Source organism: Carcharodon carcharias, chromosome 3, assembly GCF_017639515.1.
Source record: "Carcharodon carcharias isolate sCarCar2 chromosome 3, sCarCar2.pri, whole genome shotgun sequence".
NCBI lineage: Eukaryota > Metazoa > Chordata > Chondrichthyes > Lamniformes > Lamnidae > Carcharodon > Carcharodon carcharias.
This window is the reverse complement of record NC_054469.1, coordinates 194,640,455-194,925,532: the sequence shown is the minus strand read 5'-3', so window position 1 is coordinate 194,925,532 and position 285,078 is coordinate 194,640,455. Positions and strand designations below refer to the sequence as shown.

The 285,078-nt window shown below is 43.0% G+C and overlaps 2 protein-coding genes across 3 annotated transcripts; one reads left to right on the top strand and one right to left on the bottom strand.

The window, feature by feature from the left end:
• Window positions 1-1,664: 1,664 nt before the first annotated feature.
• Window positions 1,665-34,469, bottom strand: mrs2 (magnesium transporter MRS2). Of its 2 annotated transcripts, XM_041185007.1 has the most exons (11): window positions 33,938-34,469; window positions 22,636-22,709; window positions 22,521-22,557; window positions 21,397-21,509; window positions 19,167-19,340; window positions 16,967-17,097; window positions 14,845-14,961; window positions 13,607-13,759; window positions 10,768-10,885; window positions 6,402-6,515; window positions 1,665-5,367 (listed from the first exon to the last, which is right to left on the bottom strand). In XM_041185007.1, the coding sequence occupies exons 1-11, from the start codon at window positions 34,155-34,157 to the stop codon at window positions 5,299-5,301; spliced, it is 1,320 nt and encodes a 439-aa protein (XP_041040941.1). In that variant the 5' UTR covers window positions 34,158-34,469; the 3' UTR covers window positions 1,665-5,298. The 2 variants fall into 2 exon arrangements, 1 of the variants encoding a protein (XP_041040941.1); XR_005942669.1 differs by lacking the exon at window positions 10,768-10,885.
• A 10,934-nt stretch (window positions 34,470-45,403) lies between these two features.
• LOC121276066 (doublecortin domain-containing protein 2-like) lies at window positions 45,404-278,409 on the top strand. The gene is made up of 7 exons (XM_041184006.1): window positions 45,404-45,690; window positions 50,070-50,121; window positions 86,700-86,776; window positions 89,707-89,838; window positions 99,452-99,598; window positions 101,681-101,732; window positions 277,516-278,409. The coding sequence occupies exons 1-7, from the start codon at window positions 45,404-45,406 to the stop codon at window positions 278,407-278,409; spliced, it is 1,641 nt and encodes a 546-aa protein (XP_041039940.1).
• Window positions 278,410-285,078: the final 6,669 nt, after the last annotated feature.

Genomic DNA, 285,078 nt, shown 5'->3' with positions numbered 1-285,078 from the left:
GTCAAGGGATGATGGTTAGATTCTCTCTTGTTGGAGATGGTCATTGCCTGGCAATTGTGTGGCACATATATTATTTTCCACTTGTCAATCCAGATATTTTCCAGGTCTTGCTGCATTTCAGCATAGACTGCTTCAGTATTTGAGGAGTTGTGATTGGTGCTGAACATTGGGCAACCCTCAGGGAACATCCCCATTTCTGACTTTATGATGGAAGGAAGGTTGTTGATGAAGCAGCTGAAGATGATTGGGCCGTGGACACTTCCCTGAGGAAGTCCGCCAGTGGTGTCCTGGAATAGAGATGATTGACCTCCAACAACCACAACCATTTTCCTTTGTACTAAGTTTGAGTCCAACCAGTGGAGTGATTTCCCCCGATTCCCATTGTCTGCAGTTTTGCTAGGCTCCTTGATGCCACATTTGGTTAAACTTTGCCTTGATGTCAAGGGCTGTCACTCTCACCTCACCTCTGGGGCTGAATTTTTCCGTCGGCTAGCAGGGGCACAGCGAGATCAGCTGTCCACCCGCTGACCTGTCAATGGCCAAATGAGGCCAGTGACAGGATAATGAAAAAATTAAAGGACCTGCCCGTCCAACCTTAAGGCTGGTGGGCAGGCCAGGAGCTCCGGCGGGCTTCTGAAAAAACATGAAACCTCATCTACTGGCGGGATGAGGTTTCACGTAGGGTTTAAAAAAGTTTATTAAAATTTTTGTGAAATTTATTAACATGTCCCATCTCGTGTGACATTGTGACAAGAAGGGGACATGTTAATGATTTTTTAATTTTTCTACTTTTGGAGTTTGAAAACCTTTCAGCAATCTCCCTGAGGCAGCATTTAGCCTCAGGGAGATGTGCACTCTTTCGCAAGCATAGCGCTTTCCGGTGGACATAACGCTGGGCGGGCCTTAATTGGCCCACCCACTTAAAATGGTGGCGGGGCCCAATCCTCCGGCAGGGATCAGCTCCCCGCCCGCTGGAGATTGGGTCGGGCCCGCCCACCTGACAAGCAAAAAATTCAGCCCCTGGAGTTTAGCTCTTTTGTCCAGGTTTGAACCAAGGCTGTAATGAGGTCAGGAGCTGAGTGATTCTGGCGCAAACCAAATTGAGCTTCGGTGAGCAGGTTATTTCTAAGCAAGTGCCGCTTGATAGCACTGTTGCTGACCCCTTCCATCACTTTACTGATGACCGAGAATAGACTGATGGGGTGGTAATTGGCTGGGTTGGATTTGTCCTGCTTTTTGTGTACAGGACTTAACTGGGCAATTTTCCACATATCTGGGTAGATGCAAGTGTTGTAGCTCTTTTTGGTTACAAACAAATAAACTAAATTAACAAAATCAAGAACAAATTAAAAAGCAACCCCTTAAAAGGAAACTGTGAAAACAAAAGACAAGATTCAAAGAAAATTTACAGACATCGAATCAAAATGTGATCAAAGGGGTCTATAAAGTACCCCAGTCCCCACGGTCACATGAAGCACAGAAGGCCTCGATGGTGCCGGCAGACACTGTGTGCTCCCTCTCCGGGACACCCGGCTGCGAACCTAGTCGCCAAAGGGGGGCAGACAGTTGGGGGGGATAAGAGTCAGCGTTGTAGCTGTACTGGAACAAATTGCCTTTTAAATGCCCAAAAGTCTTTCAAACCCAATTAATACTGTGACGCACTGTAGAGTTAGACCCTCAGAGCTGAGATTTTATTCAGATTAATAAAAAGATGATACAGGCATTATGAAAAATGAAGATGGATGTCAAAATCTTATTTTTGAAATGCTTCTCAACATGTTCACATTCAACAATTTCAGCAATTTTATGACTTGAAAGTTCCAATTGACTTAGGGTGCACAACATTTCTTGGAAGAGATTCCAGATTTCTACTACACTTGGTGTGAAAACACACTTCCTGATTTCACTCCTGAACATTTTAGCTCTAATTTTAAGATATGCATCTTTGTTCTGAATTCAATCAGCAGAAAAAGTAGTTTCTCTTTATCTACCTCATTGAATCCTTTTATCATTTTATACACGTTGATTAGATCACGTCTCAAATGTTCTATGCAATTTAACCATGTAATTTAAACTTATAAGCCCCCAGGGTCATTCTGGTGAATCTGCATTGTCACCCTTCCAAGGCTAATATCTTTCCTGAGATGCGGTGTCTCAAACTGACCACAGTGCTCCAGATAGGGTCTGACTGTGGCTCAAACAACAGAAGCATAATTGTTCCCCTTTATATTCCAGCCCTCTTGAGATAAAGTCAACATCAGTTTTTGATTTTTTTGTATCTGTTTACTGGATTGCAAGGATTTGTATACATGGGGCTGAATCCACTGTTACACTATTACTATGTTGTATTATACACTGTTTCAAAATTGCTCTTACCATTGCCACACAATTTAATATGCCTTCATAGGAAAACAGGGCTTAGAAGCAGCATTAGGGCATTTGGCCCTTCAAGCTCCTTCAGCCATGACCCAAGGTTGGATCAGCAAAATGACAGCGTTTCAGATGTCAGAGTTCGAATGGAAACCATGAAAATTTCACATTCACACTATCACAATTTACTGAAATCTGAAGTGATAATTTTGTACACCTATACTATGCCTGACAGGAGTAAAAATGTCATGAATTAGGAGTGCAGATGCACAGGCTGGTTTAATAACTAATTCTTCAGTCAAATAGCTGAAGCATCATGACCAGACATGACCCTGCCCCCTGCTCCCCCCCTACCTCGGCCATGAAATCTTCTGACAGAGGCCAACAAGTGAAAAACACAGGTTCAATAGCGAAAAAATTACTCTGGTCGAGAAAGTGGACAGAATAAAAATAGATAAAGAGGAAGTACTTAAAACATTGGTAACACTCAAAGTAGAACATTCCCCACTCTGGATGGGATGTATTTAAGATTGTTGAATGTAACAAGGCTGGAAATGGCAGAAGATCTGGCTATAATCTTCCAGTGTGCCAGAGAATGGTGGGTTGCAAATGTTATACCCCTGTTCAAAAGAGCAGAGGGGGATAAGCCAGGGGACTAAAGGCTAGTCAGTCTAACGTAGGTGATGTGGAAACTTTCTGACATAATAATCGGAGACAAGGTTAATTGTCACTTGGAAAAACTTGGGTTTAATCAATGACAGTTAGCAGGGATTTATTAAAATAAAATTGCATTTGAATAACTTGACTGAGTTCTTTGATGAAGTAACAGAGACATTTGCTGAGGGTTGTGCAGTTGATTTTGTGTATGTGGATTTTCAAAAGGCCCAATAGACTTGCTAGCAAAATTAAAGCTCACGGGATTAAAGGGGCAGTGGCAGCAATGGATACAAAATTGGCTGAGTAACAGAAAGCAGAGTAGTGGTGAATAGTTGTTTTTCAGACTGGAGGGAAGCATACCATGGTGTCCACTAGGAGTTGATATTTATGAATGACGCAGGCTTGTGGCCACAAACTATAACTTAAAAGTTTGCAGATGACTTGAGACTTAGAAAGACATTAAGGAGCAAAGAGGATAGCAGCAAATTTCAGGGGAGATAGACTGGTGAAATGGGCAGCCACATGATAGATAAAATTTACTGCAGAGAAGTGTGAAGTTTTCTATAGTCCTCCGCTCTACTGATACATTTTGGAAGGGAAAATGAGAAGCAATATGAAGCAAATAGTACCATTTTAAAGGGGATTCACGAACAGAGAGAATGGAAGTTTACGTAATCTTTGAAGGTGGCAGCAAGTCGGCTGTTTAAAAAGGTATCCAGGATCTTTGGATTTCTTAATAGAGGCAAAGAGTACAAGAGCAAGGAAATTGTGAAAAAACCTTTATAAATCACTAGTTAGGCCCAATTATGGTCAACAAACCTTAGGAGGGGTGTCAAGATTTTTGGAGAATGCAGAGATGATTTATTAGAATGGTATCAGAGATGAGGGATTTCAATTATGTGAATAAACTAGAGAAGCTGGGATTGTTCTCCTTAGACCAGAGACGGTTAAGGGGAAATTTAAGTGAGATATTCATATTCATGAAGGGTTTTGATAAAGTAAGGAAAAGCTATTTCCATTTGCTAAAGTCAGTAACCACAAGACACATATTCAAGAGTCAGAGGTGAGATGAGGAGAACCATTTTTTGCTGCTAATTATTTTAACCTACGAAGCACTGCCCAAACTGGTGGCAGAAGCAGATTTAATAGTAACTTGAACAGAGAACTGGATGAATACTTGAAGGGGATAAAATCGGCTATGGGGCAAGAGCAGGGGAGTGGGACTAAGAGGATAGCTGTCAAAGAGCCAATACAAACATAATGGGTCAAATGGTCTCCTGTGTTGTACTAGTGCACATAACTACATCATGATTAGTGTCAAAATACTCACTGACTTGATAAAATAGGCCAAACACTCAAGAGTGGTGCATTAATAGTCATTAATTTCGACTGGAGTTTTATGCTTTTGGAAATAGCGTTTGCATATAGCCTCTGATGATATAAAGCTAATTGATATTGAATGTTTACATTTAGCACAGATGTAGGGAAATATTTCTCTCGAATTTAAATTTTATTCATACAGTACAACAGATTTTTTTTTAAAAAGAGCAGTATTAGTCATTCTTCAACAACCAGGACACTGCAATATATACACAACCTGTGCCACCATTCTTCCTGCATCAAATTCCCAAAGCTAATTGATTCTGAGAGTGGGGACAAGATCAAATGGGAGTTGGGGGGGGGGGGGGGGGGCTTTGTGAAATGGCTAGTATCTCCCAAAGTCAATTGTATATGTCTCCTAGCTGCTATACAGCAGGACTGGCAAACATTGGAATGTACATCATCTATCTACAACTCTTAGCTAAAAAATGGTGATACAGGAGGTGCCAAAGGCCACACTTACTACCATCAAGGCACTTCTGTGTTGGATAATGAATTATGAAAAAATAAATAAGGTGTGGATGTCATGTTGCTTTTAACACAAGGAATAGATGACAAAAAATATTAACCCTTAGTTAATTAACTTCAGTGCGGACAGCACATTATTATTGCTTGTGAAATTCATTTTTTTCAACTGCCTTATGACTTACATCATCATAGGCTTTATGCTGTAATGCCACAAGAAGTTGAGGCTGACTGCGCTTACTGTGGATTTATACGAGTCCTCAGAGCATCGGCCCTTTGATCCACAATACATAAGTTATGTTTCAAAAATCAAATTGGTGCTTGTGGAAGGCTTTGCAAGTATTGTGTGTGAATTATATTTCTAGTGCTGTGCTACTATATGCTGCTTGCGCAGACAGTTATGAATGTTCTGGCAAAGCTGCAAGTTCATTTGGAGCCATGTCTCAGGTCTATTCTTCCACCAGTCAGCTGTGATCTTTTCAGGATGGATGGCATCTAGAGCAACGCAAAACAAGACAAAGAAGTTTCTGATTAATTCACAATTAGATGATTTTAATCAACCTTAATGAAATTCATTTCCTTCTAATGCTGCAAATTTGCGCTGACCGTCAACTAAATTGCCATGATGTAATTATCTAATTAAAACTCAACACCAGGGAAAGGTATGTGGCCTAGTGGATTATTACACATTTGACAAGTACTTAATCTAGGTCATAGAATTATAAACCCATGAAACTCTGCTACTCAGAATTCAGTACCAGGTTGAGTCCTCACTGATAATGGCTAAAATCAATATTAATGCATTGTAGTGCACTCTGCTGAGGTTAGGGATAAGGCATATCATTGGGAACTTGTAAAGGAAACTTTAAGCTGAATTTAATCTATGTGCAAATGACTAGAAATGCTCGATATTGACATGTGTCACAAATAGTTCAAATCTTCTATATTATTGCACTCACACCCATGAACGTAATCAAAAGAATTTACCAAAAGAAAAAAAAACTTCATACCTGAATGATTTAAATAAAAACAGCATTGGTTAAAACTCAACACGCTAAATGCAAATTTCATAACCCATCAAATTCATTGCACTACAGGAATAGCAGCAGTTTAAGAAGGTGGGTCATCAACATATTCTCAAGGGCTACTAAGGATTTCCTTGCTAGCGATGCTCATATCTCAAGGATGTATAACAAAGCAACTTAGTAAAGAGTTATCAATTTCAACTTGATTGCATTAGGGACAGATTATTTTTCTTGTCAACAAGTCTGGATGTGAAATTAAATTTTATAATTCACTTAAACAATTTGTATTTAAATATTTTTACATAGCAAACACTTGCATTTTGATCAGCAAGCTGCCAAGAAGGAATTGAATATATACAGTACATGAAAAGAATGAATTTGCAAGAAAATGAGGAAAGTGCAGGGGTACATCTGATTAATTGATGAGCTCTTTCAAAGTGCTGACACAGGCATAACAAGCTAAATGGACCCTTGTTAAATTCTATAACTAGAAGTGAAACATACCGGTGGAGGTGCTGGAGGCTCAAGATGTCGACCCAGAAAGGATAGTAAGCGTCGCCACATTAGCCCACTCCCTAGAAACATTATTCCTGTTATCAACCAGAAGAGCCGGGGGTCCTGAAAACAAAAGAAAGAAAATTGTTTCACGGTTGATGCTGATTGACCAGATTGACAACGTGGTTTTATTAAGTAACTTATCAGTTCCGCAAGTTATAATGAAGGTTTTAAACTTTACTAAACATTACTGGGGATACATTTTATATTTATTCTATTACTGATTTGTAGCATGCATTGCATTAGTATCTTACTGATCAGTGTTAACATTGTTGAATTGCACATAAATACATGTATAATGATACTGAATTTATTACTGATTTCTGGGTTTTATGCAGCAGCAGCAGTTATAGACAGCAGATCTCATGCCATTACTCTCAGTGAGTTAGAAGACATGCAGTTTTATGCTGTGTAATGATACAATTACAATGTTCACAAATTTATTCACCTTAATATTCATAATTCAAATTGTTCAGAATGTGCCAACATTAGGAGAGCTGATCCACAGACTAGTCAAGCTACAGCTGGAAATAGTCATACTAACAGAAATGTACCTTTCAGACAATGTCCCAGACTCCTCCATCACCGTCCCTAGGTACATCATGTCCCATCGGTAAGACAGATACATCAGAGGTAGGGGCACAGTGGTATACAGTTGGGAGGGAGTGACCCAAGGAATCTTCCACATCAAAAATAGACCCCATGAATTCTCATGCAAGGAAACCTCATATTGATTATCACCAGCCACCCTCCCTCAGCTGATGAGCTAGTACTCCTCCATGTTGAACACTACTTGGAAGAAGCACCAAGGGTAGCAAGGACACAAAGTGGCTCAGTAGCAACACTACTAACCAGACTGGCCAAGTCCTGAAGGACATAGTTCTGCTTGGGCTCACCCTCACCGTTCTACCTGTAGCAGATGCATTTGTCAATGACATTGGTAAGTGTGACCAATGTGCAGTCCTCAGAAAGAGGATATCCTGTTTTCACACTGAGGGCAACCTCCATGATGATGGATGTTCTAATCCAGAAAGCAAGCTGGTAAAGGATAGAACTGGAGCCAATCTCTACGCATGTTTATAGTTATTTACAGAGTCGTACATTACAAGCATAAACATCCTCAAACAAAAGTCACAATAAAATTTGCAACATCATGGGGAAAATGCCAGGGGAGAGGCATTAGCTGAATTGCTCTTGCAGAGGATGAACATGGACTCAACAGGCCGAATAGCCTCTTTCTGTGCTGTAACCATCCTACAAATATTCTTTTAGTCAATGTCCACTTTTTTTTTCTGTCCAGTAAATGCCCACCAACTGCACACAATTAACAGATTCCCTTGTCTAACTTTAAATAAAAATTAGTGCTTATGTGCACAACCAAAATTTCAGAACAAATTAAATCAAAAACCTCCATTAGCCGTAAAGCATTACATTGTGAGATGCCCCTCCTTTAGGACCTCTAACAATTTATTCGTATATGCATTTCATTTTGTAAAACAATCAGACAGTGGATGACTTGCATCCACCTATTTAATTTTAGAGATTTCCTTTCTCTCCAGCATTTGTTTCAGATCAGCAAGATCAATCTGTAACCTTTTTTCAGAAATTAGAGTGATGGTGAACAGTTACTTATCAAACTGGAGGAAGGTATATAGTGGGGTTCCCAAGGGATTGGTACCAGGACCATTGCTTTTCTTAATATATACTAACATCCTAGGCTTGGGTGTACAAGGCCCAATTTCAAAATTTGCAAATGACACAGAACTCAGAAGTACTGTGATAGACTTCAAGAGGACATAGACAGGTTGTTGAAATGGACAAACACATGGCAGATGAAATTTCATACAGAAATTTGTGAAGTGATAAATTTTGGTAGGAAGAACAAGGATAGATGATATAAAATAAAGGGCCCAATTCTAAAGGGGGTGCAGAAACAGAGAGATCTGAAGATGTATGTGTACAACAAATTGATGAAGTTACCAGAGTACGATAAGGAAGTGGTTGAAAGCATATGCGGGATCCTAGGCTTTATAAATAGAGGCATTGAGTACAAAAGCAAGGGCTTTATGATGAATGTTTATAAAATGATTTGGTCTCAAGTATTATGTCCAATTCTGAGCACCACACTTCAGGAAAGATTGACACCTTTAAAGAGGGTGCAGGAAAGATTTATGAGAATGGTTCCAGGTATGAAGGACTTTGGTTATGTGGATAAATTGGAGAAGCTTAAAGAGAGGGTTGAGAGGGTATTTGATAGAGGTGTTCAAAATCATAAAAGTTTTGGACAGAGTAGATAGAGAGAAACTGTTCCCATTGCTAGAAGGATCAAGAAACAGAGGAAACCGATTTAAGGTGATTGGCAAGAAAAACAGTAGCCACATGAGGAAAAATTTTCTTTTACGCAGCAAATGGTTAGGATATAGAATGCACTGCCTGAGTGTGTGGTGGAGGCAGACTCAATCATAGCTTTCACAAGGAAATTGGATAAGTACCTGCAAAGAAAAAAAATTGCAGGTCTGTAGGGAAAGATCTGGGGAATGGGACTAGCTGATTTGCTCTTGCAGAGAACCAGCATGATCATGCTACGCCAAATGGCCTCCTCCTGTGCTGTAACCATTCCATGATTCATTGGAATCCTAAATAAGCAGATATGTCAGGTTAATGGAATTTAAGAAGCATCAAAGGGCCTCTGTAAAGAATTAAAGCTTCTTTGGAGAAAATATATATAGGTTTCAGATGCTATTATTCTGGTAAGATGTGATGTTCATTACAATATAAAATTGTCTTATTTTTTGCAGATAAGAAATAAACATCACCCACACTCCAATAGTATTGGAGTGCATGTTGTCTCAACATTGCCATCTATTGCTATTGTAACATATAACACAAAGATTACATGACAACCATGTCAGAATAGGTAGGATCAGAGCAAGTTATTGAACTATGAGGTGTATGTGCAATTTCAGTCCCTATTAATCAAAGTGGGTGCATGCATGACAGAAGGAGACGTGGGCTGTCACTGTGTGATTAGTTTTGTAATAGGAATGGGGCTGAGCACAAGTAGATGAGGAATAGAATTTACCCCTAATGCATTTATAAGAAACACAAAAATTAATGGAATGGGCAAAAGCAAGGAGTTTGTCCTTTTAGGTTGTTAAAGGCATCGCATGGTTTAGGGAAGGGGCCTGGGTATGGGCAGAAGTAGATCTAGTTATGGAGGAGAGGAGATACTAATAGGTGGAAAGAGGCTGTGGAGTCAATGAAAGGAGAAACTGCAGGCTCTGGTGTATGGTTATTGTAAATGAAACAGCAAGCAACAAGGAAGTAAGGGGAGGGGAGGAACCAGGGGCTCCATAGATTGTTTCTATAGGGCTGTTAGGAAGTGGAGGAGTAAGTGGCAGGCTGAAGTCGTATGAGAAGTGATGGGATGGATGAGTGAGGAAGCAAGGCAAACATATTGTGAGAATGGTGATGGGCATGTGAAGTGAGTTGCTGACGACCGTGGGCCACATTTTCTTGCACCCGCCACTGCCCCTTTCCAAACCACCCATCACCTGTCCCAAGCGAGAAAGAAACAAAAGAAAAAGGTAAAAAAGGAAGGAAGGGCAAGTTGACAGGCACAATGAGCAAAATAGCCTTATTTGTGCTGTAAGATTCTATGATTCTTTAGATTTGCTTTGGTTAACTCTAGTTGGAGAAGGGCATGCTGCTCAATCTTCATTTGCAAATACCTGAGGTACAAATCATTCAGAATATATTAACTTTTGGTGTTCATCTTTGGTTGAGTGTTTTAGCATCTTTACTGAATCTCATCTTTTCTCTGACTGATCTCTTTCCACTCTAGTACTGGAAGGATCTTTTATAATTATGTTTTGCTTCTATAAGTATGTTTCTTTTCTATCAAAGGTCACTGCGAGAATTCCAAAAAGGGAAACTGGAAACACCAACTTCCAGAGGCAAAATGTCTATTGTACATTAAAACCAGTGGGTGGGCCAAACGTTCCACATGTATCCATCATGCTAATAAGTGGCAGAATAATATACGTGACTTCACATTGCAGTAACCTAACATAAACCCACATTCAACTTGCAGCTCCATCCTTTCCAATCTAATCTACTTGCAATTTCTCACAGGCAACCAAGTGGCATTGCAGGAACAGGTGTACCTCAGGCAAAGATGACCTATAATATGGTCAGCTGATTACTGTTTCTGCAACCCAAATCAGTGAAAAGCAGCCTGGCAAGATAATGGCATGAGGACCACCAGTTCATTGGTGATGTCAGCTGGGAAGACTGTACACTAAGTGGTTCTCACCTCTTCAAAGGAAGATTCCAAATTCATGCCAAATGCAACTCCCAGAATTCCAAAGAGGGAAACTGAAAACGTTCCCATTGTCAATTGGAGATTCAAACGCATCATCACATTACGGTGGCTGTAGAAAACCAAAATTAATTTGTGCACACTCATTGACTTCCATAGGAGCATGCTCTATAGTAAAACAACACAATGAGCATCAAGTCTACAGGAGTTCCTTTAAATATCACATTTTCAATTTACCCATGCAATATTTTGAAAGTAAATTTCACTTTACTCACAAACACCATTTATGCTATGCTGAACAACTGAGCATGTTTGAAAAAAAAATTGTTATTCAAAAGGCTTAAATGAACATGACTGGTGATTTGCTGAGAGGACAAATGGACAGCCACATCATTTCTCCTATGCCAAACTCTTTATCAAATCCCCAGGAACAGCATGTTATTATTTTTCTAGCCATGAATTTACTTCTTCATTCTTATTTCTTCATAGGGAAAATGTAAATGATCTCCAGTGCATACCGAGGTAGGATAAAGTTTGTAGCCACTGAGCAGAGAAAATAACTTCCAATTGACAGCAATTGTTTTCCCCCCTTGTTATCAGGTTAGACATAATGTTAACATCCAGGGAAACAACTAGTTTCTAGGCTTAGGACATTGGGAACACCAACTGATCTTGTCAGCCCGATTTCTAAGGCCACCTAAAAAACTTGTATTCACATAGCACTTTCAATATGAAAAAACGTTCTGTAGTACGTTCACAGAAGTGGGCAGAGAAAAAGAGTCGAGGGGGAGGAATTAAGAAGGTATGGGTGACCAAAAGGTTGGTTGATGAGGAAGGTCTTGAAGGAAAAGTAGGGGATGAATTGCAGAGCTTGGAACCTATTTGAAGGTACAGTCATCACTGGTGGGGCAAAGAGAGGGCAATGCTAAACAGGCCAGAGTCAAAGAAATGCAGAGTTCAATGGGAGCTGTAGGGATGGGTAGGAAGAGGCAAAGGAATAGAAAGATTTAAACATGAAAGATGAGAATTTTAAATCCCAGAACTGTGTAAAGTGCATTATTTTAAGAGCAAGCAAGGGAGTGCAGACATGGAACTATATCAGGTTTAATGAAGGAGGTATGCAAATGATAACTGATAGCATGAGCTCTCTACAGTGTCGGGAAGGAGCCCACAAGCTTTAGAGATAATTATGCAGGTAGTGAAAATGATTGCAATCAATATTATATGATCCTTTTCTGGAAAGCACGTGTGGGTGAATGTTGATGAAGAATCAGATACAAAAGCTTGTCTATCCGGCTCTCTCTCTCTGGTCCACAGAGAAGATCAAGTACTGGGGCAAGGAATAAAGCTACAGATTTGAATTAAAAGACCATAAAAGGAGTGGACGGAAACAGACAATCGTCGGCAGTTATAATGGCAGCAATGGAGCACAGTCTACTTATCACATTGTCTTTATATTGACAATAATTACCAACACTGAATCACTGTTTTACTTCCTCAAGCCTTGCTTTGTGAAAAAAAATGTTCAGTTTTATATAGATTAAAAAAATTCAGCTTTATATACATCTCAACAAATCACAGAATTACTGGTTTCCCCCAATTATACCATCTTTGCAACCACATCTTTAAGAAGTTGGGAGTAAACTTTCAAAACATTTCAAGAATGTAAAGACTGTTCTTTCATTAAAAAGACCAACATCTCCAATTAAAATCTTTGAACATTCTTAAAAATAATTGCCAGGAATCCAAGGGACCAATTGCACAGGTTGTTTTTGTTTTCAAAGATTTCTTTTATTCTTTCATGGGGTGGCATCACTGGCAAGGCCACCATTTGATGCCCATCCCTAATTGCCCTTGAATAAGTGACTTTGCTAGGCCATTTCAGAGGGCAGTTAAGGGTCAACCACATTGCTAAGGGTCTGGAGTCACACGTAAGCCAGACCAGGTAAGGATGGCAGATTTCCTTCCCTAAAGGACATTAGTGAACCAGATGGGTTTTTACAAAAATCAGTGAGAGTGAAATTCTGTTTCTTATGGAATACAGTGATGAAAGGAACAGTTTCGTAGAATCATACAGCACAAAAGTAGCGCATTTGATCCTTTGTATTTAGGCTGGCTCTTTGAATGAGCCATCCAATTAGTCCTACCCCACTGCCCTTTATTCATTGATCTGCAAATTTTTCCCTTTCAAGTATATATCTCGAATGCTGTTTGTGTATGAAAACACCAAGCACATTATCAACTACTCATCACACTACAGTAAATTATTAAAACCCCAAATAATAGCATCAAATGGCAGTTTTCATTACCTTTTGATTCATGTATCATTTCTATATATAAAACAGTTACTTAAGTGCTATCTAAAAAATTTAGGTGCCACCCCTAGTCCTTTTACCCATGACATTTAGGTAGGCAAACACCTTATCAGCCACCCATTTCCTAACTGGGTGTTACATTTTATTCGCACACACAAATGAATTGCAAAACTCTGGTTTTAAAATATTGATGATTCCAGAACATTGTATTTTCTTTCAAAAAGTCTTCAATGCTTTTTATAGTTGAATAAAAATGTAATCCTTTCAAAATATTGGGTGCTGTAATTTTAATTTCCTATTAGCAAATTTTCTTTGTGGAATAGTTCTCATTGTGATCTGTAACAAATTTAATTAGGGTGTCAGTTTAGAAACAAAATCCATAAGAAAATGTAGTGTTGATAAAAATTCTATTGCGCTGATTAAACAATTAATAATGAGACAATCCAGTCAAATAAATAAAAGTGTGTGTGCACCCTGCTTTGTTCATAATCATGGGAGGGTTGCTGACATTAACCAACCTGTCTAAGTTGATAAAAATGATGCTCTCAGAGTCATCTATTAACAGTTTCAGCTCTCGTGTTGAATTGGCCAAGTCTTCAGCCTGTCGGTAATAGCTTTCAAGAAGCAGTTCCATCTCTTCCGCCGGGTTAATTCCTGTATTATTCTGCTCACTGCAAACAAAGTATCCACAATTCCTATCAACACAGCAAGAGTGCTTAAATTTACATATCAAAGATTTCTATGGTTTCTTCTCTACTGATACAGATCTCAAACAACTGCAATTTGCAAACAGTTCAATAAACATAATTTTTTCAAATATATACATTTAAATTTAATTCAATTCATGCCACTTAAAGAAACTCTTCATAGCATGAGCACTTGCAGATTATTTATTTCCCTCCTGACGTAACTGAAGGTAGGAGACTATAGTTCCAAGGGGAAATACGATCTGCAAGATTGTCTGATGACAATCATATTTACATCATATGCTGGCTTTTCATCTCTGGGTCCTGGAGGTTAAATTTAACCCAAGAAAGTGTGACAATGGCTTCAGCCTACATGGGGCCAAGCCTTAAACTGAATTTGACTGTCCATCATCCAATTCCCACAGGAAAGGAATTTATAACATCAATTTATCTTGAGCAGCACCACTGTCCCTGATCTTACTTGGATGATATAGTGACTCAAAATGAAAATGAAACACTGTGGTTTAGTAGAGAGCTCGCCTTGAAGAAAGGGCTAAATGTATCATTATGGTAAGGCAGGAAAGCTCCGAATATACACTAAGTATGGAATTCATATCTAATTTCATCAACACTTGGGTACAAAAACTGAAATGTGGATAACAAAACATATGAATCAATGTCACTTTCGCTATTAAACTGAAACAATAGGCTGCTCAATGTCTCACCTCAACTTCATGTGTGAGGCTAGACAATGAGTATCAGATAGCCACTCAATAATGAGGATAAACATAGCAGAATCCAGTCCTGCACACATATACAAACATTTTCAGACTTGGAAAAAAATAAGTCATCTTTTTATAAAATATACCTTCATAAGCAGATTCCACATGTTTCCCCTACCCCCAAATAACAAACTATAAATTGGCTATTTTTGAGCTAAATGGAAAGCTTAAGTACACAACAAGATAAAACTGTTGGCTGCACTATCTTAAGTGTGCTACAATGAAGTCAAAAGTGGACTTGCTTGAGACTTTTAACACAAATATAAGTAAGTAAAGCTGTACACATACAAAACATGTTGCTCACTCCATTTGGTGAGGCAAAGCTCTTCTATCTGTTTCTCTTCATCTAGAATCTCCAGTAATGCCTCCTTGAAGACCTTTATATCCGTCTCCAACTCAGATAGGCTATGAAATAAAGCAAATGTAAATGCTCAGATATAAATGTAACACAAACTACCGACTAAATAATCATTTAACACATGTATATTTTAAAAGTGTTCCGTCTGCACACATTTCCTGGCAACTTGTCATTATAAATGTCATTATAGGAATTTATAAAGGGAATTGTCTATAAAAGTAACTCTGCACTTTAGTTGTACCCTGCTGCAGTGGAGGTACTGCAGTGCTACTTAACAGACTGCATGGAAGTATAAGAACATAAAAAATAACAGGAATAAGCCATTCAGCCCTTTGAGCAAAAGTCATTAACAGATAGAAAGGTAAATATTTAAGCAATCTATATTCATGATGTAAAGATAGTTCCTGCCCTCTCCCCATCCCAGATTCCAAGCCTTGCCTTTGATTTTCTCCCCTTAAGTTACTTGGATTGGAATATTCCACAATTACAGAAAAAGTATTCAAAAACCTCTAAATGTTCCACCAAGGCCACTCGGCTCCAGACCTCATTACAGCCTTGGCCCAAACACAGGCAAAAGAGCCAACTTTAAGAAGTGAAGTGAATGTGACTGCCCTTGACATCGTGGCAGTATTCAACTGAGGCTGTCATCAAGAAGCCTAAGTCAAAATTAAAACATAGGGAATCAAGGGGAAAACTTTCCACTGGCTGGAGTCATAATTAGCACAAAGGAAGATAGTTGTGATTGTTGAAGACAAATCATCTCAGCCCCTGGACATTGCTGCAGGAGTACCTCAAGGTAGAATCATAAAAATCATACAAGCTAACAGCATGGAAAGAGGCCATTCAGCCGATCATGTGCCTGCCAGCTGGCATGTAGCTAGCCAGCTTAATCCCACTCTGCACTTTTTGGTCCGTAGCCTTGTAAGTTACTGCACTTCAAGTGCATATCCAAGTACTTTTTATATGTTATGAGGGTTTTTGCCTCTAATACCCTTTCAGGCAGCAAGTTCCAGATCCCCTAAAACTGAACCACATATGGAGGTCCTAGGACAGATGACCAAAAGGTTGGTCAAAGAGATAGGCTTTGAGGAATGTCTTGAAGGAAAAGAGAGAGGTAGAGAGGCAGGGAGGGCCTAGGCAGTTGAAGGCATGATCACCAATAGTAGAGTGATTAAAATCTTGAATATGCAAGAGACCAGAATTGGAGAAGTTCAGAAATCTTGAAGGGCTGTAGAACTGGAGGAAGTTACAGGATAGGGGGAGGTAAGACAATGGAGGAGTTTGAAAACAATGATGAGAATTTTAAAATCAAATTTGCTAGACTGGGAGGTAGGTCAGTGGGCACAGGAGTGAAGGATTAGTTAGGACTTGGACACCAGAGCTCTAGGGTGGGTGATGGGAGGCCAGCCAGGGAAGCATTGGAAGTGTCAAGTCTACAGGGACGGATGAGGGTTTCAGCAAGGGATCAGCTGAGGCAGGTTAGAGTTGGGAAAAGTCAAGGAGGTAGAAACTGGCAATCCTGGTGATAGAGGGGTGGAAGCTTATCTTGGGGACTAATACTACATGAAGGCTGCGAATGGCCTGCTTCACCCTCAGGCAGTTACCAGGGAGAAAGATGGAGTGGCTGGCTCTGGTACAAACGGAGCTTGTGGTAGGGACCGAGGACAATAGCTTTGGTCTTGTCAACATTGAGTTGGAAGAAATTTCTGTTCATTCAGTGGTAGATGTTGGACTAGGAGTATGACAACTCAAAGACAGTTGAGGTCCAGTGAGAGGTAAATGGTGAGCTGGAGCTGGGCGTCATCAGCGTAACTGTGGAATTGTTTTTTGGATAATGTGAAGAATATGGCTAGTGCAGAATAATTCAGTAGAAGAGAAATTGTTAATCCTTTAAGAAGCTGACAGTGCACTCTGCGCACCGAATTTAGTCATAGGAGGTACAGGTCTGCCAATGGAAACCCATTGTGTTGTGAACATAAAGAAAGTGTTCGGAGTAAACCCAAATTGTAATGCTTTAGTTAAATGTTTGGTTAGAGATTGGTTTACTCTTACTTTTTACTGGTTTGAAGTAAGACATGTAGCTTGCTTCGATCAATTGATAACTGTTTGGGATCCACCAGGGCTTCTAACATCTCTAGTATCTGAGGTTGTAACTCATTTAGTCTTGATTGCAGAAAGCTAATCTGGAGACAATATAAAAGAGGCTATCTTTAAGAAAAACAGACACAATTTTCTTGCTGAATTTCTGCTGAGTGTAGATTTGAAACAATATATAAAATCCTTTAATAGGAGTTAAGATTGAATTGTGGAAGAAGACATTGAATTAGCACATGGAATGATGGAATACAGTTGTGCTCAGTTAGACTGTTTCAACTGGAATTAATATCTCCAGTATCAATCCAGTTGGTCCACAGCACTAAGGTAATCATAACCGGTGAACTGGCCCAGAAAGATGAAAAGACCTCCTTGTGCATGAAATCAATATATTCCTACTTGTATGTTGAAGGAGCTCCATAGTTAAAGTTGAGGTTTTATATTATTGGATCCCCTATGCTGTTGCTCATGATGAGTCAGATGATGTGCTGTATTACAAGGAAGGAAGCATTTAATATTCTACATATGTGCATTACTCTGGTGCTCAAATAAAACCAAGTCCTTTTAAGGACACAAAGTCTAACTGCTCTAAACACTAAATGTACTAATTCAGTGTTTAAACAATATCTCGGCTGCAGTTCAGAGTTGAAAGTCATTTTAGTTCGCTGCAAATGACTGATTTTGTTTATTTATACTTTCTTCTGAACTGTGACATAGAAATTTGGTAAGATAGAAAAAAGGTGAAGGGTGAAGTATGCTAAAAATACCATTTTTATATTGGTAGATCTTGCATGGCATTGTTTATGGTAAATTGAGCAATATATTCCGTAAAGAGAGGAGCTTCCATGCTAGTGGAAGTGGACATCTGCTTAAACTGGCTTGTTCTTTCAAGGCCACCGATCTGTAATAAGCATTTGATTTTATTTCTCAGTTTTTTTTCCCAGCTCAGGATAAACAGAATGAGGGTGAGAATACTGTCAATCAGCAGTATGTAGAGGGGGAGAAATAATTTTCCTGAGCTTTGCTACTACTAAAAGAGGAATGATTCCTGGGATTGATGGGACTTGGGCACGGATTCTACCATTTGGCAGCACACAGGCAGTTGTCTAAAAGTTTTCACTTGAAAGATTTTCACTCAAAAGTTTCAAAGTTTCCTTCCCTTGTTTTGTTTTGTCTTTCCCATATGGTTACATTAAAAATACACATTTTCAGATCAAAAAGTTAAGTAAAGTTGCCTGTAATTAGCCTTTGACATTGTGGAATCATGTACTTGGAAAGCTTTCAGAATTTGATGAATTTGATTACACTCTGTTTTTTTGGAAAGGGCAACTCGGACTCCATATTATGGCATCAGGGAAGACAAATAACAATTCTATTAACAACCATTGTCTTCCAATTCTAATTATTTGACTGTAAGGAATAGATGCTCTGGAAATATAACAGAATTTCATGCAGGGGGGTAAACTTTCTTCCTTCTATTTCATTAGGTAATTCTGATTTATGATCTCTCAATAACTTTGAATCACAATTAATAAATATGCCTGTCAGATAATCTAGTGGAAGGAATTCGATTTGAGGTGTGACAAATTTGTAAGAGTGACATACATTTGCATTGAACAGTGTGCGGAAAATAGCCAGACTAGCTGCATAGTTTTCATGCCACTACTAGCAAATCTCCCATGGATTTGCCAAATGTGTCTAAGGATATGATAAAGTGGAACAACTTGGGTCTGACACCAAAAGTGTGATAAGAAAGAAGTGCAATGGGAAATTGCTTATGTTTATATAATCACCAATTAATGTCCACAGAGAAGTCATATGGTTCATTCAAATTTCACTAGTTACCTACAAGATAAAATTGGGACTACAACTTTAGTTGTAGCTCCAATACCATAATTGAATACAGTTCACCCTCAACCACAAAATGTTTCTGCAGAGCTGAGGGAGCACTCATTCAAGCAAATGTAGCCATGTGGTTAAACAAACATAGTTAGCTTTGTGCAAAGACAAATACTGTAATTAAAGATTCCACTTTCTAAACATTTTTATTCGCCCACCTACACTGCTTTCCATTTTTTGGGACACTAATTCTCCAAGCAATACTAATAGCATCAATTTGTATTCTTTTCACAATATAAATAATTCTCATCTCACTTACCCTGTGCTGAAGTATTGCTTCTATGGCTCGGAATTCAAAAGGCAAAGAGTACGTAACCAGTTGTCCATCTCCAGCTAATTGCAATGCTAGGTCCTTCAAAAGCCACTGCTCCAGATTTGATTGCCGATAGTCCAGAATAAGAAGATACTCCGGGGTAATTACAGCCTTGATAATCTGTCAAAGAGAGAAAAAAATGCACGACTCCTCTTGTAAGATTGCCAACAAGGATAATAATGACTAAGCATGTAGTTGAAGGTAATTCTAAAGCTCTAAATTCTAAAGTTTATTCAGTGTATTTGATGGATCAGTGCTACAGATGCAACTGTACAATCATTAGCTTCAGCTAACCATCTCTGGGCTGTGTGTAAAATACCATTACAGAAAACATTCCATCTTTTGGATGAGATGTTAAACTAACTCCCCATCTGTTCACTCAGATGAAGGTAAAAGATCCCTTGGAACTTTTCAAGGAACAGGCAAGCTCTCCCCATTATCCAAGCCAATATTTACACATCAATCAACATCACCGTCATTATTACATTGCTGCTTGTGGGACCTTGCTGTGCGCATATTGGCTGCTGCATTTCCTACAATAACTACAAAAGTGCCTAAAGGCTGTAAACTGCTTTGGAATGTCCTGTGGTCATGAAGGCACCATATAAATGCAGATCTTTTTAAATATTTCCTTTTCCAGGATTTTCCAGACCTTTCTCAGTGTGAAGTGGTATTAGCTTACGTTCCTTGAAAATCTGATGAAAACACAAAAGCCTCCCTAAATTGTATTAAATCAGAGAGATTTACACTCTGTTTCATCTAAATATGGCAAAAACATTTTTGTTTGTACTAGATTTCTGTTTTATTACCAGTAGCCATTTACAGAGAAGTAGTTGATATATTTTAGCTGTTTTCACAAAGTACAGAAATTACACATCCTGTTTAGGTAGATGTAAGTCAACTAATATATGCCCAGATCATGATTTCTGTTAAACAAAAAATAGTTCTAATTTGCTAATGTCCTCTGATTAGCAACAGCATTGGGGTGTACCTGTCTTACCGTATTAGTCACGGCTTTGCAACTATCACAAATATTTCTATTTTAAAGGGCCTGTGGACTTGTGGATCAAGGCCTGTCAGTTCCAACTACATGACAGAACACTAACACATGTGCACTTGACAGAGATTTTATACATGGCATCAAATCACAAAACGTGCTCATCAACAACAGCTTCCGGAAGATATTAAAATGGTGCAAACAGTAGCATTTAACCTTTTTCAGGTCCTGCTCTCATGGTTTGCTAGATGTAAAGCATCCTATAGCACAACATGAAGGAGAGCAGTGAATTTTTCCAGTGCCCTGGTCAACATTCCTCATTCATTTACTACCCCAAAAATAGAACAGTAATTCATTTCATTCATTATAGGAACTGTGCAAACTGGCTGACATATTTGCCTCTAAAGGTGAAAGTAATTAATTGGAACAAATTGGGATGCTTTGAGGAAATAATAAGGCCATGTTGAAATGGAGGTCATTTCTTTTTAAAAAGAAAGATGAATACACCACCGTGTGTGCGCTACCACCTGGCTGCAGCAACACAGTGACGCTTTTCAAGTGCCTGCCCAGAATATGGGTCTTCCAGAAACAATCCAGTCTGGCAGCATAACAACCAACAGGTATGTCTTGCAGACTGAACGGGAATATTTTTCATAATGTGACCAAGCGCCATTTTATCATTCAATAAATACAAATTTAAGGTTAATCTACAAAGGTTGTAAAAGCCAGTGTTTCGTACACATCGTGAATTTCTTGTTCAATTTTACTGCAAAATGGTACGTGTGTTCTGGCAAACATTATGTACAGAACATCACAGCAACACTAATTAGTGGTGGTAATCTGATTGGAGTTCATGGATGCAGCTGATGACAAGTTAATTGTAACAACTGCACTTCCAAAACCAATAGCCTCGTAGAAGGAGAAAAGTGAATGGGAACACCATTACCTCAAAGTTCCACTTGGACATACATCCCCATTCCTTCATTGTCAGTGGGGCAAAGTCATGGGACACCCTTCCTAACAGCAGTTCAAGTAAAAATGTCTCGCATCAAAGGCAACCTGGGATGGGCAATAAGCGCTATGCTTGCAATGCCCTTATCCTGAGAATGCAGTAAAAGGAAGTAAAGAGAGATTTTCTATGCTGAATCACCTGGAGGCATGAATGAAGGGCCTTCTTACCTCCATTCTTAGGATGATGCAATTATTCCTCGTATTAATGCTTGTTAAAAGTTGAAATCGTAAATCTCGGGCTTGAAGACCAAGTTCCTGGTACAGTTCAGTCTTCTTTCGTTCTGTAATGAAAAAGTGATTTAAAAATTGAATCAGTTTATGTAACAAATAGGGAAGTTTGCCATCTCTGGTAACTTATAAGATAAACAATTATACTTCTCTCTTCTTATATTAGAGGTGGTGCCGCTGAATTTGATCATAACCAGATTCATTCTGCCACCTAAACCGCAAGTCAGATTAAACACCCAGAATCATTAATACCAATTGCAATATGTTGCACTCCCTTTGTCCCATCCTTGGCAGCCATACTTTCAGGGGTTTAGGCCCCAATTGTCCCTCCTCCTTTCAGTGATGACTACCAGCTCAGCTCTGCAAAGCCACCAGAATACTAACATCTAATCATATGTAAGTGGGGAACGATCACTAAAATGGCTTGTGCCTCTTGCAAAGAGCATTGAGGGCAGTGGAATGACTGATTGCACATTGCTCGCCCAATGTCTGCCATTGATGAAAATCAGATCAATGGACTTCTAAGTTATTTAAAGCATAGTTGAATGCGCAGCAAAAAGTAACCAGCTTCTACTGGTAAAATGTGTTCTTTTTGGAGTCCTCTCTAAATCCCTCTACTTCTCTCCTCCTTAAAATCCACCTCTTGATCAAGATTTTGGTTTCCAACACCACCCCACTCACCGACAAATCTTTCTTCTTAGAAACAAGCAGGTAGTTCTCATTTAATTTTAACACTCACCATCATTTTGGTCATGCAGTCTAGTCTGTTTCAACAATAACTTGCTTTTATTTAGCACCTTTAATGTAGAACAATGTCCCTTGATGCTTCACAGATGCACAATTGGACAAAAATGGGCACTAAACCTGAGAGTGGGCCACTAAAAGCATACAGCTGGCATGACAGGGTAGGCAATTGTGAAGAAAGTCATTCTACAACTGTGCAATGATTGATTGGCATTCCAATGAGGATTGACATTAAAATAGATTTTAAAAATTTGATGCAAAAATTTCTTCCTGACATTATTATATTTGGAAAATATAAAATGATTTAAAAACAAACTTACCAAAGAAGCTTACATTCCCAGCTTTGTCATATCTCATCTGAAAGAAAATATACTTTTAATGTGGCACATGCACATTTTCTGTAAATTTAAATTAACACATATGGACTGCACTTACTATGGAAAACACTGGAACCACACTGACAAGCGTAGTTTGTGAAGGGTCCGTGCTGTAGTATCGCCATCCATTTGCTGAAGAAATTTAAAAGATGAAAATATTAAAGACTTTCTTTCCATGTAAACAAGTACAATCTCTGTCATGTTGATTTTTTTTTACTAAATATAGAATAAAAAAGTTATACAGCACAGGTAAGGCCAATGATGACACCATGTTCTCAGCACAGAACTACCCATTCATCATTAAAGATCATAAAGGTTTTGTAGAACAAAATGAATATCAAGACTGGTGTCCTTCTAAAGTGAGGGTTTAAGGTAGATTCTTGGACTATTTTGTGTGACCTAGGGGTGCTCAGTGCTGAAACTAAGGTTTAGACTTTCCATCCTAATCCCATTGGTTTTCAGCATGACTAAAAATGATTTACCATTTCACTGAATCTGGTTGCTGTTTGTGGGAGCTTGCTGTGTGCAAATTGGCTGTCACGTTACAAAAGTGACTATATTTTATTGGTGGTGAAGCATTTGAAACATTAAAGTCATGAAAATATATAAATGCAAGTTATTTATTTCAGCTCATTTTACACTAAATTGAAATTGTTCCAGCATGGTAGGTGATTCACAATGTGGCCTGCAGGATGTTAGAGCCACTGCACTTCACATTGTGTAAAAGTTACCAAAAACCAGTGTAGAGAATAGCACACAGCATAAAATGATCCAATAAACGAGGAGAATAAATTGCTACAGCATTGTGTAGTACTGATCTTGGAGCTGTTGGATTTTCTTAGTGAGATGGACACCCTATCAACATTTTCTTCCTCAAATCATTGTGGATTGTGCCAATTGCAGCTTTCAAAACTGAGTTATTCCTCTTTTGGCAAGGATATCTAGGAATATGGAACAAAGATGGGCAAATGGAATTCAGGTGCGCTAGTCATGACCTAACTGAATGGTAAAGGGGCTAAATGGTCTATTCCAGTTCCTATATGCAGTCATGCTTATTTTTAAGATTACATAATGAAATACAAGTTACTATTTCACCTCAGAATTGCCACTGTATGTCATCCAGATACTACCCTCAAATCTCCTCTTTAAATGTTTACTCTGCTACTTCATCCAATACCATGTCCCCAACACCTTTCAGAACCTCCCTCTTCCAACTTGTCCTAATTTCTATACTACTTGGTCTATTCTTTACATGAAGCAACCTGACCCATTTACTATGTTAAAGGCTCGACACAAATGCCAGTTGTTGCATGAAGTCGACATCGGTTCATCAATAATTCCAATTTTCTTTGCTTTAAAAAAAAAGCAGTTTGGAATTTACAAGACAGACATTTGGCTCTTTATGCTTAAAAAGGCTTTCTTGCAGAAGATGTCATGGACAATGCTGACAAGTAGGATGCTGCTTTTGACTTTCCCTTGATACATAAGCATGATACATAATGGAAGGCATTGTCTGAAAGAATGGATACAGCGGATTCAGTAGTAACATCCACTAGGAAATTGGACATCAATCTGAAAGTGGAAAAAATTGCAAGGCTGTAGGCACAAAACAGAATGGGAGAAATGGTATTGCTTTTTCAAAGAATCGGCACGCACATGCTGGGCTGAATGGCCTCATTCAGTGCTGTAGTATTTTATGCTAGACATCCCAAGACTGTCAGATTTACAGTTGATTAACAGGAAACTACATTTGGTTTCAAAGTTTAGCTACATCAGAACATGCAATCATGATATCCAGTTTGTGCTTAGGGCGCTTGCATGATGTTGGAGGGGATTTGGTGCGAGCTCCAATTTTGGCTGGAGGACCATTGTCTTATTGGCATTCAGGTGCGGCCTTAGGGCTCAATGTGTTTCTTCAAACAGGTCAAGAGTGGCATTCTCATGCATTAACTGGGCTGGACAGATTACTGTATTAAAATGCTAAATTCTGTATTTGCCTTCTGAAGCATGCTCTTTACTCCCAACTCATGACTGGTCAAAGATCACAGGGTGGCCAATGGCAAGATACACTAAAAGCCTACTAGAAGAAAATTGGCTTTGACCTCAACACAATGACAAGCCCTAACTCACCAAGGCGTAACTGGCTTTGAAGCAAGGCAGATGATGAAGGCCGAAAACGCGAGAGCAAGAAGAAACCACAGACTGACCAACTGACTGGCTTTTTTATTCCTGTCAATGCTGAACCTCCCTTAGTACTTTACTTTCCCTTTCCACCTCTTTAACCATGTACTGACTTCACCCCATCTCTTACATCCTCTTGATCTCTTCCCTCACCATCCCCCACCGCCCCCCCTCTACTCTAGGACTTCATAGCAACGGCCTTCAATCCTTGCTTTGAGGAACCAACAATTATTATTGGTGGTCCCTCGGAGCAAGGAGAGTGAGTCTAAGACTAGTATCTTAAACTTAAATAAGGGCAATTATGTGGGGATGAAAGCTGAGCTAGCTGAAGTGAACTGGGAAACTAGGCTAGAGGATAGATCAGTGGAGAAGCAGTGGCAGATATGTAAGGGGATATTTCAGAGTATTCATAATAAGTACATTCCTACTATAAAGAAAAATTCTAACAGGAGAACCCACCATCCGTGGTTAAATAATGAAGTTAAGGAAAGCATCAAACTTAAGGAAAAAGCATACAACTCCACAAAAATGAGTGGCAGGACAGATGATTGGACAGAATATAAAGAACGGCAGAGAATGGCTAAAAGGTTAATCAGGAGAAAGAAATTCGAGTATGAGAGCTAGAAATGTAAAAACTGAGAGCAAGAGTTTCTACAGGTACTTAAAAAGGAAAAGAGTAAGTGAAGTGAGTGTTGGTCCTCTAGAGAGTAACAGTGGGGAGTTAATGGTAGATAATAAGGAAATGGCGGAAGAAATGAACAAATATTTTGCTTTTGTGTTCACCATAGGGGATACAAAAAAATTCCAGTAATAGCTGCAAATCAGAAGGTGAACGGGAGAAAAGAACTTGGTGAAATTGAAATCATTATGGAAAAGGTACTGAGAAAGTTGACAGAGCTGCAGCTGGCAAGTCTCCAGGTCCCGATGGACTACATCCTAGAGTCTTCAAAGAGGTGGTTAATGAGGTAGTCAATGCGTTGGTGTTAATTTTCCAAAATTCCCTAGATTCTGGAAAGGTTCCATCAGATTGGAAAGTAGCAAATATAACCTCTCTATTCAAGAAGGGAGGGAGGCAGAAAACAGGAAACCTTAGGCCAGTTAGCTTGACATCTGCTGTGGGGAAATTATTAGAGTCAATCATTAAAGAGGCTATAGCTGGGCACTTTGAAGAGCTCAAGGCAATCGGGAAGAGTCAGCATGGTTTTATGAAAGGAAAATCATGTTTAACCAATTTATCGGAGTTTTTTGAAGGAATAACATGTGCAGTGGATAAAGGGGAGTCTGTAGATTGGATTTCCAGAAGGCATTTGATAAGGTGCCACCTCAAAGATTATTACAGAAAATAAAAGCGCATGGTGCAGGGGATAACATATTAACATGGATAGAAGATTGGTTGACCAGCAGAAAGCAGAGCGTATGCATGAATTGGTCTTTTTCTGAGTGGCAGGATGTGATGAGTGGAGTCCCACAGGGGTCTGTACTGGGCCTCAACTTTTTACAATTTATACCAATGACTTAGATGAGGGAAGTGAAGAGATGGTAGCCAAATTTGCAGATGACACAAAAGTAGGTAGGAAAGTATGTTGTGAAGAGGACATCAGGAGGTTGCAGACGAATATTGATAGCTTGATTGAGTGGGGAAAGATCTGGAAAATGGAGTTTAATGTGGGAAAATGTAAAGTTGTTCACTTTGTTAGGAAGAACAAAACTACAGAGTATTACTTAAATAGAGAATGGCTGCATAATTCTGAGGTGCAGAGGGATCTAGATGTTCTAGTACATGAGCCACAAAAAGTTAGTATGCAGGCACAGTAAGTAATTAAGGCGGCTAATGGAATGCTATCCTTTATTACGAGAGGGATTGAATATTGTTAGGGGGAAATTAAAAATGCTAAAAGAGAATACAGTAAGAATTTACTGAAAAACCCTTAAAATCTTCAGGCAGCCATTGATGCTAAACATATTAACAGTTGAGGATAAGCAGATGGACATTGCACACAAAGAGGCTTTGAGTCTTCATGTGATTTACACAGAAGTCAAGAGATGAGCTAATGTCCAGTAACAGGCAGGACAATTCAAGTGGTGCAATGATGCCGTGAAGCCTTGAGAGCCAGGCTGGAGATAAAACATGGCATAAAGTTAGATTAAGTTTACTCCTCTCTCAGATAGGGAAGGGGCGGATGGTCTTAGCTTAGATATGGGAGGACATACAATAGACAAAGAGGGGGCTTTGATGAAACACAATCAGTCGTGAGTTGTGAGAACCAAGGTCTTTGCATAGGTGTTTTAATTTTGATTGGATAATATAATTATGTAAATCTCCTTTAGAGTAATTGGTTAGCAAAATCACATGTTTATGTACTCAATAGGATAGTGTTAGCATGGGACTGGTGCGTCAGTTACCAATTGGATGTATTTAAATGTACTCAAATGTATAATGATAGGAAAAATTACAAAAGTAATTAAATGTAATCAATCTGGGAGCTGGGTCTCCATTCTTAGGAATGATTGCAGCTCCCTTGCATATGCTTGAATAAAACCGGTTAAAGGAAGCCTGAGTCTCTGTGGTCACTGTGTGATCAGGGAGTGTAACTTCTCCTCTTCAACTGGCCCATGTGGTAGTTGCAGGATTGGAGGGGGTACCCTCTTCAAATATAAAAGCAAGGATGTTGTGCTTCAGTTATACAGGGCATTGGTGAGACCGCATACTTTGTGCAGTTTTGGTCTCCTTATTTATTATTTGTAAATTTATTGGAGGTGGTTCAAAGGAGGTTTACTAAATTGATACCTGGAATGAATGGGTTGTCTCATGAGGAAAGGTTGGACAGACTGGGCTTGTTTCCACTGGAGTTTAGAAGAGTGAGGGGTGATTTGATTGAAGCATTCAAAATCCTGAACGGCCTTGACAAAGTAGATGTCAAAAGGATGTTCCCTCTTGTGGATGAGTCCAGAACTAGGGGGCACTGTTTTAAAATTAGGGGTAGCCCTTTTAGGACAGAGAAGAGAATTTTTTTCTCTCAGAAGGTTGTGCAACTTTGGAACTCTCTGCCTTAGAAGGTGGTGGAAGTGGGGGTCATTGAATATTTTCAAGGCAGAGGTAGATAGATTCTTGTAAGGCAAGGGAATCAAAGGTTATTGGGGTTAGATGGGAATATGGAAATCGAAACACAAGAAGATCAGCCATGATCTTATTGAATGGCAGAGCAGGCTTGAGGGGCTGAATGGTCCACTCCTGTTCCTATTTCTTATGTTCTTATGTTATCTAGTCTGTGGTAAGCTGATGTGTAATATACCTTTAAGAAGAATGTTATAATAGAAGATCACATGATCTTATTATTCAATAGCAGAGCAGTGTGGGCTACCTTAGTAGTCAGTAATTAGAAGTCTCGAGTTAGAGCCTGTAATGTAGAGACAGGGTTTTAGTTGCAAGTACACAAGTGAAGCTGCTGAGTTCCTTTGTAAATAAATAGAATGTTTTCTATGTAAGAACTGCCTGCTGATCTACTCTGTCTATGGCTCCAACTTGGTCATCCCCAAACAAGCATGCATCCCAAATCCATTACTCCAACTAAACTAGTGACAAGGATCCAACAAACTGGCAATGAGGTGAAAAATCAAGAAAAAGCAGGAAGGACGATAAAAAAGCAAGAAAAAGCGAGGGAGCAAATCAACTGAACGAAATCAGGCCATACCTCGCACAATAATTGAAAATAGAATTTCCATCCTAATTGCTGAAGCAGTCCTCTCGAAGCATGCCGCAGTTTGGAAGAATTGATCCTTTTGATCCAACTGTGAACAATTGGGCTCATTACGTTGAACACCTCGCGTTTTTTTTCCCAGGCTAACGACAATGTAGGGGAGAAGAAAAGGCACACGATCCTCTTATCCACATGTGGAAGTAAGGCCTATGGATTGAGTCGAAGTTTAATGGCACCCTGTGCCCTGGAGTCGAAAAGTTTTGATGATTTCGTGAACCTTGTGAAGAGTCATTACCAGTCTGAGCCCTCGGTAACGATGCAATGGTTCAAATTTAACTCAAGAACTAGAGCCCAGGGGAGCCAGTTGCTTGTTATGTGGCAAGTCTGAAACAGTTGACAGAATATTGCGAGTTTGGTACATCTGTAAATGAAATGCTTAGAGATCATTTGGTGTGCGGTATAAACGAAGATGCAATTCAGAAGATATTACTGTTGGAAACAAATTTGGATTTTCAGAAGGCACTGGCTATGGAAGGCGCAGTGAGGGACTTGAAGGCCCTAGCCAAGAGGGTGTGGAAATGCAACAGCTCTGATGAGAAGCGGGAAACAAACACAGCTTTCAGACAAATAAAAAGAAATGATTTAGCAACAAAAACATGGAATAATGGTGACAGAGGTGGAAGCAGACAACCTTATAATGAATGGAAGTTTAAAAAAAATGAATGCTTTTACTGTCATCGAACCAGACACCTCATGATACATTGCAAGGCAGACTTCCAATCAAAAAAAAATCCACGAGATTCATAACTTAGAAGAGCCTGAAGTAACAGATTCAGACATTTATTCATTGTATAATTTAAAGGTAGGAAGAACTGAACTAATCTATGTAACAGTGAGGGTGAATAATAATGGAGATGGATACGGGAGCTTTCACTACAGTAATAGATGAGCATACTTTTAAATACCTGAATTATGGAGAATGTAAATTAACTTGTGAAGAAACAAATGCCGAATTGAAAACTTACACGGGAAAATACATCAAAGTCAAGGCATAAGCAGGGTTGCTGTACAGTATGGAAGTCAATCAGTGAAAGTACCCTTGATGGTGGTAGCAGTTGAGGGGCTAAGCCTCCTTGGACGAAACTGGGTGAAAGAAATTAAATTGGATTGGACAGAGATCTTCCAGCTGAGAGCCAGTGGATTACCTGAGCTTCTACAAAAACATGCCTCTGTTTTCCAAGATGAACTCGGGAAGATCCAAGGGCTAAAAGCAAAAATTCATGTTGATCCAGTCTCTATGCGTCCCCCCCACCTTTAATTTATGAAGGCAAGACCAGTGCCTTATGCAATGTGGGAAAAGGTAGACATTGAATTGGATAGATCAGAGAAACTGGAAGTGATACAACCTGTGCAGTTCTCAGAATGAGCAGCACCAACAATCCCTGTACTTGAACCGGACCAAAATGTTTGAATTTGTAGGGACTACAAGTTGACTGTCAATAAACTGGCTAAGTTGGACAGACACCTTATACCAAAAATTAAAGGCCTGTATGCTAAGTTGGCAGGGGGAACCACCTGCATGAAGCTTGATATGTGTCACATTTATCAACAATTGGAGTTAGAGAAGGCCTCCCAGAAATTTGTCACAATTAATATACACAAAGGCTTGTACCAACATACCCATTTGCCTTTTCGTGTATCCTCAGCTTGCGCCATATTCCAGAGAACAAAGGAGTTTACTGCAGGGATTGCCTCACATTGTAGTTTATTTAGATGATTTTCTGGTGACATGACTCACTAAAAAGGAGCATTTGGCAAGCTTGAAAGAAGTTTTGAAACAGTTCTCACAGGTGGGTGTGTGGTTAACAAAAAGAAAATGCACATTCCAAGTGAAAAAAGTAATCTATTTAGGCCTGGATTCACAGGGTGGATTCACAGGGCCTCCACCCGGTTGAGGAAAAATTGAGAGGCACCAGTGCCAAAGAACACTTCCGAGCTCAAATCATTTTTGGGGATGATCAATTACTATGGATGCTTCTTGCCTAATTTGTCGACAGAACTGGCGCCCCTGTATTACCTACTCAACAAAAACCAACTTTGGTCTTGGCAAACACCACAGAAAGAAGCTTTCACAAAGATGAAACAGCTGTTGCATTCATCCACCCTATTAGTACATTTTGATCTAAGAAAAGAGTTAGTTTTGACATGTGACACACCTCCCTATGGAGTGGAAGCAGTGCTCTCCCATCGAATGGACAATGGCTCAGAAAGACCTACTGGATATGTATCAAGAACACTCAACACAGCGGAAGAGGGATACCCAAGATAGAAAAAGGCAGCTTGCCAATCATCCTTGGTGTCAAGAAATTTCACCAGTATGTACACATTGTCATTTTGCTATTGTTTCAAACCATAAGTCTTTGCTAGGATAGTCCAGCGAAGATAAGGCTATACCACCCATAGCCTCAGCAAGAATATGGAGATGGGTGTTGATTCTGGCAGCGTATGAGTATACTTTCATTCACAGGCCTGGAAATCAGATTGCAAACACTGATGCACTTAGTCATTTGCCTTTGAAAAAAAACGATGAGGATGTTCCAGTTCCTCAAGAATTTGTTTTACTATTGAACTTCTTAGATTCATTACTGGTATGTGTTTGACAGATCAGAGATTGGACACGTCGAGACCCAGTCTTATCCAAAGTACGAGAAAAGTTCTTCATGGCTGGTCACAAGAACAGGAATCTGACAAAATGAAACTGTATTTTCACAGAAGATGAGATAACCAGCCAGGATGGTATCTTACTGTGGGGGGCTAGAGTGATTGTTCCTCCAAAAGGACGAAAGCCTTTGTTAACTGAACCACATAGTGCACAACCAGGTATTTCCCGAATGAAGAGCACATCACGCAGCTCTCTATGGTGGCCTGGAATGGATGGAGAGAAAGAGAGCTTAGTGAGAAGTTGTATGCAGTGTTGCCTGTAACAGCTCCGTTACACCCTTGGGAGTGGCCAGGAAGGTCATGGGTGCGATTGCATAATGACTATGTGGGACCTTTTATGGGAACAATGTTTCTCCTTATTGTTGATGCTCACTCAAAATGGATGGACATATGAGGTAAAGTCATCAAAATCTTCTGCTACAATTGACAAGCTTCTTCAAAGTTTCGCATCAACGGACTACCAGAAGTGACGTATCAGACAATGGTACGGCACTTACGAGTGCTGAGTTTCAATGTTTTATCAGCCTCAACATTATTACTCATGTAAAAACTTCACTGTACCACCCTTCTTAGAGTAGACTGGCCAGGTGAGCAGTTCAAACATTCAAAGCTGACATGAAGAAATTAACTGGAGACTCCATAGCGACCAAGCTAGCATGGTTTCTTTTCCATTGTAGGACCACCTCTCACATGACAACAGGTGTCAAGCCTGAGGAATTGTTGATGAAAGCCGTCTCAGAACCAGATTGAGCTTAGTAACACCTAACTTATGAGGTGAAGTGGAAAGGAGTCAGGGAAGTCAGAAAACTGGACATGATTGGCATGGTCGTGACACAAAGTTTACTGTAGGAGAGATGGTATATGTGAAAATTTTTGGTGAAGGATCCAAGTGGTTATCAGGTGAAATAAGTGCAGTTACTGGACCTCTTTCTTACCACGTGAAAGTGGAAGACCAAGTCATCCGGAGACATACAGATCATATAAGGAGGAAAGAAACAGAGTATCTGGAAATGATTCCACCAGTGTTCAAGACTGCATCAACATCTCCTGTTGAAAGAATTCAGTTGAGTACAGATGTGTCTGAAGGATCGGCTGTGCCTGCAAAAGTTGAGGAAACAGATTTGCAGGTGCCCACTGAAGAGCCTGATGGTCGGACAACACCAGAAAAGGAAGGTCCTGACAAAGCATCTGAAGCTGTGGAGCTGAGACGTTCAACACTCATAAGGAAACACCCAGAAAGACTGAATTTGTAAATTACTTATCTGTGTAAATAATTTGAAATTTTGAGAAAAACTATAATTGTAACTGCAGAATGTATTTCTGAATAAAAGGGGGAGGAATGTGGTAATCTGATGTGTAATATAGCTCTAAAAAGAATGTTATAATGGAAGATCACATAATCTTATTATCCAATGGCAGAATAGGGGGGGGGGCTATCTCAGCAGTTAGTGGTCTAGATTTAGAGTCTGTTATGTAGAGAGAGTTTTAGTTGTAAGCACACAAGCATAGCTGCTGAGTTCCTTTGTAAATAAATAGAATGGGCTGTAACTTTTGACCAGCGTCACAAAGTGCTGGCCCACAGATATTAGAAGAAATAAATGGGAGGGGTCTGAAGGTGGGAGGGGTCAGGAGGGGGGGTGCAGAGGTCGTGTGGGGGAGGGTGCAGAGTTCGCGTGGGGGGGTGCGGAGGTCACGAGGGGGGTGTGCAGAGGTCATGTGGGGGGAGTGCGGAGCTTGGGGAGAGTGCAATGGTTAGGTGGGGGGGGGGTATGTAGGTTGGGTGAGGGGGGGTGCGGAGTTCGGGAGAGGTCCGAAGGTCAACTGGGGGTGGGGGTGGGGGATCTGTAGGTCGGGTGTGGGGGGGGATCCGGCGGTCGGGTGTTGGGGGGGGGGCCCGGAGGTCGGGTGTGGGAGGGAGGGTTCAGAGGTTGGGTGTGGGGGCCATCCGGTGATCAGTTGCGGGGGGGTCCAGAGGTCAGGTGGTGGGGGCATCCGGGGGTTGGATGGTGGGGGTTCTGGCGTTCGGTGGGATCAGGAGGTTGGGTTGGGGTGGGGGGTCCAGAGGTCAGGTGGGGGGGGGGTGGTCCGGAGGTCAGGGTGTTAGAGCTCAGTGGGCCAGAGGTCGGGTGGGGAGTCCGAGGTGGGGGTGGTCGGGATCTGAGGTCGTGGGTGGGGTTGTTGGAGGTCGAGGGGGATGGAGTGAGTCCTGGGTGGGGGGGCAGAGTGGTGACGTGGGGAGTCCAGTGGAGTCAGTCTGGGTCTTTAAAATAGTTACCTAGAAGTTAGAATAGGTTTTAATTCTAACTTTTTCTGGGCAATTATTCGTATAACCCCGGAGGAACCATCGAAGTTTGCAATTTAAATTGCATTTTTTGGACGGTTCCCAGCGCAGCAATATTGTCCAGAGGAAGTGTATACTTCCCGGCAATTGCCCTGCACCCCTTGCCTGGGAACTTACTAGAGGAATTCCCCAGCACATCTTTGGGGAAACCCCCAAATATGACGCTGGGGAGCGCGGAAGTTACGGACCAATGTGTTCTATATAAGAAATGTCTGCTGATCTACTCTGTATATGGTACCAACTCGGTCATCCCAAAACAAGCATGCAACCCGGATCCATTAGCCCAACTAAACTAGTGACAGGAATCCAACATAGCCAAACATCATTCCGCTTTCCTGCACCATGAAAAATTACAGGGCAAAAAATACAGCTTGCAAGTAATGCTCTATTAAATGTGTGTATCCGAAATAAATACTCACACTGTCTGCTGGACCTGAGTTGAGGGATTTGTTGGGGCTGAATTTCCAACCCACGCGTACGAAGTGCAGAAATACTTCTTTTATGTGCACAGGGCTTTGAAATCCTACATATGGAACCATATTTGAAATATGATAATTTAAGAGGACTGACTTTAAGAGTGAATCTAGTTTGTTCTTTCAAAGATCGTAGCAAAGACCTAGTTAGTCCGCAGATCTCCATTCACCAATTTCTTCTTTGAAGTTCGCTCACAGCCAAGGAACTGAGACCCAATAAGTTATGTCTTTAGCAGTCAAGGGCAGAGAACCGGAAAATTCTCTCCCGGAAGAAAACATCAGCAGCAGTGAGCCAAATACTTAAACTAAGTGACCTCTTAAAGTAACTTTTATAGATACGAATAAAGGCCGGCTGTCAGGAAGACTTCACAAGACAAAGAGTAGCGCGAGCATTCGAACGATCCAGGCAGAATTCTAAAACAGAATGTATCCGTTAGTAACGGAGTAACAATTCAGTTCCACAGACAGGAAACCAACCCGGAACAATGTGCGCAAGCGCAGTCGGGCGAGGGGGCATGTACCCGCATGCGCATTACCACCTGGGGTGCCGAATAGGTACGTGTGCAGGCGCTTAGTCCGGACAACGAAATGAGCTGTCAAGATTTGGTGGCTGATAGATTTGTCCCATTTTGGTTTAAGAGAAAATTAAGTGAATAAATACCATTGTATCGTTAGAAGACAAGGTATCTTGCATATATGTAAAGAAAGCTTGCATTTTATAACGCCTTTCACAACCTCAGGATATCCCAAAGCGTTTATAGCCAAATAGTTCTGAAGTGATAAAGGCAAAATACTGCGGATGCTGGAAATCTGAAACAAAAACAAAAATACTGGAAAAACTCAGCAGGTCTGACAGCATCTGTAGAGAGAAAGACAGTTAAGATTTCGAGTCCGTATGACTTCTTCAAAGCAGTTCTGAAGTGTAGTGACAGTTGTAATTTTTAAAATTCTTTCACAGGATATGGGCGTCACTGGCTAGACCAGCATTTGTTGCCCATCCCTATTTGCCCTTGAGAAGGCAGTGACCTGCCTTCTTGAACCATTATGGACTGTAGATACACCCACTGTGCTGTTAGGAAGGGAGTTCCAAGATTATGATCCAGTGACATTGAAGGAAAGGCGATATACTTCCAAGTCAGGATGGTATGTGGCTTGGAGGGGAACTTGTAGGTGGTAGTGTTCCCATTGAAGCTGCTCCCTTTGTCTTTCTAGGTGGCAGAGGGTGCTTGTTTGGAAGGTGCTGTTGAAGGAGCCTTGACGAATTGTTGTAGTGCATCTTGTAGATAGTATATACTGCTGCCACTATGCATCGGTGGTGGGGGAATAAGTATTTAAGGTGGTGGATGGGGTGCCAATCAAGTGGGCTGCTTTGTCCTGAATGGCGCTGAGCTTCTTGAGTGTTCTGGAGCAGCACTCATCCAGAAAAGTGGAGAGTATTTCACCACATTCTTGACTTGTGCCTTGTAGATGGTGGATAGGCTTTGGAAAATCAGGAGTGAGATCCTCACTGCAGAATTTCTAGCCTCTGAGTTGCTTTTGTAGCCACAGTATTTATATGGCCAGTCCAGTTCAGTTTCTTATCAATGGTAACCCTCCTGGATGTTGATAGTGGGGGATTCAGTGATGGTAATGCCATTGAATGTCAAGGGGAGATGTTTGGATCCTCTCCTGTTGGAGATGGCCATTGTCTGGCACTTGTGTGGCGCAAATGTTACATGCCATTTATCAGCCCAAGTTTAGGTCTTGCTGCATTTGGACATGGGTTGCTTTAGTATCTGAGGAGTCGCAAATGGTGCTGAACATTGTGCAATCATCAGCAAACATCCCCACTTCTGACCTTATGATGGAGGGAAGGTCATTGATGAAGCAGCTGAAGATGGTTGGACCTAGGACACTACCCTGAGCAACTCCTACAGTGATGTCCTGGGAGTGAGATGATTGACCTCCAACAACCACAACCATCTTCCTTTGTGCCAGGTATGACTCCAACCAGTGGAAAGATTTCCCCCGATTCCAATTAACTTCAGTTTTGCTAAGGTTCCATAATGCCACACTCTGTCAAATGCTGCCTTGATGTCAAAGGCAGTCACTTTCACTTCACCTTTTGAGTTCTGCTCTTTTGTCCATGTTTGGACCAAGGCTGTAATGAGGTCAGAGGCTGAGTGTCCCTGTTGGAACACAAACTGAATGTCAATGATTGGGTTACTGCTGTGCAAGTGCGTTTAATAGCACTGTCAATGACACCTTACACCACTTTGCTGATGCATGGAACACGACAGCCAACTTGTCACAGCAAGCTCCCACAAATAGGAATGTGATAATAGCCAAATAATCTATTTTTAGGTGTTAGTTGAATGATAAATATTGACCAGAAAGAACTCCCCTGGTCTTTCAAATAGTGCCGTAGGATCTTTTATGTCCAACTGAAAGAATAAACAGAGCATCAGTTTAACATCCCATCCAAAAGTGGGCACCTCCGCAGTGCAGCACACCCTCACAATACTGCACCACGAGTATCTCTGGAGTTGGGTTTTGAACCCACAATCTTCAGATTCAGAAGTGAGAGTGCTACTAGCTGAGCCACAGCTGACACAAAGTCCTGGACCTTGGAATGTGCCAGTCTGCAACACTTGGTTGTCAATAGCTCTGTGCAGTTTTGTGGAGACCCAAGAAGGTCTTTCCATCGAGTTGATTATCCTCCAGCAGCAGTTGATGTTTATCTCAGTGTGCATCACTGGAAACAGCCTAGGGAGCATTGTGTCCTGTATTACAGAGCTGCTTGGAATGAACATCAACTAAATCCACTTCATCTCTTTCCAGATCTGTCTTGCAAAAGCACATTCCAGAAGGAGATGTGCAACGGTCTCCTCTCCACCATGTAGAGGTAGTGAGTCTTTGAGTTTGCAGGAAGTTTCCATTTCACCATGGCTAAACTCTCCTTCCAGTCTTTGGCACACTCCCTGGTCCCTCTGAACCAAATATTCAGCACCTTAAGCTAGTCTGATCTGATGGTGAAGGGGTAAAAGGATCCGTTGACCTAGTTCCCAGAGAACATTGCCTCACTCTTGCCTCAATTTGCTTTGGCTCCTGAAGCTAATTCAAACTGCCTGCAGATGCTTATCAGTCTGTGAACAGACAATGGAACCGAACAGAAAATGGGGATATTGTCCATGTTCAGGGAGGCTTTGACCTGCGTGCCACCACTGCTTGGAATTGTCAACCCTCTTATATCTGCATCCTTCATGAGGCATAAGGGTTCAATAAAGCATATGAACAATATGGGAGAGAGGACAGTCCTGTCTGACTCCAGATTAGATCGGAAAGCTTTCCGGATTCCCACCTATTGATTGAAATTGCGTTACTGATGTTTGTATAGTGCATCTGGGTCCAATTGCAGACTCCCTCGTCAAACCTCATTTTAGAGAGCATCATATAGGTGTGCAATATTCTGTCAAATGTCCTCTCCTAGTACAAGTTGATGAGGCAGATGTCCACCCCTTGTCCTGCACATAGGCAATTGTATCTCACTGTAGCACAAGGTCATCTCTTGGGAACTGCAGCCATTATATCAATAATGTTTCAGATCCATTTCAAGCAATCAGAGTGGAGGCTATGTGTCTGGCATCATGTTTCAGAGTGCTAACGCTAGCTGTCATTTGACACAGAAAATTGTAAATGAGTGTACTTCTTAACATTGAACTGCTAAATATGTTCTTAAATGACTCTAATAAAAAGGTGTTTACATTAGTACTATACAGAGCAAATGGCAAGAGATGATAAATGGTATGCATATTTGACACCAAAATAGATTTGCTATGTATTGTTATTCAGATCTATAATGATATTATAAAATTTGATGCTTTTTTTTTGCTTTAATATTCATTTGCAACGCATGCTGCATTAAAAACTTGAACAAAATTCCTACTTAGAAACATCATTGAGCACAACTGCTTTGGTGGGTTTCCAATATTTGTTCTAGCAAGAATGGCTAACACTAAAATTATACCAAGAAGCAAAGACAAGATTAGCTCTGTGCATTTGGTTGTAGTGGGTGGCTTAAAGGGCATGAAACCATTTTATATCTGTATATGATGCAAGGCAAGATCATGGTAGTTCATATTAACCAATATTTCAACATGAATTACAGTAGTTAAGGAAGTGCATAATGGGATGCAGATTTTTCATCACTTGGGAGACTTGAACACACAATTTAGGCTGACACACCAGTGCAGTAGTGAGGGACTGTTGTACAGTGGAGGTGCCATCTTTTGAATGAGACATTAAACCAAGGCCTAGTTTGCCCAAGCAGGTGTATGTAAAAGTTCCTTTAGAACTATTTTGAAGAACAGCAGGGGCATTCTCTTCAATGTGCTGGCCAAAATTTATCAACATCACTAGAATATGGATTGGTGTTTGTGGGCTGTGTATACCTGCTGTGTTTCCTACATATCAATGGTGACTACATTTCAAAAGTATTAAATTGGATACACTGGGACCACCCCTCCCCCCCACCATCCCCCATCTATAACATGGCCCATGGAGTCCATATTTTGAGATTGCATTATAGTTGAGACCACGTTATAATGAGGCCCTTTCAAAAGCGTCAATTCAGTAGCCAGAATAATGCATAACCGCAGTTCAACAAACTAATGGCTGTTAAGTGATTTTCAAAACTACTCCAGCTCTCTTAGAATATTTTACAGCTGAGGAGTTCAGCTTCAAAGTTTTATTATTTATGCAATAGGACAGTTTTTAAACAATACTTCAATAATTTAATTCAGTTGGTAGTTTAGCAGCTGCATTTTTCTTTCATGTCCTTAAGAAAATTTATCTTGAGTGTCGCTGAATTAAGTGTCAAGTGCACAAATTAATCATCAATTTCGCCAACTATAAAGTATCTATCTGCCACAACTTTAACTATATATTTATAAATAATTATGAACATTCATGCTGCCATTGTTTTGCACAGATTTAAAATTACCAATTTGTTTTCATCACCTTGATATTTGATGAACAAGCCTCAACTTTTATGGAGAAAAAGGTGCATTTAATCATCTGTCAATGTAGGTTTGAGGTCCAAGGCAGACCTGCGTAATATCAAGTTCTATGCTAGAGTGGATTGCACTACAGCAGGGTACAGTATTCAGAGTTCTTTTGGATGTCCTAATTCCATGAAAGGCACTTTCTAAATGCAAGTACTTTATTTCCTTGAGAGCTTAATTCACTGATGAAATCTTCTATTGGTGCCAGGTAGAACATTGTTCTGCTAGTGGCTGTAGGGAAAATAGTTACTAAAGCTTAGAAATTATTGTTGGTGTTTAAGGGGTGACCAATTTGTTCAACTGAGAGCAGAGGTAGCGTGCCCAATTCACAACTTTTCCAATTTCCATTATTAACTACTAAGCCAGGAAAATTAGCAATGCCATGAATCAGGTAGGCTAACCATTGTGCCCAATTATCTAATTTGTTGACTTGACATTGATCCTGATAGTCCTTTGTCTGCTATATTGGTAGACTATTTTAAAATATCTGTACTCAAAACTGGATAAATATATGACATATATGGTGTGTTTGGCCTCTCATATCACCAGCATTAATTTCTGAACTGAAATGATTACCTAGTCAAGTCAGAAGTGAGTAGAAAACAAAGACCTGGAGTTTCCACTTGGCTTTCATCCAGATATCCATGTAATCTGGATGGAATTGGCTGAAATAGCTCAAAAGACTGTGGAGTGTGAAACATAAGAACAGGAGAAACAGGAGACAAGCTTGCTCCATTGTTCAATATGATCTTGGGCTTCAACTCTACTTTGCTGCTTGCTTTCCATGTCCCTTAATTCCCTGAGAGACCAAAGATCTGTTTATCTCAGCTTTAGATATATTCAATGATGACACATCCACAACCCTGTGGGGTAGAGAATTCCAAAGATTCACAACTCTTTGAGTGAAGAAATTTATCCTCATCTCAATCCTAAATGATTGGCCCCTTATCCAGAAACTGTGCCGCCTTGTTCCCCGGGGGAAACAAACTCAGTATCTACCCTGTAAGCGAGTTACACCCATACAATTTACACTCAAGTTTCCTCGATCTTTTATCTTGGTTTAAAAGTCAACATGCCCAAAGCATTTCCCATCCACAAAACTGGCCATGTCCCCAAAATCAGGTTGGCAGATTTCCATTGACTGTGCCATGTTTCATATACACAGGCATTTATGGTCACATCAATCCATCAGTAATAATCTGCAGCTGCAGTGACCAACGGTCAACTGAAGCTTCACTCAAGTCTGTTTCTCATACTGATGTTATAATTACTTTAAATCTAGTTTAAATGAGTTCAAATTCAGTCAGTTGATCTATTCTTGGTACAGAAGAGCTGTGACCAGCAGTCATTGAAACCCCACTGATCGACCTGCATCTTTAGCTGTAACAATTACTTGAACAAATTATTAGTTTAAGTGCATTTAAATTGGCAATCTTGAGGACCCACTGGCCATGTTCCAGTTGATAATTAGTTACAGTTGAAAATGCTGCTGATTCGTGGCAGATTTCATTTTCAGACTAATGCAAATCAGCTTGAGTGGAAATTTGGGCATAAGTACATCTCTGCAAAACCAACATAATTTACAAGGCAATTTGAGCACATTTTCCTGATTGCACCCCGGGTGGAAGATAGTCTTTCGGAGTCATTGAAAATATATTGTCCCACATGCAAACTTCCCCTTAAAAATAAAATATTTTAAAAGGATATTGCTTAACATTAGTCGTTTTAATCAAGCAGTCATTTAGACAAGGGTATAAATTTGATGGTAAATCCATTCCTTTTATCTCAATACTCTGCCATTCAGAACAAGCATGAGAACATAAATCTATCAAAGTGTCAGCTATATAAATTATTTTAAAATTATAAATTATTATAAGTTCTAAGTATTTACTTGAATTTTTTAGCATTAAGTACTCTTCAATGAATTTAGATTAACAATGTTTAATTTTTATGCTTGAAATAATTATGTCACAGCCAATTATGTCCACATTATTGAGATTTGCTGACAAAAACAGTTAAGAGATTAACAGTATTATATTGAGAGCAGAGGATTAATTGTGTACAGGATTAATCACACTGCCATTGATGCAATATCACAACTAGGTTAGTAAGTGTAAGTGTAACAGCTTCGTTATATGTTATTCATGTTCTGTCTGACAAGATCTTAAATGGGTTATTTATCTGACAGTTAAAAATAATATTTTATTGGGACAAAAAGGAAAGTTAACCAATATAAATTATGTGGTTATCAGGGATGAAAGTTGAATAGTGATGTAGTGACACATTCTTGGTGATGAATATCATAATGAATATACCTTTGGAATATATTAACAAAAGTACCAGTGCATAAAAAGAAGCTTTGCTGGAATATTGTTGTATAGCTTCAACAATGTCTCAAAATCTCATTGCAATCTGTTGCATATTACACACCTTCACCACAAAAAACGAAATAGCATAGGGAAGATGGAAGAATAAATCTAGCTGCACCTTTCACCAAAGCAGGACTGCTGCCTGACGACATATCTACTGAACCTCAGTTGCAGTCAGGAGTCAAAACAGACTATAATTGATAAGATTTTCCTGTCTGCCCAAAACATAAGCCCACATATGCAGTGGCATAGATCAGTACTCTTTCTCCACCATTACCCTCTGCAGTTCCACGGCTTCCATGGATGCCAATTGCTGCTGTCTAACTCAATGCCATTACAAGTTAATTCTCAGGACAGAGCTGAAATGGAATAAACCCATTTTATTCTCTCTACTATGACAAGGTGCAAGTGTGCTCCACCCAGCATTTCTCATTTTTTATTCGTGATGTGGGCATCACTGGTTAGGCCAGCATTTGTTGCCCATTCTTAATTGCCCTTGAGAAGGTGATGGTGAGCTGCCTTCTTGAACCTCTGCAGTCCCTGTGGTATAGGTACACCCGCAATGCTGTTAAGAAGGGAGTTCCAGGATTTGACTCAGCTACAGTGAAGAAACAACAATTTGTTTCCAACTCAGGATTTTGAGTGGCATGGAGGGGAACTTCCAGTTGGTGGTGTTCCCGTGTATCTAAGTGTAAAGTGTGTATATTCTATTATCTGCCCTAAGCTCTGCATCACTGATACTCAGAATGAAGAGACAGTGCAGTGGCTAACCAATATAGAATCACAGAGCTGAATATTCCTAGCCCTGTGGTGGTGAGCTGGGAGTGGAGGAGGGGTGCTGGGAAAATAGCAGGAAGTTTTGTCGGGAGGGTTAGGGTTAGTGTTATGAAACCCATTCCTACTGCCGGGGAACTTTCATTGGGGTAGGCTGGAGGCAGGCAGCCAATTTGTAATGTTAAGCCCCCAGTTGGCACTTTTGTGGCCTGTCTGCCGTTTTACTGGTGGTGGAGCAGCCCCCGGCTGCATGCAGAAGCTGCCAGCCCAATGGAGACAACCTCCCTGCGGAAGGAAAATGGGCAGGGGGTGGTGTGTGGCATTTGAGATTGAGGCTGCATGCCATTGAGGGGGACAAGGAAGTAAAAGGCTGCAGTCATGGTTGGGATCAATCAATTGGAGGGATTTAGTCTTTCAGTCTGTACCCCAGATATTTATTCCATAATGTGCGGTCCAGGGAGGGCACCTTTTATGTTGAGGTGCCATCGTGGTCTTCTAGCTGCCTCAGCAGTGTCCACTGCTCCTCCATGGGGCTGGCAAGACTCTAGGTTTGCCAGCCTTCTGATTGGGAAGGTAAGCTTGTAGGCAGCCATTGGGAGGTTGCCTCTGGGAAGATAAGTCTGCCAGCCTTGATCCTGGTAAGTGTGACTTCAAAACTCCCATTTGGTCCCAATATCAGGGTCCCAAAGCCCACAGCAAAATTCAGCCCATGGTCATTGTCATAAATTTTTTCTGCACTCTCTTTAAAACCTTCACATCCTTTCTAAAATGTGTTTGCAGAATTGGACACAATATTTTTATCGTAGACAAACTGGTGTTTTGTAAAGTTTCAGCATAATTTTCTTGCTTTTGTACTCTATGCCTCTGTTTATAAGGCCCAGATCCCTTATGCCTTTTTAACCACTTTCTCAAGCTGTCCTGCCACTTCAAGGACTTGTGTCCATTTATCCTCAGGTTTCTGTTCCTATACCCTTTTAGATTGTATCCTTTATTTTGTATTGACTCTCCTCGTTCTTCCTTCCAAAATGTATCACTTCATACTGCTGTGTGTTAAATTTCATCTGCCATGTGTCCATCCATTCCAACAGCCTATGTCTTCTTGAAGCCTATCGCTATTCTCCTCACAGTTCACGAAACTTCCAAATTTTGCATTTCTGGCAAATTTTGAAATCGTGCCTTGCACACCCAAGTCCAAGTTACAAATATATATCATTATTTCTTGGGATTGAATTTGTGGTGGCTACCCGATCTGCATTCTATATGGCACATCAAGATTAATTCAAATGAGTTTGTAGGATGGAATATATGTAGCCTCAGAACGCTAGTCACTAAGAGCTTTGACACAGATGATCCTTAAATGACTGCTCTCCCATAGAGATCTTCTGTTTGATTAGGTGGTCCTTCTTCAGTGCCTCCAGCTGGCAATATGTTCCACATGCTCTACTCGAGAGGACAGCACCAATACTGAGTTTTTTTTTCATTTGTTCATGGCATGTGGACATTTATTGCCCATTCTTAAATTATGTTGTTGAACATGGAAAATTACACTCCCTGTTAATTATTGGAATTTGGAACTCTTTGTAAGGATATTGCATATAAAGTGTGATCATCCTTTGCAGTAAAACATTAGCCTGGCCTTAGAATTATATTCAGTGTATTTAGTTTCTTGAGGCACAAGTGGTAGCATCTCTACCTCTGGACCAGAAGCTCCAGGTTCAAGTCCCATTTCAGGACTTGATGGCCACAGGAGGTGCGTTCATAATGTGACCGAACTAGTTGATCATCAGCCTGCAAATCCTTCCAATGTGCCTGATGGCAGGTGGTAAGAGTGGGAGAGTTTTCTGGTCAGCCATACTGTCGAAGGCAATGGCAAAACACTGCAGTACTTTGCCAAGCATAATTATGGACCAATCCCATGGAAGTCCATGGTCGCCAATGTTCTGTTAGGGCATAGTGCCTGAAGAAGGAGGAGATGTATTTAGTTAAAAAAATCTCTAAGCCTGTTTGCCAATTCTGGCACCCCTACTTTTCTGATTAGTCTCAGGGGTGCAGCCTTAGATCTTCTTCAGTTTAGTAGATTCAATAGTATTTGGATAGGCACTTAGAAAGGACTATGGGAAAAAAGCAGTGGTGTGGAACTAAGATGATAGCTCTTTTGAAGAACCAGCTGTGGCAGGATGGGTCGAATGCCTATTTCTGTGTTGTATGATTCACTTATTCTAAAACAGGTCAAAGCCTCATTTACAGTTCAGGTACCAGATCCTACTGAATTACCCAAGTTCAACTTCACAGTGGCAATGGGCAAAGTTGCTGCAGTGATAAACGATGAGCCTGGGAGTATGGCAGATTAAGCACTTTAGTCTTAAACCAAAGTGGTGACCAGAAACGAGGCGACTTGCCAGAGTGACTCGTTCACCGTGCTTTCCATGGGGTTTTGCCATGACTGGCAATGGGGAGGCCACTCTGCAGCTTGCTGGTATGTGATCCTGACCTCCAGCGGTTTGTGGTGCTGGTTAGACAGTTCCCTTCAATACAGCAGCTACTATCCCCGTCGCGCTTGGCCTAAATAGCCAAGTGGTTATGGTACTGGGTTTGTAACCTCAAGATCAAGAGTTCAAATTTCACAATGGCAAACTATGAAACAATGTAACTTCATCTGAAACAGATGGAAACAGGTTTGTACTCGAAAGAGTTACTATCCCCGTCGCCTTAGGGATGACTGTCAGCCTCAATCTATGTGCAGCTTAGATGCGCTCGATGAGATGCGGACACAGCGTTAAAGTCCAAGCGGTCCTTTCATGGAGCTCTTATTTGAATAACGCACAGATGCGTTTTTAAAGGGGCTGCGACACAGCAAAGCTTCACAATATGGAACACCTACCTCGGCAGGCTGAACACAAATCGGAGATGTAACCTGAGCCACAAGGAGGGGCGGGGCCGGGTTCTCTAACGCACGTGCACCTGGTTCCTATCCCCGCCCACCAGACTGTTGCCATGGAGACGATGGAACGAATACAAAGTTTCCCGGGATACCGCAGCATGTTACAGTTCAAAGCCGCTGCCTGCAGTGGCTACAGTTACTGTCCCACAGTGTATTGACTGAAGCCAATTCTGAGGCACTTTGAGGAGAGAGTGCATTGTTCCAAATGTAAGCGTTTATTTTATTTAAATGTTATTATTTTAAACGAATCGCTTCTTCCCCCACCCCCTCCCCCCCCAGCCCCCCCATGGCAACGACCAAGCCAACTTTCCTGGCGCAGCCGGCGGTGAAGTGTGTGCGGGTTTACCGCAACGGGGACCCTTTTTACGGCGGTAGAAAGTTCGTGATCAACGAGCGCCAGATCTCGACCTTTGAAGCTTTCCTGAAAGAGGTGACCAACGGTCTGGAGGCGCCATTCGGGGCTGTTCGTAACATTTACACCCCGCAGCAGGGCCACCGCGTCTACCAGCTGGAGGAGCTCGACACCGGCAAACAGTACGTGGCAGGAGGCAAGGAGAGGTTCAAAAAACTCGAGTGAGTGCAGCAACATGTTATGATTAATAATTATATACACATATGTAAACATAAATCAGTATAATTGTAGTTAAGTAGATATATTCGGATTCCTACATATATTTATCAATGCATCTAGTGAACGCACAGTATTCAGTGATTACGCGATTTTAAAAAACGAGCTGGGTTTGTAAATTGTTACGCAGCATGAATTCCTTTGGCAGTTTTTAGAAGTACACCCTGATTTATCCAACCTTCGATGCATTGCAGAAAAAAGGACCTGTTACTGACATCTATTAAAGTATAAAAGTCACATAAACAACAACATAATTAAGTGATGAACTTTATTCTGTTTGGTCACTGGATGCACAATTGCCGGAATCTTCAGACAATTCTCTCTTAATTAGACATCGGTATTAGAATTACAGGTAATTTTGAACGTTATTTCTTCAATGTGGCCTGATGGAAAAATTATATTTTTGTTTAGTTATGTTTTTTTTTTAAATTCCCAAATTCTCATCACCTTCCAATTACAGTGTACTCATCTCAAAGTTGCTAGATTCAAATTATCTGATCAATTAATTCCTAAAGCACTAAACTTCCACTTTGCTGTATTATTTACATTGTTTTATTCAATGCAAAATTAATTTTGGATATTCAGGAAATGCATTGTTGCAAATAACTTTTCATATTTATCCATGAATGCACTGTTTACACAATAAGAAACTTTTACTAGAAGCATTTTAGTTACAGAAGACTTGTTGCATGATTGATATCTTTCCTTCCCCTCCCGACTACTCTTGCCTTTCCTGCTTTGAAAGGTGTGGAGAGAATTATGCATGGACAAACCAGTCTCAGGGTTGTCCTTTTGTGGAATACCAACAATGGCATTATCCCCCATGTCTTTTAAAATACATTACAAAACAGAAACAGAAATACCTGGAAAAACTCAGCAGGTCTGGCAGCATCGGCGGAGAAGAGTACAGTTGACGTTTCGAGTCCTCATGACCCTTTAAAATACATTGTTAAGGGATTATCATCGATAATCGTGGTTAATCGTTGCTGCAAAATGGGATCAAATTCAGAATCAATTTCACTGCCAAAAAAGTTACATTTTCTTAGTGGTAAAACAAACGGATGCAATTAAAACAGATACCCATAACAGGTCCTATTTTTTGCAATGCATGGAAGTTTGAATAAATCACTGTGTACGTCTGAACACTGCCAAAGGATTTCATGCTGTGTAACTGTTTACAAAACCAACTCTCACAAAAATATTATTCTTAAAATTGTACATCTCTGCAATCATGTCAGTTATATCCTATAATTTATAAAATATGAAAAGCTATGACCTTTGACTGAATGGTGCATTTTTCTTTTCTTGGAAATGTTTTGAATGAAATCTCCTTGAGTAAATTTTCTTCAGGGCTGTATGAGACTGTAAACTAGATTTTTATAGAATCAAGTTATATACTCAAGTTGATGTGAAATGGTTTTAGCTTTGTATCAATGCAAACTGTGTAGTATAAATTAGATGTGAACCTATTGAAAGAGACAGTCTTGTCCTGCTTCCTTTTCAAATACACAGCAAGAGGTGAGAAGTAATTAAAAAAGAAACCCATAGAAGTGCCTTGAAATTTATAAAATTAATTTTTAGGCTCCGATTTTCACCATGGCGGAGAGCCTCCTTTTCCGATTTTCACCATGGCGGAGAGCCTCTTCTTTGTGGCAAATGTCCCTGAAATGGCTAGGAATTCTAAGTCCTACCCGCAAATATGGCATGTTCCATTATCACGGGTGCGGGAGTGGGATCGGACCATGGTTCGAACAAGCACAGTTTATGGAGGTCGCTGGCCACTTAAATCATCACCAAAGTGGGATTTTGGTAGGCCAGGAATGTGAAACCCCAAGTGTGCAGAGCAGACCAGGTAAGAGGAGATCAGTGTTTCATGGAACATAAACGGAAAATGCTGGAAAAACTCAGCAGGTCTGATAGCATCTGTGGAGAGAGAAACAGAGTTAATGCTTCGAGTCTGTATGACCCGGAGGGTCAACTGTTAGCATCTGTGGAGAGAGAGACAGAGTTGTCAGACCTGCTGAGTTTTTCCAGCATTTTCTGTTTTTGTTTCAGATTTCCAGCATCCGCAATATTTTGCTTTTATCTTAGAGAAGGTCATTGGAACCGTCAAAGGATACTAGGTGAGTTGGCATGGAGGGGGTAAGGGCAAAGGGTGGTTGGTGGGGGCATTGGTTGGCTCTGTTGGCATAGAGGCTATAAAGGGCCATGAGATGGGGGGGCATGGGGGTATTAAGAGCCAGGGGGTGAGCAGAGAGGCATGTGTTGGCAGAGGTGGTTTTTTTTAAAAAAAAAGTAATTCAGTACAGTGGCAGGCCTTCCACCCAGCCTGCCTCTGCACCCGGCAGCTTCCGTGCTCATCCTGGGTGTGGCCGACTTCTAATCCAGCCCGCCACCCGATACGGAAATCCCAAATGCAGGTGGCCATTTTTAAAGGTTGTGTTTGCAGGGTCAGGATTTCTCCCATCTCTGTGTCCCCAGTCTGGGAGTGAAAACCTGGGCATCTTAATGTAAGTAATAGCTGGCTGGCTGCCTTGGCTCCCATTAAGTTGCATTTTGATGTCATTGTGTGCAACTTGGCTCATGTAAGCATGTGCATGCCTATTTCATTTGGCCAGCAAGTAAAGTGAAGCTGGTAGCATAATGATGGTCTCATTATGATGAGATGGTACCTACAGTATGGTAATGCCTTAGGATGGATCACTGTAGCAGGGAACAACAGAAATATTTCTCACTGATCTTCCTGCACTCATTAACAACTAATCTTGCCAACCTCCTCCTGTTCTACCCAGAGAGCAGTGGAGGCTAGGTCAACGAATTTGTTTTAAGGCTGAGTCAGATAGATTCTTTATTGACCAGGGAGTCAAAACATGGGTTATACAGGAAAGGCCATATCAGATCAGCCATGATCATATTAAATGGTGGAGCAAGCTCGAGGAGCCAAATGGCCTACAGCTGCTCCGAATTCATATGTTTGTATATACCCACCACTGCCCCCTTGGCTTTGTGAGTTGAGCAACAATGACTACCCTGTCCACATTTTCCTCCAGAATGTGCTTCCACTTGCAAACAGGACCCTTCCTATTCACTGCCATATTGTGACAGAATGCATCACATCACAGAAATGAAACTTAGCTCACAGCTTGCAACACCTTTCCTTTTACTGGAACCCCCTGCTTGACTATATATTACACCATCTATCTCACCCACACTGCCATTATGGCATTATAGTCCTTCTCATCAAATCACATGTTAGTCTCTCCCCTACGCCTCTGGCGCCTAATCCTCCTTCCAGTGCCTTGACATGCTCCACACCTTTTGTCATTCCTTTAGAATTCTTGTTCCCTGCCAATCCCATCCCATGGTTCTCCCTGAGATAGCTTCCCTCCTTCAACAACTGTGGTGAGTGAGACCTCATCCTTCTCCTTATAGTCACAGGTGTCCTCTTCACCTTGCCAAATTGTGGCCTATTTATTATCATGGCACTGATTACACACAAGATCATCTCTGACAACTTCTTTTATTACTGATCACCCGTGTACCTCTATTTCCTTTCAACTTAATTTCTTTTGCATCTGTCACTTACAATTGTACTTTCAACTGCTTTGCTAACTGCCTTGACACCAACAAGTGCAAGGAGTTTGCGGACTTCTATCCCGTAGGGTTAAGATAATGCATTTAGTTGCCTCCGCTACTTCCCACCACTTTCCCCACCCCACCCTTCAGCTTCAGTTTAAAATTGTCATCCTCATGTTTAAGTCTCTTCATGTACTTTACATTCGCTGTCCTCCTGTGGATCGACAACTCCCCGGAACTCTTTCTGTTCCTCTGACTGTTTCTCTGCTTCCTTTATCCTCCTAACCCCCACACTTTGGAATTCTCATTCTAAGCCTTTCTGCCTTCCCATCACTCTCTCTTCCCTCAAAGACTCCCCTTAAAGGGTAACCAAGCATTTTGGCCACCCTTCCTAAATACCTCCTCCTTTGGCTTGGTATCCAATTTTAATTGATATCGTCTCTGTGAAGCATCTTATCTATGTTAAAGTTACAATTATCTCTGCAAATTGTTGGTCATTCATTAAGGCTCTTTTCTTTGTTTTTCCTTTATCCCTGGAAGCCCATTTACTTTTTTCTTCCTTGTGGCTCTTTGTTGGCAACTTTATTTTTAGTCATTCACTGGGATCTAGAGCTGGTATCACAGAACAGGGCGAATTGCAAACATGACTCTGACTTTTACGATATTATTACTGTAGTTCATTTTATTTACAAATGAACTTTACTCATCAATCTGAAGAAAACCAAGTAATCACAAATGTTCTTTTCAGCTATATTCAGATAGGAATAAAGAAGAAAAAGCCTCTGACAAAGGATGTCCAGGTAGGTCTCAAAAATCTTTTGCCATTTACTTTTGATACTTTTCACTTATCCCTGTAGGTTTTAGTCATATTGTTAAATAAATATTGTTGACTTACATTAAAAAAATTGGTCTAAGCATTTGCTGTAAAGTGTGTGATTCATTCAGTTTTTGTGAATTAAGTACACTTTTTTGTTGATAAAGCCCTTTATTATCATTTAATGACTCCTGCTGATATTTTACAAACAACTGGGACCAGAGCAACTATATACAAAACAAACATTGATTTATCTTAACAGCAGTCAATCTATATATTGCTGCAGAGGTTACAGAGACATGTTGACTTATAAAAGCTGTAACCTGAGGAGTGGTTGTAGCCTGTAACCAAGGAGCAAATATAAAACTGCAGGTAATGTTTTGTTGTGGCTGTACACTGTATAAACTCTTGATCTACAGGAGTGTGTAATTTTAATGATAGGAAAATTGGGACTGCTCCAGAGGATGTTGTAAAGTTTACCCCATGGAACTAATTAAGTGTAGACATACACATATATATAATATAAAATTAAACCCTTGGATAAGTAAAAGCAGAAAATCTACAGCAGATCTATCAGCAACTGAGTAAAGAGGGGGGTGAATGCTTGAAGTGATGACGCTTTCAGACCACGAACTTAACAGTCCCCTTCTTTTGAAGTACCTCTACCTGACACATTAACCTATTTGCAATATATTCTATTTTTATTTCCCCTAATCAAGGGTATAATCTTAAGTAATATTGGCTGGTCGAAACAAATCAAGAAAAATGAGAGCCAGGTTTGAGTGGACAGAAGTGGCAGAAAGAGTTCAGTGGAGGAATGTCTTCCAATTTGGATCCAAGAAAGACAAATCGGATTTTTGTTTATTGGTGAGAGACTAAGAACTGTGGAGGAGCAAAGGTATTTTGGTGCTTAGGTATGTAAGTCACAAAAAGCTAACGCAGACGTATATGACATAGTCAGAGATGCTAATGGAATGTTTGGCTTTATTTCAAGAAGGCTGGAAGAAAATATGTATTAGTTGTCTAGAGCTTTGGTCAGACAATATCTCAAGAAGGGCCGTGTAAGCGGTACAGTGCAAACTCACCAGAATGATACCACGGCTTAAAGGGTTAAATTATTAGGACATCTGGTTTGTATTTTCTTGAGCATAGTTGGTTGTGGGATGATCTAATTGGGGTGTTTAAAATGATTATGGGAATTTGATAAAGTAACCACAGAGGAACTATTTCATCAGGTGGCAGGGGTGAAAGTAACTTAAATTTCTTACTGGTACGGCCAGCTCACCATTCCCCCCCCCCCAACCCCACCCCATTCCTCCTCTCTCCTCCTGGGCCCAGAGCTCAGATTTGACACACCTCAACCTCATTGCTGGGACTGTAATCATCGCAATATCCTGTATCTAATTCCAGACTGGCAATTGCAGCCGCTCCGGATTGGCCGGCACCCTGGCTTTGGGAGACTGTTGCTAACAACATTTCCTGCTGAAATTAACAGCAGTTTCTGGGGACAGGAGTCTGCTCAGGATCTCACCGAACCCGCCAGCCAGGTTGGTTGAGATACTTTGCAACAACATACACCCAACTGTGTCCATGGTGATTTACAAACTTGTTACAATGCTATTAATCTAAAACCAGGAGAGGTTTGTTACGATTAACTGGCGATGTGCTTGCAAACCTGACGGGTCCCATTCCTGGGCTTTGTTGCTTTAATTTAATTGATTTACAGTTTAATACAATTCAGGCAGATTTCAGTCCGAATGGTTACAAATCAAATAATAATTGCCATTTCCTGTAGTCCCTGCTGACTGAGACTCCTGTTAATCTGACAGGTTTCCTGAGTAATTGGAAAAATCCAATAAACCTGCAGTGAGAATCAAAATTCATTCATACTGTAGTCTAATTTCAGTCAGTGTCGTCTGAATTTTTCCTAAGGTCAATGGTTATGAGTGGTTTCAAGTTCCATATTCTGACCCTGTGCTGTCTTAATTGGTATCAGACAGACCGTGAGGCTGGGGTGTTGAAAATTGACCTCAGTGCCACACGGTGGTATAGGGGGAAATGTTTCGGCCATTTTCTTGTTGGTATGCCAAAGCAGCTTATTTTCACCTCTGTCTGTTGGGGAATTCAGAACAAAGGAGCAGAGTCTTAAAATAAGAGCTCAGCCATTCATGAATGAAATCAGGAAACCCTTTTTTCACATAAAGGATGGTGGAATCTGGAATTCCCCTTCTTCCAAAAAGGCTTTGATGAAGAGTCTGATTGACAATTTGAAATTCTCATTACTAAGATTAATAGATTTTTACCACACATGGGTATCACGAGATTTGGAGCAAAGCCAGGTAATTAGAACTGAGTTACATATCATTCATGGTCAGATTGTGGGATGCAACAGGCTCAAGGGGCTGAATGCACATCTATTGTTCCATGTATTTGTTTGTTCTCTGTTTTGTAATTTTGTGTTATTGTCATGTAAATTGGGCTGGACTTTCACTGAGTTTGGATCATTTGGGGGCCCTTTAAAAATGACTCGATTCTGGGATTCCCAACCCCATTCCTGGGATAGTATCAATTATCCAGTTAATTTAAAGTATCAATAGCAGAAACTGTAAGCACTTAAAACCTCTTTATCCTGTGTAAATGCACATTGTGAAATTGAAGAAGAGATCAGAGAGCCAGAGCTGTCAATCGATAAATGTTTTCTCTGGGTTTCTGGTATTTCAACAGACTAATGGATTTCTGGGCTCTCAACCAAGCTTCATTATGCATTCTTGACTGAGACCCCAGACATCATTCCATTGTATGATTGATAGCTCTGGTACTCTGGTCTGTTCTGTCAATTTCCTAATGTTTATTTACACAAGATTGATGTTTCAAGTGCTTGCAGTTTCTGCTTTTGATACTTTAAAGGGTCTGGATGATTGACACTTTAATTAGCCTGTAGTAAAAAGGGTTTTTTTTTAAGTCTAAAGTTATCAATGATTTTTTAAAAATCCTACCATCACTATATGGTTCATTTCTTTCTATACAGTGTATAGTGGATCAGTGGGCATGAAAGTGCCATAGAGTGACATGTGGGGAATGAGGGGCCATAGGTGTTTGAGGGGTCATACTTTAGCATGGGGGGGGGGGGGCATGAGGGGCCATAGGGTTTGTTTGGGGGGAATACCTTGGCATGAGGGGCACTTAGGGGTGGGTGGGAGGCATATTTGGCATGGAGCATAAGGGGCTAAAGGGATTGTTTAGGGGTTATACCTTGCCATGGGGGATGAGGGGATATCGCGGTTGTTTGGGGGCTAACCTGGGCATGAGGTGGCATGAATGGAGGGTGAGTGGTGAGGGAAGGAGGGCCCTTCTATTTTTATTATGACTGGGACAAAGTCCCATAGCATCGAGATAGGCGTTTTAAATGGCCTGCCTCACACCTGGCAGTCCCTGTGGCTGCCCCTGGACCTTTTCCCGGGTTGACTGGCACAGATGCAGTCCGCACCACCTCCCCGGACAATGAAATCCTGTCCTTGTGGGCACTTTCACCCGAGGTAGGTGGACCAAGCTGGGAATTTTTCCAACTCCTGCTACCTGCCTCAAGGATGAAAATCCACCTATTACATGTAGATAAGAGAGGTTGAGCTTATTATGTCATAGAACTAAAAACTGAAAAATAATTACAGGAATAAGTGCCTTCATATTTAAATCCACGACACTTCAGTTCTATTTTTTGAGTGCTTGATTAGAGTTTTTAATAATTTACGTTTTCAAATTAAACTGGTGATTACCTCTTCAAACCACCCTCCTGACTTACAATTTGTATGTTTTAGAACAATTACTATCTGAGATATTAGCAAATTAATACGCAATGAGTTCTAAAGTTTAAACTGATTTTCATTTAGATTAATGCCTGTGTTAAAATAGTAAATGAAGGAATTTTGCGAGAATATGTTGTTATGATCTTGGTGGAGACCAGTAATTTAAAAAATTGAACTTCCAGTTATTAACTGAAAGAATTATGTCACAAGGTTTCAAGTTTGAAACAAAAAATGTTTTTTTGTGTGTGAGTTAAACAAATCAAGTACCACTGACTTAATACTATACTTGGTAAACACTTATTCTTTAAGCCCGAATATCTCAACAGGACACTCCCCATTCTTCTTTCTTTTCCACACAAGAGTTCCCCTGTACTTTACAGGATCTTGAAGGTTCCTTGAATTCTCCTGGTACCTAACCGTGGTGTTCCACAGCTCTCAGGAACTCAATTTGATTCTCTTCAATGTTCCTACTATTCTCTGAGGTATGACACTTCTTGGGGACATTCCAGTAGCATCCAGCTAGGTGACCCTTCAATTATCTTTAAGCACCTCACGATTGTGAACATCCCAGCTCAAGCATGGGCCCGCTTGTTTTCTTGCTCAGTGATTTTGAAATTGGACAACACTCTATGATTCTGATGGCCCTTTTTGCTTCTGGCTTACAGCTTCTGGCAGATTCTCTCTCTCTGCTTCTTAAAGTTGCTCCCAGGTCCCAACTGCAGGTTTCTGTCTCTGCCTTTTTTCCAAGCTGTTCCAGCTCCAGAGGTAAACTACCTATTTCCTTTGAAAAGTTACACAGAAAACTCAAAACCTACCCCCGTGGCAACGTGACACACCTGGGATGTCCCAGAAAGAGATATCAACAAGCTAACTTCACCTTGTCATTTGGGAATCCTGGGGCCCTTATGAATAATTTAAACCCCTTTTGAGGACATCTGTAGACATCTCATCTCTACCAAGAAGCTCGGGAAAGTGGCATCCATTATTTAATGTTTTCCCACCCTGACCTTTATTAAATGAATGCAGTCCACCCTTTGAATGGCAATTACTTCATGTCTGTTTACCACCTTCGCACCAGGGGATTTTATTTATCTTACATTTAACAATTCAATCCCCAAACTAAAAAGTTATACTCCTAAAACACATGAATGATGAAATTAGGCATTTTTGCAATCATGTTAAGTGTTCATTCACTTAAAGTGCAAACAGTTACTTCTAGCCTTATAACTTACTGCTACTTTAAATACCACCATCACCAAGTTACTAATGTGAATCGGCATACATATTGCAACAGACAACAGAGGCCCTGTTCCCTAAAATATATTACATTTTCAGGCAGATTGTTTTTTAAAAGCTTCTGGCAAAGAAATCCGTGGTCTTTTGTTGTAACATTGCTGTTCTAGCTATCCAAGAGTAAATCTATTTTATGATGCATGTTGTAGAAAGAGTCTATTCATTTTGCAGAGATGTATAATGATGACCTTGCTTACTAAGTTTCCATTTTAATATATCCAAGCCTACAAATACAACTTGCAGTTATATAGCACTTTTAACATATTGAAACATCCCAAGGTGCTTCACAGGAACATAATAAAATAAAGCATGGCACATAGCCACATAAGGAGATATTAGGTCAGATGACCAGAAGCTTGGTCAAAGAGTTAGGTTTTAATGAGTGTGTTAAATGAGGAAAGTGAGGTGGAGAGGTGTATGGATGGAATTCCAGAGCTTCAGCCTTAGCATATGCAGGCATGGCCACAAGTGGTGGATATATTATAATTGCGAATGCACAAGAGGCTAGAAGTGGAAGAATTCGGATATCTTGGAGATTTATGGGGCTAGAGGAGATTATGCAGATAAGGAGGGGCAAGGCCATGGAGGGATTTGAAAACAATGATGAGAATTTAAGTCAAGACTTTGGCCAGAATTTTCCCTGAATTACAATAAGTACGGTGGCGGGCGTGAAAATAGAAGTTTCTCCCACCAGCCACAAGGGCAGGTTTTTGCACCATATAGCCTGCTTCCTGCCTGTGAAGATGGATGTTATCTTTTTTGATATTTTTGGGTGGTATTCTGTACAGAAGGTTGTGTGTGTGTGTGTGTCCGTGATTAATTAAACAGGGGGAAGGTTAGCAAAGACAACTTGCCTGTGGGAACTGAGGGATGAAAAGTAAAGGTGCTCGATGCATGCATTTGTAATGAGAGGCTATGGTGAAATTGGAATTACAAGTAAATAAGTTGGGTTTTAAAATTTGCATTGGGTGATAGGTAAGGACTTGACTTTATAGCTGCTAAGTTTCAAAGGGAGTTTAAGGGACTTTTACAACTTACAAGGGTTTCATAAGTAAACCAGAGAAGGTTATTAAATTTTATTTGACCTGAAAGTGGAGGCAATAGGAAAATATGAAAGATTTTTATATTTTGGAAAAGTTGAGATCAAAGACGTGCTTAGGACAATAGAGTTCAGGATGAAAGAGGAAAACTATATTTAAGGGTGATGTTTAGTTGGATTGAAGTGGCTGCGTGGGAGAGATGTCCTGAGACCAGCTCTGTGCTGAGAAAAGTTGTGAATTTGAAGCAGCCATCCAGTTTCAAGCCAGAGAAGCCTTTGTTTTCAGAAAGCAGTCTGTTTCTGAACTTCCTTTGGATTTCCACAGCAGAGTGAAAGAGAGTGCGAAGTTGTGTGGTATACTTTATTAAAGTAGTAGCACTTTTTGCCTTTGGCACTCTAAACTCACACACGCACAAGGCCATGACACATTCATTGGCATCTCACTCACTTCCAGCTCAAGGGACATCACCATTTACTCGTTCACACACGCCCTCACCCTCACATCTCCATCTGGCCTTGTGTCCTCAGGAGACTGCCTCCTCATCCTAAGGCCACCTACAGAGATCAACATATGCCCCCAAACACACCCTAGGATAACTCCCTTCCCCGGTATAGCCCTTGCCCTGCAGCCTGCTCCTGTGCCCTGAGGCCACCTCCCCCTTCCCCAAGCAAGCCCTAGCCCTGCAGCCATTGAAAAGCCACCCTGCCTTTTGGCTGGTCTGCCCATGAGCCCCCCTAAAAGTGCTGACTGTGAAACCTGGCACTGATGACTGCAAGTGCTGCCCAAAGCAAGGTAGGCAAACAAACCTCGAAGTCCTGAACAAAGTACAGTTGCTAGGTGAACATTGCTTATATACCATTGTGAAACATGTTGGTGTGCCCGGATGATCCAGTGTGGTATGATTCTGGCAAGTAGGGTTATAATGAGATTCAAGTGTATTGAAATTGGCTTCCTGACGTGTGGCTGTGGGAAACGAGGTCCACCATTGACTGGTGCAGTGGACGATTGCAAACAGGTTTTATGAAACCAACTTTTGCAACCTCCCAATATTTTCCGCTGCTGCCTGCTATGATGCCTGCCTCAAACGGGAGTGGAAAATCCTGGCTATTGCTTGATCAGGAACCAGTGTAAGTCGGCGAACACATGGGTGACAGATGAATGGGATTTTCTGTGAGTTAATTTATGGGCACCTGTGTTTTAGATGACCTCAAGTTTATGGAGGGTCCATTAGGTATCCAACGCCCATTTGAATATTGTGAATTATGTACCGTGTTGCTTTGCATGGTATTATCACTTACATATGAAGAATGAGTTAGTGACTAACAATTGTATGCCAGTGGCACTGTCGAGCAGTTTAAAGCCATCACTCATTGGGCAGAATTGTCCCAGATTTGCACTGAGTGCAGTAGGGGGTGGGTTAAATGATGTTTTATCCACCGGCCGTGATGGCGGCTTTCCAAGCCATATCATCCCAAACCCGCTGCATTACTTATGCATTCCCAGGAAGCATACTGTTTCCATGGTGGGTGGGCTCTCATTCACCCGGCACACCATCACCTTGTTGCTTCATCAATCTGGGCGCCATATTTAAAGTCCAGCTGTGCTTCCAGCCCAGTACTGCATCAAAGAATACATGGCCCCAAAAGGCAAGAAGATTGCAGTCTTTGAGCACCTTTTGGATGCTGTGGAGGCCCGCTGTGATGTCCTCTACCCCCACTCTGACTGCAGGAGGGGCAGCAACATCACCACTCCGGCTTGGTAGGTGATGACAGTGGTGATCAGTGCCAATGCTGCACAGAAGTAGTTGGCCATCCAATCTCTCATTCGTGCAGCTAGGGTATGGCAACCATCTCATCACTCTAAGCTCACACTTAAACCTATCACAAATTCACTGGCATCTCGCTCACTGTCAGCTCAAGGGACATCACCACCCATTCTCTCACACATACCCTCACATGTCCATCTGGCCTCATCTCCTCTGGAGACTGCTTCCTCAGACCTCATGATCTTGAGGCCACTTGCACAGATCAATATGGTGCCCCCACATATACCCTGGGTTAACCTCCATCCCCAGTACAGCTCTCATCCTGCAGCCTCTTCCCTTGCCTGAAGCCACTTCTCCCCCTTCGTCAAGCAAGCCCTAGCCCTGCAGCCATTGAAAAGCCACCCACATATGGCTGATCTGGTAGGTAGAGACCTGCCGTGAGCCCCCTAGAAGTATTGTGGTGCTATCTGTGAAGCCTGGAGCTGATAACTGTGAGTGCTGACTGAAGCAAGGTAGGCAAACCGCCAGGTGTACATCACTTACATGCTATTGTGAAACATGTTGGCATGCTTTCCCCCCCAACGTGGGCAGATGATCTGGTGGGGAGGGATGAGTCTGGCGGGCTGGTCTTATAATGATATGCTGATGTATTACAATGAGGTTCCTGACGTCCAGTGGCGGGGAACGTGGCCCGCCATTGGCGAGCTGAGCGGATGATCGCAAACTGCTTTCATGCCGTCATGAAACCGATTGCGCCATATTGTCTATTCATGCCACCGAACATGCCTGACGCTGGCGAGCACAGAAAATCCCAGCCACCAAAGTTAGATTGTGCACCTCATCAGTAGGTGACAATTCACCATGGGTTGCTCCTTCAGATAGGTCCAGTCTCTTCTACTACTTTCCTCTGTGTGAAACGTCTTGAATCCAAGGTTCTCCATTACAGGCTGCAAAAGACTTCGCACATAAAATAGTAACTACTGCAGAGCAGTCAATAATGACTATTTACCACTGCCATTCACAATAAAAATGAAATAATATACAGCACTAAATCACAATTAAAACAGCCAGCATGCTGCTTTTGGTGAAACATGAATCTGGCATCTCAGTTAATGATAGTGGAGAATTATTGGCTAGGTTCCAACCTCCTCAGCTAATATAAATGTGCTGTTGTGAAAGGAAGATTTTATGTATGAAGCGTAACTGAAGCAGCCAAGATGCAGAGTGGAAAGCTGCTGTACTCCGATGCTCTAATAGAAGCTTGAAGAAATGGCTCTGCCATGTTGCTCTCAACATCCTTTTGGACCTTTTAATCTAACCCTTCTCATTCAAAAATGTTGCTGTGGAAAAATAGCCAAAGGGTTGTTTCACTCTTATAACCATGATGTAATTTCTACAGAGGAAGGGGAACCTATAGTTAGCCAAGCATGTTCAATTTGGCATTTGTTATATGTTGGTTTAGTTGTACAGGTTCACTGAAATTCAGATATGTTGGGTAAAGTCTTACCATTTCCCATTAATTTCACAATTGCTATAACTAAAATGGTGTTGAGAGTGCAGCTGCTAGTAGTATGGTTGGGCAGTGATTATACTTAGAGCTTCCAATACAAAGCAGAATTTACGAATAAAGTCCTGATACCCCTGCCTCAGCTTTGTGTAGATCATCTATATTACACAGAACCACGTCACACCTACCTAATCTGCATTGACGTTTGCATGTGTTAGCTGAAGTTCTCAAGTATTTTAAAGCTGCTTTGTACCCACACACTTTATTTAAAAAAAAATATTGAATCTGCAGCTAATCACAGCATACTCTGTAACCTCGCAAGTGCAGGCAGTAGCTCAGCATTTTGCATTGAGGTAAACTGTTAATGGTGAGCTGGAAGCTACATAGGCAAATCTGTGGGATTTTACATTTATTCTGTTCATAAAAACGCTATGAAAGAAACCTAAAATAAAAATGGAAGGTGAAGTTTGTACTGCAACATGTTATCTACAGTTAGTTGCATTGAATTACATTTAAATTATCACTTAATAATCAGCTTATTATGATGTGAATGAGATTATTGTCATAATGGTACAACGAAGAACTTTATAAATACAAATTTAGCAAGGAGGCAGCCCCATGATCCAGATGATTTGGGTTATATGAGTAAAATTGAAGGCATTTCTTAAGAAGTCACTAACTTTATGAGAAAAGAGTTTGGATTGGAATCCCAGAATGGGCCCTGACAAAACGCCAAATTTAAATAACACTACATTTTATGCAAGTAGAAAGATTAATGATCTATAAATTTTACCTGTTGAGTTCTTCCAACCCAGCAAATGAATCATGCATATCTTTTACCATCACCATATTTTTTTAAAAAAAGTAAACTTTTAATTGTGCTTTTATATCGCTAAACCAGGGAAATCTAATGCAGAGAGCACTTTGCCAAATTGAGCACCAGTGTTGGCATCAAACACTCCCAGGTCAGAATATCTACAGATGCAGGGCAAGACATTAACTATTCTGCTCAAATAAAGAGCTTGCATTTATATAGAGCCTTATTTCACCCAAAATGTTTTAAAATTATTGGATTATTTAAAAATTAAAAACAGAAAGCAAGAAGTACGCCAAAGGTCAATTAGCAACTGAAAAGTGAAAAGCCAACAGCAACAATTTATATTTATATAGCACCTTTACCATAATGAAATGTCCCAAGGTGCTTCAGAGGAACATTATAAGATAAAGTATGACACAAGCCACATAATGAGATATTGGATCAGATGACTAAAAGCTTAATCAAAGAAGTAGGTTTTAAAGTGTGTCTTGCAGGAGGAAAGTGAGGTAGAGAGTTGTAGGGAGGGAATTCCAAAGATTGGGGGCCTGGGCAACTGAAGGCACGGCTACCAATGTTGGAGCAATTATGATTGGAAATGCACAACAGGCCAGAATTAGAGGAGCACAGATATCTCAGAGCATTGTGAGCTTTGTGGAGATTACAGAGATAGGGAGGGACAAAACCATGGAAGGATTTTAAAATGAGGATGAAAATTTTAAAAGCGTGACGTTGTGTGACTGGCAGCCAATGTTGGGCAGCAAGCACAGACAGGGGTGATAGATGGAATAATGTTTCCAGTGTACAATCCTGTTGATGAAGGGTATATGCCCAAAGTTTCATAGCATGCTTTGTCAAATTAAATTTAACGTGACAAAATTTAAGAAAATTATTAATGTCCTTACAACCCAAACCTTATTTCCAATTGTAAGTGCACAGAGAATTCCAGTTGGTGGCTGAAAATATTTTCAATTACTGTATTTGATTCATAGTTTGCCTTTGTTCCCACTTGATTGGTCTGTTCCCTATCTGTTTAATTGTAATTTATTTATGTACATAAATATGAAACAATCAAGTGTAGGAAATTTGCATATACATACATCATACAGAAGTCTGATGACAAAAAAATGTGACAACCAAACAGTTTTGGGTTTACAATCTATATGAAAATAAATTTTAAGTTTAAAATAAAAACACAAACCAGGTTGCAATCATGGTGAGGGCACTTATTAAAATGCTTAACTTTGGACCACGTTAAAAAAATTTATTCCTCAAGGAACATGAGGAGTGAACTTCATTCACAGTTGCACATGGAAGGAATACTCGAAGTGGCAGTCAAATCCATGAAGACTTGATTAAAGCCTGGTCTTGGATGGAAATTTCAGATAATGTTTAGATGAGGCAGGAGAAATAGATTGGCAAGTAATGTTGCTAACGTGAGGACTTTAAAGTAATTGAAAGGATTTACTCTCAGCAGGCAGCAAGACTATTTACGTTGAGCCTATTAGATCGAATCTTGTGACATTAATGATTCAGCATTGTTATAACCCATCAGGACAATGGCAGTAGGTCATAATGCTCATATGGAGAGCCGGCGCAGACACAGTGGGCCGAATAGCCTCCTTCTGTGCCAATAAAATTCTGTGACACAAAGAAAGGATTGGCATGAACTTACTTTCAACAATCTTTGAATATCAAATAATGGGAGATTAATTATGAATCATTTTAATTAACTTAAAGTAAATTGGCATGATAGTGAGCATCTTTCAAAATGTTTAGTATTAATGGACCTGGACCAGGTCAATCGTTTTTGAATTTTTAAAATATTATTCAAGATTGTATGCAATGCCTCTGAGCTGAAACTCTCTGAAGCAGGAACTTATTTTTGAAATAAAACTTAATACTTAATTTGTTCTGATGCTATCTTAAAAGATCTCATGGCACCTTTTAATCAAATTTTTAAAAAATTACTTTGTGCCACAATAATGTTTTTCTTGTATGCCAAACCTTATAATTAACATCTAATTCATTGGCTGCCCTGAGAATTATTACCCATCCGATTATTGTTGTAGAAAGTCAGTATTGCAATCCAGTAGTTAAAAAGATTGAAACAATGTGGAGTTAAAGATGTGTTAAATGGGCTGAATGGTACATAGCCTAAACATTAATCTTTCACTTCTAGATTTGGACACAAATGCAGTCCAGACTGATGTATTAAAGCGAATTGCCTCTTGTTATCTGAAACAAAAGTCCAATTAGAAAAGAGTTTTGATATCCCCAAACTTCATAGTGATTTTAAGTTCTCAACACAAAAATGGGCCCTAATTTGGTAACCAATGCAGCATGAAGTACACTGGGTGGAGTAGAAATGAAGAATCTTTATTCTCCATCCAATCATAAAAAGCCTAAGCTCAACATAATAGCATGTATTTGCATTGTATTTCTTTGGATTGCTGTGACAAACATTGGAATCTGTCGCTTGAACACAATCTAACACTCCGACTTAGATTATTTCTCTTGAAAGCTTTTGCTGTCAAAGGTTCAGAAGTCTAAGGCAAAATCCTTTCCATTAATATAGAAATACACAAAACAAGAGTAGCCCATTCAGCCTCTTGTGCCTGTTCCACTGTTCAATTAGATCATGGCTGATCTGTATCTTAGTTGCACGTAGTTACCTTGGTTCCATAATTCTTAACACCCTTACCTAACAAATCCTAGAGATCTCCTGTTTTGAATTTTTCAATTGACTGAGCCTCAACAGCTTTATGGCAGAAGAGAGTGCATTTAAAAAGAAAGAGAATTGCCTATAATTCCTTCCACAGCCTTGCCGGACTTCTTACTCTGCAATTATCTTTAGTTCTATATCTTTTTCCAACAGCTCCACATCTGAATCTGGCTGTCTGGGCACACTTCCTTTTCACTGCTCCATCATTCACCGCAAAGATTTTAGCCAACTTAATCCTATACTTTTCATCAAAGCCTCTTTGAACTGCTCCCTTTCATTTATCCATTTTGTTTACACTTGATTGTTATGCACTTGGAACATTTCTTAACTTAAAGGCTCAGTATTAATACAATTTGTGCATTTGAAATCTAAATGGCAATTAAATTAAATTAACAACTGTATTTAAACTAGGATGACATAACAGGAAAGGCCTGAGGGTTTAAGGAATTGGAATGCACTGTGTACTGGATTTCTACTGCTTGAGTTTATTTGTTGCCTAGTTTCCCACTGTGTTTTGCAACTCGAGGGATAAGCTAATAGTAATGAGATGCTTCATGGGGAATAACTAAAATATTTCCCAATAGTATTTTAAATGATATTTTTTTTTGTCTAGCTTAATTAAGTAAACCATGTGATTTATTTTAAATTAACAAAAAGTTTTGCTGGAAAATGGTAATTTTAAACAATCAGTAGTCTATTTCCACTTGCATGGTTTGTGAAAAAATAATTCTCTGAATAAATCTGCTATCTGAAGATTGAAGAAACAAACCCAGTTTCAAAATACAAATTCCGAATTTGATTTGACACCGGGTGCTGGAATTTTATGATGGCCTCGGGAACTGCAAGTTGGGCCATTTCCCAATTTTCATAAACCAGAGATCATCACCTCTGCCATATTTTTGTTTTCTGGAGATGTGGGCAGGCAGCGTTCTGGTTTCCTGACTTCTGAGATAGCATTGGAGGAGTGCAGGTGCTGAGACAGGCTGGTTAGAAGGCTTCATGTCCCCTCATTTTCCCATGTACCCTCCATAACTACTCACCCAGTATTCATTAGTGCAATCCTGAGGAGCCATGTGATAGGAATTGAAAATCTTTGAATGGGACATGAAAAAAATACATCTCTAACAATCAAATAGAGCTGTTGTTCAAAAACCCAATCATCCATGGGGTGGAGAGGGGTGGGAGGTGGTGGGAACTTCAGAACCATTTAAAAAACGCTTGAATTCCCTGAAGTAGTCCATCAATTATAAAAACAGAACACCGATTTCAGTAATTGCAGCAAGAGACAGCTAATCCTTTAATAACCTCTTAAAACTGTCAATCAAACTTTGGATACACTTCCTGTCGAGGTAAGTGGTTCTGTAGCTTGTGAAGCCTAACCAAGCATTCATAATGGGCTCAGCTGTCAGGACAAACTCTTCAATTGCAAACAATGGAGACTATTGAAACTGGAAAATGAGATGGCTTGGTATTTTCTAAGCTACACCAGATGACTTGTCAATCAAAGCAGTCCCGGAACAGGTTGCTGTTATTTTTTTCTCTAAATGAGAGCTGCAGACCCATTTAATTTTTTTTAAATTAAAGCACACTGGAAATTTAAACCTTTTCAGATCATGAAACTAGATTTCCCAAGCACTTTTTTTCAGTTTTGAATGCAATGTGGTACATTTTTCCAATGTGAAAATTACTTTAATGCATCTCAACACTTACACAATGAAATGATTAACTTAACTCATCTTTCCTTCAATCCAATCTCTTTTTCCTTCTTATCTTTGCTTTCTATACCTTGCTTTGTCATTAAATTAAATATTCTATCTGACAGGCCATGAATGACTCTTCATTCTGATTGATTGAGGAGATCCACACTGTGCTGCACCAAAATAGGTCTCTAATCACAGTAACCTCTAGTGCAAAATTCCATAAAAAGTTAATGTGCAAGTCTAAAGATTGTCTGTGCCAAATAAAATTTTGGGCAGTTCAGTTACACTGTAATCAGAAAGATCATAAGATTACGTGAAACAGGAGTAGGCCATTTGGCCCAATGACCCTACTCTGCCATTCAATAAGATAATGACTATGTAACATTGGTGACCTTAACACAACATTCCTGCCTGTCCCCCATAACCCTTAACTCCTTTGTGTGTTCTTTAAATATGTTAGATACATTGTTCCTATGGGACAGTATGGGTTTAAAATGTCTCATCTTTGACTGGTGATTTCCTTATTTAAAATTGGTGACAATCTGATTTCCCTAAACTCCTGTGGCTTTGTTTTCTGTTGTTTTTATTGGTTCCACTTTCTCCCATAAAGGTGGCGAAGATAATTCCAGCTGTTTAGATTTGCTTGCTTTGCCAAAAGGACCAAGGAATAGTTAACCCTATGCAAGTTTACCTGGAGACAGACTCCATTCTCTTGGCCATTGAAATTGGAGCTTACTATAGATCCTAAGAGAAAATTATGCAAAATGGTGAGTATTCCTAACCTACCTTAGTTAACCTTATGGAAGCCTGATGCTCCACAATTATCTATTGTTTTGAGTGCATCAGTGATGTTAGTACCAAAGTATGAAGAAATCGTTAGACCACTTGGGGATCTTGAAGTTGGTAGTCCTATCTTTCCAGAGTCACTGAGTTTTAGTTGTTCATGTTAGGATGATGATTAAACAGAGACAAGGTTGGATGATCCTGTCTTGAAATCTGGTACATCTTAAAAGTCAATATTGCTTGATAATCCTTTACATAAACTCCAACTGCTCCTAATATATTCTCCTCCAATTACCAAACCATTACAGCGGGAACAATTAGTAAACCCATTTACCTTGCCAAAGACCAATTCAGCATCACGTGAAATTAGAATCACAAAGTACACTATTACCTGCATATTAGGATAGCAAAGAAGCACTTGCACATTGCCTGTTGATTCATTGGGCGGAATCATACCAGATTTACGCTAAGTGCGTTTGCAGGCGTGAAAAAAGATGTTTTACCTGTCAGCCACAATTGCGGGTTTTTGTGCCATAGCATCCCATTTCCAGCATGACCCGCCTCATTAATAATGCATTTGAGTATTGCTGAAAAAGGAGTCCACTTGCCAACCAATCAGCGCTCCCTTCTCATACAGTATAAAGTTGTTGCTTCCCTGGCTTTCGTATTTTTATGATTGCCCTGATGAGTGCAAGACAAAAGGCTTCAACAAAATGTCTTTTTTTCAGCAATTCTCAAGTTCTATACTACCAAACAACTATTAACAATACATTTGAATGAAACTCTCCAGATCACTGGTAGGTGGGCTCGGATTTGCCTGCTATGCCATGACCTGAGCCCTTTCTCACTCCGGGCACCATATTTAAAGCGCACCACAGCACAACTTACTTCATATCTTCAGACCAGGATTGCTCCAGATGACAGATGGCCCTGAAAGCAAAGAAGATGGCAGTCCCCAAATTTAGTGACACCTCAGTGCAAGTGAGAGGAGGACCCGGAGCCAGGCAGTCAGCAGTACCAAGCATCTAACATCACAAAGCACCTAATATCACAGGAGAAAATAAGTTCAGTGGTTGGTAAGAAACTGCTGTTGGGGATTATCATCAAGTAGCTGAAAATTAGAAAAACATGTTCTTTTAAAAAGAAGGAGCTACTTACATTTAAGTAAGAAACAGAATAGGGAAGCAAATTCAAGGCCAGGTAAAATAAAATTGCATAAGTAAACCAAAGTAAAATAAAGTTAGCGGAAGGGAAGTAAATTGAAGCCATGGCAGGACAGCTTGGTTGTGTGGAATGTGTGTCCTGTAATACATGGGAAGTTGTGGATGCTACCAGTGTCCTAGATGACCACATGTGCAGGAAGTGTCACGAGCTGCAGGACCTTGAGCTCGAGCGGCAGTTGGGGTCACTGTGTGGAGCATCTGCAAGGCTGAGAGCTATGTGGATAGCACGTTCAGAAAGGTGGTCACACTGCAGCTTAGGAGTTTGGAGGCAGAAAGTGAATGGGTGACTGCCAGGCAGCCCAAGAAAATTAGGTAGTGCAGGGAGCCCCTGAGGTTCCACTGACAAATCGATTTTCCATTTTGGATACTGGTAAGGCCATTGGTTCCTCAGAGGAGTGCAATCAGAGCCAAATTTGTGGCACCATTGGCAGCTCTGCTGTACAGGAAGGGAGAAAGAACAGGGGAAGAGCAGTATTAAAAGGGGATTCAATTAGTTAGGGGAACAGAGAGGCATTTCTGTGGCCTTAGAGGTGACTCCAGGATGGTATATTGCTTCCTTTGGTGCCAGAGTCAAGGATGTCATGGAGTGGCTGAAGGACATTCTTCTGTGGGAGGATGATCAGCCAGAGGCAATGGTCCACCTTGGTACCAATGACTTGGTGGGAAAGGGGTGAGGCCCTGAAAGCAGACTTTAGGGAGCTAGGAGGAAGATTGAAAAGCAGAGCTTTTAAAGCAGTAACCTCAGGATTACTCACAGTCCCACATGCAAGCAAGTATAGGAATAGGAGAATTGAGCAAATAAACATGTGGCTGGAAAGCTGTGTAGGTGGGAGGGCATCAGATTTCTGAGGCATTGGGACCAGTTCTGGGGAAGTTGGGACCTGTACAAGCTAGACGGTCTACACCTGAACAGGACTGGGACGAGTTTCCTCAGAGATTTGCTGGTGCTGTTACTGGAGGTTTAAACTAGATTGGCAGGGGAATGGGAACCTGAGCGCAAATTTAGAGCAGGGAACTGGTAGTGGAGAATTAGTGAGTGACTCTGAAAGACAGGAGCAGCACAAGTTTAAAAAGTGTACAGCACAGGAATTTGGCGGTGTCAAAAGGTATATATTTAAATGTAAGGAGCATAGTAAATAAAGGCAATGAGCTGAGGGCACAGATAGACACATGGCAGCATGATGTCATTGTTATAATGAAAACTTGGCTTAAGGAGGGGCATAAAATGGCAGCTTGACATCCCTGGATGTAAAGTTTTCAGACAGGATAGGGAGGGGGATAAAAAGTTGAGGATGTAGCATTACTGATTAAAGAATCAATTACAGCTGTGTGGAGGGAGATATATTAAATGAAGCATCAAATGAGGCCATATGGGTTAGCTCAGAGATAAAGAAAAAGGGGCATCCACACTGCTAGGAGTGTATTATGGACCTCCAAATGGTGGAAGGGAGTTAGATGGGCAAATATGTAGAACAATTTCTGAGTGCAATAACAATAGGGCAGGAATAATTGGGGCCTTCAACTACCCTAATATCAATTGGGATACGAACAAAGTGAAGAGCACAAAAGGTGCAAGATTCTTGAACTACTTTCAAGAGAACTTTTTTAACCAATACATAACAACCCCAACAAGAGAGGGTGCAATTCTCGATTTAGTCTTAGGAAATGAAGCTGGGTAAGTGGATGAAGTAGCAGTGGGGAACCACTTTGGAGATCATGACCATAATATAGTTAGATTTAGCTTCATTATGGAAAAGGACAAAGATAGAACAGGAGTAAAATTTCTAAATTGGGGGAAGACAAATTTTACAAAGCTGAGAAGTAAACTGGCGAGAGTGGACTAGATACAGCTATTAGAAGGAAAAACTATGTCAAATCAGTGGGAGGCATTCAAAGGCAAGATTCTGCAGGCACAGTGTAGACATGTCCCCATACAGGGTAAGATAAAGCAAAAAAAGAAAGCTTATGACAGTTACAAAAGACTTAATACTGTAGAAAGCCTCGGAGTATAGAAAGATCTGGGGTGAAGTAAAAATGGAAATTAGGAAAGCAAAGAAAGGATACAAAAAATATTGGCAGATAAAATCAAAGAAAACCCAAAGATGTTTTACCATTGCCTTAAGAGCAAGAGAATAACTAAGGAAAGGGTAAGGCCTATCAGAGATGTACATGATAACTTGTGCATTGATGCAGAAGATGTGGGCAGGGTTCTCAATGAGTACTTTGTCTCTGTCTATGCAGATGTGCTAGTTAAAGAGGAGTGTGAAATATTAGATACAATAGGCATTGTGAGAGGGGAAGTATTGGAGGGACTGGCATCACTGAAGGATAAATCACCAGGGCCAGTTGGATTGAAGGAATCAGGGAGGAAATAGCAGATGCTCTGAGGATTATTTTCCAACCCTCACTAGATACAGGCGAGGTCCCAGACGATTGGAGGTCTGCAAATGTTGTACCATTATTTAAAAAGGGTGCGAGGAATAAGCCGAAAAATTATAGGCCGGTCAGTCTGACTTTGGTGGTGGGCAAATTATTGGAAACAGTTCTGAGAGATAGAATAAACTGTCACTTAGAAAGGCATGGGCTGATCAGGGATAGTCAGCATGGTTTTGTTAGGGGAAGATTGTGTCTTACTAACTTAATAGAACTTTTTGAGGAATGAACAAGGGGGATTGATGAGGGTAGTGCATTGGACGTTGTCGACCTGGATTGCAAAAAGGCATTTGACAAGGTCCCACATGGCAGCCCAGTCAGGAAAGTGAGATCTTATGGGATATAGGGGAAGGTGGCAGGATGGATCCAAAATTGGCTCAATGACAGTAAACAAAGGCTAATGGTTGATGGATATTTTTGCAAGTGGAAAACCGTTTCTAATGGTGTTCCACAGGGCTCGGTGTTGCGGCCCTTGCTGTTTGCTGTATATGTTAATGATTTAGACTTAAATGTGGGAGGCACGATTGGGAAATTTGAATATGACACAAAAATTGGCATTGTAGTTGATAGTGAAGAGGATAGCTGTTGACTCCAGAATGACATCAATAGTTTGGTTGAGTAGGTGGAGAAGTGGCAAATGGAATTCAATCTGGAAAAGTGTGAGGTAATGCATCTGGGGAGTGCAAACAAAGCAGGGGAATTCTCAATAAATGAGAAGTCCACCTGAAGGTGGCAGGACAGGTAGGCAAGGTGGTCAAGAATGCATATGGAATGCCTTCCTTTATTGGGTGAAGTATTGAACGCAAAAGCAGGGATATAATGATGGAACTATATAAAACACTGGTTAGGCCACAGCAGGAATTTTGTGTATAGTTCTGGTCACCACGTTACAAGAAGGACACAATTGCTCTGGAGAGAGTGCAGAGGAGATTTACAAGAATGTTGCCAGGGCTTGAAAATTGCAGCAATGAGGAGAAATTGGATAGGCTAAGGTTGTTTTCCTTAGAATAGAGGAGGCTAAGGGATGACCTAATTGAGGTGTACAAAATTGAGGTGTACAAAATTGAGGTGTACAAAATTGAGGTGTACAAAATTGAGGTGTACAAAATTGAGGTGTCTAGACAAGGTAGACAGGAAAGACTTGTTTCCCCAAGCTAAGGGATCGATTACCGGGGGAATAGATTAAGGTGATTGGTAGAAGGATTAGAGGGGACATGAGGAAAAACTTTCTCAGCCAGAGGGTGGTGGGCATCTGTAATTCAATGCCTAAGTTGGTGGTTGAGGCTGAAATGCTCGACTCATTTAAAATGTTCCTGGATCTGTATCTGAAGTGCTGTAACCTGCAAGGTGCTGGAAAGTGGGGTTAACATGAGCAGATGGTTTCTTTTAACTCTTTTGGCCAGTGCAGACACAATAGGCTGAGTGGCCTCTTTCTGCACCGTAACTTTTCTATGGTTTCTGTGGTTCTTTGGGGCACTTGCTGGACGCAATGGAAGGCCGCCATGATCTCCTGCTCTGGCCACAGGAGATGCACCGCAGTCACCAATCCTGTCTGGGAGGTGGTGGCAGTGGCTAGTACAGAGGAATGACGTGACAGAGGATGAGGTTGAGGGGGCCACAAGCAAAGGGAAGTTCCTGAGACAATGACCCAGGGGTGTCCAGTTGCTGCTGCTCCTCCCTTTGGGCCTAGCCTGACTCCTTGAGTGGAAGGAGCACCTGGAGGGACCCCGAGGTGCCCTGCCTCCCTCTCGCATTGCCACTGCAGGAACTCAACCATGGCTACCGCAATGGAGTGCAGGTCTGCACACATCTCCATGTTCTGCTGGACCATGATCTCCATGGCGTCTGCCATCCTTCCCATGGGTTCACCAACCTGAACCCTTGTCTTCCCAGGATGCCCAGGTGGGTGTGCATGTTCCCTACCATCCTGAGAATCCCACCCCCATCCATATTGACCTCCTCCTTTCCACCTCCAGGTTCCGTGTCTGTCTCCGAGACCCTACCAACCATGCTTGCCATCCATTTTACTGCTCCTGACATGCCCTCACCCTCCCACCCTACTGGCTCCATCTGCCCCTCTCATACATATTATCCCCTCTGACCCCTCCTTCCCCTCCTCCCTTACACCTTCCTCCCCCCTTGCAGCTTCCTCCCCACTTGCCACATTCTCCCCCATTACACCCTCCCCCCCCGCCCTTCCTTCACCCCCCCCAATCTCTTCCCCTGCCCCTCCCAAACTCTCTGCCCCAGTACACCTTCCTCGCCCAGTCAAACCTAGACCTTCCTCTCCCATCCCCTGACCAATCATCTGTGGCAGCCCATGGACAAGACCGTCAAGCATCAACAGAGACTTCCCAACTTCTGTGAGCTACTTTGCGGTGAAGCCATATCCATGAGAATCCACCCAGCATGTGAAGCACGTGTCCCTCCTGGGTCCAGTTGATGTAGGGCTCCAGCATCATCTCCTCGGATGTCCGCAATTTGAGCAAGACTCAAAACTTCTGCAAGTCATATTTGTCCAGACATGTTGTGGGCTGGTGTGTTTTACTGCCGGTGTAAGGGAAAATTGGTTATGGGGGGGATGATTCTGGTCGGGCCTTACTTTGCATCCCATTACCAATTTGTATTGGATGATCCCACTGTGCTTTCACGCAGGCATGAAACCCATTTTTGCCTCTCACGCTGAATTGTCCCCCCTGCTCGCCATGACACCAGACGCTAATGGGGCCAGAAAATTCCGGCCATTATGTTCTTTTATGACATCCATTGAATTTATGCTATCTGGGGCAGCAAGTCCTTTGTGTCGGTTTAATAATCTATGTTTATAAGAGAGATGGGTTTGTAGTTGTCATGTGATAAAGAACCCTTCACTAGTCTGGAATAAAATTATGGACAGGGACTGGGACAAATGAAAACTACCTTTTTCCATAGCTTCATTCAGGACTGTCAGCATGGAAATAGGAAAGTTTTGTAGAAACTTGCTGCATATTGGTTACTCAAGACATTTGGCCTTTTCTGCTTCTGTAACCTAGAAAGGGATAAAATGATACTTTGTTTTTGGTAGACTGGACTGTCAAAGCTCACTGTACAAATTTATTCACAATGAACAGGGCTTTTTTAAAAATCTGGTTTACATTTATGTGTAATGAAACATCTTCAGGGGAAAGCACATTCAGTAATATTTAGTTTATTATATTAAAGTTTGAATCTACTTTCATATTCATATAATGGGGTATGTTTGAACTTGGCACCTAGTTCAACTGGCCCTGTTGAGTTTGGGATTTCACATGTGGGAGTCATGTCCCACTCATTCCCCTCTGTCAAAAATACGATCTGTTGGAAATGGGGTAGGACTTCCATATCTGGTCGTTCCGCCATTTTTAAAGCCCCCTGGAGTCCCCATGACTCCACAAAATGCTGGCCCGTAGTTTCTGTTGAACTAGAGAAGAACACATCAGCTATACATCAAAACTCTCATGTAGTGATTGCATAATAGCGATGGTGATCATGGCCAAACTTACTTTACCTTACTAAGCTGTACCTGCAGGCTCTTTTATTGAGAAACTAAATAGCCTTGTAAAGTGTTTTGTGTGAAGTTTTGATTTTTTTTGTGTAGAGTTACTTTAATTACTGAGTGCTACAGAATAACAGTACAATGTTGAGAAGTGATTAAATAGTCAATAGTCTAACAGAACAGGGATTTATAGCACACTGAAACTGCTCTTTTTAGTATGCTAATTGGCTGACTGAATTAGGATTTACAATGAGTGCCAAGACAATTACTACATGTTCAATTACTACACTTAAAATTACACACAATCAAACAGGAAAATAAGTGTCTAAAATTTGGGAAAAAATGGAAGCGATAAGAAAGTTGACTTTAAAAAAAAAAATTCTTCAACCTCTTCACCCCATTCTAAAAACTTTTGACGCTATCTAAGATGATTTGTACTCTTGATAACTCGTGAAACCCTTTGAAACTCTTTCTTGCCCTGATCTGGCTGACTAATTTTAAGTTACAGGCAGCAAGGCGAGTCACCTGTCTGGACCAGCCGACAAAGTCCTCCTTTAATAATCCGGCTCACACTCTGATCAAGGTGCCATGAGAGCCCAATCTGCTTTGTTAACCCAAATCCTGAGTGGAGGAATTGTGTTCGCCAAAAGCTGCCTGGAACAGCAGCCAGGACCAGACAAGGCCCAGAATATTGAGATTTTTATTCCCAGAGGCTTTCTTGTGGGCCAGGAATATCAGAATCCAGCTCCAGCACCCCACAGAAAGCTGAGGCCTCCCCTGCCCTGGACGTTTCCTGGGTAATAAGCAAAAATAATTTCCTCAGAGTGGCATTTGTTTCCGTTCACAGAAAATGTATGTAAATCATATGTATGCATATGTGTAAGGGTAAAACTGTTTTTGGAGGAAATTGGAGACAAATTTTAAACAGTAAAATTGGGTCTGCTGATTGGTGAAATTTATTCTGTTGCTGAATCGCTGTTGCAGGAAAATTGATCCCATTGTATTAAATTAAGCTCAGTAGATGGCTCTGAACAATAGTTTTTTTTAAAAATTGAAACAGCTTTTGTAGCATATCTGAATTTATGAGACAGCCACTAACTAAAACCAAAAATAAATGTTTCTGTCATAGCCACATGTAAGTGAAATGCTTTCAGGTCAGGTAGAATACAAGGTACGATTGCTTTCTACCCTATATCTTTAAAAAAATGCAATTTTAATAAGCAACAGGAATCAAAAATCTGGAACTCCCTTCCCATCACCACTGTGCATGTACCTACACCAAATGGACTGCAGCGGTTCAAGAAGATGGCTTAGCACCACCTCCTCAAGGGCAACTAGGGATGGGCAACAAATACTGTTCTTGTCAATGACACTGCAAGAATTAGAAAAAGAAAATCTGAATCCTCCATATGTTAAAAATTTAAGGCCCCCACAAAAATCCAAACCTGCCAATCCCTCAAACTCTGAGCCATCTTTGCACAATGAGTGACTTGATATACTGATATATTTCAGCCATGATCTTATTGAATGGTGGAGCAGCCTCGAGGAGCCGAATGACCTACTTCTGCTCCTCCTTCATATGTTTGTAATCCATCCCGTATAAACAGATGCTTTTATCAATCCAATTGTAGCCACCTGTAGTAGCTTCTCTTCTTGCTCCTGCATGGTTACCTCTAGAGTCCAAGGATCTATCCTTGCTCTCCTCCCATTTTTCATCTACATGCTGCCCCTTAGCAACATTGTCTGAAAACACTTCAGGTTCCACATATACACTTATGACACCCAGCTGTACCTCATCACTAACTCTCTCCATCCCTCCAATGTCTCTCAATTCCTTGCATGATACCCAGCACATAATGAGCAGAAAATTCCACCAACTATGCACTGGGAGAACTGAAACTGTTATCTCTGTTTCCCTGCCATAAACTGCATTCCAAGCCACCAATGCCATTCCCATCCTTGGCAATTGTCTGAAGCTGAATCAGATTGTTCTCAGCCTTGGTGTCCTGACATGAGCTTCTGACCATGAATCTGGGCCATCACTAAGACCACCACCTTCCATCACTGTAACATTGCATGTCTCTGTTCTTGCCTCAACTCATTTGATGCTGAAACCTTTATCCATGCCTTTGTTACCTTTGGGCTTGACCTATTTTAACACACTCCAGGCCAACCTCCTATCCCAGTCTCCAAAAACTTGAGCTCATTCTAAAACTCTGCTGCCTGAATCCTAACTAAATACCATTCACCCATCACCTTGTGTTCGCGGACATACATTGGCTCCAGGTCTGACAATGCCTTAATTTTAAAATCCTCATCCTTGTTTACTAATCCCTTCAATGACCTCACCCCTCCAAATCTCCCTATCACCCAATCCTCTGAGATTTTGCATTCCTCCTTTTCTGGTCTCTTGCACATCCCCAATTTTAATTGCCCACCATTGGTGGCTGTGTCTTCTGTTGCCAAGGCCCTAGTCTCTGGAATTCCCTTTGTAAATCTTTTGCTTCCATACCTCGCTTTTCTTCCTTAAGGCAGTCCTTGAAATCTACCTCTTTAGCCAAGCTTTTCTTCATCTTCCCATATACTTCCGTATATGGCTTGGTACCAAATTTTGTTTTACAATGCTCCTGTGAAGAGGCATGTTTTACTACATTAATGGTGCTATATAAATGCAAGTTGTTATTGTGCCTCAATCATTTCTTCCTCATTACTTATCTACTCTGCTCTGATCTCCTGTCATCTGCTATTGTCACCATGTCCTGATCTGCACCACCACTGCTTTTCTCAACTGCTCACTTTATAAGTAGTAATGGCATCAAAAGATAGTACTATTGACATTTAAACTCTTGCAGCAATCACCCACTGTTGGAGGTCCTGCTGTCTTAAGCACTGATACCCTCTCCTTGTCCCTAGCTTTCCAGAAGTACACCTTGTGGAAATATCAGCCTCTTTTACACTTTCCAGACCTGGATGACTGGGAAAAACTCTTTCCCAATTGCCACAGAAAAGGTTGTTTCCCATGGAGGCAGTCAGCAAGCAGCCATTTTTTAATCTTCAGGTTCACTACAGTGGACTTGTTCTCATCCTCTGGAATTTGTGCCCTATCCATTATAGATATTGATATATATCTCAAGATACCATTATTTTTTCCCTACTGCCTCACTCCTATTTTATCCTTTCCTACATTGATAGTGCAGTATTAAAAAACCTTGTTTAAAAAAATCTAAATAAAGCACAACTGCAGAATTTCCAGCTGTCATTTCCCCAAAGAACTCAAGAAAATTTGCCAGGCAAGACCTCCTTCCCTTAAGTCCATGGTGACTCCCTCTTGCCGTGCTATACTCAATTTAGGGCTCTCCATGACCTATTCACCACATGCTCACTGACCTCTGTCCTATGCTGTGTGCCACATTTATGTTGTATAGTTTATTTCCTTTCCATAGTCTCATTGTTCTAAGGAACAAAGGGACCTTGGCGTGTGTGCCCATAGATCTCTGAAGGCGGAGGGGCATGTAAGTGGGGGTGGTGAAAAAGGCATATGGGACACTTGCCTTTTTCAATCGAGGCATAGCTTACAAAAGTAGGGAGGTCATGTTGGAGTTGTATAGAAACTTGGTGAGGCCACAGCTGGAGTACTGTGTGCAGTCCTGGTCATCACAATATAGGAAGGATGTGATTGCACTGGAGGGGATGCAGAGGAGATTCACCAGGATGTTGCCTGGGATGAAACATTTAAGTTATGAAGAGAGGTTGGATAGACTTGGCTTATTTTCATTGGAGCAGAGAAGACTGAGGGGCGACCTGATCGAGGTGTACAAATCATGAGGGGCATGGACAGGGTGGATAGGGAGTAGCTGTTCCCCTTAGTTGAAGGGTTAGTCATGAGAGGACATAAGTTCAAGTTGAGGGGCAGGAGGTTTAGGGGGGATGTGAGGAAAAATGTTTTTACCCAGAGGGTTGTTATGGTCTGAAATGCACTGCCTGGGAGGTTGGTGGAGGCAGGTTGCCTCACATCCTTTAAAAAGCACCTTGATGAGCACTTGGCACATCATAACATTCAAGGCTATTGGCCAAGTGCTGATAAATGGGATTAGGTCAGTAGGTCAGGTGTTTCTCACATGTCGGTGCAGACTCAATGGGCTGAAAGGTCTCTTCTGCACTGTGATTCTGTCTTATAATTTCCCACATTAACTACCATTTGCTGCTCACTATCCCACCTTTCAAACTTATGCAGATCCCCTTGTATTTGGGCTGCCTCTCCCTTTTGTTTGAAATCACTCCTGACTGGAGTCATTTGCAAGTGTGGCTAGCTTTGCTATTATTCTAAAGTGGCAAATCATTTGTGTAAAACAAAAATACCTGAGAAAACTCAGCAGGTCTGGCAGCATCTGTGGAGAGGAGCACAGTTAATGTTTTGAGTCCGCATGACTCTTCAACAGAACTAAGGAAAAATAGAAAAGGGGTTTCCAGCATCTGCAGTTTTTTGCTTTTATTATTTGTGTGCACTGTAAGCAGCACTGTGCTGAGCACTGATCCATACAATGCTCTGCTTCCTCTGCTTCAGCTGGTTTTCAGTCTACCTCAGGAGTTTATCTCCTATGTTTTCCTACCCCATGCAGTACAATGGCAAAAGCCTTGCTGAAAATCTAAGTATAGCAGTTCCACAGAAGTTCCAGCTGTCATTTCAATAAAGAACTCAAGTAAATTTGCTAATCAAGACCTCCCTCCCTTAATTCCATGCTGACTCCCTCTTGACATACTATAATCCAATTTGGATATTTCTTTATCCTCCCAAGAAGAGACAACTTTTAATACATATATTCTGGGCTTACTGGCCAAGCTTCCTTGATCCACCTCTTTTTTTTTTAAAGACCAAGAACGCTAACTGGCTTTTTAAAATCTCTACCCTGGTCGAATGATGAAGCTAATTGCAGCATCCTGCAGCTTGCTATCTCTTGCTGAGACCGGCTAATTTGGCATCACCTGGAGTCCAAGCCTATTTAGTCTGCCTCGGTGCCCCACCACATGCCTCATCAGCCCCCCATCCATCAAAGGAAACTACATGTGAGTAAATGGTTCTTTTAACACATTAGCATGAAATTGGGCTATCAGAATTATAAACATTTTGCTGGCTAGTAACTGCAATTATGATAACGCCCTTCTCAAACCAAAAATACTTGTGGCTCTTATTTTGTAGGGGTTGGTGGTGTGGTTTGAGATTATCTCTTACCATATGCTGACCAAATACAAGGATGATAATTTTGCCCATTATACTGTAGGCTCCTTGGAAATTGAACCAATAATCTATGTTTGATTTATTGAAGAATAGATTTAATATTAATTGTTAATTATATATCACTTGGGTGTTAATTGCATTCAGATGAAGGATATTAATTGATAACTAAGCTATGCTTATATATATAGAAGCAAGTTGAAAGAGGAGTTGCACTGTATACAGTGTGTATGTCTGCAAGTAAAAGCTAACAGGTGAATAAAGATTTGACTTTAGTGCTCTATCTTTCACCGCCTGGCTATTGGAGTTTTGGCACTAATAGTATTAACAATTCGTGAATCTAATGATTATTAGTCCCTTTAGACATTTAGAGATATTTACGAATTACAAATTGCTGCCCTGTATGAATTATGACATTAGTACATGGTTTATTAGCTCTGTTAAACAGATATTATGCATTTTTCAGTTTATGGCTAAGTACCCCCCTGAGGTTTCATTTTTTTTAAGATCCTTTGAATGCTCTTGCTACATTTTGAGTCTGTTTGCTGTAAATCTTGTTGACTTTTTTAAGAATAGCAATCAGTCTGTGAAACTGTAACATTTCAAAGATTCCTAATCTATTTAAAAAAAACCTAGTCAGCATCCTTCTGCTGAATCAATGGTTAAAGATTAATAAAAAAAACTGTGATCTCTGAACCACATCCCTGCCATTACAGAATTTACTCCCAGACTGAATTACACTCAATTATGCCTCCAACTGCGCTGATAAAATGATTGATTTGGCAAGCTCTTTGAAATTTAAAAAAAATCTGATCACAGATATGAAGTATTAACCTGTCATGGATTAAATATGTCCTGTTGTTTACATTTTGCTATCTGTTCTGCGTAATTATCATTACTAGCAGTTATCTTGTGGTATTGGTCACGGTGAGCTCAAAGGTTATATGGGAGAGGAGGATGGATGTAGGGGCGAGATAATAAATGAAAAATGGCAGACAGGAAAAGATCAGTTCTGAACAAGTGTCTTATAGGAGCCAATGTTAATTGCTTCGCTCTCCACAGATGCTGCTAGACCTGCTGAGTTTTTCCAGCACCTTCTGTTCTTATTATAAAAGATCTACGGGCCTGTCCAGCCTGTATCATATAATTATGATGTCGAACGCTTCACAATACACTCTTCACCCAACTCAGAAGACATGTAATCTCTTAGGAGAGGTGAAAAATTGGATTTAAAAATCTTTAAACCAAATCTTAAATTCCTCTCTGACCTCGTTAAATGATCAGAATCAGTTCAGGAGACCCCTCTGGCGATGATTTAATGTTATATGGTGCCTACAAGGTGTTCGCTGTTTCAGCAAGAAACAGACCTAGTTCTTGCTTAAAGGAAATCAATGAATCAGCACTCGCTGCATGAGTTGGCAGCTTGTTCGACAAATCCACTATTCTCTATGAAAAAAACATAGGGAAGCATCTCATTATTTTGATTTCCCCATCTGTTTTAGAGTGTTTGCTTTTTCTATGGAATGCCAATAAATATTTAAAACATAAGAAAGGATTAAATGAATTTGCATCTCTCTTTCATTACCAAATATCTCCACAATGGTGCTCAATGTTATTAAAGTTTTCTATATGTTTACAGCAAGACTTTGGCTTATGCTTCTGCTGAGTCAGGAAACCTTTAAAACGGCTGGCAGATGCAATCCAATTCTGAAATTCCCATCCCGAATCCTATTTTTGGCAATTTTTGCTAGCTCAGGATAAGAGTATGGATAGCAGCACTCCAGCCATGCCAGCTCCATTGATGGATGGGCATTTCAAACATCCCTGCAATTTTGATGGAGTTAGGCCCATTCCATTAGTAGATGTGATTCAAGGTCTCTCAGAGGAGGCATGAATCATGGGGAAACTCTAGATGCAAGTCAGCAACCAAAAAAAGCAGCTATTCAACATTCCTCTTTGAAACATATTACCTCACTTATCTTCTCATAAAGCTGTCAATCAATCACAGCCATTCACAGTATCAATTTTAAAATGCTTTTATCCACTTTTGATCTCTTAATCTTGTGTAAATAAACAGACAGACATCAAAAAAGACACATCAAAGAAAGATCAGGTTATTACATAGGCAATAGAAATTCTATCAAACAAAGTTTGCACTCTTCTTCAGACTGTGTAAGTATTGTCTGCTGAATTAAATGGATTAGTCATTCCTGGAGCTCAACTGAGCATTTATAATGAGGCCGTCTGGCAACTGTATCAACATAACATAAAATAAGATCAGAAGAAAAAATAGGATTAGGCCATTTAGCCCATTGAGCCTGTTTTGTCATTTGATAATATCATGGCTGATTGTATCCTTAACTCCAGTTTTCCACCTGTCCCCTATAACCTTAACTCCCTTGTTGATTAAAATCTGTCTAACTAAGCCTTAAATAAATTCACTGACTGAACCTCCACTGCTCTCTGTAGAAGAGAATTCCAAAGACTAATGACCGTCATCTTCATCTTAAATGGGAGACATCTTATTTTTAAACTGTTGCCCCTTATTCTAGATTCCCCGATAAGAAGAAACGCCCTCCCAGCATCTACTTGTCACTCCTCCTTAGAATCTTATATGTTTCAATAAGATCACCTCTCATTCTTCTAAACTCCAATGAGTATAGGCCCAACCTGCTCAACGTTTTCTCACAGAATCAGCTTAGTGAACCTTCTCTGAACAGCTTCCAATGCAACTATATACCTCCTTAAATAAGGAGACCAAAACGGTACGGTCTCCCCAACGCCCTGTTCACCCGTAGCAAGACTTCTCTATTTATACTCCATCCCCCTTGCAATAAAGGCCAAGATTCCATTTGCTTTCCTAATAACTTGTTATGGTACTTGTTGATTCATGTTCAGGGACATTCAGATCTCAGTGTACTGCAGCATTCTGCAGTCGGACTCCATTTGAATAATATTCTGCTTATCTGTTCTTCCTGTCAAAGTGGATAACCTCTTGTTTTCCCATATTATACCCCATCTGCCAAAATTTTGCCCACTTACCTTTTCTAAACTCCTTTATCCTCCTCATAACTTGCTTTCCTACCTATCTTTGCATCATCTGTAAATCTGGCTGTAGTGCAGTCTGTCTCTTTATTCAAATCATTAATATAGATTGTATATAGTAGAGGTCCCAGCATTGATCTCTGTTAGTTGCAGTTTGCCAACCTGAAAATGAGTCACTTATTCCAACTCTGTTTCCTGTTAGGTAACCAATCCTCTATCCATGCTAATACATCACCCCCAACACCATGAGCTTTTATCTTGTGCAATAATCTTTTATGTGCCACCTGATCAAATGCCTTTTGGAAGTTCAAATACATTACATCTACTGGTTCCCCTTTATCCACCCTGCCTATTACATCCTCAAAGAGCTCTTTCTGCCAAATGTAATTTCCTGTTCACAAGATCATGTTGACTGTGCCTGATTGTATTATGATTTTCTAAATGCCCTGCTAATACCTCCTTAATAACAGATTCTAGCATTTTCCCAATGACAGATGTTTGACTAACTGGCCTATAGTTTCCTGCTTTCTGTCTCCCTCCCTTTTTGAATAGTGGTGTTACATTTATGGTTTTCCGATCTGCTGGGATCTTTCAGGAATCTAGGGAATTTTAAAACATTACAACCAATGCATCCAATGTGTCTGCAGCCACTTCCTTTAAGACTCGAGGATGCAGGCCATCAGTGCAGAGGATTGTCAGCCTTTTGTCCATTAGTTTTCCTGGCGCTTTTTCTCCAGTGATCTTGATTGTTTTAAGCTCCTCTGTTCCTTTTTTTTTAAGTATTCCTGGGATGCTTTTTGTGAGTTCTATCATGAAGACAGATACAAAACATTTGTTCAAATTCTCTGCCATTTCCTTGTTTCCCATTATTAATTCCTCAGTCTCACCCTCTAAGGAACCAATGCCTTCTTCAGCTATTCTCTTTCTTTTTATATACTTGTAAAAGTTTTTACTTTCTGTTATCATATTTCTTGCTAGTTCCTCTCAAGTTCCAATTTCTCACTTATTATTTTCAATAATCTGTTGCTGGTTTCCAAAATTTTCCTAATCTTCTGGCTACTCATAGTCTTAGCAGCATTGTACATCCTTTTCTTTCAATTTGTGTAATGGTAATCCTTAACTTCCTTAGCTAGTTAAGGCTGCACATGCTTCTTATAGCATCTTTCTTTCCCAATGGAATATATTTTTTGTTCAGAGTTATGAAATATCTCCTTAAATGTTTGTCATTTCTTCCCTATCATCATATTATTTTAACCTATTTTCCCATTCTTGGCTAAAGGTTGTAATTGCCTTTATTTTAATTTAAGACACTAGTTTCAGAATCAAATTTCTCATCCTCAAACTGAATGTAAAATTCTGTCATGTTATGATCACTCTTATCTCAAGCATCCTCTAGTTTGAAGTAATTAATCCTTTCTCATTACACATTACCAGTCTAAAATAACCTGTTCCCTGGTTAGTTTCAGAACATGTTGCCCTAAAAACTGTCCCGAATGCACTCTGTAAACTCATCCTTCAGGCTACATTTGCCAATTTGATTCATCCAATCTATATGAAGATTGAAATCTCCCACAATTATTGTAGTAGATATCTGAAGCAGGCATTTGTTTATTCCAGATGACCTCAGTATGAATGTTTGGCTAAGCTCCAGGAATGACTGATCCACTTAGCTCAGCAAGCAATGATTACATTGCTTGAAGGGGAGTGCAAGCTTTTTTTGATTGATATGTCTATTACAGTGTAATAACCTGACCAATCTTTGTGACATTTTAATCCCTGTGTTTATTTTTTTTATTCACTCATGGGATGTGGGCATTGCTGGCTAGGCCAGCATTTATTGCCCATCCCTAATTGCCCTTGTTCGTAGGGCATCTAAGAGTCAACTACATTGCTGTGGGTCTGGAGTCACGTGTGCCAGACTAGGTAAAGGTGCAGATTTCCTTGCGTAAAGGACATTAATGAACCAGATGGGTTTTTACGACAATCAGTAATGGCTTCGTGATCATCATCAGTATTTTTAATTCCAGACTTTTATGAATTCAAATTTCACCATCTGCTGGTTGAGTGCACTGGGGAGAATTTCACTGCTTTTCTTTGAAATAGTGCAATGGGATTTTTTACATTTACCTGTGAGGGCAGAGAAGGTCTTGGTTTAATGTCATATCCAAAAGATGGCATCTTAAACACTGCATCACTGTCTCAGTACTGCACCAGTATTATCTGCCTAAGTTATGTGCTCAAGCCTCTAGAGTGGGACTTTAACCTCCAATCTTCAGACTCTGGTGAGAGTGCTACCACTGAGCCATAGCTGACGAATACAATTTAAACTTTATATTTTGTAATATTTAGAAGAATTAAGACTTACTGTGATTTTCCACAGTAATTGATTTTTATTTTCCTCAGTTGTGTCTCTGGCTCTCTGTGTACTTGCTTAAAGTTGGCTGGTAAACATAGTTTTGTCTCCAAATTTACAACAGGAAATGTTAGATTGTTTAAAGTTTCATTTGTCACATGTATTATGATGTAAATAACTCCTTAAATAAGTACTAACTTCAGAAAATGTTATCCTTTTTAAGCTTTATTTTTAGGCTTCCTAACTAATGCAGAAACAAATGATCTACAATTACTGTTGTCATAGAAATGAGTTATTAAGCGCGTTGTTTTCAATTTTCCATTTGTGGGTGGTGGAGCCTAAAAACACCGGGTTGTTTGAATGAACTGCATGAATGGTCTCCTGTGCTGCTGCTCATAAAACTCCATTGCAAATTCTGCACACCAATGCAAGCTAGCTGTAGCCTTTTACTTTGAATCTCTTCATCTGACAGGAAATGGTCTAAGAACCTGCATTCAAAATTAAATCCCAGCGCAGAGTTCTGACATAGACGTATGCGTCCAATAGAAAATATGACATGCTGTCATATAGGTAACATGATTTTTCATGTAAAAAATAAATTGACTTCATTTTGGTATATACCTTATTTCCAGAGGTCTGTGTTCAGCTTAGTTGAAAACTCAAGCTGCTGATAAATGCAAGTTTTTTTTTTCCCCCTTCTACTTACTGCACCATACTATTTTAACACTGTTTATGGGAAATTTGTTTTCTTTGTTGAGTTAAACTAGAGCCGGGATTTTCCATGCCTGTTGGTGTTGGGTGTGTTGTGTTTGGTGGCGTGAGTGGACAGTATGGTGAGAAGGCCAAAAAATCGGTTTCGTAACGTCGTGAAACCAGTTTGTGATCGTCCACTCGGCCCATTGAAGGCCTCGCCATTGGATGTCAGGAACTTCATTGCAATATATCAGCATATTGTTATAAAGCCAAGCCCGTTGTACTGATCCCACTCCCCCCCACAACCTGCACTGCACTGGAGCGTCTGCCGCTGTCGGAGGGAAAACAGCATATATATCACTGCTGCACAGAAAAGGTTGGCTATCCAATGCAGATAGAGGATAAATGATTTCATCCATGCAGCCAGGGTATGTCAACCATTTCATCACTCTAAACTCTCACACTCAAGCCCATTACACATTCATTGGGATCTCTCTCACTGCCAGCTCAAGGGACATCACCACCCATTCTCACACACATACCCTCACATGTCCATCTAGCCTCATCTCCTCTGGAGACTGCCTCCTCAGCCCTCACCATCTTGAGGCCACTTGCACAGATCAACGTGTGCCCCCACACACACCCTGGGATACCATCCTTCCCCAGTACAGCCCTCGCCCTGCAGCCTCTTCCCTTGCCTGAAGACACTTCTCCCCCTTCGTCAAGCAAGACCTTGTCCTGCAGCCATTGAAAAGCCACCCACATATGGTTGATCTGGTAGGTAGAGAACTGCCCATGAGCCTCCCTAAAAGTGATGTGGTGCTGTCTGTGAAGCCTGGTGCTGATGACTGCGAGTGCTGACCGAAGCAAGGTAGGCAAACAAACCTTGAAGTCCCGAGCGAAGTGCAGCCCGTTAGGTGCACGCTGCTTATGTGCTGTTGTGAAATACATCGGTGGAAACTTGAGTTGGTGGGGGCGGTGGTGGGGGGAGTGAGTCTGGCAGGCTGGCCTTATAATGATATGCTGATGTATTACAATGAGGTTCCTGACATTTGATATGGGAAACGCGGCCCACCATTGGTGGGCTGAGCGAACAATTGCGAACTGGTTTCATGCCGTCATGAAACCGATCACGCTATATTGTTTGCTCATGCCGCTGAACACGCCGGATGCCAGAGGGCATGAGAAATCCTGGCTTCAGCCTATATCTAGTAGCATTAACTTTGTTCATTTAATTGACCAAGAGTCATTGATTCAAAAAGACCAAATGAGAAAGGTGATAGAGGATAGCTGGCATTGATGGAATAGCCTCCCACCATGAATTTAAGGGAGAATTTTTTTGATGTTGGCAATATAAACAGCTGATTCAATACAGATTGTGTCCTTTGGCTGATTTTATTACAATGTGTCCACTCCACTGTAATTGGCTAATTAAATGGAGCCCTGTAAATAAAACTTTTGATTCAAGTGCTTTTTGCTTTCAAAAAATTTGTAAGTATGGGGGTAATTTAATTTGGCAATCTCGAGTGGTTTATAGATCATAACAAAGTAATTGTGATGGCAGTAAATTAATGTTAATCATGTGACATCTTTGAGAACTCATTGACTGCTCTCGGTCATTTGATTGCAGAACTAAATGGCATGATTTTGTTTCTCTTACCTTAGAGATTCGCCTGTTAAGTGTCCTACAAAATGTCCAATAAGTCGGGTAGAAAGGGCTTGCTCATTATGCTTTAGAAGTGCACTGCCTGCCATTGAGGTACAGGGCAAAAAATCGTTGTGCAGTGCCTATGCCTGAAACAGGTGATCCCATATTTACATATGCAAAAGGTCCAACACCTGTTGAGGCCCCCACTAAATGATTATTTTATTCTAAAGCTGCCTTAGAACCAGACTTACATATGACCTGTTACCTGTTTTCTATTACCTTTCCTTTTCGGTTGACCCCTTTGTCACTTAACTTTGGGCTGCAGCAAGCAGTCCTATCTCCAACTACTCTTCATCAAGTGAGCTGCCACCTCTTTGCAGCTTGCCCGTTTCATGAAAATGAGGCCAAGATTCAATGTCAGAAGTGTCTTGGGCCTCACTATTAGGGTACTTTCCATACCCACACCCCCACACCATCCAAATTTCTAAGCCCACATGCTTGTTAGGAGAAAGTGAGAGAAACTTTTGAATTGGTTATATATTATAGAATTGTAAACCCTCTGTTCATACATATAGTACACACTAATTCTTCCCTCAATTATTCATTCTTAGACTTGTGTCCATGCGCACACAGCTGTTGCTTGGTTACCTTTAGTTTTGTAATTCGCATTCTACGTGCTCTGGCAGTAAAGTGCTCTTTTCCACCCCAGTGATTGCTGCAATTATGGTGGAAAGGTACATAGAATATTAATGGAGAATGGAGCATTTAGGTCTCGGCTGCATATAGATTGTATTGCTAACATATCATCTGTTTAATATACAAATACTGTTTAAAAGACAGAAGGTTTCAAAGATTAAATCACATTTTGACACGTTTTACAGCAATTTATAGCTGCAGGGAATAAATGACAAAACTGTAAAGGTCTTAGATTTCAGATGAAAGTCCTGAGTCTCACCAATGTGACAGATGATATCCATGTCTTCTTCATTCAGATCAAGCCAGTTGCTCACAGCCGGATAATAGCATCAGCAAGATTTCGAAAGCATGCTCAGGAGCCATGCATTATTTGGTGAGTAAAGAAGAGACTGTTTTGGATGTGTATATTTTGTCTGAATGATACTGCATAAATTTATCATGCTGCATGGATTGACTGTGCTGAAACAAATCTGATTTTTTACTGTATTGTAGTTTGTAGCATTAGATAAAGATGAACACTGAATTTGACATCCAGATCTGAATTGCTACAAGTTAAATTTGTTTGCAGAAATCTGGTTACTAGGCAGTTTTGAACTATTTGGGGTTTGGATAGTGCTTTGAGTGGCATGCACTCCTTTATGTTAAGTGCTGCTTTGGAGTCCTTGGTGCCTTTCCTACCTAGTCCTTCCATCCTGGTTGGATCAAAACTTTTTGATGACCCTAAATCTGAAGGCTGAATTTATCCAAATGTTGAATTCCAACATCAAACCCAGGGAACAATTGGAGTGTTATGGTGACTTCAGTACCACACTGCCTCCAAGTGGAGAGTGTGCCTCTGTGATTTTTTAATATATATTTTTGATGAGAAGTTTAGTTCATTAGTCTGAAAAAGCACTGCATGGAAAGCTGAACTAAAATGGTTAAACTATGAGGTCAGGTTGCATTAAATTAGGTTTATATTCTCTTGTGCATAGAAGTTAAGGGCTGATCTGATTAGAGATGCTTAAGATGATTCAAATGGTTTGATAGCTTGGGTAGAGAGAAATTATTCTCTCTGGTGAGTCCAGACCAAAAGGGCTTATTATTAAAATTAAAGCTAAGCCATTCAGGGGTGTGAAAGGAAGGCAATTCTTCTTAGGAAGGATAATGAAAATCTGGAAAACTCTTTCCCCTAAAAAGCTTTTGAGGCTGGATCAGTTGAAAATTTCAATAGTGGTTAGTAGATTTTTGTTAGGCAAAGTATTAAGGGAATTGGGACCAAGCTGGGTAGATTGAGTTGAGATACAGATGAACCATGATCTAATTGAATGGTGTAACAGACACACGGGGCTGAATGGTTTACTCATCCTTATTAGGGCACAGTTGGAGCAGAGGAAATAAATAGGTTAACACAGTGAAAGGTCAATCACCATCGCTATTTTTACTTTCAAGTCAAAGGTAGATGCTTGCAATGCGTGGGCTTTGACGAATGACCCATTACCTTCTCCCTAACAATGTTGGCAAAGCTCAGTTGAAAACTCCATATTGTTTCCCAATTCCAGTAAATTTGGTTATTATGCACTTAAAACTTGAGTTATCCAGTAGTTTAAATGAGGTAACGTAAACAATAAAGGTGTCATTTGAAATTTGAATTTGAACAAATAATTTGAAGTAAATTACTTTGAATTGAGAGTTTACTTGGGCATATTAGAGTAGAAATTCATCTCTGGTGGCAGTATAAAATGGCTGATATCAGATCAGCTGCCTGTTATATGCAGTGCTTGATTTGACTGCAATCACCCTGTTAGAAACTGGAAGAAGTATAAATCATTATTAGATTTGGGCAACAGTGAATGGAAGAGTATCTGCTTGGAGTCAGGTTTACGGAGTTGTTACAATACAGATGGAGGCCATTTGGCCCGTTGTGTCCGCACTGGTTCTCGAATGATTAATTCACCTAGTGCCATTCTCCCTCCTTCTTCCCATAACCCTGCATATTCTTCCTCTTCAAATAACAGTCTAGTATTACACATCAAACTTGGTTTTAATTCTAACTCTGGATGCCCAGACATTAATTGCTTTCAAGGAGCAATCTGAATGGAGCGCATATGTAAAGGTGAGAACCTTGTGAAAGATAAAAATGGTGGGGTAGAGCGGAAGAAGTTTTGGATCCGTGTTACCCCCACATCATTATCTCCGTGAGGGAAAAATCACAAAAGTTACTTTTTTTTTAAGCTTCAATGTGCGTTGGACACAGACCTACCATTTCCATACTTTTTATCTTCGGAGCCGCTCTGGTGTTTTCGCTAATGTGGTGAAATTACCCATGTTCTGAATAATTCCATTTATTTCACTAGAAGTTGCAACTTTAACCAGCCTGAGAACATAAAATCCCCCCCTTATACACCTCTAAAACTGAATGTGATTGTTTTTATCCTTTTTTTTATGATACTCTAATGACTTTGCCCCACATTACCACCACTGCTGCAATGAAATGGCGCTGATGTTAAACAAATCTACGCATATGTTCTGCATTTAACTTCATCCATTAAAAACTTCGATTGGGGTGTACACATTGTATAAACAAGTAGGATTCTATTTCGGATCACATAATACACAATGATCAGTGAGCAGCTAAGTTCCACTCTGTTTACCAGGTCACTGCCTCTTTTCAATAGGACTTTGTTTTTCCAACCCGTTGACCACGTACAACCAAGGGTTTACCAAATGAACAAATCCGCCGCTCCCATTGCAAATTCCCTCAGCCGAATTTGTAAGCAATTGCATAATATCGTCCTTCATATTGCAGAGACGTATGGACAGGAAAATCTAGCGTTTATGGGATGGTATGATTTCTTTCTGCAGACAATCAGACTGGCTGTACGCAGGAAACCTATAAAAAAAAAACCTTAGCCTGCAATTTTCCAGCCCCTCACGCCAATGGGATCTTCTGGCCCTGCCAATGTGATGGCGATTGCAATGGCTCACCGGCCTTGCCAAAGAGGGGCTGGGAAATTTTGGCCTTAGTTTGGGGAAGACTGTACTTTTGGATTTTCTGAGCTCGAAACAGCCTACTCTGCTTACAAGGAAATATCTAGCCTAAGATGACACCTTGCTATATCTTCGAACATGCAGCAAAGAAAGTTTGTGATCGGAGCCAATAGTAATCCTTCAGTGAAAAGAACACTAAATTTTGGGTACCGGAGACATCAAAGTTAGCCATAAATGATGTAGTGTTAGGGTGTAACACAAAGTATTTTTTCCTTCTGCTTAAATGTTCTGACTATCTGTTTTCATTGTTACACATTTCGCTTTTAATTACAGTGTGTTCACAAATGGAGACCCCCTAAGTCCAGCAATCCGATTACTGATTCCGAAGAGAATACTGGGCCAGTGGGAACAGGTCCTTTCTAGCATTACAGAGAAAGTAAACCTTAGAACTGGAGCTGTAAGAAAGTAAGTTTTAAACGGAATAATAATTGCATGCACTGACGTTAAGACTATTGGGAGGTGATTGCTTGATTAGTCGTGTGAATTTGTACTGTATTGTTTGACTGAAGAATTGGACATTCTTGGCCTCGATTGTTGTAACCTCAGTTGGGAAGTTGTGATGAAGTCATTACCAGAGTTGTTGATGAAGGGTGAATGTTGTGAGCAGTGTACAACACGAGAGGAGAATCGCAAACCTGTTTAAACAAATGGTACAGTGCTTATGTTTACAAGTTGCATGCATCGGAATAGGTCACATTTTTAAGCCAAACTGAGTGGCTGGGGTAGATCTTGACTATACTATAGTGTAAAGTGAGTGATTGTGAATCTGCAGCCTGTTTCACGTCCCTCAGAATTTTTATTTCTATCGAAGTCTATTGGATGTTGTCTTCTGTTAAACACCATTGTACCCTAATGGGGGTAATTCACTATTATTGTCGAATGAGCTGGCCGCCTATTTTACACTGAAGCTGATTGAAATGAAAATCAGGCGAGATGTAAAAGGGATTGCTATTGCCAGTTTATCATCAGCATGAAAGTTAAAATTACCCCCAAATGAGTGGTGTTCACCAAGCAAAAACCAAGAGGATTTCTAACAGAAATGGCAGCAGTGTAGCGATCAATTGGAGATACATTAGGTGAAAATTCAGCAAGTAGCCAGCAGTGGAAGCCATGACAGCAATTTTTTTACATCTTTAAATTTAGTTTTGCTATATTTGATCGACTCTAAATCAATAAGGAATATAAATATATGTTGCAAGTGGGATTAAAATGACAGGACCTTAGTTTAAGCCCAATTTGTGTTCCATTGATTTGTGAAGTGCATTCCGCCCCAGTGCAAAAAAAAGGGAAGAATTTTCTCCTTGTCGGGCGGGCCAGTCGAGAGTGGGCACAGGTGGGTGCAGAGCCGTGCGCTGCCATTTTATGTGGGTGAGCCAATTAAGGCCACCCAGCGTGATGCATGACCGGTAGCATGCGCGAAAGAGTGCAGAAATCTCCCTGAGGCATGGAGCTACCTCAGGGAGATGAAGAACCTATTGAAAATTTTTAATAAAGAAAGTTAAAAATTATTTACACATTTCCCCTTGTGACAGTGTCACATGAACTGGGACATGTTTATGAATTGAGCAAAGTTTATTAATTTCATAAAACCCTCAGGAAACCTTATCCCGCCTGTGGATGAGGTTTCCTGAAAAACGCGAAAGCCGCTTGGGCTCTTCGCCTGTCCCCCGCCAATCTTAAGGTTGGACGGGCAGCGTTGAGAATTAGTTTCATTGGTTTTAAATGGCCTTAACAGGCCTCTGACATAGTTTGCCGAACGAAAGACCTGAATGACGCGTGGTGACATCCAGATGCACCCCTGATGTCACTGCGCGTCATTTTATGCGTCAGAATGCCAGGCCCACCCCTGCACACCGACGTGAAAATTCTCCCCATGGGGCTGAATTTTACACTGGTTGGGTGGGTGTGTGCTGAACTCGATCAGGTGTGAAATCGCGCAAGATATTTCGGTCAGCGGGCACACGCAAAAGTTGGAGCGCGCCTGCCGATAATTAAGAGGGCAATTAAGTCCATTAATGATGCAATTGTCTGTCATTTTATTTAGCCTGTCCAACTGTATAGTTGGCGGATGGGCGAATCGATCAGGCAGCCTTTGCATTTTTCATCAAACCTCATCCATGGATGGGATGAGATTTCCGTGAAGAAATGAAACATAAATAAATTTCTGTGGTCGGCATTTTCATTAGCCAAATTTGCAGGTGACTGATTATGATGCATTGACGCATTTTTTCAGCTTTTGAAACCTTTATTTTTTGCGGTTTCAGATCTTCAGCTCCCTGATGCAGCGCTGGCCCTTGCCCACGTTGATGATATTGCTTGCCCTCTTCACGCCTCCAACACAGCAGTGCTGAGCTTTTCAGTGTGCGTTTCACACTAGCTGGCCATTAATTGGCCAGCCAGTGTGAAATCACTGTCGGGGGCTGATCGCGGTTGATGATTCGTTCCCTGGCTGATCCCGGGCCCGCCGACTAAGCCTACCCGCCGAGCTGAAAATTTAGGCCATGATTTCTACTTGCAGTTACACCAGAAGGAATAAGCTTTTTTAACCGAACGTGGTGATTACTTATCATGCAGGGAATATATTACTTATTTTTACAAACTTGACATTACGGTACACCTTAGGTTTTTGCTCTGGGAATACCAAAGTAGAAATTTATTTCTGTCATTAAATGGCAGACCTTTTTTATTTCATTGGTTGATTTGCCAGTGTCTTTTTTTTTGTTATTGAATGATTTCCACAGCAATAGCCCTGCTTTTCTTTTGTTAGTTGGTGCTGTGGTTTGGAGGTGACTGCAGAGGGTTCAGAGGCGCATCATTATTAGGAGGATCTGCTGCACAGAAAAGTGACATTGTGAAATGCTGCTGCCATCCCCATTATTTAAAATGAATACTTTAGTTCCTTATTTATTTATATACAGTGGAATATTATGGGAACAACTGGAAGAGTGCCTTTGAAGAACTTTGCTGTTGCACAGAAGCCAAGGAAACACTTCATCTTAGATTATTTTTAATGCTGCTGTAAACAACGAACAATGCATTTATTTATCACCTTTCATGACTTCAGGACATTCCAAGGTACTTTATAGCCAACAAAGTGCTTTTGAAGTGTAGTCACTGATGTGCGGCTGCCCATTTACACACAGCAAGGTCCCAAAAACAGCAGCATGATAATGATTTGATAATCTGTTTCTAACACTGTTGGTTGAGGGATTAATATTGGCCAGGATACTGGGAAGCACTCCCCTCTGTCTTCAGAATTGTGCTATGGGATCTTTTACATCCACCTGAGCGGGTAGAATGAGCCCTGGTTAATGTCTCAGCTGAGAATTGACACCTCCAACAATGCAAAACACCCTCAGTACTGCACTGAAGTGTCAGACTAGATTTTTGTACTCCAGACTTTGGTGTGGCATTTGAAACTACAACCTGTGATTCAGAGGCAAAACTAAGTATGAATGGCTGCAGTTGCAGGGAACCAACAACATCATTGGATGCATTTATATTGGTATCAGTCAGGTGTTTACACTGCCAGTTTCTGAAGCATGGGCCTTGCTCAACCTATGGCAACCTCAGTGTGAGATATTAAAAATTATGAAGACCAAAATCGTACTTTGGGATTTGCCACAAGCCTCTAACCACCAATTCTGCCACCGTCACCCCCACCCCTCACCACTGTCTCAGGTTGAACCTCAACCTGAGCTGCACTGTGTAACCTGAGTTTGCAGCCTCAACATCAGTTAGGGCAATTAGGGATGGGCAATCAATTTGACTTAGCCAACGATGCCCACATCCATGAATGAAAACAAATAAAAAAGCCTATTGGACCCAGAAATAAATCTCTGACCCCATACCCTTTCCATTATTAAGACCATTGACTTCCACCTTGGAAATATTGCCCGTTACTGTCCCTATCTTAGCTCGCCTGCCGAAATTCTCTATGATTTTATTATTTCAATGCTGTCCAGCCTGGCCTCCTATCTTCCACGTTCCATAAAATTAAGTTCATCCAAAACTCTGTTGCTCAAATCCTAACTCGTAAGAATTGCTGTTCACCCATCACTCCTGACTTGCATTTGGGAATGGGTTTAATGCAGCCTGTTGTGCCAGGAAACATGGCGGCCAGGCACACATAATCATGGGAGAGGCCCCAAATCAGTCTCCTGGAGCGGGAAAACCTCCTGGGATTAAGCTGGAGGAGTGAATGGGTTTATGGGAGATGCTTGGCCATTAATGTAACAATTGACACCATCTCTGCGCTCACTGATATATCATGGTGGGTTGGTGATTACATGCGATTGGCACAGCTTTCCCATGTCTCCAGCAGGCTGCTAGCCAGGTGGAATTCCCCCCCACCCCCGGTCCTGATATTGGGGAAGTCTGAACTCTGGCCAGTAGCACTTATTCTTGTTCGGCCTCCCCCCAAAAGTGATGCGGGTTTCTCACTGGTTCCCCAACCAGTGGACCCGTGCCAATTAGACTAAATTCCCCCCTTGGTTCCTGGTCCTTCGATGTCTTGGTTTGAAAATTCTCATTTCTGTGTTCCAATTAGGAGACAGCCTGTGGTAAAATGGCTGAGCAGTTCCAGCAGCCAGCAAGTGCGTGCTGAGGTCGTGCTTTTCCCCACAATGTTGGGGTCCCCACTTAGCTGATAAAATTTAGCCCTTCAATTTTATTTTACATAGTACCGGATGCAGAGGGATCCACGTAGCTGGGACATTCTATTGTTAGGCCCCTAGGTTCAACCAGCATACAAGAAGAGCGTTAGTCAATTCCTACATCAGGCACCTCCAACTGCTTTGGGGAGCAACTGTCACCATTGAACACAATGGTATCTCCATAACCTGGACTTGAAACAGGGAGCTGCAATCGATTGTAGCTGCTCATCTTCCCTGGTCTCTATTTCAATTGGAAAAGCCAGAAATTCTGACTGTATGTTTGTTGCGCGAGCTGGTTGATGAGGCTTTTATGCTCACCATAGTCTGATACCACACATCCAAAAATGTGGTTCTGTTTTAAGCAAAATTGTGCAACAGCATCATCTGTATTGACCTGTTTGGCTGTGTTGTATCAAATAGGAAGCTTTATATAAACCACATAAGAATGTTCTGTTAGTGAAATGTTAGATAAATGATAACCCAAGGATGATGCTCGTTATATTTGCTCCATTAGAGTCTAAGGCTTTTTTGCATAGTTCATAACTTCAGAGCCAGAAAATTGCAGCCAGAATGTGTTTTGTTTTATATTGGTACGCTTTGGCTTGAGCACTTGGATACCATCATCTTTGTAATAGGAAAGAGATGGAGATCATGTGTCTTTTATTTTTTTTTTAAATTTCATTCATGGGATGAGGGCTTTGCTGGCTGGGCCAGCATTTATTGCTGATCCATAGTTGCCCTTGAGGAGTTGGTGGTGAGCTGCCTTCTTGAACCACTGCAGTCCATGTGGTGTAGGTACACCCACAATGCTGTTAGGAAGGACGTTCCAGGATTTTGACCCAGCGACAGTGAAGGAACGGCGATGTATTTCCAAGTCAGGATGGTAAGCAACTTGGAGGGGAACTTCTAGATGCTGCCCTTGCCCTTCTAGAGGGTAATGGTCGTGGGTTTGGAAGGCGCTGTCAAAGGAGCCTTCGTTGGTCAGTAGGCCAGACCAGGTAAGGACGACAGATTTCCTTCCGTAAAGGACATTAGTGAACCAGATGGGTTTTTACAACAATTGACAATGGTTCCATGGTCATCATTAGACTTTTACTTCCAGATTTTTATTGATGTCAAATTCCTCCATCTGCTGTGGTGGAATTTGAACCTGGGTCCCCAGTCCATTACCCTGGGTCTCTGGACAGTCCCAACGACAGTACCACCTCGCCATTGTCTCTCCCTTGATTGTAACATCCAGGCTGTAATTTGTAAAATGCATACAAATTGCTTTCCTAGTTTTTCATTGTTGTGTACTCTGGAAGTGCTCCAGTGGTACTCATATTCTCAGGTAAATATAAAGAAAACATGGGGTGGAATTTTCCGTGCCTGCTGGTGTTGGGCGTGTTCGGCGGTGTGAGAATAAAACATTTTTTTAATTTAAAAAAAAAATCATAAAAAACCCAAACTTTGTCATGACTCACTGGGGATAGTGCGCTTTAATTTCAAGCCCCGCTGCCCCTCGAGCCGAGATAAATGTGAAAAGCTTAATTAGACCACCAACTGTCTCAGTTCTACCTAACTGTTTAATTTAGGTTAACGGATTACGAGTAGCAGATTTGTAAACTTAACAAGTAAATAACTGTTTATTAAACAAATTGACTTTAACCACAAACACTCACATAAGACACACAAAACATAGATTTTAAAGGTGAGATTAAACAGTTCAATCGCACCAATCCCAAGTTCAGGTTTAAACGCGCTGACTTTGATTGCTTTCTTCCAAATTCCTTGCAAGTTGTTGTGGCTGACACAAGGTGGTCTCCCAGCACTTGCAGTCTGTGGTTCTCTGGTTGAAACTTGCTTTTAATGTATCTACTAGTGATTTCCCCACTTTTCTTCTTGACAGGGGTTTCTCAAAAAAAGCAGGATACAGCGCTGTGAGGAATAGCCAGCTAGCTACTATGGCAGGATTACTAGAGTGTTACAAAACACAGGAGAGAGAGGTTTTGGGCCTTTCCTCTTTTCAAGCTAGGAGCTGATCTACTACACTATCCTCGCACAGAACCTGGCCACTTGGTCATGAGGCAATCAAAACACTATTGCTGGGCAGTTCCCTCTTGAACAGAGCATGTGAGTTAGCTAAGGAACATTTAAAGATATCACAGTAGGCGAGGAAGGCGAAAGAAGATAAGAGGGCCACAGTTCATAGTTTTGTTGCTGGGGAAAAGGTGTTAGTTTTATTACCCATGTTGGGTAAACCATTAAAGGCAAGGTTTAGTGGCCCTTACGGAATTGAAAAGAAACTGAGTGAAGTAAATTATTTAATAAATACTCCAGATAGAAAAAGAAGCAGAGTGTGTCATGTGAATATGCTTAAAAAGTACTTTGACAGGGAAGATGACCAAAAGGAGGTATTAGTAGTGGCAGATAAAGAAAAAGAGGTAGCAATGAAAGATTCTGAAATTGATTTTCTTCTAATAAAATTGGACAAAGAGGGGGTATTTAAAAATTTAAAAATTTAAATGAGTTACCTTCTGGACAAGTATCAAAGTGATTTGGAGAAGTTATTGCAGTCACGCAAAGCTATTTGTGGGAATAAGCTAGGAAGGACAAATTTAGCTACACAAAGAAGGCTGAGAGGTAACTTGATTGAGGGTGTACAAAATTATGAGGGGAATAGATAGAGTGGACAGGATAAAATTGTTTCCCTTGATGGAGAATTCTAGAACCAGGGGACATAGATTCAAGGTAAGTAGCAGATGGTGTAAGGGGAACATGAGGAAGAACTTTTTTATGCAGAGGTGTCTGGAATTCGCTGCCCAAATTGGTGGCAGAGACAGAAACTTTAAACTCTTTTCAAAAGTACCTGGATCTGCACCTAAAGTGCTGTAAGCTGCAGGGCTATGGGCCGGGTGCAGGAAGGTGGGATTAGAAAGGGCCCTTGGTTTCCTCGGGCTGCCATGGACAAGATGGGCCGATTGGCCACCTTCTGTGCTGTAACTTTTCTATGGATCTAAACCAGGTCTCATTTCCAGCACCATTCTGTCCAACCTTGCACACACTGTTCCATAATAGCAACATTGTAGATTTTCTTCTTTCTGCTCCAGTGAACATCTCTTTTTAAACTGCAGCCATGTTAGCTTTTAAAGCCACAGTCCAAGAAAAAATAGAAATATGTTCTTTACTTGCCTCCACCCTTAAAAAGATGAAACGCCATTTAAAAAATGTGTTTCATTGCAGGGTATGTGATACATAGGCAACAAACACGAGACTTATACTCAATCATCCATCCTTCCCCCTTATGCAATCATAAGTATTAACTCATTTCAGTAATTTACACCTGGGACAATGCATCCGCAATCACATTATCTTTACTGGTAATGTGAGCAATCTTTACACTGAATGGTTGAAACAATAGACTTCAGCTAAACAGTCTCACATTTGGAGTTTTAAACTTCTCAATGAATGCCAGCGGATTATGGTCAGTGTAGATTAGTGTTTCCTTGTTACTGTGTTGGTCATAAACTTAAAAGTGTTGAAAAGACAACAACAATGCTAGAGTTTCCTTTTCGACTGGAGAGTACTTCCTCTGATATTGATTTAGTTTCTTAGTAAAGTATCCCACTGGCTTCCCTATCCCTATTTTATCATCTTGTAATAGAACTGCACCTACTCCCAAGTCACTAGTGTCAGCCACCATTTAAAAAGGTTTGGAAAAGTCAGGGGCAGTCAACATGGGTTCATTTATTAGGACTGCTTTCAGCTTTTCATAGGCTGCTTTGGAAAAAAAAATCACCAAATTGTGATCCTGAGGCTACTCTAAAGCTAGGTCCCACTTAGGTACCTGTCTCTGTGCTGGTGGAGGATGTGGGTGAGCGCTGTGATGGAACTTCAAGAAGGGTACCTTCAGATTCTCCTTCAGAGGTTTTTTTGAGGCTTGATTGGAGACCCTGGGTCATGGACTCCGTTGGCTGTTTCCCAGATGTGCCTGTGAAAGCAAGGAGAGATAATTAGTGCATGCATGGTAGTGGAACAGGACACATCACTCACAGCGTGGTTGTCTGTTGGATGTTGCACTGTTGGATCCTCACTTGGTAGAGCAGTGCCAATCTTGCTGTCAGCACAGGAATGGCCCAGTTTGTCGCTGGCCAGCTGGATGACTTTATTTTCAAAGTCTGTGAGGACCTTGATTTCAGGCATTTCCCCACCAGTCTGCGACCTCTCCCTCTTGTGTGCCAGCTTGTCCTGAACAGAGGTGGAGAGAGGGTAAGCGGATCTCCCCTGCAGGGCCAGATGATAAGTATGCCTGGCACGTGTGGGTGGTGAGTGGTCCCATGGATGGGATGAGAGCAAATGAAGATGTGTGTGTGATGTCCCTTGAACTAGCAATGTGTGAGGACCCTGTGGACGGGTGATGGGTTTGTGAGTGTGTGGATTGAGAATGATGAGAAGAGTGACTTACCCTGCGGAATGTGGGAGATCATCCGTCCTCTTGCAGCACTGGGTGGCTGTCCTGGTTTGCAGGGCATTGGTGCTGACCACCGCTGCCACCACCTCCCAAGTGGATTGCTGATGTTGCTGCCCATCCTGCGGCCAGAGCAAGGGTAGAGGACAACATGGCGGGCCTCCACTGCATCCAAAAGATACTGGAGGGAGGTGTCTTTGAACCTGGGGGCTGCAGTCTTTATGCCTTCCAGGGCCATGTCTTCTTTGAAGCAGCTGTGGGTTGGAAGCTCTGAGAGGAGTGTGTGAGGCTGTACTTTAAATATGGTGCCCAGTGTGATGAAGCAGTGGGGTGATGGAGTGGTGGGAGGATTAGAGCCCACCTGCCCACCATGGAAATGGCGTGCTTCCCGGGAATGCATAATGGATGCAGCGGGTTTGGGACGATATGGCAGGAAAAGCCGTCATTGCGGTGGGTGGATAAAACAACGTTTTACCCACCCACTACTGCACTTAGTTCAAATCTGGGACGATTCCACTCAGACTTTGTAGAAAGATATCATTGTGCACCATATTTCTGCAGATTTGTCACTGTTTTTTGAATGTGTTTTTAGTAGCTGACAGTACAGCCTAACTTACAGGTTGTGAGTACGTTTTAATTAACCTTCATCAGAATTCTGCCACTATTATTTTCAAACTTTCAGTGATAACACAGCAAACTAACTGAATGTACAGCAGCTGAATGATGAGGCTGTTATTGCACGCTCTAGGTTGCATTTGTAATCCTGCAAATTCATAAAAATTGTAGTCATTACTGTATTTATTTCACTATTAACTTCAGCCAAATTTTGAACAAGTTTGTATTATGCAAAATCATAGTAAATAAACACATGTTACCTCCCTATGATAATTTGATGTTTTTACTTAATGTCTTCTAGGCTTCATACATTGGATGGAAGATCCATCAATGATGGCACTGAACTTGAAAATGGAGGATACTATGTAGCTGTGGGCAGAGATAAATTTAAGAAGTTACCCTATGGTGAACTGATTTTCAGTAAATCATACCTGAGAAGATCTAATGGGTAAATATAGCCCTGCTTGTGTACTATTTTAAGCCAATTTTTTTTTTAATGGAAGTTCCTTAATTTATACCCACACTAATTGGCATTAACCCAATTTAATTGCAAGCTAGTTCTATTGTTGCATTTGTTGGGATTATCCTAAATATCCAAACTAATCTGGTGAAATATTGGGGAATAGATCCCAGCCAGAGGAAGGCCAGGATCACTCAGACAAGTTAAAGCATTGCAAAAAAGGGATTCTAAGGAAAATAACATGGTAGGGATTTCTCTACTGTGGCCTTTCATTTAGAGCAGCTTTAAATGAATGATTGATTAACTGTCCATCATTGAGCACAAGATGGAACAACAAACACCTAGATTGTGGAAATTTTAATTAGCCCATTGCATATTATGTTATAGAAGTGCAATCACCATGAAATCATTTCCTACATGTTGTCTAGTCTCAGTGTTGTGACAATGGCACCAGATCACAATAGGCTTTTTGGTCTCAAATTGGGCAGACTCATCTTCACAGCTTATGGCTGGTCACTTTCATATTCAAGTCCTTCCATCTTACTTCATCTCATGTTATCAATATAACCTTCTAATCTATCCTCCCTTGTGTACCTATCTAGCTCCCCTCAAACTCTATTATTCTTGGCAAACATACTCCATGTGGTATCGAGTTCCACATGTTCAACACTTCAAGTAAAGAAGTTTCTCTTGAATTCCTTGTTGGTATATCTCACATTTACGGCTCCTAGTTTTGAAGTCTTCCACAAGTTGAAACGCCCTTTCCTTGTCTACCCTATTGAACCCCTGCATAATTTTAAAGATCACTATCAGATCACTGCTCAGTCTTCTCTTTTCTAGAGAAAAGAGCCCCACTCTATCATCTTTCCTGATCATTGTACTCTCTTAGTTTCGATATCACCCTTGCAATTCCTTTTTTCATTTTCTCCGTTGATTCTATATCCTTCAGACTGGTCATGAGATTTGGCTCAAGTTTGTCACTGTAGGGTGGTCAGAAGGTTTTCTTTTGTAACTTTGAGGCTTATTAGAGTATGAAATGCTTTACTTCTAGTGACTATTGAGACAGTGGGCTGAATTTTCACCTGGGAGGTGGGGAACAGGAGCCGAGTCTGTTTTTTGTATCAGAGACCACGCACCCACCCCCGCCACCCCAGTGGAATATTGATTAAAGTTCAGATTTTTTTGCTGGGGGGGTGAGTCCTTCATTGTCCAATTAGAACCAGTGAGGGCTGGAATGGAGACAGGCCAGATTAAGTGTGGGACTCATTTAGATCTCCCACAGCAGCCATTACTGAGGCTGCAGGTTGCCCTGAAAAAAACTGTGCCAAAGCCTTCAACTCATCCAAGGGCAAATGAGATGATGAAGGGAAGTGAGATGATGCAGGAGAGCTGGAGGACTAGCAATTGGGGCAAGGCTGCTCCATGCTTTATTGACCTCAATGACCTGTTGGAGGCCATGAGGGAGAGGAGTAAGGTTCTGTTCCCAGAGGGTGGCCATAGGAGGCCACCATCTGAGACTAAGCAGGCCTGTTTGGAGATTGCTGCCACTGTGAGCGGCAGAAGTGAAACATGTGAGATCCTGGATCCAATGCCAGAAAAGGTTCGATGACCTGAAACATTCTGGCGAAGTGATGCCACCCCCAATCCTTTGGACAGGTCACAGGGCTTGCACCCTACAGCATACATGCCACCTAAATATCCTCAGGGTGCATGCTGCTCCTGAAGATGGGAGGGGTGTATGCCAAGGACAATTACTGACCTCTTGAATGGCGCTGTGAAATTGACAAAGCACTGGGCACCAATATTTTTGAGTCCCCCTGTTGCTGTTCCTTCCTGGGGGGTTCCAACGGTTCATTCAAGAGATTTGAATAATAATTGAAAGGGCATTGGATAAGTGTTTGAAAAGGAAGAATGTTAAAAATACAAGGGAAGAGCAGTGAAATGGCATTATAATAGTTAGCTCCTTCATGCAGAAGTAACATGAGCATCACAGACTGAAAGGCCTCTGCTGAAATTTCTATATTAAATTGGTGTAATGGTCTAAGAGTTTATCTTTGGTTTCTATCTTAGATCGAAGGCTGCATCACTTCCTCCAATTCCTGGATCTAAGAAGAAGGAACATGTGAGTTGCTGTGTCAGTGACATTATAAACTTCATTTTTTGTCATTGTTTTACTGAAATATAAATTGGAATTTTAATAATGCTTTTTCATTAATGAGTATTTGGGAGTAAATGCAAGCGCTGTAATCTGTTTTCAAATTTATTCTCTCTGTCTCTTCAGTTGGTTCTCCAAAGCCATACTGCATCTATGGCTGAGAGGTCAGGTGGATAACCTCTTCTGAGGCCTTCATCAGTGTGGTTCTGAAGCTAGCTACTGGGGGCACAATAGAGTGGCTTAGTAGTGACATATCTTTCCCTTCATGGGAAAGGATTTGGCTTTTGCCACGTTGCTGGCCTTAACCATGTGCTGAACAGAATGTCACAGGTCATCATCCCACATCTCACCAATCTGTGGCATGGCATCTAATTGAATTAAGGTATATACATGATCTCTTGAAGGTTGGGACCTAAAACTGAACAACTAAGAACTGTTTTGTAGACTAAGGGAATTAAGGGATAAGGGTGTGGTGTGAGAAGGTGGAGTGGAGAAAGAAGATTCGCCATGATCGTATTGAATGGTAGAGCAGGCTCAAATAGCCTAATCGCCTACTTCTGTTCCTATTTCTTACTTTCTTATATTCTGTTATCTAAACTTTAAGACTAAATTACAACCTTTAAATAACATCTTACTGTTGGAATCTTTCTTAAATAATTGTTCCTGGGTAGCGTGCACTCACCATTGATATTACTGCCCTAGACTCTATGTGTAGTGGTGTTACTGCTCGTTCCTTCGACAGTGTCACAGATCCATTTGGCTCCACTACATGAGCTATTAAATAATAAATGTAATATTGGGGCTATTGGCATCATGTTACATGCTGTCGTGTCACACAAGACATCACGCGCAAAAACTAGAATTATTGTCGTTCTTTAAAAGCAATTTTCAAATCAAAAATATAAACTTATATTTTCCCTGAAATGTTTTGAGAAATGAATTCTGATTGGGCCAAATCACTAAAACAAAAGTGAACCTATATTTTAAGTGAATGAACAGGTATCCTAGTTACTTCTGAATGATGGTTATTGATTTACTCCTCTGAAAGAAATTTTTATTTTAAAGAAAGGCCCTTTCACATTAAGGAATTTTGCATCTTATTTGGTGGCCCACATGCACTTTATCAAGTCAACAGGACACTGCTTAAGTCCAGCAAAAAATGATCGGTTTAAATTTAATTAACAGATGCAGCTTAAGCTAAAGCAGGATGAAGAATTGAACAATCCTGGTTAAAAATATGTAGCAGGGATTGAGTCAGAAATAAAGCAGGAGGGTGACAGTATTAATCAAAGTTTGAGTTGTAACACAGAAACATAGAAAAAATATTGGAAATGGTGCAAAACATGAAGCTATTTGGATTAGAGTTAATTAATAAGAATGGAAATATTTTAGGAGTATATTGTAGTGTTGGACAGTGAAAAGGAACATGGACAAATATGATAAACAAATGCAGAGCAACTATAATGATAATGGATAACTTTAATTTTCAAAGCTTGATTGCAGCAAGAATAATGTTAAGTATTAAAGAAGAGGTAGCATTTTTACAGTGGCCGGAATTTTCCGGCCCCGTTGGCATTGGGCATCATGGCGGGCTGGGGAACAATATGGTGACATGGCCAAAAATCGGTTTCACGCCATCGTGAAACAAGCTTGCAATCGTCCACTTCACCTGTCAATGGTGGACTGCGTTCCCCGCCGCTGCACGTTGGGAAACTAATTTCAATACTTGAGCATATCATTATAAACCCTGCTTGCTGGAATCATCCCCCCACACGGCCATAAGCAACTTGCACCTGGCTGCTCTTCACTTGGGACTTCAAGGTTAGTTCGCCTGCCTTGCTTCGGTCAGCACTCGCAGTCATCAGTGCCAGGCTTTATAGGCAGCACCACATCATTTTTAGGGGAGCTTACGGGCAGGTCTCTACCTACCAGACCGGCCATAAGGTGGGTGTGGCTTTTGAATGGCTGCAGGGCTAGGGCTTGCTTGGGGAAGGGGGAGAAGTGGCCTCAGGCAAGGGAAGAGGCTGCTTTGTGAGGGCTGTACTGGGGAAGTAGGGTATCCCATGGTGAGTGGGGGCACATGTTAATCTGTGCAAATGGCCTCAAGACAGTTAGGACTGAGGAAGCAGTCTCCAGAGGACTTGAGGGCAGATGGAGATGTGAGGGTGTATGTGAGAGAGAGAGTGGTGATATCCCTTGAGCTAGCAGTGAGTGAGTTACCAATGAGTGTGTGATGGACTTTAGTGTGTGAGTTTAGAGTGATGAGATGGTTGCTTTACCCTGGCTGCATGGATGAGATCATTTGTCCTCTATCTGCATTGAATGGACAATCTTGCGAGTGAGAGTTTAGAATGATAAGATGGTTGCCTTTATGCTGGCAGCACGGATGAGATCATTCATTCATTTTCTGCACTGGATGGTCGATTATTGTGTGCAGCATTGGTACTGACCTCCTCTGCCACTGCCTCCCAAGCCAGAGTGGTGAGACTGATGGGCCTCCTGCAACTAGAGCATGGGTAGAGGACATTGTAGCAGGTCTGCACAGTGTCCAGGAGACATCCCAGGGATGAGTCGCTGAATCGAGGGCTGCACTCTTCTTGGCTCTTGGAGCCATGTCTTCAGCGGTCCCCTCCTGAGGTGCAAGCATTGAGAAGTGTGCACGTGGCTGCAGTTTAAATATGACGCCCTGCGTGAGGAAGCGGCGAGGTAATGGCGTGGTGGGCAAATCGGAGGCTACCCGCCAGTGAGACTGTGTCTCCTGTGGCTGCATAATTAATAAGGTGGGAATGGGCTCATATGACACGATAACCCGCCATTGCGGCTGGGGGTGGGGCTGGTGTGGGGCAAAATGACTTTTTTCCCTGCCCGCTACCACTCTTTATGCAAACCTGGGACGATTCCACCCAGTGTCTTCTAGGATGCTTGTTTTGGTTATTATGACTTTGGTCCAACAATGAAATGGGTAGCACAAAACTGAATTCAAGCTAATGATATGGGGCAAGAAAGTAATTTATGGACAGTGGAAGACTCTAAGAAGAGAGCAACAGAACTTGATTTGTTTTGATGTAAAAGTTGAAAATGAGACGAAACACTGTGTATACATTATTTGAGTAGAATTAAACTAAATTGAATGAGAGAAGAAAGAAAATAGCCCAAACAAACAGGAAATAAACATTAGAAATTTAAACTGCAACAAAAACTGGGACGTCTTCATGCTCCAGGTGATTAAGGTACGATCTAGACATAATCGCACAAGAAGTAAAAGGTGAGAGTGCAAAAGCTGGAGTTGTATGGATACATATATTAAAGTAAGGCTAAAAAAAAAAGGTAAAAATCCAAGGTTAACATTGCAATAGAAAATCCGACCAAATTTAGGAGATGGCGAGGGGAAATTTAAAAAAAAATTCAAACGAATGTGTGGCGTTATGGTGAAAAACTGACTTTCAGGAATTAGTAATGGATTTTATAAATGCTTAAAAAATTGTGGGTCAAGAAAAATCCATACCAGCCTTTAAAACATTTGGGAGAAAACAAATAAAGGAAAGGACAGGAGAATGGGATTATGTAAGTTAGCTCTAAGGGAGTCAGCACAGATGTGATGGACTCACTAGCCTCTTTCTGTGCAATAAAATACTTGATTCTTATACAGGCCGGAACCTTCTGCCCCCGCAGGAGTTAAGGAAGGAGGCACGCGGGCCTGAGAATTTGGCGACTTGGCGTTGGGACTGATACCTGGTGCCTTCCTGCCTCCACTGGTATTAAGCTCTGGGTGGGAAGGCCCAGGGTACTGTCCCTGCCTCTACTTGATTCCCTTAAGTGGCCAGTTAAAGACCACTTAAGGGCCTTTTCTGGCTTCTGCTGCAATCTTCCCAGCTCTGGGCAGGCCTGTCGACATGTACCTGGTAAAACTGTTCAGGCTGCATGTCAGCTGAAAGTGGGTGGTGGTGGAGGGCTCCCTCAATCTGTGCATGATCGAGGACATGGGACAGGGGAGATGTGGCTGATGCCCACCCTCCTGCTTTTGCTGCTGACCTCCATGGCCCCCCTATTCTTACGTCCCCCATCCCGCAAGAACCCCGCCCCCAATAGCACTTTTTTCCTGGGTCCCTCTGTGATCTTGGGACTCCAGGGGGTGTTCTGGCAGCAGCCAAGGCGTCCTCTGTGGCACTGCCAAGGGATTCACTGGTAGCTCTTGGTGGGTGGGAAGTCGTCTCCCAGGGTCTTCAGTCTGGAGGAAGGCCTGACGCTGTCCACTTAACTGCCTGATGGACAGAAGATACGGAAGATACTTCCTCCTCAAAGTCAGCGCGCATCTTGCCACTGTTTCAGGCAGCAAGCAAGACACCTGCCAGGAATGGAAGATTGCACCCAAAATGTTATAGATCTATTTGTGTCTCATTTCTGCTCCATTCCTGAAGATAAGAATGCTAAACTGCATTTTCTAATTGACACTAATTGTACAGCTTGATCTCTGTGGATTCGTACTGCATTTCTAAACCAAGCAAAAACCATCATTGTCAAATGCCCGCAGGCCCAACAATAACACTTCCTTCCACTCTGGGTGATAAGGTAGAGGGTTCAAGCCATTTTACAGGTATTTGAGCACATAATCTTGGCACTTAACTTCAGTCTAAAAGTGAGTGAAGTATCATTTCAGTTGCTGTCTGTAGTGATTGTAAGTAAAACTTTTCAAGTAATCTTAGGGGTGTAGATTTCTAGTGGTGGACCTGGTTCAAGCATGTAGCTTCATTAGGTGCTCTGTAAATAAAGTTTACTGTTTCTAACAAGAAACCTGTCTGGTACACCAAGTTTATTACAATTGGCAACAAGGATAAATAGGTCTGATGTTGCACCACACCTCGCGAATGTGAGCATATCAGTTTTTAAGGAAACTAAAGAAAAGTATACTCACCAGTCATACCACTCTTCAGTAGAATCGACTCCTATGACTTGTCCATGGAAGTCAGTACATAGGTTTCTATTTTATGGCGAATGAAATAACAGTGGAAGAGAAGCAGAAAGCAATTCTTCTAAGTGTCTGAGGGAGCAAGACATATAACCTCATCCGTAATCTGACTGCCCTGAATGTACCCAATTCCAGATCTTTTAACGAGCTAGTAGACCACATGAAGACACATTTTCAGCCTAAGCCATTGGTGATTTTACAAAGATTTAAGTTAAATTCAAGAGTAAGGACCCTGGATGAGTCAATCGCAATGTATATCGCCAAGCTAAAACAGTTGACTGAGCACTGTGACTTCAGAGACACCCTCAATGACATGTTGCAAGATCGTTTGGTTTGTGGCATACACGCTGACACCATTCAGCATCGTTTACTTGCAGAGGTTAATATTGATCTGAAGTGCGCCATGAATACAGCGCTAGCAATGGAGAGTGCTGAGAGGGACTCGCAGGCTTTGCAGACTGGGCAACATGGCGCCATTCTTCAGTTGGGGCAGGAACCTACCGCCGGGCATGGCGCAAAAACCCTGAAGCGAGAAACAGTCTCTACCACTCGGAAAAACAAAAAGAAATACTGCAAGTATCTCACCAGCAAATCAGAAATTAAATTATTATTAACAAAACAAAAACAGAATTACCTGGAAAAACTCAGCAGGTCTGGCAGCATCGGCGGAGAAGAAAAGAGTTGACGTTTCGAGTCCTCATGACCCTTCGACAGAACTTGAGTTCGAGTCCAGGAAAGAGCTGAAATATAAGCTGGTTTAAGGTGTGTGTGTGGGGGGCGGAGAGATAGAGAGACAGAGAGGTGGAGGGGGTTGGTGTGGTTGTAGCGACAAACAAGCAGTGATAGAAGCAGATCATCAAAAGATGTCAACAACAATAGTACAATAGAACACATAGGTGTTAAAGTTAAAGTTGGTGATATTATCTAAACGAATGTGCTAATTAAGAATGGATGGTAGGGCACTCAAGGTATAGCTCTAGTGGGTTTTTTTTTTATTTTATATAATGGAAATAGGTGGGAAAAGGAAAATCTTTATAATTTATTGGGAAAAAAAAAAGGGGGGAAACACAAAGGGGGTGTGGATGGGGGAGGGGACTCACGACCTAAAGTTGTTGAATTCAATATTCAGTCCGGAAGGCTGTAAAGTCCCTAGTCGGAAGATGAGGTGTTGTTCCTCCAGTTTGCGTTGGGCTTCACTGGAACAATGCAGCAAGCCAAGGACAGACATGTGGGCAAGAGAGCAGGGTGGAGTGTTAAAATGGCAAGCGACAGGGAGGTTTGGGTCATTCTTGCGGACAGACCGCAGGTGTTCTGCAAAGCGGTCGCCCAGTTTACGTTTGGTCTCTCCAATGTAGAGGAGACCACATTGGGAGCAACGAATGCAGTAGACTAAGTTGGGGGAAATGCAAGTGAAATGCTGCTTCACTTGAAAGGAGTGTTTGGGTCCTTGGACGGTGAGGAGAGAGGAAGTGAAGGGGCAGGTGTTGCATCTTTTGCGTGGGGAAGGGGTTGTGCCATAGGAGGGGGTTGAGGAGTAGGGGGTGATGGAGGAGTGGACCAGGGTGTCCAGGAGGGAGCGATCCCTACGGAATGCCGATAAGGGGGGTGAAGGGAAGATGTGTTTGGTAGTGGCATCATGCTGGAGTTGGCGGAAATGGCGGAGGATGATCCTTTGAATGCGGAGGCTGGTGGGGTGATAAGTGAGGACAAGGGGGACCCTATCATGTTTCTGGGAGGGAGGAGAAGGAGTGAGGGCGGATGCGCGGGAGATGGGCCGGACACGGTTGAGGGCCCTGTCAACGACCGTGGGTGGAAAACCTCGGTTAAGGAAGAAGGAGGACATGTCAGAGGAACTGTTTTTGAATGTAGCATCATCGGAACAGATGCGACGGAGGCGAAGGAACTGAGAGAATGGGATGGAGTCCTTACAGGAAGTGGGGTGTGAGGAGCTGTAGTCGAGATAGCTGTGGGTGTCGGTGGGTTTGTAATGGATATTGGTGGACAGTCTATCACCAGAGATTGAGACAGAGAGGTCAAGGAAGGGAAGGGAAGTGTCAGAGATGGACCACGTGAAAATGATGGAGGGGTGGAGATTGGAAGCAAAATTAATAAATTTTTCCAAGTCCTGACGAGAGCATGAAGCAGCACCAAAGTAATCATCGATGAACCGGAGAAAGAGTTGTGGAAGGGGGCCGGAGTAGGACTGCAACAAGGAATGTTCCACATACCCCATAAAGAGACAGGCATAGCTGGGGCCCATGCGGGTACCCATAGCCACACCTTTTATTTGGAGGAAGTGAGAGGAGTTGAAGGAGAAATTGTTCAGCGTGAGAACAAGTTCAGCCAGACGGAGGAGAGTAGTGGTGGATGGGGATTGTTCGGGCCTCTGTTCGAGGAAGAAGCTAAGGGCCCTCAGACCATCCTGGTGGGGGATGGAGGTGTAGAGGGATTGGACGTCCATGGTGAAGAGGAAGCGGTAGGGGCCAGGGAACTGGAAATTGTTGATGTGACGTAAGGTGTCAGAGGAATCACGGATGTAGGTGGGAAGGGACTGGACAAGGGGAGAGAGAAGGGAGTCAAGATAACGAGAAATGAGCTCTGTGGGGCAGGAGCAAGCTGAGACGATCGGTCTACCGGGGCAGTTCTGTTTGTGGATTTTGGGTAGGAGATAGAAGCGGGCCGTCCGAGGTTGGGCAACTATCAGGTTGGAAGCTGTGGGAGGGAGATCCCCAGAGGAGATGAGGTCAGTGACAGTCCTGGAAACAGTGGCTTGATGTTCAGTGGTGGGGTCATGGTCCAGGGAGAGGTAGGAGGAAGTGTCTGCGAGTTGACGCTCAGCCTCCGCGTGGTAGAGGTCAGTGCGCCAGACAACAACAGCACCACCCTTGTCAGCGGGTTTGATGACAATGTCAGGGTTGGACCTGAGAGAATGGAGTGCAGTAAGTTCAGAGAGAGACAGGTTAGAATGGGTGAGAGGAGCAGAGAAATTGAGACGACTAATGTCGCGCCGACAGTTCTCAATGAAAAGATCGAGAGAAGGTAAGAATCCAGAGGGAGGGGTCCAGGTGGAGGGAGAATATTGAAGATGGGTAAAAGGATCCGTTGAACTGGGAGAGGACTCCTGCCCAAAGAAGTGAGCCCGGAGACGAAGACGGCGGAAGAAGAGTTCAGTATCATGCCGAGCCCGAAATTCATTGAGGTGAGGGCGTAAGGGTATGAAACTAAGTCCTTTGCTGAGCACTGAACGTTCAGCATCGGAGAGGGGAAGGTCAGGGGGTATAGTGAATACACGGCTGGGGCTGGGATTGGAAGATGGGGTGGGGACGGAGGGACAGGCAGGGGTGGAGGGTCCTAGATGGGTGTTGGTGTCGATGAGTTGTTGGAGCTTGCGTTCCTTAGCACTTGAGAGAAAGAGAAAAAGTTTCTTGTTGAGGCGTCGGATGAGCCGAAGGATAAAATGAAACTGGGGGCACGCGCAGCTTTGAAAAAGGGTACGGCGGTGCTGCTGGAGGGAGAGGTCGAGTGTGTTCATATGGCGGCGCATGGCACTGAGAGTGGATTTCAGAATGTGACGGGAACAGCAGTCCGAGAAACGTTTTATGTCCCGGAGATACCTGTAATCCTGGGTGGGTTCGAAACATGAGGGGTGGCACAGCTATCTCGACTACAGCTCCTCACACCCCACTTCCTGTAAGGACTCCATCCCATTCTCTCAGTTCCTTCGCCTCCGTCGCATCTGTTCCGATGATGCTACATTCAAAAACAGTTCCTCTGACATGTCCTCCTTCTTCCTTAACCGAGGTTTTCCACCCACGGTCGTTGACAGGGCCCTCAACCGTGTCCGGCCCATCTCCCGCGCATCCGCCCTCACTCCTTCTCCTCCCTCCCAGAAACATGATAGGGTCCCCCTTGTCCTCACTTATCACCCCACCAGCCTCCGCATTCAAAGGATCATCCTCCGCCATTTCCGCCAACTCCAGCATGATGCCACTACCAAACACATCTTCCCTTCACCCCCCTTATCGGCATTCCGTAGGGATCGCTCCCTCCGGGACACCCTGGTCCACTCCTCCATCACCCCCTACTCCTCAACCCCCTCCTATGGCACAACCCCTTGCCCACGCAAAAGATGCAACACCTGCCCCTTCACTTCCTCTCTCCTCACCGTCCAAGGACCCAAACACTCCTTTCAAGTGAAGCAGCATTTCACTTGCATTTCCCCCAACTTAGTCTACTGCATTCGATGCTCCCAATGTGGTCTCCTCTACATTGGAGAGACCAAACGTAAACTGGGCGACCGCTTTGCAGAACACCTGCGGTCTGTCCGCAAGAATGACCCAAACCTCCCTGTCGCTTGCCATTTTAACACTCCACCCTGCTCTCTTGCCCACATGTCTGTCCTTGGCTTGCTGCATTGTTCCAGTGAAGCCCAACGCAAACTGGAGGAACAACACCTCATCTTCCGACTAGGGACTTTACAGCCTTCCGGACTGAATATTGAATTCAACAACTTTAGGTCGTGAGTCCCCTCCCCCATCCCCACCCCCTTTCTGTTTCCCCCCTTTTTTTTTCCAATAAATTATAAAGATTTTCCTTTTCCCACCTATTTCCATTATATAAAATAAAAAAAAACCCACTAGAGCTATACCTTGAGTGCCCTACCATCCATTCTTAATTAGCACATTCGTTTAGATAATATCACCAACTTTAACTTTAACACCTATGTGTTCTATTGTACTATTGTTGTTGACATCTTTTGATGATCTGCTTCTATCACTGCTTGTTTGTCGCTACAACCACACCAACCCCCTCCACCTCTCTGTCTCTCTATCTCTCCGCCCCCCACACACACACCTTAAACCAGCTTATATTTCAGCTCTTTCCTGGACTCGAACTCAAGTTCTGTCGAAGGGTCATGAGGACTCGAAACGTCAACTCTTTTCTTCTCCGCCGATGCTGCCAGACCTGCTGAGTTTTTCCAGGTAATTCTGTTTTTGTTTTGAATTTCCAGCATCCGCAGTTTTTTTGTTTTTTTCTCTGTATTAAATTATTATTGATGTGAGGATAGCCCTGTACTAGAAACCAGCAGATTTAAAGAGGCAGAATGCCATTACTGTTGCAAAAAAGGGCATGTTATAAAGCAATGCAGGGCGAAATCAAGACAGCCAATCAGACATCAGACTAAGATGATTGAAGTGCACAATATAACTAAACCAGAATCTATTCCCTATACAATATCAAAGCAGTGAAAACAGAACCAATCATCGTTACCCTTCAGGTGAATGGAAAGCCTCTAGTCAGGCCCAGTTTGCCCATATGTCTCTTCATAAGACAGTTCCACCATTGCCGGAACAATTCTGGTGAACCTTCGTTGCACTCCCTCTCTGGCAATAATATCCTTTCTGAGGGAATGGGGACCGAAACTGCACACACTACTCCAGGTGCGGTCTAACCAAGCTTCTATACAATTGAAGCAAGACTTCACAACTCCTGTACTCAAATCCTATGTAATAGCTATGTAATAGTTCTTTGAAGACTATCCATTGTCTATGTACAGTCATATCTTTTAATGTATTTTCTCAATCCACCTCAGTCAATTTGTCCCTAATGCCTTCATAATTTCCTTTTAATCAACTTCAACAGCCTTGCTTCAGGGTGAACCGCCTCACTTTCAAACATAATGTAAAATTCTATCATGCTGTGGTCACTCATCCCTAAAGGTTCTTTTACAATAAGATTATTAATTAGCCCTTTTTCATTACATAATACTAGATCTAAAATAGCCTATCGTCTAGTCGGCTCCTCAACATACTGTCCAGAAAACCATCCCTAACACACTCCACAGCATTAATTGCCTTCCACAGCATTAATGCTCAATTGGATTATCCATTCTGCATGCAGATTGAAGTCACTCATGATTACTGTATTTCCCATGCTACATGCTTCTCTCATCTCCTGATTAATACCGTGCCCCACATTACCATTACTACTTGGTGACCTATAAACAACTCCAACCAATGTCTGCTGCCCTTTGCTGTTTCTTAACTCCACCCAAACAGATTCCACACATTGTTCTTCTGATCTGAGATCCCATCCCTTATTATCAGTGCAATTCCAACTCCTTTCCCTTCTTCTCTGTCCTTCCTAAACTTTGAATATCCTTGAATATTCAGTTCCCAGTCTTGGTCACCATGCAGCCATGTTTCTATAATGGCAATCAAATCATAACCATTTACTTCTATTTGTGCCTTTAGATCATCTACCTTCTTGTGAATGTACACACATTCAAGCAGAGTGCCCTTAACTTTGTCTTTTTATATCATTCTGCATTTGAAGCATATTCAATGCTCTGCTTTGTTTCTCCTGCCTTCTAGTTTCACAACTACTTCCTGTTACCAACTTTACTTCTTTCCAATTTGGGCCACCCCTCAGGTTTCCACCCTCCTGACAAGCTAGTTTAAACCCACCCCAACAGCATTAGCAAATCTCCCTGCAAGTATATCAGTCCCTGTCCTGTTAAGATGTAACCCATCTGGCTTGTACAAATCCCACCTGCCCCAGAACCAGTCCCAATGCCTCAGAAATCTGAGGCCCTTCTTCCTACACCAGTTCTTTGGCCAAATATTTAATTGATCAATCCTCCTGTTCCAATGCTCACTAGCACGTGGCACTGGGAGTAATCCTGAGATTACTCCTGTTGAGGTCCTGCTTTTTAATTTCCTCCCTTAAGCTCCTGAAATCTGTTTTCAGGACTTCATCACTCTTCCTACTTATGTCATTGGTACCAATGTGGACCATGACTTCTGGCTGACCCTCCCCCCCGAAGGTTGTCCTGCAGCCGCTCCGTGTCACCTTGTCCCTAGCTCCGGGGAGGCAACACACTATCCTGAAGTCACATTTACTGCCGCAGAAACACCTATCTGATGACCTGACTATTGAATCCCCTATCACTATTGCCTTTCCATTCTTCTTCCTCCTCCACTCTACAGTTGAGCCACTCATGATTCCACAGGCTTGGCTTTGGCTGCATTCCCCTGAGGAACTATTGCCCATATCAGCATCCAAAATGGAAAACCGATCAGCAAGCAGGATAGACTCAGGAATCCTGCACTACCTGCCTGGTGGACACCCATTCCCTCTCTGGCTGTACACTTCTGACCTGCGTACAGTGTGACCACCTCCTTGAATGTGCTATCCACATAGCCCTCAGCCTCGCGGATGCACAGTAGTGACTCCAGCCGCCGCTGAAGTTCCGAAATCCAGAGCTCAAGCTTATGAAGCTGGTGGCACTTCTGCAGATATGTTTGTCAGGGACACAGGGGTGCGTTCATGACTTCACACATACTGCAGGATGTGCACTCCGCTTGGCTGAGCTGACCTGCCATCCTGTAACTCTAAAAATTATTTATTACACTTAGAGTAAGTAGAATAAATTACTAGTAACTTTACTACACTTACGCTAATTTTAGCTTACTTTGGTTTACTTTATTACTTTATTTCACTTTGATTTGATTTAGCTTTACTTCCCTATTGCTAGTGTTCCATACTGAAATCCAAGAAGCTACTACTTTATAAATGATATGTTTTTCTAGTTTTAAGCTATTTAAACACACGCTCTAACAGCAGCTTCTCACGAACCAATGAACTTACAGTTTTCCTGTGATCACCCCTGGATTGTTTCAAACTCAGCCCACTGCCCGAGTAGAGGTGTCCCTCGCAGGTCTGCCAGTCTTCGCTCCTGGAACATTGCTATGTGCAAATTTGGTTATCTTACATGCCTATGTTGTGAAAGTTGCTGCATAAATGGAAGGCTTTTTTTTGCTTTTGGAGCTGCAAGAAAAGGAGACCAATCAGTATCGCCTCTACCTATCATATTCACTGTATGTGACCCAGTTGAAATGGTACAGGTTGCTTAGTTTAGGCCTGATCAAAGTATTTAAAATTATGAAAAGAGATTTGATGGAGAGAAAGTATTTTACCCTGGTGGGATGAGTCCAGGACAAGTGGGCATATGCTTAAATTTAAAGCCAGGTCATTCAGGCTTAATGCCAGGAAGCACTTGTTCACACAAAGTGCAGTGGGAATCTGAAACTAGGTGTAGGATGTGTTTTCTATTATATGGTAAAGTTGTTCTAATATGACTATATATTACACGCATGTTTGTTTGAGCTTCTTTATAAATTCATAAAGTTAATTTTAAAACTGGTCCCCTTAATGGTTGCAGGTCGATTCCACCCCACTAATGTTACAGGTGTAAACCCAGCTGCAAAATATACTTTGATTTTTTTTTCTCTCTGTTATTTTGTAGTTTGCAATTACATCATTAATCCTTTAGTAAAATGCTACCTCCATGCACAAGGTATTTAGAGTGCGCTGTCAGTGTCTGTCATGGTACTGTAAAGGAAAAACAGCACAAGCCTAGAATAAAACTAGAGTGCATTTGCCAACTGAAACACGGAGAAGCTATGTTAAATTTGTACAGAGCCTTTGTTGGACTTCCAGTTTGAGTACTGTTCACCGTTCTGGCATTCATTTTATAAAAAAGATTTAGTGGTACTAGAGAAGGTGTAAAAAAAAATTACATAGAACCTATGAGGTTATACTTATTAGGAAATGTTGAAAAGTCTGGGACTCTTTTCTGGAAAAGAGAAGGCTAGAGTTGACCTGATTAAAGGAATTTGAGATTATGAAAAAGTTTGACAGGCTAGATGTAGAGACCAAACTTGGGGGCTATAAATATAAGATGGTCATTAATAAACCCAATCGGGAAGTTAGGAGAAACTTTACCTAGAGAGTGGTTAGAATATGGAACTTGCTAGCTGAAGGAGATGTTGCTGGAAAGAGTAGAATAGATAAAGAAGCAAGGGAGAAAGGAATAGAAGGTTATGCTGATGGGTTAGATGAGAAGGGGGAAGAGGCTCGTGTGAAGCATAACATCCAGCATTGACCTGCTGGGATTAATGACTTGTTTCTGTGCTGTATATTGCACATAATTTTATTTAACATGTCTGCTTCCATCACCTTTTCAGGCAGTGCATTCCAGGTTATAAAATCTTGTGATGTAGGGAAGAAAAAAAAATCCCTCATGTTCCCTCTAATGTTCTTTTGACCCTTATCTTAAATCTGTCCCCTATTTACTGACCCTCTTTGTCAATGGAATAATTTCTTTATAGCTACTGTATCAAAATCTTTTATAATTTAAAGGAATTTAATTAAGTCTCTCTCATGAGGACTTGAAACGCCAACTGTGCTCTTCTCTGCCAATGCTGCCAGACCTGCTGAGTTTTTCCAGGTATTGCTGTTTCTGTTTTTGTTTTGGATTTCCAGCATCCGCAGTTCTTTGCTCTTATCTCTCCTTTATCTTCTCTGCTCTAGGGAGAACAATTCCAGCTTGTCTATTCTATTCACATTTGGGTTAGATGACTGTTATAAAAATCAAAACCTCTGTAATTGACATCACCTGAACCTTGACAGAGTGTCTTGTCACTTAGTCTTGTTCTATATATAAACATAATTGGGTTAATCAAGTAGTAATATTCATTCGGTTACAGTTGATTACAAGTGAAAAGAGATTGTTATGACCTTGAACAAATGATTGATAAGGCCCTAATTGGAATATTGCGTGCAATTTTGGGACCCCTAGTTTCAAAATAACATATAATCATAAAATTTAAAAAGACTAAGTTATGAAGAAAGATTCCCAGAATTGAACTTTGTTTCCTTGAAAAGAAGTTTTACAGGAGACATGTTCCAGATTTTTGAATTGCTGAGGACAGTGAACTTATGTCTACGCAAGTAGTTTCATGGGAAGCACTAGAAAACACAACTGCAAAATTGCTGAGACTCCAAGGAGACTGAAGATCATAAGAAATATCTTGGCAATTTTTACCCACATTGCCTGGAAGGAATGTGGTACGTGTGCAGCTAAAATTGTCTCTGAAAACTTACTGTCCTGTTCCCCACAGCACCTTAACTGGACCCCTTTTGTTAAGCAGTAAAGGCACCTGCGCGACTCAGGCAGGAGCCTCGTTAATACAAGTCAGAGTCCCTTGACACTGTTAGGACCTTGATGGCACTTCAACTGCCAACTGAACAATAGGGTCCATCAGGGAATAAGTTGAAGCCCTAAGAAGGGAGATAAACTTATCCCTCTGGTGTCAGAAAGAAAAGTGTTCCTGAGGGCACACACAGAAAGTTGAGCCTTTGCTGTTTTAAGCTCCCCCACTTTTCAACCCCCTGCTGAAAATAATCACTCCCACCCCAGCTTAAACACAAGCTGGTAGGTGACCTCTGAACGGCCTCAAACCTTGCTGGCTGATGGTCTCTTTATACCTGTTTCAGCTGGACAGTTTGAGACCCAGGGGTGAGAATAGCCCAGGCTTCAAATTGGTATTGCTCAGGGAGGGTTGACTTTTGACTTGTGTCTCACCTGCCTAAGATCTGCTCCCAGTTAAAATGCCCCCTCAATTTCACCTTGTTGCGATATGGGCATATCCTAGCAGAATCAGCCAATGCAGCCCTAATTGAGCCCCTTTAAAATAGAATTAGCATCCATATTCGGGTGAGAAGAGGATTGTTCTTCCCTGATAGTGTGGGCTAAAATTGCCACCCTATTTCTTTTGATCTTCTGTCCCTTCGGAGCCTCAATTTTGCTGGTGTATTTTCTAATTAAATAAATTACTTGCATTGACAGAAATTACCTGCACTGAGCATTTCAAAAAATCTGGAACCTGCCCTCTGTAAATCTGATTCTGGGAATCTTTCTTAAGCGTTTCCACCTATAGTTACATGCCATTTTGAAACCAGGGTTCCCAAAGTTTTGAATTGAAATAATGGCACATCTTGATTTAACCCTTGCTGTCATTAAAGAAGTGTTATGTCTAGAATGTAATGGCTCAGGATTGAAAATGTGAATGCTTTATAGAGCTGAAGATTTTGTCCAGGGTACCTTTTGGAAGAAAATAGATCAGTTATTGTTAGGATATCTGAAGTCATGATAACAAAGGCAAAACTCATGGACAGTCGCTGTGTTTTGTGGTGGGCAAACTACATCAACAATTTGCTGTGTCTTGCAGGCAGTGGATCCTGCTACTCTCTTGGGTTAGCTTGGGCACTGCCTATTTTATGGGGTCTGACAGACTGGGTTGCTGGCGATGCTGTTTTGTGTTGTGAGGAGTACCCCAGTCAGCAGCCAGTTGGAACATGGACCGGGAGTAGACTAACTAGCTCCTTGAGCCAGTTCCTGCCATTCAATGAGATCATGGTTGATCTATGAACCCTGGACATTTTGGAAAGTGAGTGGAGCACTAACTTGCTGGTGAGACCAACCTCTGCTGTTTTACTAGTATTCCAGGTCATCCTGAGTTAAAAGCATATGACTGTTGGCATTGGGAGTTGTGTATTCACTTTGTGCTTTCCTATTGGTACCATGGATTTTGCTTGGTGTCTGTGTTCCCACTCAGCAGATCAACTGTTTTTGAAAGCTATCACATAGGTTGTTCCTTCTGACCCTTAGCCCCACACTCCTAGTCCCCCAACACAATCCATCCCCCCGATTTCCCGTGACTATAGGCCACTCCCCCACAACCTCCATCCCAGACCTGACTTCCTGACCTACTTTTGTGAGAGCCACTGCAATTCAGACAGCAGCCTGATTTCTCACCACTCCTCTCAAATCTTCACTAGTAGAATGTTGCGGCTATCTGACTCTATTGCAAAGTTGTCTGAGGACCAATAATCAATGACGCCATGGACTCATCATTCTGGTGGGTGGTATATAACCTACAGCCACAAATTTCAGATCATCTGTATTTGGAGAAGCAAAAGGCAGAATCGTCCCAGATTTGACTTAAGTCTGGTAGCGGGTGGGAAAAATGACTTTTTACCAGCTGGCTGCACTCTCAGATTCACACACTGTATTGTCCCAAACTGGAACATTAATTATGCATTCCCGGGAAACATGCAGTTTCAATGGCTGGTGCTCTCCCATTCACCCAGCACACCATCACCTCGTCGCTTTGTCACACCGGGCACCATATTTAAAATGCAGCCGTGCACACAACTCTCAGTGCTTCCAGCTCAGAACTGCTGCACAGAAGACAGGATGGCCTCGAAAGGCGAAAAGACTGCAGTCCCCCAGTTTAGTGACATCTCCCTTGAGGACCTTCTGGATGCCTTGGAGGCCTACTGTGATATCCTCTACCCCCAGTCCGGCCGCAGGATGGGCAGCAGCATCATCAATCCAGCACGGGAGGCGGTGGCAGCAGTGGTCAGCACCAACGCCCTGCAAAAGAGGGCGGTCATCCAACGCTCCAACAAAATGAATGGTCTCATCCATTCTGTCTGGGTAAGACACTCTTCTCATCATTCTCAACACACACACAGTCTCAAACCCATCACGCATCCACAGGGATTTCACACCTCAAGAGACAACACTAGCTCTAACACACACCCTCACATCTTCCTCAGGCTCATGTCGTCTTGTGCCTGAGACTTCATCTGTTCATGACACCGCTCACCACACAAACATTCATGCAGTGTCATGTGTCCTGGTCATACTCTATCCTTTTTCATGCAGGAGAAGCTGGCTCACATTAGCATGGAGAGGTCCCAGTGGATAACCCAGCGGTGTCCAGTTGCCGCTCATCCTCCCTTCGGATGCCAGGGGGCCCCACCCTGAGCCCTTGAGGGGAAGGAGCATCTGGACAGATGGGGTGGAGTGACCCACATTAGGCCCCTCACTCACTCTGAGTGTGTCATCATGCTGACTGGTGAGGACATGGACTGTGCCTGTGGTGACGGGTGACATCGGTGAACACCCTTGTGAGGATCCTGCACCACATCAGCTCTCTCGATACAAATGTGAATAATTTCTGTCCTGCGTTTGACTGTGCTGCCATGCACTAATTACCTCTATTTTGGTCCACAGGGAGCTCTGCCAAGTGACCGGCACCCTCAGCCAGCCAGTCCTTCAGCTCCATCCATTCCCTCACCTCCAGCCAAGAGGATTGCTCCTCCATTGAAGAGCTGGAAATAAGCAGCCTGGGAGATCCATCATAGTGCTTACCCACACCCTCCACCAGTGTGGAGGTACACATCTCAGTGGGACCTGGATCTAGAACAGGCTGGGGTTCACAATCTGGTGTTCATCACATGGACACGTGTCCGCAGCAGGAGGAGGCAGATGTGGCTGAGCTCCCCGGTACTTGGAGGACTGCTGCGGAAGAGGCATCTGTGAGGTCTGAGCCAGATGACAAACCTCTGGATTTGGCCTTCCAATTCATAGTGGAGAGTCAGTAGAAGGCAGCGGAACATCACGCAGAGCTGTTGGAAGCCCTCGATGGAGTGGCACGTGAGTCAGAGGAGTGCGTCTACCTGCTCTCTGATGAAGTGGTGCCCACATACACACATATGGAGGCTTCTGTGGGAAGGATGGTGGATGCCATGAAGACCTCGGTACAGCAGAACCAGAGATGTGTGCAGACTTGCACTGCAGAGCGGGAGCTCCTGTAGTGGCAATGCAAGAGGGAATTGGGGCACTTTGACGTCCATCCAGGTGCTCCTTCCCCTCAAGGAGACAAACTGGAGTCCCCGGGCACCTGAAGGGAGGAGGAGTGGCAACTGGATGCTCTTGAGTCATCCACCCAGTAATCTGAGAGGCTGCCCTCTCCCTCTGAGTCTCCTTTTCCTGTTAGCCTCTCAACCTTGTCCTCTGTCACTGAAGAAGGTGCAGCTGGCCAACAAGTGATTCTGGAGGAAGAAGTGTGAATGGCAGGGCATTTCAGAGCCTCATGCAAGCACTCTCCCATGCACGCGGATCCTTCCCGTAAATGAAGAACGTATAATAATGTTGTTGGAAATTATTTTAAAATAGAGTTCTGGTGGGGTCTGCGACTAGCTGAAACTTAATTGGATTAAAGTCAGCTAATCTGGGTGCTTTGATGTATAACAACTTTGAGATGTTAATTAGGTAAATGTAAGGAGGTTAGAAGGTAAAGTGTAAATTTGCATTTGTTAAAAGAAACCATTCAAGATTGCGGCTGAAATCTTGCACCTGGCTAGAAGAGTGACACAAGCAATGTTTTTTTTCAGCTTACTAATAAAATTGGTGGGATGATAGGATGTTATTGTTAGAAGAGGTAATGTTAAAAGCCTACTGATACAATAGAAAACTTACATTCAAAGAGAAATATATGTATAAAGGAGAAAGAAGGTTGTGTGTAAGGTAGAGGCATTTTAAGATCCAACAAGTGTGGGAAGCCTCCAGCCTGTAAGCTTCAAGCTGCTGTCTGCAAGGACCTAGAGCTGAAAGAAACTCATTTTGAATGCTACTGTCCAGCGTGTGCTTGGCCAGGTGTCTGTTTAAATCTGAGATTTACTGTTGCCTTAATGGAGGCGTAACTAGGAGTCAGATTAGTTTGGGGTTTTTGTAGTTATTACAGTAGTAATTTTGTAGATATATGTATGCTTACACCTTCCTTGTATTAATAAATGTTTAATTTTATAAAAATCCTCCTGAGACTTGGTGGTCTTATTACTACTGAATTCAAAGCCTGTATCTCGAAACATACAAATTGCAAAATAGGTTATTGCAGTTGTTTCAAGTTTCCCTCTGGGATTTGAACAACTCAGCCTTTACCATTGGCTGTGTCATAATACTGTATCACGCTCACCTCAATGTCCTGAGCATTTTCAATGCTGCCTGCTAGGGTTCGCTTTCAGTTGTGCATCTGAGCTGACCTGCATCTCCACCCACCCAATGATCACACTCCAATGCAGCACCTGATCTCGCCCACCATGAATCTTGTTTCACTTTCGATTTAGACAGCATGATGGTGTTACAGCATTTCATTCCCCGTCCTTTCCCCTTCCTCAGTCATCCATTTCCTTTCCCCCATTGCTGTTGATTCCCCGGCATCACCTTTAGCTCCCCTCCATGACCTATCTGCCACAACCCTTTTCTTTTGGGGATGTCCAGGTGAACTTTCACGTTCCGTTCCTTCCCGAAAATCCCACCCCCATCCACGTTAACCTCCCTGACCCCCTCCTTCCCATAGCCAGGATTTGTATCTGCCTCCGAGTCCCCACCAACTATCCTCGCCATCTCTTCCACTGATACTGTCGAGCTTCCTACTTCCTCACTCTGCTTTTTTGTCACTTCCTGCAAATCCGTTAATCTAATAATCCCTTGATTTGATTGATTAAACTTAATTAACAGTAGGATGATCTTTTAGACATTTCCAAGTTTCCTGATGAATTTGAATACTGAACTTTTCATGAAGCCCAGAAACTGCAGAAAGTGACATTATTAAATCATAACTGACTGTGGCATTTTTAAGAATGCAAAGCTGTTCCACTGTTGCTGATCAGCAGCTCTTTATGGATCCAGTAGTTGTGCGAATCCTGAACCACAACACAGCAGTCTTTATGCTGCTTAGCTCTGTTGCCCTCTGGTGCCCATTCTTTGCTATATAATGGGAATGTCTTGACTGCAACTCGTGCCTTAAAGCTTGATTGGCTTAAGTGTGCCTTACTGTGCACATGATTCAATGAGACCAGGTACTGGATTTCACTCAGTAAATTAAGATGTTTAAGTTATGTCTGTCTATGATTCCTGTTTGTTTTCAGGAGAATAGCCCCTTTGTGTTGAGCTTCTGCTTTTGTGCTGCATGTCAGGAGCAGGTCTCTGAAATCACTGGCCTTTGCTGTGTAATGTAGAGACCCAGAGGATTATTCTGGTCAAAGGGTGAAAACGGGTGCTAAATGGGTGCAGGAGTAAAAAGGCTAACCAATTTGAAAGTTCAGATCTAGCGCACAATTGCTGGCTACTGTAATTTGAACTTGCCTGGAAGTGCTAAAACAGACACCTGCAGGTTTAGCACTCAGCTGCAGATGAGATGCAATTTTTGTGAAGTGATATATGTTGATTTAGTACTTCCATTGAAGACACGGAGTTCTCTGGCTGTCACGCTGTGGCACATTGCAGGGAGCGAGGGAGAGGGCACACAGATTCTCAGATGCGCCACAGGAGGTTTTGGGTGGAGGGGGTGCAAAGGAGGAGGCTTGTCCTGTACCCACACGGGAAGAACTCCACCTCACTCTCTGCACCTTCCTGCTCCTCTTCAGGAATAAGTGGTGCTGCTTTGTCTACTCTCATGTCGTCCGCATTCCTTGTCCAGACCAAGAGAACCCGAGAGGTTCCCTATGACTAAGGATTCCCTTTTTCCTGGTGACTCTTATAAGATGGAGCAGCACAGCACCTAACCCTTTCAGTGAATTCTTAGAATTTCTGGAATAAATAGTGTTCAAGTGTTGAAGTTTTGACAAACGGTCCCAGAAGTCTCCTGAAATGCTTCAGTGGTTTTCTTCACAGCTCCAATAGCAATAACCATGAAATGGTGAGTATCCCTTTAAATGGAGCTTGAAATTGCTATCAGCTTTGTGTTTACTTCCAAACAGCTGGTCACTGTTAAAAGAGGGCATTTATTGAAATTCCAGCCACCAGTATGTCATGCAGCCTCTTTAATGAGTGCTAGCTGGAATCTTTTGTTGTCAGCTTTTTAACAAGCCTTCGGGCATCTGTCCCTAGCATTATTTCAGCTATTTTACCAATTGAGTGTCTTGAGCTAACTGTAGGCTAAACTGTTAATTCAGCATACGACCCCATCCTAGCCACCTAATTTAGCACTTGAAGTGCTCCCCACGAAGTCCAAAGACAATGGAGTCACCCCCTACAAATTCTTCACTAAAACTGGCAGTGTTAACCCAATGTTCCATCTGTCCATGATTAGCTGTAGTCCATGAGGGACTGTAGGCATTTGTCTCTTTGTTAGAGAGGGAGACAAGTGATTATAGCTTAGGGGACACCACTTTGCATAAAGCATGGCTGACTAGGAACGTCTCCCGCTCCTGCCAGATGTCAAGGAGATGTTGGTATCATCTTGCTGGGCTGCATCGTGAATGCTCCTGTGGCCAACAAGTCCTGGAATAGTACTTGAATTTGGAGCTTCTGGTTCAGAGCTGGGGCACGACCTGCTGATTCACAGCACAGCCTAAACCTCCGGCTCATTTTATAGTTTGAAGTACAACTAAAGGAAGGCGATCATGGTGAATTTTAACCTTCAAAAAAATGGGTGGCTTGGGGTTGGGTGATGTGTTTAAACTTTAGAAACTCAAAACCACTCGCTACACCCTGCCCCATCCCAATCACTTTTTTAGGTTGTAACCAGGCAGGTCTGTGCCACTCCCAGAGCTGGTGGACTTGGATTTAATTTGGTTTACGTATTTCACTCTGACTGGTTGGATTTTCCAGGTCCCTGGAGACCCAGCAGCTCAAGGAAAGGGAGGACGGCTTCGGGTGGACTATGTACAACACTCCTTGTGGGCTGGGGCAAGAACCCTTACTCCCCAAGCTTACCTCTCCCTCAGGGGTTAGAATGTCCCAGGGTCAGGGATAACTGCTGTTCCCCAAACTCCCAGCAACAGCTGCAGGCTGCCTACCTGCTCCCAACACAGGAGTGCTCCCCAATCAACTGGAGGCCAAGCCTGACAACTGGGCTGACTTCTGGACTGTGATCCTGCCAAAAAACATAAGTTGCATTTAACACCAAAGTGGACTCAGAGTAGCATTAAGAAAGGGATGATGTGGTGCAGGACCCTCACGTGGATTTTTGCCGCAGACTTCACCATAGCCACAGAAGTGGTCCACATCCTCTCATGTCAGATCCAATGCACGACTCCCGAATGGAGTGAGGACCTTGATGTCCGGCACTTCAACCCTGGTCTGGTACCTCTTCTGCTGGTTGTGCACGATCTTGTCCTGCATAAAGACAAGTGTAGAGATGTGAGCAAGGCGCATGCCAAACCAAATGAGAAGGATGGCATGTGTACTGAGTGGAGCCATGGACAGAACGAAGAGTCTACTTCCAGAGGAGATGAGGCCTGATGGAGGTGCTAGACTGTGTGTGTGTGAGTGAGTTGTGATGTCCCTTGAGCTGGCACTGAATAAAATGCCAGTGAATATGTGATGGGCTTGTGAGTTGGTGAATTGAAATTGATGAGATGGCTGATTTACCCTGGTAGTACAGATTAGATCATGCAGCTGCTTTCTGCACTAGTTGGCCGAGCTCTTGTGTGCAGTGTTGTCGCTGACCACTTCTGCCACCCCTTCCCAAGCTGGTGAGTGAGATCGATGGGCCTCCTGCGGCCAGAATGGGGGCCGAGTTCAGTGCAGTGGGCCTCCATGGCACCTAGAGGGTGTCCTAGGGATGCATCACTGAATCGGGGGTCTTCACTTTTCTTGGCTTTCGGGGCCATGCCTTCAGTGGAGCAGTCCTGGGCTGCAAGCATTGAGAACTGTGCGTGCGGCTGCAGCTTAAATATGATGCCCGGAGTGAGGAAGCGGTGAGGTATTGGCATGGCGGGCCGATCGGAGGCCGCCCACCCAGTGATCCGACGTGTTTCCTGTGACTGCATAATTTATGAGGCGGGAATTGGACGTTACAGCATGAAAACCCGCCATTGCGGCCAGCAGGTAAAACATTTTTCACACCCGCTACCTCACTTAGCGCAAATCTGGTGCAAATTTGGGTTTTCTGTCAGAAACTCGGACCTTTTCATTCCCCAATCAACCTGCCCCTGTTAATATTGGGGCCCATGTGTCTGCTTTCAACCTCACTCCTGAGCGAAATATTTTTAGGCTTGGTGTTAACAATTGTGAAACATTATAATGCAACGTTTCTACTGTTGATCTTGCAATGAGTCAGCCCAGTCAGCCACGGCAAGTTTCTTGAATGCAGTTCAAGGATGTACATAAACTCGCAATAAGCAAACTTTCCAGAAAGGCTTGTGTTTGGCATATGTAATAGAAGCACTTCAATACATAAATTAAATCTGTGGCAATCCCCTAAACATAACCATGACTGCACTCTAAAAGCCCCATATTGTCTGTGAAGCACTTTGGGACATCCCAATGTCCTGGAAGGTGCTATTTAAATGCAAGTTCTTCATCTTAACCAAAGCAAAATTAATGGCGAAAGAGAAAAGTGGAGAGAAAGAACGTCTTCCTTTGTTAGATTTGTCATTCTGGATTTGAAGAGACCAGGTGCTGATTGAATGCTTTTGTGGTGAATTTTATGCCTGTGCTCTCCAGGCATGGAGTCCTTTTTGCTGGGAGTGTTGACTGCAAAACAGCCTCACAATGACAGAAAATCATGCACAGAGAGACAGGATTCCCAGTAAATGCTCCCATACTGGGAATAATGCTGAAGTGGAAAATATCCCCTTAGCTTGAAGGTTTAAAAGAAGTTTTGGTTAGACGATTCTGATGATGAATTCCTTATAGTAAGCAACCTAATACCAAAAAGTGGATTTAAAAAAAATTGTAACAATTAGTTGATGGCAGCAATTTTAGGGTTTTAGCACTAAAATGAAATTATTTTGAACTTGATCTGACCAACTCCCATTGCTTTGCGGGATTTGCGCTGATGCATACAATGGGTAGAAATTGCAGATGTGTAAAATAGAGAAGGCAAGGAATGGTGTTGAATGGCAGACCTAGAAGTGGAATGGAATCATTCCAACACAGTCATTGTGGTTGGATTCCCCAAACATGGGCAAGTTGATGCTGGATATGGAGGAATGGGCCAGCATGGTAAAGGTTAATCAGGGCCACAGCAGAAATCCTGTGGCTTCCTCGATTAATGAGTGAGTTTTCTAGTTTAATATTGCTGAGCTTCCTTCATTATGCTCTGTCATTCATCACCACTCTGAATTTAGGCTTTGTTTCATATATCTCAAACATGACAATGTGATCCTTAACCCACAATGTGTTAATGTAACTAATCAGTGCTTAATTAGTATTTGGCTGTTGTGTGTAAGGAAGTTTGTATCAATAGTTTCTGACTGAATGAATGAAGAAGGAAGTGGAATATGGTTAGAAGATAAGAGTGTTGAGGTTGGAAAAACAAGTTGGGAGATGTTTTGCAATGAAATAAAGTAAGACTTCTCATTTACATAGAGCTCTTCAGAACCTCAGGATATCACAGTATTTTACAGCCAATGAAGTATTTTTGTAATGTAGCCACTATTGTAATGTAGGAAAAGGGGCAGACAACATGAGCATGCAAAGTCCATTCAGCAAAAATGAGATAATGAACAGATAATCTTTTTTAGTGGTGGTGGTTGATGAATAAATACTGACCAGGACATCAGCGATAACTCCACTTCTCCTCTTTGAATGGGATCAAGGGACCATTCCTGTGTATCTGAGAGGGACAACAAAGCTTTGGTTTAACATCCCATCTAAAAGATGGCACTTTCAACAGTGCAGTGCTCCCCCTGTGCTATGTTGGAGTGTCAGCCTGCTCAAGCTACTGGAGTGAAGAAGATTGAACCAGCAATCTTCTAATTAAAAGGCAAGAATGCTACTGCTGAGCCAAGGCTACTAATTTATTGCACTATTGGATGAGATAGACAGACTTGGAAGGTGAAAGGTTCCTAACAATGGCTAGTAACTAGACTGTGGTGAGCACTGAACAGGACCACCCAGCACAGTTGACCTTGCAAAGTCCTTCATGCTAACATTTATGCCTTGTACCAAAATTGAAGTGGTTGAGCCAATAGCCTGTCATAGTCATACTCACAGAATCATACCATTCAGACAACATCCAGACTCCTCCATCACTGTCTCTGGGTATGTCCTGTCCCAGCACCAGTGCAGACACATCAGAGGTCTTCCAAATCTACAAGAGCATGGGCAGCAGCCACCGTTTGCAATTTCCACTCCAATTTACTCACACTTGTCAAGCGGATATAATAATGTCTATTATGTTATTGGAAATTATTTTAAAATAGAGTTCTAGTGGTGTCTGTGTTTATGTGGGTATATGTATGTGTGTCTTAATTGGATTAAAGCCAGCTGGTCTAGAGGTTTTGATGTATAGAAGAGAAGTAGGTTTGAAACGGTAATTAGGTAAACATAGGGAAGTTACAAGGTGAAGTGAAAAGGGGACAATTTGCATTTAAATAAACCATTCAAAAGAATGGGTGAAATATTACACCTAGCCAGAAGAAGCCAAACAACGTGTTTATTTTTTCCCCAAAGCTTACTAATAAAATTGGTGCTATGAAAGGGGTTTTATTGTTAGAAAAGGTAATGTTCAAAAAAACCTAGTGATACAATGAGATTTTGCATTCAAAGAGGAAAATATGAATAAAGGAAGAGAAGGCTGTTGGTAAAAAGTAGAGGGATTCTAAGATCTAAAGCCTTCAGCCTGTAAGCCTCAAGCCACTGTCTGCAAGGACCCAGAGCTGAAAGAAACTCATTTTGAATGCAATTGTCCAGAGTGTGCTTTGCCAGGGGTCTGTTTAAATCTGTGTTTTACTGTTGCCTTAATGGAGGTGTAACTGAGAGTCAGATTAATTAGAGGATTTTTAGAAGTTATTACAGTAGCAATTTGTGGACATATGTATGTGCTTACAATCTTTTAGTCAATAAATGTTTAATTTAGTTTTATAAAAGCCTCTTGAGACTTGGTGGCCTTATTATAACTGAATTCAAAGCCTGCATCTCAAAACATACAAATTACAAAAATTGGTTATGACAGTTATTTCAAGTTTTCCTCTGGGATTTGAACAACTCAAAATTTACCATCGGCTCTGTTATGATACACCCCTGACTTGAAAATATACTACACGGTGGGTGCACCTATACCACATGGACTCTGGGATTCCAGTGGTTTAGGAAGGTGGCTCACCACCACCACCACCTTAAGGGCAATTAGGGAGGGCAATACATGTTGACCTTACAGGCAATTCCATGAATGAATAAAAATATCCATGTTGTTGAAAAACAATTGACTACAGGAAGAACATGCTGTGTGATAGGGTAACAGGTATTTAATAATATAACCTTCAAGGATACCAAGAACATTAATTCAGCAAACGGGAACTATTTCCTTAAATTCAGCACTATTCTTCGCATCGTAAAATACATGTAAAGCCTAGGAGCAAAAGGAAGTTACTGCTGTAGCAGGATGTTGATATGATGATCAAAAATATTAAAGAGAGAGGTTCTGCACTGAGATCTACTGAATCCATTAAGAACTGTCACCTGTTAACATGGCTCTTAGAACATAATGGCATGCTCTCAATGCGATGATTGATGTTGCTGCTGCTTGTGTACACAAAGCCTGTCATAAATAAATATTAAATTAAATTTTGAAATATGCATGTAGGTAATTGTGCCTGATGGAGCTGAATGCAAGTTATATTTAAAGACATAGAACATGATTATCCAACAGATCCAAATATTGTCTGCATACAACATAGATGCTGAGTAGAGTCATAGAGATCTACAGAAAAAGGCCCTTCGGCCTGCGCCAGTCAAACAAGTACCTAACTATTTTAATCTCATTTACCAGCGCTAGGCCCATAGCCTTTATGCCATGGCATCGCAAGTGCACATCCAAATACTTCATAAATGTTATAAGGGTTTCTGCCTCTACCACCCTTTTAGGCAGTGAGTTCCAGATTCCCTCCATCCTCTGGGTGAAAAAATTCTTCCTCCATCTCTTTTAAACTTCCTGCCCCTTACCTTAAATCTATACCCCCTGGTTATTGATCCCTCCACCAAGGGGAAAAGTTCCTTCCTGTCTACCCTATCTATGCCCCTCATAATTTTATGCACCTCAATTATGCCCCCCCCCCCCCCCCCCCAATCTCCTCTGCTCAAGGGAAAATAGCCCCAGTCTATCCAATTTCTCTTCGTAACTAAAACTCTCCAGCTCAGGCAACATCCTGGTAAATCTCCACTGCACTGTCTCTAGTGCAATCACATCCTTCCCATAATGGGATTCTAGAACTGCATGCAATACTCTAGCTGTGGCCTAACCAGTGTTTTATACAGTTCCAGCATAACCTCCCTGCTCTTATATTCTATGCCTCGGCTAATAAAGGCAAGTATTCCCTATGCCTTCTTAATCACCTTCCCTACCTGTCCCGCTACCTTAAGGGACCAGTGAATGTGCACACCAAGGTTCCTCTGATCCTCGGTACTTCCCAGGATCCTACCATTCATCGTGTATTCCCGTGCCTTGTTTGTCCTGCCCAAGCGCATCACCTCACACTTATCCGGATTAAATTCCATTTGCCACTGATCAGCCCATCTGACAGCCCATCTATATCCTCCTGTAATCTAAGGCTATCCTCCTCACTATTTAATACCCCACTTCACCCCACCGCGATTTTCATGTCATCTGTGAACTTACTGACCAACTCTCCTACATTCAAGTCTAAATCGTTTATATATACCACAAACAGCAAGGGACCCAATACCGATCCCTTTGGAACTCCACTGGACACAGGCATCCAGTAATGGTTCCATAGATGAATTGACCTAAGTGCAAGGTAGCAATGAGTCTGGAGACTATTTGGTGGTTATTTAAGGACAAGGTGTGAGTAGGAATTTGGGGTGAAGGCACAGTGTTCACAGCTGAGCCTGATCCTATCATTAATCAGTGTTGACACATGTTCCCTGCACAGCTTTCTTCAGCAGCAATTGGAAATGGGAATCTTGGTTGGCTTTTCTCTTTTTTTTGAATCTCAGTGCGTTAACACCGGTTGTTGCTTTTGCTTCTGATTCAGTGGGGTTAAATTGGGCCATGCTTGCTCAAATTTCTAACCCAAAGTCTGCACCTGTCATAGGATTGGAACAAATGAATCTGTCTTTTACCATAGGCTGAAACTGTCATTAGCCCATATGCACATGTGTACAAGGGATCAAACGCCTGCTTCGGATCCCTGCTGCAGCTTTGGTTTTCCAGTGCTGGCTGCCTCAGGATAAAATAAGAAACAGTTGAGCACTTACCACAATTGCTGCCACTTGCAGTTCTGAGATCCCAACCTCTGATCTCCTGCTCTCTTCAACCCTGTCTGTGACAATTTGGTTTCAGGAGGTCCCCACTTACCTAGCACAGCAGCCCAAATCATTTTCCTGATACTGCCTCATTCTGCACCGGGTGTCTTAGTTGCAATAAGGTTTGAATCCCAGTATCCAGGGCTCCTCAGACCTCAACATTTGTGCTGGGGTTTGGGGGGGGGGAACGCAATACAATTAAGTTGGGGTTGGTTGGGTGCTCCTGAAATTAGCACCAGTAATTCTTGGTTCTTTTCCAATTTTGAAATGTTGGAAAAAGCAGTCCAGAAATTTACAGCATTTGAGTGGTTCATTATCATCTTGCAAAGCTGTTAAGTACTGTGCTACTGTTAAAACAAATCAATTAGTAATGTATTGTGATGGTAATATAAAAAAATTCAATTAGTGATATACATGCACTGGCATAAACTGATTAAAAAACACATGCTATCGCATGGGCAAAAGGTTCTTGATTTATCATACTCCCGCAGTTCAAAAATCTGACCCTAATGTTTTGTGGGCAATGATTCAACATTAGGAACTAGCTAGAGGATGCGATTTTCAGTGCAGGAGCTCCGTGCCTGAAGAGTTAAGTTATAACATTCTGAGTCTTGTGGTTTCTTTTTATGTGAAAATCTGTTTAATTCATTTTTGCTGCTGATGGGTCAGTGTAGGTTCTAACTGGGGAATTATTCTAAACATAATTAATTATTCATAAACTAAAGCTGCTGGCTTCATAAACCATTCTGCATTTCCATGTAATTAAATTGGTAGGAGTTCAAATTGGCTTACGATGATGTAAAACAAACTTGACCAGTGCTGGTCCGGAGGGAGAAAAATCTCAGCAAGGATCCCACATAGCACCTCCCTGAAGCAATTCTTTTTATATTGTAAACGGGAATGTGATGAAAAATAGGTATGTCTTTCTTTACATATAAAGTAGCTGGAGTGAAAATGAAGGCTGGTTTCTTTTTGTCAGGTTCAAAGCAGAAAACAGAGGCACAGTCTCTATAGATTGGGAAAAGTGGTCATCTAACAAATCAGTTAAAATGATTTTGATTTGCAATGTGAATTGTACAGAAAAGCTTTTAGAACTGTGGGCTGGAGACATGTCCCCTCTAGTGAGTAAGCTTCATATGATTTGTACGGAATCACAATCTGCAGGATTCCCATGGTATAAAAGAGTTAGAGAACTTGAAAACATAAATCATGAGTCACTCGCATATCAGAGATGTGAGCATGCTATATACAAACATGTGAAACCTGCAAGCAAAAACAGCAGTGGGCTGGGTCCGTAATCTAGAGGGAAAAATCACATCATGGCAATTTAATTACTTTATTTATTCTTTTAGGAGATATGGCTGTTGCTGGCTAGGCCCATCGCTAATTGCCCTTGAGAAGGTGGTAGTGAGCCATCTCTTGAACTGCTACAGTCCATGTGGTGCACCCACAGTGCTGCGTGGAAGGAAGTTCAAGGATTTTGACCAGGGAATAGTGATATAATTTCAAGTTAGAAGGCTGCATGGTTTGGAGAGGAACTTGCGGGTGGTGGTGTTCCCATGTGTTTCTGCCCTCCCCTTTCCAGGTGGTAGAGTTCACAGGTTTGGAAGATGCTATTGAAGGAGCTTTGGCATGTTGCTACAGCACATCTTGTAGATGGTACACTCAGCTGCCACTGTGCTTTTGTGGTAGAGGGAGTGAATGTTGTTGATGGGGTGTCAGTCAAGCGGGCTGCTTTGTCCTGGATGGTGAAGAGTTTCTTGAGTGTTGTGGGAGCTCATCCAGGCAATTGTAAAGTATTCCATCACACTCCTGACTTGTGCCTTGTAGATAGTGAACAGGCTTTGGCTGTCTGGCGATTAGTTACTTGCCACACAATTCCTAGCATCTCACCAGCTCTTGGAGCCACAGTATTCATATGGCTGGCCCGGTTCAGCTTCTGGTCAATGATAACCCCCAGGATGTTGATAGTGGGGGTTTCAGCGATGGTAATGCCTTGAACATCAAGGGAATATGGTTAGATTCTCTCTTGTTGGAGATGGTCATTGCCTGTTTTTTGTATGGTGTGAATGTTACTTGCCACTTATCAGCCCAAGCCTAAACGTTATCCAGGTCTTGCTGCACATGAACACTGATTGCTTTAGTAGCTGAGGAGTCATGAATGGTGCTGAACATTGATGCAATCATCAGTGAACCTCCCCATTTCTGATTCTATGATGAAAGGAAGGTCATTGATGAAGCAACTGAAAATGGTTGAGTCTAGGATGCTACTGTGAGTAAATCTTGCAGTGATGTCCTGGGACTGAGATGATTGACCTTCAACAACCACAACCATCTTTCTTTGTGCTATGTATAACCAACCAGTGGAGAGGTTTCCTTTTGATTCCCATTGACTCCAGTTTTGCTAAGGCTGCTTGATGTCACACTTGGTCAAATTCTGCCTTGATGTCGAGGGCAGTCACCCTCATCTCACCTCTGGAGTTCAGCTCTTTTGTCCATGTTTGGGCCGAGGCTGTAATAAGGGCAGGAACTGAGTGGCCTTGGCAGAACCCAAACTGAGCATCAGTGAGCAGGTTATTGCTGAGTAAGTGCCGCTTGATAGACCTGTCGATGACCCTTCCCATCCCTTTGCTGACAATTGAGAGAAGACTGATGGGGCAGTAATTAGCTGGGTTGGATTTGTCCTGCTTTTTGTGGATGGGACATAACTGGGAAATTTTCCACATTGCTGGATAGATGCCTATGTTGTAACTGCTGGAACTGCTTGACTAGGGGCGTAGCTTGTTCTGGAGCACATGTTTTCAGTACGGTTGCCAGAATGTTGTCAGGGCCCCTAGCCTTTGCAGTACCCATTGCCTTCAGCCATTTCTTGATATCATATGGAGTGAATCGAATTGGCTGAAGATTGGCTTCTGTGATGCTGGGGGCCTCAGGAGGAGGCCAAGATAGATCATCCACTTGGCGTTTCTGGCTGAAGATGATTGCAAATGCTTCAACCTGTCTTTTGCACTGATGTGCTTGGCTTCCCCAATGTTGAGGATGCGGATATTTGTGGATCTCCTCCTCAAGTTAGTTGTTTAATTGTCGACCACCATTTATGACTGGATGTGGCAGCTCTGCAGTGCTTAGATTTGATTCGTTGGCTATGGGATTGCTTAGCTCTGTCTATTGCATGCTGCTTCTGCTGTTTGGCATGCAAGTAGTTCTGTGTGGTAGCTCTAGAAGATTGGCACCTCATTTTTAGGTATGCCTGGTGTTGCTCCTGGTATTCCCTCCTGCACTCTCCTTGATGGTAATGGTAGTGTGGGAGATATGCTGGACCATGAGGTTACAGATTGTGGTTGTATACAATTTTGCTGCTGCTGATGGCCCACAGTACCTCTTGGATACCCAGTTTGGAGCTGCTAGATCTGTTTGAAATCTATCCCACTTAGAATGGTGGTATTACCATACATCACAATGGAGGGTATCTTCAACATGAAGATGGAGTTTTGTCTCCAGATGCACGGTGCGGTGGTCACTCCTATCAATACTGTCAGGGACAGATGCATCTGCGATAGGTATCTTACTGAGGATGAGGTTATGTTGGTTTTTTTTCCCCACCTTTTTTTTTCTTCTTCACCTGTCACAGACTTAGTCTAGCAGCTATGTCCTTTAGGACTTGACCAGCATGGAAAGCTGTGGTGCTACCAAGCCACTCTTGGTGATGGACATTGAAGTCCCCCACACAGAGTGCATCCTGTGCCCTTGCCACCCTCACTGTTCAGCATGGAGGTGTATTGATTCATCAGCTAGTGGTTGGGTAGGGAGGTGGTGTAGAGGTGGAAGGTGGTAATAAGCAGGAAGTTTCCTTGCTCTGAACTGATTCCATGAGACTTCATGGGCTTCAGAGTCAATGTTAAGCACTCCCAGGGCAACTCCCTCCCCTAAACCACTGTGCCACCATCTCTGGTGGGTCTGTCTTGCTGGTGAGACAGTTTGTATCCAGGGATAGTAATGGTGATGTCTGGGACATATTAGGCTGTTGCTTGTGTCCCAAACAGGAAAGAAAATGTGACTTTTATAAACATTCCAGCCAAGCCAACATAAAGGATTCATAGACAATAAGTCTGCACCAGCCAGCTATGGACAAAGGTCCATTTGTGGTCAATTTGTGACTCCAAATCTCCAATGTTGTGCTAATGGCCCCATTGTTACCTACCCCAAAATACAATGTGTTTCAACCTGGCACCTGGTTAGCTGAATAGATCGACCCAAAACCACCCTGTCACATAACCGAGACTTGAGCTGTTTTAATTCCTTTAATTGTACAGCTCTTGATTTTTATCTTCCGACTCTGTTTGACCTCTGAAGAGAAGCAGCACTCCAGGTAAGCAGCCTGCCTCTGTCTACCATTTTACCATCCAACAGATAGCAGCAGAAAGAGGCCTGGCCCCCATCTACACTGTGAACTACAGGAACCTTGGAATGTCTGTATCTGTGCCTCCAAGACTAACTCATCTCTATGTGCTTTCTCCCATCGTGGAGGTCCTCGCTTCTGGAAATTTGGATCATCCTGCAACGGTTCCAGCCTGCTAACTCGAAAGGCATACGCCACTCGACTTTTGATTCTGGGTTCTGGACTTGTGTGAAGCCATAACTCTTATTTTTATTGTGGTCTTCTCCTATACTCCTTTCTTTCCTGTATCTCTCTTTTATTGTATGAGTACAAAAAGGGATGGATGTTGTGAAACCCCTTTCCCATGTTTGTGTGTGTTTGTGTGTGTGTGTGTATATATATATATATATAGAGTAAACCAACCATCTTATTTTACCTTATCTTGAGTTTGCTGGGGGGTGATTAATAGAGGATTGGATCATTTGAAACTGAAGAGTTGGGGAAAATATGCCACCACTTACAAAGGGGGAAATGAAAAATCAAAAACACCTTTCTGTTTACGGACGGGTAGCGAGAGGAAAAATCAGGGCTGTTTAAATTAATTCCCCTTTCGGTCCGTAGCACTTGACTTACCTGTGGGATAGCTCACCCAATTTTGGCACAAGCCCCCAGACCTTTTTAAGGGAGACTTTCAAGGCTGGGTGTGCCATTGTTGTTTCCAATTCCCAGATCAATTCTGGGTGCTCCATTTGGTTTCACTCCTTTTAGATTTCGTAGCGGTTTGCTTGGCCATTTCAGGGGCAGTTAACATTGCTGTGGTCTGGAGTCACATGTAAGCCAGACCAGGTAAGGACAGCAGATTTCCTTCCCTGAAGGATGTTAATGAACCAAATGGGGTTTTACAGCAATCAATGATAGTTTCATTGTCATTGTTACTGAGACTAGCTTTTAATTCCAGATTTATTAATTGAATTTAAATTCCATCAGCTGCTGTGGTGGAATTTGAACCCATGTCTGCAAATCATTAATTAGCCTGGGCCTCTGGATTGCTAGCCACTACCGTGTCTCAATTGGAATTCAGTATATTAAAAAAAAAACAAGCTGGAAATAAAAAGCTGGCATCAGTTAAAGCTACAATAAAGCTGTCAGTTTGTCATAAAAACCCAACTGGTTCAGAGAAAGAAAGCTGGCCTGGTCCATATGTGACACCTGGCCCAGAACAATGTAGTTGGCTCTTGACAGCCCTCTGAAGTGACCCAACAAGTCATTCTATTATATCAAACCTATTTTGCCAAATTAGAGGTAGGACAGTGACATCCACATCCCGATAATTATTTTTTTAAAAAGCAGGAGCTGAAAACATAATTCCCTGTGTTGAAGTGAAGGGAGAAGGATTGCATGAGGCTAAGGTCAGAGGAACAAGGAGGCGTGGACCTGTTGGACCAAATGGCCTGTTTCTGTGCTGTACGTACTATGTAATAACTAATTAGGAATAAAAGAAACACATTTTTATCCAGGTGATGATTTGTACAGCTGTCAGTCAGGCATGAGGATGTCCCTGTTCCATGAATAACTGATGTATTTGCATAATCTTTTATGGGTTATGGAGTTCAGTCTGAGCTCTATGAAGGAAGCTGGGCAGATATATTTCCAAGCATTTTTCTTATTTAATACCTATAAATTCTTCAAAAACCATGATATGCCAAACTAATAGTCAGCTTATTAAGTTCAATTGATCCTCATTATAAAATGTTATTGTTAGGATCCCTGTAGAGACTGATAACATTCTTTTAAAAGAAAAGAATCCCCATGACACCAACAGAAAGAAAACTGCTGGACAGAATTTCACTTTTTAATATATATTTTACTATAGCAAACCAACTAGTTTTAACATAATTCAAACATAAAATAATTGGTGAAGGATATTTCCAATAAAAAGGTAAATTTCACTTTAAAAAGTTGATGCACCAAAGATATGCATCATAGTGACATGCACTTGCATTACTTCCCACGCAAAGTGCGAACATGTGCAATCTCAGTCTTTGCAACTCTGGGAAGTGAGACACTCTACATAATGAAGGCACTCAATTGTTTTGGCTCTTGTGTTGCATTCACCAGCAGTCACATCCCATCTGAAGTCCCAATATATGGTTACCACTGACGAGGCTTGTGTCCACGGACCCTCTCTCATCACAGTCCCAGAGGCACACAACCCTTTTGACAGTTTGGTGAGCTCTGCTAACACTGAAACAGCAGCAACGGGTCTTGCCCAATCCACAATCCATTGCCCTTCCTGTCTTCTGTTCTGTTATTTGCAACTGTGTAACCATACAAAATAACACAATTGCTGCTCTATTCTCAGAAACCTGCTTTAAAACCAAGATCTGTTTGAAGACTACCAACAGATAACTGTTCCATTCAGAAAGAACCTTACTTATTTTCTCTTCACACAAATTCCCAGTCTATTTTGAACTATCGATCAGAAAACTCAGTCTAACTCAACTGCAATTGGCTTTCTACTTATCTTTTGTTGCTTCTTAGCTGTTCATCCCCATGGCAACCTCAGGCCACATGGCATTTTTTGGGAATGTAATATCATAATCAGGAAACCAATTAACCCTTTTTCAGAATATGCCACAGCCCACTTTGACATTGCACAAAAGAAAATGCAGGCTTTCCCCGGCACATGCATCATCATATTATCCTGTGGTATTTTGCATAAAATGGAGTGAAATGTAAGGGGATTGTTGGGCCTTGAGGACTGTTCCCTCTTCTGAAAAATTCTTGGACTGAAAGAAAACTTGCAATCTGTCAGCATTTTCTGTGGAGGAAAATGGCACTTTGTGCAATTGTACTGCAACCTTTCCAGTCTGGAATGCTTGGGATCAGGTCAGTTCTGAACTTCAGAATTTTCCAAATTATAGAATAATAATTGAATGCCTAACCGCAAGTGTGTGAACCGAACAACACCATAGATATAAATGTTTGTCTGAAACGTAAAACATTATCTTTATCATTATCTTTACTAAGCCCATGTCTTCTTGATTTGTTGCAGTGTGCAAATAGTCAACAGGTGAGCCTGGTGAGTTGCTTGGGTCTGTTCAAAAAAATTCCCAGACAACTGGTGTTTCCAGACAATAGATTTCCAGACAGGATAGGTTAAAATGAATTCTAACTCATTGCAAAAAAAAAATTAAAAAATTTACACCCTTTATAAATAGAAATTTGTATTGAAAAATTAGTACAGGGCCACAGTGAAATGACTATTATCCCACTGGGATTTACTGAATTAACAGGGAGATCGTCAAGTCCGTTCAACAGGGACCACAAGTGAAGCATATCCACTCACCTCACCACAGCCTCCAAAGAGAAAAGGAAAGAAGGAGCAAGTTACAACTGGAGAAGAATCGGTGTTCCGTCCAAAGCCCATCAAAGTGAAGCATGTCATGAATAGTATCCACAGCCCAATAATTGTTCAGGAAGATGGTGAGTTATTTCTTTAGTGTTCTCTGTTAAGATCTGTGCAGATTTTTGTCCCAGCATTTGAAGAATGGCTCTTCTCTCAGAGGTTGCTCAAAAGATATTTAACTGCACTCTATCAAATATTAACTTAACCACCACACCTAGTTTTGCCAACAATTTGTTAAATTAGAAATTATTACAAGCCAGTGCAGTCACACTGAAGCAATAACATGTGTGTTTGGGGCAAACTGAACTGGGACAGCTAATGTGTCCCATCCTCCAATCAAGATTAAGTAACCCCACTTAACATGTGTCCCAGTAGGATGTTCTTATTTGATCATACATTGGGCTGGATTTCATAGTCAGCAGTGAACCAATAGCTCTCACCAAGAAAGCTGCCCACAAAGGTCTACCAATCTGTGTGGTGTGGATTCCCCCTTTCTCATTGCCAGTCTGAACCTGGTGCCAAGCTCAGGTGATCTTCAGGCATGTTGTCACCAAGCAGAATAAGCAACCAATCATGTTGAATGATTCTCACAGACATTAAACCAGGAAGTTAAAAATCACTGAATCCCTTCACTTTCAATTTTAAATTTTACAGATAACGAAACAACTGATTGGAACATTTACATGGGATTAAGGTAGAAACCAAAATATTGTTTCTATCTTAAAAAAATGATTTTAATGTGGAATTTCTTACAATAATGGAGAAATTTGACATTCAACAAATATAAAGTTACCCTTTCAGGGCCAGTAAGGCTGTTTAAGAGTTAGTATGAACTCAGTATATTGTTTAAAAATCCAGTTGCACCTCATTCAACAACAATGTAACTTTTCCAGTGCTTTTTACAGCACAACTAGGAGTGGGAACTCTCAATAGCTCAATGATTTCTAATTTTTTTTTTTATCATTCATGGCACATGGACATTGCTAGCTATTTATTGCCCATCCTTAATTGCCCTTGAAAAGTCTTGAACCGTTGCAATCCTTGTGGTGTAGATACACCCACAGTGCTGTCAGGGAGATAATTCCAGGACGTTGATCCAGCAACTGTGAGATAATAGTGATATATTTCCAAAGTGGAATGGTGCATGAGTTGAAGGCACCTTGCAGGTGGTGATGTTCCCCATCTGCCTGCTGCCCTTGGTTTTTCCAGGCAGTAAACGTTGTGGGTTTGGGAGGAGCTGTTGGAGGATCCTTGGCAAGTTGATGCACTGCATCTTGTAGATGGTGCATACAGCTTCCACTGTACTCCAGTAATGGATAGAGTGAATATTTAAGGTGGTAGATGTGGTGCTAATCACGCGTGTTGTTTTGCCCTGGATGGTGTTGAGCTTCTTGAGTATTGTTGGAGAGTATTCATCATATTCCTGACTCTGCCTTGTAGATGGTGGACAAGCTTCAGAGAGTTAGGTAGTGAGTTACTGACCACAGAAGTCTGAGCCCTTGACTGGCTCTAGTAGCACAACATTTATGTTAGTTAAGTTTCCAGTAAATGGCATCCACAAGAGGTTAACAGTGGGGGACTTAGCAATGAAAATGTTGTTGAATGTCCAGGGGAGATGGTTAAATTCTCTCTTTTGAAGATAGTCATTGCCGGGCACTTGTGTGGCGTGAATGTTACTCATTACTTATAAGCCCAAATCTGAATGTTGTCCTGGTCTTGCTGCATGCAGGCCTGGACTGTCAGTTTCTAAGGAATTACAAATGGGACTGAACATTGCATGATCAGTGAATGCCTCCACTTCTCACCTTATAGTGGAGGGAAAGTCATTTATGAAGCAGCTGAAGATGATTTGGCCAATAACACTACCCTGAGGAACTCATGCTGCGATGCCCCAGGACTGAGATGATTGCCCTCCAACCACCAATCTTTCTTTATGCTAAGTATTTCTACAGACAGAGGAGACTTTTCCCGCAATTCCCATTGACTTCAGTTTTGCTGGGGCTCTTTGATGTCACACTCTGTCAAATTCTGTCTTGATGTCAGTGGGCAATCAGTCCTACGTGAACTCTGGAAGTCAGCTCTTTTATCTATGTTTGGCCAAGGATGTAATAAAGTCTGGCATTGAATGGTCTTTGAGGCACCCAAACTGAGCATCACTGAGTATTGCTGTTTGACAGCATTGTCAGTGACACCTTCCAGCAGATTGTTGATGATTGAGCATAGACTGATGGGGTGGCAATTGGCTGGTTTGGATTTAGTTGTGCTTTTTGTGGACTGTACATACTGAGCAATTTTCTACATTGTTGGGTAGATGTCAGTGCTGTAGCTGTATTGGAAAACTTGGCTAGGGATATGGCTAGTTCTGGAATGAAAGTCTTTCGCATTACAAGGAGATGCTATCAGGGCCCATAGCCATCGCTGGTGATTCTTGATATCATATGGAGTGAATCAAATTGGCTGAAGACTGGCACCTGTGATACTGGGGTCCTTGGGAGGAGACTGAGGTGGATCATCCAAGGTACTTCTGGCTGAAGATGGTATAAATATTTCAGCCTTGTCTTTTGCACTGACATGATGGGTGCACCATCATTCGGGGTGGGGACGTTTGTGTAGCTTCCTCCTCTTATTGGTTGTTCGATTGTCCGTTACCATTCATGATTAGGTGTTGCAGCAGGACTGCAGATCTGTTGATTATGGGCTTGCTTAGCTCTGTCCTTAGCATGTTACTTCCACTTTTTGGCTTGCATGTCATCCTGTGTTGCAGCTTCACCAGGTCGGCACCTTATTTTTATCATGCATGGTGCTCTCCTCCTCTTCTCACTGAACCAGAGTAATACTCTAGTGAGGTAGTGAGGGAGTGTTCAATTGTCAGAGGTACCATCTTTCTGATGAAACGTTAAGCCAAGAGCATATCCGCCCTCCCGGGTGAATGTAAAAGACCCATGACACTTTATCAAAGTGCAGGATGGTTATTCCAGCGTCCTGGCCAATATTTATCTCTCAGTCATCATATTACTGTTTGTGGGATCTTGCTGTGCACAAATTGACTCCTGTGTTCCCTACAATAGTGACTACACTTCAGAAGTGCTTCACTGGCTGTTAAGCACTTTGGGAGGTCCTGTGGTCACCTTTCTTACTTCCCTAAACACCCCCCCCAACCCCCCCACCCCCCCCAACTTGCTTTTCTGCTATCATGGAATGCAGACTTGAATGGACACCAGTTACATCTTCATTCATTTATTGAGTTAGCGTCTACTGCAACTGTACAATTTTCAGGAAGGACCAGGATATGTTTGTTGAAAAGATTGCTGACAACCTAACATACCTTTGTAACAAGACTGGAAAAAACTTACACCATTGTGTCGTAAAAGGCATTCCATGAAATATTGGCCCGAACCTTCTGAGGGGCAGCAATCACCATCAGAATTCCGCTCTGCTCCTATTTTGCTGCACCATGACAGAGCCAGGGACAAGCCACGTCCCTTTTTACAGCACTGGCTGGCATGATCTGGCAAGTGTTCACTAACAGACCGCAAAGCTTTTCAGTGTGTTCGTGAATGAGTGTACGGGTGAATGTGTAAGTGCATAGGGTGGCAGATGGGTGAGGTGGCAGGCGGATGAGGTGGGTGAATGGGTAAGTGGGTCGAGGGGTAGTCAGGTCAGGAGGGGTTGTCAGGTTGGGGGCTACTCAGGTCGAGTGGGAGGGGAATTGGGGGTCGGAGGGATTCGGGGCTCAGCGGGAGGGAGCCTGATCAGAGGTGAGTCGGGGGGAGTCAGATGGTGGGGTCAAGTCAGGTTGGGGGGAGTCGTGGGGGAAATCAGGGTGTCGAGTTGGGAGTCAGGCGTGTCACTTGTATAGTTATCCAGGAGTTAGATGAGGACTTTTCTGTCTAACATTCCTGGGTAGCCATCCAGAATCAGTGCACTGGGACTTCCGTGGGTACCGACACACATCTTGGGGTTACGTCCGGTCTCGAATGATCCATAGACCAGAAGATCTGGGCTAAGCTATTTCTTTATAGCCATAACATTGCATTTCCGCAAAAGATGGAAGGAACTTAGATTAATATAGTGCATTTTGTTACCTCAAGATGTCCCAAAGTGCTTTACAGTTAATGAAGTATACTTGCTGTTGTAATGTAGGAAGTGCACAACAAGATCCCACAAATACAGATCTATCTGTGATCTTGGTTGAGGGATAGATGTTTCTCAGGCCACCAGGAATACCTCCCTGCACCTTGATACAGAACCACAGGACCTTTAGTGTCCACCTGTGAGGACAGAAAGGGCCTTGGCTTAATGTGACATCACAAAACTGTTCGAGTTCTTCAAAATCATGTGAATAGGTCATATGCAGGTCGATGTCCCCATTGCCTCTTCACCTGATTTCAGTCATCTTTTCAAGGTTATAGCATTCTCCCAAGTCTTTCTATCAGTCGCGAACTTTCTGATAGTTCCTTATCATCTTTGTCATGATAAGTAGTGAAATTATGAACAGTGGCAAGTCCCTTTCACGATCCCCGCTGGCACTCCACTCATAACCAGTTTCCACACTGAACCATTGCCATTAATAACTATCTTCTGTCGATGAGAACAAAACTAATTGCTTATCCAATTCAATGCCCTTTCTCATTAAATACCATTTTATGAAGGAATTAGGAGAATGGTTTTTATTTTTTAAAGATTGAATTTCCTATCAGAAACAGTAGTGGAAGCAGAATACATACAAAGAAGAAGGGTAAGTGGAGAAAAATTGAAAAGGATATAGAGTAAGGGCAGGAAAAAGAGATTGAGTGAATAGTTCTTTCAGGGAGATGGCACAGGCACGATCTTCTATGCTTTAAAATCCAGATCCTCATTCTTTTTAAATCTGTAGTAGCAGAATTTTGACTGCAGATGGCAGTGAAGAACTGTTGTATGTGTTGTAACTCTTTCGCGTACAAACGTTTCCATCTATTCCTATTCAGATAAAGTTACATTGTTTCATAGTTTGCCATTGTGAGATTTGAACTCTTGATCTTGGGGTTACAAGCCCAGTACCATAACCACTTGGCTATTTAGGTATGTGTTGTAAACAACAGGCTGTCCGTCTGCAAGCAATTGGGAATGTTAGTCTGACAGTGACCAACCAAGAGTTAACATTTTTGGATTGTCTTGAACATTCGCCTTTCATTCCTTAACTAAATATTTAGTGTCTTTACTTTTTCCTTTAAAATCTGCTTCCAACACCATTTGCTACATGCGCTTGAAGTGACCATGGTTTAGCCAAGACCAGGCAGTCCTTGCCCCAACGCACACCTCTGACTTTGCAGTTGAGTTGCAAATTTGACCAGGACAGATGGCAGGCACTGTGGGCACAGCACATTGCTGTCAAAGTGTGCTTTCTATCAAAGGCCGAGGCTGTGTGGGGTGTGGTACTGAAGTGAAAATGGCTGGGAAGTTGAGTTTGGGAGAGACCACTGTGCCACTGCAAGGCTGACTCTGGCATTGCTTTAATATTTGATTTTCTCCGTTGTGTGCATAAACCATAATAATTTTGTGTGCTTCTCTTGAGCCGCTGAAAGATGGGGGTAAAAGAGACCTCTGATGGAACAGTACAAGGTTAGATAGGGTCATTCAGACTCGAAACGTTAACTGTGTTCCTCTCCGCAGATGCTGCCAGACCTGCTGAGTTTTTCCAGGTATTTTTGTTTTTGTTTTGGATTTCCAGCATCCGCAGTTTTTTGCTTTTAACAAGGATATGTTGCCAGGTCTCAATAGGTAACTCTATATAAACATTTCATAAAAATCTTGGAGGGCAGAGGAGGGGGTTGGAAGAAAACTTTTAAAACAGGATGCAATTGAACAATATGAAAAAGTTCCGTTAATAATTGAGTAATGGAGCCTGCTAATTTGGGCACTAAGGTCCCGACTGTCAACGACTATGATCTGGATTTGTGCCTTAGGGTTGCCTGTGTGATTGGATGGTTGCCATGTGAAAGCAAGGCCTTCTGTCTCTGTGGGGGAGGAGAAGGCTGCACGTAGGGCAACTGGCCAGGTAATGGCTATCACTGGCTATAATTGTGGGAGCTTCAATGACATCTATTTGTATTGATTCCTCTAATTTGTGGAGATATTGCTATAGGAAACCTATCCACATTTTCCATCTGCCGAAAGGATTTGCACTTTCTTCGTGGAAGGCAATAGTATAGTTAAATGTTTTACTGCTTCCAGTCTATTGAAAATGCTACATATCATAATTAATACATTTAAATGCATTTTAAACTTTGTAAAGGAGAATTTTATCTTGTGCATTTTGTTAAGTTGTTAGTAGAGGATTTGATTTATGACTAAACCAAGTGTTTTGAATCATGAACTTCTATGTTGCGGAGAAATCACAGACTCGCATAGCACAAAAGGAGGCCATTTGGCCTGTCAGGTCTGTAGCATTCTGAAAGAATGACCAACTAGTCTCGCTCTTTCCCAGTAGCCGCAAAGTTTCCATTTTAAGTATATATTCAATTCCTTCTACCTTTTTTTGGGGAAAAAAAAGCTTGGAAGGGGCTGGGGAGTGGGACTCACTGATTTGTTCTTGCAGAGAGCTGGCACAAACATAATGGACTGAATGGCTGCCTCCTGTGCCATTACCATTTTATGATTCTAAATTGAAGATGAATGTAAAGAGATGGTCTCTCCTTAACACTTGTATCTACGTTTGCTAAAAATAGTGAACAAAGGAAACTATACTCTCAGTTTGTAGTAATTTTTTTTAACCCTAGAGTGCAGCTATATCTCCTTTACACAGTGAGGGAAGATTGCTTGTGTGTGTTTTATGTAGCAAAATCGTAAACTGGTTTATAATGAATGTTATCAATTAAAATGAATATCAGAAATATCCCCCTCCAAGCAATTAATAAACTGCTTTGGATCCAAATAAAACCATTGCAGACCTACAGTTCCCTCCATAAAGAATCATAGCATTAGCCCTAATCTTGTGGTCAGGACTCCATTTTATCTACATTAAATGGTCCCTTCCACCTGCAGGTCCATTCCTGCTTATTTTGACATCTGATTATAGTTTATCATCACTTTTGCATTATGCCAAGTTAATTTTGAACCCAGCTGGCTTAATTTCCTGCTAATTCCACCAGCTTTTATTTTCTCAAAGTTTCAGTTGTGGAATTCTTTCTAAATTAGTCTTATAAAGTGCCTTAGGAAAATCCAATTACACAATGTCAGTTGGATAATCTTTGTTTACCAATCTGAAAGAATTCAACTAGATTTGGGAAGCAGGGTCTATTGTTTTAAAAATGTACTGACCACCAAGTATAGCTTTAGTATGCTCTTTAAATGAGCATTGATAGCGTCATATAAAATGCTTTTAAGCAATTTTTCCCACGTAACAATGCCTAGTAATTATTTGATTCATGCCTCATTCCTTCTGAGAGCATCAGAACCACATTCGGTATACTGCAGCCATAATGGAACCTTTCCACTTCACTGCAACATTGGTCTAAAGTGGATGAAGTCAGAGTTGGAGGCCAAATGGGCACTGGAACCAGACTGCTGCTGCTCCTGGCTTCAGTCTGTTTTCCCTATTAACCGCTCTGTATCAATGCAATGTTTGTAGCCTAAAATGCACCTTAAAAGTCATTAAGCAGAGCAACAAATTTCCCCATCCAATTACTTATGATTCTAGGATATATTGATTTGGTTCAGGTATGCCTTCAACACTTGAAGGTAGGTTTCATAAATTTGTACTTTGATCACAAAGTTCTCTCTCATTCACCTCCTTGCAAGGCTGAAGACCATTAGTTTTTTTCTAGCCTTTCCTCTTAGCCATCTAACCAAAGGGATCAGCATCAAGGCTCTTTGTTATACTGCTTCCTAGTCCTGAATATTTCCATTGTGATTTAATGACCTCAACTGAATGCAAAATTCACGGTGCAGCCTGAGCAGAGTGGAGTGACGCATCTGCAAGTCCTGCAAACATATCCCTGGAATCTGATTGTGAAGGTCAATGGGCTCTGCAGGATTTTCCATTCAGGAACTTTTGTGGGAAGGGAATCCTGCGGGGGTCCTCTGGACCTTTGGACCCTTTATGCCTGAATTCCTGATTATGTTCACCTAACGTGATGATTCCTGATTCCTTCCTTGCATTGGAGGTCAATCATCTCAGTTCCAGGACATCGCTGCTGGAGCTCCTCAGGGTAGTGTCCTAGGCCTCACCATCTTCAGCTGCTTCATCAATAACCTTCCTTCCATCATAAGAACAGAAGTGGGGATGTTCGCTGATGATTGCACAGTGTTCACTATTCGCAACTCCTCAGATACTGAGGCAGTCCATGAACAAATGCAACAAGACCTGGACAATATCCAGGCTTGGGCTGACAAGTAGCAAGTAACATTCGCATCACACAAGTGCCAAGCAATGAGCATCTCCAATAAAAGAGAATCTAACCATCACCCTCGATATTCAATGGCGTTACCATTGCTGAATCCCCCCACTATCAAAATCCTGGGCATTACCATTGACCAGAAACTGAGCTGGACTAGCCATATAAACACTGTGGCTACAAGAGCATGTCAGAGGCTAGGAATCCTGCAGTGAGTAACTCACCTCCTGACTCCCGAAAGCCTGTCCACCATCTACAAGGCACAAGTCAGGAGTCTGATAAAATACCCTGAGTGCAGCTCTAACAAAAGAAGCTTTACACCATCCAGGATAAAGCAGCCTGCTTGAGTGGCACCCCTTCTACAAACATTCACTCCTTCCACCACCAATGGCAGCAGTGTGTACCACCTACAAGACACACTACAGAAATTCACCAAGGCTCCTTAGGCAGTGCCTTCCAAACCCATGGCTGCTACCGTCTAGAAGGACAAGGGCAACAGATACACGGGAAAACCACCACCTGGATATTTCCCCTCCAAGCCACTCACCATTCTGACTTGGAAATAGGTCACCCTTCCTTCACTGTCGCTGGATCAAAATCCTGGAACTGCCTCCCTAACAACACTGTGGATGTACTTACACCACAGGGACTGCAGCAGTTCAAGAAGGCAGCTCACCACCACCACCTTCTCAAGGGCAATTAGTCTTAGGCAATAAATGCTGGCCAAGCCAGCAATGCCCACATCCCATAAGTAAATGAAAAAAAAATTAGAGATTCCTAAGCCAGTTTCAACCTGGCCTGGAGTTTTGTCAACATATTCATTTGTAAAACATTTGACAATATAGACATTTCCTGATCATTCATAGTACTTCAACAAAATTTAGACCTTTTTACAGAAAGGAGGTGAGTTTATTTAGACAGCCCTGATTTCTCCTTTCACCACCCACCCACCTGTAAACAGAAAGATGTTTTGATTTTGATTTTCCCCTTTATAAACTATGGCATCTTTCCCAATCCCTTGATTTTTGGTGTGATCCAATTTCTATGAATAACCTCATAGCGAACTTGAGATAGGGTAAACTCAGAGGGGTAGTTTATTTGTACATATTCAAATGAGAGGGGTCGCATTGTAGCCTCCTTTTCATTCAAACAGTAAAAAGGGGGGATAGAGAAAGAAAGATTTGCAGAGTAAAGAATTATTGTTCAAATGAGTCCAGAATCAAAGATCCACTGGTGAATTCCTTTGCAGAGGTCAGCAGGCTGAACTGATGCTGGATAATTCACTTTTTCAGTAGAGTTGGCCTCCACGATGAGATAGACAAGTGGAGATGAAGTAGTCTTGTAGGCAATAGTATAGAAGTTCAGAAGTTCCCAGTAGAAACAGTGTAGATGGGGGCCAGACATTCAAACCTGTACAGAACCCTTTTTCAGAGCTGCTGCTTGCTGGATGGAAGATGGCAGACTGCCTTGCAGTCCAGGAAGACAGTATAATTAGTTCTCCCAGCTGGGGGCATCGGGGTTTGTCATGTCACATGATCCCACCTCTCCACTTTGGCTGTGACAGAGAGTGTATATTCCATTGTCTTGGTTTCTGAGGTTGTTAATGTTCCAACCATTAAGAATTTGAAAGGGGTTTGCAGGGTCCGTTGCCCAAGCGTAGGAGGAGACTCCGGTAGCCTGGTCTGGCTTATGAAATATAGATGGCCTTTGTATCATTCCCTTTGAATTTGGTCTCTGCAGCCCACAGGGTCATCAGCATCTTCAGAGATAACAAGGTGTCAGCTTCTCTGATAACCAGAAAGTTCCTTTTGTTCAGGATTACAGGCAGACACAGCTCCAGCCTTTTTAAAGTCTTTGACCAGTTTTGAAAATTTTAGAAATTAGCCAGGAGGATATCTATATATTTTATAAAAATGTAGTGTGTGAGGATTTAGCCTCATTGCACCCTGATTATACTCGTTAACACTCTGGCTACTTTCACAGAAAATAATCACAGAATTTTAACGGCACAGAAGGAGACCATTCGGCCCATTGTGTCTGCTGTTTCTATTCAAATAATCATCTAATGCCTCTTGAATGGTCGATTGAACCTGCCTCCACCACATTTCCAGGCAGTGCATCCCAGACCCAAACCACTTGTGACTAAAAGTTTTTCTCACGTCGTATTTGCTTCTTTTGCAAATCACTTTAAATCTGTGCCCTCTTGTTCTTGACCCTACTACAAGCGGGAACAGTTTCTCCCTATCTGCTCTGTCCAGCCCTCTCATGATTTTGAACATCTCTATTAAATCCCTCTTAGCTGCCTTCTCTCCCAGGAGAACAGTCCCAACTTAGAACCATAGAACCATAGAACACTACAGCACAGAAAACAGGCCATTCAGCCCTTCTAGTCTGTGCCGAAATATTATCCCTGGGGAACTCCACTACAAACCTCTCTCCAGCCCGAAAAATATTCATTGACCATTACTCTCTGCTTCCTATTTTTCAGCCAACTTGGTATCAATGTTGCTACTGTCCCTTTTATTCCATGGGCAATAACTTTCCTCATAAGTCTATTGTGTGGCACTGTATCGAATGTCTTTTGAAAGTCCATGTACAGAAGATCAACAGCATTACCCTCATCGATATTTTCTGTTATCTCTTCAAAAAACTCCAGCAAGTTAGTTAAACATGATTTCCCCTTTAGAAATCCATGCTGGCTCTTCCCATATTTTTCCATGTGACTACTAATTCTATCCCAAATAATTGTTTCTAGAATCTTGCCCTCCACTGAAGTTAAACTGACTGGTCTATAATTGCTGGGCTTATCCTTACAACCCTTTTTGAACAAGGATGTCATGTTTGCAATTCTCCAGTCCCCTGGCACCTCCCTTGAGTCTAGGGAAGACTAAAAAATTATGGCCAGTTCCCCTGTAATTTCTACACACTTCCTTCAAAATCCTTGGAAACATCACATCTGGTCCCAGTGCCTTGTCAACTTTAAGTACTGACAGTCTATTCCATACTTCCTCCTTATCAATTTTGAACCCTTCTAGTGATAGAGTTTCTTCATCTGTCACCATTGCCTGGGTAGCATCTACATTCTTGGTAAAGACAGATGCAAAGTATTCATTTAATACCTCAGCCATGGCCCCTTCTTCCGTGAGTAACTTCCCTTTTAGGTCCCTAATGGGCCCTGCTCCTCCTTTTACCACTTTTTAACTATTTATATGCCTATAGAAGACTTTGGGATTCCCCTTTATGTTAGCTGCCAGTCTTTTCTCACAACCCCTCTTCGCTTCTCTAATATGGTTTTTCACCTCCCCTCTGAACCTTCTATATTCCCCTTGGTTCTCAATTGTATTTTCTACCTGACACCTATCATAAGCACACTTTTTTATCTTAATTTTTATCTCCTTTTTCATCCAGGGAGCTCTGGATTTGTTTGCCCTACCTTTCCCTTTCTTTATGGAATCATTGGGAAATTTAGCCTCCTTCTACACTCAATGTACCTATTTGAAAGAGCTGTCCAATTTAATCTCACTCTCCTACTCTTTCTTATAGCCCTCCAAATTTTGCCTTTTCAGATATACATCTAACTTCCTTTCGAAAGTTCGTCGAGTCTCCACCCGTTCAAGTATTGGATTTTAAATCACAGCAACAGGTTGCGGCTTAAAATGAAGTCTCCTCATCTCCCCTCTGGTTCTTTTCCCAATAATCTACAACCTGTGCCCTCTGATTTCCAGCCCTCCAGCCAGTGAGAAGAATTTATCCTTATTTACACTATTAAGATCCTTCAAAATTTTGAGCACCTTTAAATCTAAACCATAATGTCTAAGAATGTGGTTTTGTTAGCAACAACAACTTATATAGCACATTTAACGTTTAAAAAAAATTCCCAAGGCATTTCACAGAAGCATTACAAAACAAAATATGACACCAAGCCACATCAGAAGGTGACCAAAAGCTTTGTTAAAGAGGTAGGTTTTAAGGAGTGTCTTAAAGAGAAAAGCGAGATGTAGGAAGGGTATTCCAGCACTTAGGGCCGAGGTAACTGAAGTGAGGAAATAGATATCGCCCAGTCATCCACATCTATAATAATAATCATTCAACATTCCCAAACAGGTAGGAAGTCACTTAGTTGGTATAAATATCAAAAGGGCTGTTTGCCCTGGAATGCAACATAGAGTTTTAATAAAGAATGTCTGACTGAGAAGTTAGAACTTTCATTTCAATAGTCAGGCATTACAAATGAGCTGTGCAAAAGAAAACTTTTGTTGTGTTCCCCACCTCTTCCACAATCTGTCAGCCAAGTGATTAAATTTATGAATTGCACCAAGGCTTCAAGAGGGTCTTTGGAATCTTCCTATTTGTTAAAGCTGGGCAGCACCAGGTTTGAAAAGAGTGCTTAACTTGCTTGGTGAGCTGGTTGTGTTGTTACTGAACATATGATACATCTTCATTAGTGACCTTAATGGGAAAGATCGTGGCTCTTTGTGGCATTGTGGAACACCAAAGATAATATCCTATTTGTCATTTCAGTCTCTCTTGGATCATTTTTATTCTTGCTTACTTCTTTACTAAAATTAGCAAAGCCAAAAGTTTGGGTCTTAAAATGTTTATTGATATATTAGTGTAGCTGCTGCGGTTTTGGTCTCGTTCTTTTTCTAATCAGGATATCTTAACTTTTCATCTGCCTCAAAATTTTTTTTTCATGAGTGAGCTGATTGGGTCATGGGAACCATTTGACTGAGAAATTCCACCTTCAATTGACCCATGTGATCTTGCTTATTGGTCTCCAACCAGCATATGATAATGTCCATGGTAAGCACTGCTCATTGATTTGTGAGCATATTGAATAACCCAGGGCAACAGTGTGATCGAAAGTTTTCATCCCTCAATGGCTTATATGTTTTTAATAACTACTTGTAGGTTGATAAATTCCTAATTCTACTTGCATTAGAATGGAAGCTGTTGATTGTTTTCTTCCAACGTTTCTGTTCTTAATTTAGTTTTTGTTTTGCATTCATCTGTATGTTAATAAGGATATTTCCTTGGTGCTTTGTTACATTCAGTGGTAACCAGTTAGACCTGAAATGTTGAGTACTGCTGGCGTTCAAATTCTTATCCAGGGTGAGAAGGATAAGAATGTATACTAGTGCTATAGGGGTGCCCTCCAGTCTTTTGGGCTCCTTTCATCAGCCAAGAGCCCCGCTCCTGAATTTGCAATCCACTATGTTACTGATGAAGACCCACATTTTAAAGAAAGGCAATGAAATAAAATACCTGGTAACCACAGTCCTATTAGTCTTTCATCAGTTGCTGGCAAAATAGCATTATTGTTCAGAGAGAGCAAAATTGACAGTTACTGAGTGGAGTGCTCAGGGAATAGTGCTGCTGTCCCTACTCTTTGTGATCTTATGTAAATCGGCTGGATTCAGAAATGCAAATTAATTGTTCAAATGTGCAGATGGTACTGGACTGAGGAGGACAGTGGAACTTAGTAAGACAGCTGAGGAACTGTAGAAGGATTGAAACCACATTTCAAGTGGGTAGAACCGTGACAAGCGCAATTTAATGTAGTTGTAAGTGGAAAGCTTTTTCACGTTGGAAAAATGATGGGGAATGCATTTATGTAATGAATGGTATTGATCCAGCTAGGGAACAGGCTGTCTGAGTCTGAAGCCATTCCACTCTGGTCAGGCTGCACCTTGCATTTTGCATTCCGTTCAGGTCACTAAATCACAAGGACCCGGAAGTGGTGTAGCAAAGGGCCTTGATGCTGATCCTTTGTGTTAAGAAACTTGAGAGGGAAGGCTAGAAAAATTATTGGTCTTCAGCCTTGCAAGGAGGTGCATGAGGGAGATCTTTATGATATGTAAGATGCTTGGTGGATCTGAAAAGGTTAATCCTGAACATTGTTACAAGTTGGCCAGTTATGACAGAACAAGGGCACATAATAAGAGGTCAGGTTCAGATTGAAAATAGCTGGGTAAAGTAAGGTGCCATTATGATTACTTAACTTACTTCCAAAAAATAAATGATTTGGTTTGGAAACCTTAAGCCCTTGTGATGCAATTTTTTTAATGTAAGTTTTTTAAAGGTGTAGCTTAAGAGGTGTAGCATAGTTGTTTAATTTATTCTAATTAAGTTGTTCAGGAAAATAAAATTGTTTGCAGTAGCTATGAAGTCCATTGTATAAAACAGCAATGATTTCCAATTGCTGTACCAAAGACTAGCAGGGCCAATCCAATGCTGAAAGAATTTTAAAGTATTCTATAAAATTTGGCACAAAGAGATTTCACTGGTGCAAATAATTATGAATTGGGAACATAACTCCTGTAGGTGGCTGGGGATTTGTCATGCCTAGATTTGCATGATGCTGTTATAAATTTACATGAAGTAAATGATACATAATAGGCAAACTGAACTTCCCAAGGCAAGTGCAAATAAGCTTAAAGCTCTCAAAAGCGACTTGCCTTAATGATTAATGGGGGGAGCAGAGTTTCTGGTTGCTGACATGTATAACCATTTCTTCTGGATTCTGCAGGAAGGCATGACATCATATATTTTTGATTCCCAGTCTTCCAAAAAAATATTCATTCTTTGACAGCCTTTAATGCAAAAGAATGGCCAAATTTGGAGGTAGGGAGAGGGGGTGGGGCTTAAGTGTGGAGTGTATGCGGTTATAGTGGAGATCAATCAAACACGGGACAAAGTGGCAAGGGCAATATTCAGTCAATTGCTCCTCAATTAGAAAGCTTAAGCATACAATATAATCCATATAGCAATCTATAGATAGTACTATGGTAGCAGTGGAAGGTGCTGTTATAAAAATAAAAACAGAAAACTGCAGATGCTAGAAATCCAAAACAAAAACAGAATTACCTGGAAAAACTCAGCAGGTCTGGTAGCATCGGCAGAGAAGAAAAGAGTTGACGTTTCGAGTCCTCATAACCCTTCAACAGAACTGATTGAATATTAGGAATGGGGTTAAATATAAGCTGGTTTAAAGTTGGGGGGTGGGGGTGTGGTTGTAGGGACAAGCACGCAGTAATAGGAGCAGATAATCAAAAGATGTCACAGACAAAGGAACAAAGAAGTGTTGAAAGTGGTGATATTATCTAAACGAATGTGCTAATTAAGAATGGATGGCAGGGCACTCAAGGTACAGCTCTAGTGCGGGTGGGGTGGAAAGAGTAGCAGGGCATACAAGATTTAAAAATAATGGAAATAAGTGGGAAAAGAAAAATCTATATAGATTATTGGAAAAAACAAAAGGAAGGGGAAAGAAACAGAAAGGGGGCGGGGATGGAGGAGGGAGTTCAAGGTCTAAAGTTGTTGAATTCAATATTCGGTCCGGAAGGCTGTGAAGTGCCTAGTCAGAAGATGAGGTGCTATTCCTTCATTTTGCATTGGGCTTCACTGGAACAATGCAGCAAGCCAAGGACAGACATGTGGGCAAGAGAGCAGGGTGGAATGTTAAAATGGCAAGCAACAGGGAGGTTTGGGTCTTTCTTGCGGACAGACCGCAGGTGTTCTGCAAAGCGGTCGCCCAGTTTACGTTTGGTCTCTCCAATGTAGAGGAGACCGCATTGGGAGCAATGAATGCAGTAGACTAAGTTGGGGGAAATGCAAGTGAAATGCTGCTTCACTTGAAAGGAGTGTTTGAGCCCTTGGACGGTGAGGAGAGAGGAAGTGAAGGGGCAGGTGCTGCATCTTTTGCGAGGGCATGAGGAGGTGCCATAGCTAGGGGTTGAGGAGTAGGGGGTGATGGAGGAGTGGACCAGGGTGTCCCGGAGGGAACGATCCCTACAGAATGCCGCCAGGGAGGTGAAGGGAAGATGTGTTTGGTGGTGGCATCATGCTGGAGTTGGCGAAAATGGCGAAGGATGACCTTTGAATGCGGAGGCTGGTGGGGTGATAAGTGAGGACAAGGGGGACCCTATCATGTTTCTGGGAGGGAGGAGAAGGCATGAGAGCGGATCCGTGGGAGATGGGCCGGACACGGTTGAGGGCCCTGAAAACGACCGTGGGTGGAAAACCTCGGTTAAGGAAGAAGGAGGACATGTCAGAGGAACTGTTTTTGAAGGTAGCATCATCAGAACAGATGCGACGGAGGCGAAGGAACTGAGAGAATGGGATGGAGTCCTTACAGGAAGCGGTGTGTGAGGAGCTGTAGTCGAGGTAGCTGTGGGAGTCGGTAGGCTTGTAATGGATATTGGTGGACAGTCTATCACCAGAGATTGAGACAGAGAGGTCAAGGAAGGGAAGGGAAGTGTCAGAGATGGACCTTGTGAAAATGATGGAGGGGTGGAGATTGGAAGCAAAATTAATAAATTTTTCCAAGTCCCAATGAGAGCATGAAGCAGCACCGAAGTAATCATCGATGTACCGGAGAAAGGGTTGTGGGAGGGGGCCGGAGTAGGACTGGAACAAGGAATGTTCCACATACCCCATAAAGAGACAGGCATAGCTGGGGCCCATGAGGGTACCCATAGCCACACCTTTTTATTTGGAGGAATTGAGAGGAGTTAAAGGAGAAATTGTTCAGTGTGAGAACAAGTTCAGCCAGACGGAGCAGAGTAGTGGTGGATGGGGATTCTTTGGGCCTCTGTTCGAGGAAGAAGCTAAGGGCCCTCAGACCATCCTGGTGGGGGATGGAGGTGTAGAGGGATTGGACGTCCATGGTGAAGAGGAAGCGGTTGGGGCCAGGGAATTGGAAATTGTTGATGCGACGTAAGGCATCAGAGGAATCACGGATGTAGGTGGGAAGGGACTGGACAAGGGGAGAGAGAAGGGAGTCAAGATAACGAGAAATGAGTTTCATGGGGCAGGAACAGGCTGACATGATCGGTCTACCGGGACAATTCTGTTTGTGGATTTTAGGTAGGAGGTAGAAGCTGGCTGTCTGAGGTTGGGCGACTATCAGGTTGGAAGCTGTGGGAGGAAGATCTCCAGAGGAGATGATGTCAGTGACAATGGCTTGATGTTCAGTGGTGGGGTCATGGTCCAGGGAGATGTAGGAGGAAGTGTCTGCGAGTTGACGTTCAGCCTCAGCGAGGTAGAGGTCAGTGCGCCAGACAACAACAGCACCACCCTTGTCAGCAGGTTTGGTGACAATGTCAGGGTTGGACCTGAGAGAACGGAGTGCAGTAAGTTCAGAGAGAGACAGATTAGAATGGGTGAGAGGAGCAGAGCAATTGAGACGACTAATGTCACGCCTTCTTCCTTAACTGAGGTTTTCCACCCAAGGCTGTTGACAGGGCCCTCAACCGTGTCCGGCCCATCGCCCGTGCACCCGCCCTCACGCCTTCTCCTCCCTCCCAGAAACATGATAGGGTCCCCCTTGTCCTCACTTATCACCCCACCAGCCTCTGCATTCAAAGGATCATCCTCCGCCACTTCCGCCAACTCCAGCATGATGCCACCACCAAACACATCTTCCCTTCACCCCCCCCGGCGGCATTCCGTAGGGATTGTTCCCTCCGGGACACCCTGGTCCACTCCTCCATCACCCCCTACTCTTCAACCCCTAGCTATGGCACCTCCCCATGCCCATGCAAAAGATGCAACACCTGCCCCTTCACTTCCTCTCTCCTCACCGTCCAAGGGCTCAAACACTCCTTTCAAGTGAAGCAGCATTTCACTTGCATTTCCCCCAACTTAGTCTACTGCATTCATTGCTCTCAATGCGGTCTCCTCTACATTGGAGAGACCAAACGTAAACTGGGCGACCGCTTTGCAGAACACCTGCGGTCTGTCCGCAAGAAAGACCCAAACCTCCCTGTTGCTTGCCATTTTAACACTCCACCCTGCTCTCTTGCCCACATGTCTGCCCTTGGCTTGCTGCATTGTTCCAGTGAAGCCCAACGCAAACTGGAGGAACAGCACTTCATCTTCCGATTAGGCACTTTACAGCCTTCCGGACTGAATGTTGAATTCAACAACTTTAACTCTTGAACTCCCTCCTCCATCCCCACCCCCTTTCTGTTTCTTCCCTCTTCCTTTTGTTTTTTCCAATAATTTATATAGATTTTTCTTTTCCCACTTATTTCCATTATTTTTAAATCTTGTATGCCCTGCTACTCTTTCCACCCCACCCCCTCTAGAGCTGTACCTTGATTGCCCTGCCATCCATTCTTAATTAGCACATTTGTTTAGATAATATCACCACCTTCAACACTTCTTTGTTCCTTTGTCTGTGACATCTTTTGATTATCTGCTCCTATCACTGCTTGCTTGTCCCTACAACCACACCCCCCACACCCCCCAGCCTTAAACCAGCTTACATTTAACCCCATTCCTAATATTCAATCAGTTCTGTTGTAGGGTTATGAGGACTCGAAACGTCAACTCTTCTCTGCCGATGCTACCAGACTGAGTTTTTCCAGGTAATTCTGTTTTTGTTTTGGATTTCCAGCATCTGCAGTTTTTTGTTTTTATTTTTATAACAGCACCTTCCACTGCTCCCATAGTACTATCTATAGATTGCTATATGGATTATATTGTATGCTTAAGCTTTCTAATTGAGGAGCAATTGACTGAATATTGCCCTTGCCACTTTGTCCCGTGTTTGATTGATCTCCACCATAATCGCATACACTCCACACTTAAGCCCACACCCCCCACCACATTAAACCAGCTTATGTTTCGCCCCTTTCCTAATATTCAGTCAGTTCTGTTGAAGGGTCATGAGGACTCGAAACGTCAACTCTTTTCTTCTCCGCCAATGCTGCCAGACCTGCTGAGATCTTCCAGGTAATTTGTTTTTGTGCTGTTATAAAAGTTTGTTCTGTGTTCCCAAGTTGTGAACATAGCACTTGGATTTGGAATTGTTGTGTCATGATGTACCGGGAAAGCTTGCAATACCCCCATACAAAGACCACATGTGAATGGCTCCATAGGGAATAATGTAGAATTGAAGCCTTTCTGATTCTACATGCTGATCAGAAGATGTGTGAGCCAAGAAATCATTATGGGCTGCTTTCATGCTGTGTACCCAACTGCTGCTTTACTTCCCTATCCTGAATGCTGGCTGATCAGCTTCCAAGACCAGAAATTACATTGATATACATTGCTTCCTTTGGAGCTGATGTAGCTGTGTGATAAACTTTCTCCACAGGGAGGGAAAAGGATTTAAAACCTCCAATATCTTCTGATGTTAGATGTTGTTCCTCTAAATCAGTTTTTTTCTCATGAATGTGGTGCTTTATGACATTTTTTAACATGATCAAAAAATGTTTAAACCTAGTGTGTATACTAATTGTATGAAGGTTAATGCTTGCTGCACATTGCCTCTGTATTGACAAGTTTGAAGTATTCATGGTTCAATCCATTTAAGTATTAATTCTCCAACTCTATTGATGTCTGTATATACTGTACTGGGGAATTGAAGATGGACTGATTGATCTTAGTAACGATCTCTCATGAGGTCTAATGCACATTTCTTCAATCATCCTGCTGCCCTCGTTTCCCATATATCTCACAGATGAAGCTTGTTATTACATTTCAATCTGAACCCCTCTAGTTTCAGAAGATGTTGCTAGAATTGGTGAGTTGTTCTGTTGTGAACTTTGTTGGCACATTGAATGGCCATAGCTGGGGGTAAGGCACTAAGCATGTTGAGTGGGAACACCCGTGCATTCTTGTCCATTATTGTGTAATTGTTAGGAGTGTTGTTACTTTGGAACATTGAGTTACAACATTTACATAGCTATGGAATTTTGACCTGTCCCTCTGGAAGTTTACACATAATGGGAAGCAAAGCGGCAAAAGAACATGACATTACACCCTGAAAATGCCATTTCCTATGGTATTGTGATTGTACGTCTGGCTCGGGAGAGTCAAAGACATTGGAGTAGAGTCTTGTTGGTGTCTGGTGATCTCTTTCAGCAAGCACCTTCCGGTAACTCCAGCAATCAAATGGACTCCAGGCGCAGGGGCTCCTGCCTTTTCCCCTGAATTCAGCCTTTACGGTCAAGAGAGAAGGATGCAGATGGTGGATGAGGATCTCTAACTCCTGCTTTATAGCCAAAAAACAAATGGAAAGAACACTTCACCCTTAATAACAAATGGAGAGGACTCTTCATTCTTACTCTTTAGCCATCAAAAGAAGTGCAGCAGATGATTCCATCTGACCTCGCCAAAGTTCTGAAGCTGCATTTCCATCATCTCTCACAGATAGAAGATTGCCAACCAACCACTCTTTCACCACGTGGCTGTTAAACTCTTCCTTTGAGATTCCCAACCTCTCTAAGGAAGAGTTAGTTGATTAAATGCTGCAAGTGGAGTGCCTTCACCCTGCATTATGTTTCCAATCTATGTATAACAGTTTCACTTGTGTAGTGTAGGCTCGAAGCATTATGTGTGGTAGCAGGCCTGGGGGATTGGGAAAAATGTGAGAATTGGAAGAGAGGGCATTTGAAGGAGATTTGCGAATCAAAGAGCCACAATTATATGTGAAGTGGAAGAAAGAGAGAAAAAAAAACCCCAGAGAAATAAAGCAAAAAAGTAATGACTGAGCAAAGACAAGATTTGGGGGTGTGGAGGAAATCACCCTAGGTAAGAAAGCAAATCCTAGGCCTAACCATCTTCACCTGCTTTATCGATGATCTTCCTCCAGTCGTAATACAGAAAGACTGGACTCTCATTCCATCCCCTCCCAACCAGCGCAATATGTACGATCTACAGAATGCACTGCAGCGGCTTGCCAAGATTATTTTGACAGCACATCCCTTTCCTTCGACCTCTACCACTGAGAAGAATGACCAGAAATGTGGGAACTCTACTGTGTCCAATTCCCCACTGAGTGACAGTGCACCCTGACATGGACATAAACCAGCATTGGAGGTTAATAGAGGCAGAGTCCTTGAATATTTTTAAAGTAGAGCTGGATAGATTATTGATAAAGAAGGGGGTGAAAGGTTATCGGGGTAGGCAGAAATTTGTAGTTGAGGTTAAAATCAGATTAATCATGATCTTCTTGAATGGAAGAGCAGGCTCAAAGAGCTGAGTGGCCTACTCCTCCTAATTCATAGGTTCATATTCCTTCATCGTTGGAATTCCCTACCAGACTCAATTGTGGAAGCAATGTCACCTCAAGGACTTGCCAGTGTCACTCTCCTCCCAAAAATAAAAAGTGGAGATGTAGAAGCCAAGAGTGGAAAGTAAAATGTTAAGATTTTTCTTCAGTCTGAAACTTCCAAATATCATAAGAATAGAGACTAGCCCAACAGCTTCTGCACAAGCCACAAATTGAGCAAATTGTGTGAAAATGTCATCACTACATTGCAGATTGGGAATTGGAGGAACACCCATGGATTAAATCGGGTAGCCCCCGCAGTTGGGCATGAGATCGCCAGCCCATTCAATGTAATGCAGGCAGCATGCCAACCTTGTGCTGCCTGATAATTATAATGGTTTTTGTATGCAGCCAGTGCTGACTATGCGTTCATTGGCTGCACACATCGGCAGGGATCTTGATATTGTTAATAACTTGAACTACTTAAAGTTAGCTTATATTACTTAAAGCTAGTCTGCACCTCTTGAAGTGGGGTGTATTGTGGTTGGGGCAGGTGCTGGGAGTCATTCTGTAACTGAATCTGACCTGAGGAAAGAGTGAAGAATAGCTGACCATGGGAGGGAGTGGTCACCTGGGCTTTTGGACACTGCACTGGATTTCTTGGCAGGAGGCCATACAGGCATGCAATGAGAAGGTATTGTGAACAGTTAACCACAGAGGTTAGTGACAGGAGTTTAGCCCCAAGGGCGCAAGAAGTGTAATCATCTCATGAGTGATCAAGGTTAGTAAATGCATCTTCAAATGCCATGTCCTACCAAGTGCATCACTAGCCTCAGCCACTGATCAGTTCACCACACCCTATCAATAACCTTCCTTTTCCTGTTCCTTAACTTCCTGTTGCACTTTCTCCTCCTCCTCAGCTTCTCTCCTTATGGCAAGGGCTGGTCCCTCATGGTAGCAAAGATTGTACAGCATGTAACATACTACCACAATTCTTGCGATGTGCTCAGCCAAGTATCACAGGTTTCTCCAGAGCGGTCCAGGCATCACAATTGTTGCTTCATTTCCTCATTGATGGTCTGCTTTATCAGATTCCTTTTGACAGTATGGCTTTCATTGGAAGCATTCAGCTCTCGTGTGCATGGATTGCAAATCAGTACCATAAGCCCTGTTGTCAACCGATAGCCCTCGTCACCTTGTAGTCACCCGCTGGTATACTGTGGTGGCTGAAATACAGCTAGCATAAAGGACTGTTACAGAATGTACGCTACTTAGCATCGTGTTCAATTGTGAGAAGTTGGGAGAGGTAATAGGCTGGAGCACAGACCTCCAAAAAGGCAGCGCCAGTGTCAAATCAGCTTTGCACTCCATGACATAATCTGTTGTTTCAGATTTCCAGCATCTGCAGTATTTTGCTTTTTTATTTATGACATAATCTGCCTGCACTGCATACCTCTGGCAGATGTTTAAATACACACAAAAGCTCTTTTACCAACACAGCATCTAGCACACTTCATGTCAGAAGTGTGTGTGCATGGTATGGACACCATTTTAGAACTCTAAGAGGCCTTTTAATTCCCAAAATATGGGTGCTACTGAGCCCAATTTCACCCCTTCTGTCTCCCACTCAAGCCTCAGGATTTGTTTCTATGCCAGTTTGCTTGGACCTGAAGCTAAACCGAAACTAAACAATCATGTAACCCCTATCTGCCTTCAAGCACCTGGACTGCCACCTGGAGTAACAAATTGTTCATATGCCATCAAGATATAATGAACATTAGCTCAAGAGCAGCTGGAAAAGAATCTGTTGAAGGTTGATCCAAAAATTGTTGGTAAAAGCAGGAGCAATAGAGAAATCAGCCTTTCTGTGGCCGTGTTGGTACCAAGCTAAATTAATAGGTATCAGCAGGCTTCCTAGCTTTGTAACAATTAGTGAACTGTGTCCACAAAGTAGAGTGAAATTTAAAGGATTTATGTTTTTACTCTGTGTTTTGAGCCCCTTTGTATTGTCAGGGGCTGAGCTGTAACAGCACTGATTGTGGTTCCATTTGTGTCTGAATGCCTCTGTTTGAGCCACAAGCAGAGTGAAGCTATATCTGCTGAGCAAGACAAGTGATAATGGCTTCAGTCCCCATTAAGAAACCCAGGCAAATGTATTTAAATTGGACTCGAGATGATAGCAGCGAGCATTATTAACTACAGAACTGTGCTGTACTCAGGTCTGTTTATCAGACCTCCATATGGGGGAGGGCGGAAAGAGGAAACGGCAGGAAGACCAAGAAAAAAAAATCTGCCTGTCATTTTTGAACCGAGAAGATATCTCATTGGCCCTCGAGAGAAATAAGGCAGAAGGTTTTTTCTCAAGTTTGGGTTGAACATCTGCGATCTTGATCAGCATTTGTTGTTATTCACGTGAGGATTTCAGTTGTAAAATTTTAACCAAGTGTGTCAGATCTTTCAGAAAAAAAGAGAGAATTAGGGCACTGCACATGTTCCGTATGGTTAGATAGGAAACCTAATCTCATGTGTGCTTTAAGAGACAACTCAATAAAACCACTGCACAGTTGCTGCTCTGTCTTGTTGAGATAATGGCCTTAAGAGATTTAAACTGTATTGCAGATGCACGTCGTAGAAATTGGGGCTGATGAATTTTTCACAGTGCTTTATGTGTAATTGTTCCTACTGGCTATGTTTATGTAATGCTATAATAATATTGAAATAGCTCTTTTGAAAAGGCACACAACTTTAATAGGGTTTTCAGTTGTTTTTTATCTGGTATTTAACTTGGAAAATTCACTTTGTTAGTTTCAGTCTCTTGGGTTTAAGCCAGAAAAATATAAACAAAATGACTCCGGTTAGCTTGCAGTATTGCTAACTCATTAAAAGAAGGCAGGAAGGGTTCAGGGAACTTCATCTATCAACAAAATAACCTGGTGGCTGTCCTTTTCTTGAAGGTGTCGGTAAATGCACAACCTGAGCCAGAGTAGTGACAGAATCCATTTGTCACAGCTTGCTGTTGGCTAGAGATAGAGATTGCCCTATTCAGTATATAAGCCAAATCCCAGAGGATCCCATAGTAGCAGCCCAGTGCTGCCTTCACTCTGAGTTGGGCCCCCCAGGAATAGAAGTGTAGTACTCCTAATTAGCCAATGGCTGCAGAGGCCAGCCACACTTTAGATCTGGGGAGGCAAGTTCTGATTTGCTTCCCGGATGTGTCATGGTAGCAATTTAATAATGAATGCTTGCCTTAAGAAATAGCTTTCTGTTGCACAGTCTCATTGTCAGAAGTGTATCCTTCATGTGAAAGCGTTAAGGCATTGCAGTTGTTTTCTTATCAGCAACATTCCACCCTCCCCCCCCCCCCCAAAAAAAAACTCAATGCAGTGCAATTAATATCTGTCAGGGGCAATAAATTATACTTTTCACATTGCCTGATGCCTCCACAACTGCTGCTTGAACATGTCATAATTATGCACCGTAGTATATAATTTGACCTTATACCACAATGATAGTTTTGTGTGCACAGCTGTACTTATTTGTCACAGCTCCACAAATGGAGCACTTCTTTTGTGTCCGCACCAATTAACATAAACCTGGAGCGCAACGATACTGATGCAACCCTGGATTAAGAGCTTGTCGCCACAATGCGAGCTAGTTTTTGGTGGAAGTTTGGAAGGAAAAGCTTGTGTTTTTCCATAATTGAAAGTGCGGCATCTGCTTCATGCAGAGGAGAAAAGTAAAGGTCGTGATTAAAAAATAATTCCTTTACTCGTTTAACTTAAACCTTTAGGTTGTACTTTTTAAGATTCCCACTGTTTTCTGTAATACATTCCATCGGAATCAAAAGTACGAAGGATTTTCACTCTAACTAAACAAATTGCATTAACCTGTTTTTTAGTGATGGAATGATTTGTTGTTGCTCACACCACAAGGTCATACAATTGATTTTTGAAACATCTTGCAGCAGCATTATCACCCACAACAGCCTTCATTTACATAGCACCTTTAATGCATAACATGTCTCAAGGCACTTTGTAGGAGCATTATCAAACAAACTTTGACACCGAGCCACTTAGGGAGACATTAAGTAGCTTTTAAGAAGGAGAGAGGGGTCGAGAGGTGGAGAGGTTTAAGGAAAGAATTCCAGTTTTAGGACTGAAGGCATAGCCACCAATAGTGGAGTGATGGAAACTGGAATGTGCAAGAAGCCAAGCTCAGCCTAAAGAAATAGAAATGTGCAACATAAACTGCTCCCCACCAGCTGTCAATATTGACATCAGCCAACTAAACATGGTTAGACATCTACTCCTGACTAGCAGTCTGAGTAGCAATGGTGAGGTTAAGAGCGGTGGTGGGCTGGATGTCATTGATGTGCAAATGGAACTGACTCCGTGATCTATAGATGAAGCAGTAATGAAGAAGCATTGAAAATAACTGGGCCAAGAATAGATCCCTGGGAGACTCCTTGGGCAGTGGTATGTGGGTGTGAAGAGGAGCCATTGCTAGAGATGCTGTCACTACAAGTGGATAGTTAAAAGTGGAATCAAGCCAATGGCAGTTCCTCAGAGCTGCACAACAGAGCAAACATACTGTCAGTGGACGTCACAAGAGGTACAGAGGCACCCTCAAACTGTGTCCAAAAATGTGTGGTGAAGTTGTTGCCTATTGACAAAGTTGTGTGGCACAGTAATGCATGGATATGCCTGTGTAAATTCAAAGCAGTAAGGTCAAAGAAGTTGACGCTTGAAATAATATACTGTACCTAGATAATTGGAGAATATAGGAGTAATATATAAAGTTCACACTTTAATATTATACCATATTCTTATTTAAATCAAGTGGATGTGTCCTACTAAATTGCTTGCAAGCAAAGATGCCAAGTTATTTTTATAGTTTTTATGTGAGCTCCCTGGTGCTCATAGGGTGACTTTTCTCACTTTTTCACCAGCTGTTTCTAGTTTATTAAATTTTTAAAAAATGTATTGTGGGATCGGGGTGGGGATGCAGACTGTAAATCTGAATCCACATGAGCACTTGGCTATACGGGACAATGGTACTAATGTGATTTTTTATTTTAAATGCCACTTTCATTTCTGCTCTTCTTTTGAAGGTTCATTTTCTACCAGATTTTGTTTGCATCATTGGCAGTAAGCCAGATTGTTCCATCAGCCAACTAGGCTGCAGCAAGTAGAAGCAATGAATAAAAGTAATTTTTGTTAACTAGTTACCCGCAATTTTCCCACTGTTTCCCATACCGCAAACAAAACTGCATAAGCGTTATCCTAATTTTGCCTTGTTTATGTTTGTTACTTAGATCTAGGTAATTGCCTCTTTCAGGATTGTTTTCTTGCAAAAATGGATTAACCACTGTTGGTTAATGTTTATGTAGTGTAAAGGGTTAATAGCTATTATGCTAATAGCTAAAATGTCTTTGGCTCTGCTGCCAATTGTGTACATTGACTTGACCTCATCTGGTTCCACAACACCTTGAAACTGATGCTAAGCTAGCATGTTTATCTATCCCGCTGAAGAATCCACACCTTCTCTTACAGAAGTTCAAGAGGGAGATGGATGTCATGCTTCACTAGTGGAAATTATCACATATCACCGAGCCCGTTTCTTAGTGCTGGGATATGGTGCTGTGCCATACACAAACCTAACAGTTCTTTGTGTATATGTGTCAACTTTACACGATTGAATAAGATGGTAGAATGCCCATGGCATTCGTGGGCGTGAGTTTCCATGAAGCTTGTGGGGAGCTCAGTCTTCACAAAATTAGATGCCAACAGCGGCTTTTGGCAGCTTCCACAATGCTTAACTACGTTTAACACTCCCTTTGGAAGATACTGTTTTAATTATCTTCCGTTTGGAATCGCTTCAGCACCCAAAATCTTCCAACACGCTATGACAGGCCTCTTAGAGGGCCTTGAAGGTGTCATTTGTCATAAGGATAACATTCTCACCCATGGCTCCACCATGATGGAACACAATACCAGAGTATGGGTGGTACTGCGATGTCTACAGGCTGTGGGTCTCGCGCTAAACCAGAAATCTGAGTTTTCCCAGTTCTGCCATCAACTTCCAGGGCCACATTTTCAATACCTCAGGGATCAAGGCAGATCCCCAAAAGACAGCGACTATCAAGAGTTTTCCGCCATGTCCAAATTCCAACGCTTTATAGGAATGGTTAACCAGTTGGGCAAGCTTCTGCCCGACCTTGCGCACATCAACCAACTCAAGACAGCTTTTAAAACAGGAACAAGCCTTTGATACAACCAAACACATGCTCATGTCTACCCAAACCCTGCCCCACTACGACATGGAATTACCCACTATTGTTGCAGCCGATGCTGCCTCCATTGGCTTAGGAGTGGCTTAATTTCAAATGCAGCACAATGGCTCCTGACGGCCAGTCTACTATGCCTCCAGGGCACCAACGGACACTGAGCAGTACACTGTCATCGAGAAAGAGACCCTGGCAGTCACATGGGCCTGTGAGAAGTTCTCCGATGATGTCCCCGGACTTGAATTTGCCATACAAATGGATCATAAGCCGTTAGTAACCCTCCTCAATACTACAGAGCTGGCAAAGATGCCACCTGAAACTAGAGGTTCCAATGTGCTTTGACATTACCACAGAATAAACTTCAGGGCAAAGTTCAGGCCATGGCTGATGCTTTATCCCACATCCCTGTGGGAAAGCCAATACAGAATGGTATCTCCTTTTGTTTTGGACATAGAGTCCTATGTCTCTTTGTCAACCAAGTTTCTCCCTCAAAAATGGAAAGAAGTTTATCCAGCTCAGAAAGCCAATGCTGAATGTACTCAAATTCAGGAGTATTATTTCACTGGCTGGCCTGCGTACTTTCCCACTAATAGCATTTTTAAGTAATACTTAGAACAATGCTGTCATCTTAGCTTCCTGGATGACCTGTTAGTCTATAACCAGCCGCCTTGTTATTCCCAGGGTCCTCAGGCTGGACATCCTCCAACGTTTGTACCAGGGACACCTGGCCATTTCCCAGTGCTGGGCACAAGCCTGCAGCTCCACCTGGTGGCCTCGTATATCAAAGGCCATTGAAGACATCATACCTAATTGTCCAATATGTACTATCCATAGGCAAGACCGCAAGGAACCCTTCATGGCCTCATCTTTCCCATCTTGCCCATGGGAGCACCTCAGGATGGATCTGTTTATCTTCAAGGGTAAAACCTTTCTCATTGTGATTGACCACTGTCCCCAATAGCTTGAGATCAAGCAACTACATGGCCCCATCTCGATGGTGGTTATTACTGTAGTTATAGGGATACTCCCACACGGGCATCCCGGATATGGTCATTTCAGATAATGGCCTATAGTTTGCTAATGACTACCTCAAACACTCCACTGAATTGTATGCTTTTATATGCATCACCAGGTCACCGAGATACCCACAGGCAAATGACTATGCCGAACGGAGGGTCTGGATGGTCAAGGCCCTGTTTAAAAAAATGATGAAATCGACCTGGCCTTGCTTAGCAACTGGTCTACATCTTAACACAATGGCCTAACTCCTTCAGAGTTCCTAATGGATGGGAGGTTATGTATTTAGCTCCTGAGTCTCCCATGTACTCTTTGACCAGGTATCACAGAGACTGTCTTGGATAGGGTCTAGCAAAAGATGGATTACTATTGTGCAAACCAGGCTGTCACATTCGACTGCCACCATAAGGTGTAGGAACTTCCTGTACTCCATGCTGGGGAGCCTGCCTAGATCCGGGAGCAGAACTGACCTGGCTGAGCTCCTTGGTTCATATTCATTTTTACTTTATCAACACTGGCCATGGCACCCTCAGACACAACAGATCAGCAATGGTGTCTACCAACAAGAGGCCTTTTGTAGTCCTAGATTGACAGCCCAGATGAAAGGGAAGATGCCCCCAGCCACCTCAGTGGACTGATCGTGCCCTTCTTTGTATGATGCCTGTATTCCTGCCCCTCCTCTAAAACAAATGAGGACGTTGTCAGGCAGATTAGTTAAGCCACCGCAGCACCTTTCCCTCTGACTTGGGGGTCCTGACAGTGACTTTGAGGGTGGGGTAGGATGTAAATGTAAATATTTTATGGGTAGAATGAAAGACTAGGGGGAGTTGTAGTTTAAAGGGTTGGTAGCTATTATACTAATAGCTAGAGTGCATTATCAGTGATGTCAGGTCACATAAACTGGAACCTGAGGGAAGAAGGTTCAAGTCCTGCTAAATTCTGTCTCTGTAAATCAGGCTGTCCAACCTCCTCACGTGAGGGACCACATTTCAATTCTTTTCTCACTCATTGGGCTGATGAACAAATTTTTGAAAGATAGGTTTGGCACAGGATTAAACAAAAGAAAAATCAAAGTCAAAGCAAAAAATAATTAATAAGAATGGCCATTTAAAAAGTGCCAAGCAGTAGAGCTAACCAATATAAACTTTTGGCTTAAAAAGCAGAGCTAGACAGACTGAGACTTCATCCCAAGTCCTGATCACCAAGGAAGGGAGTGGGGACTGGGGCCAAACTAAGGAGTTGTGTTTAACTAACACTAACCTTGTGTTTGCTCCTGGTGGCACACACTCTGAGCTGGCCTCAACAGAATTCATATGAAAGTGGGGGCTGGAAGCATGTTGTGTTTCAGCCTTGGCTTCTGCTCTTCTCCTCTCCTGGTCTGCTTTGTGGGTAGATTTTGGGGGGGGGAAGGGAGTGTGCGTCTGGCTCACTCCCAGTCTCAAGAGTCCCCATTCGCTCTCTCTCTCGCGTGCTCTCTCTCTCTCACACATGCACCCGCACTGAGTCTCACGCACACACATGCACTCGTGAACTATCTCTCACTCATACACTCTCTCTCATGCTGTCTCTCCCTCTCTCTCTCATGCTGTCTTTCTCTCTCACGCTCTCTCTCACCCATACTCTCTCTTACCCATGCTCACACTTGCTCCTGCCCCACCCGAGTCCTGGAGGTTTGGACATTTTAGCCTTGAAGAGGAATTTGAGATGGCTGTGAAGATGCCAGCATGTGCTTTCTCACTCTACCCCTTAAGCTTTGGGCAGTCAGGAGGTGAGTTACTCTCTGCAGAATTCCCAGCCTCTGTTTGTTCTTGTAGTTACAGTATTTATATGGCTGGTCCAGTTCAGTTTCTGGTCAGTGGTAACCTTTTCAAGATTTTGATGGTGGGGTTTTAGCAATGGTAATGTCATTGAATGTCAAGGGGTTTTGGTTGGATTCTCTTTTGTTGGAGATGGTCATTACCTGGCACTTGTGTGGCAAATGTAAGTTGCCACTACCAGCCCAAGCCTGAATGTTGTCCATGTCTTGCTGCATATGGGCACAGACTGTTTCAGTATCTGAGGAGTTGCGAATGGTGCTGAATATTGCGCAATCATCAGCGAACATACCCACTCCGGACTTTATGATGGAAAGAAGGTCATTGATGAAGCAGCTGAAGATGGTTGGGCCTAGGATACTACCCTGAGGAACTCCTCCAGTGATGCCCTGGAATTGAGATAATTGACCTCCAACAACCACAACCATCTTCCTTAGTGCTAGGTATGACTCCAACCAGTGGAGAGTTTTCCCCTGATTTCCATTGACTCCAGGTTTACTAGAGCTCCTTGATGCCATACTCTGTCAAATGCTGCCCTGATGTGAAAGGCATTCACTCTCACCTCACCTCTGGAGCTCAGCTCTCTTATCCATGTTTGAACCAAGGCTGTAATGAGGTCAGGAACTAAATTGACCTGGTAGAACCCAAACTGAGTGTCAGTGAGCAGGTCATTTTTGAGTAAGTGCCGCTTGATAGCACTGTTGATGACCCCTTCCATCACTTTGCTTATGATTGAGAGTAGACCAATGGGACAGTAATTGGCTGGGTTGGATTTGTCCTGATTTTTGTATACAGGACATATGTGGGCAATTTTTCACGTAGATGCTAGTGTTGTAGCTGTACTGGAGCAGCTTGATTTGATTGATTTTGAAAATGACTCAGCTTGATGTGATTTCAGGTATAAGCAGTACTTTGTTATTAATCCCTGCATGCCTCTTATTCAATCTTGAGATTTTTTTATCAACCAACTGACATCAAAAAGCTATGTTCAATAGTCTAAATAATGATGCTTGTGTTATTTCTGGCCTCAAAGTTCTGAGTGGGCTGAAGGTGCTTGCAACATGCACCGGTGACCCAACAGCATTCTGTAACCAAGGCAGCTGTTAATATTCCGAGCTGGATTTGTTTAAGGATTTTAAGACAAAAGTGGTCATGTTTTGCTTTGTTTGCTAATTTCAATCCCTTGACTAATGAGGGGGAGAAATTGTGAAATGCTTGACTATTTTCAAACGAAGTAGCGTCTCTGATATGCTCCATTCCCGCCTGTTGTTTCAAAATGTGAGGTCTCCTTGAAATATTGACTGTTAGCGCTACAGAAAAGGAAGACTGAGGTAAATAGCAGAAGGAAAAGAACCTTTTATGTAGCCGCTTTATTAAAAACTGAATAACGAACTGTGCAGCTTAAAGATTTTTACAAGTATAATTTTTAGGCGTTGTGAAATTCTAACTCAACCTGTTAACTCCACAATCGAATGGGCAGTCTTTCTGAACATGCTGCCATCTGCAGTTTTGGTTGATCCCCCCACCAGCCAGTCACCTTTGTGACTGTGCTTATCTTTCAACAGCAGATGTACGTACTTATTTCCCAGTCTTAGTTCTGCTGACATACTACCTTTTTGATAGAATTTCTATTTGACAGTCTTGCCAGCTTAATCTTCTGAAAAAGTTGCTTAAAGTGCTGCAGGTCTTTAATCACCTTATAAAAATGTGCCAAATCTCACTGAATTCTTGAGTAATTGGCCAGAGCTAAACTTAACTTGACCTAAACCCTTTTTCTTCCTGCCTCATTACTAACTCAATAATTATCTGTAACTTTTTCTAAATAAAAGATTATCTCATGAACTCAAACCATTCTTGTAATTTTTTTATAGATTTGTTGATTTAACTAATAACTACTCATGTTAACCCATATTTTTATGTTTGGTCATTACTACAGCTGATTTAGATTTGAATTAGACATCTTTCATGTCTGGTGTAAGGACTGAGGTCAGCAGCAATGTAGTAAATGACACCTGAAAATTTTGACACTTAGGCCTGGATTTTCGCCACAATGGAGAGCCTTTGCATTGTGGCAAAAATGGCGGAAGAGGCCCGAATCCAGAAGCCCCACTCCAAACACAGCACCTACCATTCCTACAGCGGTGGGAATGGGCCTGGGTCAGGATTTGCGCATATGCGTTTTGCAGAGGAATCACCAACTGCCTCCACTTGTGTGGTTGTGGTATGAGAGGCATCTGAAACCCAATGGAGAAGATCTGAACTTGTGGATTCATTTGGATAGCCTTTTTTTTTACCTTTTTTGAAAGGTAAAGCACCCATTTGGATATAGCCCGGGACGCCTCTGGGGGATGTCAGGTGCCCTTTAGGAGAAGTAGGTGTCCTTTGGGATTACTAAAAGTAGGCATGAATGTGCATAAGAAGTAAATAAACTCATTGGTACTGTCAGAAGTGTCAAGGTGAACTGTAAAAGGAGCTGTCAAGGCATTTAAAACTGCCCTTTAACTCTTTGGGAAAAATAATTGTCTGGACTGTTTAAGAAAAAGATTGCTTGCTATTTCACTCTGTCTGTTGACAAAAGCCTTAGGACTACCATTACTGGATTATTGCTGCATGACTGATTTCACAACTGTCAATTGTCACAGCAGGATGCTTGCCCTTTCACAGTTTGACAGCTCCAAGTGGTCATGGACTGTTTGAAGTGGGACTATGAATTCCAATTTTTATAAGGGATTATGTCATTGAATGAAATGTTTATTGTTGTAAGAGATACTGTGGTTGAAGGAATGTAAATGTAGTAAATGGGTTTTTATGAATGAGAGCTTTTTTAAATAAAGTCTGCAATGGACAGTTAGAACTTTATTTAATCTCATCATGGCTGCTGAGGTTTGCCCATGGTGGATACTGGGTGCATTGGCATGGTAGGTGTCAGAGCAGTCGGTGGTGGGTGGGGGAGCATGGGTTAGGATGAACTGGCATTAAGTTGGCATAAAGTCTATGCAGAGAGACATGGCGTGGGCAGAGGGACCATGGGGGTTGGCAAAGGGATATAGGTTGGCATGGAGGAGATGAGGGGCCATGGGATGGGCAAAGGGGTATAGGTTAGAATAGAGGGTGTTATGTGTCCTGGGTGGGATGAGGTGGCATGGAAGGGGCATGGGGAGTGTGTGGGGGTGGTGGGGGAGGATGTGATGGGTGAGGGCTGGAGGACTGTTTTATGATTTTCTGTTTTTTTTTCAAACTTCGATACAGTGCCGTTGCACCGAGGCAGGTCTTCTGCCCAGTCTGCCTCCGCACCTGGCATCCTTTGCACTTGTTCCAGGGTCACTGGCCTGACTCCTAGGGAACCCTGCCAACTCTGAATGAAAATCTGACCAGGTGGGCCACTTTCTCTCGGGCTGGGTTTATGGAGCCAGGAAATGTCCTGACTCTGCGCTCCTGGCTCAGGAGTGAAAATCCAGGCCTTATTGTGTATGTAATTATGCTATAAGTTATTACAATATTGCTGGTCTGACAGGAATGTCTTTAGGTAGACACTCTGCCCAAGAGGATGCTTAGAAAATGTATAATCAGCCAGAGAGCTCTTAACACTATCTGGACTGATTTAGAATGACAAAGTGACACAGGGAGGACGTTTACCGTTAAACATTCATCAGTTAAGTGGCTCAAGCCTTACAGCTCTGGAGTGTAGGAAGAATCTTTTTGAAGGAATTGTCAGCGCGGAGGTAATGTCCTGATGTGCCTGTACACAATTATCGCTAATTCCTTTGCATTTTTGATCTGGTGAAGCCTAATTTTTTATGATTGGTAAACAATGGTGTTGAAATTGCAGTGTGATGTATTAGTATCAAATGCATTTGTATGACATTCCATTTTTCATGATTGTAACATGGTGCTAATCCATTTATTTTAAATTGAGAATTTTCTCCTCTCACCCACTTTTTCTATATATAGGGGATTCCCCTTGTAGAGACAGCTTAACAGTTTGTCTTGATCCCAGGTGCCACCTTGATCATCTGAGCCATAGTTTTATAGAGTGAACGCGAATACTATTTATTTTGACGTAGAAACTAGATAACCCCTTGTGAAAATGAGGAAAAAACTTTAATATAAAAAAGCAAAATACTGCAGTTGCTGGAAAACTGAAATAAAAACAAGAAATGCTGGAAATACTCAGCAGGTCAGGCAGCATCTGTGGAGAGAAACCAAGTTAATGTTTCATTAGAACTGAAGAAAGGTAGAAATGTAAGAGTTTTTAAGTGGAAGGGGGAAGGGAGCAGGAAGAAGAAAAGAGAAGGTCTGTGATAGGGTGGAGGGCAGGGGAGATTAAATGACAAAAGATTTCATGATGCAACAGTGAAAGGGAGTGGTAATGGGTTTAGTAAAGAAGCAAAGGTTGTGTCCAAAGGAAGGGTGATTGGCTACCTAAAAACCATCCGAAGGCAACGTGGGTCTATAAAGAAAGAAATACAACAAGACCAACCCATCAAAACAAGAAAAGAAGATAAAAAAAATGACAAGATGAGGGCAGAGGTTATGATCTAAAGTTGTTGAACTCGATGTTGAGTCCAGAAGGCTGTAGGGTGCAGAGTTGAAAGATAAGGTGCTGTTCCTGGAGCTTGTGTTGAACCTCACTGGAACACTGTTGCAGGCCATGGACAGAAAGGTCAGCATGGGAACAAGGTAGAAAGTTAAAATGACGAGCAACCGGAAGCTCAGGATCATGCTTGTGGACTGAATATAAGTGTTCTGCAAAGTGGCTACCCAGTCTGCGTTAGGCCTCCCAAATGTGGAGGAGACCACATTGTGAACAGTGAATACAGCATAATAAATTGAAAGAAGTGCAAGTAAATCACTGTTTCACTTGGAAAGAGCATTTTGGGCCTTGGAAGGTGAGAAGGGAGGAGGTGAAAGGGCAGATGTTGCATTTCCTCCACTTGCATGGAAAGATGCCATAGAGAAATGAGGCGATGTTAGCAGTGATTGAGGAGTGGACTGTGGTGTCGTGGAGTGCTGAAAGGGGAGGTCAGGGGAAGATGTGTTTGGTGTCACACTGGAGCAGGCGGAAATGGCAGAGGGTGATGCATTGAACACAGAGGTTGGTGGAGTGGAAGATGAGGACAAGGGGAGCCTATCATGCTTCTGGGAGGGAGGTGAAGGAGTGAGAGCAGAAGAGCATGAAATGGATCAGACACATCGGAGAGCTTTGTCAACCATGATGGGTGGCATTCCTTGGAGTAGGAAAATGGAAGACATACACGAAGCACTGTTGTGGAAGGTTGCACCATCAGAACAGATGCGATGGAGACAGAGAAACTGGGAGAAAGGAATGGAGTCCTTACAGGAAGCAGGGTTTGAGAAAGTGTAGTCAAGGTAGCTGTGGGAGTCTGTGGGTTTATAGTGAATGTTAGCCTATCTCTAGAAATGGAGACACAGAAGTTAAGGAAGGGAAGGGAAAAGTCAGAGATGGACCAGGTTTGGAAACAAAGTCAGTTCATGGCGAGAGTTGGAGGCAGCAGCACTGATACGGTTATCAATGTACTGGTAAAAGAGAGGAGGGACAGGGCCTGAGAAATACTGGAATAATGAACGTTCCACATATCCCACAAAAAGACAGGCATAACCGGGGCCATGCAGGTTCGCATAGCAACACCTACTTGGGGAAAGTGAGTGGAGTTGAAGAGAAGTTGTTCAGAGTGAGAACAACCTCAGACAGGCAGAGGAGGGTGTTGGTGTATGGGGACTGATTGGGTCTTCTTTGAGAAAGAAGCAGAGAGCTCTGAGTCCATCCTGGTGGGGGATGGAGGTGTAGAGGGATTAGACGTCCAAACTTTCGTGTCTTTTGCACTGTGTTCATGGATGTACCCTGGTCCTTTGAGAACTCTGGAGCTTTTTTTTTACTACTGTGCTTTTCTTATTCCCCCAACGCTTGTACCACTGCAACCACCGCCTCCCCTTCCCCATCCCTGCCACCACCTGACAATTTCTAAATGTGAAGCCTCCTGTAGCTGCAGCCTCTCTACAATAATGCCACGATATGTACAGGACCCTGTGAATTAATAAATCGCCATTATTGATTGCTACACTTCACAGCTCAGTCAATTGTAGCAACTTTACCAGAGATATTAAAAAAAAGTGACAGGATTTTTTTTTTAATATTCTATGATGGGATGTGAGTGTCGCTGGCAAGCAGCATTTGTTGTCCATTCCTCATTTCTCTTGAACTGAGTCGCTTACTCAGCCATTTTAGAGGGCAGCTAAGAGACAATCACATTGCTGAGAGTCTGAAGTCATGTATAGGCAGATATAAGGATGGCAGATTTCCCTACTGAAAGGACGTTAGTGAACCTGGTGAGTTTTTACAATTCCACCCCAGGTCGGGTAGATGAGATGACACCATTCCTGAGACAAACTTTCAATTCCAGATTTTATTAAAATCCGCCAGCTGCCATGGTGGAATTTGAACCCGTGTCTCCAGGGCATTAACCTGGACCTCTGAATTACTAGTCCAGTGACATTACCATTATGTTGCCATCTCCTTAGCAGTTGAAGTAAAAACTAAGTATAGAGGAAGTGCACAGAGAACTAGTCAGTAACTCAAAGGGAGAAACATCAACATTTCAGTCGGAACCTTTCTTCAGAGCTAGCACAGCCAGTTTAGAGAAACTTTTTTTTATATGGCATTACTTGGGAAGTAAGAACAGAGACTTGAAGCCCTAATTTTCCAATTGCTGTTTATTTAGCCCCTGCATTAACTCACTTTAAATGAGCAAATGCCAAGGTTAAAATAATACTGATGAGAAAATCTGGACTTGAATATATTAAATACTTCCACAAAGAGTCAGGTTAGATAGCCTGTAAATAAAAACTGGACAGCGATATAAAATGTTGGCTACAGTTACCAAGGGAAACTTGGATCTTTCAGTTCATTACACAGTATGTTTTCTGCCTTTTTGCTTCTGAACAGCATCCTGCAGAAATATGCATACCACTTAAATATTTAATTATGTTTCTGACTTCTTAAAAAAGCCCATGGATCCCTAGGCGGCAGTCTTTTGGACTGATTCTCTCAGAGCATCGTCATGCTTTATTTCCTGTAGGCTATTGAATTATTGTTGTTCTGACCCCACTGTAGAATTGTTTTCATGCTATCTGTTAAATAGATAACAGCATTATTGTCTTTTCTTGAATATGGTTTAATGATATTTTTTCTGTCCATGTCTGTATCTGGTTTGCTAATCAGTACACTCAGGACCATGCCTGTTTCTTAGTCCTGCCTCACTATGATCTTTCACTGAAACAGAGTTGCTTAATTTTGCAAGTGGAGCCCTTTTTAATTTTTAAAATCTGTATTACTGATTACATGACCTCAACTTTTATCCATTTATGGGTCTTTACAAGAATGATCTTCTATTAGTTAGTGAGAATTATAAAATTCGCAGGGGAAAGATTAAAGTTTCCAATTTTATTTTGATTTCCTGAATAATCTTATGGAAGATTTTACTTGATGTTTTCAGTGGTGTTTTTATAGAAGCTGATTTGTACATTAGGAACTAAGGAAGGCATGCTGGTAAAGCACAGTGATGCAAGGTAAATGCAAGTAATGTGAGAGTAGACTGACTGAAGTAAGATTATGGAGCCAGTGATATCTTAACAAAAACAGAAACAGAAATACCTGGAAAAACTCAGCAGGTCTGGCAGCATCGGCGGAGAAGAACACAGTTGACGTTTCGAGTCCTCATGACCCCTCAACAGAACAATGGCATACTGTCACACGATTGTTTGGACTTTGCAAGGTTTACTCTGCCCTTGAAAAGGTAGCTTTGTAGTGCAGCTCAGTGACACAGTGGCAAATAATCATCATTTTTTGTTTTGTGGACACAGGGTTAGTATGCTCTTTTTAGGACTTAATCAAATGGAAACTCCAACAAAATTATCTTGTTTTGGCCAAACTAATAAAAAGTTAATGCTAAAAACTCAATCATTGCCCAAACAAATTTTAAGCTGCTAATGAATGCTGATGAATTTGACTGCCAAATTTAAAATGCTGATAGATGATGACTTTGTGAAGAATTTTTTTCTAATTTCCAAAAGATTGCCTAAGCAGTCCATTCCAGCAATAATCCATTCTATGTTGTTTAACTCCTCTTTTCTTGGAAAATGTCAAACATCTTTCTTGTTTTCGTCAAATTTGATTTTTTTGCAACGTGCGGAAATAAAATCAGTTCTGTCGAAGGGTCATGAGGACTCGAAACGTCAACTCTTTTCTTCTCCGCCGATGCTGCCAGACCTGCTGAGTTTTTCTAGGTAATTCTGTTTTTGTTTTGAATAAAATTGCAATGCTGTTTACATGCCAAGTGAGCTGTTGCATTATGCTATTGGGAGAATAGAAAATAAAAACTGTGGTGTTCGATGGACAGACATAACCATGGCTTTCTGCTTCAACTACTTGCTGTAATTTAATTGCTGGCAGAGGTAACCTGTTCATTTCAAATGATCCAACCCTAATTTCTTCTTTCTGTTTAGCTTGAGGGTTATTTTTTTGACTTTTTCTTTTAAGCTGTGAAACTACACTTGCCCTGTTGAATATAAGTCATGAGTCACTCGACTCCAGGCTAGATTGCATTGGGCATGAGGCTGATTCCACCCCCCCAACTCGCTCTCTCTCTTCTTCCCTTTTCTTCTGTCTCTCTCTCCCTCATTCCTTTCTCTCTCTCTCTTTCTCCCTCACTCTCTCTTCCCCATCTCTCTCGCCTCCTCCCTCTCTCTCTCTCTCTCTCTCTTCCTTTCTCCCCCCTTCCTCTCTCTCTATTCCTCCCTTCCCACCCCCTCTCTCTCTCTTTCCCCTTCACTCATTTCTCTTTCTCTCTCTCTCTTTCTCCCTCGCTCTCTTCCCCATCTCTCTCCCCTCCTCCCTCTCTCTCTCTCTTCCTTCCTCCCCCTTCCTCTCTCTCTCTTCCTCCCTCCCCCCATTCCTCGCTCTCTCTTTCTTCCCCCCTCTCTCTTCCCCACCTCTCTCTTTTCCCCCGCTTCACCACCTCTCCCTTTCTCTCTCTCTCTCTTCAACCCCTCACTCTCCCTCTTCACCTTTCTCTCTCTTCACTTACTCTCCCTCACTGCCCCCTCTCTCTATTCACACCCTCACTCTCTTCACCCCCTCATCTCTTTTTATCCCCTTCTCTCTCTCTTCACCCCGCCCCCTCTCTTTCTTTCTTCCTCGCTCTCTCTTCCCTTCCCTCTCTCTTCTGCCCCTCTCTCTCATCCTCCTCTCCCTTCCTCCTCCCTCTCTCACCTGCCTCTCTCTCTCTCCCCTGCTCTTTCTCTGTTCCGCCCCCGTCTCACAATTCCCGCCCCCGTCTCACACTTCCCACCCCGTCTCACACTTCCCACCCCGTCTCACACTTCCCGTCCCCGTCTCACAGTTCCCGCCCCTGTCTCACACATCCCGCCCCGTCGCTCTCTCTCCCCGCCCCGTCGCTCTCTCCCCGCCCCCGTCGCTCTCTCCCCGCCCCCGTCGCGCTCTCTCCCCGCCCCCGTCGCTCTCTCTCCCCGCCCCCGTCGCTCTCTCTCCCCGCCCCCGTCTCTCTCTCTCCCCGCCCCCGTCTCTCTCTCTCCCCGCCCCCGTCTCTCTCTCTCCCCGCCCCCGTCTCTCTCTCTCCCCGCCCCCGTCTCTCTCTCTCCCCGCCCCCGTCTCTCTCTCTCCCCGCCCCCGTCTCTCTCTCTCCCCGCCCCCGTCTCTCTCTCTCCCCGCCCCCGTCTCTCTCTCTCCCCGCCCCCGTCTCTCTCTCTCCCCGCCCCCGTCTCTCTCTCTCCCCGCCCCCGTCTCTCTCTCTCCCCGCCCCCGTCTCTCTCTCTCCCCGCCCCCGTCTCTCTCTCTCCCCGCCCCCGTCTCTCTCTCTCCCCGCCCCCGTCTCTCTCTCTCCCCGCCCCCGTCTCTCTCTCTCCCCGCCCCCGTCTCTCTCTCTCCCCGCCCCCGTCTCTCTCTCTCCCCGCCCCCGTCTCTCTCTCTCCCCGCCCCCGTCTCTCTCTCTCCCCGCCCCCGTCTCTCTCTCTCCCCGCCCCCGTCTCTCTCTCTCCCCGCCCCCGTCTCTCTCTCTCCCCGCCCCCGTCTCTCTCTCTCCCCGCCCCCGTCTCTCTCTCTCCCCGCCCCCGTCTCTCTCTCTCCCCGCCCCCGTCTCTCTCTCTCCCCGCCCCCGTCTCTCTCTCTCCCCGCCCCCGTCTCTCTCTCTCCCCGCCCCCGTCTCTCTCTCTCCCCGCCCCCCGTCTCTCTCTCTCCCCGCCCCCGTCTCTCTCTCTCCCCGCCCCCGTCTCTCTCTCTCCCCGCCCCCGTCTCTCTCTCTCCCCGCCCCCGTCTCTCTCTCTCCCCGCCCCCGTCTCTCTCTCTCCCCGCCCCCGTCTCTCTCTCTCCCCGCCCCCGTCTCTCTCTCTCCCCGCCCCCGTCTCTCTCTCTCCCCGCCCCCGTCTCTCTCTCTCCCCGCCCCCGTCTCTCTCTCTCCCCGCCCCCGTCTCTCTCTCTCCCCGCCCCCGTCTCTCTCTCTCCCCGCCCCCGTCTCTCTCTCTCTCCCCGCCCCCGTCTCTCTCTCTCCCCGCCCCCGTCTCTCTCTCTCCCCGCCCCCGTCTCTCTCTCTCCCCGCCCCCGTCTCTCTCTCTCCCCGCCCCCGTCTCTCTCTCTCCCCGCCCCCGTCTCTCTCTCTCCCCGCCCCCGTCTCTCTCTCTCCCCGCCCCCGTCTCTCTCTCTCCCCGCCCCCGTCTCTCTCTCTCCCCGCCCCCGTCTCTCTCTCTCCCCGCCCCCGTCTCTCTCTCTCCCCGCCCCCGTCTCTCTCTCTCCCCGCCCCCGTCTCTCTCTCTCCCCGCCCCCGTCTCTCTCTCTCCCCGCCCCCGTCTCTCTCTCTCCCCGCCCCCGTCTCTCTCTCTCCCCGCCCCCCGTCTCTCTCTCTCCCCGCCCCCGTCTCTCTCTCTCCCCGCCCCCGTCTCTCTCTCTCCCCGCCCCCGTCTCTCTCTCTCCCCGCCCCCGTCTCTCTCTCTCCCCGCCCCCGTCTCTCTCTCTCCCCGCCCCCGTCTCTCTCTCTCCCCGCCCCCGTCTCTCTCTCTCCCCGCCCCCGTCTCTCTCTCTCCCCGCCCCCGTCTCTCTCTCTCCCCGCCCCCGTCTCTCTCTCTCCCCGCCCCCGTCTCTCTCTCTCCCCGCCCCCGTCTCTCTCTCTCCCCCCTGCCCCCGCCTCTCTCTCTCCCCCATGCCCCCGTCTCTCTCTCTCCCCCATGCCCCCGTCTCTCTCTCTCCCCCATGACCCCGTCTCTCTCTCTCCCCCATGCCCCCGTCTCTCTCTCTCCCCCATGCCCCCGTCTCTCTCTCTCCCCCATGACCCCGTCTCTCTCTCTCTCTCTCTCTCTCCCCCCCATGACCCCGTCTCTCTCTCTCCCCGCCCCCGTCTCTCTCTCTCCCCGCCCCCGTCTCTCTCTCTCCCCGCCCCCGTCTCTCTCTCTCCCCGCCCCCCGTCTCTCTCTCTCCCCGCCCCCGTCTCTCTCTCTCCCCGCCCCCGTCTCTCTCTCTCCCCGCCCCCGTCTCTCTCTCTCCCCGCCCCCGTCCCTCTCTCTCCCTGACCCCGTCTCTCTCTCTCTCCCTGACCCCGTCTCTCTCTCTCTCCCCCATGACCCCGTCTCTCTCTCTCCCCGCCCCCGTCTCTCTCTCTCTCCCCGCCCCCGTCTCTCTCTCTCTCCCCGCCCCCGTCTCTCTCTCTCTCCCCGCCCCCGTCTCTCTCTCTCACTCTCCCCGCCCCCGTCTCTCTCTCTCTCCCCGCCCCCGTCTCTCTCTCTCTCTCCCCGCCCCCGTCTCTCTCCCTCTCTCTCTGTCCCGCCCCCGTCTCTCTCTCCCTCTCTCTCTGTCCCGCCCCCGTCTCTCTCTCTCTCCCCGCCCCCGTCTCTCTCTCTCTCCCTGCCCCCGTCTCTCTCTCTCTCTCTCTCCCCGCCCCGTCTCTCTCTCTCTCCCCGCCCCCGTCTCTCTCTCTCTCTCTCCCCACCCCGTCTCTCTCTCTCTCCCCGCCCCCGTCTCTCTCTCTCTCATCTCTCTCTCTCTCTTATCTCTCTCTCTCTTATCTCTCTCTCTCTCTCTCTTATCTCTCTCTCTTATCTCTCTCTCTCTCTCTCTTATCTCTCTCTCTCTCTCTTATCTCTCTCTCTCTCTCTTATCTCTCTCTCTCTCTCTCTTATCTCTCTCTCTCTCTTATCTCTACCTTCCTTTTATGTCACCAAACAGACTTCAGGCCGAATTTTCTGTTCTGGTGACTAAGTGAGATGACAGGCAGGAAACTTGGTGCGATAACCGCTGGGTGGTGGAGCAGATTTTCGTGGCAGATTTTCTGCTTTTCAGCTCATTAATTATGCATGAGCAAGGAACTTGTCGAATCTGTTGACAGGGTGGTCAGTGATTTATCCACTCTGCCATTACCTCATGGGGCTGAAGGTCCTGGCGTCATATTTAAATGACACCTACACACATATTCACTCACTGCAGGCCTGGTTTGTTGTGAACTCCTGCTTCTCCATGGTGCCCAACAGAACGAAAGCCTCTGCACCACTGGTCTGCGAAGCCTCACTGGGGATTCTCCTCCAGGCCATCGAGGAAAGGCAGGATGTCATCCTTCCTTGGGATTGGACCAGGAGGCCCCTCCCCCACCAACCTGACCATGCCAGCCTGGAAGGAGGTCGCCAGGGAGGTCAACAGAAAGGGACCGCCCTGCAGTGCAGAAAAAGGATGAATGATGTGCTGCACCAGGGTAAGTGAAACTTGAACCCACTCCAAACTCTCACGCTCATGAGGGCATCAGGCAGTCTAAGGGTTAGAGCCTTCAGGGATGTCACACACGACCCGTGGATGGGACATCAGCACTGATTGTCTGGCAGCCACTTTAAGAGCACCATCTCATGTAAGACACATACAGTGTCTTCAGCCCTAACTGGGGAGGGCTCAACACATACAGCAGGCATGCATGCTTCCAATTGCTCTTTCATCCATAGTGCTCGCAGTCAATCCATCTCTCTTTATGCAGGACAAGCTTTCCCACAATCGCTGGGAGAGAATGAGGACTGGAGGCGCCCCTGGAGCTGAGGACACTCTCCTCCCACAGGGAACAGACTGCAGAGCTGACTGGGAGGGGGTCGAGGTCACTCTTCCCCCAACATGCCTTGAAGCTCTGCCCACTATTCATCAACAACACACAGACAATGACTGTGAATGTAGAAGCTTGTCCGGTCAATCACTAATTATTTCTTCTCTCTATTCCAGCCACCAGCAAGAAAAGGTGGAGGAAAACGACAAGCAAGTGCCTCAGCCCCAGCCCCAACCCCCAGATCACCTCAGACGAGGAGGCTGAGGAACCACCTGATGAAGACCTCTCACTGTGTTCACCTGCAAGCTCCACAGTGCAGATACAGGCACCTCGGTGGGTACAAATTATAGATTAGGCTTAGGGTCACAATCTGGCAATCACCTCATGGACATGGCTCCACAGCAGGTGGAGGTAGCGGTAGCCAAGGTCTCTGACACTGGGATGACTGCTGGAGACCAGGCCCCTCTGAATCCAAGTCGAATGATGAGCCTCTGCAATTGGTCCTGAGAGAAATATTGGAGATACAGCTTGTATCTGTGTGTTTGTGCAGTGGGAAGCACATTCCACAGCAGCCACATGGTCCTTGGGCTACTATGCCTTCCAAGGATGACCCCATTATTGCGGTTGAAAGTGACCGGTGTTCATTGTGAGATTCTTAACCTTTTGTGGCATGTTGAAGATGACAATGAAGGTGTTTTAGTGTCACCTGCATCGAAGCTTAAAAACTTGTCTTCACCTTATCCCAGAATCTTATAGCTATGAGGTTATCACGGGCGCATCTTCTGCATCATGCCCATGCAATGGCATCTTCATGTGGCTCACCTGAATCCTTGCCCCCTTCAAATTCATCACCTTTAACATTCTCCTCATCTGAGGAGATGTCTAGCTCCTCCATCTGTCCCTGTGTTAATCCCTCTTTTTGCTGCGCAAAGTTGTGCAGGGTGCAGCAAACAACGATGTTGTTGGGCATCTTTGGTGGTGAGTGTTGGAGAGCCCCACCTGATCAATACAAACATTTGAAACACATTTCTAAGAGGCTAATGGTTTGTTCTATTAAGGACCTTGTGGCTGGATGCGCAGCATTGTACATCTCAGATATACTCAGTGGACGATGAACAGGGGCCATTAGCCATGTCTTCTCGGGCTACCCCTTATCACTGAGGAACAGACCCTCTAAGTGCCGAGCTCCCTCAAATATCTCTGGCACCTGGGAGCGACTCAAAATGTAAGAGTCGTGAGTGCTTCCTGGGCACCTAGTACAAACATGCTGGATCTGCTTTCTACAATCACAGATTATCTGTACGTTCAGAGAATGAAATCCTTTTCTGCTAATGAATGGCACAGACTGCTGCCAGGGAGTTCTCAAGGCCACCCGTGTACAGATGATGGTGCCCTGCACTTGTGGGAAGCCTGAGATTGCAGCAAATCCCACAGATCTGGCAGCCTGGCTTGCTTCATCCTTGCGCAACTGTATGTAATGGTGAGCTTTACTGAAAAGGGCATCCGTCAACTCCCATATGCATTTTTGTGTTACCAATTGTGAGATTCCGCAAAGGTCCCTGGTGGGGCCCTGGAAGGATCTGCTGGCAAAAAGATTCAGGGCGGTAGTAACCTTCAGAGCAACTGGCATTGCGTGAGTTCCTCATGGAGAATATGGCAAATATGAGCCACCACGTTCCTAGACAAATGTAGGTACCTGTGGCAGTGTCTTTCATTCATCTCCTTGTATGAGCAGAATCCTCTGTAGACACTTGGTTGCGCCAAATGTCTTCTGTGGATTTGGTCTCTCCTTGTCAGCCTCTGAGACTTCCTGGAACCTAGTTGGCTCTTGTTGCTCAGAGCAATGGTCTTCCCTGAGCTGTGCCAATTGGTGCTGGGCCTTTCTTCTCATTCTAATCCAACCAATCAGGAAGGCAGTGTTACCTGCAGGCTGTATTCACCACCCTGGCTTGTACCTGTGAATGCATACAATTGAGCAATAAGTGGTAATTCCCCTTGAATGATCTCCCTCTAAATACAAGGCAGGAAAGCAGTCTCCAGCCATAGACTTGCCCTCCATCTGTACACGGCATACCAATGTTATCCCTTGCAGGATGATATCATCCAGGAGGATGACAGGTGGCTGAACCTTCCCCTCAGACCTGACTGTGCATTCACAATGGGGGTCTTAATTAGGGTCAAAAGACTCAAGTCCTAGGAGCCTCCTCCAGTGGTCTTTACAACAATTATGGATGCCCAGTCCTTGCACATGCCCTGATTGCAAGCATGGTGCTTTGAATACCATGACCAATGCACTGGGAACCTGAAGACTTGAAGGGCCCATGCTTCCTCTGCGCAACAGACTTGATTCTTGGTTCTTGAATGCATTGTTTCTTGGTCCCTGCATCCATTCTCAAATTCCTGTGTAAGGATTAGATGCCAATTAAGACCATATGCACCAGCGCACATAAGCTTATTGGATTCTCACCTGATTACGCACCATTAGTAAAGGAACCAAGCTTGTTCATTGTGCATTAGACCCTCGAGTCCAGGACTCAACTGAGCCACATTCTCCATGGTTTGAGCAAGACAGTTAGAGGGTGCCCCTTCAATCGGCTAAGATTTGCTGTGCTGAACTCCTCCCACAAGCCCTGAGACCATTTTCCAACCTATTTTTTTCTACTTTGATTTTTTAACTGCATCATGGGAAGGTGGGCTGGAAAATGGTGCTGCCAACATTTGTGTGGGAGACCAGCTTCCAACCTTCCTCTATCACCCGCCAAGTCCCTCCCATCCTCCTTCATACTCATCACCTCCTAATTCCCCTTCCTCCTAATACTTTCCAGCCTCCCCGTTATGTTTGAACCCATCATTATCTGTGTTGATATTCCTGTCCTCCCCCAGTCCAAACCCTTTAGGGTTGATGTCCTTTGTCAACCTGACCTCTCCCCTTCTCAAGGCCACATGCACCCTGACTTTCCGGGACATCCCCTCCCAATGACTTTTCAGCAACCGACTTATAAGATGCAGATGTCTCCCCTCACCATCGTCCTCACAGTTCCATGCCTCTAACCCCAGGACCGAATCCCTCAGGTGACTGACCACTCCCTGCATACAATGCTGTGCACAACTGTTATTGCCCAGAGAGGGTTTTCCGCACCCAAGACCAGGACCAAGACATGCTTGCCATGCAGAACTCTCTAACATGGCCTGTACAGCCTCTGGACAATTTTTTCAATTTGCCTCTGACAGCATGGCCTCAGTCTCAGGACAATCTCTTCAATATTCCCCCGACAGTGCGGCCTTAGCCTCTGGACGGTCTCTTCAATATTCCCCTGACAGCATAGCGCAGTCCCAGGGTAGTCCATTCAACATGTCCCCGACAGTGTGGCCTCAGCCTCTGACTCCTCCTTGGATGGTCTTATAACTCTTGCCCCAGGACAGTCTTTCACTACTCCACTTCCCCCAACCCCCAGTCCTGCCTCCATCTTTCCATTTCCGTCCGTGTTCCAGCACCCTCCTCCAGTCCTGCCAAAATTCCAAACTAATTTCCTGCTGGTGGAAAACTGACATTTTCTGTCACACCTAATTTCATGTCTCCACCCATCATGATTCCCGCCATTGCGGGAGTGGAAAATTCAGCCCTTCTTCTCACATGAGGTAAATGAGAAAGGAGAGAATGGGGAACCTGGTGCTTAGACTGTCCCTGATTGATGAGCTGCTCGGCCAATTGCTGCTCTGGATCTGGCAGTTCAGTCTCGAAAGCAGCCAATCAACATGGCAGTGGGTGAGATCAGGCGGGAGGACAACCAAACCTGTGCTGGATTATGTACATCTTTGTTGCTGCTGAAGCATGGGTTGACTGTACTAGGCTGAAATTTAAAAAAAAATCCTGCTTTTTTTAAACTGAGGAATGTCTCCCAAGTCAGCTTTGTCCAAGTAAGGTCACAAGTAATTTTTCCCTAATTCAAGACAAATCACAAGTCAAAAAAAATTTGACTCAAGTCAACAACTCTAACAATTAAGGGCTGTTTACATAGTGATGGTCCATATCCATTAGTATCTAGATTCCACTCATCTCAAGAGTCCTTACTCTTAAGGAAGTGAAAGCATTGCATCAACAAACTTCATCAACTTTAGTTTATGTAATGCAGATCAGCCAAATGGAGATTTTCATAATGTACTATGTGACATTTTCCCAGAGAAACTGGTAACTGCCAGAGGTGGGCTAGCCTTGGTGAAATTATATTGATGACTGAATAAAAGCCATTGTGAGGGGTGGGGACAGGGGCTAGTTGGTTTATGGTGTGAAATAGGTGACATCAGATTAGCTGCACAGTATGCACCTCCCTTGATTCCCCTTTCCCTTGAAGGCAAATGGTTGCCTAAGGGTAAATTGTCTTCATTTGACCACACTGGCTGACTCTTGTGCATAACTCTGTGCATGAGAGACAAGCATACCCATGTGCCAAGAAAGGTTTAATAAAGAGGTACAGAAATATAACTTACACTTTGGAGGGCCAAACAACCAGCTTCTTTGTGAAAAGTGGAAATCAGTCCCCCTGCCCTCATGAAATATGTAGATTTATTTATTTAAATTACATAACTGTGTTATACAATGCAAGCAGAATTATTTCTTTATACATGTATGGGATAGGGGACATGCTCTTTACTCTTTTTCCAACAATCAACCTAAAACTGCTTAATTGGTGTCTTGATTACATCTTATAAAAACTTATTTCCAAATCCTTTTAGCAACTGTGTTCCCCCTCCCTTGGCCATGCACTGAACCATGATTTTTTTTTCAATTTTTCCTGATTGGAATCTAGTGAATGATGTGCACCTGAGTTTCCAAAATAAATTCCCAGTGAGTGAGGACTCATGGTGAGTGTGCGAGTGTCCCTATAATCTCCTTGATTTAAATGTTTACTGCAAAAATATACCATTTACTGCTTTAATTCATTTTTAGAAAGATCATGCTTAAAATTGACTTTAGCACATGCTAAATCCATCCATTAGATTTCACTGATTTGCTGAGTGATTGCTTGTCATCACATTCAATAAAAAATATGTATAGTTCACCTTTTGGTAAATCAATCATCAAGGTGGGGGTGGGGGGAGGAATCACTCTGGCTGGGGTTAACCTAAGGAAAAATAAAAATAAAAATACCTAGAAAAACTCAGCAGGTCTGGCAGCATCTGCGGAGAGGAACACAGTTAACGTTTCAAGTCCTCATTACTCTTCAACAGAATTAAATAAAAATAGAAGAAAGGTGAAATATAAGCTGGTTTTGGGGGGGGGGGGGAGGTGGGACAAGTAGACCTGGGTAATAGAGGGCCAGTGATAGGTGGAGATAGCCAAAAGATGTCATAGCCAAAAGGACAAAGAGGTGTTGAAGGTGGTGATATTATCTAAGGAATGTGCTAATTAAGGGTAGAAAGCAGGACAAGCAAGGTACAGATAGCCCTAGTGGGGGTGGGGTGAAGCAATCAAAATAGGCTAAAAGGTAGAGATAAAACAATGGATGGAAATACAATTAAAAATAATGGAAATATGTGGGCAAAGAAAAATCTATATAAATCATTGGAAAAAAAGGGGGGGATTGGAAAGGGGTTGGGGAGGGAGAAGAGAGTTCATGATCTAAAATTGTTGAACTCAATATTCAGTCTGGAAGGGTTAAGCTCCTCTCACTTCCTCCAAATAAAAGGTGTGGCTATGGGTATCTGCATGGGCCCCAGTAATGCCTGTCTCTTTATGGGGTACGTGGAACATTTCTTGTTCCAGTCCTACTCCGGCCTCCTCCCACAACTCTTTCTCCGGTACATTGATGATTCTTCATGCTCTTGTATGGACCTGGAAAAACTTATTAATTTTGCTTCTAATTTCCACACTTCCATCATTTTCACATAGTCCATCTCTGACACTTCCCTTTCCTTCCTTGACCTCTCTGTCTCAATTTCTGGTGATAGACTGTCCATCAATATCCATTACAAGCCTACCGACTCCCACAGCTACCTTGACTACAGCTCCTCACACCCTGCTTCCTGTAAGGACTCCATCCCATTCTCTCAGTTCCTTCGCCTCCGTTGCATCTGTTCTGATGATGCCACTTTCAAAAACAGTTCCTCTGACATGTCTTCCTTCTTCCTTAACTGAGGTTTTCCACCCATGGTGGTTGACAGGGCCCTCAACCGTGTCCGGCCCATCTCCTGCGCATCCGCCCTCACACCTCTCCCTCCCAGAGACATGGTAGGGTCCCCTTTGTCCTCACTGATCACCCCACCAGCCTCCGCATTCAAAGGATCATCCTCCGCCATTTTTGCCAACTCCAGCATGATGCCACCACCAAACACATCTTCCTTTCACCCCCCTGGCGGCATTCTGCAGAGATCGTTCCCTCCTGGACAACCTGGTCCACTCCTCCATCACTTCCTACACCTCAACCCCCTCCCACGGCACCTTCCCATGCAACCGCAGAAGGTGCAACACCTGCCTCCAAGGGCCCAAACACTCCTTTCAAGTGAAGCAGCATTTCATTTGCACTTCCCTCAATTTAGTCTACTGCATTCGTTGCTCCCAATGCAGTTTCCTCTACCTTGGAGAGACCAAACGCAGACTGGGTGACTGCTTTGTCCACAAGCATGACCCAGACCTTCCTGTAGCTTGCCATTTCAACACTCCACCCTGCTCTCATGCCCACATGTCTGTCCTTGACCTGCTGCATTGTTCCACTGAAGCTCAACACGAACTGGAGGAACAGCCCCTCATCTTCTGACTAGGCACTTTACAGCCTTCAGGACTGAATATTGAGTTCAACAATTTTAGATCATGAACTCTGTCCTCCATCCCACTTCCCTTCTGACCCCTCCCCACTTTTTTTCCAATAATTTATATAGATTTTTCTTTTCCCACCTACTTCCATTATTTTTAAATGTATTTCCATCCATTGTTTTATCTCTACCTTTTAAACTATTTCGATTCCTTCACCCCACCCCTAGGGCTATCTGTACCTTGCTTGTCCTGCTTTCTACCCTTAATTAGCACATTCCTTAGATAATATCACCACCTTCAACCCCTTTTTGTCCTTTTGTCTATGACATCTTTCCACCTATCACTGGCCCTCTATCCAGCTCTACTTGTCCCATCCACCGCCCCCCCCACCACGCCGTTTAAACCAGCCTATATTTCACCTCTCTTCTATTTTTACTTAGTTCTGTTGAAGAGTCATACGGACTCGAAATGTTAACTGTGTTCCTCTCCGCAGATGCTGCCAGACCTGCTGAGTTTTTCTAGGTATTTTTATTTTTGTTTTGGATTTCCAGCATCCGCAGTTTTTTGCTTTTATCTTAACCTAAGGATCCTTCTTCACACAGGAATATTTTCTATTGTGTTGACTAAGGACTGGCAGCGACCAAGCTATCAGCTGCTCAGGCTCCTGACTAAGGTCAGATTTAAGACTGGAGAAAATATGCACAGTAAAGACCTGCCTTTCGTGACTTGTCCGCGCTTTGTACTTGGTGCACCGCATCGCCCATGGCGTGAGCAATTTTCACTTATCCATGTTTGAAATGTCTGAGTTTTGCAAAAGCTCTTTTATTTTACAATAGCTGTTTGCAAATGTGCAAATCAGATTTGTCTCACTGTGTCATTTTATAGTTTATTCCAGGTTAATGGATTTGGGAGAAGCAGCGATCACAAGTTTAAACTATGACAGTGTAGGAATACACTGGACATTAAGTGATTTGTCTTTTCTCAGAGAGTAGTGAGGCTCTAGAATGTAATACAGGCTGGTGTGGTAGGTGCTGACTCTCCATATACTTTCAGAGGGAACTGGACTAGTTCCTGCCAAGGACAGAAATCACATAATATAGAATGTAAGTTTCTTTATAAATCTTTGTAATCCTTGTTTCATGTGACCTCCTAGGCTGACTTCAGTGACCGGTGGGGGGGGGTGGTGGGGGTGGGGGGTGGTGGTGGTGGTGAGAATTGGAGAGGAATTTTCCAGGATATATTTACCCCTTGTTGGCCCTGGGTTTTTCTCTTTTTCATTGACTGCGAATAAAACTGCCAGTGCTGGAAATCGGAAACAAAAATAGTAATAGCAACCACAACATGGTACAATTAAAGCTTGTTATGGACAAAGAAATAGACAAGTTGCAAAAAAATGTTTTTGATTGGGGGAGAGCGGATTTTAGTAAATTAAGGCTGGATCTGGCCAAGGTAGACTGGGAACAGCTACTTTTGGGGAAATCGACAGAAGAGCAATGGGTGGGGTGGCGTTCAAAAAGGAAATGGGGAGGGTACAAGCTCAACATGTTCCCTCTAGGGTGTTAAGAAGTAGTAATAAGCCCAGAGAACCATGGATGACCAGAGTTATTCAGGATAGGATGAGAAGGAAAAGAGAGGCTTTTAGCAGGTACAAGGGGAGCAAATCAGCAGAGGCATTAGTGGAGTACAGAGTGCAGGGTGGAGCTTAAGAAAGCAATTAGGAGAGCAAAGAGGGGATATGGGAAAGCTCTGGCTGGTAAAAGTAGGGAAAATCCCAAGATGTTCCATAAGTATATCAATGGGAAGAGGATAACCAGGGAAAGAGTAGGGCCCATTAAGGACCAAGGGGGCAATCTATAGGTGAAGCCAGAGGACATTGGTAGAGTGTTGAACGAATACTTCACATCCATCTTCACCCAAGAGAATGAGGATGAAGGTATGGAACTCAGGGAGAGGGACTGCAAGGTTCTTGAGCAAATTGGTATAGGGAGTGACAAGATATTGGAGGTACAGGCAGGTTTAAAAGTGGACAAATCTCCCAGGCTGCTGAGGGAGGCAAGGGAGGAGATCGCAGGGGCTCTGACCCAAATTTTTAATTCCTCTCTGGTCACTGGGGAGGTGCCAGAGGACTGGAGAACAGCTAAAGTAGTTCCGCTATTTAAGAAGCATTGTAGAAATATTGGAGAAAATTCTGAAGGAGAGAATCTATCGCCACTTGGCAAGGCAAGGTTTGATCAGGAATAGTCAGCATGGCTTTGTCAGAGGGAGGTCATGCCTAACAAATTTGATTGAATTTTTTGAGGAGGTGACCAGGTGTGTAGATGAGGGTAGTGTAGTTGATGTAGTTTATATGGATTTCAGCAAAGCCTTTGACAAGACCCCACATGGGAGACTTATAAAGAAGGCAAATGCACATGGGATACAGGGTAATTTGATAAGGTGGATTCAAAATTGGCTTAGTTGTAGGAGACACAGGGTGATGACAGAAGGCTGCTTTAGTGACTGGAAGCCCGTGTCCAGTGACGTACCACAGGGATCTGTGCTGGGTCCCCTATTATTCATCATTTATATAAATGACATAGATGACTATGTGGGGGGTAGGATTAGTAAGTTTGTGGATGACAGAAAGATTGGCCAGGTGGTTAATAGTGAGGTTGAGTGTCTTGGGCTACAGGAAGATATAGACGGGATGGTCAAATGGGCAGAGAAGTGGCAGATGGAATTTGACCCTGAAAAGTGTGAAGTAATACACTTTGGAAGGAGTAATTTGATAAGGAAGTATTCAATGAATGGCATGACATTAGGAAGTTCTGAGGAACAAAGGGACCTTGGTGTGTGTGTCCATAGGTCTCTGAAGGCGGAGGGGCATGTTAGTGGGGTGGTGAAAAAGGCATTTGGGACACTTGCCTTTATCAATCGAGGCATAGATTACAAAAGTAGGGAGGTCATGTTGGAGTTGTATAGAACCTTGGTGAGGCCAGAGTTGGAGTACTGTGTGCAGTTCTGGTCACCACATTATAGGAAGGATGTGATTGTACTGGAGTGGGTGCGGAGGAGATTCACCAGGTTGTTGCCTGGGATGAAACATTTAAGTTATGAAGAGAGGTTGGATAGACTTGGGTTGTTTTCATTGGAGCAGAGAAGTCTGAGGGGGCGACCTGATCGAGGTGTACAAGATTATGAGGGGTGTGGATAGGGAGCAGCTGTTCCCCTTAGTTGAAGGGTCAGCCATGAGGGGACATAAGTTCAAGGTAAGGGGCAGGAGGTTTAGGGGGGATATGAGGAAAAAAATTTTTACCCAGAGGGTGGTGAAGGTCTGGAATGCACTGGCTGGGAGGGTGGTGGAGGTGGGTTGCCTCACATCCTTCAAAAAGTAACTGGATGAGCAATTGGCACGTCATTACATTTAAGGCTATTGGCCAAGTGCTGGTAAATGGAATTAGGTCGGTAGGTCAGGTGTTTCTCATGTGTCGGTGCAGACTCAATGGGCCGAAGGGCCTCTTCTGAACTGTGTGATTCTGTGAAAAGCAAAAACGTGGAGTAGACATACCAGGTCTAATAGCTTCAGTGAAGGGAAACACAGGTTATTGTAGAGTACTGTAACTGCCAAAACCAATGCTGCCATCGCATGGCAGGAACCTATTCAATTGAGTCCCATTCAAAAGTATGTTCCTCCTTTGTGATTTTGCCGTTTACGAGGCTTTGCGGGAATGTAACCCTCGTGAATGGTGGGACTTTACTGTAGAGAAAAGCCAGTTAATACCTCAACTTCATAAGGAGCCTCAGCTTGTGATGAGATCAGCCTCCACGTCAGACACCAGTTCACTGGAATCCATTGCCTAAATTACTAGTTGGGGCTGAAACGTTCAACTCATTTAAAAGGTACCTGGATCTGCACCTGAAGTGCTGTAACCTGCAAGGTTACGGACTGGGTGCTGGAAAGTGGGATTAAAAATGAGCACCGAGATTCATTTTTTCTCTTTTTTTTGGCTGGCGCAGACACAATGGGCTGAATGGCCTCTTTCTGCACCGTAACGTTTCTATGGTTCTATGAAACATATAGTTTCTTCATTGTCACTGAGTCAAAACGGTGAAACTGCCAGCCTAATAGCATTGTGAGAGTACCTTCATCACATTGCTGCGGTTCAAAAAAAACATTCACCCCATCTTATCACGTGTAGCTAGTGATCCCCACATCCAAAGAATGAATTAAAAAAAGTCATTTTTTTCAGGGAGGTGCAGACTTCCATTCATAGAGCTAATCTGAGAATTGCAGTTAAGATCCGTATGCATTTTATGAAATGTTTCTAATTTGATCTTTTGTAATGGAAGATCAAATCCTTGAACGTTCAAAATTTGGAGAAAACTCCGAAATCAAACTAACGTGGTGAATATGGAGAAAAACATTTTAGCACTGAGCACCGCAACAAATTCCTACTTTATAGCACTTTTCAGAATATTTGAGGATTTTTTAAGTACATACTAAATGACACAATCGGCAGTTTCTTAGAGACCGATGTGCAAGTCAAGAGACTGGTTCAACACAGAGTAACTTCTGTAAATCCTCTCCTTACAGCCTACTGTGAGATTTAATGAGCTGAAGGATTTCTTTTAAAATGTACTTTAATTTGATTTTAGTTCTTTATGCTGGATCATTCTGCTAAATCACTTTAAGAATGTTTGTCATTAGCATTGCCATTGAGAAGTGTGCTGCAGCACTTGCGATGCCAGCAAATAAATGCGACTGGTTTTCATAAAATATTCAGAGTAGTATTATTGAAATGATTTTTCTTCTCTATCAGCAAATTTCAATCTTTTTTCTGCCTTTTGAAAATGCATCAAATGTGCACATAATGTTATAATTGTGCTACATAGGTCTGTGTAATTGAAGTTGGATTTAAAATGGAGCTTCTACAAACTGAGTAATATTTTGTTGAGCCTGACTTAAAACCTGTAGACTGCTCTGAACTCAAAATCCATAAGGGCCCCATTCAGTATTTAATAGGTTTGAGTAATTAAAGTTTATCAGAGAACATTATACGAATCAGATGATGTCTGAGGCACATGCCATAGCTCAACGGCTTTTGAAAAACTAAGTATTTTCAAATAATAAAATAAATATGTTTGCACATGAATCTCAAAACAAATGGTCAGAATAAAGGATAGCACAATTTTGCTTTGTGGAGCAGCAGGGGTCAAGTTCAGGCCCCTGATTCTGTGCCTGATTGCTAGTTTCACCTGTACTAACTTGGGAAGACAGAGGCCAGATGCTTCCACACAAGGATGGAGAGAGTCACCTCTGGCCAGATGTTAGAGCAGCATGATCAGGCAGCTGGGTACAATGCACTTAATAGGAAAACAATGCTGAGGGAAAGGAGATGACTAACGTAAATGTCTTGAAAGAACACAAGGAAATCGCAGAAAATTTTTGATTGTGATATTGTAGCTCAATATTATAAAATAGGTTAATGTTGGACATGTTCATCTGAAGGTGAAACTCCTTCAGGGCTGAACTAAGTTCAGGGGGAATCCATTGATGCCATTGTACTCTTTCACAACCTCAACTAGAACATGAACCGTTGTATTGTTCTGTTTGCAACTTTCAAATATCATGATCCAAATTTGACTGAGGCAGGGAACTGTTCAATGCCACCAATGCACTGAAAGAGGTGTTTGGTTACTTTGATGGCTAGATTTTTTAGACTGCTGTCCTGGAATGTGGAGCCTTTCATGTTAGAAGCACCTGGTAGTAATTTGGGTATGAAATCAATCCCCACTCCCTGCAGGATTTTCTAAAGCATTTCATTTCCACTCAAAAAAACCTACCACGGCATCTTATGAAAGTATCTAAAGTCTGGTCCCAGTATACTGGATCAGTTATTAAAAATATGATAGCCAGTGGTGAATGTGGTCTTTTCAAATGCACTGGTCATTTTTACCTAAACCCACACCACTGAAGTTGGGGTGAAAAATACAATCAGGCAGGTTGTAAAATCAGACTGAGCTAATCCCAGCAGTTTCCTGCCAGGTTAAATTTACCCTTGCTTTCATTAAACTAAGAATGTGTCACCATGCGGAATTATTGGGTTGAGCAGAGACCACATGCTGCCTCATCAGTACAGAAGAAGATTCCAGAAACCAGAAAGAGAACTAGAAATAGATCATCTTCTTGTGACATTTGAGTTTGCAAAAGGAGCGTGCATTTTTTGCTTCTTGTTTTCACACGGTGCCTGTACTTGGCGGGGTAGCGGGCGGGAAGTGATAGAAAGGAAGAAAATGCTTGCAATTCCATTGTCCGGGCATCCCAAATTACCTGACCAACAGTGTGGTATTTGGAAATGTGATCACCGCTATGTAGACACCGGATTGATACCTTGTGTTAGAGGGTTCAGTTACGAGGACAAGTTGCTTAAATCTGGCTTCCATTTCCTTTAACAAATGAGATTTGGGGGAGGTGGAGGTGGTGAGCTGATGAATCAAATATTAGGTGATATAGGGCAGAATTGTCCAGTCCTGTTGGCATCAGGCATCATGATGGGCATGAGTGGGCAATATGGTGAGAAGCCCAAAATTTGGTTTTACGCCTTCGTGAAACCAGTTTGCAATTGTCCGATCCACCCGTCAACAGTGGGCTGCATTTCCCACCGTCACACGTCGGGAACCCAAGTTCAATACTTTAGCATGTCATTATAAGCTCTGCTCGCTGGAATCATCCCCTCACGCTGGATCATCTGGGCAATCACGCCAACGTGTGCCATAATGCTACATAAGCGACGTGTGTCTGGTGAGCTGCGCTTCACTCATGACTTTGAGGTTTGTTTGCTTATGTTCCTTTAGGCAGCTCTTAATTTCATCAGTGCCAGGCTTCGAAGGCAGCACCACATAACTTTTATGGGGGCTCATTAACAGGTCTCTACCTACCAGACCAATTGTATAGGGGTGGCTTTTCAATGGCTGCAGGGCTAGAGCTTGCTTGGGGAAGGGGGAGAAGTGGCCTCAGGCAAGGGAAGAGGCTGCAGGGTGAGGGCTGTACTGGGTAATGGGGGTATCCCATGGTGTGTGTGGGGGCACATGTTGATTTGTGCAAGTGCCCTGAAGAAGGTGAGGGCTGAAGAGGCAGTCTCCAGAGGAGATGAGGCCAGACGTGTGGGTGTGTGTGAGAGAGTGTGTGGTTATGTTCCTTGAGCTGGTAATGAGTGTGATGCCAATGAATGTGTGATGGCCTTGTGAATGTGAGAGTTTAGAGTGATGAGATAGTTGCCCTACCCTGGCGGCACAGATGAGATCATTCATCCTCTTACTGCATTGGATGACTAACCTCTTCTATGCAGCGTTGGCACTGACCACCACTGTCGCTGGCTCCCCAGCTGGAGTAGTGAAATTGCTCGACTTCCTGCAGCCAGAGCGGGTGCGGGGGACATCACAATGGGCCTCCATAAGGCATTCCAGTGATGGGTCACTGAACTCTTCTTGGCTTTCAGGGCCCTGTCTTCAACTAGAGCAGTCCTGAACTGCAAGCATTGAGACCTGTGTGCGCGGCTGCAGTTTAGATATGGCACCTGGGATGAGGAAAGGGTGAGATAACGTTGTGGTGGGTGATTCAGAGGCTGCCCACAAGTGAGACGGCATGTTTCCTGTAGCTGCATAATTAATGAGGTGGGAAGCGGGCAATACAGTGTGAAAACCCACTGTTGCGGCTGGCGAGTAAAATATTCTTGTTTCACACCCGCTACTGTACTTGGTGCAATTCTGGGACAATTCTGCCCATAATCTTAAAATTAAAGTTAAGCCATTCAAGAGAAAAATCTCAAAACACTTTCGTTTCAAGGGGAGTAGAAATTTTTAGTGTTCTCCCTGAAAAAATTGTGGATGCTGATACATTTGTTTAAGGTTTTCCCACGGACATCAGGATCCTGATGTTGGGACCAAATGGTACCTCGAGCTCGCACTTACTGGCAGTGAGACTGGCTCAGATTCTTCTCGGAGGCGGTCTCCTAATTGACTACCTCAAGCCTTGACAGCGAGTGGGGTGGGGCATGCTGCTGACCCAGTGAGAGGGCCAGCAGCTCTGAAGCTTTGACAGCCCAACAAGAGGGGTGGATGCTGCTGAAGTAGCTTGGGGATTATTGAGAGGACACTTTCATTTTTGAGGTGACCTGAGACAGGAAGAAATTAAAAAACAGAGGGGTCAGCTGAGCAGGCTTCCCTGCTTGCTGCCCCCTCTCAGAGCAACAGAGCTACAGGCGCCAATGGGCTCCCCAGATGGCCACAGAGAGACTGCCCCTCAGTGAAGCTGGTGGCCTCCCCACACTACATTTTTGCCGACCACAATGCTGGCAGTTTGGAAGTCACGCTTAATAGGATCTTTATTTATTTAAATTGGCTGCCTGTTTGGCCGGCAGCCAAGCTGCATCCAGTTCCACTGCTGGGAAACGGTGGCTGTGGCACAGCACTGGGGAACCATCCTGGTGTGGCTTCCCCGCCATTTTTCCATTCCCCCCCCCCCCCACTACCTCACAACCCAGCTCCCTGGGGCCAGAAAAACTCTGCCGTTGAGGTTTTTGAGACTGAGGTCACTTTTTGTCACGAGGACGTCAAGTAATATGAGGCAAAGGTGGGAAAATGGAGTTGGAGCAGAGGAGCCATGATCTAGGTGAGTAGGTTTGAGGGACTGAATGGCCAGCTCCTGTTCTTGTGTTCAAATATCGCATGCAATTGGTGCCGACTAGACCAGTCTGAAGGATAAATATTGTCCAGGACACTGAGAAACAGGCTGCTTTTTGAATAATAATATAGGGTACTTCATGTCCAGCTGAGCAGGCAGATGGGTCCACGGTTTAACACCTTTTCTGAAAGACAGTTGGGTAGATTTAGACTTTTAATTGGCCCATCAGCAGACCTCACTTAATGAGGTCTTGATGCTGTGTACTGGGTTTAGGCTTGTGCAGTATCGGGCAGCCTTAGGGCCTCCCAGCCGGAAGCAAAGGAGGTGCTGGGTGGGTCACAATTGAGACAGAGGAGAACTTGGGGTGGTAACATGCCACAATATTTTCTGAGTCCTGTGGAAGTACTCCTGCTCCTCTTGGCCCCATAAAAATAATTTCAAACTTCACAAATTTGGGAGCTGTTTGGCTGCACTGCTGGTAATATTGGTTGAGAGTGCGCGCCATGCCCTTTCTGACCAGATCAATCCAAAAATGGCAACCGGGTTCCGACACATTTCATAGGAGCACAGTTTCCATATTAAAAATGGATCTACTGCCTGAATAAGGCTGTACAACTGCCTACCAGGGTCCGAGACAGTACTAATCACTGGGGCAATATCTTCGGGGCGCCTGAGCTCAGATGCTTACAACCAATTTAAGATTGTCAGGTGGGCTTGCAGCGTGGCACAATTGCATCTACTGGAAGCTACAACACAGGGCCATGTTCTTTGTAGACTGAAAGAACACATTGCACTTGTTTCAGCTAAACAAAAAGTGACAGCCATTTGCTGACTCATTCCTCAGGGCAATGCCTTGACAATCAGGGTCAAGCTGCCTATTTAAATTTCAGTCACTACTTGGCAGTTAACTGTCAGCCACCATCTGTGGTGCATTTTCCATGACAATGCCACTTGCCAACCAATCAACGCTCTCTTCACATACAGTGTAAATTGTTGTCTTCCCCTTATATTGGTATTCTTGTGAGTGTCCTGATGAGTGCAAGACAAAAAGATTAGACATGTCTTTTTTTCCTGTAGTACTCAAATTCTGTACTCCAAAATGCTGATAGTTGATGTGTGTAAGGAGTATTAACAAAGTACTGGAGAAAGTGGGAAAGAAGATGTCTTGAGGATGGAAAACAAAAAAAAACTTGAGCAGGTTGCTGTACAAACCAAAGGAGAGGGTAGAAAGATGAGCCACATCCTCCTCAAAGCTTGTTGTTCAATGTTGCAGTTCAGGTCGAATAGTTTCCAAGCCACAGGGCCTAGAACAGAGGCAAGACTTGGAAATGGTCCTGACTTGCAATTATTTTGTAAGTCTAGGAGAAGAGGAAAATCCAGGCTAAAAGGCGGCCTGCTTCCGACCCATACTTTCATATGAATTCTGCCAAGGCCAGCTCGGAGTGCACTCCACCAGAGGCTAAACCCAAATCCTTGGCTCGGGTCCAGTCCCTTACCCCAACCCTGGTGACCAGGACTAGTCTTTCTTTCTAGCTCGGTCTCTTAAGTGAAAAGGCAGTAAGGGTTTTATTAGTAAGCTCTGCTGCTTGGCACTTTTTAATGGTCATTTTTATTAATTACTCATCTTTAAAATGATCAATTTATTGCTTTGGAAATTTTTTTAGCTCAAGAAGTTATTTGTTTTCTTCATCCCTTTTTTTTTGAAATTCATGTTTAATGTTGTGCCAAACCAGCTCGCAAGCAGCTGCCACTGGGCTCTTGCTGAAGGGGAATGAAAGGCTCACAAGAAGCCTGACTGCTTTTTGAAGGGCTGGCAAAAGGGGTTATCTTTGTTCCAGTAGAACCGGCAAGTGTTGGAAATGCTCAGCATGTCGGGCTGTAGCGGTGCAGAGAGAAACAGAAGTCATTGATTCTGTAAGAACTGGTGCAGATCGTGGGCCTGAAGCGTGGACTCTGGCCGGAATCTTACACTGTTGGTGCCCGACCCGGAATCGCGTGACAAGACGTCGGGTGTGCGTCCCGATATCATCGCGCTCGAGTGCAACATTACGGTCGGCAGGCGGGCGTGGGAGTCGGAACCGTGCCCGTGAGCAATTAATCCCATTGGAGAGCCACTTGTCAGTGATCTTACGCGGCCCATCCACTTTTACGGTTGGCGGACGAGCCAAGTGGCCAGGCGGCCTTCACATTTTCACTACAAACTACATCCATGGTAGGATGAAGTGTCCGGGGTTGAATAAAATAAAAGAAGACGTTTGAGGGATGATCTGTTCTGTAGTCTGCTGCCAGGTGCTTGCATTTACAGTATTGTCACAGGTTGCAGCAGTTTACTGAGCTCATTTCATTTTTAAATTACTGCAGCTCCCTAGGGCATCTCCACAGCAGCCGTCAGCCTTCAGGGAGCGCAAGCTCACAACCCTGCCTTCTCTCAGCCCCCACCCTCTTCCTGATCCTCCCCAGCAGCGCTGGGCCTTTCTCAGCACGCATTTCATGCTGGCTGGCCGTTAATTGGCTAGCCAGCGTGAAATTACATTTGGGGGCTGATTGCGGGCAGAGCGCAGTTCACATCTGCTTCCGGGCCCCCCCGATCCCATGCGCCTGATGACTGTAAGATTCAGACCTCTGTTTCTCTCTCCACAGATGCTGCCTGGTCTGCTGAGTATTTCCACATTTTCTGTTTATAATTCAGATTTCCAGAATCTACAGTATTTTGCTCAACCATTCTATGCTCCATGCTAGGTGATTGTAAATGTGGTTAGTTTTACTTTAGAATGTGAAAATATTCATCACTCAATACAAAGAGTAACTTTTCTGTTAAGGTCCACTTGTGTGGATAAAAATAGCATGTTATTGCAGGTGAATTAGTTGGTACTAATTTACCGGAAGGTTTTGCCATTTTTAAACTTGGAAGAGAAACCAGGAGTCATGTGCCAATCGAATATGTCAATGTGAATTCAAGATATTCTCATTTGTACATGGGATTATTGTCTGTGGTGCTTGTGTGGTTCAAGTCTGATGGATATTGCTGTCAGGCTATTACGTAGGGCCAGGTTCAAAGAAGCAGAGCTGGATTCCTAATATGAATGACCAAGTTGTGTCTAATTGTCTGACAAAGCCGTGGTTGTAAAGCGTGTCATTTGGAAACCTGAGCTTTCTATAGACTTTGTAAATAGGGTATAAAAGCCAAGAAGCTTTGATGAACTAATATAAAACAGTTCAACCCCACTGCGACTATGGTTCCCAATTCTAGGCACCCGGAGGATGTGAAGGCTTTGTAGAGGGTTCAGGAGAGATTTACTAGAATGGCTCCAGGGATGAAAGATTACAAAGAAGCTGGGGCTGTTCTCCTTACAGCCAAGAAGTCTGAGGCGATTTAATGGAAGTATATAAAATTATGAAGGTTTTAGATAAAATAAATAGGAACTGTTTCCAATGGCTGAAGGATCAATCATCACATGGCCCAGATTTAACTCCCTTGAAGTTTATTGGCAAATGAACCAGGGGGGACAGGGGGGAAAAGCTTTTACACAAAGTGTGGTTAGGATTTCAAACGCACTCCCTCCTTGATATTGTGGTAGATGTGGATTCAAATTGGTGTTCAAAAGAAAATTGGATAAATACTTGGAGAAAAGAAATACAGGGAAAGAACAGATGGGAAAATGGTGGTAGGACTGACTGGATTCGTTTTTAGCGCAGCTTCGATGGGCTGAATAGCTTCTTTCTGTGTTGCACTATGCTATTCTTTAGTACCCAAAGCACATCGTGAAGGCACTCAACAGAAGCTGTCGAAGGTTGAAGGCTGGGGACCAGTGGAATAAGGGGATCGCAAACAGGATAAACACCAGGGCTCATGATTTCTCTCCCTGGCCCTGCTGCCTTGTGGAAGGCACCTGTACAAGTGGTGGTGGTGGAATGCCTGCATTGACAGGGTGATTAATACAGATTTCAGTGAACTAAAATTGGTCTGGTGCATTAAAAAATGCAACGCTCCTTCAGTTCTGAACCAGTACATCTGGCTAGCACAAGTCCCTGGAGCAGGACTTGAACCTCTGACTGTCTGACTTGATGGCAAGAATGCTGCAAGCACCAAGCCACAGCTGAGATTGAATCTTTTTTTTAAACACGAGATGAGACAGATCCTGCAGTGCTCAGCATCAGTTTATGCCAATTGTTGACCAATCTAAAATAGATTTTTAGAAAATTTTAGTTGACTTGCATTTTTTCTAGTCCTGGTTCTGTTTCATGACCTTGAAAAATCTCTCCTATATAATCACAAGTGCATATACACTGTAGCCTCTCCAATTCAATTCACAACACTTGGGAACAAGGATTTTGGAATATTTGGAATTGTAGAATAATGTTAGACTGCCTAACCACAAGTGTGTGAACCGGAAATAATTATGTTCCTGAGACATAAAACATGCCAAAACTCACGTTAAGACACAAAGGTGTGCCTTTTCAAATCCATTCAATTGAAAATATGGGCTGTTGCACTAATACCCAGAGATCCAGAGTAAAATTGAGCATTGTCAACAGTTAAACGATATACTCCTTTATAAATGTTCTTTGAAGCTTGAAAATCCCAATGCATTCATGGTATACATTTGAAGGCGCGTGCAATTATCTCAAGTTCTTACCTAATCAGTACCCTCTACATCAGTGCTTCCTAAACTATTTTCCAATGTGACCCCATTTTAACACAGGCACACACACATACACAGACACACACACACACACACACACACAGTAATCAGCCCCTCACCCCTGATTTTGACCTAGTTACCAGTGCCTGCGAAACAAGTCACTAGCCTAGGGTAAGGAGCCTGTACAACAGGCAGACGGGAGCAGAATCACAGTAAGATTTGAAGCCACCACTCACCTTCCTGGCTCAGCCTCATGATCAGATTTTCTGGCACTCTGGACACGTCAGCTAGTCACCGAGTTTCACTTGCATGTATCTGCCTGTGGACAAACATCCCGGGCCTGCTCGCCACTTGTTGATAAAAGTGTTTCTTAAGGTTAAATAGCACTTGGGGTTCACCGATCACCCCTTGCTGTTAGGTGGCATCAATCCTGCAGGTCCAGGGCTCATGCAGCACTGCGGGTGGTGAGCCCTGAGAGTTACGGGGCCTGCTGAAAAAATTTCCTGACAGCAGTTATTTCTGGATTTTAGGGTTCTGGACTAGAGAGATTACAGTGCATCACAATGCTCAACAATATTTCCCTAATTTAATTGTATTTTAATGCACTTTTGATTCAGTGAGTAGAGAAGACAAAAGAAATCACCTGCTGTAGGATGATTGAAATGTTGAAGCCGAGACCATTTGGAAAACCCTTGACCAATCAGGCTAAGTTGACTTTTGGGGAAAAGAATAATTAAATACCACTGATTACTTCTGTGCAGCTACATGATGGTGGGCTGGGAGTTGTGCCAAGTATGGTGTGGCTCCTGAAATTAAATTTTAATTGTATCCCTTGCATTTCATGTTGCTGCTATATTAATGCACAGTCTCTTTGGGCATGCACAACCAACAATAGGATAAGGTCACATCACATAGCAACTTGTAAAACTTTTCATGCCATGAGCAATGAAGTAAGTGTAATTTTGCACACCCACAGGGCTATTAAAATCCACACATATGCACAATTTACCCCCTGTTTGTCCCTGCTTTGAATTTTGCCTCACTGTTTTCTTCTGAGCTAGCACACACCACGAGCACCCTTCACATGCCTCTAAGGTTGTGAAAGCCTAGATCACATTCCCTTTTGTCTTCTATCCCGCGCACTATGACCTGCACTTTGTGATCATGGCACCTTGCTAGGTACACAATGGCAGAAGTACCCCTTCCTCGTATTCTTCTCCTGTCACTCTAGTGTTACTCTCAGATGGAGACAACAGAAGTAATTTTGACATAGAAGTTAACTGCGCAGCAGATTTTATGACAGGCCTGCATTTTAATTCACTATAACTCTGTATAGTTCATATTGTTCCAGTGTGATGAAAATAGAATAGGTTAATATTGCCTTTGTAAACTGGGAAATATTGGATCAGCTGTTCCTTATATATGACTCCAGATGAGAGGGACAGTGTGCAAGCAACTGTAGTGCTATAGTGGACAAAATTCAATAGCCCCTGAAAACTGGCATGGGGATTGTGATGCCCATTCCTTCCAGTTGCGGGCTGCATGCAAACCTTGTGCTGCTTGCTAACTGCGTGCAGTCAGCATTAAATGCGCCGTTGAATGGCTGCATACCTCAGAACTACTTCAAGGCAGAAACTACCAGTGTCTGGGAGCTGCAGTGGAAGCTCAGATAGGTGTCATGCAAGGTCAGCTTGCTGCCATGTAAGCTCAAACTGCTGCCATTGTAGCTGTGGATACCAGTGTACAAAGGGGCTTTGCAGGCCCTCATACCAGTCCACCAATCGATCTTCTGAAATTTTGCCAGGATTGCTGAGGTGCTGCATCGTGGGGATGTCAGTGTCTCTGTGGAACACAAACCTGTTGTACCTTCTCAGGATGACAGTATTTGTCCTCCCACCATTGCCACTATATGAATACCTGTGCCATTGCCTATCAATCAGCTAGCCCAGACTGCTGCCTCTGCTTGAGAGCAACCTGCAAGGCCATCTGCAATCTCCTTCCACTGAAAGTCAGTAATGTCCCACCAACCATGCTGTAGCCTCTAAGGAAGCAGTGTATAGGAGAACGAGAGCAGGTAAAGGCACATCGTAGGTAGGCACTAAGAGAATGCAGAAGGGTGATTAGATGACTGGTATGTAATATTGGATGATTTGATAAAGTTGGTTTGAAATGTTTCTTTTGTGGTGGCTTTATTTCCGCATTATGGTCAGGAAAATGTTGTGATGGTCAGTGATGAAAAGTTGAGCTGTGGGACCGTTGTTGAATGGGGAATTGAGATTGGCTCATCTGACAGCAGTGCCAATGAACACAATCACATACAGGTCAATCAGAAAAGGGATCTGTTCAATGCCTCCTCCCTTCCTCCTCCTCCTCCTGTTCCTCTTACTCTTTTTGTTGCTCTTTTTCCTCCTCCTTTAGAGCTGCTCACCGAATACCCGGTAGCAATAAGAGTGCCCTCATAATGGCAAGATTGTGCAGCATGTAATAGCACAATGAATCATGACAAGCGCTCTGGCGATTGCTGCAGGACTTCTGCAGAGTGGTCCAGGCAGTGGAAGTATTGTTTAAACACCCAATGGTCTGTTTGATGGCATTTTGTGTGGCTGCATGGCTTCAGTTATAGACATGATGCCCACATACGCATGGATCATGCACTGGTGTCATAAGCCAGGTGGCCACCCTGTAGCTACTCTCTGGCTTGTTGTGGTGACTGAAATGCAGATGGTACAGCAGGCTACTGCAGATTGAAGGCATCATGACTGCTGCCATAATACTCAGCATTGACCTGCATGATATGCTGAGTATATTTGTGCAACATTGAGGGAGTGGAATCCTTTCTGGTTTCAGTAGACCTCAGAATTTACATCTGTTGCCTGCAAAGTGCTGCGTGCGCAGTCATTATCACCTTGCACCATGAGGAAGCCTGCAATCACGATGAAAATGCTTGCTTGCTCTGCCTATTTCTCTTTGCCAAGAGGGGATGAAATGTATTTAGCTCACTTTAGAATACAGAGCCTCAGTGATGCCCTCCCTTATGCAACAGTGGATGGCAAACTGGGAGATGTTGCAAATTGCACCTGCTCCAGCCTGTAAGGTGCCAGATGTTCATTGCCCAAGTCACCTTCACAGTCACTGGCAATGTCATCCGTCCCTGCTCTGAGGCTGCAGTTCAGATCACAACAGATGGCAGGTTTCAGTGAGTTACTTCTTGGTGAAGTGGAGATGCATTGTTCCTCCATGAGATTAAAGTTGGAGAATTACCCTGGAAGATCCTGGGCAGATACGGGCTCCTGCTGAGAGCTCTTCTGCCTCTTCTCCTCCTCCCCCTTTGAGCAGTTTAACTTGCACTGGGTCATCTCTTCTCATTCTCACTATAATGCTGCAAGCCAAGTGGAATTCAAATTCCTGCACCAATATCTGGGAGGAAATGGTCTGAGTCGAACCCTTGAAGACGGACGAAAGCTTTAGGATGCCCCACCCCACTCCCTGTAGACTGCAGCAACTTTAAATAGCAGTACAAACTGCAAAACATTTCTAGAAACTCAGTAACAGCTAGTAGAAATCAATCAGTAACCAACCTGAAAGCAGTTGATGATCCCTTTAAATACCACTGATGGGAGGGAGGCCCACCCTGTTGCTGAATGCATATTCGGCTGTGTGAAATTAAGAGCGGGCCTTAGCTGGAACATTCAGCACCGGCATCAAATTAGCATTACACATTAAGATCTGCCTAGACTGTGTACTTCTGGTGCACATTCCCTGTATCAGTGCCTAACGTCCTTACCAGCATGGCTAGCACCAGAAGTGTGTGTACATGGCACAGACACCATTTTGGACTCTATAGGGCACCTGTACCACTGAAAAGCCGCTATTGAAATCAAATTTTGTGATTGTAGAGGCAACAATGATCGAAAGTGAGAACCATACAGAAAGCAATAGTGGAAAGTAAACAAAGGCAAAGGGAGGCAGACATACAGAGTGACATATAAAAGCAGCGACACAATTGCAGCAATTGGCAAGAATTTTCATTTTTGCCTGGCATTGCTGTGGGTGATCAACTAGCATGAAGATTTTCGAAAGCTTTTTTGAGACATTGGAATGTAAGAACAGTCAGGGATGAGAGATGTTATCTCACTATTGCATTGATCCACTTTCCATCACTTTTAATTATGCTTTGATAGGTTCCAAAGTGTTCTCCTCTTTGCTTCCTTGGAGCCTCTCCACATGCATTGAGGGACAGCGACATTGCTTGTGCTGAGCCTAGAAAGTATTACTATAGATAGCTAGCCCATTGAAAATGTGGAAGCTGTGGGATAGGAATAGAACTGAATCACAATGTCTAGGATACAAAACTTATTAACTTTTAATTATTTTTAATTATTAAATTTGTATACATCCCAAAAAAAATAATGTAAATAATTCACAAAAAAGCTTTCAACAAATGCATCTAACAGGAGCTAGGCAATACTCTGGGTAAGTTGAACATTTCTGTATTATTTAAATTTTTCATAAATTTGTCTTTTTAGCCGTGTATGTAATTGTTTGGCTCAGGAAACAATCTGGCAGCTAAAAGAAATTGAGTGTAGGGAGAGGGAAATTGAACAACTTGAAGAATCAATTTGTGGCAATTGCTGGTTCACATGAAGGGTCGGCACCTGAAAGATTAACTTATCAGTTCATGCTCCCCATACTGTTTCCAGCAGTTTCAGTTTCTGTTCTTGTTGCTTGTTTACGAATGGCAATTTAGGGAGAAAAATAGGAATTTGATCCCTCAATCTTGTGCTGCTGATGCATGATTTGTAAATGGAAATGGTTTTCAGTTGATCCCATTTAGACAATTGGGACATGGGTTGTTCATATTTTTTATTTTTCAATTTTTATTTTTGTTTTATGGAACTGTGGCACTTCTAAGGTGCGATACTATTTGTATGCGAGGTGTAAGACTTGTAATTATATAGGTCTTGCACATTTTTGTCTAATCTTTTATGGGATGTGGGCAACACTGGCTAGGCCAGCATTTATTGCCCATCCCTAATTGGCCTTCAGCAGGGGGTGGTGATCTGCATTCTTGAACCACTGTAGTCCATGTGGTGTAGGTACACCCACTGTGCTGTTAGGGAGGGAATTCTAGGATTTTAACGCAGTGCCAGTGAAAGAATGCTGATATAGTTCCAAGTCAGGATGGTGAGTGGCTTGGAGGAGAATTTCCAGGTGGTGGTGTTCCCATGCGTCTGCTGCCCTTGTGCTTCTAGATGGTAGTGGCTGTGGGTTTGGAAGGTGCTGCCTAAGGACGCGTGGTGTGTTCCTACAGTAGGTGGTAGACATTGCTGCAACTATGCATTGGTGTTGGAGACAGTGAATGTTTGTGGATGGGGTGCCAGTCAAGTGGGCTGCTTTGTCCTGGATGGTGTCAAGCTTCTTGAATGTTGTTGGTGCTGCACTCATCTGGGCAAGTGGAGAGATTTCCATCACATTCCTGATTTGTGCCTTGTAGGCTATGGGGAGTCAGGAGGTGAGTTACTTGCCGCAGGATTCCTAGCCTCTGGCCTGCTCTTGTCGCCACAATATTTATATGGCATTCCAGTTCAGTTTCTGGTCAATGGTAATTCCCAGAATGTTGATAGGTCAAGGGGGCGATGGTTAGATTCTCTCTTGTTGGAGATGGTCATTGCCTGGCACTTATGTGGCTCGAAAGTTACTTGCCACTTGTCAGTTGAAGTCTGGATATCATCCAGGTCTTGCTCATTTGGACGTGGGCTGCTTCAGTATCTGAGGAGTCGTGAATGGTGCTGAACATTGTGCAATCATCAGCGAACATCCCCGCTTTTGACCTTATGATTAGAAAGAAGGTCATTGACAAAGCAGCTGAAAATGGTTGGGCCTAGGACACTATCCTGAGGGACTCCTGCAGTGATGTCCTGGAACTGAGATGATTGACCTCCAACAACCACAACCATCTTCCTTTGCGCTAGGTGTAACACCAACCAGTGGAGAGATTTCCTCCTGATTCCCATTGACTGCAGTTTTGCCAGGGTTTCTTGATGCAACAATCGGTTAATTGCTACCTTGAATTTCAAGGCAGTCACACTCACCTCAACTTTGGAATTCAGCTCTTTTGTCCATGTTTAAACCAAGGCTATAATGAGGTCAGGAGTGGCCCTGGTGAAACCCAAACTGAGCATCAGTCAGTAGGTTATTGCTAAGCAAGTGCCACTTGATAGCACTGTTGAGGCCACCTCCCATCATTTTACTGATGATCGAGAGTAGACGGGGTAGTAATTGGCTGGGTTGGATTTGCCTTGCTTTTTGTGTATAGGACGTACCTGGACAATTTTCCACATAGACTCATAGAAGTTTACAGCACAGAAGGAGCCATTTGGCCCATCATGTCCATACTGGTCAACAAGATCTGACAACATTAATCCCATTTTCCAATGCTTGGCCCATAGCCCTGAAGGCTATGGCAATGCAAGTGACTATCTAAATATTTTTAAATGTTACAAGAGTTCCTGACTCAACCACACTTTCAGGCAGTGAGTTCCAGACTCCCATCACTGGGTGAAAAAATCTTTCCTCAACTCTCCTCCTAGCCTTCTACCTCTTACCTTAAACCTATCCCCCCTGGTTATTGACCCCTCCACTAATGGAAAAAAGTGCCTTCCTATCCACCCTATCTATGCCCTTCATAATCTTATACACCTCTATCAGGTCCCCTCTCAACCTTCGCTGCTCCAAGGAAAACAACCCCAGCCTATCCAAACTTTCCTCATAGCTCAGGCCCTCCAGCCCAGGCAGCATTCTGGTAAACCTCCTCTGCATCCTCTCCAGTGCAATCACATTCTTCCTATAATGTGGTGACCAGAACTGCATGTAGTACTCCAGTTGGGGCCTAACCAGCGTTTTATACAGTTCCAGCATAACCTCCCTGTTCTTGCATTCTATGCCTCGGCTAATAAAGGCAAGAACCCCAAATGCCTACTTAATCATCTTATTTACCTGCCCTGCTACCCTCAAGGATCTGCGGATATGCATCCCATTCATAGTGTAATCCCTTGCCTTGTTAGTCCTCTCCAAGTGCATTACTTCACACTTTTCCAGGTTGAATTCCATTTGCCAGTGCTCTGCCCACCTGACATTGTCCATAGATATTGCGGGGTAGATGCCAGTATTGTAACTGTACTGGAACAGCTTTGCTAGGGGCACAGCAACCATAGAACCATGGAACTGTGGAAAAGTTACAGTGCAGAAAGAGGCCCTTCTGCCCATTGTGTCTGTGCTGGCCAAAAAAAGAGGAAAAAAGAAAGTAGCTTTCATTTTTAATCCCACTTTCTAGCACCTGGTCCGTAGCGTTGAAGGTTACAGCACTTCAGATACAGATCCAGGTACCTTTTAAACTCACATTTTGCCACATTTGGATCTGAAACGTGCCCAGTCTGGGAAAGGCAAAGTATCCAAAAAATTTGAACAACAGGTTGCACACACCGTTTCACCCATTACTATGCAAGTAGCTACACAACTGGTATTTTCCACTAACAGAATGCTGCCGTCAGCCCAGAAAGATGTTCTGCTACCATACGTTTGAGTAAAATGTGCTTGAATTTCAATGCGGGTATGTTGCCAATGTGGGTGTGTTTAAATAAGTTGAGTGTTTCAGCCTCAACTACCAAGTTAGGCAGTGAATTCCAGATCCCATCAGCCTCTGGGTGAAAAGATTTTGCCTCATGTCCCCTCTAATCCTTCTACTAATCACCTTAAATCTATATCCCCTGGTAATTGACTCCTCAACAAGGGGAAACAGGTCTTTCCTCTCTATCTAGGTCCTTTGTAATTTTGTACACCTCAATCAGGTCACTGCTCATCCTCCTCTGTTCTAAGGAAAACAACCGTAGCATATCCAACCTTTCCTCATAGCTACAATTTTTAAGCCCTGGCAACATTCTTGTAATCTGTACTCTCTCCAGAGCAATAATGCCCTTCTTGTAATATGGTGATCAGAACTGTACAGAAAATTCCAGCTGTGGCCTAACCTGTGTTTTGTACAGTTCCAGCATTATATCCCCGCTTTTGTATTCAAAGTTCTGGAGCACAAGCCTTGAGTATTTTGCCAGAATGTTGTCAGAGCTCATAGCCTTTGTAGAATTCAATGCCCTCAGCCCTTTCTTATTTATTAAGGCCACCTTGATCATTCTTTTCCAGTCTGTTGAGCTTGAAGTTCAACACAGAGCAAATAGTCAAAGTTAGAGTTCTCATAGCGTTGGAATGATGCCTTTTTGAGAGTATCTACTAACTCCATTGAACAACTATAATTATTTATAAATAGCTGTTTTGAGCAGCAGGGTTGATTGGAAGTCTCTGCTAGTATTAGCTGCTAACTGGTAAGAACTCTTTGTTTCCTACTCTATAGCCAATTGTTCATTACTTTTTATGCTTTTACTTTGCCTTTTTTAGCTGTAAAGGGAGACATGTTGCTGAAGCTTTTCATCTTGCACTCATCAGGACAAACACAAGAATGCCAAATTTTAAATAATCACAACAATTTATACCACAGGATAAAAGTTTGCTGATTGATTGGCATGGCAACTTTGATTGGCCAAGGCAATGTCGACATTTTCTGAATGCATATTCATTGAACTTATGGACTTAGCAACTCTTGCAGTTGAGTTCAGCTTTAATGGCATCATGTATGCCCAAGATGGTGTATCCATGGGATCCCCTCTAGGTCCAGCACTCACTAACATTTTCATTGGTTTCCATGAGAAATGTGTTTTTGATGGGATGAGCCCTTAATCTCCCACCCAGTACCTCCCACCCCGTGCAGATTTCCAATACGTAGATGAAATACATGCAATCTTCAAATCTGCAGCTGCATTTATAGATTTCCTTACACACCTTACTGTGCTCCATCCACACTCACATTCACTTCTGAAATTGAGCAGTCTAAAATTCTCTCTTTCCTCAAGGTGCTAGTTGAGAAATTCACTAATGGGTTCTCCATTACTGTCTACTATGGGCCTTCATGTGGATGTTGGAATTCATATAGCTTCACATGCTATAAGATTGGCCTTCTCAGCAATCTTGTAAATAGAGCCCTAACTATTTGCTTGCCTTGCAAAGTTGATGCAGAAATAGAGCGCATCAAAGCTACCCTGCAGAACAGTGGCTATCCTGATCAGATCTTCATTTGTTGTGCATTGGGCAAACTCACAAACAAGCCAAAGGCTGCCACATTTGGATTTGAAACATGCCCAGTCTGGGAAAGGCAAAGTATCTAAAAAATTTGAACAACAGGTTGCACTCACCATTTCACTTGTTACTATGCAAGTAGCTACATGACATGTGTTTTCCACTAACAGAATGCTGCCGTCAGTCCAAAAAGATGTTCTGCTACCACACATTTGAGCAAAATGTGCTTGAATTTCAATGCGGGTATGTTGCTAGGTACATCCCAGCGACTTGCCGATTGAATCAAACAGCATGTTCCTTTGGTTGTAATAGGCAGGGTAGAGACCATGCTCAACAAGTCTCCGCTTCCAAAACCCAAAATAGAACGTATATTGTTAGATGTGATTCTGTGACTGTGCAGCACTTGCTGAACAATCCTGAGTGTGTTAATAGCTACACCAACAACCAATTTAAGATAATCAGTCAAGCTCGTGACATGGCTTATTTACGCTTGCTAGAGCGACATACTTTCATATACAGGTACATGTTCTCTGCAACCAAGAGGAATATGTTCAAGTCTTGCACAAATTTCTGAATTACCCAGAAGCTTGGGGAGTCAAAGATCCCCGTTGCTTTCCCCATGGCAATGCCTCAGCCAATCAGAGTCAACTTGCCAACAAATCAGCAGCCTTTTCTCCTGCAGTATAAATTGCTGTGATCGTTTGAAATTTAACATTCTTGCATTTGCCCTAATGAGTGCAAGATGAAAAACTTTGGCAACACGTCTCTTCTTTCAGCAATATTCAAGTTCTGAACTACCAAGTGACTGTTTGTTTGCCTTCTTATTTCCCCTTTTTCCAATAATTCTGTGACCAGCCTTTTATAATCTGTATTTTATGTTTAGTAATAAGACCATAAGACATAGGAGCAGAAATTAGGCCATTCGGCCCATCGAGTAATTTTGGGTTATTGCTGTAAGAAAGCCACTCCTGGTGTTTTAAGTACGTTTTAATATTGTCATGAATAATTAGTGTTAGCTGAGAATCCATAGTAGCACTTTCATCTTTGAGTCTGAAGGTTGAGGGTTCAAGTCCTTCTCCAGACACCAGAGCACAGAACCTAGCCTGACACTTCAATGCAGATGGTGTCTTTCAAATGAGATAATAAGTAAGTAGGTAGACTAAGATCTTGGGCTGTAACTGAGCGTCTGATTTGGGGTACTCCAAAGATACATTGGGAAACCCCTCTCAGAACTTAAAAACTTAGGGTTTGCACAGCAATTGCCCAGAAGTACAAACGTCCTCTGGGCAATTGCCCCATTCTAGGAAGCATCTGAAAACGTGATTTAAATTGTAAACTTTGGATGGCTGTGTTACACAAATAGTTGCTCAGAAAATGTTAGAAGAATTGTTAGAATTAGTTGTCATTAGAAATATTAGAAGACCTTTTAAGTTCTGGGTCACTACAGACTGCACCCCCCCCCCCCCCCCCCCCCCCCGGTCTTCCCCTAACACCTGACTAACCACCACACACGGTCTTCCACACCCCCTGACACCCTGTGGGATTCCCTGCGACCCAACCCAATTCAATTCCCCAAACCCTGCAAGGCCTGACCACCCACCCCAACCCAACACCTCCCCCTGGCCCATTGCAGGCCAGACCCTCGCCCCCACCCACTGGACTTCCCTCCCAACCTTTAACAGCTGACCCCGATGTCTGACCCCACCCCCTCGATATCCAGTCCATCCTCCCCATCGCCCTCACCACCCCCAACCTCCGATTTCACTCCCCAAATCCTATCCACTTACCTTAGGCACTTACCTTTCCCCTAACCTGTCAACTTCAGTTGGACCTTTTAACTTACCCGGTTTACAGCAGCTAGTGCTGTAAGAAAAAGGGGGTCATGTCCTTCTTCAGTCCGATGGAGCTGGCCTGCGACACAGGGCTTTGGAGACAGCTGCGCTGCCTGGATCTTGCCCTGCCTGAGTCGGAAGGTCGGGTGAGACAGGCACGGAAAACATTTAGAGTAAGTAATCGGGCACGGAGTGGCAATCCGACGCTGATTGTCACTTTGAGGAAGTTATGGCCCCTTGTGACTCGATTTTGAAGAAGAATAGGGCCCTGGTCAATATTTCTCTCAAACTTACAACTGAAAACAGATGTCCTGGTCACTATAGCATTGTTGTTTGTGGGAGATGCTGTGTATAAACTGACTGCCCGCTTTTCTACATTACAACAGTAACCCCACCTCAAAAAGAAATACTTCATTAGCTGTAAAATGCCACGTCGTGAAGTTTTGAAAGATGCTATATAAAGGCTAGTCTTTTTGGAAATATTTTTCAGTTACAGAATACATAAGCTTGAAAATAAATGATCATTTTGGACCTTGTAGGCGAGAGTTTTCATCAATCTAATGAAAGGTCAAAGATGAAAATATTGAAACAACATTAACAATTTTCAAGTCATATAGCATCTGCCTGTGCCTAATGAGCAGTGAAAAATCCCAGCTACAACCTGTATAAGCTACCCTGATTTCTTTAAGCGCACTTGGATACTTTCCACTTAAGCCTCATGCCTTATGAATCTTCAACTATTCTTGTATTTTAGTATTGTTCATATAGTTCCACTGATATTTCAGTGAGTTTATTCAGTGAGTACTTGACCTATACAGATAAAAAAGATTTCAGGTTCGATCTCCAGTATAAGTTTGGTTTTTTCATTCAAGTGTCATATCTCTCAATAGTTTGGACATTCACATGAGTGCACTTTTCCCCCCAAAAACAGGCTATCTTTCCTGTCTTCTGCCCTCTCTATTACCCCATTTTCAGTAATATTCTTAATGGACTTGAAGTTAGTCTTGAGCTTTGCTACAAGTTCTCTTGAAAATGGTGCATATTACCCCCACAAACCCAAATGTTCACAGACTTAAGTTACTAGCATATTGTAAAGGGTTAAATTCCCTTGATCAGACCGTCTTCAAATAGAACATACAACTTACTGTAGATTTATGAATCAAATTATTTGTTCTGGTTCAGTAAATTCAGTCTTGTAAAAGAGATTTCCACCAGCATTTTGTATAAGTTGTTCCTCTCAAGAAGCCAATCCTTTATCTGATCAGTACCAGAAGTCAGAAGAACTTAAGCATTTAACCTCTTAGGTTTCACAATCAATTCTTCTGTTTTGCTTAATTTGTAGAAATTTTTGTGGAACACAAGTTAATAAATAATTACGTAATTAATAGTGGTGAAATAAATGTCACATTATAATGGGCATTATAATGCCCAAGATGCATTTAACAATAAGCATTTCCATGTCTTATATGATGGGTCAACACATTTTCACATCAAAGGAAATTAAATCAAGGAATATGATCTAAAGGATGTAATGTACATGCACAGACCAGATGTTATGATGCTAGGATTATTCGTTCCACAGCCAGGAAAAGACACAATGGCATCCCAGAATAAGGGTGGGGAGATTTGTCTAGGACTCCCATTCCTGATTACCCAGCAACCCAAGGTGGAAGCATACATGCATAGCTGTTGGTAGAGGTGGAATTTGATTTGACTCTGATTTTTCCCTTGGCTAGTTAGTCTTCTAGCAATCCTACTTAAGACTCTAGTAAATAATGCATGCTAGGGTAATCTATAAGAGGGTATCTATCACTCGTGAAGCTACACACCAGCAAAGGGCCAATCCTTTCTGGAGTTTGTGGGTTTGGGGGGATTTGGAAGAAGAAAACAGGCAACGTAAAGATATAAACGATTGAAGTCTATGTGCCCAGTGAGGGAGCCACACTTGTAGGGAATGCGGGTTCAAGGATTGCCCTGTAATGCTGTAGTTCCATCTTCAAAATGCACTGCCTTTGAATGTAGGATCATGGAACACTTGCATTCTCTATGTTTGGTTATAACCCAAAGTCCTCTTCTTTCTGGAATTAAAACTTCATGATTTAACAGCTTGTGCCTTCCTCAAAATCATCCTATTTTTCACAGGCTCCATTTCTGTATTTAGCAGTTGATTAAATTATTCCTGCTTTTTCCTTCATTCCATGTTGGGACTCTTAAGGACATGCACATCCCTGATGGTGATGCCTCTGTCCTAGTGCTTCTGCCTATGGGTTCAGTCACAGATGGGGAGAGGTGAAGGCAAAGTGATTATTTTTCCCCAATTTTTTTTTGGCATGGGTTCTTTCCTGTTTACATTCTACCCTAAGTTCTGGAATTGGCTCTGATATTCCTATTTATACCTGGCTGGATCACAACTTTGCGATATTAGTAATGAACATGCTAAACAACGGAAGCAGTGTGTGATAGACAGTTCAAGTGATCTCATAACCAACGGATAAGGTCAAAGCTTTGTAGTCCTATGTGCGATGAATGGTGGTGGACAATTAAACAACAATCCTGAAGAGTAGGCTCCACAAACATCCTGTCCTCAATGTTGGGGTGCCCAAGTCCGTGCAAAAGTCAAGGTAGAAGCATTTAGAACCACCTACAGACAGAAGGGTCAAGTGGATAATCTATCTCTGCCTCCTCCTGAGGTTCCCAGCATCAAAAAAGTCAGTCTTCAGCCAATTCGATTCACTTTGATTCAAGTAATGGCTGAAAGCACTGGATAAGGCAAAGGCTAAGAACTCTCATAACATTCCAGCAATAATACCAAAAAATTGTGCTCCAGAACTAGCCTCACTCCTTGCTAAGCTGTTCCAGTACAGCTACAACATTGACAATGTGGAAAATTGCCCAGATTTGCTTTGTCCACAAAAAGCAGGACAAATCCAACCTGGCCAATTATTACCCTATCAGTCTACTCTCTTTCATTGGCAAAGTGATGTACGATGTCTTGACAATGTTATCGAGCAGCACTTACACAGCAATAGCCTGCTTATCAATGCTCAGTTTGGGTTCTGTCAGGGCCACTCAACTCTGGACTCCACTATAAAATTGGTCCAAACATGGAAAAAGAGCTGAAAGATGAATTGAGTGTGACTGCCATTCACATCAAGACAGCATTTGACTTGAGTGTGGCATTAAGAAGCCTTAATAAAATTGAAATCCATGCGAATTGGGGAGGGGGCAGAAATTTCTCCACTGGTTGGAGTCATACCTAGCACAAAGGAAGATGGTTGTGGTTGTTGGAGGGCAATCATCTCACCTCCAGGTCATTGCTGCAGGGGTTTCTCAGGATTATTGCTCTAGGCCCTACCACCTTCAACTGTTTCATCAATGATCTTCCCTCCATCATAAATGAGAATGTTTGTTGATGGTTGCACAGCGTTCAGTGCCATTTGCAACTTCTCAGATACTGAAGCAGTCTATGCTTGCATGCAGCAAGACCTGGGCTGATAAGTGGCAAGTAATATTTGTGTGCCACAATTGCCAGGCAATAACCATCTCCAACAAGAGAGGATCTAAACTGTCTTCCCTTGATATTCATTGGCATTACCATCACTTAATCTCCCACCATCAACATCCCAGCGGTTAGAATTGACCAGAAACTGAACTGGACCAATCATATAAATACTGTGGCTACAAGAGCAGATCAAAGGCTGGGACTTCTGTGGTGAGTAATTCACTTCCTGACTCCCCAAAGCTTCCCCACTATGTACAAAGCACAAGGCAGGTTTGTGATGGAATAGTCTCCACTTGACTGATTGTGTACAGCTCCTACAGCATTCAAAGCTCAACACCATCGAGGGCAAAGCAGCCTCCTTGATCGACAACATATCCACCACCTTAAACATTTGTGCCCTCCAGCGCACAGTGGCAGCAGTGTGTATCATGTAGGAGTTGCACTGCAGCAACGTGCCAAGGATCCTTCGACAGTACTTTCCAAACCCATCTCTACCACCTACAAGGACGAGGTCTGCATGGAATGGGATCACCATCATCTGCAAGTTCCCCTCCAAGTCATAAATCATCCATACTTGGAACAATATTGCCGTTCCTTCACTGTCAACATCCTGGAACTCTCTCCCTAACAGCACTGTGGATGTACCTCCAGTGGTTCAGGAGGGCAGCCCATCACCACCTTCTTAGTTAGGGATGGACAATAAATGCTGGTTTGCCAATGACATTCATGTCTCATAAACAAAAATAATTAACATGCTTATGAGATTCCTCTCCCAGCTATTTTGAAGAAGACTTCAACCATTTTGTTGTATCTATTGATTTTCATTTTTTCAGGAAGGTGTCCATATCTACTGTCATCCAGCATCATTTGCAGCTAAGTGAGATTGTAGTCCAGGTGTCCTTATATCATAATGATCTACCATTCTGTTGAGCTATTTTGCTTAAAGAATGATTTTTATTCCCCTAGCCAGACAAAAGCTTGCAATGATTAGGTTTCATTTAAAAAGTTTTTCAGGCTTCCAATAAGGCAACAAATTGAAAAGTCAATACTGCTTGGGCAAATTGGGATAACATACATTTAGTTTATTGTACTTTGTTTAAAGATCAAATTATACAAGATTCTTCTTAAAAACCTTGATACACCAAGAGCTGTTAGCAGAAACTCACTTCAGAGAATCAGTGAGTAATTATTCTCAGCCCCATTGTTTTGTTCCAAGCATTTTGAGAGATCAGCATTTTATTTGCAGAGTCCGTGTGTTTTAGTAGTCATGGTTAAAACAATGGGATTGTCATCTAATGGCTACTAAAATTGTCCATAATTTTCATTATTTATGCCCAGAAGTTATGTCAAATGGTGATACAGCCTGGAACTGTGATCATAACTGGTTGGATCAGTTTGATAGGGTATTTTTCCAGAGATGTACCACCCTCCCTGCCCCGTAAAATTTCCTATTAATAACTGACATTTGAGTCCTTTCTGGAAGGTGAGCATCTGAGTCAGGCAACTGCAATTTTATGTATTTGTCTCCAACTTAAGCACTTTTAAAAAAATGTTTTTCTTTTGCATAAATCACTTCAAACATCAACAGACTGGTGATCACTTATGTGAAGTTTTTACATGGGATTTATTGGCGTTATTGGAACTGGGGTGCAGTTCTTGCCTTACACCACAGGTAGCCACTGTTGTATCGTTGTCCACTCTCCGGCACCAGTTTAATGCAACTTTCACTTTTTTTCCCGAAGGCTGTGTGTTTAAAGCTTTTGAGGAAAGGACAGAGACCATGGGTGCAGCAGAAGTCCAAGAAGATAATCAAACACAGGTGGAGCTGCCAATTGATCAGGTTGGCATGAATGCAAGCCTTAAAATTATACATGTTTGGGTGATATACTATTGATTAAAAAGAAAACAAAAAATTGCCTTTATTAGCACTTTTCAACTACTCACTTTATACCAAATTAAGTACTTTTTGGGAGTGCAACCTCTGTTGTAATATAGGAAGTCCAGCAGCCAATTTGCAAATAGCTCGTTCCTCCAAACAGCAATGTGATAATGATTAGTGAGCTTGTTTTAGTGATGTCGGTTGAGGGATAAGTATTGACCAAGACACCAAGGGAAATGCCACTGCTTTTCTTCAAAATAGTGATGATGGATCTTTCACATCCATTTGAGGGGGCAAACAGAGCCTCGGTTTAATGTCTCATCCAAAAGACAATGGATGGAAACTTGTGCTGTACCCTGTGGCGTGTTTGGTGCTGGGGAGGGCATGTAATTGGGTGGGAGGGTGACAGGTGGAGATCCCTCAGCCTTCCCACCTCTAACCCAATTAAGTTTGTGGCATTACTTACCCACTTAAGGACTTTCCCACCTTGTCACCAATTGAGCCCCTTAAGTAGGCAAGTAAAGCCCACTTAAGGGCTTCATCCCATTGCTGGCATTAACCCAGCGGCAGGTGGGAGCCTTGCCAAGTGTGGAGCATGGAAAGCGAACCAATGTGGGAATATTTGCAAGCTCCCAGCAGGGTGGGGAGGTGGGGGGGAGGATCCCGCATTCAAATACAATCAGTGCTGATTGAGGGACCATCCTTGGGAAGGAGGACCCTGCTGAGAGGCAACCCACTGCTGCCTTTGCTGCCAAATCCCCTCACCACCCCTCCTCTGTGACCTCCCTCCTGCCAACTCACCTGTGTGCCTGGTTGCCTCCCTGATCCTAGGCCTTGAGTGGATATTGTATTGACAGCAAACGCTGCCTCCCCAGTGGTAATTGCATGTAATAGAGGCCAGCAGCTTGAGGCAGGTCGTCCCTGGGATCATCGATCCCAGGGGATGGCCCGCTGCTGGCCTGTCAAGTGCCTGATTGGCGCTTAATGCAGCGGGCCTTCCCTAAAAGAAGCAGCATGGGGCTCTTGCTGGCTTTCCAGCCAGCAGCCAAGACCCCTATTGCCTCCACAAGATTCCGTCCAGCATCCCTAATAGTGTATTGCTCCACTGCAGAATCAATGTACAAATTGTGCTCATTTCCCTCGAATAGGGCCAATTGTCTGATACAAAGGTGAGAATGCTATCACTGAGCAGTGCCTAACTTGCAGTGTTACAATCCCCACAAAGAGTAACCACCCTCTCAATTCAAAGTAATGCAAGTCTTCAATTTGAATGTAAGCTTTAGCACATTATTAGGATCAACACTAACTGGCCATGAGCGCTGCATTTATATTGGGGCTTGTAGCTGGTTATAACTATTCACTCCCAATTTTCCCTACTTTGCTTCAAATAGGGTTGAGAGGAAATTAGTGCTATCCCACATTGTGCATTTTCGTGTACATCTCTTTTTAAATTTTAAGAAGAGAAGGTGGGAATTTTTCTCTTCATAAAGGCAGGATCCCAGCCATACCTTTTCCTTCACATTTGGTGGCTTAATGTCTTCACAGAAGGAAAAGCTGTGCAGCCAGGTTGAACTGGTAGAACTAATGGAAGATCTTTCAGCACAAAATGACTGATTCTCTCCAAAGAGTAGTTTTTTCTTTATGTGCACTCAGTGGGAAATAAGTCTTTGGGTAGATCTTGAACCAAAGTTCTTAAGTTGAATCATTTTCTTATTCTGCATTGAATTCCAATCATAATAATTGTCCAATTACTTTTAACTGCATTGAAGGCAAACCTAATTCAGAAAATGCTACTTCTGTCATTAGGTCTTAGGGAGAATTTATTCATAACACAACAATGAGCCAATCTAAGTATTTAAAAGGTATTTTTTAAAAAAAAGTATTTGCTGCACTATTTCCACTGTGCTCTCCACTATCAACATTAAACATAGGCTTCCATGAGTATGATGCCCACCCCTGTCCTCTAATGAGATGCTTTAATATGACATAAACTCCCCATTGTATTGATTTGAATTTTCCTATTTCCTGCACCAAACATGATCATTAACCTCATATTGAGATTGCCAATACAGTCCCAGTTTTGGACAAATTACAGCTCACACAAAATTGAGTCAGAATCAATGGAAATAAAAATCAGGATAGATATAAAACTGGCTGTTACTGCCTGTTTTATATCCTGACACACAATCAAAATTTTCGTTTATGAGGTTCATTACACCTGAGCAAATTATCACCTTCAGGGCTTCCTGCAAGGGAGAGGGTGCTGTAGGGTACACACCTGACAATTTGTCATTCCTTAAAAATGAATGGATGGTAAATCACGAAAGATGGACACCTAAACCACTAATATATATATCCCAGTTCTGTGCTGGGAACACTAAAGAATGAGAGAGCTAGATGAAGCAGCATAGACTTTTTCTTTAAATCATTTTGTTTTAGCTGCTTTGTCAATTCACTTAGTTAAATTCATTCACGTTATTGGGCTCTCTAACTTCAGCTGTTGTTTAAAAGGTGAGTTGGTTGTAGCACACCCAATTAGAAAGCAGAGCCCCAGCTGCATGCCCCAATAGTATACTTTAACCCGAACCTTAGAAAATATACAGATGAAGCCATTCACCACTTATTCAAACTGTTCAAATATATCTGCAGAAACAACCTGGGGCAAAAAAGACATTGAAGTTAATTGTTGTAAGTGAACTTTTTTTTTAATAATGAACAGATGATGAGTCTCTTTGTTTAATATCACTACATGATTTTTTTTTCTGCTTGGTATACAGGGATGTACAGGAGCAAAAAGGGCATTGTGATCTTATTTGACCAGTTCCAATACTTTAAAATATCTCTCAGCACCCTCATATCAAATTTTGCTCTATGTAGTTATCCAACTCTCTCTTAAATTTGCTGATTCAATCAACCCCTGTTCCTTTTCTTTTGGTGGTGGTTGTGGGTGGTGGATGGTGGGGGAGGGGTGGGAAGGTGAAATGGTGCATCTCGTATGTTCACCAACCTTCGCACAAAGTGGTAAAATCCTTCTTTCTAAGACTCAGGCAATGTTGTATTTGAGGAACATGGTGAACGAGAGATGTAGAACTAGGATGGTTGCAAGGTAAAGATGTTATTTTAGGGTTTTCTGGTAGCTGGTAGATACAGTAAACTATCAGCAGTTTAGCCTTTGGCCAGTTTTGTTCTGATTGGCAAGTGCTTGAAATTCAGTGTCACGTATGGAGATATGTACACTCAGTCCTCTAAGTCTTGCAAACCCGAATGTAACATTGGGTGACATAAATATTGACTAGATTCAATGTGTCCTAAACAAATGTAGCAGCATCAACTAGTGATCTGGCAACTGTTTTACTAGTTTTGCTCACATAGGCAAAATTATAATAAAGTTGAAGCATTTTCTTGAAATAAGTTTTGAGAATAACTTGGCTCCTGTTTTTATTTTACATTTACAAGGCTGGAAATAGGCTTCTCAAAGTGAGCAGTTATATCAAGTTGACATTAAACAAAAACAAGTCTCCAGGGCAGTGGGTAACACGCTGTTAGAGTACTATTCGTTTACCTCCGGGATCTGGCTTTAAATCAAGCCAAGACAGATGGGCATAAAATCTCCTGCTCTCCAATGGCTGTTAAAGGTACTAAGTGAAATAAGTTCTGGCAGTCTAATTCTGGTTCCCAGTGGGCACGAGTTCACATCACAAAACTGCCTTCACAATCACAGTTGGATGCAAAAAATAAACAAAGAAAATCTAACCATCTTAAAAACATTAATTATATCCTTACTGACACAAGATATAGCTGTCTCGAGCTTCAAAGATTATAGCAACTCCGTATTTCTACATTTCCTGGATCAAAAATCTTGAAGTTGGATTTTCAATCAAACTTTGAAAGGATATAAGGTGCTTGGTTTGATTTATTGTGATGAACTGCTGTGGACTTAATGGAGTGTACCAAGGATTTGTTTATATCATGAGTAGTAGAACAGTAGAATCAAATTCCAAGACATGACCTGACCATCCATTGAAGTGCAACATTCTGCAACTACTTGTCAAGACAGGATTAATGGTCTTGGAGAAATCATTGTCCCAGATTGTCTGGTCCTGTATAACCACCTTTAGCTGTTCTTTATATATACAGACTATATTGTAACAGTACAATTGACCTTCAAGGTGAGATAATGCAGCAACAAAAGAACAAGAATTCCACTCCTATTAATACATGAACCCCCGACATGAAGTGGAATATACTCGCTACTACCTTCTAAATGGTTAGGCAATGAATGCTGACCTTGCCCGCAACGATCACATCCCATGAATGATTAAAGAAAATTACACAAGTAGTTAGAATAATTTTTGGAGTCCAATTCACAAATGTAAAAAGCCTGCAAATTGCCAGTCCCTAGTGAAATCTGATTCTGTCAGTTCCCCCCTCAAAATTCACCACTGCTAGAACTGATGGGACTGAATCTCACCTATTGTGGGGTGGGCAGGAGCGGTTGTGGGGCTCATCGCTGCCCGTGATCAGCTGTGCGCTGCCATTTTATGCGGGCGGACCAATTAAGACCCGCCCAGCGTAATACATGTTCTGTAGTGCTCAGCACTACCGGTGCGGGCAGGGGAGGAGAGAGAGTCAGGGCCTGCGCTCTTTCGCGCAAAATCTAAATGACGCGCGATGACGCCTGGACGCCCGCCCGATGTCATCACGCATCATTTTACGCGTCGGCATATTGGGCCCATCCCCGCACACCAATGACAATATTCTGCCCACGATCTTACTAATGGCTTATTGGGTAAAGAAAGCATAATGGTATGTTGTTGAGCTGTGCAGACCAGGAAGGTCTAGATTTGATCCCTGTCCAGTACTGTGGTTTCTGCTCTTGAATGGGATGACAGTGGGAGTGCCAAAGGTTGACCTTGGATTAGGGCAAGGAAGAATTAGCTGTGATTCCTGTTTGTTGTTGGTGTTTTTTTCTGGAACATTCATTTGTGTACGTGTCACTTGAGGATGGGCTGGGCTTGACAATGGCTTATTAACATTCATCGTTTAGCTCCTATATGAAGGATATGGAGGGCTGTTTGTGCCTGTGGAACCACGCTGTTTCCCCCCCCCCCCGCCGGCAACCCCACACCCCATCTATAAAAGAGAAGGGGAAAAATGGAAAAAGAAAAGTCACTTTGTTTTTCTTAAAGAAGTACAGTCAGAATGCCTGTCTTAAATCTTATTCTGTTGCAAATAACTTTTAATGCTCGACTGCAAATCTTTTCGTGATGGACTTTGATCAATATTGAAAGCAACATAATAAGACAAGCTGCAACTAAATGCCCACAGACATTCATTGTTTAAACTTTTCTTACTTCATTGTATTTTCTATGGTTAGATTGATGCCTCTTAAAATCTGGGTTCAGAATACGTGAGCTCAATTTAGTTATGATTCTTCATAACTGTTAGTGAAGGTGAAGATGTGGGCCCGGTTTGGGCTCAGTTTCCAAAAATGGAAGTGCCTCAATCTAGTGTGCCATCCTTACATATTTTGAACTGTGAATCAAGGTGCATATTTGTGTTTGAAATATTTATATTACGTTGTTACATTTTAAGGGACCAAGAAAGATCTTTACTAGATATTTCAAATAGACTTGTTTAGTTAATTAATGCAGCAATAAAAGGTAGCATTATATATGTCTGGGTACATAACAAACAATGAGCTTAATTGATATAATTACACTATCTGGCTTAATCAGTAAATATTTAACCGTGGCCTCCTCAGGAATGTTGTAATCACATAAAATTGATCATTATCTTGTCCCCCAAATTCTTCTTTTTTTAAAAAAAAATACACTCTGGAACTTTGAATATAATTTGACAAATATATTTTTAAAAATACCTTTGTTGAAAGGGGTGGCCAAGTTATACTGTTAGTAATAGAGTTGAACTGCAGACACTTCTTAAGTGGAAAAATTAAGATTATGTACAATATACTCAGTAGCAACCACACGTGTGCGTTCAACTCCAACTCTATCTTTACACTGTCTGCTCTGAGGTAGCCCAGGCTACTCTCCTATTGGTTACTACAGATCATGTGATCTTTCCTAACAAGTATTATTCTTAAAGGGACATTACATACTTAATAAAACCATAATTACTACAGTCCTTTCCCTTTAACTCGGCTGTACATATTATATTTACAAGTACATACTTTTCAAAACTACGCAATATTTACACTGGGTAAGGAATTTACAAGTTCAGTCTTTCAGGCAGTTTCCTGGTACCTGTGGAATGTCACAGCTCTACAACTTCAGATTCTTTGTCAGGAGCCTCCTTTTCTGGAGTTGCCTGAACATCAGGAGCTTTGGTGGGCACTTGCTGTTCTGTATGCTTGGCTCTTATGGGAACATCAGACATGTCAGTAATACTTTGAGTATCTTTGACAGGAAACGCAGGCCCGGTCATGGTCACTGGTGGAACCAAATCTTGGTCTCTCTCTTCCTTAAATGGTTCATATGTTTCCAGATGATCCAGCCTTCCAGCTCCACGTGGTAAGGTAGAGGTCCAGTCACTGCACTTATTTCACCTGGTAACCACTTTGGTCCTTCACCAAAGTTTTTCATGTATGCCTGCTCTCCCACTGTAAATTTCCTCTCACAACTATGCCAGTCATGTTTAGTTTTCTGGCTTCCCTGACTCCTTTCCACCTTCCCTTCTAAATTCGGCACTATTAAGCTCAATCTCGTCCTGAGATGGAGTTTCAACAGGTGTGACACCTGTTGTTATGTGAGGGTAGTCCTGTAATGAAAAAGAAAGCGTGCTAGCATGGTCGCCAAAGAATGACCAGTTAGATTTCGCATGTCTGCCTTGAACGTTTGAACCACCTTTTCGGCCACTCCGTTTGAGGAAAGGTGGTACGGTGTAGTTTTTCATGAGTGATACCATCGAGGCTGAGAAACCGTTGAAACTCAGCACTCGTAAATGCCATGCCATTATCGGAAATGATTACTTTGGGTAGTTGTGAATGGCAAAACTCTCTTGTAGTTTCTCAATTGTAGCGGCCGACATTGGTGACTTCACCTCATATACGTCCAACTATTTTGAATGGGCTTCGAGAATGAGCAGAAGCATTGTTCCCAGGAAAGGTCCAATGTAATCAATGTGTAACTGCACCCTGGGTTTACCTGGCCACTCCCATGAGTGTAATGGAGCTGTCGCTGGCAACTTTTGCCGTTGCTGACATTGCACACAGTGTTTTACTAAACTCTCTATTTTGCCATTCATTCCTGGCCACCATAAATAGCTGAGTGCTATGGTCTTCATTCGGGAAACTCCTGGATGGGTGCTGTCTATTTCAGTTAAAAGTGGCTCCCTTCTCTTTGGAGGAATTATCACTCATGTTCCCCACAATAAGATGCCATCCTGAATGGTTATTTCATTTCTTCTGTTGAAGTACGGTTTCATTTCCTCATATATGGGCTCCTGTGTCGAACCATGTAGCACTTGTTCTCGTACCTGAGATAGGACTGGGTCTCGACTTGTCCAGCCTCTGAACTGTTGAGCACATACCGGTGAAGAATCTAAGAAATTTAACAGTAAAAAAAGTTCCTGTGGACATGCTCAGCATTTTCTTGTAAAGGCAAACAACTAAGAGAATCAGCATTTGCGATTTGATTGTCAGGCCTATATATGAAGTGTATTTGTATGCTATCAGATTTAAGGCCTTATTAGTATTTCTGTATCTTCTTTCTACATGCCTTCTTCCTTCTAGCACAGACTTTAATCTCGGCTTTCTTTTTGACTTCACTATTGGCCAGACTTCTCTCAGATGCAAGCTCAACTTGTCTGAGCTCAGTGGCTAAGTCCCCCAAAATTTCATTATCTGTCTGCTCCTTGGAAAATTCTGAGACTTTTGCCTCAAAGCCTCATTGGCTTCATTTAGCTGATTCTTCAGCTTGTCAATCTTTCTTTTGTATTTGTTTACTGCCTCCTGGAAAATTGAACATTGTTGTGACTTCTCTGCCAACTCATTCCTCAGTTTGTTCAGAGAAGTGCTGAATTCTTTCTGTTTCTCTTTGTATTTTTTCAGAGGTACAAACTTTGACTTGAGGGCATCTTGTAGCGTGTGAAGGTCTTTCAACAGGTTTTCTTTTTCTCTGCGAAGCTTGCTCACCTTGTCTAGAACTCTGTTATCAAGTAGGGTCTCTTTAAGTTCCTTCTGCTATTCTTCCAGGTTCTGGCTTAAGACAGCCTGCATTTCTTTAGGTTGTTGAGTCCCTACACACTCCTTTTCCAAAACAGGAACACTTCCAGCTTCCTTTTGGAATCTCAGTGGCCAATCAATGTTGATTTCCCTTAGCCAATTTCTCCCTAGAAGGCTTGGTCCTCTGCTTCTCAATACCAACACTGATAGCTTTGCCGATAGGCTTCCATAATGGACAGTTACTCTGCTTATGTCTTTTACTTGAATGTCTTCACCTATATATGTTTTTAGCTTGGTAGCTGTTTATTCTAAACGTAATTGATGTTCACCATGATTCAAGTATCTGAAGGTATGTTCCCCAGTTTCAGTAGTGGAGGCTCCTGTGTCCACTTCCATGTTAACAGGTTTGCCATTTACTTTCACTGTGACAAATATTTGTTCTGTCTTTCCAACTTTCAGATTAAACTGCAAGTAAATGTCAAAATTTGCTGTTCGAGGCGCTGCTATCTTGTAGATTTTTTTGGGCTTCTTCTTTTGTTTACAAGCCTGCTTGAATCTTACCTTGCACTGCCTCATTATATGTCCATTTCTGTGACAATAGTAGCATTCGATTTTTAAAAATTGACAATCCCTAAAAGACTGATTGTTTCCATCTCTATGACAATTATTTTTCGATCTTGCTGCTAAACTATTTTAAAAAATTCTTCGGCTAGCAGGGGCTGTACCCGCTTCTCGGCAGAGTTTCGCTTTGTAAGGCCACTTTCAGTTGAGGTTTCCTGCCCAATGTGGAGGATAGTGCCATTTTGCGCACCTTGTATTGCTCTTGAATCTCTTACTGCACTTTCCATGGCCAGCGCTATCACTAGCACCTTCTTGAAATCCAGATTCACTTCAGACAATAATCTTTTCTGAATAGTGTCCTCTTTCACACCACACACTAAACAATCTCTGAGCCTATCATTCAGAGTTGTACAAAACTCTCAATGTTCTGTTAGCTGCTTCAGATTTGCCAAGTTGCATGGAAGTGTCTCACCCGGGGCTCTATTTCACGAATTAAACCTGAACCTTTGCATTGTGACTGGGGGTTTGGGTTGAAAGTGACTCTTCACGAGGTCTATCAATTCATCGAAATTCTTTGAATCTGGGGCACTGGGTGCATCAAACCACGAATCAAACCATAGTGTTTGCTCCCACAGGTACTCAAGAGGATTGCTCGCCTCTTCTCTTCCCCCATAATCTTGTTCACTTAAAAAAAAAGAACGTGAGGCATTCTATGTATTGAGACCAATCATCTTTGGCTGGTTCAAAAGGACCAATTTTCCCAAATTGTGGCATGTGGAGAGGGGATAAATTCTTCAATTCTAACAGAGCTTGCTACTTACAATCACTGGGTGAGGTACTGTGCCTATTTCTTTCTAACTTGATTTCTTCTGTTCAATCTATTTTATATAGAAACATAGAAAATAGAAGCAGGAGTAGGCCATTCGGCCCTTTGAGCCTGCTCTGCCTTTTACTATGATCATGGCTAATCATCCAACTCAATAGCCTGCTCCCACTTTCTCCCCATATCCTTTGGTCCCTTTCGCCTCAAGAGCTATATCTAACTCCTTCTTGAAAACATACAATGTTTTGGCCTCAACTACTTTCTGTGGTAGTGAATTCCACAGGCTCATCACTCTCTGGGTGAAGAAATTTCTCCTAATCTCAGACCTAAATGGTCTACCCTGTATCCTCAGACTGTGACCCCTGGCTCTGGACTCCCCCACCATCGGGAACATCCTTCCTGCATCTACCCTGTCTAGTCCTGTTAGAAATTTATAGGTTTCTATGAGATCCTCCCTCATTCTTCTGAATTTCAGTGAATATAATCCTAAACAACTCAATCTCTCCTCATATGTCAGTCCTACCATCCTAGGAATCAGTCTGGTAAACCTTCACTGCACTCCCTCTAAAGCAAGAACTTCCTTCCTAAGATAAGGAGACCAAAACTGTACACAATATTCCAAGTGTGGTCTCACCAAGGCCCTGTATAATTGCAGCAAGACATCCTGGCTCCTGTACTCGAATCCTCTCGCTATGAAGGCCAACATACCATTTGCCTTCTTTACCGCCTGTTGCACCTGCATGCTTACCTTCAAAGATTGGTGTACAAGGACACCCAGATCTCGGTGCACATTCCCCTCTCTCAATTTATATCCATTCAGATAATAATCTGCCTTCCTGCTTTTGCTACCAAAGTGGATAACCTCGCATTTATCCACATTGTATTACATCTGCCATGCATTTGCCCACTCACTCAACTTGTCCAAATCACCCTGAAGCATCTCTGCATCCTCCTCACAGCTCATCCTCCCACCCAGCTTTGTGTCATCTGCAAATTTGGAGATATTACATTTAGCTCCCTCACCTAAATTATTAATATATATTGTGAATAGCTGGGGTCCCAGCACCGATCCCTGCGGTACCCCACTGCCTGCCATTCGAAAAAAGACCCGTTTATTCCTACTCTTTGTTTCCTCTCTGCCAACCAGTTTTCTATCCATCTCAATACACTACCCCCAATCCCATGCGCTTTAATTTTACACGCTAATCTCTTATGTGGGACTTTGTCGAAAGCCTTCTGAAAGTCCAAATAAACCACATCCACTGGCTCCCCCTCATCAACTCTACTAGTTACATTCTCAAAATATTCCAGTAGATTTGTCAAGCATGATTTCTCTTTCATAAATCCATGCTGACTCTATCCGATTCTGCCACTGTTTTCCGAGTGCTCAGCTATCAAATCTTTTATAATGGACTCTAGAATTTTCCACACCACCGGCGTCAGGCTGACTGGTCTATAATTCCCTGTTTTCTTTCTACCTCCCTTTTTAAATAGTGGGGTTACATTAGCTACCCTCCAATCTGTGGGAACTGTTCCAGAGTCTACAGAATCTCAGAAGATGACCACCAATGCATCCACTATTTCTAGGGCCACTTTCTTAAGTACTCTAGGATGTAAATTATCAGGCCCTGCAGATTTATCGGCCTTCAATCCCATCATTTCTCTATTAATACTGATTTCTTTCAGCTCCTCCCTCTCACTAAACCCTGTGTTCCCCAACATTTCTGGTATGTTATTAGTGTGCTCCTTTGTGAAGACAGAACCAATGTATGTATTTAAGTTGGTCAGCCATTTCTTGTTCCCCATTATAAATTCCCCTATTTTTGACTGTAAGAGACTGACATTTGACTTCACCAATCTTTTTCTCTTCACATAGCTATAGAAACTTTTACAGTCAGTTTTTATGTTCCCCGTACTCTATTTTCCCCTTCTTAATCAATGCCTTGGTCCTCCTTTGCTGAATTCTAAATTGCTTCCAAACCTCAGGTCTGTTGTTTTTTCTGGCCAGTTTGTATGCCTCTTCCTTGGATCTAATACTATCTCTAATTTCTATTGTAAGCCATGGTTTGGCCACTTTCCTATTTTACTTTTGCGCCAGACAGGAATAAAAAATGAGCTCTTTGAACATTTGCCATTGCCTATCCACCGTCATCCCTTTAAGTAAGGTTTCCCAATCCATCATAGCCAACTGGTGTCTCATACCATCCTTTATTAAGATTCAGGACCCTCGTCTCAGAATCAACTACGTCACTCTCCATCTTGATGAAGAATTCTATCATATTATGGTCGCTCACCCCCAAAGGGCCTCACACAACTAGATTGCCAATTATTCCTTTGTCATTACACAATACTCTGTCTAGGATGGCCTGTTCTCTCATTGGTTCCTCAATGTATCGGTCCAGAAAAACATCCCGTATACACTCCAGGAATTCCTCCTCTATGGTATGGTTACTAATTTGATTTGCCCAATCTTTGTGCATATTGAAGTCACCCATAAATACAGATGTTCCCTTATTGCATGCGTCTCTAATTTCCTGTTTAATGCCATTCCCAACATCACCACTACAGCTTGGGGGTCTATATACAACCCCCACTAAAGTTTTTTGCCCCTTAGTGTTTCGCAGCTCCACCCATACAGATTCCACATCATTGGAGCTAATATCTTTCCTCACGATTGTGTTAATTTCCTCTTTAAACAGCAGTTCAACTCCACTGCCTTTTCCTTTTTGTCTGTCCTCCCCAAATGCTGAATACCCCTGGATGTTCAGTTTCCATCCCTGGTCACCCTGCAGCCATGTCTCCATAATCCCAATTATAGCCTACCTGTTTACATCTATTTGCGCAATTAATTCATCCACTTTATTGTGAATGCTCCCTACATTAAGGCACAAAGCCTTAAGGTTTATCTTTTTAACATTACTTGTCCCATTCCCACTATTTTTCACTGAGGCAGTGTTTGATTCTTGCCCTTGATTTCTCTATCACTTTTCTTATTCCCCTTTCTGTCTTTTGTTCTTGTCCTTGATTTCCCCTCCTCTGACTCCTTGCAGAGACTCCCATCCCCCTGCCATTTTAGTTTAAACCCTCCCCAACGAATCTAGCAAATGTTCCCCCTCGGAAGTCAGTCCTGGCCCTGCCCAGGTGTAACCCATCCAATTTGTACTGGTCCCACCACCTCCAGAACTGGTCCCAATGTCCCAGGAATCTGAAACCCCTCACACCATCTCTTCAGCCACGTATTCATCTGATATATCCTGCTATTTCTACTCCGACTAGCATGTGGCGCTGGTAATAATCCTGAGATCACTACCTTTGAGGTCCTACTTACTTCCTAACTCCCTATGTGCTTTTAGGGCCTCATCCCTTTTTTTACCTGTGTCGTTTGTACAAACGTGTACCACAACCACTGGCTGTTCACCCTCCCCCTTCAGAAAGTCCTGTAGCCGCTCTGAGACATCCTTGACCCTACACCAGGGAGGCAACAAACCATCCTTGGGTCTCGTTTGCGGCCACAGAAACGCCTATCTATTCCACTTACCATTGAATCCCCTGTTACTATTGCATTCCCACACTTTTCACTGCTCTCCTGTGCAGCCGAGGCAACCGTGGTGCAACAAATTTGGCTGTTGCTGCTTTCCCCTGAGAGGCCATTCCCCCCCAACAGTATCCAAAGCAGCATATCTATTTTGCAGAGGAATAGCCACAGGTCTGCCTAGTCCTCATGCTCTGCCTGGTGGTCACCCATTCCCTTCCTTCCTGTGGACTCTTCACCTGCGATGTGACCACCTCTCTATATGTGCTGTCCACGATACTCTCCACCTCGCGGAAGTTCCACAGTGTCCCCAGCTGCTGCTCCAGTTCCAAAACCTGGGCTTCCAGGAGCTGCAGCTGGAGACACTTTCCACACACATGCTGGCCCCGGGCACTGGAAATGTTCCCGACTTCCCACATAGAGCAGGAGGAGCACACCACGGCTTTGAGCTCTCCTGCCATGACCTACTCCTTTAAATTAAATTCAAACTTTTGGAAGATACTTAATATTAAATAATATCAATTACTCTAGGGCCCTTCTTCCCTGCCCCTTGTTGTTATTGAAGATAGCCCTTATAAACGATGAACCACAAAATAAGACCTTAAAAACTATAAGCGATAAAAGTAGTAAATACTTGCCCCACCGTATTCACAGTACTGAAAGGATTACCTCATTCCCTCCTCACTGAACTCCCTAAGTCACCTCTGCTCTCCCAGCTCCTTCTCAACTCCCGGCTCCTCTTGTGCTCCTTTTCAATTCCCGGCTCCTGTCATGCTCCTTTTCCTCATAGCCAGATTGCTTTGAGGGCTGGCCGAGATATACTGTTAGTAATGGAATTGAACTGCAAACACTTCTTAAGTGGAAACGTTATGTTTATTTACAATCTACTCAGCAGCAACTACATGTGTGCTTTCAACTCCAACTCTATGCCTACACTGTCTGCTGAGGTAGCCCACGCTATTCTCCTATTGGTTACTACAGATCATGTGATCTTTCCTAGCGTATTATTCTTTAAGGTACATTTCACACTAAATAAAACCATAATGACTACAACCTTTTTTAATCATCTGACTCAGGATGGGCAAAGTGATTTGGGGGATAAACTAAGTAGATTTTGTTATTTTTGTTTATAATTTTATTTTGGTGCAACTGTGGTTTCTTTTTTTTCTCTGGATATAATTGGGATGAATAAATGTGTGAGAAAAAATAGAAATGGGGGGCGGAATTTTCCATTCTGGAGCCTAGAGGCCATGGTGGGCCAGAAACTCAGCGTGATTCCCACTGGGTGGCAGCTCAGTAATTATGCATCAGTAAGGAGCTAGATGAACCTCGTGGCAGTGTGGGCAGGGATTCGTCCGCCCTGCCCATTACCTCATCGGGTCGAAGGTCGTGGCGCTATATTTAAATGGCACCCGCACAAACATTCACTCAGTGCAGGCGAGATGTGTTGTTAAGTTCTGCTTCTCAATGGCAACCAAAAGAGCAAAACCATCAGCTCCATGGTTCAGCGAAGCCTCCCTGGGGATTCTCCTCCAGACCATCCAAGAAAGACAGGAGGTCCTCTTTCCTCAGGATGGGAGCAGGAGGTCCTTCCACTTGACCACACCAGCCTGGAAGGAGGTCAGCACCAGTGGTCAACAAAAAAAGCCTTCCCTGCAATGCAGGAAAAGGATGAATGACTTGATGCTCTCTGCCAGGGTAAGCGAAACTTCTACTCATTCCAAGCTCACTCGCTTAAGGGCATCAGGCAATCTAAGGGTTAGAGTCCACAGGAATGTCACGTACTACCAGCAGATGGGACATCAGCACTGAATGCCTGCCAACCACTTTTAGATCATCATTTTATGTAAGATCCTGCACAAATGGCATCTTAATCCCTTACTGTCGTGGGCTCAGCAAATACAACAGGCTTGCATGCTTCTGCTCTTTCATTCATAGTTCTCACAATCAATCCATCTGTCTTTATGCTGGACAAGAACTCCCACAACAGAAGGGAGAGAATGAAGTCTAGAGGGGAACCCCAGAGTGGAGGACTCTCTCCTCTCACAAGTAGCAAGTGGCAGAGCTCGCTGGAGAGAATAGAGATTGTTCCTGCATGCAAGGTGAAATCAGCCTCCCCAACAAGATACTGAGGGTGCATCTAGTATACATCGGCCACATGTGGAAAATGACTGTGAGTGACCTATAATGTTGGAGCCTGCCTAGTCAATCACAAATTATCTCTTCCTCTATTCCAGCTACCAGCAAGAAAAAGTGGAGGAAGATGATAAGCAAGTGCCCCCAGCCCCCAGACTACCTCAGATGAGGAAGCAGAGCGACCATCAGATAAAGACTCATCACTGCATTCACCTGCGCCCTACACCAGTGCAGATACACGCACCACAGTGGGAACTAATTCTAGAGCAGACTCAAGTTCACAGTCTGGTGATCACTTCACTGACACGTGTCTACAGCAGGTGGAGACAAAGGCAGCTAAGGTCTCTGACACCTGGAAAGCTGCTGGAAACCAGGCCCTGCTGCATCCGAGTCAGATGACAAGCCTCTGCTATTGGCCTTGAGAGAAATGTTGGAGATTCAGAGACAGGCAGGGGAACGTCAGGCCTAATTGTCAAAGGCCCATCACCAGACTGGAATGAATGATGGAGGAGTTCGTCCACATTCTATCTGATGTTATGGCTCTGGCGTGTGAGAGCATCAAAGTCTCCATGCAGCCGCTTTAGAGACCCAGGACTAACGGTTTCTGCTGGATTTGTGTTTGGACCTGCACACCGTTGCTCTGGCCATGGGTACGTTCCAGCAGTGGCTAGGTGAGAGGGGGATGGGGCACCTCCACCTTCCTCCATGCCCCTTCTCAAGGAGTCAGGGTGGAACCATTGGGCACCCACAGGGAGGAGGATATCGTCAGCTGGATACCCTGGGGGCATCCACGCAGGACACTCCAAGGGTGTCCTGCTGCTCCAAATTCCCTCTGCCTGTGACCCCATCAACTCCAGCAGGTCAGGTCACACTGAAGTCTGTAATTTGCGGATGTTACAAGTATTTGGCGTGACCAACATTAGAATCTTTCTTCCCAAGTGTATTTTGCAATGGTGTTTATTTTATGACTGAGTTTTTTTGGAAAAGTAGTATTCATTATCAAGCACTTCAGTCTCCCTGCAGCTTGTTTTTATCTCTGCGTTTAAGACTGAACATTATTCTTTTCTTATAGTTCCTATTTGCCTCATGCATGACACTGAGGGATTGAAGAAGATTCCACTCAGTGATATTTGAAATGTCTACTAGATGGGAATGAGTGTGTGATATCAGAGATGTGTGCTTATCCTGATGAACCTGTCTACTTATCTGTGAAGATCTTACTTTGCTCCTGAATAGTGCTTAACTGAATCCATCTGTGAAGGCACAGTATGCAATTGATATGGAATTCATTGCTTGATTGTGCACTTGTTGATTTAAAGCTCATGGAAAGGATTGGCCTTTTTGAGATGGACAGTGTTGAGGACTTTAATGCTATGAAAGTGTTGCTTCAGCATATCCCCTGATGATTGCTCAGCAGGATCTATTAAGGGAATAAATTATCCTTGACTGCTGTGTCAAAACTGACTGGGGATGTCTCTCCCAAATGCCAAGTCCTGTCCTGCGAGTCATGTGAGCTCCCTGAGTACTTAGCAAAAACATGCTGGATCTGCTGTCTGTGATCACAAATGAGCTGCACATTCAGAGAGCAAAATCCTTTTCTGTTAATGATTCTCACAGGCTCTGCCAGTGAGTTCTCAAGGCCACATGTGTGCCGTTGATGGTGCCCTGCACTTGCGGGAAGTCTGAGATCATAGCGAGTCTCACAGCTCTGGCAACCTGGCTTGCTTCATCCATGCAGAACTGCACCTAATGGTGAACTTTACTGAAAAGGGCATCTGTCATCTCCCTTATACATCTGTGTGTCACTGATTGTAAGATTCTGCAAAGGTCCTCAGTGGATTCTTGGAAGGACCCGCTGCTAAAAAGTTCATTATGGCAGCAACCTTCAGAGCAACCGGCATTGGATGCCCTCCAAAACTATGCGGCGTGTGTTCCTCATGGACATGTGTCAAATTTGAGCCACCATATCCCTAAGCAAGTGAAGGCAACTGTGGCACTGTCGTTCGCTCAACTTCATGTAAGAGCAGTGTCTTCTGTACACTGGTCGCTCCAAACATCTTCTTGGATTTGGCCCCTCCTCATCAGCATCTGGGGCCTTGCTGGCTCTTGATCCTCAGGGCAATGGTCTTCCCTGAGCTTTACCAATTGGTGATGGGTCCTTCTTCAAAGCTATCAAGAAGACAGCACTGCCTGCGGCCTGCATTCTCCACTCCTCTTTGTATCTGTGAACAGATACATTTGAGCAATCAATGGTAGTTCCTGTTGAATGGTCTCCTCCATATACAAGGCAAGAATGCAGTCTCTAGCTCTTGACTTGCACTTGGTCTGTACATGGCATACCAAGACCACCCTATTGCAGGATGAGATCATCTAGAGGAAGACAGGTGGATGAGCATTCCTCTCAGACATGACTGCCCATTCACAATCAGAGTCTTAATCAGGGTCAAAAGACCGAAGTCCTACGATCAACAGTTAGCCTTGTGTTGGTTGTCCTCTAGTGGCCTTGACAACAACTATTGATTCTCAATCCTCGCACTTATGTCATGACTGTGGGTATGGTGCCTGGAATGCCACGACCAGTGCACTGGGAACATGGAGGTTTGTAGGATCCATGTTGCCTCTGCGCAGCAGATGTGGCCCTTGATTGTTTGACCCTACATCCATTCTCAGATACTTCTATAAGAATCAGATTCCAGTTAAGACTATATGCACCGCAGCACCTAAACTTAATGGATTCTCACCTGAATGCACACCATTGGTAAAGGAACCAAGCTCGTTCATTGTGCACTAGACATTTGAGTCCAGCACTCAGCTGAGCCATGCTCTCCATGGTTTGAACAGGACAGTTACAGGGTGCCACTTCAATCAGTCAAAAATTGCTGTGCTGAGCCCCTCCCACATGCCCAGAGACCCCTCCCTGATGGATCCTTTTCTAGCTTGTTTTTTAAACTGCGTCATCGTTAGGTGAGATTGAAAATGGTGCTACTGACTTTTGTTCATGAGACCAACTTCCAACCTCCCTCTGTCACCCACCATGTTCCTCCCATCCTCCTCATCCTCACCACCTCCTAACCCCTCTTCCTCCTATCACTATCCCAGCATCCTCCTGTTACCCTTGACCCCATCATTATCCATGTGGATATTCCTGTTCTCCTCCTCCTTATCTCTTTAATGTTGATGTCCCCATGCCCTTTGTTGACCTGACCCTTCCCCTTCTTGAGGGCACATGCATCACCCTGCCTTTTTGGAACCTCCCCTCCCCAACCCAGCCCCCATAAGACCATCCAATACCCCCCCATGACTTTTCAGTACCAGTGTACAGGATCCAGATGCCTCTGCTGAACATTACTGTGTCCTCTGCCTCACAATACCATGACTGAATCCCCAGGACTACATTCCTTAGGTGACTGACCACTCAACTCATCAAAGTTGAGAGAACAAAATTCCTGCCAGCTCACCATTATTTGCATGACCCTCACTGCCCAGAGAGGCCTTCCCCCGCCCAAAACTAGGACCAAGACATGTGTGCCATGCAGAACCCTCCAACATGGCCTGTATGGCCCCAGAAAGGTCCCTTCAATATGCCTTTGATAGCAACGCCTCAACTCCAGGCCAGTCTCTTCAATATGCCCCTGACAGCGTGGCCTCAGCCCCAGGATAGTCTCTTCAATATGCCCCTGACAGAGTGGCCTCAGCCCCAGGACAGACTCCCACTCTTTCTTGGACAGTCTTAATACTCTTGCCCCAGTACAGTCTTTCACTACTCCACTTTGTTCCTTGACCACCCCCTAGTCCTGCCTTTGTCTCCCCCCTGTACTATCATGTTCTACATCACCCCCATGCCTGCCGCCATCTCACCCCTCCCCTCTCATGTTCCACACCCGCTCCCAAGTCCTGCCTCCTCTCTCCCTTCCCCTCTCATGTTTTGCCCCCCCACCCACAGTTCTGCCTCTATCTTCTCCTCCCATCTGGTATTGCCCCTCCCGACCCCCCACTGGGTCCTGCCTTAGCGCAGCTTGTGTTATATGCACCCGATATCTCACAGCAACATTCTTAAAACCAGGCGAAAGTAATGCCTACTGACCTCCAAGCCATGGATAAAGTGAAGCTTGCCAGGTGTGCTCTACTTATATGGACCTTCCAATTATCTGGTGGCAGGGTACTTAATTTTGATGGGGGATGTAATTCCGGCGAGTTGGCCTTTTAATGAGTATTCGTAAGATGAAAATATGGTTCCCGACATAGATCAGCGAGAAACTCGGCCCGCCTTTAACCTGCCATCAAAGTTGAGAGAACAAAATTCCAGAGCAATTTCCTGCTACCGAGAAACTGACTTTTTCCATCATGTCAAATTTAGCGCTTATGCCCGCCATGATTCCCGTCACTGGCGGGGGTGAAAAATTTTGCCCAGACTTTTTGTCTGTTATTCCTGCTAGTCTTGAGTTTTGCAAAATGGGTGTCAGGAGAGGAGGAGGAAAAAAAGCATGGACTTCACAAGGGTTTATTGAGAACTGTGAAAGCCCTGCAGTCATTGTGCAGTTCAAAGGTGAACTGTGCACCTTGAACTTTCAGGCGGGATAGGAACCAGGTCATATGAATAAAGGTCAAGATCAGTACCTAACACTTGCTATTGGAAAGTAATCAGTGGTAGAATTACAGGAATATTGAGATCTGGCTGACAGTCCTGATCACTAACTAGTTTTGCAAATCCAATCATTAATCTCTGTGTGAACATTTTTAGAAAAGGAATAAAATAGTTCTGAATGACTCCTCCAAAAAAGTCATATTAGATATTAGAATCCAATATAAATCTGAATAATTACAGTATAAACAATAATAAATCATAACCTGTATAGAGTGCATTCATCTATATTTGGATTAATCTGTACATAGATTTCCAGAAGGCATTTGACAAGGTGCCACATCAAAGGTTACTATGCAAAATAAGAGCTCATGGTGTAGGGGGTAACATATTAGCATGGATAGAGGATTGGTTTGCTAATAGGAAACAGAGAATAGGCATAAATGGGCCATTTCCGGGTTGTCAAGATATGTTGAGTGCAGTGCCACAGAGATCATGCTGGGTGTCAACCATTTACAATTTATATCGATGAATTGGATGTATCGGGGGGTTGGTAAATTTGCTGATGACAAAAAGATAGGTGGGAAAGTAAGTTGTGAAGAGGACATGAGTCTGCAAAGGGACATAGATATGTTAAGTGAGTGGACAAAAATTTGGCAGATGGAGGATACTGTGGGGAAAATGTGAACTTGTCCACTTGATGGGAAGAGTAGAAAAGCAGTATATTATTTAAATGGAGAGAGATTGCAGAACTCTGAGGTACAGAGGGATCTGGGTGTCCTAGCACATGAATCAGGAAAAGTTAGTATGCAGGTACAGCAAGCGAATAGGAAGGCAAATGGAAGGTTCTTGTTTATTGTGAAGGGAATGGAATATAAAAGTAGAGATGTTTTGCTACAGTTGCGCAAGGTGTTTGTGCAACCGCATCTGAAGTATTATGAACAGTTTTTGTCACCTTGTTTAAGAAAGGATATAAATGTGTTAGAAGTAGTTCAGTGAAGATTCACTCAACTAATACCCCGGATCAGTGGGTTATCTTATGATGTATCCATTGGAGTTTAGAAGAATGAGAGTTTATTTTTAAATTCATTCCAGGGAGGTGGCATTGCTGGCTAGGCCAGCATTTATTGTCTATCCCTAATTGCCCTTGAAAAGGTGGTGGTGAGCTGTCTTCTTGAACCGCTGCAGTCCATGTGGTATATACACACCCACAGTGCTGTTAGAGAGGGAGTTACAGGATTTTGACCCTGCGACATGAAGGAGCAGTGATATAGTTCCAAGTCAGGATGGTGAGTGGTTTGAACAAGAACAAAGAACAAAGAAAAGTACAGCACAGGAAACAGGCCCTTCGGCCCTCCAAGCCTGCGCCGATCATATTGCCCATCAACTAAAACATTTTGCATTTCCAGGGTCCGTATCCCTCTATTCATGTATTTGTCAAGCTGCCTCTTAAACACCACTATCACACCTGCTTCCACCACCTCCTCTGGCAGTGAATTCCAGACACTCACTACCCTCTGCGTAAAAAAACTTGCCCTGCACATCTCCTCTATATTTTTCTCCTCTTACCTTAAATCTATGTCCCCTAGTAATTGACTCTTCCACCCTGGGAAAAAGCTTCTGACTATCTACTCTGTCCATGCCACTCATAATTTTGTAAACTTCTATCAAGTCGCCCCTCAATCTCTGTCGTTCTAGTGAGAACAATCCGAGTTTCTCTAACCTCTCCTCATAGCTAATAACCTCCTCACCAGGTAGCATCCTGGTAAACCTCCTCTGCACCCTCTCCAACGCCTCCATATCCTTCTGGTAATGTGGCGAGCAGAATTGCACGCACTATTCCAAGTGTGGCCTAACCAAGGTTCTATACAGCTGCAGCATGACTTCCCAGCTTTTATACTCAATACCCCTGCCAATGAAGGCAAGCATGCCATATGCCTTCCTGACTACCTTATCCACCTGCGTTGCCACTTTCAGTGACCTGTGGACCTGTACACCCAGATCCCTCTGCCTATCAATGCACTTAAGGGTTCTGCCATTTACTGTATAATTCTTGCCTGTATTAGACTTTCCAAAATGCATTACCTCGCATTTGTCCGGATTAAACTCCATCTGCCATTTCTTCGCCCAAGTCTCCAACCGATCTATATCCCGTTGTATCCTTTGACAATCCTCTTCACTATCTGCAACTCCTCCAATCTTAGTGTCAGCCCAGTTACATTTTCCTCCAAATCATTTATGTATACTACAAACAGCAAAGGTCCCAGCACTGATCCCTGCGGAACTCCATTAGTCACAGCTCTCCGTTCAGAAAAGCACCCATCCACTGCTACCCTCTGTCTTCTATGACCAAACCAATTCTGTGTCCATCTTGCCAGCTCACCTCTGATCCCGTGCGTTTTTACCTTCTGTACCAGTCTGCCATGAGGGACCTTGTCAAAGGCCTTACTGAAATCCATGTATATAACATCCACTGCCCTTCCATCGTCGATCATCTTTGTCACTTCCTCGAAAAACTCAATCAAGTTAGTAAGACACGATCTCCCCATATAAAACCATGTTGCCCCTTACTAATACGCCCAATTGCTTCCAAATGGTAGTAAATCCTGTCACGAAGAATCTTCTTCAATTATTTCCCTACCACTGACGTAAGGCTCATCAGCCTGTAATTTCCTGGATTATCCCTGCTACCCTTCTTAAACAATGGAACAACATTGGCCATTCTCCAGTCCTCTGGGACCTCACCCATAAGACATAGGAGCAGAAATTAGGCCATTCGGCCCATTGAGTCTGCTCTGCCATTCAATCATGGCTGACAGGTTTCTCAACCCCATTCTCCTGCCTTCTCCCTGTAACCTTTGATCCCCTTACCAATCAAGAACCTATCTATCTTGGTCTTAAATACACCTCAGTGACCCGGCCTCCACAACCTTCTGTGGCAATGAATTCCATAGATTCACTACTCTCTGGCTAAAGAAGTTTCTCCTCATCTCTGTTCTAAAAGGTCTTCCCTTCACTCTGAGGCTGTACCCTTGGGTCCTAGTCTCTCCTACTAATGGAAACATCTTCCCCACATCCACTTTATCCAGGCCTTTCAGTATTCTGTAAGTTTCAATCAGATCCCCCCTCATCCTTCTAAACTCCATCGAGTATAGACCCAGGGTCCTCAAACGTTCCTCATATGTTAAGCCTTTCATTCCTGGGATCATTCTCATGAACCTCCTCTGGACCCTTTCCAGGGCCAGTACATCCTTCCTGAGATACGGGGCCCAAATTTGCTCACAATATTCTAAATGTGGTCTGACCAGAGCCTTATAAAGCCTCAGCAGCACATCCCTGCTTTTATATTCTAGTCCTCTCAAAATAAATGCCAACATTGCATTTGCCTTCCTAACTGCCGAATCAACCTGCAAGTTAACCTTAAGAGAATCCTGGACTAGGGTTCCCAAGTCCCTTTGCACTCCAGACTTCTGAATTCTCTCCCCATTTAGAAAATAGTCAATGCCTCTATTCTTCCTACCAAAGTGCATGACCTCACACTTCCCCATGTTGTATTCCATCTGCCACTTCTTTGCCCATTCTCCTAACCTGTCCAAATCCTTTTGCAGCCTCCCTGCCTCCTCAATACTATCTGTCCCTCCATCTATCTTTGTATCATCTGCAAACTTAGCCAGGATGCCCTCAGTTCTTTCATCTAGATCATTAATGTATAAAGTGAAATGATGTGGTCCCAACACTGACCCCTGCGGAACTCCACTAGTCACCGGCCGCCATCCTGAGAAGGATCCCCTTATCCCCACTCTCTGCCTCCTGCCAGAGAGCCAATCTTCTATCCATGCTAGTACCTTGCCTCTAACACCATGGGCTCTTATCTTACTGAGCAGCCTCCTGTGTGGCACCTTGTCAAAGGCCTTCTGGAAGTCCAAGTAGATAACATCCATTGGCTCTTCTTTGTCTAACCTACTCATTACCTCCTCAAAGAATTCTAACAGATTTGTCAGGCATGACTTCCCCTTGATGAAACCATGCTGACTTTGCCCTATCTTATCATGCACTTCCAAGTATTTTGAAATCTCATCCTTAATAATGGACTCTAAAAACTTACCAACGACCGAGGTCAGGCTAATCGGCCTGTAATTTCCCGTCTTTTGCCTCACTCCCTTCTTAAACAGGGGGGTTATATTAGCGATTTTCCAGTCCTCTGGGACCCTCCCTGACTCCAGTGATTCCTGAAAGATCACCACTAATGCCTCCACTATCTCTTTAGCTATCTCTTTCAGAACTCTGGAGTGTAATCCATCTGGTCCAGGTGATTTATCCACCTTCAGACCTTTCAGTTTTCATAGCACCTTCTCCTTGGTAATGGCCATTTCTGCCCCCCGACTCTCTTGAACTTTGGGTATGTCACTAGTGTCTTCCACCGTGAAGGCTGATGCAAATTACCTATTCCGTTCCTCCGCCATTCCTTTGTTCCCCACTACTACTTCTCCAGTGTCATTTTCCAGCGGCCAAATGTCCACTTTTGCCTCTCTCTTACCCTTTATATATCCAGTAAAAACTCTTGCAATCTTCTTTTATATTACTGGCTAGTTTACCCTCATATTTAATCTTCTCCTTCCTTATTTCTTTTTTAGTTGTCCTCTGTTGGTCTTTGTAGGCTTCCCAATCCCCTGGTTTCCCACTGCTCTTCGCTGCGTTGTATGCTTTCTCATTAGCTTTTATGCTGTTCCTGACTTCCCTTGTCAGCCATGGTTGCCTCGTCCTTCCTCTAGTATGGTTCTTCTTCCTAGGGATGAATTTTTGCTGTGTCTCCCAAATTACTCCCAGAAACTCCTGCCATTGCTGTTCCACTGTCTTTCCTGCTAGGCTCATCTCCCAGTCAATTCTGGCCAACTCCTCCCCCATGCCTCTGTAGTTGCCTTTATTCAACTGTAATACCGTTACATCTGATTCCAGCTTTTTCCTCTCAAATTGCAGGGTAAATTCTATCATATTATGGTCACTTCCTCCTAAGGGTTCCTTCACCTTATCAAATCTGCCTCATTACACATCACTAAATCTAAAATTGCCTGTTCCCTAGTGGGCTCCACCACAAGCTACTCTAAAAAGCCATCTCATAGACATTCTACAAATTCCTTTTCTTGGGATCCACTACCAACCTGATTTTCCCAGTCTACCTGCGTATTGAAATCCCCCATGATCACTGTAACCTTGCCTTTCTTACACCAGGAGATAGAAAAGGTGTGTATCTTGTGCCCCACGTCCTGACTACTGTCTGGAGGCCTGTACATAACTCCCATTATGGTTTTTTTACCTTTGCAGTTCCTCAACTCTACCCACACAGATTCTACATCATCTGACCCTACATCATTTCTTGCTATCGATTTAATTTCATTTTTTTTACTAACAAAGCAATCCCCTTTGCCAACCTGCCTATCTTTTCGGTAGGATGTATATCCTTGGATATTTAGCTCCCAGTCCTGATCCCCTTGCAGTCATGACTCCGTGATGCCCACCACATCATACCTGCCAATTTCAATCTGCGCCACAAGCTCATTTATCTTATTTCGTATACTGCGTGCATTCAGATACAACACCTTTAGTCCTGTATTTCCCATCCCCTTTCTCATTGTCGTCCCTTTATCTGATGTGCTTGAAGTTAGATTCTTAGCCCTTTCCAAACACTGTCCTATTTTGTGTTCTGGGGACTTACAATAGCCTCTCCTGGGCTCTCCTTTCTTTTCAGTTTTTTCATAATTTTCCATGAAGTTGAATCCACCCCCCCCAACACGCTAACCTGCTGCTTTGTTTCCCATTAGTCATATTTCTTGGAGTTTTACCCTTCCCTCCCCCCGACTTTGTCCCTACCCGTAGCCAGTGAGGATACAAAGATTTCTGTCAAGGCCCCAGCAATCTCCTCCCTTGCCTCCCTCGTACTCTGGGGTAGATCCCATCTGGCCCTGGGGACTTATCCACCTTGGTATCCTTCAAGACGCCTAACACCTCCTCTTTTTTGATCTCAACATGATCCAGACTATCTACACACTCTTCCCTAAACAAATCGACTGCTAAGTCCTTCTCTTTGGTGAATACTGATGAGAAGTATTCATTTAGGATCTCTCCCATTTCTTCTGGCTCCACACACACATTCCCACCTCTGTCCCTGAGTGGTCCTACCCTTTCCCTGGCTACCCTCTTGCTTTTTACATAGGTATAAAAGGCCTTGGGATTTTCCTTAATCCTGGTTGCCAGTGACTTTTCATGACCCCTTTTAGCCTTCCTGACTCCTTGCTTAAGTTTCTTCCTACTTTCTTTATATTCTTCATCTGTTCCCAGCCTTCTAGCCCTTACGAATGCTTCCCTTTTCTTTTTGACTAATCTCACAATATCCATTGTTATCCAAGGTTCCTGAAACTTGCCATGCTTATCCTTCACCCTAGCAGGTTCATGCCGGTCCTGAATTCTTATCAACTGACATTTGAAAGCCCCCCACATATCAGTTGTTGATTTGCCCTCAAACATCCGTGTCCAGTCTAGATTCCTCAGTTCTTGCCTAATATTGTTATAATTAGCCTTCCCCCAATTAAGGACTCCTGTTATCCTTACCCACCAGTACCTTGAAACTTACTGAATTATGGTCACTTTTCCCGAAATGCTCCCCTACTGAAACTTCAACCACCTGGCTGGGTTCATTCCCTAATACCAGGTCCAGTATTGCCCCTTCCCTAGTTGGACTATCTACATAGTCTGGAGGGGAACTTGCAGGTGGTGGTGACCCCATGTGTCTGCTGCCCTTGTCCTTCTAGATAGTAGCGGTCGTGGGTTTGGAAGGTGCTGTCTAAGGAGCCTTAGTGAGTTCCTGCAGTGCATCTTATAGATAGTACACACTGCTGCTACTGTGTGTCGGTGGCAGAGTGAATGTTTGTGGATGCGATGTCAATCAAGTGGGCTGCTTTGTCCTGATTGGTGTCAATCTTCTTGAGTGTTGTAAGATTGCACTCATCCAGGCAATAGAGAGTATTCCATCACAGAAGTGATCTTATTGAAACATATAAGATCCTGAGAGGGCTTGACAGGGTAGATGCTGAAAGGATGTTTCCCCTTGTGTGAGAGACTAGAACTAGGGGATACAGTTTAAAAAAAGGAACCTCCCATTTAAAACGGAGATGAGACCAATTTTTTTTCTCACAGAGGGTTGTAAGCCTTTGGAACTCCCTTCCCCGGAGAGCAGTGAGGCAGGGTCATGAAATATTTTTAAAGCAAAGGTAGAAAGATTTTTGATTACCAAGGGGATCCAGCGTTATTGGGGTAGGCAGAGTGTGGAGTTGAGGCCAATCAGCCATGATCTTATTGAATAGCGGAGCAGACCGGAGGGGCCGAATGGCCTACTCCTACTCCTAATTCATATATTTGTAGTCATTCAATAACAAAATCATGACGATGAATTAATTGATAATGTCTTTCATCCCAATATTGACAGGAAAGGGCTCCCTAAGCAGGGAGTGGGGAAGAAGTTTGTGCCGGGAAATTTGAAAGTCTGGGCTTTCCCACATGCTGTGGAAATATGACTGCACAGCATGTCTTTTTTTTTCTATAGGATACCTGCCTGGATGTCAGCCAGAATGATAGGCTTGACTCCATGTCAGATGGGGATCACACCAGATAAAGGTGCTGGAGCAGGTAAGGAACCTCCTGCTATGTTACTGATAATGTGCAAGGCTGATCCCTGACCCCAGGATGGGGGAGGATCCCTGACCCCAGGATGGGGGAGAATCCCTGAACCCAGGATGGGGGAGGGAGAGCCAATCTGGCAGATCCAATCCCTGACCCCGGGTGGGGTAGGTTGGGTGTCCCATCCCTGATCCGTGATGGGGTTTGTTTGGGGTGTGGCCCAGTTGCAGGGAAGAAGTAGCTTGCTGGTCTAGGATGAAGCATTTCTACTGCTCCTGATCCATACACAATGCTGTGAAAGTACATACCCTTTCCCTGGCTAGCTAGGGTTATACTGGGAGACAGGTTAAATGTAAGGTTTCCAGTCTCATAGTATTGAAATGATCAACCTACCTACTGGGAGAACCTTGACAGTCTGTCCTCTATTCCTGCCTCTGGTACACTCAGATGTGGGTGGGTTAAGGTTGGATTTGAGATTTTAACATTCTCACACTTGATCTGACCCCAAACTATCAGTTTTCTGGCAGTTAAAATTACTCCTTTTACTTCATCTATTCTTTCCTTTTAATTCTTGTCCCTATTCAGACCAATTTCTCACTTTTCTTATACTGATTTGTCAGATCCTCATCCTCAGATCATTCCGTTCTTTCCCTTAGTCTGTTTTTCTTTTGATCTTGCTCCATTAGGTTCTCCAGCTCTGTTTAGCCTGCTTTGGTTGATACAGCTGCCACTTGGTCTTATCATGAATGTTTGGCTGAGTTCCGAGAATGACTAATGGACTCAGTCAGCAGGGGTCTGTTTACTCATTTGTAAAGGAGAGTGATAGCTTTCTTTGACATCCCTATTGCCTTGTAATAATCTGACCTTTCTTTGAAGTGGTTTTCCATTGTCTATGTGTTTATTTGGATAAGATTAAGAGTATGAAGTGGATTGAAGATTCATTCAATGGGACTTTCTGTGCTTGTGGTTGATTGACAGCTTTAGTGGGACATTGTTTTCCAAAGGGATTTTTGAATGGCTTTTTTTTCATGAATACTCAGTGTTATTATATGGCTCAGTGGTTGTTTACCTGGTGCATACTGGGTGAATTGGCATTGGTAGCTGTGGGGGCATTGGAGATATGAGGAGACATGGATGGATCAATAAGGAGGATCAGGAGTGAGGGCTAGATGGCCTAACAACCATGCACACAATGGGCCTGATGTCCGAGTAAACGGAGGTGGGCCATCTAACCTGTCGGCCGTGCCATTTGTCTGCCTCCATCGTCACCTCGGATTTGCCTGCCTCTCTGACAAGAAAAAGGGTGGGTGAGCTTCCCAAGGACAAAGACAGGATTGCTGGGTCAGGAATATTACCCAAGCCCGATACCTATCTCCCCGACGAAAATCCAGCCCATTGAGTCTGAAGATGACAAAGGCATGAATGAGAGGTTTAGCGGCAGATGGTCTAAAGTAGAACAGAAGTGGATGATGCTACATAGCTGGAAGTAGGCTGTGTTTACAACTGAGAGTATGGGATTAGAAACTTATCACTGGGTCAAACTGAATTCTAGGGTTGTGAACAGTGCGAGTCAGTTCAAGACAGTGACCAGTGAGGAAGGTAGATTCAGTAAGTTTCTGACAGGGGCTGAAGACAATGGCTTTTGTCTTTAACTAGAGGAAATTATGTTCGTATCAGGACTGAATGTTATCAGCAAGCTTAACACCACAGAGATAGTGAGGCTTTGAAAAAGATGGTTGGATGGCAAAGCTGGGTATCACTAACCTTCAAGTAAAAGCTGACCCCATGCTTGCAGATGCTGTCAAGAGATGGCATGTAGATGAGTACGGGCCAAGAATGGATCATTGTGGGACTTGAAGTGACCATCAGGGTGGGTATAGAAGTTAATTGATATAGACATCAGGCAGTGTCTGGGCAGGTAAGAGTGGATCTCAGTGAGGTCAGTTCATTCAAACTGAATGGTTAAGTTACATTGGTGGAAAATGGTCTAATTGACCACATTGAAAGCTATGAGCGGTTGAAGAAGGTGAGGTGAGGGATTGCACCATGGTCACAATCACAGAATCAAACAGGGAATTACATTGATTAGGTGCAATCATGAGCATTAGTGGTGAGAGGTACCAGAGGAATCACAGCTCAACAAGAGGTCAGCACCTTTAGGTTAAGGAAGTAAGTTATTGAAAGTTTAAAAAAAATCTGTGGAGGATATTAGTCTGCCATCATCTATAAATGATTAAGTTCTAATTGTGTGCCCCATAATGCAACCCCTGGTGGAAGATTTACATTATGAGGTGTTTTCTTTCTGTATTCATTTATATTCTGGATGTACAGTGAAACTGTACTTCATTGCTGTTACTCATTTTTGATGAACTCAGCCTCGGAAAAAATTTCCCTTCGGCAATTCATCTCAGAACATGATGGATACGACATCCTTCACTCTCCTTACCACTCTTTTGGGATTGGGCCACTTACCTGGGAAACAGATGGGCTCAGGACATCTGGCCACTCTGTCAAACATCTGTCTGGTGAATGAACAGTGTAATAGTGAGTACTCTCGCTGGCAATATAATCCTTTCAATCTAGGCTTCAAGGTCACATTCCCTATTTGGACTGCCAAATCCATAGAGGCCCAATTCTTTGGCAAGCACACAATGTAGAGTCAATGATATTCATAAAATAATTCAAAGGGAGATGAATCAAGATTTTGTACCTACGTGGACTTAAAAACAGAGTAAAAAAAGTTGCTCCTAATTATCTTTACACGATTTGTGGAAAGTCCGCTTCTATATCCATCACAGCAATTTGTTTCATGATTTTAAAATTTGAAGCATGTCATTCCAAATTAACCTTTTTGAATAATTTGGCTGATTTTTTTCATCAAGGTGAAATACATGGTGTATGAACTAAAAGAGAAAAGTTGGTTTTACTTCAGAAGCCATTTTTCTCTACCCCACCTCACTTACTCATCCTATCCCAGTAAAACATGGAGTCCTGGCTCTGTGACTTTAAGTTTGCAAATTTAGTTCTGTTTTCCTTAGAATTAGAAAAGAGTATAACATTCATTTTGATTGTTAGGTAATTATTTAAAGCATAGAGAGTGAATAACGACCACTGAATCCTTTTACCTTACTCCTTCCACAGCTCATGTATTTTTCTGCATTACTGTGTACTCTACATTACTTATTTTATCAATTGAGGAATGTTCTTCTCAATTGCTGCCTGTCCCAAAGGTGTACTTGAACAAGATTGCAGAATATTGTATCTAAATTTGCAGTTTTGTTGGTCAAATCTGGGTAGCTATTTTCTACATATCACACTTTCATGGTCCAGCAGCTCAGAAGCTATTGAAGTCTAGGAAGTATTTGATCATTTTCTGCCACTGATATACCTGTAAACACCACCTGTAAATAGATTATTGAAACCTTGTGCTTTTGTATTCATCACAAGCCTCTTGCCAAGTAGCGCTGCTTTGGATGCCTATGATGTGAAAGATCTGACTTGATAGATTATTTCCAGTGTTTTCTGTTTTTGTTTGGAGGAGAGAGGAATGCAACACACTTTTTCGAAGGCCCTCCTTTAAAGAAACAAGTGTCGGTACTGAGACTTGACACATAATAGTTTCACTCCCTTAAATCACTTGCTATTTTATTTTTCTGCGCTTTTTAAAAGAATGATAAATGTGCCCACAGGCAGGAATCATGTAAATTAATCAATACTGCAAGATCCCAAAAAAGTCAACATTGCAATTCTGACAACCATAAAAGCAACCATAAAGTACAAACAGTATTGGATTATACAATGAGGAGAATAGAGAAACACAGTGAATACGCCACTTTGAAAGAACACCTACAATGTGATCAAAGTACTCAATGACAAAGGAACCAACTACAAAGAAAAACTGACACTAAAAAATATTATTATCAAGGCTATAAAGATGAATCAAACACCCCAGGGCAAAGACAAATCAACCTTAGCAGCTGACAGACAGGGGATTACAACACATCACCTTGAAGGAAGTACTTAAGAAGAAAAAAAGGAACAAGTAATTAAACACTTTGGCCCTGTGTGCACTGGTTCAATTACTCTTTGGCTTGCAAACCCACTTTACCTTCAGACAAGGAACAAGGAGTCTGGGACTAATTGGATACTTTCAAATAGAAGGCACAATGGGGTGAATGGCCTCATTTTGTTTTGTTTGATTCCACTCTTGGCCTTAATTCTCTTGGTGCAACTTCACGGTCGATCAGCCTATGTTCCTGACAATTGCGTTCTATTCTACATATTCTTGTGTAAAAATATTTGCTTGATTTCCCTGTAATTCTGCATTACTAATAATCATGCCTAGTTTCTCTAAAATAAGTTTTCCAAATTAATAAAACTTTAAAGAACTTGTTCACCTATGGGCATAAATAAATTTTGGAAGTATAGCGGGTCCTAATTAGTTTAGAAACTGTATGTGCAACTGAACTTTCATTATAATACATCACACATACCATCCAAATCTTCTGCCTTATTTTTTCAAAGCCATGAAGTCAATGGAAGAAAGGACCTCTCAAGGCCTCAGGTTGTCCTGAAGTGCTTCCAGCCAATAAAGTAATTCTGAGTTATAATGATTATTGAAATGTAGAAAACACAGCAGCCAATTCACTAACAGCAATGAGATAATGACCAGATAATTTCATTTAGTGATTGGAGAATAAAATTGGCCAGGACACTGGGATGGACTCCACAGGTCTACTTCAAATCGTACCATTGGATCTTGAATGTCAACCTGAGAGGACAGATGGCTGCTTGGTTTAACATCTCATTCAAAAGGCAGTATCTCCTAATTACTGGGTATTACCCTAGATATTGTGCTTATCTCTGGATTGGGACTTGAACTCATGACCTTCTGACTCCAAGCCAAGAGTCCCATCACTAAACCACCAGTGATGGTAGTTGCTGGGCAATGGAGGAAAAATGTTGGATTAAAATTTTGTGGTCAACTGTTTCAATGAATACAGCATGTCAGTCCTGAATTTCGACAGTGGAAGGGTAGAAATTTGATTGAGAGATACTGAAACTCAAGTTGTGAGAGAGACAGACCAACTTGTCTCAACTCTGTAGGTCAAGAGATTTTTAAAATATTATTGTATGTTCAGATTCAATTTGCCTTCCTTGGAGTGTATTTGGTTTCTAGTTTGCCTGGTTTTCAAGCAGTACATCAGTCAAAGGGTCCATTCTATAGTTGTCTCTGTTTTTTATTTTAAAGTAAGGCTCCTTATCAGCCCATATTATCCTTCAGCTAGAACAGGCACTTGAATATACCAAATTCAGTGTAGTGACATGGGTGAAAAAATGACTACACCCGTAGAGTCAAAGTAAATGAGATGGAGCATAATGTAGCACTAGGGTTTGAATGCAAAACATTTTGGAAAGACAGTTGACCCTAAGCAGCTTGAGCTATTTAAGTTGCCAGAAAAATATTAACACCACACTGACACACAAGGTGAAGCATTTTAAAAACCTTCCACTGCAGTCCAGGCGTTGCTGGGCTATATGGCTGCTGTTGGTGATGATTTCTTGGCTATCTATATATGTTTTGACTTATATAAAAAATAATTGGGTAGATCATGTTGTGCTTATCAGGCAGTCATTCAGTCCTTGGTGTCTGAGCTATCAAGTGACTGATAAAAGAAAAATTTTAAACTGGCTTTCATCCAATTAAATAAAATCCATTTAAAAAAAACTTGCTTGAACCTTCAAATTGGAGCCAAGAAGATGGTGAAATAAGGTAAGTAATAGATTTGAGAAATAGATAAGTAATAGTAATAATGCTTGCAAAAGACAGGTACAATGCAGAGGGAAAAATGGTACCAATTCATCACCCCCCGCCCCTTCCCCTTTCTGCACCTGAACCTCTCCTTTGGCTTTTCTGATGTCTGTATCTTCAAAGGTTGCAGCAAGGAAAATTACATACTAACACTTGTCAGAAGACTTTGAACATGGATTTCCTCCAGTAGTGCTGTGTGTTGATCTCTGACTGGCTGCCCTATATGATTATGTAGATCAAAAGTATTCCTTACATGACTGTTTCCTGAGCTGCTGTTTATGTGCTTTTCAGCTTAGAGATGATACCAAGAAAGGCTTTATTTTTGGCATTTTGAACCAAAAATTTATTTTGCTGCCTCCTGAATTTGTTGCGTAAAGCTTGTGCACACAGGGTGGGGCCTAAACTAAGTAACTCATGACTTTGATATCATTAGCATAGACAACCTAGGTGGTATAAAAGGCCTTAAAACCAATAAATCCATGGGACATGGGGATTTAAAGCCAAGAGGTTAATGAGACAAGGGTGTAAGATATTAAATTAAAGCCAAGGAATTAATTCTGATTTAGTTAACCTATGATTGCAGGGCCAGGTTAAGTATGCAGAAACTGGTAGAAGCAAGCCCAGGGCTAATGCCAAGACTTCTTTGTATAGATAATGATGAATATCTGGTATGGTCTTCCATTTAGGATAGTAGGGGCAAAAGGTCTTGAGTCATTTGAAGAAGCAGCTGGGCATAGTGGCAGCAGTTTGTAGATATCAGTGGAAGGGTAAGCTAGTTGGAAGAGAGTGAACTTGCCCATCTGTACTTTTTTTCTCATTTGTGAACGACAACCTCAAAGAGCCAGCCAAGACCAAAGGTAGCTATAAATCTGCGTTGGGCTGTACTCTGACTGCTCTAGATCTGCTGGCTTTAACACTGTGGTGGACACAATCAACAAAGTACCAGCAGGAGAGTCTGCAAAAGCATGTTAGTGTCACATAGGGTTCCAACATCCCACACTGTGTCACGGCAATGGCAAGCCAGGCTGGGTTCCAAACAACAAACTGGAATGGTTTCAAATATGAATCTGTGAAGAGAATAATTTAAGGTGGATAGGATTCAGCTGCATATTCCTCCAAAAAGCTAATGTTGCATTTCCAGGTATTATTACAATGCAGAACAGTTTAGATTACTAACCAATTTCTGTTTATGTTTTTGATAAACAATGATCCCATCAACTTTCATTTTTCCATTGATCTCTGTGTAGGAAGCAGAATTTAAACAAATTTGATAACTCAGTTTTCCAAGCCTAATCTCACAGCTTTGACCAGAGTACTACAATCAACATTTTTCACTTCATTTTATCTAGCCTGTGTACATAACACATAGTATTATTAACTTCTTAACTCATAATCTTAAAGCATTAGACTGACAATTTGCAAAGCCTATGTTTCAGACGAACTGAGTCACCTCTTCCTTGTTTTTGGTCCCCAATTATATTACTTTTCATTCCACACCAATCTGTTAGTAAGTACAAATTCAGAAATATGAATCGAAATCTAATTGATGGTGGTGCAGAACTGGCCTTACTTTGCTTTGAAATTGGATTTGAAATTGAAATCAAATTATGGTAATATTACCACAGTCGACATTGTATGTCATGGGCCCTACAATCCACGTTGTTACCAAATATTACTATCAGCTCAGACCCCAGTGTCCAGATCAAATATTTAATTCATCTATTGTCCAACAGGTGACAAATGTAGAAAGTGTATTTGTGATTTTGTTTTACTTACTGCAGACGTGTTTGCTCAGGATGACACTGGTATCCAGGAGCTCCCAAATGCTGCAGCCATGACATATCACCTGTCCTGCCATATTTACGTCCTTTCGTTAATTACTTAATTACTTATTCAATTATTTATTTTCTTTTATATATTTATTAACCTTATCACAAATTGCTGCACTATTTTAAACCTTTGGAATAGAATAGACCTTGACCACTTACCAGATACTCACCAAACAGCTAGTTTCTTCCCTATAACAGAGCAAACACCAGTTCCTACAGGGTGAAAGTTAGAAAAAGCAAAGGAGCTTTTCCTCCTCACTGAGCTCCCTCAGTTCACCAAACTCCCACACTCTGTTGAGGGTGCACACTCAGTGCCGGTCACACTGAGAATGTCTGAATTTATATGTTCTAAACAAAGGGACTGGCTGAGTCTCCAGGTCCTCTTTTCACTTGCAATTCTAGGTGGTGGTTACTGCCTCTGGGTCCTCTTTTCACCTGTTATTCTAGGCGATGGTTACGTTGTTCGGGTGCTCGTTTCATTCACTCTTCTAGGTGGTAGTTACTGCCTCTGGGTCCTCTCCCTCTTCTAGGCGGTGATTACTGTCTCCTCGTCCTGTTGCTCTTCTAGGTGATGGTTACTGTCTCCGCGTCCTATTGTTCTTTTAGGTGGTGGTTACTGTCTCTGGGTCCTCTTTTCACCTGTTCTTCTAGGTGTTGGTTACTGTTTCTGCGTCCTTTTGCTCTTTAAGGTGATAGTTACTGTTTCTGCATCCTGTCGCTCTTCTAGGTGATGGTTACTGTTTCCACATGCTATTGCTTTCCTAGGTGATGGTTACTGTCTCCAGGTCCTCTTTTCACTCGCTCTTTTTGTTTTATTTCTTCCTATTAAAGATTATTCACTGATATCTTTAAGGGTGTATCCTGGTGCAGTATTATTAATACAGCTGAAAGTATGTTTAACACCAAAAATAAGGATTTTTAATAAGCTGCACTGTCCAACTGAGAGCAACCTGATGTAAAATCATTGAAAATTACTTTGGAGAAATATATGGAATTGTTAAGAGTTTCATAGGTGCACTGTAGTTTAGTTTCTTGTTAAATTAAATATTCTTGATATGAAACTTTTAACACATATCTACTTATGCCTCTGTACCTAAGAAAATAAGTACAATTTGAAGACCCTTCCTGAACCAATACAATGGGCATGGAAACTTGCAATGTTGAACTGGGGGTGTGGCCAGTTTTGTGGGAAGAGTTCGATCTGGGTGAACTGAATATTGAACCAGAGTAAAAGATCATGAAAAACACAAACATAAGTGGTGTTGGGTGTAATGAACGTATAAAATTTCACAATCCTTTGTTTTACTTTGGTCGATGCTGCATGGATTACACTGATGTCACTAGAATAAACAAGTGGAAACTCTAACTCCTGGGGCAGGAGTTTTCCTATGTTGAGCGGGTTGGGCGAGGCAGGTGCGGAGCCGATTGCTGCCCGCAATTGGCCCTGCGCCCCCATTTTATACAGGTGAGCCAATTAAGGCCCGCCCAGCATAATACGCTACCGGTAGTGCTCAGGGAGAGTCGGGACCAGTGCTCTTTCGTGTATTTTAGACACTAGACTCCAAATGTGCTTACAATTTCTCCATTTCCCACTCCTTTTCCTCTTTCCCCTTTAAGGCCTTTTCCATTAGCCTCCTCATCGCCTTGTTGTTCCTTCTTCGCTGGAGGGTGCAGGTGAGACAAATCATGTATATCAGCACCACAATTTAGGCCACTACCAAAACATGGGAGAATATTCTGATCCAGCGATGAATTTGCACTTAAGCCCCCAGTCCCACAACTCCTCCTACCAAGTTGTGCCTTGTATTTCCTTAATATGCTGCTTTACCTGCCTGCTCCTCTGTTGGAGGATGTAATAGGTTTTATGCACCCCGTTCAGGCCCTGCCTGATCTCTTTCAAATATTCTAGCTGGGGAGGGATGGTATGGGGAATTGATTAATATATTACTCTAGGTTTTCCATTAGGTCTTCCGTGGCATTTGAAACCACTGCCCCTCTCTTATGTATATCCACCAGCTTGACCCCTCTCACTCGTGATGGGAACTTCGGGGTGAAACAGACAGTTTTGTTCAATGGTGTGCATTCCATGGTCCCATGCAGAATGAATTTTGGTAAGTGGTGATGCAATTTCGTCCTTTGACCATGTAAGTCAATCAGGTTGGGCTGGTGACAGCTGAAATTGCCTCCATGATACAATTTACTGTTGCATTGAACCCACACAGAGCCTCCTCTGTTGCATTGATAGGATGTGGACACACAATGGTTGATTCCCCCATGCTACCTCACTCCAGGGATGTCCCAAGCATCACTTCTCCGGTCCTCACAGCCTAGGGATGGATGTGATGGTACATCACGTGGTGACCCTCTCATTACTCCAATATTTTCTACCCTATATATTCCCTTGGGAACATTTCTGGTGTAATAATACGAATGGCCAATACCATTTTCAGCAACATTCCCCCCTTTATAGTACAATCTATATTAATAGAATACACCCGCCTAAGGCCTCTGATTTGGCAACTGGTTATACTGGACTTTTCCATAGTTAAGTTACCCAATTGGTCATTACTAATCCATAGAGACACCTCCCCTTGGTGAGCCTGTTTCAGGTTTTCCCTGGTTTGCTCTACTGCCCAGGTCCCGTAAGTGCTGCATGCATCATTCTTGGCAGCCTGTTCAAAAGCCCACTGTTCCTCCTTGATCAAGTCGTATATTGTTTTGGGATGGCCCTCCAAAACAGTGGCTATCTTCTGCACTTGATCCACAAAATACTGGCTATTAACCACCTTTCGCTCATCTCTTAGGATTTCCTTCAGCTGTGCGCTCAGGGTGTGCATCTTTAGGTTCAGGTTAGCTATGTCCAAGATATTTACAACCCCCGTCCTTGTATTAAACCCGATCACTAAATCATTAGCCATCCTAATTTTTCCCTCTTCAAACCTTGTTGGGGCTTTGGTTGGCAGGGCCTCCAGTTGGGATCTCCCCCTTCTGGGGCTTGAGCTTGTGTTTCCTGGTTAATAACCTGTTTTACCAGCCTTTCATATGCCCTGGTCAGATTGGAGCACCAGATTGGGAGCCTCATGTGTTGAACACCTCACATAACAGGTATCAACTCATGGTGTACTTTGTTATCAAAACCTTATTTTCTTTAACCAATGCAAGTCCATTGATGGGCCCTTCTTCTAGATTGGGACATGGGATGGGCTTTGGAGTGGTCACTTTGGTAGTTGGGGCTGGTGTGGTTGCTGGTCAAGCTGGTGGTGGAGCCCAGCAAATGGGGGTGTCAGTGGGTTGCACTCCCTCCCATACGGGTATTCCTGACTGCTACACTTCTGTTGGGTACCCCTCTTAGGTGTTATCGCTGGGGAATGGGGTGCACATACTCCCCTCTGAGGGCATATTCCACCACCTGACAGTTTGCATCTGGCCCAAAACTCAGGTCCGCCTTCTCATCGGTTTTTCAAATTAATGCTTCATTCCCCGCCGTTGCGTACAATACGCAATTTGTATCCACTCTGTGGGCAACATCGATCCATCCATCCCAAAACAACTCATCCATTATGTTGAACATTACTCTTGGCAACCCATCAGGGTGGTTTTTCCAATTGGTTTTGTTCTGACATGGCAGATGATGTGTGCCAGGTGGGCCAAATCCGCAAGGGAAACTTGGTTGCGCTACCCCAACTGTTTTGCAATTTGTATTTATAAAGAGATGCATGCACTGAATGCAGAAATATTGAGTCCACTAAGACCTTTGGTGATTTAAAAAATTAAATAAAAATATTTATTAACAAAATAAGAGATGTCAAGCACATACATAAGGCTATAATTACTACTATAATAACTTCTAAAATTCCTAATTAACCTGACTCCCAGTTACATTCCCCCCTTTAAGGCAATAGTCCAGAAATAGATTTTAGATTTAAACAAAAACAACAAGTTAACAAATACCCTGGACAGTGGAATTCCAAATGGCTTTCCCCCCACCGCTTCTGTTTTGTTAGACAGCAGACTTATGCACAAATGCTGGAGGCTTCATTAAGGCTATTTTGCACACTCTTATTAGGTTATTACATGGCCTTCTCCCACATAATCTTTCATTCTCCTCTATATATGTTTCTCTCTTTTTAATATGTAAATTCTATTGTCCCATATATCTTTGAAACTGTGGCCAGAATTTTTCTCTCATTGGGTAGGCTCAGCAGGAGCGGTTGGATGCTGACCGCTGACCCTGATCAGCTCCGCACCGCGATTTCACGTGGGCGAGCCAATTAAGGCCTGCCCTGCATGGATCGCGAGCAGCAGCACTGAGCGCTACCCTGTGCGGGCATGGGGAGGAGGGAGAGCCAGGCCTCACACGCAGCTCGTCCATGCACGTGAAAGAGTGCTTCAATTGAGATGGGACATGTTTTTACTTTCAAAATAAATGTTTTATTTAATTTATGTTAGCTATAGAAAACCTCATCCCACCCGTGGATGAGGTTTCCTAAAAAATGTAAAGGCCACTTGGTCTTTTTGCCTGCCCGTCAACTGTTAGGTTGGATGGGCAGTGGAAATTTCAAGTTATTTAGCTCATTAATGGCCTTAATAGGCCTTTCAATTATTGGCGGGCACACAGCCAACTCCAGCATGTGCCCACCAAACGAAATATCGCACGAGTGCGCGATGATGTTGGGATGCACACCCAACTTCATGGCACGTCATATTACATTCGGGCGTGCGCCCACACACCGAAGGTAAAATTCTGGCCTGTATCTTCCTCACAATATAAAAACTTTCATGGTGCCAATATTGCCAGTAACCTTTGAGACAATTAAACACATTCTTTACTTGCTTATCTGGCTAGTTGTAAACAGACTGGGATCCCTTTAAAATCCAAATATCCCTGCATTTATTAAAAAATGCAAATTCCCTTCATACTTTACATGCCAAGCCAGTATTTATGGTTACTCATTAGCATGTCAAGCACCTAGCTTCTTTTGATGAGTCTACTTGACTCCAAATGTAATTAAATCACACACAGACAGACCCAACTATATTACCCTCATAAACCTGCTACACAATAAACCAGAAAAATATTACAAAAATTATGTTAGTTTCTTGACAGTTTTCTTACCCTTGGCGACCCCAGTAATTGTGACCACTGCAATGATCCCCACAATCAGGCACCACTTCACGTTCCTGCAAAAAACATTTACAAGTCGCTGAGGTCCTCCCTTTTCTAGGACCTCGCCTGGAAGGTTAGTTTTTTTTTAACCCTTCCCGACCCCCTTTTAGCATTGGTATTCGGAGAGGCGGCATGGCTTTGATCTCAGATAACTGTAAAGTCTTCCATGATTTGCTGGGACCCGCCATCTTTCTGTGTTGTCCCACATGCAAGGCAGTAAGATCCCCTCACATCTGGCCATTGGTGCCATTCTCTGTCCCTGATCTGGGGCTGGGACATGTACCCTTTTCATTTGATTGATGTGGAACCACTTTGATCTTTTGGGTAACTGAATGGCATAGACCATGGGGCTAGCTTTGCCCACGGTGTTGTAGGGACCTTTATACAAGGGTTCAAATACCCCAACTTTGCATAGTTTCAGACCTTTACCTGGTTAATAATGTCCCACTCTTGAAGTTTCCTACAATCATGTTTATGCCTTGCAAAAGCTGCTGCATTTTGCTGTGCATGGCTCCGATACAATTCAGGCACCTTTATCAGTAACTCCTATAAGTCATATGATTTCGTGGCAGCTACCTGACCAGCCTTCTGTTGTTGGGCAGGGATCACTAGTTTTCCCAGTTCCTCCCTCACCCCTCCTTGCAGGCAGTTGTTGGCCATATTGATGGCCACACAATGGGCTGTCAACAGGTCCTTTCCCAAAACTCTTTTAGTCAGATCCCCCCATTTGGCTAATATGCATTCCCTTTGCATTTCACCCAATGGCTTAGATACCGCTCCCATTGCCGAGTCCCCTGTTACGCCTTCTAGCTGGAAAACCACACCGGTAGATAGGGGCAATTTTTGTGGTGTGATTGAGTGGATCACTGTTCTGGAGGTTTCTGTGTCCACCAGGTAGCAACCCACCCTGCTCTCTACACTCATATGGATACAAGGCCTTCCCTATTCATCATAAATGATCAGGCATCAGTGCTTGGGATGGGTACGGCCCCTTCATGCCTGGGTGGGGGCTGAAAGGGAGCTCCCACCCCCTGGTTGTAAGTGGACCTTTCCAATTTGGGCCTTTAACTCTGCCATTTCCCTTCGCAACTCCTCCACCTCAGAACTTCACTTGCCCAGGCATTTATCCCTTTCCAGAGGTGGTCTTCTCCCTTTCAGGGGCTTTTGACACTCATGTTTAAAATTTCCCTTTCTTCCACAGCTATAACACTCCAAACTACCGCTGTTACCTTCCTTAAATTTTCCCTCTTGTTTCCATGACGTCGGAACTGTACCCTTGGCCTCACAGACCTTTCCTTTTTGGTTCTGCTCGGACCCAACTTTCTTATCCCACTGGCGCCTTTCAAACTTCAAGGTCATTTCCCTTAACAACCCTGCCTCTGCATTGTTGGCGGCTTTGGGATCAAAGCCCTTGAAGGCTGCCTGTAACTAAGGCAAAGAATGGGTAATCAGGGTCCTCAGCCAGTGATTCAGGGGTATCCCTGTAACTGACCCTGATTCAAGGGTGGTCCCCAATGTGCTACATTATAGGCAGCCCAGAGACGGTTGGTGTAGGCATTGGATGATTCTGTGGGTCCCTGTGTAACCCCTTCCAGTGGCTTGTGGGGGTTCCCCCCAGTGGCTCCCACGGCAGATAAGACATTGTTCTGCATGGCAGCATATCGCCCTCCTCCCCACTTAGCCTCAATGGGGAGGGCGGCAAAGAGACTACTGCTTCTAACGTGAACAGTAGCACTTCCTTTTTTCATCATCATCCATACTGTGTAACACGACCAACTGATCCATCCCTAAGAAGTGGCCGTACAGATCCCTTCCCATTTCTAATTTTGGGATCCTTTCAGCCATACCCTGCAACTGATCAGGGGCATATGGAATGGCAAATTCACTGCCCAATTGACCATTGGGCAATCTACATTCTTGCCACGTAGGTGCCATTGGCAGGCATCCACTAAGGTTCTGGGACGATGGCTGTCCACCCAGATGCCCTGTCACCTGCCCGTCTTCGTCCTCCGACTCCTCGATATTTTCCTCTACTTCTCCTCCCCCCCTCTTGCATACTGTATCCCCTATCTTATCTGTTATTCCCTTTCCAACTTCTCAATCTTGTCCTGACATTCTGTGTGACCTGCTGGTGCATGCCGGGTCCGGTGATGTTCCTCCATCAAACCCTGGCAGGCAACCCAGTGATTGGCACACTGCCTTTCAGTTTCCTCTGCCCTGTTTCTCTGTGTGTGTTCCTTTTCTGCCCATGAGTCACACTGCCTTTTTGTTATTCACGCACTGGCTTTCCACAAATTGTAACTGACTACACCACTTTTCCTTTTCTAACTCATGCTTTTCACCCTGCTCTTTTAGCCCCTGCCCTTCTTCCTCGAGTTCCTTCATTAGCCTTTGGCAACGGCTTCCCTTTCCTCTGACTTGTGTTTCAGTTGGTCTATCTCTTCCAATTGTATAGCTTGGTTCTTTTGATATGCCATCAACCAGGCAGCCTTTTCTTGGTTGACTTCCGGGTCGACCTCTGCATCCACCTGTCTGCCTCGTCCACTGGAGTCTTACTCTTAAGACTGTCTGGATCCATCTCTCTTTGAGAGATAATTTCTTGACTACATACTGAGTGACTAAACCCTCCATCCTGAGTTGAGCCATTTCTCTACCTGGCCTACACCTGCCTGGTGCCAGTGGCAAAGGCAGACAGGAGTCATGATGGGGCCTGCCACTGCCTTGCCAAATTGAGCAGCCAGCTCCTCAAATAGCCAGTGGCATTAATACGGAGGGAAGTGGCCATGCCTGCAAAATAAAGGCCCTGCGCTTGACCCAGTGCAAGATGCCACATCTTGACACTTCTCAATAATTAAAAATAAACTTCCAGATGTCCCTGCAATGAGCCCAACAGCTGGGCACCGCACCAATGTGAAATTTTGCCAAATTACTCTTTGAAAATTCCATCCTCGGCCTCCCTGTAGCATTAACAACTTCCTAAAGGAGCTTAATGGGTTGCTAATTGAAGCAGAGTGGGTTCCCCATACCCTCCCCCATGTCAGCACTTAAAAAATTGTAGACTGTCCTGGAGACATTGGGATCCAGACCACGGGACCAGGATTTTTAAATCACTGGGCCTCGATCCCACCAGCATTTGAAAATCTGGCCCAGAGTTTCTGTAATTCTACGAGTTTTAAAATTTTTATTCGTTCATGGGATGTGGGCGTCGCTAGTTCGGCCAGCATTTATGGCCTGTTCCTAAATGGCCTTGAGAAGGTGGTGGTGAGCTGCCTTCTTGAAGTGCTGCAGTCCATGTGGTGTAGGTACACCAACAAGGCTATTAGGAAGGGAGTTCCAGGATTTTGGTCCAGTGACAGTGAAGGAACAGTGGTATGGTTCCGAGTCAATATGGTGTGTGGCTTGGAGGGGAACTTGTAGGTAGTGGTGTTGCCCAGGGTGACCAACTTTGGGCAAGGAAAGTAAGGGATAGTTTGCCATGGGGGTTGCTGGTGAGACCATGGGAGTGGGTGTCAGGGTGGGGAGATCCACAAGGTAGCCCCAAACTCAAACCACGACCTACTACAGCCAACGTGCACACAGAAACAAAGGCCAAGATTTCTAAACGGAAAATTCAGAGAGGCAGCCAGCAGGACTGGAAAATCCCAGCCAAAGTCTGCAGAAAGGGCAAAAGATCCAAGACAAAACACATCCTAGGAAGGTGTGACCAAGGATGTGAGACTGAGACAAAAGCCAAATCAGGTTACCCTGATATTCCCATGCACCTGCTGCCCTTGTCCATCGAGATGATAGAGGCCAAAGGTTTGGAAGGTGCCGTCGAAGGAACCTTAGTGAGTTGCTGCAGTGTACTTTGTAGATGGTACACACTGCTGCTGCTCTGAGTGGTGGTGGAAGGAGTGAATGTTTAAGGTGGTGGATGGGGTACCAATCAAGCGGACTGCTTTGTCCTGGATGATGTCCAACTTCTTGAGTATTGTTTACTACAGACAGAGTTGGGAGAGAACTGAAATCTTTGTAGCCTTTCCATTGCTGTCTGTAATCAGTGCGGATTTTGCAGAGGAAGATGTGTGTTTCTTAGCCTTCACCCCGGAGTGTGTGGTCACTTTAAACAGCAGCAGCAGTCTTTTGTGGATTTTTATTAACATTTGGTTTTAATGCTTTGGGAAGTTTCATACCTACAGATATGTGACTTCTGATGAGCTGTGGGGTGAGTGGAGCGTCAGGTTTCACTCTGCCATCCGGAAGAGATCACATTTCACAGGCTGTTGAAGGACAATGCTTATACTATGTCAATTTCTGTTACCACATAGTTGTCCTGCCTGTAAAACTCTAACCCGTCGATGGCTTTTTCTACAACCCATGGGTTGAATAGTTCTGATTCAGTTCCATTGGCTGTTCTTACTTCTAAGGTGATATTTGGGGGGTGGGGGGGTGGGTGGTGAATTGTCTTTAAACCCCTGTCTGGGGTCTCCTCCTGGACCTTGTCTTTCAGTGGAAACAAAAACAGAAACACCTGGAAAAACTCAGCAGGTCTGGCAGCATCGGTGGAGAAGCGCACAGTTGACGTTTCGAGTCCTCATGACCCTTCAACAGAATTAAGTAAAAATAGGAAAGGGGTGAAAGGCTTATATTTCACCCCTTTCCTATTTTTGCTTAGTTCTGTTGAAGGGTCATGAGGACTCGAAACGTCAACTTTGCTCTTCTCCACCGATGCTGCCAGACCTGCTGAGTTTTTCCAGGTATTTCTGTTTATGTTTTTGTTTTGGATTTCCAGCATCTACAGTTCTTTGCTTTTGTCTTCAGTGGATTCTGGTGTTGAATTGCTGGGTATGGGGCGCTTTGGATTTTGACCCTGACCATTGGTCTTTTCATGGGCAGTTCCCCACTTGCTGCACTTGTATTCCTCATGTGTTTTTCACAAGTGTTGTTTGTCTTGGGGCTCATCAGCTTCCCATTTTCCTTCACCTCGGGGATGTAATTTTACCCAACACTTCCCATGTCCTCTGGTACACTAGTGCTCACAGGTGGTTGTCCAGCCTCTCTTGTACTCCCCTAAGGCACTTTGACGAGGTGAGGCATCTCTCTCACTTTTGGCCTGTATGCTTGAGCACTTTCTTGGTCCCTATTTAAACCTGGAAAGTTTTTGCCAGCCAGACCTTGAATACGTTCCCTTCAATCCCTGCTGCTTCTGTCCCAGCGCTTTTGCTTCCCTCTATTTTGGCCATTTCAAATTCTGCAGGCCTCTGTAACTTTGGCAGGTTCTAACCTAGCCCCTGTGAAATTCTGCTGGCTTTCCTCTTGCCTCTTTAGTCCTTACTAGTCCCATCATTTTAAGGGTTTCCTCAGCCTTCTGCAGATGAGCAGCATTTTTCTGGTTTCCATCGTTTTCCCCAGTCTCCATGGATTGCTCTGGACATAAAACCTGATATCCGGCTAAGTCATTGCCCAACAATGAATCAACCCCCTCCACTGGCAAACTTGGAACGATCCTGACCGTCACTACCCCAGAGTCATTACTCTGCAGGTAAATTTTAACTAAGGGAACCTTCAAGCCATTGCCAGTAAGCCCTTTCATCAACACTCTGGTATTTGTTCTGCTTTCAGGTGGCATCTCTGCAAAATTGGTTACAAATAGAGTTTGAAGACAGCATCCTGAGCGGGGCCCAGGATAGAAAAAGAGCCATTTCCCCTTTAAATAGAAAATCCTGACTGATGCCTGGGTTGGTGGTTGTAATATTTGAACACAAACTGACCACTTTTAGGGTCATCGCTACTAGTTTGACTACCAAGTCCTGTGTTGGAGACCCTGTAATGCCAACAATTCTCTTCAGTATGTCCAGGTTTTTGTAGTAACTGAAGGTATTAGCCTCTCCTGCTGTCTATCAGGGTCATGTGATATTCTTGGAGGCTCTGACCAATGAGGCCTAAGCAGGGGCAATCCAGGGGGTGTGGGGCTTGCTGACAAGAGCCCTGATCGAGCATGTAGCACTGTATTTCAATGAGAAAGAAGGATTCTAGGAAGGGGATAAACCAACCATGGTTAACCAAGGAAGTTAAGGATAGTATCAAATTGAAAGAGAAAACATAAAATGTAGCAAGATTAGTGGTAAACCAGAGGGTTGGGAAAGTTTCAAAAAAACAACAAAAGATGACCAAAAAACTAGAGGGAGAGCAGATTAACTAGCAAGTAGTATAAAAACAGACAATAAGGGCTTCTTTAAATACATAAAAATAAAGAGAGAGATCAAAGTGAACATAGGCCCCTTAGAGAATGAGGCTGTGCAATTAATAAAGGGGAACCAGGAAATGGCAGAGGAGTTGAATAAATACTTTGTATCAGTCTTCACAGTACAAGACACTAATAGCATTCCAAAAACACTAAGTAATCAAGAACAAAAAGCAGTGGGTGTGGGGGGTGGGGAGCAAATAAATACATTAGCTATCACTAGAGAAAAGTACTAGGAAACTAATGGGGCTAAAGGCCGATAAGTCTCCTGGACCTGATGGGATGCATCCTAGGATATTAAAGGTAGTAGCTAAAAAGATAGTGGATGCACTGGGTAATAATCTCCCAAGAATCCTTAGACTCTGGAAAAGTTCCAGGGGATTGGAAAGCTGCCAGTGTAACAGCCTTATTCAAAAAGGAAGGGGACATAAAATGGATAACTATAGGCCAGTTAGCTTAACATCTGTCATTGAGAAAATGTTGGAGTCTGTTATAAAGGATGTAATAGCAGAGCATTTAGAAATACATAAACTAATCAAGCAGAGTCAGCGTGGCTTCATGAAGGGGAAATCATGTCTGACAAATTTATTAGAATTCTTTGAGGAGATAACAAGCAGGATAGTAAAGGGGAACCAGTAGATGTAATATATTTGGATTTCCAAAAGGCATTCGATAAGGTACCGCACATAAGGCTACTTAAAATAAGAGCCCATGGATAAAGGATTAGCTAACTAATAGAAGATAGAGAGTTGGGATAAGGGAGGTATTTTCAGAATGGCAACCTGTAATTAGTGGAGTGCCACGGGGATCAGTGCTGGAGCCACAATTATTTACAATATATATTAATGACTTGGATGAGGGAAGTGAATGTACTATCGCCAAGTTTGCAGATGACACACAAATAGGTGGGACAACAAGTGGTGAGGATGACACAAAGAGCCTACAGAGGGATATAGACAGGTTAAGTGAGTGGGCAAGATGGAATATAATATGGAAAAATATGAGGTTATGCATTTTGACAGGAAGAATAGAGGAGCTGAATATTAATTAAATGGAGGAAGACTGCAAAAAGCTGCAGCACAGAGGGATTTGGGGGTCCTTGTGCATGAATCACAAAAAGCTATCATACAAGTTCAGCAGGTATTGGGAAGGCAAATGGAATGTTGGCCTTTATTTCAAAGGGAATGGAGTATAAAAATAGGGAAGTCTTACTAAAACTATACAAGGCACTAGTTAGACCACACCTAGAATACTGTGAACAGCTTGGTCCCCTTATCTGAGGAAAGGTATGCTGGCATTGGAGGCAGTGCAGGGATGGTTCACCAGGTTGATCCTGGGTATGGAGGGATTTTCTTATGAGAAGAGGTTGAGTAGGTTGGGCCTGTACTCATTGGAGTTTAGAAGAATGAGAGGTGACCCTGTTGAAACATGTAAGATTCTTAAGAGGCTTGACAGGATAGATGCTGAGAGGTTGCTTTCCCCTTGTGGGAGAGTCTAGGACCAAAGGGCATAATCTCAGAGTGAGGGGTTGCCAATTTAAGACAGAGATGAAGAAGAATTTCTTCTGAGGGTAGTGAATCTGTGGAATTCTTTACCGCAGAGGGCTGTAGAGGGCTGTAGGGGCTGGGTTGTTAAGTATATTCAAGGCTGAGATAGACAGATTTTTAATCAGTATGCGAATCAAGGGTTATGGGGAAAAGGCAGCAAAGTGGAATTGAGGATTATCAGATAAGCCATGATCTCATTGGGCAGCTTTTTCCTGTCGGCGAGTGGGGGGCAGGGCCCGCTCGCTGATGTGTAAAATGACACAGCGTGACATCGGGCCAGCGTCCCGACGTCACTCCGCATCATTTAGATTTTCAGTTTGGCGGGCATGCAGCCAACTCGGCTGCACATCCGCCAACCTGTCAAAGGCCAATTAAGGCCATTAAAAAAGTAATTGAAATGATTAATGGACCTACCCATCCAACCTTAAGGTTCGTGGGCAGGTGAAGAGCCCAGGCGGCCTTCTGAAAAAGCATAAAACCTCATCCACGGGCGGGATGAGGTTTCATGAGGGAATTAAAATTTTTGGAACGTTTTTAAATAAAAATAATGGACATGCCCCAGCTCATGTATCACATGAAGGGACATGTCAGGAAAATTTCTTCTATCCTTTAAAAATTTTTTAAAACTTCAACCCATCTCCCTGAGACGGCACTTTGCCTCAGGGAGATCTGTGCGCTGCGCGCGAAAGAGCGCACTCCCGGCTCAGGGAATCCCCCCCCCCCGCCCCGCCCACCCACACAGGGAGTGCTCAGCGCTTTCGAGCGGACATACGCTGGATGGGCCTTAATTGACCCGCCCATGTAAAATGGTGGCACCGATTGGGGGTGCCGATCGGGAACCCGCCTGCCCGCGCCCACTCCCACACAACCCCCCTGATGGGGGGAAGATGCTGCCCATTGAATGGCAGAGAAGACTTGATGGACTGAATGACCTTCTGTTCCTACCTCTTATGGTCTAAGAAATGTCTCCTGAGCAAGCTTTAGAAACTCTTCCCTCTCTTTCTGCCCTTTACAGTATTACTATCCTAGTTTATATTAAGATAATTGAAGGCCTCCATTATCACTCCTCGATAGTTCTGGCACCTCCCTGTAATTTCTCTGCAAGTATGCTACTCTGTATCTTTCCCATGATTTGGTGGCCTGTAGAATACATCAAGTATTGTAAGGTGCTTGTCTATTGTTCCATAACTCTAACCAAATAGATTCTGTCCTTGACCTGTCTAAGACCTTCTTTCTCTCCACCACTGTAATATTCTCCTTCATCAATACTGCCACACTCCTCCTTTCTTTCCTTCCCCATCTTTCCTGAAAACCTTGTATCTAGGAATATTCAGCACCCAGTCCTGCCCTTTTTTTGAGTCAGGTCTCCGTTATGAGTACAATATAGTTTTCCCAAGTGGCTATTTCCACCTGCAGCTCACCAACCTTTGTGGCTCATGTACATGTACTGTAAACCTTATTTAGACCTTTTTTGTATTCTCTCTTAGTCTGACCTCACCTAATACCTTGCTATTGCTTACTCTACTGCTGTCTATCTCTCCCAATCCTTTGTGCACTTCGTTCCTCTTTTCTAGTGCTGCATCCTGTTTCCCCTGCCGAATTAGTTTAAACGCTCTCGCACAGTGCCATCAAACTGCCCAAGAGAACATTATTCCCAGCTTTGTTAAGGTGCAATCTGTCTGACCTGTACAGGTCCTACCTCCCGCAGAACTGGTCCCAAGGTCCCAGAAAATTACAACCCTCCTGCACCATCTATCCAGCCCCACGTTCATGTATTCTATTCACCTATTTCTGTACTCACTAGCATGGGGAGCAATCTAGAAATTGCTACCTTTGAGGTACTGCTTATTAATCTCTTTCCTAGCTTTCCATAAAACTGCCTGCAGGACCTCAATACTCCCTTTACCTATGTCTTTGGTACCAATATTGACCACAACCTGTGGCTGTTCACCTTCATCAGAATATTCTGCAGCTACTCAGTGACTTTGTGGATCTTGACACCAGGGTGGCAACATTTCATCCTGAAATCCTGTCTGCGGCTGGAGAAATGCCTGTCTGTTCCCCTGCTAATTGAATCTCCTATCACCATTGCTTTTCCAATCTTCCTCCTCTCCCCCTGTGCAGTTGAGCCACCCATGGTGCTGTGGATTTGGCTGTGGCTGCACTCTCCAGAGGAAGCATCACCCTCACCTGTATTCAGAACTAAATAATGACTAGAGAGCTAGTTGCTCAAAGGGCAATCCTGCACTACCTGCTTAGTCCTTCTTGACTGACTGTCTCTAGCTGGATTAGAAGGAATTTGTTCCCAAGCTGATGTAAACACAGGACAGAACTGTGAAACAATAAATAGATTTGATTGTGGTTCTTTCAGAAAGCTGGTTATTAAACTCCACAGAATTTTGCCTGATTATCAAGCAGCTCTTCCACTCTGTCTTCTGGCATCATGAATAGACATACCCGAGAACTTCATGTTCAGTTTGGAGACTTTCATAAGTCAAACATTGAAAAGCAAACTATTGGCAGTGTTGATATTGGTAGAGATTGAATCTTATCATTTAGGATCTGGGGCCTTGTCCACTTTTCCCAATGAGGTTATGTTTACTGAATCAGTCCAGTGCTGACAGAAATACAGGCTTCATGTAGTCCTATTTTAAAAAAAAACCAATGAGCACGGGCTTTACAGTCCCATGACCATAGAACTTTGCTTTTGGCAGCTTAGTCATGCCTTCACCATTTATACAAAGGTGTCCTTGCTTCAAATCTTCCATCAACAATGCTGCAAAATCACTAATATACCTAACGTTTATGGTAACTAGGAAGTTGCATGTGGCTTCCTGGCTTTCAGGATTTGTTTCAGTTGATATAGTTTCACTTGGGAAAGCCAAATGAATAGGTTTATGAGCCATTGATTGACTAATTTGGTTGAGAGTAGCAATGACCATCACTTGCTGTGAGGGAGGACGCTATGTTGTTGCTGGTTGGTAGGAGGATATGTCTTTCAGCAGTCAGTTAATTAAGAACTGCAATTGTTTGTCAACTGATTAATTACACAGGAAGAGATGACCCAAGATGGGCCTTCCATAGGTAACTATAGTGTTTAATGCTGCCTGTTGAACTTGTCTAATAGAGGACCACACAGAAGTAACTTAATGCTGCCAGAGCTTCGCAACACCCAGCAATGGAGATGGCTGCATCTTGATAACTTCAGCATTATGAGACTCGGCATTATGAGATTATTGCAATGCCTTGGGGACTGACTTTTAAATGCTGCATGCAGAACCTTTGCCCTTCACTTACGCTTTCACCAGCCGTCTATCAGGGTGTGGGCACTAAATGTGCCTTGTCCATTACCCTCATAGTGGCACACCATGATCACAGATGAGTGTGACTCAGAAGGGGAAGACAGCAGGGGCGTGTGCGCTTGGGAATACCATGACATGTTGGTGTGACAAGAATAAATGCCAGGCCACCCAGCATTCATGCTGTCACTACCCCCCGCCTCACCACAGCAAAGCCAGCCAATGCTGTATCTAGATAATCAGGTTCCTGCATATGAATGGACATAGGGTACGTGTTGCACCAAATGAAGCAGGAAACCTGACTTGCCCATGTGCTTTCTCCATTGTCATGCCAGTATGTTGCAGAGGACAGGAGCAGGAGGGACTGCGCCCCAGCTCAGCGAGCAGGACTGCAAGATTCTGGTCCAGAAGGTGCAATGCAGGTGGGAAATCACCTCTCCCAGAGGAAGGAGGATGCTCCCAGTTTAACAAAGTGAGCTTGGCAGGAGATTGCATCCACAGTGAGAGCAGCCGGGGAATACCATTGCCCAAGGATCCTGTGGCGCAAGTGATTCCACAACCTGTTGCACTCCGGCAAGGTGAGTTCTTTGGCACATCACGGTGATGGATGACAGCTGAATCCTGCACCAGCTGGAGCACATTGGCAAATGCACTCATCCATGTTATAGGAGAGATATGACTACAGTACTCATGTACTTCCAACCAGTTATGGGGTGACATGATAATGCCCACTGAGATCCACTGCCACATTGATGAGGATGGATGCAGGATAGAATGGGCTTACATCATATTATGTTTTGTACTTGCAGGAAAAAGAACTTGCAACATCAGAGAGATGGCCGGCTAAGGGTGATGCACTTAGTAGCATCAATGGAGATTGTGAGGGTGCCCTCCAAGCAAGTTATTGGAAATGGTGAATCGCCCATAGCAGGTGCAATATACCACAGGGTGTCAGAGGCACTTCTGATCATGCTATCAGTGCTGGAGGTGATGCGGTTAGTGAACTAAACACATTGGGAAGTTGGTTTGAGAGGGAGTGTGAAGGGTGGGTTGCATGATAAGGGTTTCTGGCCTGGTTCTGCATGTGCTTTCAAAATGTCCGGACCTTACTCTAACTACCTCCTTTTGTGTATCACACAACCCCCATCGGTGTTCGCCAACCCCACTGGGCACCCAACAAACAGCCTTATCTGACCTGCCTGAAACTAACCCAGGACTGTGGAGGTTGGCCCCTCCACCAGAACTTTCATCTGTGGCACATGCCCCAGTGATAATGGCTACCCCTGCAGAAATTCAGAACCCACATTCTCAGGTAGGCCCCAATAGTCCCAAGCATGACAAGGCCTGGCTGCCAAGTTCAAGTTCCTCGATGCCTTATAGCTGGATAGGTGTGCAGATTGACGCCACCTCCTCCAAGGCAACATTGGGCGCATCATGTAGGCACATTCACGAACACAGCATGCTGCTTTACCTGGATCATTGATGGATTCACAGTGGTCTCATTTACTGCCACTATCTTCATCACTCCTTTCATGTACATTGTAAATGCACTATGTACTTTCTGCAGTGGATGTGGTGGTCTGTCATTGTACAGTACAATTACTGTACACTACAATTAACAGGTAAACAAAAAGCTGCAAGTTCTCATCAGTAGCAATGGAGACTGCAGCAGTAGTCCATTTCTCAGTGATAATATGAGTGTGAAGGGTGTGGCCATGCATGTTCCACAATGGAAGGCTGAGTCTTTATTCAGACATTCAGAGAAGGTAGCGTCCACCAAGGGGTGCATATGCAGAGGACCATTCCAGGATTTGTTGTCCATTCATAGGTGCATTGGAGGAAGTTGTGAAAACCTGAATCCTTGATAAGATGCAGTTCATCTGGTGTAGTTCCACCCTGAGTAGTGTGTGGAAGGCAGTTAGATGTACTTGAGAGTTCCACAGTGATGGCACAGTGGCTGCTCTGCAGGTCAGGATGCTATATGTCTTTGAGTGAAGCTTGCATACGTGGGAGCTCCCATGTGATTGAATCCTTTGTGGTAGAGGCTGCGGGCTGACAGGGATCTTTGGCAAGTTGCAGAACTGTATGTTGGAGATATCACACACAGATGTCACTGTGTGCCTGTGGTGGATGGAGTATTGTGGAAGGAAGTGGATGGGATGGTAGCACACATGTGGCTTATTCCTGCAGAGTCTCCAATCACTCCATTTCTATTGGCCCATGCATTCATATCTGCAAGTCCCAAGTCTCGACTCCCACTCCTTGCGTGCACACTTAACATGTGGATACACTTTGGCTAGGCACAAGGTGAAGCTGTCTCTGGTTATTTGCCAGCTTCTAACAAAAAATTGCAGGCTCAGCTTTAAAAGGGCAATCTTTGAATAATGGTGATCCCAAGGGTGATGATGGTGCAGAATTCAACCATGCAGATGACATTGAATGTTAAGGGTTGCCGTTGACATTTTCTTTTAGGGATAGGCACCTCCTGGAATATGTGTGGCATCAACATTAATGAGCACATGTGGCAATGGATTACCAGGAGCTTGCTGCTGGATTTGCAACGAGATCCTAAAGGCTGCTTAGGTGAATCATCTTTGTAGTAAGAGGCCCCTGGTGACAATGATGTCCCAAACAGATTCGACTATGGGTACCCAGGCCTGCCCCTCAGGATGTTTTCCCATTGTTGCCCCCCTCCTCGGTGTTATCTCCATCAGAGTCAACAGGCTCCTCCTCATCCTCCTCTTCCTCATCCAATGATGTGGCTCCTTTGCTGGCCTTTGGCCCCTTGATGTGAATGCCCCTCTGCTACACTATATTATAGAGAATGCTGCAAATGACCACTATCCACAACATCCTTGTAGGTGAGCACTGGAATGTTCCTCCTGAGCAGTCATTGGATCTGAATGACATCTTCTAACAGGCCAATGGCCTGTTTGATGATGATCCTCATCTGCAAGTGGCTGTTGTTGTAGCAACATTGGGACCCTGTCTCCGGAGGCTTCAAGGGAGTAAGCAGCCACATTCTTAATGGGTATCCTGTCCCCCCCAGAAGTCGACCAGAGAACTGGGGGCTGGGCTGGAAAGTTGCGGCAGGGGTGAATGCCTCAGGATTAAAGGAGTCATGGGAACCACTGGGGAAATACCTTATTGTGGTCACTTTGCACGTTGATGGAGTGGAACGATTTTCTGTTCCTAAATGTCTGTGGCTGCTACATTAGTGCTCTTATAGCGACGTGGGCACAGTCTACCACTTTTTTAACTTGGGAGAAGCTGGCCATGGAGACAAAACCTTCTGTGTCTGTGATGCCATATCTGTGGTAAAATTGATGTGTTCCCCCACCCTAGCAAAGAGTGCATCCTTGATGGTGGTAATGCACCAATGGGTGGCTGATTGTGATGGTGCAGAGCTCTGTGGCAGAACTCTGGGAGGAGACAGCCGCATAGAAATTGAGGGACATGGTAACCTTGAGTGCAATAGGCAGGGCATGGGGATCAGTTGGCTTGTGGCGCAAGATCTACCTCTATCATGACAGAGATGTCTATAACCGTTGACCTTCAAAGCTTTTGCCTGCGCTGCCTCTCGCTCAAGTCGAAATAACTTCTTTGGAGATAGCACACCCTTCGCCAGGATAATATCTCCTCCTCCTTTCTGCTGTGCTCTGTGGTGGCTTTGCTAACTCCTAGCTGGGTACCCACATCCTGGCTGCACATTGCTGCTGCTGCCCTTTTATCGCCCATATGTGGGAAGGTGCTGCATCCATTCTTTTCAATTTCCTTTGCTGCACACTCTTCACCCAGCGAGCCTGGCAGTCTGTTCTGTCTCCCACTTGGCTGCCCAAGGCCACCTAAGGGGCACACAGACATGCTCTTCCACTTTTACAACCCTACCCCCCCTCCCCTCACCTTCTGGTCTGGCACCAACCTCTGTCTTTGAAATAAGGCTTCTGTGTTCAAAATTTAACTTTGAAGAGTTCTGCACAAGGCAAACACACTTTTTCGGCGGTCTTTAAGAGCAAGCATTTACGACTTCATCATAATTTTGTGACTGCTGCACTATAGGTTAAGGCATATGCAGCAGTGAAAATTGCAATAATTTAAACTCTCAGACAACTTCAAATGGACCATCAGATTTGTCATGTGCCCCTGTGTGAATCAAGCTCCGCCCCTTTCCCAATTGGTGAAAATAGTTTCTGGAGGATAGGGTGGTGGGACTTCCATATCCAGGTCCTGCCAGCCATTTTTAAAGGTTCAACGGACGCCGCAAAAATCTGGCTCTTCACTTAATGTAAAATATATACTCCTAATAAAATGTTTAGTATAGCTTTAATTTATGAATAAATCACAGTGTTGAACAAATTTGCACCAGGAATAATTTTATCGAATGTATGCCTAGTACATTCTTTTTTCCCCCACCTGACGGTCATGCTTTCCAGAATGTGCATTTATACAACCGACCCTGCGACCACCCCCCACCTCCACCCCCAACTATTTCATAATCTCAAATCTAATCACAGAGCATTTCCCAGCACTTGTGCCTAGGTGATATTTATCCTTTATACTTGCATGCATCTTTTAATCTTGATCCTGACTCAACTTTCTTCTGCTTACATACTGGACAGTATAATTATGAGAATATGATAGTGAATGGTCTGCGGTTTTGCCCCAGGCAGTTGATGAATGCAAGTTTATTTTTAATATGTAAGAAGGCGAGTGACTTGGGGAAGAGACTTCAAAAGCTCACTTCACAGCGTCTCCAAGTGACCGCATCCTGTACTACACCGTGACGGCTGACATGGCAAAAAAATTGAATAGACAATATTTATGTAACAATTTACAATGGTAAATGTTGACAAAAAAGTGTGATTAGAAATAGTGACAATTTGAAGTATGCCTTATGGACAAGGGATGTATGTTCATACAGGATTTTAAATATAGACGTTCACTTAATATGCTCATTGCAAAAGTGTTACGCACAATATATCCCACTGCTAAAATGAAGCCACATCTTTTTAAAGGCTCAAAGTCTGGTTGTTGTTAAGTAAGTAGTGGATGAAATAAAAACAGAAATGTTGGAAAAACTCAGCAGGTCTGGCAGCATCTGTGGAGAGAGAAACAGAGTTAACGTATTGAGTCCGTATGGCTCTTTAGAGCTAAACAGAAATAGAAATGTGATGGACTTTATACAAGTTAAGAGGAGGTGGAGCAGAGTAGAAGGCCAGGGATAGGTGGGGAGCTAAGGAGAAATTTAACGAAGATGCCATGGACATAGCACAAAGGGAGTGTTAGTGATAGTGTTAAAGACTAAAGAAGGTGCTGATAATGGCATAAAGGTAAGATAGCAGAACAAGGGTCAGCGCTCAGTGAAAGCAAAACTTAAAAATGAGTGACAGATGGCCCTGTCTGTGAGTGGGTGGGGAAAAAAGGATAAAAAATGAATAAATAAATAAAAACAAGAAAATAATTAGATTAAAAAATGGATAAAGATGGAAGAGAGTTCATGGTCTGAAGTTGTTGAACTCAGTGTTAAGTCCAGAAGGCTGTAAAATGCCTAATCAGAAGATGAGGTGCTGTTCTTCCAGTTTGCATTGGGCTTCACTGGAACGTTGCAGCAGGCCAAGGATGGACATATGGGTATGAGAGCAGGCTGGTGTCTTGAAATGGCAAGCGACAGGAAGGTCTGGGTTATGCTTTGCAGACTGAGCGAAGGTGTTCAGCAAAGCAGTCACCCAGTCTGCATTTAGTTCCTTCAATTTAGAGGAGACCACATTGGGAGTAGCGAATACAGTAGACCAAATTGAAGGAGGTGCAAGTGAAGCGTTGCTTTACCTGAAAGGAGTGTTTGAGCCCTTGGATGGTGAGGAGGGAGGAGGTGAAGGGGCAGGTGATACACCTTCTGCGATTGCACGGGAAGGTGCCGTGGGAAGGGGATGAGGAGTTTGGGGCATTGGAAGAATGGACCAGGGCATCATGGAGGGAATGGTCCCTACGGAATGCCGACGGCTGGGGGGTGAGGAGAAGATGTGTTTGGTGGTGGCATCATGCTAGAGTTAGTGGAAATTTGCTTTTATTTAAGTAAAGGATGAGTTCGTTTAGTTTTGAATTGCTGCTCAGGCTGCAGGTCAAAAGTCTACCTTTGTCCTTTTTTAAAGTTGGATTGGTAAAGTGAATTCAGAGTCTGCAGACATTCTGATGCTGGTGGTTTCTGGTTTTGGAGAGTCTTTCTGCATTTGAAATGAGCCTTTATTTCAAATGAACCTGTTTGTTATTAGCACAGGTATCATTTTGGTGAACTTGCAGTGCACCCCATCCAAGGCCAGAATATCCTTTCTGAAATGTGATGCAAAAAATGCTGAATGTAGTTCTGCAAATGGTGTCTAACCAGAGCTTAGTAACCATAACACAGCTTCCACTTATTTGTATTCTGGCTCCCTTGAAAAAGAGGCCAATATTCCATTAACCATTATTTATTGTACCTGTCCGCTAGCTTTTACTGATTTCTCTACTGGACATTAATATCTCCCATCCTCCAACCCACTGCTGGCCCCCTTCTTGCCTTTGCATGTGATATAATCTCCTGGGAGAGGAAACAAAACAGAAAAATTACAGGGACAATAATAGGGAAAGAAGTCTTTGGGAAATTCCTCTCAGGCAATTGACATCAGTTCAGGGGATCCTGGACCCTGTGTACATTATCCATTTGCCTTCTATATAAGATGATCTCTGCTGCACCCAAGTACCAGTCCAGCTACTAGTGATGATATTAATGGATGAATGCTTGCAAATTGTTATGTCATTCCTTTGTCCACTATTTTAATAGAGGCATTAACCTGTTTACCTTGAAGTGGACAAGCTTTCCATTTGAACAGCCAGCAGAAAAATGTTACATGCATGTGTTAAGAATTTATGTGTGGGTATTTGCCAGCGTTTTACTTTTTATTACCTATTTTGTGCATCTTTTGTGGAAGTCACTTGTTACAAGATCTGCGTATTTGTTCATACATAGAAATATAGAAAAAAACAGAAGGAGGCCATTCAGCCCATCATGTCTGTGCTGGTCAAAATTGAGCTACCCAGCCTAATCTCACTTTCCAACTTTTGGTTCATAGCATTGTAGATGACAGCACTTTAAATGCATATCCAACTAATTTTTAAATGTGGTGAGGGCTTCTGCCTTAACTACCCTTTCAGGCTATGAGTACCGGACCCCACCACCTCAGGGTGAAAATATTTCTCCTCAACTCCTCTGTAATCTTTCTGCCAGTTACTTTAAATCCATGCCCCTGGATATTCACCTCTCTGCTAAAGGAAACTTTTTTTTATTCATTCAAGGGATGTGGGCTTCGCTGGCTAGGTCAGCATTTATTGCCCATCCCTAATTGTCCTAATCACTCTAGCTAGGCCCCTTATAATTTAATGCACCTCAATTAAACCCCCATCAGCCTCCTTTCTTCCAACCATAACAACTCCAGCCTATCCAACCTTCCCTCATAGCTAAAATCTCATTCCTGCAAACGTTATCATAAATCTCCTTTGCATGCTCGCCAGTGCAATCGCATCCTTGAATAGAAAATGATTTGACTCTCCCATCGCTGATTGATGATCTTTTGGTTGATGAGATTTTTGGTTTGTCACACATTGTTTTCAATAATTGCTCTTCTACTTTGCTCAGAGACCTGCAGAGACTGTAGATGAGGAGGAGCATCCACTAGTGCTCTGCGAAGAAGAAAGTAGCTGTGAAGGAGATGGAAATCTTCCAAATGTGGAGTGGAAACTTCGTAACGATGTGCTTAATGATGAAGAAATCCTTACAATTTGTCATGCTGAGGAAGATCTCCGTCGGCATGATCTTCCTCATAAAGAAGTGAAGACCAGTGAAGAAAGTGAAACCGACCATCAGGTAGAAGAAGAAATTTCTGACCCTGCAGAAGAAGAGGTGGAAGATATTGATCCAAGAGAAGCAAATCAAGAAGATAAATATTTTCATCAGAATGATCTTCCTCATAAAGAAGATATGATGGGCGAAGAAAATGGAATTGACCATCAGGTAGAAGAAGAAATTTCTGACCCTGCAGAAGAAGAGGTGGACGATATTGATCCAAGAGAAGCAAAGCAAGAAGATAAATATTTTCATCAGAATGATCTTCCTCATAAAGAAGAGATGATGGGCGAAGAAAATGGAATTGACCATCAGGTAGAAGAAATTTCTGACCCTGCAGAAGAAGAGGTGGAAGATGTTGATCAAATGGAAAAGGATCAAGAAGATAAATATTTTCATCAGAATGATCTTCCTCATAAAGAAGAGACAGTGGGTGAAGAAACTGGAATTGATCATCAGGGAAAACAAGAAATTGCTGACTCTACAAAAGGGGAGCAAGATATTGATCAAAAGGAAGAGAATTATGGAGATAAGTATTTTCATCACCAAGAAGATGAATTCCAAAAAGAAGACTTACACCAGGAATCGGAAGATAGCTCTGCAGAAGGAGAAGCACGACTAGAAGAGATTGACAAAGATAATGAAGTGATTCCCACAGAAGAACATAGCAAGGTAATGAGATTTTGATCTTTCTGTTTTATGCTATTACCCTGAGAAGTGTGTATAAATCATCCCATGGCACTATTCAAAAGAGAGTGTGAGATTTCCCTCAGTGTCATGGGCAACTTTTAGTCCTCAAACAAATCGCCAAATTTGGATGAACTGGTGATGTAACATCTGCTGTTTGTGCAGCAGCGCCGTGTGCAAATTCGATTATATAGCTGTGACCAACCTTCAACAGTAATTCATTGGCTGTGAAGTGTTTTATGATGATCTGAGGATGTCTATAGACTCTTTAAAAAAAGTGATTTTTTTCTATTGCCTTTATACCTGCTTTACAACACTGGAATCTTTCACTTTGGTTTGCCAGTGTTTGTTAAGTAATTGTCTCTTTCCCTAAACGATGTGGCTGGGACTTTTCTTGAATATAAGCAATGCACAGTTTTCAAAACTGAAATCAGTTAACCTCATAATTTGGTTAAATCAACAAATTAAGGTAGTATGATCTTCCATAATCACATATTGGGGGGTGGGGGTGGGTTAAGTTTTTATTCCTTCTTGAGATGTAAACATTGCTGGCAAGGACAGTTTTTATTGTCCATCCCTAATTGCCCCTGAGAAGATGGTAATGAGCTACCTTCTTGAACTGCTGCAGTCCATGTAGTTTAGGTATAGTGAATGAATGAATGACAACATATTTGCAAGCCAGGATAGTGAGTGACTTGGAGGGGCACTTGCAGGTGGTGATGTTCTCATGCTAAGTGGTAAAGGCTGCAGTTTTGGAAGGTGCTGTCGAAGGAGCCTTGGTGAGTTGCTGCAGTACATCTTGTATATGGTGCACACTGCTGCCATTATACATTAGTAGTGGAGGGAGTGAATGTTTAAGTTGGTAGATGGGGTGCTGATTAAACCGTCTTCTTGCCTTGGATGATGTCGAGCTTCTTGACTGTTGCAGGAGCCACACTGATCCAGGGACATGAAGAGTATGCCATCTCATTCCTGACTTGAGCTTTGTAGATGGCGGACAGGCTTTGGGAAGTCAGGAGGTGAGTTAGTCACCACAGAATTCCCAGCTTCAGACCTGCTCTTGTAGCCACAGTGTTTATTTGGCTGGTTCAGATCAGTTTCTGATCAATGGTAATCCCCCAGGATGTTGATGGGCGAAATCAGGCAATTGTGAATCAGCAGTCCATCTTACACTTTGCAACATGTAAAAGAAAATCGAGTACGTACCAAACAGGTCACCAATTCGCTGTCACCGTTTTTTTCCACTGCACTTAAAGTTAAAATTACCAAACTCCCAAGATAAAATTGCTTTCTAAGTTGCAGATTATGCAAATACTTTTTAAAAGAACAAGAAGCAGATTCATAGCAACTTTCAAAATGGAACTGGATAAAATTTAAAAAGAAGAATTTGCAGGATTATGAATGAATAGGAGAGTGGGACACACAGTGCCAGCACAGGCATGATGGGCTGAGCAGCCTGCTTCACCACTAAATGATTTTATGATAACCTGGTACTGTCTCATCTGGTGGGTCACTTGGGGATTATCAAATATTTGGTAACCTACCATCTGGTACAAGCAAGCCTCTTTCCACAGTGCCAGCTTCTCTTTATGTCACATAGATATGTTTCTTAACGCTACCATTTCCAGATTGAATACAGCTATCATAGTAACCTGCAAGCTTAATGTGCAGTGCAAGGTTACACTTAAATAGGTAAATAGAATGGAAGTACAGATCAGCTGTGATCTAATTAAATGGTGTAATAGGCTCCAGGAGCTGAATGGCCTCATCTTGTTCATATGTTCCACTGTCTATAGGCAAATGTAATAATGAGTTTGCAACAGTGAAATCATTATTCTGCAATTAGATCCTTTATTTTTTATTACATTCTAAAACCTAAGGCTGCTGGAAGCCCTAAATACTTTCATATTAATTATAAGAGTTGCAGTAACTCATTCTTGCCCCAACATATTCAGTGATAGTCTGGGAGGACAAATAAAATTAAATCAGCAGTAATGCACTTTAAAGGAAGCAATAACTTTGATAAGCAGGAGTTAAAATACACCTAATGATAGTGCTAAAGTGTGGTATTACCAGTTAAATCTAGCTTGCCTTTCATATAATAGGCATAATCCTGTAAAGGATTAAAATTAATGATCAGGTGAGGTCCATGTGAGATTTTATTTCAACTTTTGCTTTTAGTGGACCAAAAGGTTCTAGTCAGAAAGAACGTACAGACTGGGTCTTTAAATAAGTTTGAGATGCACTGCAAAAAAGCATCCATCAACCAGACTGACAGGATATCACAAGATGGCCTCCTGTAGATTCAGAATGTAATGAATCAACACCTTAATTCTCCATAGAATGCCATATTACAGATTGTGCACCTTCAGTTATAATAGATATTCCTCTAAAGACCTTTCTGATTGATCGGGGTAGCATATCGTTAAATATCAGGACCGTGTGTAAACCTTCGGCCATGGTTGATACAATAGAATTACTTATTAATTAGGGCAACTGCAGAGAAAGGGCTGAATCAAATTTGAAAAGGTTACATGCCTTGGTAACTGTTTATGACCCTGAATTCAACCGCATCTTCCAAAATGATCCATAATGATTAAAGGTCCCCTCCCTACCTTGCAAGTAAAGTAGAGATCAACAATATTAGTAGTTGAATCAGTATTTCATTCACATCACTTCCATTTGCTTGTTTGATCACTGATCATTCCCAGATTACAAAGTCCTGGTAACACAATCAACACAAAAGAAAATGACTGTGGAAACAAAGGGATATCATTAAAAAAAATTAAATAAAGGAGTTAAATTATTTTTAATTAGTTAGTATTTCCTCCAGCTTAATTATATTAACCAACTCAATTTTTTTTAAATGAAAGGAGTTGCTGAACTGTAAAAGAACTGAGAGATTTTGTGTTTAAATAAGAAATCCAATCAATGAGCTGTTTCATTGATTTCTGTGTTCCAGTTTTTAATGTTTTTCTGCTCTCTGAGATTGAATATCGTGACCTGCATCTTGCTGCCAATGTTATTTTTGCTATTTGATGATTTAGTGTAGTTTTGCTTTGCTTGAAGCTGGTTTTCAGCTTGTTGATGTACATGTAATTCTGCCTCACTTTCTTCTTGATCTTTGCCTATACTCTGTTAATTACTTTCTTTTGGGACTTCGATTAAAGTGAATGTGATCAATATGAAGATAGCACTGCTTGCAGCATTGTTAAATTGGCTGCTGGCATCAAAGAAAGGCTTGCATTTATATAGCATTCTCCAAAATAGTGCCATTGGACCTCATATGTCCACCTGAAAGGGCTGCCAGGGCCTAGGTTTGACATCTCATCCAATAGACAGCACTTCTGACAGTGCGGCTGTCCATCAGAACTGTAATGGAGTCTCAGCCTTGACCTTTGTGCTCAAGTTCTGGAGTGGAACTTGAACTCAACCTTCTGACTCAAAGCCAAGTGTGCTACCCATTGAATTATGACTGACACATCAGTGCAGGTGCCAGAATATATTTGATGGGCTTGAAATGACATAGATTTTCATATGAATGAATGTAACTGTAAATATATATATTAATACAATGACATTGCACATATGTTTACGACAGAAAGGATCCTATTTTAACTAAACCAGTAGGATTAAAGGATTAGACTAACCCAACCCATACCCACTTAAAGCAGCAGCCATAGAAAACTACAAGATGTTATGGTCCACTCAAACTAGTTTCATATAAAGACAAGCTAACAAAAATAACTGAGGTAACAATGTTGAATCAGTGTGGTAGATTTTGGGGGGTGTGGGGGTATTAAAACGGAAAGGCCTGAGCCATTCACAATGAAGGCATCCAGTGAGGCAATTAACACGATGGGGTGGATTCCTGGAAGGTATCCAGTGGACTGGCAAACAATGCGTATTAGTGTTTAAAGATCACCCAAGTATGAACAGTTGTTTAAAGCACGCGAAAACAGCTAGAGAGATCCTGTCCTGTGAATAATACTCATGCCGAGCTTGGTGAAAGCACATGTACTTGGTGTAGACTAGAAAAAGTGAGATGGAAAAGGATTTAAGTTTGTTTGATTGTTGATTAAAATTGCACGTTGCTGCAAGAACTAATTGGTCTGAAACATTTGTCAAGCTATAAGTTGTGACTGGTTTAATTCATTTTCTGAGAAATGTTTCTAAGAGGTTTTGTTATTTTTAAGAATAAATTAAAGCATCAGAGAACCATTATAAATTATAAGATCATAGAACTTTACAGCTCGGAAGAAAGGCATTTGACCTCTGAGCCTCTGTTGACTCTATGAACGAGACACCGCTTAATTTCACTCCTCTTAAAATGTAAAATTTTTTAAGGATTTGTCCACTTTATCTTTCAAAAGCTATCGTGGATTCTGCTTCCATCTCTTTCTGGTAGGGTTTCCTAACAGCCCAATAAATATATATTCCTAAACAGTTCTGTTTGTTCTTTAGTGATGACCTTAAACTTGTGCTTTCTAGTTATCAATACTCAAATTCTAGGGGCTGAATTTTCAGGTCTAGTTGGGGACAGGCACGGAGGTGGGTGGTGGTGTGGGTGGGGGCGGGTGTGCAAAACTATAGGCACTGGCCGCTGTGCCAGCTCATTGAGAGCTCGTTGAGGGGCCTGTTCGGATTTTGACAGGGGTGCGCCTGCTGCACTCTGGGTCTGGGGCAGACCAGATAAATGGAGGCAGACACATAGCAGGAATTTGATCACAGTCACTGAAAAAATTAGATGGGCCTCATGAAAGGATGAATAACACAGGGGGGGGACTCTGCCTACAGCACACAGGTACTGTTGGGTTAGTGGAGGTTTGGGGCGGGGGGGAGTATGGGCAGTGCAGGGAGTTACCACTGCCTGGCATCCTGGGGGCACAAGAGGAGGGGGTAAGGCTTCCAAATACAATTGAAGGGCCATCTGAGCACACAGGAGCAGCAGCTGGCAATGGAAACATGACGCTCAGATTTTGGGTCTAATGGTGATGAGGAGCATCATCCTCCTCAGGAGGATTAAGGAGTGGGACGAGAGGCAGGAAGGAGGTGGAGGCCATACCCTCAGCATAGCATATCAAGGAAGGAGTTATCTTGAGACGAGCAAGAACCAATGCCACAGGAAACTGATATGCTCCTGGCAGATGGTCACAGACTTCTGTGCCCTCATCACTGAAGACCTCACACTTTTCACAGCACTGCCCGCTGTGCCCTGCCAGTATCCGTCAAAGGTAGCCTTAAGCTTTTTTAGTTCTGGCTCATTCAAAGATCCAGTGCAGCCCTTGGTGGTATCTCACAAAAGGCTGCACACCACTGCATCTCGCAGCTCACTAATGCCCTATTTGCGAGAGTTAGACAGCACATTCAATTCCAGACAGATGGGTCTTTGCAGGTATGGAGGGATGTGGAATTCATCTCTATTGCTGAAGTCCCCTAGGTGCAGGGCTTCAAGGCACCCATGTGGCCAACAAGGCATCCAGTCAACAGCCAATTAGATCCATCAATTGGAAGGTCTTCCTCTTCCTCAGTGTCCCTCAATGATCTGTGACCACAATAACACCTTCCTCCACGTGCACACTTGCTTTCCTGATAATTGCAATAACTCTTTCACCCTCCACCAGTCCAGGGTGTCACAGGTCTTCTCCCCACCACCCAATCTTCATGGATCCTAGGAGTTAAGGGCTATTCCTTGAAGAGATGGCTACTCATTGTCTACGAGAACCCAAGACAGAGGTACAGAGATGTTACAACCAAAGCCACCTACTTACTTGCACAACCATTGAGAAGGCTATGAGGCTTCTGAAGTTGTGGCTCTGGTGCCTGTAACAGTTGGGTGGCGCACTGCAGTACATTCCTTCAAGGGTCTTGGTCATTCTGGTGGTCTACTGCAATCTTCATAACATGGCCTTCCGGAGAGCTGTGGATCCAGCTTACCCAACTTCGTCATGGTCTGTGACCCTGGCGATGTCTATGACTCCCTCCTCCATGGTGGCGATAATGTGAAAGTAGAGAACACCTCCTCCCATCTTGGCCCTCTTGCATCCATTTTGAACCTTTTTCTCCTGCAAGAACAAAGGAAAGTGAGAAAAGGTATCACTGGCCTCCATGGCCAATGCCAGCTGCTCCAGCACTTTTCAGTGCTGGCAAGTCCTCAGTTGTACTACGGCTCTGAGGCATTTTGAGGAGGTAGTAATTGCCATGGGCTTACACTGCTCCCATGTCCAGGATCAGCATGCATCTTCAGGATTCTCAGGTGGGCTGTCCGCTGGAGGGTGAATTCACAGAAAGCTTTCCTGAGGATTCAGCATTGCACTTCCCTTGTCAGAGCGGGGTGTCTCAGTGTTGGTGACCTCCATCCAGGTCTGCTTGGTTTGGGAAGGTGGCCGCCTCCTGTTACTCTCTGAGAAGAGGATCTCAAGACTGCCAGATCCACACTCGTGAATCGAGGGGTTGCCCGTCCCGGCCCCTGCTTCTCTAGAGACACCTTTCCAACAGAAGTTAATGCAATAAAACAACAGCCACAGTAATGGCTGCAGTAGCCTATTTAAATTGGCCCTCCACCTGCCCAGTCCTGCCTCTATTCCTGCCCCCATAACTGCTAATTGGCTGCCAAACCCATTTCCAAGCCAAGTAGCGGGCACCCCCATCAAAATAGAGGTCGGTGAC

Bases quoted from the DNA above. Each gene is read 5' to 3' on its own strand.
- mrs2 (XM_041185007.1), bottom strand. From the start codon at position 34,157: ATGGAGATCTGCGGACTAACTAGGTCTTTGCTACGATCTTTGAAAGAA. The intron at 14,962-16,966 runs GTAAGAGTAAAC...TTTATTTCATAG, and splicing joins TTACTTCAAACCAGTAAAAA to CCTATCTGAGTTGGAGACGG. The intron at 5,368-6,401 runs GTATGTTTCACT...GCGTTGCTCTAG, and splicing joins AGCCTCCAGCACCTCCACCG to ATGCCATCCATCCTGAAAAG.
- LOC121276066 (XM_041184006.1), top strand. From the start codon at position 45,404: ATGGCAACGACCAAGCCAACTTTCCTGGCGCAGCCGGCGGTGAAGTGT. The intron at 50,122-86,699 runs GTAGGTCTCAAA...TTCTTCATTCAG, and splicing joins CTCTGACAAAGGATGTCCAG to ATCAAGCCAGTTGCTCACAG. The intron at 89,839-99,451 runs GTAAGTTTTAAA...AATGTCTTCTAG, and splicing joins AGAACTGGAGCTGTAAGAAA to GCTTCATACATTGGATGGAA.